Source organism: Mixophyes fleayi, chromosome 6 (genome assembly GCF_038048845.1).
Source record: "Mixophyes fleayi isolate aMixFle1 chromosome 6, aMixFle1.hap1, whole genome shotgun sequence".
Lineage (NCBI taxonomy): Eukaryota > Metazoa > Chordata > Amphibia > Anura > Limnodynastidae > Mixophyes > Mixophyes fleayi.
Window position 1 is genome coordinate 139,760,660 of NC_134407.1, and position 288,358 is coordinate 140,049,017.

Genomic DNA, 288,358 nt, shown 5'->3' on the forward strand with positions numbered 1-288,358 from the left:
GCGATGACCATATCCAATTATCTGACTTCGACACTGCCCAGAATCATCTCTAAAATCCAGCACAGCTTCAAAATGGAGACAATAGATATGCCCAATTCTACCTCTGCCTCAGCTCGTATCATGAAGTAGTTTAAGTGGGACATGTATATCACGAAGGGTCCAGGAGCAAATGGAAGGAATACCTCCCCCACTCCTTGGCCCTTAGATTTGCTTGATTCCGCCTGGGATGTCTAGTGGACCTTATAATAATCTCCTAATGCCAGTCTATGCTACGATCTGCACTGAAATGTCTTTTATATATTCTGCTTCACCTTGTCTCTTAAATTTGTATACTACGGATATTTATATGCTGTGACACCCATTGAGCAACTACACCTGTGATGAATATGGGGGGGGGGTGTCGGGGGGTGTAGTTGCTCAGTGGGTATCCCTGTGTTTTATCCCTTGTTTACTTCCCTCTTATTTACTGTACTGCAAATAATGTGTAAAGATTTCTAAATAAACATTAGTGATGATTAAAAAAAACAGTAGAATTTTGAAAATTTATGAACTGAGGACCAACAAATGTCTGCCTGACACAGCTGCTTGGGAAGTAAGTACCTGCTCCTGTAATGCTCTGAGATAGAGACTTTAGTTCTTGGGCTACCCCCTTATGCTCCTCCTGCAGTCTTAATGTATGGACTGAGGACCAAGTGGCTGCTGACATAGCTGCTTGGCCAAGCCTCCCTGTCACGCCGCCCTGATCTGGTAGAGTGAGCAGAAATTTTCTAGCCCCAGTTTACTTGAACCAATGTAAGCCTGATCAATAACATGGCAATTGATTTCTTGGTGGCTGGCCAACTCTTCTGTGCATCGCAAAGGTCCAGAAGAGAATCCGTCTTCTGTGAATTAGCTGTCATGTCTAAGTAGATTCTTAGTGATCTGACCCCATAAAACAAGAAAAGTGAATCTTGGGCAGCCAAAGATTTTGCCGATATAATGAAGGGATGACAATTTCCTGGTTAAGGTGGAATCCCGATACCACATTAGGCTGGAATGATAGTTTAGTGCTTAGCACAAAAATAAATAAATAGGGAAGGTGATTTACAACAAAAATGTGAGATCCATGTCAAGGAGATTCTTCCCAAATTTGAGCTCAGTCAACTTTAGTGGCTCAAATGGTGGAAGCTGCAAAGCAGATAGGACCAAGTAATAGAAGAGGGACTGAACTCTGAGAACTCCTTGTGAAAATGGCTACCTCATCTTATTCCAGAAGTGCAGAGACCCAGACTTTTAAAAGAAGTCAATCTCCTACCACTCTCCAGACCACCCTGAAGAAAAGACGTGAGACAGCCTGAATGCAACATTTCGTTCATACCTGAGTACATACAGTAGATCTTCCAACTTATGTGATATTTTTTTGCCAAAACACTGATTCAGGCTATGTTAAAGACCAGGAATCCCGAGAAAGATCCTCCTGTAGTGGAAGTTGCCATCCTTCTTGGCTGCCATCTATAGTATGTCCGCATACAGAGCTCTTTTTGAATAATGTGGTGCCATTAAGATCACTGGAGCTTCTTTGCTTTGGCCTTGAGGATACGAGGAAGCATGACTACTGGAGGAAAAATGTGAAAATCATACAGTGCTGTCAATTCGTCCAAAAATAATGCCCAAGGATCGCTGGCTCTGGAACAAAACTGTTCCACCTTGACATTTAGCAGGGAGGCCATCATATCGACCTCTGACTGACCCCCACCTACTCATGATTTGATGGAACACCTTGGCGTTGAGAGACCATTTTCCTGGGAGAACACTATTTCTGCTGAGGAAACCCACCTCCCAGTTGTCCATTCCTGAAATGTAAACCACTGAATATTCCACCAATGCCAAGATCCTGGCTGACTCCATCACTAGTGGGCTCCTGCTGCCCCTTTGATGATCTATATACGCCTCTAAAGTGGCATTGTGTGATTGAATGCAATTGATATGGCAATCAGAAATAGTTGAGCCCGAAGCAGAGTGTTTGTCAACTCTGAGCTCTAGAACATTTAGGGGGAGCTCTGACTCATCGATGAGCCAGATACCTTAAAGATACAGAAGTATTGTCACTGCCTCCGCAACCCTGAAGGCTGGCATCCTTAGTCATAAGGGACCAATGTCACAGTGCTGGAAGCTTTAAGGAAAAGAACCACTAGATGGGGTAGTTATCAGAGACACAACACATCCAGCCTTGCCTCTTCTTCCTCAGAGGAGTCATAGTGAGGTACAAGCTGAAGTCAAAGGATTGGTGAATAGTTATGCAAGAAGCCAAAGTCAAGGGATTGGAGGAGCAGATAGAATAGTGGGGGACCACGTTGCTTTTGAAGAATTGCAATGTACTATCCAACAAAACAAGACTTCTTCAAAGCAGAGATCCAAAACAAACTTTGTTTCTGCAAAGGTCTGTAGCCTTTAGAAGTTCATCAGTTCTACCAAACATGTGAGAAATGTATTTTTTATGATAGCTATCATCTGGAGCTAGTTTAGTAAATTATCTTACCAGTACCACAGCCAAAAGGGGCAGCCCCTGTTTAGATTGTCCACCCTGAGCCACTTCAGAAAGAAGTGAGGCCTCTGAGGTGACAATCTGATAAATTCAGTGGCTAGGCCCAAATTGCACTTGAACCACTTTCTCAACAGGTCATTCTGAAAGGTCTATGAATGAAACTGTATATAGTGTACTGCTTTGAATTTTGACACCATTATTGCCAGCAATTTAATGCACAGAAGAACAAATGTGGCAAAGTTGGTCAATTTTTTGTAATTTATGATCCGCCAACGGCTGTTAGAACAGCTGTTTTAACAACCGTTATCTGCAGGTAGTTCAGAAAAAGTAGAACAGTCAGAATTTATTAGTAAATTGTCTAAATAAGGAAATAATATGACCTCTTTTGATCTGAGAAGAGTGGCCATGACCTTGGTACATACCCTTAGAGCCTTAGCCAATCCAAAAGGAAAGGGCTCTGAACTTGAGGTCCTTCATTTAGATTTTAAGAAGGCTCCTGAGTCCTTCCCAGATGGAAATGGGAAAATAGGTGTCCATTATGTCCAACAATGCAAGGCATATGACATTGATCACTGACCAGAGGGACTCCATGTGAGGAGTTTGTATGCTCCCCCCGTGTTTGCGTGGGTTTCCTCTGGGTGCTCCGGTTGTCTCCCACACTCCAAAAACACACTGGTAGGTTAATTGGCTGCTAACAAATTGACCCTAGTCTGTGTTATGTTAGGGAATTTAGACTGTAAGCCCCAATGGGGCAGGCACTGATGTGAGTGAGTTCTCTGTACAGAGCTGCGGAATTAGTGGCGCTATATAAATAAATAGGGATGATGATGTCCACCCAAAGTTCAAGATGGGTCAGAACATCTTGTCTGGTATCTGCACCAGGAATAAATGTGAGAGAAAATTGATAATTATACTCGCCATTAATTTCCTTTCCTTGACATACCCCATGGCAGCCCTTACAATGGGTTAATACCCTGATCAGCTAGTGTAGACAGGAAAGATTTTTCCCCACCTGGGCACTATATAAGGCAGCTCCTCCTCTTCCTCAGTGTCTTTTGTAACTTCCCAAGCTGTCCTATAACATAACTATCAGAACAAGGGTGGGAAAATATAGGGCTTCCATTAAGTATGTCAGGAGAATTTTTCTTTGACTACTCCATGGCAGCCCTTACAATGAAATATACCAAAGCAGTACAATAATCGGGAGGGCAACAAAACCAACACCTTAATACGGTCAAACAGAAAATTTATTTACAGCACTTGCTGGAGAATCTCCCAAACTGTGTCTCCTTAGAGACTGAAACATCAAGAAGATCAAGCTTAAAAAAAGTGGCATTGACAACCATCCGGCTGCCTTACAGATGTCGGTTGCCGATGCATATGTTCTATGTGCCCAGGAGGTCGCTACCGCCCTAGTTGAATGCGCCTTCAGAATCCTAGGTACTTCACTCCCTTTCCCCTGTAGGCCTGTGCAATCACTTCTCTGATACAATTTGCCAATGTGGGTTTGGATGGAGCATGTCCTTTGCGAGGGCCTTCAAGAAGTACAAATAGTTGCTTTTTCTTCCTAAGATTTTTCGTCTCGATAATGTAAGTAGATATAGCTCTCACCACATCTAGAGTATGGAGACGTGTTTCATCACTATTAGTGGGATGAGGGTAGAGAGATGGCAGAATCAATTCTTGATTGTTGTGGAAGGAAGATACAACCTTGGGTAGATCATAAGGATTCGTCCTCAAAATTACTTTATCTTCATAGATATTCAGGAAGGGTTCTTCACACCATAACGCATATATGTCCCCTATTCGACGAGCCGAAGTGATTGCCACCAGAAAGAGCACCTTCAAAATGAGCCACCTGAGAGGTATGTCATGCAAAGGTTCAAAGGGATAAACTGTTAAGGCGTCCAAGACAATATTAAGGTCCCTAGGGACTAAGAATGGTTTCAGTCTCGGTCGTAACCTCTTCAGTGCTTGAAAAAACTGGAAGACGAGACCTTGAGATGACAGCTTGATATCAAGAAGGATGCTAAGAGCAGATACTTGCACTTTTAATGTAGCGGGTGCTAGTCCTTTAACAAAACCATCTTTGAGAAACTCTAAAACATTCGGCACACTGGCAGACATGGGATCCTTCGCCAAGTCCCCTGTCCAACAAATTAATCTTTTCCAAATTCTGTAATAAATTATAAAGGAATTCTTTTCCCAGGCCTGAATTAAAATGTCTATTACCTCATTTAAAAAACACCTTTGGATTTAAGTAATTGCCGCTCAGTCTCCACACCATCAAACTCAGGGAGTCTGGATTTGGATGCAGAACTGGACCCTGATGTGTGAGGTCTGGTCTGACTGGCAACGGCCATGGATGTTCCAGCAACATCCTCCGTGCTACTGCGAACCAAGGCCACCGCGGCCACAATGGGAGGACTGCTATCACCTCCACCTTATCTTTCTTCATTTTCCTGTGAACCTGAGGGATGACTGGAAAGGGAGGAAACACGTACCCCAGTTTGAAGTTCCACTGCATTGACAGGACATTTATTCCTAGGGCCCTGTGGTCACTGTGGCGGGAGTATAAGAGGGGTACCTTGGCATTGCTTCCAGTGGCCATCAGGTCTATTTCTGGCGTTCCAAACCTGTGTCGTATGAGTTGAAAGACCTCTTTGTGCAACTCCCATTCTCCCGGGTGGACTGGGTGTCTGCTCAAATAGTCCGCCACCACATTGTCTTTGCCTGCCAAGGGCAGAGAGAGACCTCAGATTTGTCTCTGCCCATGCCATTAGTGTGGTTATTTTGGTCAGCATTGCTCTGCTTTTGGTACAGCCTTGCTTGCTTATACAGGCTACCACAGTCCTGTTGTCGGAGAACACTCGCAGATGTTTGGTTCAGTGCGAACTGAAGTTCAAGATAGGTCAGAACATCTTGTCTGGTATCTGCACCAGTAATAAGTGTGAGAGAAAATTGAGAATTATACTCGCCGTTAATTTCCTTTCCTTGACATACCCCATGGCAGCCCTTACAATGGGTTAATACCCTGATCAGCTAGTGTAGACAGGATTTTATTCCACCTGGGCCCTATATAAGGCAGCCCCTCCTCTTCCTCAGTGTCTTTTGTAACTTCCCAATCTGTCCTATAACATAACTATCAGAACAAGGGTGGGAAAATATAGGGCTGCCATTAAGTATGTCAGGAGAATTTTCCATTCCCTACTCCATGGCAGCCCTTACAATGGAGTATACCAAAGCAGTACAATAATCGGGAGGGCAACAAAACCAACACCTTAATACGGTCAAACAGAAAATTTATTTACAGCACTTGCTGGAGAATCTTTCTCCCACACTGTGTCTCCTTAGAGACTGAACCATCAAGAAGATAATGCTTAGAAAAAGTGTGCATTGACAACCATCCGGCTGCCTTACAGATGTCGGTTGCCGATGCATGGGTTCTATGTGCCCAGGAGGTCGCTACCGCCCTAGTTGAATGCGTCCTTCAGTATCCTAGGTACTTCACTCCCTTTCCCCTGTAGACCTGTGCAATTACTTCTCTGATCCAATTTGCCAATGTGGGTTTGGATGGAGCATGTCCTTTGCGAGGGCCTTCAGGAAGTACAAATAGTTGCTTTTTCTTCCTAAGATTTTTCGTCTTGATAATGTAAGTAGATATAGCTCTCACCACATCTAGAGTATGGAGACGTGTTTCATCACTATTAGTGACGGCAGATGTTTGGTTCGCAGATAAGACTGGAAGTACTGGACTGCACTCCGGACCGCTCTCATCTCCAAGATGTTCCCCTGGAGAAGTCTCTCTTCATTTTGCCAGGCGCCCTGCGTGATCATGCCTTGCATGTGAGCACCCCAACCTATTGAACTGGCTTCTGTGGTAAGGACACACCAGTCCGGTATCGAGAGAGTCACACCTTGTTTTCTCAAGCCTGCAAGCTGCCACCAGCATAGGGACTGTCTCACCAATCTTGAGGGGTTGAGTTTGGAATCTAGAGATCCCACTGTACGATCACATTGTGCAAAGAGGTTTGTTTAAAGATCTCGCATATGCCATCTTGCCTACGGAAAGACTCCTATTGTTGAGGAAAACATTCCTAGGAGGCGAAGACATGTTCGCGCTGAAACACGTTATTGAATCTGAACTTGGTGCGCCAAGGACTGGATTTTGTCCAAACTTTCTTGAGAGAGACAGACCTCGTCCGCTCTTGTATTTATTTGTACTCCAAGAAACACAAGCTGTTGTGATGGTGTCAGATGGCTTTTTGTTATAGTAACTAACCAACCGTGACTTTGCAGAAACTGGATTACTTGGGATGTAACCTTCAAGGCCGCTTCCTCTGACTTTGCCGAAATTAGGATATCGTCCAGATACGGCCATAAAGCCACTCCTCTCTTCCTGAGTGCCACTATGAGAACTATAAGGCTCTTGGTGAATGTTCTTGGATACATGGAAAGGCCAAACGGAAGGCAAGAAAACTGGAAGTGTCATCCTTGAATGCAAAATCTCAGGAATTGCTGGTGATGGGAAGTGATTGAGATATGAAAATATGCATTCATTAAGTCTATTGCCATCAGCAAATCTCCTGTTTCTACTGCTTTGAGGATTGAGTTGATAGATTACATCCAGAAATGTTTTGCTCGCACATAGCAGTTGAGAGCCATTAAATCTAGAACCGTCCTGAAGGAACCTGATGGTTTCCGGACGAGGAACAGTCTGGAATAGAACCCCATATTTTCCTGACCTGACGGTACTGGTACGATAGCTTTTGTTTTCACCAGGCCTCTTAGGCTTTCCTCCAATGCTTGCTGTTCTAGGGAAGACAAGGGACTTCTTGACTGAATAAATTTGTTCCCTACTGGGTAGGTATGGAATTCTATAGCATACCCCTTGGTGACTATCTCCTGGACCCAATTGTCCTGTGTAGTCTGAATCCAAACTTTTGCAAAGCATGATATCCTGCCGCCCACTGGAGTTAGTGTAGACTGGATCTGAAGATAGTCATTGGGATCTTTGCTGTCCTTGTTTCCCCCTTTTTGGTCTGAAGGGACTGTCTTGCCATATTATCCTGTTGTCTAGAATATTGTCTCCCTGGCCTATAGGCACAGACTTCCTAAAACTGTTGCTTTGGAGAATAAGGGAGGAAACCTCTCACCTTCCTGTCTTGTGGCAGACGATTAGCATTGCCACTTGCTAGCCTCTGCATTAGGTTATCCAGTTTTTCACCAAACAAGAAATTGCCTTCATATGGTAGCGTTGTGAGATAGCTTTTGGATCGATTATCTGCCGCCCACAGACGTAACCAAAGCACCCTTCTTGCTACAACTCCCAAAGTCATGCTCCTGGAAGAGAATACAATCGTAACCAATGAGGCTTCACACAAGAAATCAATGCTCTTTTGCATAATCTCTAAGGATTTAAGAAGATACAATCTATTTAGCTTATCTTGAATACCTGTATGTAGAGTACTGGCCCACAACCTCAGGACTCTAGCTACCGAAGCTATGGCTATCCCAGATTTTAGCATTATGACCGAGGAGATGTGTAATTTCCTGAAGGAAGTCTCCATTCTCCTATCAATGGCATCTTTCAATGGACCCCCATCATCCCACGGGAGAGTGGTCCTTGAGGATAAGCCGGCTATGGCTGAATCCACCTTAGGCACGGAACACCACTTCAGCATATCCTCATCCTGAAAAGGGTACATGCGATTCAGTCTCCCCATGTTAGGATGACTTCTGACTAAGGCTTGACATTCTTTAGTCTTTAATCACCTTATGTGTATGGAACACTCTAGACTTTACTGGTGCTCCGAAAATAATGCATCCTGAGGTTTGATCGGGACTGTAGGCTCCTCAATTCCTAATGATTTGTTAATATGCTTTATAAGATTTACAGTATCTACATTAAATATCTTGGGATCCTCTTTCACCTCAGCCTCACTATCTGACTCTGAATCCCACTCATGACGATGGCCCTGGCCTTATTTCCTCCATATCTTCAGCTACAGCAAACCTGTCCCTCCTTGTTCCCTGGTCTGGGGCCTGAAAGTCCTGCATCGCTTTAACCATCCATGAAAAGAATTGTTTGAATTGTTCAGGGGGGACAAGCTCTTCTATAGTTTCAGGGGTGCATGACACACATACTGGATGAGTACAATCCTTCAGTAATCGGCCATCACAAGCTGCACACACACGATTTTTCGATTTACATTTCCTTTTTCCCTGCACAAGCTCCACAGAGGTACTGTAAACAATAGAAAAGAGGAACTAAGTAACCTATCCTAAAAGTACACAAAAAAACCCTTACTAAGGGCTTACCTTGGGGTGTCCTTTAGCTTTTTTGGGGCGGGCTTCTGGTCCATGTGCACTGTGTCAAATAACTGCCAGATCCTGCAGCACACAATCACCTTCAGCAGAACAATGAGCCTCATATAATGGGCTTCAGTTGCTTAACAAGGTGCCTGCTTTGACATCATCAGAGTGAGTCATCAGCAGAGTAATTGCCTCACCTGTCTCCTTAGACAGGTGAGCTAGATGAAAATAGCACTGCCGGCAAACCGTGGCCTCACGTTTTCCACATGCGCGAGCGTGTGCCTTCCAAAAGTGCACACCAAATGCGTTCGCACTGTCCAAGTGTGCACGCCCACCGGTAGTCTTAATTGAACTTCACAGAGAGGAAGACTCATCCCGGCACTTGCCCCTCTGGTACTGTCATACAAACAGCCAGCTCAGGGGAAAGTCAGAAAACCTCCAGGTAAGCCCTCTAGAATAAAATAAAAAATAAGCGCTCACTACACTACCCTGTCCTACACATGCTGAGACAGGAAATAAGACACTGAGGAAGAGGAGGGGCAGCCTTATATAGGGCTCAGGTGGGGCAAAATCTTTCCTGTCTACACTAGCTGATCAGGGTATTAACCCATTGTAAGGGCTGCCATAGAGTAGGGAAAGGAAAAAACAATTGCTTGTCAGAGGGTGTGGGAGTGGGCACTTGGATACTCATGCCCACTTTTTCCTTAGAGTGCTTTTGTATACCACGAGGTCTGAGTCAAAGAACCCATCAAGCAGCAACTGCCAATGTGGAGAACTTAGAATTCACAAGGGCTACATCCAGAGCCACTTGGGTACTGAAAAACGTCCCTAATGTGATCCATTAGGCATAGTAAATCAGAAACTGATTTGCCTGACTGAAGACCTTCAATCACATGTTCAGACCTCTGCTCAATAGCCTTGCTAACCCATGCGGAAACCAGGGTAGGCCTCCATCCCACACCTGCTGTAACATAGATGGACTATAAAATTCCTTTACACTTGCAGTCTGTACTGTCCTTAAGAGAAGCAGCCCCTGGAACCAGAATAGTGATAGATTTGGATAGCCATGCCAAACTCAGTCTAAATTTCCCTTCTCCTGGAATCTTCAACAAGAAAGAGATAAATGGGAACCTCTGTGGAATGTAAACACTATTGAAGATTCTGAGGATCCTTCTGTTTCTACCAAGTCTGGCGAACTGCAATGACCAAGTCGTCCACCCAGTCTGCTAATCTACTCTTCATCATATTAAGAGTCCCCATCCACCTGAATCAGGCTCCACTCTAAAGTGAACCAGAGAAGTTTTGGTTACATGTTTGCAGCTTCACAAGAGATGAGGAACAAACCCGCTCCAAGCCGAAGACTGACTTGTCTAGAGTCTTAACCCAGGATGGCTCAATAGATGCCCTGGTAGTGGGTAAAATGGAAAGATTCACACACCTCACTCTTTTTGATGACTGATGCAAGTTAGCTCAGTGATTGATTGTGCCAGTGATCTCGCCTAAGCTAGTTCGGTCTCAGAAGCATGGCGGAATTAAGACATTGTCCCCTTAAAGGGTAGGCTTAGCCAACGCCACTCCAGAGAGCAGTCCTAACTGCAAAATGGAAGCACCTACTGGTGCCATCTTCCCAGAGTTCCTGCAGCACTACAGTGGACCAGTGTCTCTGTGGCTGGATCACGTAGAAATAACATACTGTAGAAATTTATTTCATTTAGTGGCACATGTACCAATTTATATAATTGCAAATGTACTGGTTTTTTTTTTTATACAGCATTATATTTCTGTATTGCAAATGTATTGATTTTTGAGGTAGTATGCATATGTGTGGATCAAATGTGTTTCCTGAACTGTTTGAAGGCAGTTAATCTAATGTTAATTAGACATTTTCATCTCCGTAACCAACGCTTTTTCTGCCTGAAGACACAGCTGGAGGTCGTTACCTTTCAGTCCTGTGTAGTTTTTTTTTTCTGGATCTTAGAACCTGTCTAAACAATGTAGACTCAGGATGCAAGTAATTTAGGATATCACAGATGGATGTGAATTTTGTAAGTTAAAATTGCAATAAATGCAAGATTAGCGAGTATTATATCCTGATGGTAAACGTTTAATGAAAAATTTCAGATGTTAGGATGCCAGCTAAAACAGGGCCTGGGTTACCCCCTGCCAGGCTATGTGTCCAAAACTGTATAAAAATAGCACCGTTTGACGATGTAATGTATCATTCCATCTGTAACATCTGAAGAATCACTAGTAACTCAAACTAGCGTGTAAAAGTCCTTGTCAGGGCTATTGAGCAACAATACACGACTACTTGAAAATTTTGCCTGCGCCTATTACCTGTAGAGTTTGTCCTCTAATCCGTTCGCCAGCTGTCCTGGGTTGAACCCAGCATCTCTGTCAACACTGTGTCATCAGTCCTGATCCATAGTAAGCAGGCAGAAGATACCAGTCAAGAGTTATTGCAGCAGCTATAACAGCTATCCCAGAAGTAAGCGGTTCTGGGCGCCATAAAAGATCCTAGTGGTGGCAGCCGAATTCTCCTATAACTATTGTGCACTTTGAGTGCCTGGTGGAAAGGCGACAACAGTAGGAGTGGTCAGAAACAGTCAGTTACTGATGATAAGATGGAAACCCAGATAAACTTTGCAGGAAGAACATCCATCCTTTCCTATGCACTCTACAGCCTGGGTGGCAAAGTAAGCTCATCCGGTCACAGTCCTGTCCGGAGTCTTCCCTTAACCAGTAGAGTAAAAAAGACATATAGATACATACCAGAATGGCTACCTCAGTCAGAAACTTGAATTGCTGCAGCTGAGTGGAGGGTGGTTAAAGTAAAAATAAAGCAAGATAAAAGTCTACTATAGGCAACCCAATAAAAAGCATGCAGACTGCAGGGGGGCGGGGGTATAGCCTCTATATACAGACTCACCAGAATGGATGAAAGAGAAATTACAGGCATCTTCCATTCATAACAACATTTCTCCCTATTCCCATAACTTTTATAATTCATTATTAAAGATTCCACTGCATCCATTCTTCCATATGAGCCCTATAAATTGTTGGTGAAGGTCCTGCTTTCCTGTGTGGATCTTGACACTGGCGTACCCAAAGTGCTCGATGTCCCTGCCTCAATAGTATGTGCTATACACTGATTAGCCACATTAAAACCACCTGCTTAATATTGTGTAGGTCCCCTTCATGCCACCAAAATAGCTGACCCATCGAGGCATGGATTCCACAACGACCTATGACGTTGTCCTGTGGTATCTGCCACAACGACATTCATTAGTAACAGATCCTTTAAGTCCTGTAAGTTGCGAGGTGAGGCCTCCAGGGCTCGGACTTGATTTTCCAACACATCCCAGAGATGCTCAATTGGATTGAGAGCTGAGGAATTTGGAACCAAGTCAACACCTTGAACTCTGTCATGTTCCTCAAAAAATTCTTGAAAATGTTTGCAGTGTGGCAAAGCATATTATGCTGCTGAAAGAGGCCACTGCCATCAGGGAATACTGTTGCAATGAAGGGTTGTACTTTGTCTGCAACAATGTTTAGGTAGATGGTACGTGTGTCAAGGTAACATCCACATTAATGCCAAGACCCAAGGTTATCCAGCAGAACATTGCACAGAGAATCACCCTGCTCCACCAGCTTACCTTCTTCCCATAGTGCATCCTAGTGCCATCTCTTCCCCTGGTAAACAATGCACACGCACCTGGCCATCCACATGATGTAAAAGAAAACGTGATTCATCAGACCAAGCCACTTTCTTCTATTGCTCCATGGTCCACTTCTGGCACTCCATGTGCCATTGTATGAGCTTTGAGCGGTGGATAGGGTTCAGGATGGGCACACTGACCAGTCTGCAGCTACTCAGCAAGCTGCAATGCACTGTGTTCTAACACCTCTGTTATCACCAACATTAACTTTTTCAACAATTTGTGCTACAGTAGCTCTTCTTTGGGATTGGACTGGACAGGCAAGCCTCGCTCTCCACGTGCATCAATGAGGCTTGGGCGCCTTTGAACCTGTCACGGGTTCACCAGTTGTACCTCCTTGAACCACTTATGGTAGGTAATAAGCACTGCCGATTGGGAACACCCCCCAAGAACTGCCATTTTGGAGATGTTATGACCCAGCTGCCTAGCCCTCAAAATTTGGCCATTGTCAAATGCACTCAGAAGCAGGAAAGCATAAGGGTCCAACACATCAACTTCAAGAATTGACTGTTCACTTGCTGCCTAATATATCCCACCCCTTGACAGGTGCAATGTAACAAGATAATGAATGTTATTCACTTCACTGGTCATTAGTTTTAATGTGATGGCTGATCGGTTTATGTGATCACACACTAAAATTATAATACAGGATACTGTGTGCCATCATATACAGTTTTGGAGTTGAATTGCTTTGTTTTGGTATTTCGAAGACATCAAGCTACAAGGATAAGTTTGTGTGAGCTGTGAGCATACCTAGGGAAGCTGGTATGCATAGCACACCCATCACCTAAACAATGTAGGATGAACTTTAATAAGTATGGACACAAGTCTCCAGGAACATCCTTAAAAATCTTGATGATCAATGTTCATGAGGCACCTTGTCCTAGTAATAGTCTGCAATCTCATGAATATTGAACACAAAATGCTACCTACCCTGTGGTAGGTGAGAGGTTCACTTTAGACAGCAGTGCATGAATGATTACTAATTCTATAGTTATGTTTTTGTTTTTTTTTAATCGGGTGCTTTAAATTCAATATTTAATTCAAAAGAAGGGCAAAACAAAAACCCCAGTGTGACAGTTGACAATTTATCCTCACAAGATGAGTGGGGAAGACTTTATAATGCTAAAGATGGCAATCAAATTCCCTGCATCAACTTACTTTATTTCTACACACACACCACGCATTTTATAAAATGCGCAATTTGCCAGGGTGTTACCTTCATTAACACTTTCAGAATGAATCATGCAACAAACTACATCACTACCCTCTAAATATAGTTAGATTTCACAGGAGTAGCATCACTACTCAAATATATTTTGCATGTGACTTAATATGTATATTTATTATTATTATTATTATTATTATTATTATTATAAGTACTCTTGTGTATGAGCTATTATATAAATATCATTGTACCAGCTAGTAGCAATATAGAAGCTGTTGGTGAAAGCCAATGCAAGCGGACAAGCATTATATCCGATATAGAACAACATTAAGATAACATGATGAATAGGTATTGTGGCTGTTAAAAAGAACCTTTACGTGCTCAAGTGGAAAACGAAAGATAAAATTTAACTGAAAAGGATATAATTTTTGCAGACAAGGAGGGAAGGTAGAAAAGAAAACCCCATCTGTCATGTTCATCAGATATTCAGAGTCCTATTGTAATACAGGATATGTGGCGATGTCATGTCAGCTGACACCTGTTCTAGAAGAGCACCTTCCCCTAGCCAGTATCCATGAGGATGGAACCTATGTTATCACCGAAAGAATAAGCTGCATTCTCATGAATAGCTGCTGCTGTCACTGTACATAGACACAGTACCTCTCTCCATATACAATATAGGCAAGAACCAGTGTACAAAGTCAGAAGCCCAGTAAATGAGACACACACAGGAGTGCCATCTATACAGAATATACATTTATATTGTGGGCCAATAATGTTTACAACATAAATACAGGAATAAAACACAAATGCAGAAGCCAATTTTTCTTTATATACAACCTGTTTGACTTTCATACATTGCTTCTTTTCAGAAATACTGTCCATGCATAACAAGAGATGGACCAATCCCCCAGCCCTCCCTAACCCACCCCCACAACACTGTAACCCTGCCATGCAGCCGTAGCACATACAAGGCTGGGAAGCCCCTCGCACAGCTTCCCAACATCCTCCCTGAGTGTGCGAGGGGTTCAAGGGGCAGTAATGTTTAAAAGGCATTTACCAAACACCAATTTACCTTAATAGTGTGTACAACACCCAGCATATACTAGAATCACTCAATCTTTATTTATATTAAACAAATTATTAAATACGTGACTTGCAAGTGTACACAGTAAACCCCAAAAAAGAAAATAAAAAAAAATCATCAAAAAAAAAAATCACTCTCCTACCTAATAATAGAATGGAAGGAATTCTATAAGGAGGGATCTCAAACTGTTCTTAAACATTGTTTGATGGAATGACTATACAACTTTACACCATAGAGTTTTAAGTTTCTACATCTTAAATAAAGAAGTCTTTTCCCCGCCTCTTATGCCTATAATCAAAAAGTGGGTGTGGTTTAGTAGGTGGCAAAAATTAAACAGTTACTTTTATACAAAACATTGTGTAGTAGCTTGTTTCTTTCTGACTCAATTCTACACATTAAGAGTAGAACAGAACGAAAGTGCAAATCTGCAATATAGAACAGTGTCTTCACATAGTATCTGTCCCCCCACCACTCTTTGGAGGCAGCCATTTTATGGGCTGAACTTGTATTCTTGAGAACGCAACAACCAATTCACTAGGGAGTGGTGACATCACTGAAGCACTGCAATAGGCAGCTAAGTTGTAGGCAGAGTAAGACTGTATGCAGAAAAAAGGTGAAATAACCAATATTCATGAGTCATCGGTTACTACGGAATTTTTTAATTGCACTCTTAATAGTAATTTATTGGCTTAGCCATCAAAATGGCTGCCTCCACTGTATACAGGGGACAGATTCCCTTTGAATGCAAGTCTCAAATAAACCAACAATGTTAAATATTGGCTTTATGTTTTTGCAAAACCAGATAAAGGTTCCTCTAAAAAGCTCTACCAAGAAAGACCAGTTGTAATGAAGTCAGCAGTAAAGATTCAGCCTAGTGCAGTTTACATTCCTCTGTTCTCTAGATTAAATAATGGTTACAAACTGCTGCGTCAATGAGTGTCAAGGTGAGCAAGGAGGAAGTGCATAAAGTAACAGGGACTGCAAGAGGTGGTATTTTATAATAGGTACATTTTCATATCCCATTAACATTATTTAAAGAACCACTCAAGAGTGATACAGCCAATCTATCTATTACAAACAAAAATCCTAAAAACCACTGTTCCTTAATGGCCAAGGTATTTTTTGACCAGACATTTTCATATTTTAGCAGTTTCTTTTTCATTATTAGTTTGCTAAAGAATAATAGAAATTTGTTGCATTTTATATTTCCATGAATGAGCTTTGGTGAGTTTTCATGATTACAAAGTATCAGAAGAAAATTAGCTTGAAAATGTGTTAGCATATTTCCCCTTGTTTACAGAAAGTTCTAAGGACTAGAAGTAAGAGAGAGTGAGTGTGAGTGTGAGTGTGTAATTTTAGCTTTTTTTATCCCCAGATAAAATCCACATTATTCTGACTGGATTTTAGTGTAAAAATAAATTGCTTGTTTGTTTTAGCTTTACCAGCCAAATAGCGCTCCCTATGCATCTGTATCTCATTCTGTATATACTGCGTCCATGGACCGCTGATGCACAGGTGGTCGAGTGGCCTGGAGCTATTACTTCTCTGGGGTCCCGCTCCATGTGTGCCGTTATCTCTAACTACCGTACAAACATGGCACCTAGGAATATAATCTGTTATTGCCTAATGTAAACAGATGGTGGACATTAACAGGTTAAGTCAAGTAAAGATGTAAATGGAGCTCTCATTCTCCAATACCCTGACTGAAGTTATTGCTATCTATACTTGCACTGCAATTACCAGCCATTACAGCTCAGTTATATGACACCCTGGAGAGCTTGTATGTCAGACAACTTTATTTCCTCTCCCATATACCCCCTCCCCCCCTCCCCACTTTGCTGACATGATTTGCAGTTCCTTGTTACAAACTTCTCTGTCCCTCAACTATTCAATAGAACCTAACAGTAATTTTGTTACTGTATAACAATTAAACCTCACTGCTACAGCAAAGCAGATCCATTTAAATACTGTCTTTCAGCCATAAGGTAGCATAAAAATTAATGATTTCAATTTTTTTTTTTATTATTTTTGCGATATTAAAAACAAACAAAGAAAAACATGTTTCAGTGGGCATCTCTGTAGGGTCATGTCACACATCCTTGAGTAACTTAGCCTTCAGAACTTGCATTAGGTGACATAATAGGCAGGGCAATCACATAAGAATAGATATGTTCTATGAATGTATAATGACCAGGAACTTGGTGCTCAAACTACTTATGTACAGCAAAATATGTATTGTAAGGGGTCTTAGTGTAGACTTCTGAAGGTACCCCTTTAATAGAAGCCTAAAAAAGAGGAATGAAACCGTCTGTAGACTGCATAAACCACAGCAGCAAGTACAGGAACTCCCAGGGTGGAGAATCAATCACATACTTGGGAAATGGAACATTGCAACACAGTCTTTCATAAAAACAAATTCATCTACCTTTTAGCATTACTACCCCTTCAATAGGATCTTTAATCACAATAACAGCTGAATAATACTCATCAGCAGTTTAATCTCTAACAAAATGAAGCATAATACATATTAACATTTCCAGGCTCAAACATTATGAAAATAGAGACACTAAACTATATAGTGTCCCAGAGCCATCATTTATTATCTTATGACAAGGCACGAAACACAAAGCTTGGAAGGTCCTATGCAGTCAATGTGACAGAAAGCCCCGCATCCTTCACACATGGTCATGGCTTTGAAGCTGCAAGAGCATCGTAACGATACTTTTTCTCCGCTATCGTGCTCTGCAAAGACTTCCACAGAGAGAGATGCACTGCCAGCCACAGTATAGGCCCCGGGGAACCCAGAGAGTAGCACACCGGCAGAGTAAGAATATTCTCCCTCCGTTGACTGCAGAGACATCTTCCCAAATAAAGAATTCTTCATTTTTTGATGGGAAGAGAGAGAGGCAGGCAGCTGGACACGAACCCCAACATCCTTTGGAAAGCAAAGGAAGGGCATATCAAAAAACAAAGGAACTCTGTTGATGAATTCTACAGAATTATCCAGAAACCGCCCCTGCTCTTCACTGCTGTCTTGAAATCCCAGCGGTATATCTTTACAGGGGGAAGGGCTTGGGTATGGACATGGCTCGATACCAGTAGAACTCTGGCTACCTGTAGCATCCAATCCTTTTCCAGGCTTTGTTGATTCAGAAGATGACATTGTAGACTGCATGCTTCCCTGTTCATCTTTAATATTACCCGCCAAAAAACCTTTGCCGGACGAGTTAGGGAATTCAGAAAGAACTTCCTTAACATCAGTGTTCACTACAGAATGAAGAGCTCTTGGATGTAAAGAATCCATACTTCCTTTACAATCATTAACTGCAGGGTCTGCCTCCCATTCCAGAAATGAAACACTCGTTTCCTGTACAGGAGAGATTTTACACAATTTATCACACAATGGTGTCAGTGACTGCAATGACTCTTCCTGGTTTTGTAGAGCACCATTCAGTAGGTCAGAGTCATTTGGCTTGTGTAAGTCTAGATCATTGGAAACGCTGACCAACTGACAAGGAACACTTTCCCGAACTTGCCTGTTATAGCAAGAATTACTCACGTAGTCCCAATCTGGGTTAGGAGTTGAGGTGTCATTGGTACACATTGCCAACTGATGTTCCGTTGGTGAGGTTTGTGTTGCTTGCAGGTTTTTCACTGAATGGAAGTCAACTACAGGAGAACTTGAGGATTCCTGGTGCTCAGCAAGGTCTGGCTCATGGGATTCCACAAGCACACGGTCACCTTTCTTTTCATTTGACTCCTTATCAGTCAAACTTGATGTGACCTGTTTAATTCTGTTCTGAAAAGTGTTTGATACATCACCAAGAACTGATGCCAGAGTCTCACAAAATTGTCCAACAGTACCATGTCCTGTTGAGCCATCGACAGCTGGAGTCGCCATCCTCACAGCAGTTGAGATTCCACCTATTTTATTCTCCTCCTCTTTGTCTACCATACGATCTTCTTCACAGACATCTGCAGCCATTTCAGTAGTCTGATAGTAGTCTAATGGTTGAGCGGCAAACTTTCCATTAGGAACAGCAGCTTCTGTGTCATACCGTTCTTTGGTTATAGAATCACAGAGGTGTTCCCTAGTTTCTGAAGAGCTCCTTATCAAACTGATTTTTACCCGTGGTACTTCCTCTTTCTCAGTGGTCTCCCTCACTGCAGAGGACGGCAGTAATTGTGTTCTGCAGCAATTTGTTGGCTTCTTTCGATGTCTTCTCTTTGCGGATCTTCTACTTCTGTTGGAATCTCTGGGTCCGCTTCTTTTGTTTGTGTTGTAGCCTCCCCCTGGGCCCCCACCTCCACCAATGGAGTTCTGGAAGTGAGGGCCACGGGTCTGACTGTCAACAGACGAGCAGGAAGGAGTCCAGCGCCCAGTGGGATCAGAGTCTGGGATGATCCGGGGGCAGATCTGGTAAGATGGCAAACCTTTAACCACCCAGGGAGGTTTGATCCGAGAAAGCTGTATCTGGGGAGAGACAACAAGACATGGAAAACCATCAATATGAACAGTTCTCTACCTGAGCTAAAGTATGCTTAGTAATGAGATACACCAATAGAGTTAGATATGTAGTTAACTATAAATAGATATATAAATATATAGATCAATAATAACTGTATACCCCAGTAAACCAGTAGCCTGCTCCCAGTTTAAGCAGCCATTTTGTGTAATATTCATGAGAATGCAGTATAGCCCATCAATTCACTAGCAACCAATGGCATTACTAAAGCAAAATGCACAAAGTTAGGATAACTAATCCCCCCCCCCTCCCCCAAAAAATTAAATGACTTTGTGGTGTGGAGGTGGGTTGAGTTACAGGAGTAAAGTTTAAAATAAATCATGCTCACCCTGGATGCACGAGTACACAGTGCCACATTTACTCTGTCTTTTCTTACCACTTAGCCTGTTTCTAGCAGGCCAACTGATCGCTTGTGTCCCTCGCATCCCATGAACTTCCCATTCACATTAATGGTAAGTTTAAGGGAGGAGTGTCACCAACAGCTGTTTCAAGTAAAAGGAGAGAACAAACCAATCTGTGACCCATGTGTACAATGCACCCAAAGTAAGTAGGATTATGTTATTGTTTTAATTTTAAACATTTCTAAATTTTTAGGTGGAAATATCCTTCAATTTGCCAAAAACTGTTTTAACACACAAAAGAGCTGCCTCCATTTTGCCCAGCAGAAGGGTTGTCTCATACCCGGATTGGTGGGACTTTTGGCTCCTCTTTGGTGGGCTGTGGCTTTTCGGGGTGAACACTCTGAATTGTGTTACGAAAGGACTGACGCTGTTCCATCCGGGGCTTCTTTTCGAGGGAGGGGCTGGAGGTCTCTGGTTCAGAGGTCTTTTTCTTCTGCTCAGAGGTCTCAGGATGAAGCTCTGGGACTCTCTCAGAGGTGGAGGGGAGGCTTCCTGCATCCCTGGAGAACACTTTGTGCTCCAGGACCGGAATGTCAGCTTCTGCTCTCTCAGGGCAAGGTGAAGAGATGGCTTTAACTTCAGCTGCTGGGAGGGTTTGCTGAATTCCCTCTTTATTTCTGTAGAGACTCCTCCGAGTCCTGCCCTGAAGCTCTGGAACAGACTCTTCATTGCGACCAGGTCCTGGGCTTGTCCGCTGCACTACTTGCTGTACACAGATGGTCTCAGGTTGATTATATTTATCTTCTGGATCAGCCTCTGGCTCCTCAGATAGTCCAAATCTAAAATGGGGAAAAAAATAAAAATAAGTTACCACAGACTAAAAAGCAGCTTTACAGGATATATTGACAACACACACATACACACAAGTTGGCTTATATAAAAACTCACAATAATGGTAACATTTTCAAAAGTTTCAGATGTTTATCAGAACTGAAGTTGCATTGTGGCTGGAAATTTTCTGCACAGAACAGACTTCCTGTCAGCAAACCAATTAAAGGATACTTTGGGTGGCATCCCAGCCACTTCCTTTAGAGCATACACTGTGGGGTCCAGAACATCTATTTTTTTTTTTTTCTTAAACAAAATGTGTGTGTGTGTGTGTGTGTGTGTGTGTGTGTGTGGGGGGGGGGGGGGGGGGTGTTCAGTAAATATGATTCAAGTTCAAAATAATGCAGTATCTTGTCTGAAATAGTTATTTTTGTACATTGTGTTAAATCCTTTTTTCGGAATCAAATGCAAGATATTAGCACACTGGGGAAGTGTGTGGTGACTGGAGCATTGGCACTTTCAAATTTATTAGCAAAACTGAAGTTCCTCCCCCTCTATACCACACTGGCTGTTTCCTCATTTCTTTTTTAACAAAGCCCCCAAAAAGGACAGAACAAGAGGGAGAAGAGAGAACAAAAGTCTCCCCTGAGAACTAGAATCCAAACAAGGATAACCGTGAAAGAAGAACCAGGACGTGAACAAAACAAAAGTGTAAAAAGGAGGCATCCAGTGTCCCCATTGGGGACATCGGAACACTGGGGATGACCCAAGCTGTTCTTAAGGAAGTGTATGCTCAAAAGTCGCAGGATGAAGAAATTTATGTCCAAAACTGGCATCCTTGAATACAATCTGTAGATCTTTGTGAAGGAGTGCACCGAAAACCAAGTGGCCCCCCCTTACACTGCCGCTCAGCCGAGGCCCAATGCTGTACGACCCAAACGGCTGTAACCTTGGCGAACTACCAAAGTAATTTAACTGTCAATGTTCTGCTTACAGTCTTGACCAGCCTCTTTTGTGTACATCGTAGAGGACCAACAAGTCCATTTGTCCTGCGTAAATCCGTGGTTGGAAACATAAATTCGAATCAGGCGGAACCTGGAAACCATCTTGGACTGAAGGGAATGCCTTGTCCTTGTAGATCGCTGTTTCTCATCTTCTACAGGACAAAACAATCAGCTTTGAAAGTCTTCTAAGAGATAGCCAACAAGAAAACTATCTTCCAAGTAAGGAATTGTAGCTTAGCATCCTCCTTTCGAAGCAGTTTGTTAGGTTGTCAGCACCAGATTTAGATCCTACTGAGCCACCGGAGGATGTATGGAGACTGCAAATACATCACTCCCTGCAACAAGTTCCCCTGTCAGATAAAAGAGCAAGTTTTTCGCTGGAAAAACACAAAAAGGGCCAAGACCTGAATATTCAATGTTAGGCTGAACATCACTCCCACCTTCATCCAACCTGAAAGAAGTGGTAGGAAACTCCTTCAAGTCACATCCAGATCCTTTGGGAATTCCTGGCTAACAAGCTTGCAAGCCTTGATCATGGTTTGAATCACCTTGGCAGAAAATACATTGGCTTTAAGAATCATGGCTTTAAAACAGCCACACAGTTAAAGGCAGCAAGGTAAACTTTAGTGGAGGAAGGGGTCCTGAAGTAACAGGTCTGATCTTAGAGGTAGACGCCACACCAGGCCCTCTGCCATGCTTAGGATGTGGATGTACCAAGACCTCCTGAGCCAGTTAGGTGCAATGAAAATCACCAGAACGCCTCCTCTTTAGCTATTTGAACAGCCACAGAAACACTATCGATAGGAACCGGTAGAGACATTGGATAAGCCAGAGAACATGGTGTACACTACTGAAACCTGCAAATCTTTTGGTTGTGGTTCAACCGAGACACCATCATGTAGATATCTGGTTGCCCCAACTGACCGCCAGCTGCTGGAATATCTCTGGAGGAAGAAACCATTCCCCAGGAGTAAGAACTTGCCAAGGAATTCGGCTTCCCAGAAAATTCTGACAGCCTCCCCCCTCCTAGGGCACGCTTTGTGCCCCCTTGGTGATTTATGTAAGTTATCGCCATTATCGATTGAACCTGCAGCTAGAGTGTTCAGTGACTTCCAGCACATATCAATGTGCTGATCTTTGTGAACACCCTCAAAGCTTTCCCCAATGAGCCCCATGTCAAGGGTGTCTCCCATAATATAATCTGAGGCCTCACAAATATGCTACACCAAGTTAGGAAAATCCGATCACTCAGAATCCAGACCATTCGCCAACTGCTCCATCCATCTCTAAAGTGCTTTACTGAACCAAGCCGGATCTAAACTGGGTCTAAGGGAGGCACCTGCTGCCATGTAAACTGTGTTAAGGATGTATTCAATTTTCCTATTTGTGCTATCCCTCAAGGTAGCAATACTCAGAATCGGAATTGTGGTAGTTTTGGATAGGCGAGCCATGGAAGAAACTACCTTAGGTGGGGATTCACATTTTCCTATATCCTCTCTAGAAAGAGGAAATGTACACTTGCCAACTGCCTGCAAGGCAATTTGGACATCTGAAGCAGACAAAACCCTTTGCCTCTGTCCCACCTTCAGGTTCAGTCCTGGACAAACTCCCCTTCACCAACATAGGAGAATGAGGGAAGAAAAGAGAAAACAGTTGCACAATCCAGGAGGATTTTGAACAGCACAGAGACAAACCAGAGAAAGGCTCAGAGACAGCAGCCCAATACCTCAACCATAGGATTAAAAACTGCTGCTCTAGTCTGCTCCCAAAATGGCCACTGTATCCTCTCTGGTGGTCTTGAACGGATATAACCTCACCCCAGGGCTCAAAACCAAAGTACAGACCTCTTTGCCTTCCTGTGCCTAGCGTGGGTCTGCTATGAAGGGCCGTCCCCACCCGACTTCTGCCCACCCCTTACTGGACACCTGGACCTTCCTAAAATGCAGACCAGGAGATCTCCTTACCCGGTATCTGTTTCAAGGACTGGTCGGAGACTAGGGATCCATTTGTTTTTGTTGCCATGGCTTCAGTGTGTGGTCCAAACCCACTACTATGACAGTGGAGGCATGGGTAATCCAGGCACTACCTGTGGCGGCAGTGGATGGATATCCTCCAGAGTCTATCCCACGGCGGGAGTGGGCTACTAGCAGCAGGAGCTGACTGAAACACCCCTGCAACCGGTTCTAAGGAATTCTTGTATGCGGGTTGAGGGATGCTGGTGATGAGAAAAGGATGCCACATAAAATATAAAATAATGAAAGACAAACTTCATCAGAGGCTGCCAAACATTTTCCAATATTTGGCAGGTACTTTGGAAAACTAAGTTTTAGGAAGCAGCCGATGGGATAGAAAAGGGGAGGAGTTGCAATTTGGCAGTAAATTTTACAGTGCCCAATGCTCCAGTCACTCATTTAAAACCCAGTGTCCCCCATGGAGAAAAGAGAAACAACACTATTTTCCTGCATCTACATGCTCCCAACCTCACACCAACCAAAATAACTCCTTACTTCTGTCCGTAAAAGTCTTCAAAGAACTTTTCTTTCCAGTCTTCCACTTTCTTCTCCTTGCCCATCTCTTGCCTCATTCGCAGCTGTGTCTCAGGAGTAAATTCACCTACAGATAATAGGAAAATTAACGGGAAAATTATCCATCAAAGTCTCAGATGAACACCTGAGAACAGAATTCAGGGAATTTCTGAGAACGCACCATCCGAAAGCCTTTCCCGCCATCTCTGGCATGCATGGGCAAAGAACTCGTTGTTCAGGGCGCTGCCACTCATCCGCAACTGTCCCTCAGGTGTGACCTACAAGGGGAAGTTAATGCAGTTAGAACAAATGGAAATTGCAAGGGACCAGGATGAAGGATGGCATTTAGTAGAAGGCAGCATCTCTAAACTACAGGTAAAAATAGTACCTGTCTGTCCACCTCCGGGAGCAGAAGTAAAAGCTGGTGTTGGAGATGGGTGGGAAGAGCATTAAAAGTCCGGACATTGATAAGGGCACGAAGATTTGTGTTCACAAGGATAGAACCAGGTGTCTCAAAATCAATCTCTTCTTCCTTCTTTTTCGCTTGCCCTGTGACAAAACATATATTAAACCAGGCACATAAGAGTAAATGTTCTGAACAGATGGGTGGAAATAACTCAAACCTAGAGCAGATGTGTTTTTGTTGCTTCTCAGATGATGTGTGGAGTTCCCACTTAAAGCTGCACGTCGGTTAAAAGTCAAACTGCCCCCAAGAGTATGGTTACTGGAGGACTCGCTCTCTACATGACGTACAGACAAGCCTAACAAAAAAAATGGAAAAACCCAAAAACTATTTAGTGATGTTTTAAAGCAAGAGTCAGAAAGGAGACTGTACATGTGTGGACTCATAATACACAGTTTCCCAGCTTCAATCTTTGAGTTGAACAGGTAATGTGAAGAATCAAACTCATGACCCCCAGCACTGTAATGATCCCCTTCTGGGAATCAAAACAGGAGGTACGAGTTTCAATCCCCATAGTCTACAACATAGGATAACAGAGAAAAGGAGACAAGACAGCCCAAAATACAGAACAGGCTGGGACCAAAAATGGACTCCAGAAGGTCTACCACACAGACAGAAAGATCAAAAATTAAAGAAAGTTAAAAAAAACAAACAGAAAAACCCCAAACCCTAAAATGCTCACCTGAAGTGGATGGTAGATGAGCCCCGTTTACTTTGAGAGGTGTCAACACAACGCGGGGAAGCAGAACACCACTTCTTCTCTTCTGCTTATTCACCTAAACACAAAAATAACAGGTTGATAGAAAAAAAAGTATAAAAAAAAAAATGCATGTGCTCCTCAAACCAGCAGTGGACAGCCCCCAGATGAGCAATACACACCTGTACTAGAGATCTTGTTTCCCGGACATGAGACTCTCGAGAACAGGATGCATTGCCAGAAGTCTCAACTGCTAGAGAGGTGAAGAGAATGGAAACCCTGAGCTCACAGTGTTCCTAACAGTGACCAATGTCTAGCACAGCCATTTATCACAAGTTCCTCCATGCTACTGCATAGAACAGGCACCTTATGCTTTACAATGTTCAAGTACTGTTAAATATTTGCCGACAAATTTAAAAAATGGATTTGTAACCAACATTTTTATTTTTAACAGATCATATAATTTAGAAATTCAAAAATGAGCAACATCAGTCCCAGTAGTTGCAATGGGTGTTCTTAACGTATCTCTATGTACTAAGCATGGGGTTAGATAGCAATGAAAGATAGTGTCGCTCCTAATTCAAAACTGGCCAACATACACACCTCATTGTCACCCTTACTTGTCCTGCACCCAACACTCACCTGCAGGCATGGAGCTGCCTTCATTCCACTGGCTGCTTTCTTCATCTGCAGTGTCCTCTGTGTCTCCATCCTCGGGTAGCGACACAACACGAGACCACTGCACAGCATTCTTCTGTGAGTGAAAGGACAGAAATGGCAGAGTGCACACAGGAGCATTTTTTTTTTAAAGCTACTGTATTAACACTATAAAGTGTGGCTCACCAGCTGTTGTGAAACTATGTTTCTGGCTGGCAGGGCATGCTGGGACTTTGCTATGACTTTAAGGTCGTAAAAGCTGCAGATTTATGGCAACATGATTGAAGCAGTTTCAAATATTCAGTTGCCCTAAAATGTCATGCATCACTGCTCAACCCCTGGTTGCAACTGCAGCAAAAGGTAACTGAACAAATCCACTTAAACCTATATTTATGCTGCAAGCCCTATCCACCACTATTTAACATTCACGACAAAACACAAAAACCTACCCCAATATTTCACAAGCAGCCCAAATTACAGTTCAGCTGTCGGTCTTAAGATGCAAAAAACTTTTTTCTACTTCAAACTTCAGTGTGAATAGATGTATGTGTCAATTACTGGCAATTTCATAAATATTTACCAATAATGCATCAGTGAAAATGCTCAACATGTCAAAACAATGTATTAAAAGTATCAAAAAGGCAAAAACACAAGGCAAAGGCTTTATAAATACCTACAGATCTCCTCTCAATTCCTCCATCCGACACACTCCTTCCCCCTTTAAAACAATCTGCTGATTTTTATACATAGGTAAGGTTTCTTCAATAATATTATACACAATTCATCCATCAAGCAAGCATTCTCCGACAACCCACATCTTCAGACAAGCTTATAAAATTCCTCAGCCACCCTCTTAAACTCTCCAGGGTACCCTAGTTTCACCATTTACACAGTTCACAAAAACTAACATTACTGTGTGACTGGATCATATAGCCCACTAAGAACGTTTGATCTTTACAATCTGGCTGGACCAATATGCAGACAACCTCCCATTGTCCCATAGATTGTAAGCTTGCAAGGAGGGCCCTCTTACCTGTCTATATTACCCTGTATTATTACTGTGATTGTTCCCAATTGCAAAGCGCTATGGTTTTGCTGGTGCTATATATAAATAAATGAGGATGATGATGGAATCCCAAGGAAGGCATGATTGGGAGTGGGAAAGAGAATTGCACAGGAATTACGGGTGACTCTATACACCAGGTAAGATTAGCAGTATGTTCAACACATATACTCTGGATACTGGAGGAACTCCCATCACATATAGTGGTCCAGCCCAAAGACTTCACTTTTCTGGGATAAGGTACATAACCTCCAAAACCAGAGTAAAAAGCTTAATTGTTGGGAACAGAAAACAAATTAAGGGACCCGTGCCTTCTGAGACCCAAAACCATTAGCCTTCCATGTGAAGTTTAGTATAGATAATTTTTTAGGGAGCTCTTCTCATCAATAAGCGCAGATATGAAAGTTCTTTGTTGTCCATGAATATGACGGTTAGTAACCATTCTACAAATTTTGTTGTACAGCATCAATTAATGCTTTTTGTGTACCTCTAGCATTGATGGGCCCTTGCAACCACTAGTAGCCTCACTCACCTTCATAGTAAAGAGACTAATGCGCCCTGGGAGCTTGTAGAAGAGGGCCTCTCGCGTTCTGCAGTTGGAATGTAACATGGCATTTAAACAGGCGAGGGGCGAAGATCCGCTGCATAGACAAAAGACCACAATAAAAATCCCAACTGCTCAAATTAATTCCAAATGAGACAGATTGTTTCTTCGCAGCTAGAACTCCGTTAACATTACCACCTCTCAAATACCAAGTATCACCACTATTCTTACCTTCTGTGGGTGCCAAAAGTACATGCAAAAAAAAAAGGAAACAAAAAGAAAAAGAAAAAAAAGTCACTGACAAAGAATTTGATGCCTGAAAAGAATAATACATGTCAATCTAGTATGCCTTTTTGTGTATATTGATATTTTTTCAGATTTTAGATTTAAAAGCCATAACTTTATTCTTGACTTCTTGTATTGTACGAGTCTCCCCCACAACTGCTGAGAGACTAATCCATGGATCTTTCATCATTTCTCTAAACTGGTCCCTCCTTACACTATCTTTCAGTCTTTCACCTTCCAATTTCAGGGTGTTCTAAAAATAATACTTTTAAAAAAACTGAAGTCCAATACATTTTTCTTCACCGAGCTGTACATATTCAGCTCTTAAAGTCTTCTGATTTGTTTTAATTTATAAATGTTCTATTTGAAGATAGAATTTCCAGAACTGTACACAGTACTCTGGGTGAGATCTTGCCAGTGACCTTTAAAAGGGAACAATATAACTTCCCTCTTCCTGCTACCAATACCTCTTCTCCTATACAACCAAGTGTTCTACTGGCTTTTTCTACTGCTCGTCTAAACCGCTTCCTTACCTTCCTATCATCTGAGTGCATAAAAATAACTCTCGGAACCGCCGGTCCACAAAAACATCCTCCCTTATTATCTATTAGAAAGCACTTACTAAACATAGATATTTAAACCAGTCCCACTAGAATGAAATGGCAAAATGCAAAGGGAACATAAGACCGTGATACTTTTTAAGCTATACAGGTTACATCTTGTGTCAGTGAAACAAAATTGCATATTTGCATTACAACCAGTAAAAAAAAGAAAAAGAAAAAAAGAATACAGTTAAAAGTATAAAGACAGCTGTGCCCCATGTCTTTAGAGCTCATACAACAGTCTCATAGGCACTCCTTCAGAACACAAGACAACTTACTTTGTCTCCTTCAGTCCCTCGGCCTCAATCACATTCAGAATCTGTTTTGGCGTCATAGGAGCGTCAGAGTAATTTTCTAAAACCTGTAAGAGAAATAATTGGTCATTCCTCTTATCTGAATCCACCAATCTGTCTCCAGGATCTCTAAAATGCCGATAAGAACTGCGAAAACTATATATAATTATTAGATTTTAGTTCTATATTATTGACAATGATTTCTAAGCTACCACAGAACTCTGCACAGTGGGGAAAACAGTATAAATAAAAGACAGACAAAATAAATGCACAAAGTGTAGTGGGGATCACTGCTTGTTATAGATCTAACAATCTAGTAAAAAAAAAAAGTCACAGCGGAAATGAGGAAAGATTGGGAGTGGAGATTGGATGTCTTTAGTGTGGGTAGGATAGGTGGGAGTAAGAAAAGTTAAAGTGATGGATTTTCAGAGAGTGTTTAAAGATTTGAAGGCTGGGGGAGTCTGATCAGGGTTTTTATTAGGCTATGGACAGAAAATAACCATGAATTAAATACAGTAGACAATATATTATAAATGCTCTTGCGCAGTTGGAAAAATTATAACATCACAGAAATGCCAGTGGCCAAGGGCTGCTTCATTATTGGCGGCTGATAATACGTCTGCCTTGTAATAACCACACAATTTTCCCCACCACCTGCTAAAATTGTTATTTTGCTACCTTCCATATCAATTGTCCCAGTTTGTAGTTTTCTATACTTTAAGCTCAATTGAGCAGGGTCATGTTTACATTGTGTATCATGTAAATGGTATGCAATTTGTATAAAATCCCCTAAATGTACAGCACTGAGTAGTATGTTGGCAGTTTATGAATAAAGTATAACAACATTGTTAATATTCTCCTAGGTGGTAAAATAGACTGTCCAACTTCAGACGCTTAAAGCATAAAAGTTGATTGGGAGACACCGATAGCAACAAAGAAATAAATACAAGTGTTCTTACATTTTCACTGTAACTTAGCTACAGGGGGCAACATTCCATTAGAGACTATGTCCAAGCAAGGCAGCTCTATTTGTATTAAGAAATGTGGTTATTTTGTCACATTTTACTAAAGCCAAGTGCAGTCAGTAAACACTCACATTTCTTTATGACTTGGTATAGTAATACTGACACTGCTTTAAAGCTATGCAGGCATAACCCTACAATAAGAAAGCATCTTAATGTAGTCAGCCATTAGAGATAGAAAAAAAGCAGCCAAGTGCATGAGCCAGGTAGGTGATTATTAGCTTTAACAGTTGGGACACAGGGATGTAAAATGAATGAACTAGGTGGCTGTCTCCTCTAAAGGATGGATGGCAGACAGCTCATGCGGTGAGGACTATTAATAACTTTTATAACCAACATGCCCAATGTCAAGTACATAAAACTATCCATTCAAAAATATCTAATAATCATAGGGATTATTGTTGATGACATTCAAAAGATTAAAAAAGTGACAAATGAAGAATCCGCTTGAAATCATCTCTAAATTTCAGGGCCTGATTCAAGTCAAGGTGATGTGCTGATGGCCATCACTGCGATCCAGCGGTACACTTTTTTGGGTACTATGATACCCAAACATCATGGAATTACCTGTGCACCTCTACAGGTTGCTAGCGCCTATGTGATCACTCCAGATGCACCCCACGGCACATTGCCTTGAACTGCATCGCCCCTAAAAGTATTGAGAGCCATTAAAAGGAAAACTCAACCTTTCACAATCTTGCTGAAAAAGCAATTCACATTACATTAGTGCCATAAACCCAAATGTAAGTGTTTAGACGCCGTTTGGGATTGACATTTGTGGTTAATTGTATGAAAACACTCAATATGTCCCATCAAAACACACCCCATTCCATACACACCAGGATGGATCCATTAACTTGTGTTTTCATTACGCTCTGGTCCTCATACTGGCATGAAAAAGCAAAACTCAGGAATCACTCCAGGTCAATTGTTTGTGTTTCTTAGACCACTGACAGAAGCGGAACTCTACTGTACCATCAACTACCATACCTAATGTGTGACAAGGTACAAGTTGTGTGTTCTGTCATTTCTCAGCACCACTGTCGCACTTAGCTGAATCATAGTAGCCTGTCTGTCTATGCTGGAAAGGATGTGTCAGCTCAGTTGCCCTCTTGTTAATTGACAGTTTTTGATAGGTTAGCAGTTGGGTGCATGTCTCTTTCCTGAAACCCCCACGACACATAGTATGAGAAAAAGTGTGAAAATCTAGCTATGCCAATGCTCTTAATACAAAGTAATACTGGGAAAGTAATGTGCCAACACTAACTGATTGACCAGTTAATGGGAAGGGCTGGTGAACCTACCTTATAAACCAGCCACTTATTACATTGGTTTTTTCACCACATACCACCCCCCATGAGCTGCCCCTTATGTATCACCATATATATGTATGACCGTTCATGTATCCCTATAGCACAGCCCCATGTGTTTCCACTTGTATAACTGTATTGCCCCTCATGCATTATTTATCACCATTATTATTATCATCATCATCATTTATTTGTAAGGCGCCACAAGATTTCCGCAGCGCCGTACACAGTAGACTATACAGGGTGAAACAGTACAGAACAATAAACAAAAATACCAATATTTCAGAAACTCCAGGCAGGATGCTGCAATAAGCACGGAGCAGAAGAACAGGTGAGGAGACAGGAGGGAAGAGGGCCCTGCTCATGTGATGAGCTTACATCCTAAAGGAGGTTAGACAGAAACAGGCACATGGGGAGCCAGAAGGGAGAGCGAGTAGCAGAGGTGAGGGGTTAAGTAGATGGTTGGTAGGCTTTGCGGAGGTGAGTTTTGAGTGCACGTTTGAAGCAGCCCAAAGTAGGAGAGAGACGGATGGAACGAGGGAGGTCGTTCCAGTGAAGGGGGGCTGCACGGGAAAAGTCTTGGATTCTGGAGTGGGAAGAAGTGATAAGAGAGGAGAAGAGGTGGCGATCATTGGCTGAGCGCAGGGAGCGGGCCGGAGTGTGTAAGGAGAGGAGGTTAGAGATGTAGGGGGCAGTAGAGTGGGAGAGAGCCTTGTAAGTGGTGGTGAGGAGCTTGAAAAGTATTCTGTAGGGGAAGGGAAGCCAGTGTAGGGCGAGGCAGAGAGGGGAGGCAGAGGAGGAGCGGCATGAGAGGAAGATGAGTCTTGCAGCCGCGTTGAGTATAGAGCGGAGGGGGGAAAGATGGGAGTGGGGGAGACCAGTGAGGAGAAGGTTGCAATAATCCAGGCGGGAGATGAGTGCGTGGATGATGGTTTTGGTGGCATCCTGAGAGAGGAAGGGACGGATACGGGCAATGTTGCGTAGTTGGAAGCGACAGGACTGGGCAAGGGAAAAAATGTGGGTGGCAAAAGAGAGAGAGGAGTCAAGGGTGACGCCTAGGCAGCGGAGTTGGGTGACAGAAGAGATGGTAGTGTTGTTGTTGACGACAATAGAGAGGTTGTGGTGGGAAGGGAGTCTGGGCGGAGTACCACCACACATGTTACCACACATTTACCAACATAGGTCACCTGTAGCAAAGTTCCAACTTCACACTCCTGCTTGCACCTACTTTTTAACTGTATATTAGACTAGATTATACAAGATGCCTTGTGCATAGAAATAAAAGTATGTATAAAATACTTAAGTAAAAATTAAGAATGCAGACTTGTTGGTCCAGTGGTATCCCAAGAATTGTTGGCATAAGCACTGGAAGCCTCACAGACATTCTTGCGAGGCTCTAAAGAACACTGAAGGAGCCTTACCTTCAGGCTGGCCCTGTAGTATTAGACTGCCATGCCTCAAGTTACTGAGACAAAAGACTAAAGTGTGGCAGATACCCAGGCCCTCGCAGTAGTTCTGGAAGGGATCTCAGGCTTTGACGTGGCTGAAGACCTCCAGGGACAAAGCCCTGGAAGTCTGGTTGAGACATCTAGAGATTAGACCCCCCAGCACCGAGAGGCGGCAGAGCCACAGCCCACTGATAGCTGGCTGCACATGGATAGGGGAGCTGGTGTACCCAACACTTGACCTATGTGTAATATTGTATATAAGAATAACTACTAGCCCATGTAAAAACTACATTTTGCAGTGTGTGTATCTTATTAGAGCTATTTTAGGCAATAAACACCATTATTAAGAACCTGTTTTTAACACCTTTTAGTGTTAACACCAACAGATTAAAAGACACTTTAATCTATCCCCCAAACAGAGAAACCAGCAAACATATGCTGCAGCAACTGCATATTACCCAAGAAGCGCAAGTGGTCCTAAGTGTAAGGAACCAGGGAGTGGCAGCAATACCCTGCTACAACTGGGGACATCTGCTACAACTGGGGACACCACATTGGAGTGCACTTGACACAGCCAGTGATTTGCTGGTTTGGCCAAGCAGGATCAGTAAATGGATCGAATATTAGATATTTAGGACTGTTATCAAGCGATTAATAAAGGCTTATCTCAATACTGTAGACAGCTCTCAAGTCACTATATATAAGTGAACATATTTGCTGCGATATACAGAAAAACACAATATAACTAAATTAAAGCCTTTTTTGCGGCTTTGTAAACGGTTTTAGGTTTACCAATACTATTGTATAAAAGTATATCTTCATTTATACAGAGTATAAGCAAAGCATTTAGATAACAATACTATACAGTATTTATGGTCACTAATCTCCCACACCACACACAAGTCCTTACTTGTCACACATTAGCCACTATTCCTGCACCTTGAACTATATACACTGGGACCATGAGTTAGATTCCTGACCATGACCTAATCTGTGTGGAGTTTGTCTGCTCTCCCCATGTTTGCGTGGGTTTCCTCCAGTTACCTCCTACACTCCCAAAAAATAAATATGCCATACTAGTAGGTTAATTGGCTGTTATTAAAAATTGACCTTGGTCTCTCTCTGTCTGTATATTAGGAAATTTAGACTACGCTCCAATGGGGCAGAGACTGATGTGAGCGAGTTCTCTCTACAGCGCTGCGGAATTAGTGGCACTATATAAATAGCTGCTGCAAATATATTGTTATATATACACGTTTTAGAAGAATAGGGGACTCTGATCCAGCCATTCCTACAAAGTGCTGATAGGATCATTACATTTAACCTGTGTACCCTCCCCCAAGGCTCATCCATATGCACCCTCCCCCTGAGGCGCATCAATAGGCTTATCCACCCTGGCCCCGAGGCGCATCAATAGGCGTATCCACCCTTCCCCCCGAGGCGCATCAATAGGAGTATCCACCCCCAAGGCTCATCAATAGGCGTATCCGCCCTCCCCCCTGAGGCGCGTCAATAGGGGTATCCGCCCCCCCAAGGCGCGTCAATACGCACATCCACCCTGCCGCCCGAGGCGCGTCAATTCGCGAATGCGCCCTCCCCACGAGGCGCTTCAATAGGCGTATGCGCCCTCCCCACGAGGCGCGTCAATAGGCGTATCCGCCCTCCCCCGCGAAGCGCGTCAATAGGCGTATCCGCCCTCCCCCGCGAAGCGCGTCAATAGGCGCATCCGCCCTGCCCCCCGAGGCGCGTCAATAGGCGCATCCGCCCTGCCCCCGAGGCGCGTCAATAGGCGCATCCGCCCTGCCCCCCGAGGCGCGTCAATGGGCGCATCCGCCCTGCCCCCCGAGGCGCGTCAATGGGCGCATCCGCCCTGCCCCCCGAGGCGCGTCAATGGGCGCATCCGCCCTGCCCCCCGAGGCGCGTCAATAGGCGCATCCGCCCTGCCCCCGAGGCACGTCAATAGGCGCATCCGCCCTGCCCCCCGAGGCGCGTCAATAGGCGCATCCGCCCTGCCCCCCGAGGCGCGTCAATAGGCGCATCCGCCCTGCCCCCCGAGGCGCGTCAATAGGCGCATCCGCCCTGCCCCCCGAGGCGCGTCAATAGGCGCATCCGCCCTGCCCCCCGAGGCACGTCAATATGCGTATTCACCCCCCTAAGGAGCATCAATAGGCGTATTCTCCTCCCCCCCTGGCATATCTGCCCATGCCCCCTGAGGTATATATTTACCAACAGTTGGTAATATGCATCTAAGCACAACACAGTTTGGACAGACTTTGGAGGACTGACAACCTCATCATAATATGTCTACTGATTTTGTGATAATGTAATTTATTCGCATTTACCATTCTATTGTCTAAGAAGTGTTAAGTTTCTAAGCCTAGACAATCGACTAGTAGTATTAAGATAACAGGAGCAGTACTGAGCAACAATAATAATGATGATGATGATGATGACTATGAAGACGCCCATAGACATCATTACACGGTGGGTCAGCTGGCGGTTCCGTGATGACCCCCACCTATCATACAGCCATTATATATTCCCACCCCCGCACACAACGCCCCCATCCACCCCCCGGTCGGTACCATCCTGGCGGCCTCGGCCCACGTGCGTTCCCTGCGGCGCTTCTGTTTGTCTCTCATGTTGTCCGATCAGCGGGTCGCTCGGCACAGTCTCTGTAGTGGGCTCGTTATCTGCAGACAGAGCTCAGTGGCGGGGTTGTTGGGAGTTGTAGTCCGCTCCGGCCCGGGCTGCTTCTACAAACCGGAACCACACTCCCCACAATGCACCACTGCTACAACTTCCGCCCCGCCTCGGAAAACACGTGGGTGTGATTAGAAACGGCTATTGGTTGACACGCAGATACGCACTTCTCGCGAGAACGGAAACACCCACCTTGACGTCAACACCATACTGCGCATTGAAGGGCGGGGTTTATAATCACGTGAGGGAGTGACGAAAGGATAAAGGTAGGCTCCGCCCCTCATACATTATATACAGTATGTTCCACAGTGCAGGATGTCAGGATACCCCTATTCAGATGGGGTAATTAGAGGTCAACATTAACTTGTTGAATTGAATCTGCCACTTTGCTTTTGATTTTTATTGCGCTTCTCAAATGTCAATTCTAGTCAATTTTAATAAAAGATAAAATGTTGCCATGCTCCTTACCACTGGTCACAGCTAGCGCAATTAGCATGAAAGCAATAAGTTATGTAATGTGCTCTGTAATTATATGGGCAAAACTAGTGTATTTCAGTCACACCCATTACTAACAGGTACATAAAATCAAGCCTAGAGCCATGCAATCTCCATAATCAAACAGCAGTAAAATGGGTTGGATTGAAGAGCCCACTAACTCAACATGATATTTTCATATGATGCACCTTTCCAATAAGTCAATTTATTGATGTTATTGTGAAGCTGAAACATCTAGAAGCAGCAATAGCTCAGCAATGAAGTGGTAGGCCACACAAGCTCACAGAACGAGCTACCAACTGCTGAAGTGTGACTCCTTAGTTGCAACACTAACTACCAAGTTTCAAACTGCCTCTGGAAACATCAGCACAAGAACTGTTCTTCAGGAGCTTCATGGATTGGGTTTCCATGGGCAAGCAGCTGTACACAATCTCCATGTGCAATGCCAAGTGTAAATTGGAGTTGTGTAAAGCACACCATCCATGCACTTTGGAGCAGAGGAAATGTGTTGTCTGGAGTGACGAATCACGCTTCAACCTTTGGCAGTCTCACGGACAAATCTGGGCAGATGCCAAGCGAATGCTTCTTACCTGAATGCGTACTGCCAACTGTAAGTTTTGGTGTAGAAAGAATAATGGTATTGGGCTCTTTTTCATAGTTTGGCCTGGGCCCTTTAGTTGCAGTGAAAGGAAATCTAAATGCTACAGCATACAGTTATATTCTACAGCATTGTGTGCTTCCAAATTTTTGTCAATAGTTGGGGAGAGGCCTTTTTCAGCTTTGGTTTTCTTTTACAATTGCCTCGTGTACAAAGAGAGGTCCATCAAAAATTAGTTTCCCAAGATTGGTGTGGAACAACTTGACTGGCCTGCAGCCAGCCCTGACTTCAACCCCATCGAACACCAGTGGGGAAAATTTGAACAGAATCCAAACCAGACCTTATCGCCCAACATCAGTGCCCATCCTCACGAATGCTCTTGTGGCTGAATAAATGCAAATTATCACAACATGTTCCTAAATCTAGTGGAAAGCCTTCCCAGATGAGTGGAGGCTGTTATAGCAGCAAAAGGGGGCACCAACCCCATATTAATGCTCATCTCAGTCCTTACATCCACAGCTGCATGCGAGGACCCGGCGGGTGTGTAATATGTTTTAGGAAGGGCTGGATTGTAGGCACCCGTCAGGTCCTCACATCGACCCCTTAACAAAAATGTACAAGTCGCACTTCAAAGTGACATAAATCTCACTGACGTTATATTGGAATTCTTCACAGTGAGTTTTTCATCAAGTTGGAATTGACTTCAGGTCGTAATTACAGCAATCGAATTGTACTGCCATAAGTGCTGTCAGGATTATAGTGTTCACAAACGTGACTACCACTGAGTTTAACTGCAAAGAGGTTCCTCTTTTCCTGTAGTAATTTCTACTCTGGTTTGGGGACCATTGATTCCAATGACAGCCATTGTTGCCCATTAACAGCTTAGCACACATTTAATTTCAAAATACACCAGAATAATTTAGATGCGGTGGAGTGTAACACTTGTCAAAATGTTAACAAGAGTAGTTGTCAAAAGTATCAGTGATCACATTACATCTAAAATCTCATATCAAAATGCTCAGACTTTCCCACAGCCTTCAAATCTTTAGATGCTCTTTGAAAACTCTTTTTTCTTTTTTGTTCTTAGAGGTGACCTTATCCCCGATAACACTATTTACACTAATGCACACTCACAACTATCCCAATCTCCACTCTAAGCCACACTCACTCCTCTTGTTTTAGCAGTGCCCTCTTCCCTTTAGAATGTAAGCTCTCTAATGAGCAGGGTCCTTCATACCCTTTGTTTTCATGTTGCCGTTTACCTTGTATGTACCTGTTTTTTGTATGTACGGTTTTCCCTACTGCACAGCACTACGGAGCACTGTGGCACCTTACAAATATACAATAATAATAATTACATTGTAAGTAGAATATTTATACAACTAGCACTCAAGTGACCAGTACTCTTGTAAATGGACCCTAAAGTTCACATATCCAACTTCTTAATAATTTAGATGTGTGTGTTAAGTGGGTGACTAACACATGATAATTATTGTAGATTACTTGTTCCATTAACTGGCTACATAAGGGAAGGTAGAAAAATAAATAGGGAAAATGGGAATAACGAAATTATTGAGAAGTTCAATGGTTGAAAAACAAGTATGACTACAGAGATTATCTGTTGTGAGCACTGGATGGGGCAAGGAAAGTTCTGTGCATACAAGCTCATGTGCAGTCCGAATTGGGTGTGCTGCATTATTGATCCTATAGAAAACCCTCCGCTGGGATAATGGAATTAATGTGGAGGTGTAAATCTCTATTAGACTCTGGTCTGTATTTGAGAAGAGGATGTAGTACAAAGTTTGGTTTGGAGACACTGTTTTTCACAAGGACATAGTCATGAGACACTGAGGGATATTTAATAACATTGTTCAAAAGGTGCAAATGTGACATAACATATAGCAAGACATCAGCAATGTAGTGCAAGTTAGATAGTATGGCTCATTTCTACCACTGCATTTAGGTGCAAAATTTGCACTGAATCGTGGCAATCAGACTTCTTTTCATTGAATATCTTGCACTAGATACATAAAAGATAACTGCTGATTGGTTGCTCTGGTCCAGTGCACATTTTGCATTGTTAGTAAGAAAGTCATATTGAAAGCAAACCGTTTTGGCTAAGGGTGTGTCAATGAGTGTTATGAGACCTGAGGGTAAATGTATCATACTCCGATTTGTACAAGTCGCCGGAAATCTGCGAGTTGACAGCTAAAAATTTAAAGCGGCACTGCCTTGTAAAGGGAAATTTCCCTTTACAAGGCAACGCCGCTATAAATTTCAGCTGTCAACTCGCCGATTTCCGGCGACTTGTACAAATCGGAGTATGATACATTTACCCCCTTTACCCCCCCTGGGGGTAAATGTATCAAGCTGAGAGTTTTCCAGCAGGTTTAAAAAAAACAATCAGATTCTAGCTATCATTTATTTAGAACATTCTACAAAATGATAGCTAGAATCTGATTGGTTGCTATGGGAAACATCTCCACTTTTCAAACCTCAGCTTGATACATTTACCCCCTGGTGTTAGTCAAGGGGAAGAAAACCCCTCCTGTTTGAAATAAGGAAAGCACTCTTGGAAGAGAAGGCTGGGCATCTTCTCTTTAAGAATATTGTGCAGTAAAGAGATTTTATTCACATTCACTAATAGACAAAAGGTACAAATAAATAGATCCCCTTCTGCTTATTCCTGGACGGTATTTAGCCATTTAACTGCATTGTATTGTATAAAATTCACAGTATTTATGGCTTCTTCAGGTAAGGCTGAGGAACTGCAACATCTCCCTATCACATTGTATATCCAGCTCAAAAATAAAGAACAAACCACTGCAAAGAGCATGAGTGGACAAAAACAGTGTCAGGAGCAAGTAAGTGCTGTTGAAGCTATGGACTTGAAAACATTCAATATTAAAACATGTACTTTAAACCTTACAGAGCAGCAAAATGACGGACGATATGAACTGGGGCATCTCTACTAAGCAGCACAATCCCAAGATCCATCTAATGAGGTGACTTGAAGGACCTTCTGAAATTTACCATTCATTGCCTCCAGTCTGCATGGAGTGAACATGGACATAGTGTCAGACACTATGTCCATCATCTCTGGGACAGTTATCCCTGGATGAAGATTCTGGAGAGCCTGGTCACCAAGGGAGAACACACAGGGCAAAATCAGACATGGGGAAGCCTAAAAGCAAATAAACCCAACACACCAATATACATGATAAAAAAGGAAGACTAAATAAAAATCTAAGTAAAAAATATATAAATACCAACAAAGAAAGGTTAGGGAACAGAGAGATCAGTGCAGAGAGAGGAGTATTTATGCAAGTACATTATGTACATACAATACTCAATATTATATCTTTCTAACAGTATACACTTCTTGTTTCCTTGTCTTTATATTAATAAAAATTAAGTCCTACATAGACACACTTTCCACAAAGCTGAATACATGCCGTGCACAGGTGCTTTCTGGCGCTGTATGTCAGGTTACTGAAAGGGCCGTACCCAACTTCTCGCCGCGGCCTGGCCAGAAGGATGTGGTGCAATCTGGCCTCCATGCAGGTCATATATTGTCTTTCTTAATACTTCATTCACAAAGTCACAAGTCTGTGTAATGGGATCTTTTTCTGCATTACTTTGGAACCAAACCCCTTGACTGTGGGAAATGTGAAGACCCAGAAGGGCCTGGAGACGGTCCTGTCCTTCGTCCAGTCTTAGGTCTAAAAAATAATGTATAAAATATATAAAGTATACATGCATGCAAGACAGTGTTCTGCAAAACATGGAGAAGAGTAAACATTTATATATTGAACATGCTATAACAAAAACTGTCAATCTAAGGTTCCCCAACTGTTGGGGAACTACAAGTCCCAGCATGACATGCCAGCAATATACTTTGTATTGTCTTTACTGAAAAAAAACCCTAAATATTTAAATGTCCCATTAATTCTTTGCAATTTGGTTTTTGAACTGATCACTGACAGACACTGCCCTGTGAGCCAATAACTCTTAGACCACTGGTTCCCAAACTGTGCGCCGTGGCTCCCTGGGGTGCCGCGGCAATCTCACAGGGGCGCCGCAGCCAGGACTGGTAGTAAGCAAGACTGGGCACTACTTGGTAATTATTTTGGCATAAGACTGCCTTGAAACAATTATGGGAACCCTAAGGGTGCCTTGAACTGAAAGTTTGGGATCCACTGCCTTAGACTATTAAAGATGGCATCTGCTGATCGAACTAGCAGGCGATTGATGTGGCCACTTGCCCCAAGGGCTGAATAGCTGGATCTATAGGCAACCGAATACATTTCAGGGACTGCAAGGGCAGCATTGTAACCTTCAAAAGGATGAATACATTACCCTCGCTGTCAGTAATATATTAAAACAATACATTTATTCAAATAAATATGTATCTGTAAAAACCTATTAGCAGGCATTTTAAACAAATTTTACAAACTATAACAAACCTGACAATATAGCATAAAGGACCTGGGGGCCTGAGGTGAAGGCTCTGAGGGCCACATGCGGCCACAGAGTCATATGTTGCCCATCACTAATCTATACCATATGTATAGCAAACCTAGTTACTTCATGTGTGGCTAGCAAGAGAGTAATTGTATGCATCTCTTTTGTCCATGTCTAGATGTTCGTCCTCCATCACTGGGCTCAACACCTTCTCCTTATCTATTTCCATCTATGTAGGTGTGAGCTATGGCACTCCGTGTATGTACTTTTTCTCTAGGAGCTCCTATCCTCTCATTGGTTGTGACCATCGCCACCACATCGATGGCACCTTAATTTAATGTTCTATGTAAAGCTCCACGCCAAACGTTAGGCCAAATATGTTTAATTGCCTTGTGATAACAGTCATGTGACAGTTTCAAAATCAAGTTAAATAATACTAGACGTCTTGTTCTTACACCTAAATTTGTCCCAATATCTTACTATTGCAGTCTCATACTATCCAGTTTACCTTCTTCCTATGCTTCTCCTTTGTAATACACCTTAAAAAGGAAACGTTATTTTAGAAATAAGTTGTATTACGGTTCTATGACGTATCAAGAGAAAAATCTGGGAGGCCTCTTATGGATGTACATGGCACTCCCAAGTCCATATAAGTGAAGAGAGAGGGAGAGAATAAAGCAAGTGCCTCATTGGAGCAGGCACAAGATATGGGTCTGCATATTAGACTTGTACCATTATGGCTCTGCATATTCTCAGTACCTGTTCGTGTTTTTCTTTATTTTGTAAAACTGTAGACTTAGCCATTTCATCATTATTACATTTTTCTACACCACAACTCACACCTTTGAAAGGAAATGCCACCTCCAGAAAATTATATCGTCTTGTGCAAATTTGTACATTTTGCCGCCTTTCAATATGTCAACAGAAACGCATAGGAATGTGCATTGAATATATCTGTGGTCTTAAGAAAGGGCAACAAAAATAGACAAACCTGCCTGGAGAATAAACTTCTATGAAGGTGGAGCTTCCCTCTAAACTGCTACTTACTTATGGAATTCCATCCTGCATTACCCACAAATCTTGTCACCAACGGACTTCAAATCTTAAGTAGGCATTTACCTGGGTTTGGATTTTTTACTGGCTGAACTCCCAAATGTTGAGGCATCTACTTGAATATCATCTTCATCCTGAAGAGCAGCTTCCAAAGCAGCCTGGACCTTTGGGGCAACTGCTGGACCCTCATATTCACGAGTTGTACGACTTGGCATATCGAGTTCCAGAAGGACAATGTTCTCTGCCTGTTAAAATAAAACGGGTAATCTGCTCAGGTCTGTGACATAATATAATGCACTGAAAAGCATTATAATAGTTTTCCTTCTCTAGCATCCAACTGATGCTCAATTCAACAGTATTATATACTTAAACTGGAGTCGCACACGCATTGTATTGTGCAAATGGCTAAATAGTTGGGGCTAAGAGAAGGTTATCCTTACAGATGTAGCAGTATGGGTCAATTGTTGCAACAGCCTCAACCTGTTGCCAGAAACTAAAAAGCCACACAACTACCAACCATCTTACTTATCTTTCTTTCTCTCTGCTTCTATTATCTGGTGATCACCTAATCCAGGTCCCCCTCACTTCACCCATACACATATCTGAACACTACCGTAATTCAGCAAACCTCAAACACATCACCTATCTCCCCTCTCTTCCAAAGTCCATTAAAATGTGCCTTTTGGAATACACACTCTGTTTGTAACAAACTTACCTCCATACAGGAACTCTTCCTCTCAAACAACCTCAACCTTCTGGCAAAAACAGAAACCTGACTTACACAATCAGACACTGCCTCACCTGTAGGCCTTAGACATGGTGGCCTCCATTTCACCCACAACCCCAGACCTGGAGGTGGGGTTGGACTACTTCCCTTCTCACATTGCACATTTACAGTTCCATCAACTATCCCATAACTCACATATTTTGAAGTACATACGATTAGGATTTTTAACCCATTCTCTATGCGTGTTACTGCGATCCATTGCCCCCCTGAACCACAACAACAATTTCTTGAACATTCTCTTAATTGCTAATCCACATTCCAATGCTGCTAGAAGAATACTCTCTCTAACCTCCTCACTTGGCCTGTCTTAGTGGATTGGATCCTCTACTCATCAGGATGGCCACTGTCTTGATCTTGTTTTCTCTACACCATGCTCAGTTTCTGACTTCCTTAACACTCCTTTCCCCCTCTCAAGATCATCACCTTATCAGCTATTCGCTCATTCCAGCTCTTTAACCTTCCTGCTGCCAAACTCTAACAAGCCTCCCGGAGGAATCCTAACTCTATTGATTTTCAACAGTTTTCCACCTCTCAATACCTTCTCTCCCCAATTTCTACATTCTCCTCCCCTGATATGCAGTACCTCATTTTCACCAAACCCTAGCTACTGCCCTTGATCAAGTGGCCCCCACAAGTCTTCATATGCTACATTGACTTCGTTATCAACCATGGCACACTAAAGTACCACAAAATCTTCAAAAGCTTTCCTGTAAAGCAGAACGTCAATGGTGTGAATCTTGTACCTATAATGATTTCCTCACATATACTGCTATCTACCACTCCTATTGAATGACCAGGACACTACTAAACAAATATACTTCCAATTTCTCATCTCTGCTCAGGCTTCTAAGCTCAAACACCTTTTTAACACATAAATCTCTTCTAAACCCTCCTACCCCAAACCCTCCAACTACAATCAGTGCCCAGGATCTCGCTTCCTACTTCAAGTACAAGATTGATAAGATCAGACTTGATATGGTATCATCTTCCTCGACAAGCAAACAGCTCAATTCCTTCTCAATACCCTCTCTTCATTTGATCCCACAAATAAAGAGGAAGTATCTAATCTCTTATTTTCCTATTCTACCTCCTGTTCTCTTGATCCTATACCCTCACAAATTGGTAGATCCCATCTCCTGTGCTCATTCCACCTCAAACTAAAATCTGTAACCTCTCTCTCTACATTAGTATCTTTCCATCACTACTCAAGCATGTAGTGAATACTCCTATTCTAAAAAAAAAACAAAATTCTGACCCAAACTCTCAAATTACCACCCCACCTCTCAGCTCCCATGCCCCTCCAAGCTTCTAGAGAGACTTTCCTACACATCTCACTCGCTTCCTTTCCACAAACATATTGGATGCTCTTCAGTCTGGCTTTCGCTCTCAACACTACACAGAGACTGCGTTGACTAAGGTTATCAATGATTTGATCACAGCTACAGCTAAAGACCATTACTCTCTTATAATTCTCCTGGATCTCTCTGCTGCATTTGACACTGTTGGCCACTCTCTCCTCATAAAAATGCTACAATCCCTAGGTCAAGACACTGTGCTATCTTGGTTCTCATCCTACCTATCAAATCTCTCTTTCAGTGTTAATTTGTCTGGCTCCACCTCTGCTCTGCTTTGTCAGTTGGGAGTACCACAAGGCTCAGTCCTAGGTCCTCTGCTATTCTATATCTACACTGCTTCTTTTGGAAAATAAGCTCCTTTGGATTTCAGTATCATCTCTATGCAGATGATACACAAATGTATCTGTCCTCTCTTGATCTCTCGCCATCTGTGTTGTCGCACGTTAGACTGTCTTTTTGCCATGTCATCTTGGATGTCCTCTCACCAACTCAATCTGTCAAAAATGGAGTAAATAATATTTCCACCCACCAACAGATGCTTCCTGTCTGACATTTCTGTTTCTATTAACAACATGACCAAAAATTCCACCCCACAAGTTCGCTGCCTAGGTGTAATCCTTGACTCAGAATGATCCTTTGTTCCACATATTGAATATATTTATATTGTGTTTCATACATCTAAAAAACATTTCCAGGATACATACGTTTCTCACACAAGACACTGCAATGACTTCAATTCATGCACTCATCATCTCCCGCATCGACTGTTGCATTTCCCTCCTTACTGGTCTTCCCCCAAATCTGACTCTTACCCCTACAATCTATTTTGCACGCAATGGCTAGATTGATTTTTTTTTGCAAATTGTTCTTCCTCTGCTGAGCCACTGCGTCAGTCTATACATTAGTTGCCTGTTTTTCAACGAACCCAATATCCAACTCTTCTACTAACATACAAGGCTGTCAACAAACTTGCACCAACATATATATCTCCTCACTTGTCTCAGAATATCTCCTAACTCAACACCTCCGTTCTGCACAAGATCTGCATCTTTCTTCCACTCTCATCACATGCTCCCTTTCCTGGTTGCAGGACTTCTTTCGGGCTGCACCTACTTTGTGGAATTTACTCCCCCGCACAACAACACTTTCCACTATTCTTCAAACCTTCAAGCATTCTTTGAAAACCCACCTCTTTAGGCAAGCTTATAATATTAGTTAACCACCCTCTTAATTTTCCTAGGTTACCCTATTACCATCCTCTACACAGTTAACACAAGAGAATAATCCTGTGATCAACAATGATGTGTGACTGGATCGTATAGCCCATAAGTACTTTTTACCTTTGCATTCTAGCTGGACCAACTTGCAATATGTGGCACTTACCCTCATGTATCAAACTCTCATTGTTTCATAGATTGTAAGCTTGCGAGCAAGGCCCTCCTCACTCTGTCTGTATGTCTTACCCAGTTTGTTTTATTACTGTTTGTTCCCAATTGTAAAGCGCTACGGAATTTGCTATGCTATATAAATACATAAATGTTGATTATTATGGGTTAAGGATAACTTTTAAATGAACTCACATCCAGCCATAAGCATCTACCCAAACTTACCCGGTATCTGGGGTCCGGCCTCACCATCATTGACAGTTTGGCATGTTGACTCAATGGCCTCTTATAGCCAATGGCAGACACAGGGCGTTTCATCATCTGCTGATTACTATAAAGGGAATCATCAAGAGCACAAGTTACCAGACTGCAGAATGAGTACTCAGACTGGTACATTATACAGGAGACATGCAACTATTATGTGTGCATGCAGAACACACTCACTCCAGCCTGCTGATTGGGTGAAGCTTCCATTGATCCTCCTCCTCCTCAAAGTAGCACCGATTCATCATCTTATTCTTCTCTTCCATGGGAATGAAATTCTCAATGATCAGATGCCTGTGTTACATGAACAACCAGTTTTATTGGAGGCAAAACCAAAACACAATAGGCACCAAGTCTATGTATTGTCTATGCCATTAAGATCTAACCAGTTTAAAGCTCTACACAAAGAGAAACATATAAGTTATGATCATGAAAGACAAGTGTAATGTTCCCAACACTTACTGGTTCCTCAAAAACCTGTTGTCACCTACACTCAGTGGGAGGCAGACATTTTTAGCCTGAGCCAAGGAGAATGTATCCTTTACATTCAAAAAGCTCTAGGTAAATTTGAGTTTGAATGATGACCCCTTAGTAAATAAAAGTTTACAATGGTGCACAAAGCATGCAGACATCTGTGCTGTTATCTGTTATCTCAAGACTGTTGTAACTTTTTGCAGTACAAATATTCAAATCAAAATATTCATCTTCCTGGAATTCAGATTCATAATGCACAGAAAGTAACATGGTTAGTAAGATTAAAGTTCTTGAACTGCATTTTGTCACACAAAAGATATTTAGCTCAAGAAAAAGAGGATTTTTGCACATTGTAAAATCCACTGGAAGACACTGCAACTATGGAGTATAGAGATTGATTGGGTTATACTCCGCAACAGGTTAAAACCCCTTGTATGTTGGTTAGTATATATGTTGACCAATCTAGATGGGGAGGTGCTCCTGTACTGATATTTAACCATTTGTTTAAGAAAAGAGAGAAAACAGTACTGATAAGGGCACTCTTTTGAACAGATAATTGGAAGAATATTGGGTGTATAAGTTAAAATGAGCAACCTTTATTGATATATTAAAAAACCAAGCGAAATTTAAAATATGAAAATTGATATGAGTGCATATAACCAAAATGAAGCAGTTAAAAGGTAGATAACTACCTCGCCGGCCTATTGTAATGTAATGTCCCTCTGTTGCTGATAGCGAATTATCTAATGGAGATTCACAGACATCGCTGTGTGCTATATAAGGAAATAATAATTGATTCATAATAATTGGTCAGTTAACGGGAGACAGAAATGGGTCCGCCTGCTAGATTAGGGTGATCGTAATCCTTCTCCCTTAATGCCCTTTGCATGCCGGGGGTATATACCCCAGTATGGTAATAGGCTTGGATTATCAGAATGAAACACTTGTGCTTACAATGTAGCGTAAGTATGATATCATAAGTTGCAGTTAATAGGTATAAGCTATCAACATGACAACGTGCGGGTTCAAAGTGCAATGGCCCCTAAAGCTGGATAATAAATCAATCTAACGGAGTATTGATATCTCCCTAAATCATGCGCATTAACCCTCAGCTTGATTATAACATGCAGAGTGTATCAGCAGGCTCAGCACTTGGCCCGTTATAATGATATCTAAAACCCTATCCCTGTATCTAATATTAATAAGCTAGATGCTATGATATAAGGCGGACTTGGTATAGTAGCCCCAATGACTGATTCCCTCACTGGCTTGAAGATGTATACTAATCTCCTATGTTAATACATATAATCTTGCAGCTTAATAAAATATGGACATAACAGGCTCAGCGTAACGCCGACGCGCGTTTCGCTTATGAGCTTTCACAAGGCCTCGTGAAAGCTCATAACACACAGCGATGTCTGTGAATCTCCATTAGATAATTCACTATCAGCAACAGAGGGACATTACATTACAATAGGCCGGCGAGGTAGTTATCTAGCTTTTAACTGCTTCATTTTGGTTATATGCACTCATATCAATTTTTCATTTTTATATTTCGCTTGGTTTTTTAATATATCAATAAAGGTTGCTCATTTTAACTTATACACCCAATATTCTTCCAATTATCTGTTCAAAAGAGTGCCCTTATCAGTACTGTTTTCTCTCTCTTTTCTTAACCTATGGAGTATAATAAGTGGTCCTGGAGTGTTAATCAAAGTGTTGAGAGGACAGCCCCATCCCTACTATGCCCCATCTTCAGATTTCTTTTTTTTTTTTAAATACGAAAGGCCCAAAAAGAGAAAGGGCCTAATAAGGTAACCCAAGAAACACCAAAAGAGGAAAAACAGGCAACCAGCAAACAATCAGATCAAAGGGAGGGAGTGCAGTGTCCCCCCAAATGGACTAAAAGAAATACATTTTAAGGCGAGTGGAAAATCCTCCTTTCTCTGGTATACCATTGGGGACGCTGTGACATTGGGGACATACCATTGACCGCAAGGGAGGGGGATTGCTCTGAAATGGCTTGTGCCTTAAGCTAGCACCCAGAGATGCACAGCCCTGCAATTTGTAGAATTTGGATAAGGTGTGGACAGACGACCAATTAGCAACCCGGGACAACTGTTTGACCAAAGCATCGTGACACGCTGTTGACGAAGCTCCGAAAGCCCTGGTCAAATGAGCCTTAAAGCCCACTGGCACCGGTCTAGCCAACTGAATGGAAACCAAACAAATACTCAAAGAGATCCAATGAGCAAGAGACAGCCTAGAGACAGCCAGCAAACTATGCTTGTGAAAACTCTGATTCTCACACCATAGAAATATACACCTTTCACACCAGGCAGTAATTAGCGGAAGAAGACTGTTTTCTAGCCTTTATCATGGTCTGAGCAACCGTGTGGGAGAACCCCCGGGTCAGAAGACTCAGGGTCTCAGTAGCCACACCATCAAAGCCAGACAAAGACTAAAGAGTGGCAACAAAAGGGCCTTGGACGAGAAAATCAGGTTGCAGATGCAACCGGAAGGGTAGGCCTATGGTCATCCCAAGGATGTTGGAGTATATAACGCCCAACGTGGCCAATCCAGAGCTACCAGAATGACAGCCACTTCTTCCCTCTTCAATTTCTTGAGCACCTATAGGAACATAGGAATCAGAGGAAACAAGTACACCAGACGAAACCCCCAAGGCATCGGTGTACCTCAAGACAGGATCCAGTACGTTGATGGGTAGCAGTGCCTCTCGAGGGTCCCAAAGGCCTTGGAATCAGAGAACACAGACGACAGTACCCCACCTGGACAGACTGGCATCTGTAGTGACCAGTGTCCACTTCCAAGACTGGAAGGACCTACCTTTAGCCAGATGCGACCTGGTCAACCACCACATGAGGGACTGACAAACAGTTGCAGACAACCGCATGAACTGTTTGTCCTCTGAATGGAGGATTTGGATCACCTTCGCAGAAGCTCCTTCTGGAGCAGCCGAGAATGAAACTGGGCGAAGGACACCATTTCGAAAATGAATACAATGGTCGCAAACAGCTTCATGTAACCAAGAAGGGAAATCTCTCGTCTGGTTTGGAGGGACCAGGTCTTGGATAGAAACGAGAGAACCTTGTCCTCTGGTATGAACACCTGCTGATACAGCATGTGGATCCCTTTGGGAGAGGCATAGTAGGGGTGGAGTTGTCCTCTAAATACTTTCAAATTGAAGTGCCTCTTACTCCAGGACCACCTACTATACCCCATTGTCACAGTGTTTCCCAATGGTACGTCAGAGAAAACTTGTATCATAGTTTATCAATTGTACACATCCTCACAGTACAACAGTCTAGTAAGCCTATGGTCTAGTGAAGGGTTGGATTTTATATCTATGGAGGAAAGGCTAGGTTCACAGTTCCCAAAAAAATAAATAAATTCAAAATGCAGGACAAAGCAGACACAAGTTCCTCATAGCCTGTAGATAGCATAAAATAAAACTAGGTCTAGGATATACAAATGTGTTTTTGAGGGGAGTGGTCTCTAAATCTGGCAAGGTTAACAAAATAATCAGCAAATAAACTGTGTTTCATTTATAACACAACCACAGAACTCTCCACTGCACACGGATGTACAGCACAGAAACAATCAGTCTGTTTTAAATACACGGCTATAAAATCCCAGTAAAAATAAAAGCAGATTGATAAATAATTCAGACACACACATTCTGCTCTGTGTTTCAATAACATATTATGATGCGAGAAAAAAAAAATCACAGCCAACCAGACTGTTTATCCATCTGCTGAGAATCACTGAAGCCTGGGTGAGGCTTCCACATTTTATCTACCATGTCTAAGTAAGAACATGGAAATGCTGTGAATATGATAAACTTACAGGTACTTAAAGCACACGCATTAACATACAGTGGGGACAGCCATCTTGTGCACTGAACTAATATAGATAAGAAGCCAGCATATCAATTCACTAGAAACCAGTGACATAACTAAGGGTCGTGTCATCCATATCTCAGTGAAGTCAATGGTTTTCAGTGAATTGGTAGGCTGCAGTCTCACTGTAGAGGCTTACACAACAAAGTAGCTGCTTCCACTGTGTCCGAGTCCACTTTAGCTCTTAAACAGAACATTTTTATATTTATTAATCAAAACATCCTAGCAGTTTAACACAACCCACAACATATTAAAGTTATAAAGGTTCATGTACAACCCAAAGCATCCCATCAAAAACAATCTCTGTACTCCCCCTTGCCTTATAACGATATAATGGATAACGTTAGATATTTACTTTAATTTTAACTCCCTGGTGAGCTCATTCTGTGTCTGCTCCAGCTCTTGTCGTTCCTTAATGTGTTCCTCCTGCAAGTCATGGATCTCAGCTTTTACTGCCTGTAGCTTGGAAAAGAGCTGGAAAACAGAGTATTAGTGGTGAGGGCTACATTTTAATGGTGATATGCCCAAACTACAACCAAAACAAACAAGTGATGCTTCCCATTTATACAACCTGACTCACCTTTTTAAGTTTCTTCGTCTTTATGTCAACCTCTTGTTGTAATGAGCTGTAAGTCTCCTTTAACTCCAAGGTCTCCTCATCCCGACTCTCCATCTGTTGTTGCATCTCTCGCTCCCGACGTTTCTAAGTGACACAGATACAAGTCAGACCTGTGTGCCCTGTCCCACTCATGCATTTGACTTTAAAATAAATCTGACACTTGCCTGCTCAGCGATCTCCTGCCTCTTCTGCTCCAGGACTTTTTGTTGTTCATTTGTGTGGTCCACAATGTTCTTTCCACCAACGAGAAGTTTACTCTCCATTGCCTGGGAGACAACTTAGTTTCAGTAATACAGTGTAGCCTTTAGGTGGATAGGAAAAAACCCTAGATGACCAAGACATGCATCCTGGCCACTGAAATATGTTATATAAGTGGTGTTCTAACTTTTGGCCCTGACTCTTCATTGATGGAGAGATTTTTCCAGGCATGCCTTTATATATTAGACCGAATTTTATATGCAACACTAGGATGAATGTCCAATAACACTAGATATAGCAACTGCACCAAAGGCTCTGGGCAGCTTGCTTTTCTCCCTCTATAGGGAGAAAATAGGCTTATTTAACAACACAATATCAATAACATAACACCAAAGTTCTGTATCTTATAGAAAGCAATTAAATATTAGCATTTATTATTCTAACGCAACCTAAAATGAAAGCAAACATTTGGTTGGTTGGTTGCTATGGGTTACAGCTATTTGCAGCATAATATCAAAGAAGTGATTCAGAGAGTTATAGTCTGCACACAGCTCACACTTCTTACCTTTACTTTGGCCGACAACATTTCCATGGCTTCTCTCTCTTTCTTTAGGTCATCCATCTTCTTCTCCTTTTCCTTTAAAAGTTTCAGTTTCTCCTCTGCCACTAAACTGTGATCTTCTACAATTGCCTTTTTCTCAATTTCTAGTTTCTCTTGTTGCTCCCTCCAATAGTCTTCTTTGTGCTCCACATCATCCTCTCCCTCATAAGAGTCTCCTTCTTCTTCATCCTCTCCTGATCCTTCCACACCCGGTCTTCTATTTCCTCTTCTACGTCTTTTCACCACAACCCTTTTTTCCAGCTGTGCCTTCAGCCTTGCAATCTCCTCTTGAAACTCCCGTAGTAATGCATCCTTAGGGTCTTCATTCACTCTAGGCTTGTTCTTAATATTTTTGGCACGGTTGGAGTAGCGCAAAGTTGTCAGAGTCTCCTCCACATTATAAGAGGCGGGGCCAATATTGGCTACCATAACCGTTTTGGCGTTGCCACCCAAAGAGTCTTGCAATAACCTGGTAAGCTTAGAATCTCGGTATGGTATGTGGGTGCTTTTGCCATCCACAAGAGCAGATATAACATTTCCCAGTGCAGAGAGGGAGAGATTAATTTTTGTGGCTTCTTTAAGCCTTTCTCCTTGAGCTCCAGTCTTTGTTTGCCGTTCACTTCCTGCCAAGTCCACCAGATTCAGCTTTCCTACACGAATGTGGTTCTCGCCATCTAATCCGAGTTCACTACATTCAACAGTGATCATGAAGATAGCATGTGAGCGCGAGCTGTGTTCATTCATGTTGGTGGCACCGACCGAGCGGTTCTGATTCCCAACATTCATGACATGTTCTATTTCCTTTACACTCTTAGTGACAAAAGATGAGAGGTCCTTGACATAGACACCAGTGTCAGGCCTTTCTTTTAGCTCCAAACGTTTAGACTGATCTTTAGAGAGAAGGTCTCTGATTTCCTCCTGGTAGATTTCTAGATATGAAGCCCTTACCAGGTACTGTTGGTTTTGAGACCTTGAGATATGTGTAAATACATGTTCAAATGAATTTGGTATGACCCCTCTTTTCTCAGGGTCACCCCGCAAGCCTTCCATTGTGTATGTTTTCCCAGTCCCTGTTTGGCCATATGCAAAGATTGTTCCATTGAAGCCAAGCAAGACAGAATCCACCAGTGGCCTAAATGTCTCATCATACAGCTCCAACTGCTTAGAGTTACTGTCATACACAGCATCAAATGTAAAGGTTTTCGGCAACTCGTTAGAGGCTCCTTTTTGAATTCTTACCGACACCTGACCAAGCTTCACATCAACATTTACCACTTTCTCATATCCAGCAGATAGCTCTTTGCTGTTCATAGGCCGGCACCGCACCACAACCCGCACAGACTCGGAGCTCTTCAGCTTAGACATCCTGTGTTTGTGCAATCAGTCTGGTGCTCAAGACACTTTCCAGCAGGAATTCCCACTTACCACCCTACATTTATAAAAACAAAATAAATTGTGAAAAAAATGCTGAGATTAGATTTATTTATATTGCAACACAGTTCAATTGAATACACTGTAAACTTACAAAACACAATTCAACTTATTAACACAGAAAAAAGATGTGTGAAAAAAATACTCAGATATGTAATCAATACATTAATGTCTCACTGCTTTTGATTGTTGAATGCCTCCATCAGAGCTGGCATGCTTATAGAGAGTGGAGTTTATAGTGTTTAATAGATCAGCTCTGCAGAACATCTGCTGTCTGTATAAGCAAGTACACCCCCACCCTGAATGTGTTCAAGGTCAGAGTGCCAGCAAAGTGGGTCACAGAAGAGGATGTGAGAGGAGGGGGCAAACTGAGATGAGAGGAATCTGTGTAGGATATTACGGTGATCCAGATATTTTTACAGTGTTTGTACGTTTTTATAATAAATCTGAAAGGCTAATAAAATGTATCTCTAATATGCATTACTACGTTATTCTTCCTTTCATACAGTGACCTGTGGAATCCTCGTGAAACCTCCGAAGAAAAATACATAGTTTCATTATGAATCTCAATCAATGCGCCTTATTGCTCCCAACAAGAAATAGTCTCATGGTAGCACTCGGCCCAAGTAGAGTGTAATTCTTTTAATATATACTACTGCATCGGACAGCAGATTTATTTATTTTTAAGTTTATGCAGAAAAGATATGCCCAAAGAATTGTTTATGTACGGACACAAGGGCTGGTTTACAAAACCAGATTTTGGCTGTGATTCTTCTACGTTTATGCATATTTTCAACGCATGAAGGTTGCTTAAAAGCTTTAAAAATTCATAAAGCATTTCTGTCTATTTGTAACTACATTGCAGCTGGAATCTCTTTTTGGTGTATATAATTTTACTAGAGCCCAAAGTTTTATTTCTTTGGCAGTTAAGTCATTAGTTTTCTATTGAATTATTTACAAGGAGGACATTTTTTTACTACATTGCTTTACATTTTCTGTTTAAGCTTTTTTTTTTTTTTAAATAACATATTAGTACTAATTATATCTGCCAGTGATGCTGGAACAGTGCAAAGAGCTTTTGTTTACGTTAGGAAAGGAACTTGGAATGGCAGTGTCCTTATCGGAAGTTTTGCCTCTTCAAGGGATGAAAGAATAGTGGGTGCTTTGTCATCAGACACTTTACCACTTGGTTAAAGAAATGGTGCAAGGATGAAGGATTTGGATTTGTCAATCATGACAATGGAGTTTGGAAGAATATTATTTAGATTTAGCAAGTCATTTGAGATGGTATGGCAAAATATATTAATTCAGAAACTGAAAATACTTGGATTTGACTCAAAGATAGTGGATTGGATAAAAGACAAGATGGTACTAAAATCCTGGATCACTTTTTGTTTAGTGATATTACTTGTGGTCTACAAGGCAATGCATGTCTTTTTGCTAATACGAAGATTCGTAACAGGAATGACACCTCAGAATAACGAATTAGCAGTGATTTAAAGAAAAAGAGACATGAACTATAGTGTTGATATTATACTTAGTACATCAAAATATAAAATAAAGTAATGCATGTAGGACACAAAAGCAGAATAAAATTAATAGAGAATGAATGGTGATGCAATCAGTGGCCAAAGTGGAAATTTAGAAGTGGTGGTATGAAAAATGTAAGCGAATGGAATTTGAGTTTTACCATGAGGGCAGTAGGAGAAGTGGCGGTATGGCATACCATCATATACCGGCTCACTTTGACCAATGGATGGAAGTCAACAACCACGGAGAAAAGGGACCTTGGAGTTATAGATGATGTCTGATGATATGAAAGTAAGGAGGCAGTGGAGACGAGCAATGGGAAAAGCCAGTAGAATGCTTGGTTGTATAGGAAGAGGTAGCCGGCAGAGGATATATTGTCACTTATAGGTTATTGGTAAGCTCCCATATGTAGTACTGTGTTCTATTCTAGAGGCTCCATCTCTATAAAGGCATTAATAAAAGTAGAAAAGTTTCGGAGAAGGGCTAATAAAATTGGGTTGCATAAGTAAACTGTTCAGGAACCGTGAAGAGAAGAACATGTAAAACTTTGCTAATGCTGATACAGTGAAAACTATCCTGGCACATTAATGGAACGCCAACACCTAGTTTCTGCATAGCAAGAGACCAGTTATCTCTCAAAACACTGCCAAACCTTCCAATTTATTAACAGCCAAGCCATAAAGGTAAATATCCTAATAAAGCAAGTGTGATGTTAAATACTTTCGGGTCAAAAAAAAAAAAAAAGTATATTAGGAGTGATACCTTTATTGGCTAACCAAAAGAAATGATTATATTTGCTAGCTTTCAGAGCACAGAGGCCGCTTCATCAGGCAAGTTTACAAATGAATGACTGAGAAAAAGGCACAACATTTAAGTACTATCATGTACACCACATTGGAGGATGTACATGAGAATGTGTCAGTGATTTTATAGTCCCATTGTGTGTTGGGTATGTGGACTGTGTTTGTTGGTAGGACATGGGTGCAGGTTTTGCATTTTTTGTTTTTGCAATGGAAGGTGCTAGTCTCTCATGGTGATGGGAGGACACTTCTAACGAGGAGATTTCTTAAGCTGGGAGGCTGTTTGTATGAAAGGAGATGTAAATCTGGGAATATTTCCTTTAGTCTACTGTCTTTCTGAAATATGGGTTGAAAGTCAGCAGCAATTTTCCCCAAGATGTTCATGTGGGGACTGTAAGTGACCACTAGGGGCACCCTGCTGTTAACCTCCTTCTGTTTGTAATCTATCCTTGTGGTAGGAATTTATTCCTCAGTGATACCAGGTGTTGTTTTCTATCTTCACTGTCTGAACATATCCGAATGCATCTCAGAGCTTGGCTGTAAATGATGGACTTCTTTGTGTGTCCTGGGTGAAAGCTGTTCCATCTCAGATATGCTGGGCGGCCTGTAGGTTTATGATAGACTGATGTTTGTATAGTATTGTTTTTATTGTATAGGGCCATGTCCAGAAAATGTATCTGAGATAGTGAGTAGTTGAGAGTGAGTCTAATGGTTGGGTTAAATTTGTTGAAGTTTTTATGGAAAGACAGCAGCTCATCTTCAGAGCCAGTCCAGATAAGTAGCAAGTCATCAATATAACGGAAGTATGCTAGAGTTTTCTTTGTGCAAGTTGATAAGAATTCCTTCTGTAGTTTAGCCATGAAAAGATTAGCATACTGAGGTGACATCTTATTACCCATGGCACTTCCCATACACTGCAGGTATATGTCTTTCCCAAAAGAAAAGTAATTATGATTGAGTAGAACCTGATCAACTGCAGGGTTGGCTCCATGGCTAGACTGTATTTTTGAAGGTAGTATCGGCATGTGGCTATGCCATCCTTGTGGGGTATGTTAGAGTACAGAGACTCCACATCCAAAGTTGCCAGTATTGAGCCTTCTGGTAGTGGACCCAGGGCTGAAAGTTTGCAGAGAATGTCTGTGGTATCCTGGATATAGCTGGGTGTTCGTCTCACCAAGGGTTTTAGAATATTCTCTATCCAGCCAGAAATAATTTCTGTGAAAGTCCCAATACCAGAAATTATTGGTCTCCCTGGATTACCTTCTTTATGTATTTTGTGTAACATGTAGAAGGTATCCATTTTGGGATTGTCTGGTATAAGGTCCAGTAGAGAGGATGATACAGTGTTGAAACCATTTATGATCTTTAAAAGTTTTACTGTGTGGTGTTTGGTGGGGTCTTCCATAATCAGAGTGTAGTATTTTTATCCGAGAGCTGTCTGTATGCTTCCTGAATGTAATCTGATGTGTACATAATTACTACAGCTCCTCCTTTATCTGCTGGTTTAATGATGATATCGTTGTTAGATTTTAATGATTTTATAGCATTCCCCTCCTCCACATTGAGATTGTGTGTCACTTTGTGGTGTCTGTCCAAAATCTCAGATATAACTTTTTTTTCTGAAACAGTCTATATAGTGATCCATGGTTTGGTTGTGCCCCAGCTGTGGGGTCCAGTTTGTCCTCTTTTTCTTTCTAGGATTTTCTTGTTGCATATCAGTTTGTAACGCGATGTCTGTTTTGTCATAAAATAATTCCTTTAGCCGCAATCTTCGAAATAATTCTTCCACATCACTGCAAAAATGAGCTGCGTCGAGTGGTTTTGTGGGACAGAATGTAAGTCCTCTGCATAAAACACTCTTTTCCACTGTGCTTGGCTCATATTGTGAGAGGTTCACAACAGATGACGATGTATCCAAATTTTTATGTGAATTTTGCCTTTTGTCTGGCACATTGAGACCAGCTTTCATCCTTAGTCTGTTGAGTTTCTGTTCCTTATTCGTCATTAGGTGATGTTGTAATTTATAAAAGAAATCATGTAGTACTCTCCTGGTTGGGTATGACACAGGTCCTTGTATTGTGGTATTTAGGGAATTAATCTTATCTTGCATAGTTCTCCTTTTGTCATAGTCCAATAAGGCAATTTCGCAGTCGTTCAGATGATCTGTAGCAAAGTTTTTGTGAAAAGTGAGTATTGTAGGTATCGAGTTGGATTCCTGATCATGAGGCCTTTGGGAATTAGATTCTCTTTTTTGCATCTGGATAGGAAGAAGATGTCGCTATTCAGTTGTGCCAGTTTCTTTAGTAGGTTTTTAAGATCCATCTGTGTTCGGTACATTGGGGTATTTTCCATTATCAAAATGTGTAGCAAAAACAGCCAGCAAACACAAATGTTACACTTGGTTAGTGAAGACAAAACTCCACTATAAAGGGTGTCAAAGATTTTATTGTCTGAATTTTTCTTTTATAAACCTCTAGGAAGGCAATTTTCCTTAACCACTACAGTTCATTAGAGTTTAAATGTGATTTGCAAAAAGTGTTTTTCATATAATGAGGAAATTAATGTTTTTTTAAAATAAAAATATACAACATACCCTTATTGGCATAGAAATTTGATTTCCCCTCTTTTTTTTTTTTTTTTTACATTACTATATCATTAAAATTATTATACTATTTATCAAAATCAGATCTACCCTTAAACTTAACATATGCCTTTTTCTATTGTTTCTGTATAAATAAATATATATATATATATATATATATATAAAAATAAATAAATTGGTGGTTCCCAAAGTGTGCGCTGCGGCTCCCAAGCGTGCCACGGCGCTGTCACAGGGGTGCCGCGGGCCAGCCATAGAAAAAAACAAACACAAAAACTTAACAATCCGAGCGGCGCCGGGACCCAGCATCCACCTCTCTCACGCAGCTTGTCACTGAATATCGACATTCAGCGACAAGCTGCGTGAGAGAGAAGGATGCTGGGTCCCGGCGCCACGCGAATTGGTAAGTTTTTGTGTTGTATGTTTTTTCTATGGCTGGCCCGGGGCAGTGGAGGGGGGACACAGCGCGAGAGGGGCAGTGGAGGGGGGACACAGCGCGAGAGGGGCAGTGGAGGGGGGACACAGCGCGAGAGGGGCAGTGGAGGGGGGACACAGCGCGAGAGGGGCAGTGGAGGGGGGACACAGCGCGAGAGGGGCAGTGGAGGGGGGACACAGCGCGAGAGGGGCAGTGGAGGGGGGACACAGCGCGAGAGGGGCAGTGGAGGGGGGACACAGCGCGAGAGGGGCAGTGGAGGGGGGACACAGCGCGAGAGGGGCAGTGGAGGGGGGACACAGCGCGAGAGGGGCAGTGGAGGGGGGACACAGCGCGAGAGGGGCAGTGGAGGGGGGACACAGCGCGAGAGGGGCAGTGGAGGGGGGACACAGCGCGAGAGGGGCAGTGGAGGGGGGACACAGCGCGAGAGGGGCAGTGGAGGGGGGACACAGCGCGAGAGGGGCAGTGGAGGGGGGACACAGCGCGAGAGGGGCAGTGGAGGGGGGACACAGCGCGAGAGGGGCAGTGGAGGGGGGACACAGCGCGAGAGGGGCAGTGGAGGGGGGACACAGCGCGAGAGGGGCAGTGGAGGGGGGACACAGCGCGAGAGGGGCAGTGGAGGGGGGACACAGCGCGAGAGGGGCAGTGGAGGGGGGACACAGCGCGAGAGGGGCAGTGGAGGGGGGACACAGCGCGAGAGGGGCAGTGGAGGGGGGACACAGCGCGAGAGGGGCAGTGGAGGGGGGACACAGCGCGAGAGGGGCAGTGGAGGGGGGACACAGCGCGAGAGGGGCAGTGGAGGGGGGACACAGCGCGAGAGGGGCAGTGGAGGGGGGACACAGCGCGAGAGGGGCAGTGGAGGGGGGACACAGCGCGAGAGGGGCAGTGGAGGGGGGACACAGCGCGAGAGGGGCAGTGGAGGGGGGACACAGCGCGAGAGGGGCAGTGGAGTGTCTGGGGGCAGAGTGGGCATTTTTGCATACAACTAAATAAGTATTTCTGTCCTGACCTAAAAACTTATTACAGTTTTTTGACCCAACTACTTCTAAAACAGGACTGCTCAGTAATTATTTTGGAGGAGTGCCTTGAAAAAATTATGGAGACTCTAAGGGTGCCGCGAACTGCAAAAGTTTGGGAACCACTGATATATATACACACACACACACACACACACACACACACACACACACACACACACACACACACACACATATATAGGATACAGCACTCCCTAGTGTAAATATCATGGATGATATTGATATTATATGAAAGCATTCAATAGTGGATGAATTGTCTCCTGCTGTGTCTGAAGTTTAATGTAATAATTCGTCCAGACCCTGTCTCCCTTGTACTACTCCACTCGTCCAATCAAGAATCTAATCAGGACACTTAAGAAAAAACAACAGCTGTCCTGTTGGGAAGAGGGAAGAAAAATGTATCACTTCTGGTCAGTGCCGTAACTAGACATTTTAGTGCCCTGGGCGAGACAGGGCACCGGCGCCCATCATCTAAGTGGGAGTGTCAATAGTCGAGTGGGCGTGGCTAGTTCTAAACCGCACTGAAACCCCTCCCTCCCCATTCTTCACGGTCTGGCTTTGTAAGGATCTTTATGTAATAAGCCTCCATAGAATCAAAGTACTTTAAATGCAGCTGTCACATGCTAGCTGTATAAAAAATGAATTGTTTTTTTAAATAAAACTCACTGAAACAAATTAAAACATAATTGTAACTGTACCATCTGTATCACACTGCTACTTCATCCCATTGTGCCCTCCATCACAGTTTCTCCTTTATCACACCGTGCCATGGAGCCATCTTTATCACATTGTGCCCCCTTATCGCCATCACACGAAATTATTATATATATATATATATATATATATATATATATATATATATATATATATATATATATATATATATATATATATATATATATATATATATATACACACACACACACACACACACACACACACACAATATAAAGAGCATCCTAGTGTCCGCCATACCATACAGAGAGCATTCCTGTGACCTCCACACCATACAGAGAGCATTCCTGTGACCTCCACACCATACAGAGAGCATTCCTGTGACCTCCACACCATACAGAGAGCATTCCTGTGACCTCCATACCATACAGAGAGCATTCCTGTGACCTCCATACCATACAGAGAGCATTCCTGTGACCTCCATACCATACAGAGAGCATTCCTGTGACCTCCATACCATACAGAGAGCATTCCTGTGACCTCCATACCATACAGAGAGCATTCCTGTGACCTCCATACCATACAGAGAGCATTCCTTTGACCGCCATACCATACAGAGAGCATTCCTGTGACCTCCATACCATACAGAGAGCATTCCTGTGACCTCCATACCATACAGAGAGCATTCCTGTGACCGCCATACTATACAGAGAGCATTCCTGTGACCGTCATACCATACAGAGAGCATTCCTGTGACCTCCATACTATACAGAGAGCATTCCTGTGACCTCCATACTATACAGAGAGCATTCCTGTGACCTCCATACCATACAGAGAGCATTCCTGTGACCTCCATACCATACAGAGAGCATTCCTGTGACCGCCATACTATACAGAGAGCATTCCTGTGACCGTCATACCATACAGAGAGCATTCCTGTGACCTCCATACTATACAGAGAGCATTCCTGTGACCTCCATACTATACAGAGAGCATTCCTGTGACCTCCATACTATACAGAGAGCATTCCTGTGACCTCCATACTATACAGAGAGCATTCCTGTGACCTCCATACTATACAGAGAGCATTCCTGTGACCTCCATACTATACAGAGAGCATTCCTGTGAACTCCATACTATACAGAGAGCATTCCTGTGACCTCCATACCATACAGAGAGCATTCCTGTGACCGCCATACCATACAGAGAGCATTCCTGTGACCGCCATACCATATACAGAGAGCATTCCTGTGACCACCATACTATACAGAGAGCATTCCTGTGACCACCATACTATACAGAGAGCATTCCTGTGATGGAGAGGGTGCAGAGGTTACAGCTGTATTTTGGGGGTCCAGGAGTCAGAATTGACAGGTGTCAGGGATCAGAAGGAAGGGAAACATATCTGGATAGAAACAGAGGGAACTGATATGCAGGGCAAGGAAAGGTCAATGATGGGGGCTCTGTACTGTACCGAGAGTTGGGAGGGGCACTGGAGTCATAGTTATCAGGAGCAGAGGTGAGAGTGTTGGTGGAACGCAGGGCTGTCAGAGGAGCTGGGGATGCTGGGAGGGGCAGTCCTGGAAGAGGAGAGAGCTGCTAACACACAGCATGTGATATAACAGACCAGTGCTTAGGGAGAGAACAACTAATGGAGCTGACAGATCCCCCTCCCCCTCACTTACTTAAGGTCTGTTCTCAGCTCCCCGCAGTGTTGGCTCTTCTGCACTGACAGCATGGTGACATCATCAGTGATGCTGCAGTGACAGGGAGCCGGCTTTTTTTTCATAGTCCTTTCATGGACCAGCCACCACACTAGCCCCTCCCCCCTCTCGCGGCACCCCCCCTCCCCCAACTCACGTGTGGGGGGGCGGGGCCACAATTTTTTTTTAGATTTTTTTTTTTTGTTTACTATGTAACACAGAGGGGAAGGTAGCGGGCGACTGCTGCGCCCCCTCGGGCTTGCGCCCGGGGCGACGGCACCGCCCGCACCACCCTAGTTACGGCTCTGCTTCTGGTTTAGGATGCAACTGGAGCCTGGAATACCGCAGCTTACACCTAGACATTGCGAACATGTTATTATTTTATTTGTAGTACCGTTTTAGGTTTTTTTTTAAAAACCCATTTGTCATGTCCTATGTTTAATGTTTGGCTTTATACAGGTAACAGAATTTCATGGGGCCTTAAAAAAACCAAAAAAAAAAACCATATATATATATGTTTTTTACATGTTTGATGACCAGCGATGACAACCTGACAATACAGGTATCACTTGCAGGAAGGCATATATATATATATATATATATATATATATATATATATATACATATACCACGGGACTATAAAATCACTAACACATTCTCATGTACATCCTCCAATGTGGTGTACATGCTACAGTATAAAAGGTGCCCTGTGGGAATTTACATTGTACAGACTAAGCAGAAACTACAATCCAGGATGAATCTGCACAGACACACAATAAAGAAAAGTTTGGACATACCCGTGGGTAAACACTTCTCTGGACCAAGACACAGTATGACAGATTTAAAAGTCCCAATACTGAAAGGTCTTTTTAAAAATGACAGGAAGAGAAAAATCTGGGAATTTAAGCTTATAAGAACATTCCACTCATTGACACAAGGGCTCAATCTAACATCTGGATTTATGACCCACTGCTGTGGGGTGTGAAGTATGCCCAAGTAAAGTAACTCCAGGGGGTAAATGTGTCAAGCTGAGAGTTTTTCGGCATGTTTGAAAAGTGGAGATGTTGCCTATAGCAACCAATCAGATTCTAGCTTTCATTTTGTAGAATGTAGTAAATAAATGATAGCTAGAATCTGATTGGTTTTTCAAACCCGCCGGAAAACTCTCAGCTTGATACATTTACCCCCAGATCTCTGAACTCATAGGACTTTATGCTTTCATCGTAAGAAAAACATCAGTTTTATTACTTGAGCTTATCTTAATGATATAACCCCCACCCCCCCTTACAAATTTCTTGATGTAACAGCTCTTAAATGTTGTGCCTGTTTCTCCGTCATTCATTTGTAAAGTTGCCTGATGAAGGGGCCTCTGTGCTCTGAAAGCTAGCAAATATAATAATATTTTTTTGGGTTAGCTAATAAAGGGATCACTCCTAATATACTTTTGTCTTTTTTGACACGAAAGTATTTAACATCTAATAGATTTTTCTGGCTAAAACGGTACTGCAAAAATAATTTTTTTACATTTTTTTTTTTTGCTACACATCTATACAACATCACCTGTGTATTATAGATCGGTGGCGTAACTATCACTGGTGCAGCAGGTGTGGTGCACTGGAGCCCATAGATATATTGGGGACCGCTGCATGGGGAACTAACGAGCTGTTGGCCCGGTTCCCTCCTCCCTGCTTCCCTCCACCGGGGCCCACAGCTCACTAGTTCCGCCTCTTTTATAGAGTGTATACATTCCAGCACATATCTACTAAAAGTTATATTACTTATTTAAACTGAAGAAAACTGCAACAAATATATGTGGCTAACATCATAACCTAGTGGTTGCCAAAAAATTATCTAAATTTTACAATGACACTTTTTGTTAGCAACTTTGACTTGATAAAATGAGAAATTTAAAAAAATTGCTGGTAGTGACTGGTAAAAAAACTTATTTTAAGACTGCAACAGAAAACTATATTCTAATCTGCCAACTGTATTGTATAGTTTAACATTTACAGCAAGAAAAATAGGAATTACAGGATACATGCACTACCAAGGGTGAAAGCAGACTTTGTTCAAATCTTTAACACTGTAACATTCAGAACCACATTTACTCTTCAGCTGATGATATTCTTTACTAGTGCACCAATAATTTTCAGCTAATGAATACACTATAGATCTTTAAAACACTTTTTTTGACTGCTGTTTGACAATTACAGTATACTTGGAAATATCCACAAAACAAAATGTCTTACATACATCAGCAAAACTGAAATTTGGTGGTCTGCCCAAATTGTTTTTGCAAGGCAACCTTAGCACATATGCAGTCATTGTCTGACCGCATCTACTGTCCTTCCTGACTAACATATAATATATCCCCATTGTATGTTGATTGGGATCATTTACGGCCAGTTAAGTCTAAGACATCCTTACTGGCAATAGAGCAAGATCATCCATTAGGCAACCTAGGCTTTCGCCTAGGTCCCAGTGGGCACTTGCGCTAACCCAGGTTATTTTTGACAGAGTGGAGAAAAGGGGGCTCAAATCAGCATCCTTCCTAGGGGCCCAAAGGGACTTAGTCAAGCTCTGACTGGCAATCAAAATAGCAGTATGTATGTATGGGCACCTTTAATGTGGACACATAACTATAATACAGTGGAGGCAGCCATTTTGTGAGCAATATTCTGCCTATAAATTCATTAGATACTACATAGCTATATAGTAAGGTTGAAAAAAAGACAAATGAGGGCGGTTTGAGAAATTTAAAAACTGCTCATCCTCGTAGTTCTGTGGGTAAAAATGCTTTGTTAATGATAGAGGTCAGAGGACAATGGCCAGACTAGTTCAAGCTGACAGGATGGTGACAGCAATTTAATTGACCATGCATTACAACAGTGGTATGCAGAGGAGCATTTCCAAATGAATAGCATATTGAAATGGATGGGCTACAGCAGCAGCAGACCACATTGCTTCTCAGCCTTTTGGCGAAGATCATGTGTAGATGCCCATGTACACAGTGGGGCTTAAAAGTGTCCCCTGTAGGCGACAGACCATCACCTGGTCCTCTGGCCACTAGGCCAGTTGCTAGAAGCCAGAGGTGCAGCGTGTCGCTGATGCCGAGGTTACCCGAACATAGACTGGTGGATGGGAAAACCTTTGCAATAGTAAGGCACTTTGCACAGCGCCTTTTTTTTTGGCAACACCCTCATTTCTTTGCCCTGCCCATATGGCTGGGCAAGGCATTTTGGTGTACATTCAAGCATCTGATATGATGAAATAGTATATTGAATGTCAGGGCCCAAATAAAACATTGCATTGATACCTAAATTAACCTGATTTTCAACTCGGATAAATGTTTGACCAAATGTTTTTACAAAGGAAACAATTAGCCCAGTAGGAGGTAATTAGGTTGAGGAGACCTGCTTAAGATATGCAGATCACAGACATCCATTGTTTTGATCATGTATTCCACTTCCTAATTGACTTCCTTTCCATAGGCAGTGTAAACACAAGGAACCACTAAATGTAAATAACAGAGCCATATGCCTAGGTGAGATCCTTGTAGACAAAGATAGCATTTGAAGACTACCTATAAAAGATATATAGAAATATGAGCGTCAAAGGAAAATGTCTTCATAGTTCATATTTTGGGACATCTGGGTGGCACTCCATACTGATGAGCAGAAATCACACCAGGGTTGTGAGTGACAGGTATGGGTGGTATCCAGGAACAGCTAAAATCTTGGAAAAGGTATGTCACATTGTCAAAATTTCATCATGTTTGGTATCAAAAGATGGACAGAGTCATAAGGAATTTATAAATGATAAAACTGGATCTCTGTGATGCTCCACAAAAAAGTTAGATCACATAGTAGAATTGGTTAGTAAATCAGGCAACATGCAAATAGTGATTAAAAAAAAGTGTCACAGGCCACAACCCTCTGTGGGTAGAAAGAGGTGTGGAAGTGTCTTTAAAAGGCTGAGACCAAGTATAGCAAAGGGTCAGACTTTTTTGGGAAATTAATTCACATTGATAAGATGTCCATTTTCCTAGCCAATTTCCCATTGCACAGATTATGCAACTCAAGTAAGTGCTATTCTGAATGTAACCCCTTTTATTTTAAACTGTTTTGCTTGTGTATGTCAATCTATTAATTGTTTATTCATTATTTTTTATATCTGTATGCCCTTAACTTTTGTATATTAAATCTATAATTTAACATGTTGCGTCCTTGATACTCTAAAATAGCTTGGCCAAGTTAACCCTTTGAATGCCAGTGTGTGATTTGTTGATACATTTGATTAACAAGCTGTGTGTGCTTATATTTACATTTGTGTAACAGTCTGGAGGTGTGAAAGCTTAACCCTTTGCTTGCTGGTGTGGGTCTTGCTAGTCTGTGAGCAACTAGAAGCCTTGTGTGCCAGTGTAGGACAGTACATTGTGGTCCTATTGCCCATATTCAATAGGTGGTGGCAAACCTGAAGTGTGTGGGGTGCGAGTACTGTTTGGAGGCAATTCAGTAAGTCTAGCCTTAGCCTACCTAGGGGAGAAAAGGCCTGAGCCTTGTGGAGGTGGGCCTGAAGACCCTAGTCTCCTAAGGAGTCTTTTGGCTCCAGAGGTCGGGGGATGTGTTCGTGACATGCACGATGCACTTTTTTTTATGTTATGTGTGTGTGTCACTTTTTTTTTTAAGGGGTTTGGGTACAGACGCTTATGGGCTACACTCTTCCAAAGTTTTCAGAGGCTCCCTATTTATGGAGGGGGGTCTAAAGAGTTAGTTCCTCTGGGAAAAGCCTTAGCCTACCTAGGGGAGAAAAGGCCTGAGCCTTGAGGAGGTGGGCCTGAAGACCCTAGTCTCCTAAGGAGTCTTTTGGCTCCAGAGGTCGGGGATGTCAAGTGGCCCTCCCTAGCTTTGGCGAAGTGGGGCCTAAAGACCCTTTTCCCTCCCTGGGAGCTTTTGGCCTCTGGGGAAGCTGAGGAATGGAGCCCTTTCCCTTTAGGGTAGGAACCCAAAGTCCCAAGCCCCCAGAAGAGTCACTGCACTGTGTGATTTGCACACACCTCAGAGTTTAATAAAAAAAAATATACAAGCCCACACTGGGTTCCACTCCTGTCAGCCAAGAACAGGAAACCGAGGTTGGGAACAGGCTCACCAAAACTGGATATTTGAAAATCGGAAAAATGGTCTGACAATTATCAATTTCTGCTGTAGATGATAGAGTCAGAATTGGTCATAAACATTAATCTATAATCCATCCTGCCTTGTGTCAACAGTGGAAACTAATAGTGCTAGTGTTCTGGTCGGGGGGGAATGGTTTCTTGAGCACCATTTAACTACCACAGCCTACCTGAGTATTGATGCAAACCATGAGCATCCCTTTATAGCCACTGTCTATCCATCTTCTAATGACTACTTCCAGCACGATAATGCGGAATATCCTAAAACACGTCATGTCAAGTTAGTTCTACGAACATGACAATGATTTCAGCGTACTCCAATTGACTCCAGAGTCACCAGATCTCAATCCAATAAGGCACCTTTGGAATGTGGTGTAACAGAAGATTTGCAGCATGTACAGCTGACCAATCTGATGCAACTACACGATACGATCATTTCAACATGGACCATATTCTCTAAGACATGTTTACATCACCTTGTTGAATCTATGTCACAAAGAAATCAGGCTGTTCTGGGGGCAAAAGGGATTCATACCCAGTACTAGAAAGATGGCCACTGACTGTATTTATACATATTAACTAGATCACTTGTAAAGAGTGGTCGTGTTACTTTATTCCATAGATTAAAATTATGCCTCTCAGCATCTTTAAGAGGTATTTGTTACCAAAATAGTATGACACTATACAATACATAAGTCGCAATGTTCCACTCATGCTAGGTAATCCATTTCATGTAAACTAACTGCCTTGTTACACTACGTCACTGGGATAACCTAAGTGTTTTGTTGAATATGGGCTCTCATTGGCTTCTCTATTTGCAGAGTGTTCCAAAGCACCGTGAACGGGGAGAGGGTTCCGACATCTGGATTCAAAAATCATGCCCCTCCTGAACTGATCTGTGTGGGTTCTGGCAGGGGGTTCTTACGATTTGAGGTTGGCAGTGCCCAGCTCCCCCTACAGACTGCTCTCTGTCACACTCTCCTTTTGCTAGAGTTGCAGCTATTTGACTTTTTCTACTCTTATTCAGTCTTAATACAAGGTCAAAGTGCTAATCCTAAATGCCTAGCCTTTTTGATCACAGTGAGCAAATTCCCTAATTGTGTTGTCTATAGCACAGATAGCCTGAATACCTCTACATCACATATCAAACAGTGATGGATAGTTGCTCTAGTAGGACTACAATAGACTTTAACATACAGTGATAACAATACATACTAGACTAATTAGATATTTTATTGTTATTAGCAGGATCATACGGTCATATTTAAAAGCATTAAAACAAAATAATTTTATTTTACTCACTATACTGACACTTGAAACAAATTGGATACTTTTGGAAGATGAACTGGGTTTTAATAGGGCATTGGACTTTCCTTCCTATTGGCACTATGGTGACATGGTCTGTGTGCTGCGGAACGGAGCTACTGCCGCCCTTACACGGCATTTCATGGACAATACTCTGCATCAGTAATGGAACTGCAAGATATCACCTCTAATGGCTATCAGTTGATATTTTTTAGATAGCTTGGTTCACACATGTCACCTGGTGAATCATGATGCAAATTAATTCAACAAAGCTTAAAATATAATTATATATATATATATATATATATATATATATATATATATATATATATATATATATACATACATATACAGTAAACCAAAGAATCTAGGGCAGTGGTGTGCAGTGCTATATTTTAAAAATGTGAAGCCAACGTGCCTCCTTTGAGCCGGCCTCGCTTCGGCTCCTCTGCCAGCTCAGCCACAAGATCCCTGGAGAGCTTTTCGAAGCTTGGAGCAGGTCTGACATGAGTGCAGTGACACAATGACTGAATGTTGCAGGCTTTTCTTATCGCGTGACAGCGCAACATGCACCAATTCCAGTAACAAGAATGTCCTCCTGCTGTTATTACCACTGGAGGCTGGATATCTAGTGGAGTAATGATAAATTTCATATGTAGAACTATGCATGTGACTGATTTTTGTAAGGCTTTGCACTGGTGTCAATGCCATTACTGCTTGTAAGGCACATTTTTCAAACCTCTATCTATATAATTAAAACCTTCCTTTAATGTGGTTGACATGGGCAACACAATGTCTTAGTGGTTAGCACTTCTGCCTCACAGCACTGGGATAATTTCCCGACCATGGCCTTATCTGTGTGGAGTTTTTATGTTGTCCCCATGTTTGACCTTAGTCTCTTCTCTTGGCCTGTGTGTGAGGGAATTTAGATTGTAAGCTCTAATGGTGTAGGGACTAATGTGAGTTCTCTATACAGCACTGTGCAATTAATGGTGCTATAAAAATAGCTGATGATGATGTGGTTGCACAATTCATAACCCTCCTTAGTTCCTGCCTTCCTGATGTTATTAGATCCCAGTAAATGTACTAATTTAGTAAATTAATAAGCTGTAGTCTCATTAGTTGAGCCTACAAAATGGCTTCCTCCACTATGTGTGATGGGTACACTTTAAAGCTGCCCAAACATACAGCAATTTGGATAGACAAAATAGTGTATGTGTGCACAAAACAGTCAGCAAACACGATCAACATCAGTGAGAAGTTGATTGCCAGAATATCTGGTTGGCTAAAGACCATAAACTACTAGTGTGTGCTATCATTTTCTAATGCAACTAATTTTATCAGGCTGCAAAGCCTAAGCACAGAGTAATGGGATTCACCCAGTCTGTTCACAAACCAGGTGATTCACTGTTAAGACCAAGTGACAATCAACTATGTATGGTAGTCACACTGCTCTCAGTGTATATCCACCACAGGAGCCAGGTATTTATCCGTTCCTTATGCCTACACATGGCAAGACTACAGATACGCACAATAAATGCTGCAATTCATTTGAATCTGTATATTACTCTTCCCTATATGGCAGAGCTTTTTATAATTTTAATAATGAATACTTATTATTTGCCATTTTAACAGGTTTGTATTTTTAGTTACTGCTGAGAAACTAGAATGGAATGTAGTAAATTACATTTTCTAGTAGTCTGATCTATACAGAAACATTCCATCAGAGCAAAACACTATCGTTTGTACAGATAATAGTATTAATCATTTTTATACTAAATTACCAATGAGAGTAGCACTGACATGTTACAATGTGAAAATATTATGCTCCTACGGTTTCCATTTGTTTTCCAATTGCAATATCCAGGGACACTCAAAGCGATCCAGAGCTTTTGTGCACTAGAAGGGAAGTTTTAATTTATCACTGCAGGATCAATACATCATCACCATGTGACATGAGCCAAGGAGGGCAAGGAAGGAGCAAAATATTGCTACACTGTGACATGGCTCAGGCTAGGTAAAGCAGGAGCAAAATATGGTCATATTGTGACATGGTACAGTCTGGTTATATCAGAAGGAGAATAAGATGACCCTGTGACATGGCTCAGATTAGGTAAAGCAAGAACAGAATTTTATCATACTGACATGGCTCAGAATGGATAAAGGAGGAGCAGAACATGGACATGGAAAAGGTGAGGGGTGAGTGAATATGATCACTGACATAGCTCAGGCTGGGTAAAGCAGGAGCAGAATAAGATTAATGTTAGACATGGCTCAGGCTAGAAAAAACAGAAACATGATATGATCACACTGTGCCCTTGGGTAAAGCAGGAGAAAAATATGATCATATTGCGACTTGGCTCAGTCTGAATATTGCAGTATCAGATTGCTATAACACAGCTATGGACTGGGTTTGGCCCTGAAGCACACACTACCAGCTCAGCAATAAAATGCAGACACAGAAAAAGCAGAGGCTGCACTACAGCTCAGCCTTATGGATCATGTGTGTCTGGAGTTAATGGCTGAGCGCTCTGACTGTGGTCTCAGGAAGACCGGTATATGGTATTGATCACCTGTCTCCTCCAGGACAGTCCCTTGATCTCAAAATGGAGGACACGCTGCCCAGCAGGCCCCATCCAGGGGCCACCAGGCTGGTCTGACAGCCTACCCCGTGTCCATGGGAGCAGCACCTCACCTGCCATGTCCCCACTGCGCCGGCTGTCGGTCAGTCTGTCTCAACGCCGGATGCCGACTGACCGCCGGCTCTCACTTCCTTAGCAACAGGCCTAGCAACGACGCGCTCACTTCCTTAGCAACGATCAACATGCCCTGGATTGTACTTCCTTAGCAACGGTAGCGTGGCCACGCCCTAAACTGCAACTGTACCTTATTACTGGTTCTGCAGCTGTGATGGCATTGTAATCTCAGCATGTCCTGTTAGCCCCTGCTGAGACCTGTAGCCCACAGCTGGAGAAGCACAGACCCCCTATCACCACACAACAGCAGGACACAAAATAGGCGTTAATGTTTAATAGTATTTAGTGGGTTGCACAATGTACTAACTAACCCTTCTAATAGGAAATGTTGCTTTTAATGTTGAGCAAATACTTTTTTTTTTTTTTTTTTAAAAGATAACATGATAACCATTGCAGAAGTGCTTTTCAGTGTATACTTGACAAATAACAAACTTTGCTGCCAGATGTCACAGCTGTGTTTTCTTATATGGAAAATCACTGTAAATTGTTGCTAATTATTATTAAACATTTTAGAGAAGTTTAATACGTGCAATACCTTTCTTCCAAACAATTCATATTATGAATAATTTATTTCACTGCATACTTCATGTGCAGAGCAAAAAGTAATTAAAATACGGTTATCAAGTCTACATTTTGTATGCCTTTATGCAGAGCAAGGCATGCAACTGCAGTATTATTTAATTAATAATTTTTTTTCAGTAATAAGAGAATTCACTTTCAGATTTGGACCAATATTGCATGGGAACACCTTTAGGTCAAAATGTTATTAAGAAATTGACTCAAACCCTACAACTTTTTCTTACCATACAGTACTGTACAATACAATATCCAAAGAGCTGTTGTATTAAGGTGGACCCATCAACTACACACAGTGAAGGGATTGATTTTGTGGGCTGATCTTGATACTAATGTAGCCTATCAATTTGCTCTTGAATACAACTTGGGTCTCCATTAGGCAGTTCCACAGAAATATTAAATACTGGTTCAGTTCACAAATGGAGACCTCCACTGTGTATGGATGCAAGGTCCACATTAAAGTGGAAATTCTTGTATCCACCATTAGTTTTAAGCAAGGAAGATGTTTATGCTACATGTGTACATTATTAATCAACTTATTTGAGGAGCCGTTATCACAATACATTTCACAAGATGTGAAGTTTTAGGATGTACCATTTTTCACTACGATCAGTTTGTAATATGAATTGCTTTTCTTTTTATGACATTGTTATGTTAATGTTCAGTGCCCCTTTTACCTGATTGCAGCAGCCTGTAAAGTACTACTGTTCAGAACATTCAATGTCACCTTATTGGGCAGGGGCTTCTGTAAGCACTTGCCTACTGACATTTTATTACTCCATACACTTCAATGATCTCTATGCAAAGTATCTGTCTCTCCTCCTTTCATCTGTGTAAAAAAATAATGCAGAGAAATTAAATAAAAACATCTTTGTGCTTTGGCTTAACTATATTGAAAAAAGGGGGAAAAAGGAAGAAAGGGGGGGGGGGAAAGGGAAAATGTGTATATAGGGCACTCTTTTAAGATTCAGTATATAGAGTCAATTTCTGTTAAAAGTAATATCTTTATTTGTATAAACAGATGATACATTAGCGAAATGATTAAAAACATTCAGTGAATGAACATGTTGTCCAAATGTATTGGGTGAAACACTGTTAAGAAGTAGTAAAAAAGACTACTGTGCTGTCTCACTGTGTCCTATCCATAGTATAGAGTAATGAGCTGTACCATTATCACTTAAGTAATATGGTGGTATTGGATATATATATGTAAAGGTTTTATTATACGTCCAAACCTATCTGTACTGTTATGATAGATTTCAGAGTACTAGGTATCTAATTAGGACTCCTTCACATAGTTCCTCTCCTGGGAACATGGTCCCATATGTCACTCCTAGAGGTGGAATGCGGTACTACACCAGTATAGTATGTGGTAAGTAAAGTGAATATAATCGTGTTCAAGTACTAACACACACCTCTCTACCACTGAATGTTAGTATAGGTGTTATGAGGGTTTCTGGTATTTTATTCAAATAAACTCTGGTAGAGCCTAGGGTTAGGTATCATAATGAATTCGAGTACCTGACATCTCATTTATAGGTAATATAATTATATAGGCACTCTAGTATCTGAAACCCTAAGTCCAAACACAACAAAACAAGATGGGGAATAGCTGTATGGTAAGTAAGTACTATAAATAGTCTGACTGGTGTTCTATAGCATTGTAAAGCACCCAGCATAACCCCATATGTTTGTTATGAAGGAGAGCCCATAGACTGTCAGGCTGGGAGCTGGCTGGTAATATATTGATCTAAGTATGGTGTGGTTTGTAACACTCTAATAGGTGCCCAGCGTGTCCCCGTGAGTCTAATGGGAGGAGAGGAAATTCAGTTTTCTGCTAACTACATATAGATAATAGGCAAACGGACAAACAGTGAGCTCAGCTAAACGCCGACGCGCGTTTCGCTAGGAGCTTTATCAAGGCTGAATATACTGAATCTTAAAAGAGTGCCCTATATACACATTTTCCCTTTCCCCCCCCTTTCTTCCTTTTTCCCCCTTTTTTCAATATGTATATTGGCAATGTGTAGGAGCACCTCCCCACCTTATGAGACATATAGATCTCCTCAACATATAAGGGGTTCAACTTGGTGCGGTGAAAATTGTTAACACTTTGGCTTAACTACTCAGGTTGGGCTTCAGTCCTCCATCATTAAAATAGATCTCCACTGCTCCTGTGACTCGGATAATGCTAGGTGTCGGGAACTCGATTGATGTACTACACTGCAGAGGAAATAGGAGCACATAATGTCTCAATGTAGACAATCCATTTAGTGCAAAATAAAAATCTATCTAAACTGTTTTTAAAATAGCTAATAAAGAATTGCGTCAATTGAACAGAAATCCATTATTCATGCTTTCTCTAAGGCTAGTCTGAGAGGGAAGCTTTCTTTTTAATCTAGTACACTGGGAACAAGGGGACAATTTAAATTTGCAGGTAGGGAGACTGACATCTCCCAGCAGTTCTGGCAGGAATTAAGTAAAACAGATTAATAATGCACATGACAAACATATTACTATTGCCAAGTCTTAGGTAGAAAATATTAAGAATCACCCTACCACTAAAACACAAAAAAGGCAGTTTAAATGGACATGTAGGTTTCTGTCTGCCATCAAGTTCCATATTTTTATGACTGTTAAACTCCTCCTCAATTTGCATACAGATGACATTGGCAGTGGGATGAAGCTGCCAGAAAAGGTGACCCACAAAAGTGTAAACAGCTAAAAGAATAAAAACGTCAGCTAAATCGTTTAGTAATCTGACAATCGAAAGGGCTTCAGAGCTATAGAAACTTGAAAGGGTTCCCACTGTAGTTAGCCATTAAAAATGCAATCTTTTCAGTTACTTTATTTATTTTAATTTGCTTAAATACTCCACTTTCTCAAAGTTTAGAAACAAATGTACAAAACTATGGAGCTGATTGAATTAGCTGCTCGGTGCTGTAGTACTACCATGCGTTGCTTCCACATGATGTTTAGGTATTGATCTTCACTTACGCCTCTATGAAGTTTTCATTACGGTAATTGTAATTTTTGTGTCCATAAACAAAACGCACGAAGATACTAAATAACTTTGCGTTTATTTGAATTGACTCCTATAAATTTAGGGTAATTGATTTACAATAATGCAAGCTCGGACACTGTATTTCAGACTCTTTAATCTAAGACTACCAATTAATTAATTTCCGCAGGAAGAAAGGACAAATACTGAGATTGTAAAAAAAAAATTTATTATAGAAATTTGTACAAAACAATTGGAAAAATTCTATTAACAATAGTTACTTTTTATTATGTGCCTTCAGACATTAATTATCGTACATGTCCTGCTCAGTAAGTGCCATCCCGGTAATAGGGATATCCAAGTCTGGTGGCAGAATAACTATCTGCTCTGGAGAATGTGCATGTGAAATATGATTTTCTTAGACAGGACTGAGGATTTTAGTATAGTAACACAGACTTACAAACACATAATCTTGATTTGACAATACACAGTGTTCCACAGGTCAATCTTAGGGCTAGATTTACTAAACGGCGGGTTTGAAAAAGTGGAGATGTTGCCTATAGGAACCAATCAGAATCTGATTGGTTGCCATAGGCAACATCTCCACTTTTTCAAACCCGCCGTTTAGTAAATCTAGCCCTTAGTCTTTTGGGATTTGGTTGAGAATGTCATAATATGCAAATGCAGAGGACTCTGATAAGAGCACAGGAATGATCAGTTGTCCCTGGCCACCACCACTTGCTCCCTCAGAGCTCATCTTGCTTCCTAACTGGTGAATCCATTCCAAAGAAAGAAGAGGGCTTCCCCTGTATATCACGTTCCCTCTTCACAAAGGATGTAAATGACGACACGCAGTTCCCGATAAAATGGTCAGACTGGCCGAGAATGTACAGGTCTATTTGGGCCATTTCTGGCTGTAGGCTCACCACTTTGACCTAGAAGAAAATAATAATTCAGCTTTAAACATAAATAAGGGTCTTCCACCTATCTTAGAATGTCTATAAATTAATATATTGGCTTATAAGTGTCATGCAGTAACATTAACTAAATACATTGGGTTATCCTCCTGGCTTCCTCCAGTGACTTTCACCAAGGCCCCAGGCTTACTCAACTCACAAGAAGACAAAAATGATGTATTTTGTAAAAGTTCCAAGACTAAATGTACAAGCTAATAATTTACAATCGTTTTTGGATGGCCACCTCACGTCAAACTCTTTTGCATTCCACCTGCAGCAACAGATCCTCTTGTGAAGATTGGCCTATCTAATACACATGAAAACAATAGGATGCTGTAATTACCTCACCATACTTTAATCTACGTTTGCAAATATGGCTAAAATTCAACAGTAACTGGAATAATTAAGGCATTTTTGTCCATGAATAACTAACACAAAGCTTCATACAAAACAAAACAAAAACAAGTGTAATCGTTTGAACAAAGCATATACACTGCATATGGAATGGAAGGTATCATTTTTATATGGACCACAAAACTCTGAGGTGAATTTTAAAATCTGTAACAATTTAGAGGGTACATTGTCCTTACGGTGACCAGATTTACTTAAAAATAAAAATAAATTGTATGTTTACACACAGCTTTACACAAAATGACAATGACATACAGGCACTTTGAGAGAAGTCCTCCCTACCACCTACTCTCATCTTTCTTGCTGCTCCAAGTGTGAGCAATCTCAATTCCATGCCCCCGCTCTCTGTGCTCCTGTTAGGGCCGCAGCAATAATCAGAGTCTGAGGATGCAGCTACAGGAAGTAGCAATGAAGAGACTTTCTCGACCATGAACAGAGCGCAAGGAAAGGACTTCAACTGATCATTCATGTCAGGAAAACGCAAGTGAAGCATTCCTAATTTATAATAAAACACGTTCTGACGTCACAGCCTGCTATTCTAGAAATCTTACAGGAACGTCACCAAACTAAGTCCATTGACATACATTATATCCCTATTAGCAGGAATATTGAATACATTTAAAGTGATAAAATGTATGCTCGTATACAAATTATACAAATAAACTGTAGTTGATTAATATAAAAAAAGAAAAAACAAAACAAAAAACCCCACCAAAACAATAAGACTGTTAGTTGGGTTTCCTGCTAGAAAGTAACTACTGCGAAGTGCTCACTGTCGTTCTCCCATTTGGAGTATAATGATATTCACCAATCACTCACCCTTTCACCCAAGAATCTCTGTAATTCTGCAGTGTAAGATGTGGAGTCCGTAGCAATGTATACAGCTCGTGACTTAGTCTTCTTCACCCAGTGATTCAATGCATGTTTAATCTCCTTGAGGTCTGGCAAACACATGCCCATAGTGAGGGGGCTTGCTTTCTGACGGTCATAGCCAACACATTGTGGAGAAGCCATAAAGTGAGGTCCGGCTGTGCCATCCTTCAGCATCTTACAAGCATTTACCTGCAAGAGTTGTAGAAAATACATGATTGTATTCACGGTCTTTATATTTGATTGGCACTGGCAGCCATCAAATTACACATTGTTTAGTTATCTTATCTTGGAGATCGAAAGAGACTCCACAAACATACCAGGAGAGCATGGAAAACCAGGGAAAAATCACGTTGGGCTCAAACATTATCTAAGGGCACATCAAACAGACCCTTGTTTGCTACAATTCAAAACAATATAGATAAATAAAGAACCACAACACTGCCCCAAATACAGCCAGTTTCTGTCTTTAGCCCAAAGCTTCAGAACAAATAATGTGCACCAAAACAACGGATTAAAAACAGATATTTGCTGCATTTATGAGGGCTCTTTCCCTACATTGTTTTTTATTGTAGCCACCTAAAAAGTGCCCCATTTTGTGCAATAGACACCAGGAAAGAGTTGTGTTTTATATCTTAGCATGAAAAGGGTCTTTTTAGTTTAGCCGCCAGAAAAAGGGTTTGTTTGTACCCTAATCATCAAGAAAGGAACCTGTTTTGACCTGTAGCGCACAGGAACCGGTCTGTTGTGTATTTTAAGCAAAGGAACGAGAGCATATTGGTCACAAGAATGGGCCCTCAATGGCATACTGTGCATCAGCGGTCATTTGTCAACTGTACGTGTGGAGGGAAAGTTCCACGTCATTCTAGAGGTACATTAGTTTAGAATGGGAAAGTCACCCTAACAAAAGGGGTAATCTGACACAAATGCTTACCCAGTCAGAACCGATCCTCAGATGAATGCCAACATACGGTCTGACAAGCAGTGATTTGATTTGTTTATCTCCTTCTTGAACCATCTTTTCAGACCAAACCATGTATTTTTGCAAGACTCGATGCTCTTCTAGTCCCGGAAACTGGGCAGGTGCTCCTGGGAGAGCAAGCACTGGGTGCTTAGATGGAGGATATCTAACAAAATAGCAAGGAATAAAGGAGTACTTTGACTGCTAGAGTTTATTTGTAGATCATTAGTTTGCTTACGTGCATTGTGCTTTCAACCCCAGCATCAAGGCAACTGCCAAAGCTATACTTTGAGTTTCATCTAAGAAAGCAAACAACTACTGCACTGACCTGTTGCATCTGCTTGTGCTCAATTACCAACCTCACCTATTAGTGGCATATCACAGTGTACTCTATAATGGAATGTTAAACAGTAACAGAAGAGAAGGCACACTTTACTATGGGATACAACCATGTCTACATATGCCCTGGATAGGAACATCATTACAGACTTAAGATTTAAAGTAGTATCATTAGTTTTATTATTGTTGGACATTATAATAGTTAAATAATCCAAAATGGATAAATAGGGCTGCAGAGTTCATAATTATATGGTACAAACAAACTAATACAATAAATACAATTGGAACAATGTCAAAAACAGTTTTAATAATATACAAAATCTTGCTTTGTATAACTAATAATGAATATTTACATTTTCTTTATATGAATATCACACACACTGTACCAATACCTGTACTTTGTCAACTAATGGGACATGACAAAGTTAATATGATATTAATAGCCACCAAAACTTTTTTTAATACCAATACCAAAATAACATGTCAATAATAACATACAACCCAATCTATCTGATCAAATTACAATGCTTTTTAGATAAAAATATTTAACTATTGATATTCATAATGAGGTTGCTGAAATATGTATATAAGCAAACTATCTGAATTAATGCACTATCCCTAGTTAAGGAATAATATATCTAAAATTACATTAATAGCTCGTTATTAGAATTATACATATCGGAATCCAATTTTTAACTTTTATTTTATATTTAAACTATACAAAATGATATATGACAGTAATGTAAGAAATTATCTTCATCCCAGAATGTTTATTTTTAAATGATGACACTGCCAATAAACTTTTTTATATTGAAATAGATTAATTGAGAAAATAAGCTAAGTCCCTGAATCAGTGCATACCTTAATATGTTTTACCACACTGAAAGGACCACTGCTGAAGCAGTTTTTGTCAGATTCATGCACCCTGCTACAATAGAGGTCCAATCAATTCAGTAGGAATAAACTGCACACCTTGTTCTTGGGTTCTCTGGCCATTTAAAACTGTAGCTGAAATAACTGTAATTTAAGTCTATCTGCCTCACAGTACAATGAGAACTGTTTTCGTCAGTTTAGGCTTTGAAATGCACTCTGCAGAGTCCTTCAATAAACTAGTAGCCTATTTATATTAAGTGAATTATATTTAAAGTTTGAAGATATTTAAGTAATTACTGCTGACATGTTATCTTTTTTTGGTCGATAATGTTTATCGCTTACCTGCTTATCCAAATATCTTTGTAATAGGCACTGAAGTTAATGCTTTCAAAAAGTTCAGAGTGAATGAAATCCACATGAAAATGGTCCCAGAAAGGACCAAATGGGTTTCCATCCTAACAAAAACAAAGAAGTATAATTTAACTGTACCAGTCGAATACAGAGTAAAGGCAAAATGGAGGCCATTTTGATTTTGTGGTTTGAACCAATATTCATGGGAATGCAGCCTATTAGTTCAATATGAACTGCTGAATCACTGAAGCATGAGACACACAATGCAATCATTCCTATATAATTGTGATGACCACAAAATGACAAATTCCTCACATGTCAATAGTTCTCAGAAAATAGATTTTCTGCTATCTCAAAAATCAGTACACAAATGGGCTGCAGTCACTTGAGCCTCAGTCACCGTTTCCTATTGTAATCAAAGGCTGTATTCTAAAGAATATTATTTGGTTCAGCAAGCAAAATGTCTGCCTTCAATGCGGGAGATGGGCACACATCAATGTAGACACAATGGGACTCAATCCGAGCTTGAATGCATTTGCATCCAAAATTGCAGACGTAAAATGAAATTATAAAAAAAAAAAAAAAAATGAAATAAGTGCATGACATCACCATTTTATTTAATGGAATAAAGCAAATATGTATAACACAGGCGCATACCATAAATCCCTAACTAACAAATAATGTTCATAATTTTGTATATAAAATCATATGAAGAGGTCACAAATCCTGTTGATACATCTCGAATAAGTTCATCATGAAAATGTAGCAATGACGTGGTTGTAGATATATGAAACAAAAAAAATAGAAAAAAACAACCAAATGGTGGAGCCAATTAAGAATGTATATTAAACACACTCTATACACTCTGCTATAAATATATTTAAGCACCACACGTGGATTTCCTGAAACGAACAATATTAAGTGACAAGGGACTCGCCCCTTTATGCTTTTTTTGTTTCATATATCTAGAACCACGCCATTGGTCAGATTTACTGCCGAGTCATCGCTCCATTTTCATGATGAACTTGGTCGACATGTATCAACAGGATTTGTGACCTCTTCATATGACTTTATATACCAAATTATGAACATTATTTGTTAGGGATTTATGGTATGCGCCTGTGTCATACATATTTGCTTTATTCCATTATATGTATTTTGGGGTTTGGTGGTACCCTTGTTTGTTTTGACAAGGCAGTAATCTGCAAAAGAGCGCTTTTAAGAAGTCTATTTCTGTATATTTATCACCATTTTATTTGTTTTATATGGGGCCGCAAAATCTGCTGCACAATCAATGAAAATAAAACAGAACAAAATACAGAGTAAGGGACAAGAGAAACAATAGAAATTTTGCATATGCAAAGTTGCAAAACTTGCAAGATATGTGGTGGTCTGCACCAGTAGTATATTAGCATAAATAAGATACATTTACACCGATGTTTAAAAACATTTACTAGCGAAATACATATTCACTATTAGGTTTGGATAGTATAAAAAAAAATCTCTTGAATACAGCAGGTACAACTATCCTTCAGGTGTAAAATTAAAACAGCTTACTAATTATGCTGACAAAATCATAAAATATATATGCCCAATACCGATCAGCTGTAGCAGTGAATTCGCAATCAGCCAATCAGAAGTGTTAGCTAATCCTGACGACCAACATCTTCATACGCATGTCTTTGCACTGTCCTCAGGCAATTGATTCACCTATTACAGCCATTTATACGCAAGCACATCCTTACTGTACTTAGTCTATGTGAGAATCCCAGTCATCCCGCCTCCCCAGTTGCAAGAAAGCATAAGTGTCAGATTCAAGCAAATCTGTATATGAGTGTGGCCTATTTTCCGTGCATATGCAGAAACAATGTGTGTATTTTTATTACAGGAGTGAGCAATCACATAATAAATGCACATCTAGGGGTAAATGTATCAAGCAGAGAGTTTTACGGCAGGTTTGAAAAGTGGAGATGTTGCCTATAGCAACCAATCAGATTCTAGCTGTCATTTTGTAGAATGTACTAAGTAAATAATAGCTAGAATCTGATTGGTTTTTCAAACCCGCCGGAAAACTCTCAGCTTGATACATTAACCCCCTAGACCAAATTACCTTCATGGGGCAGGTCTTCTGATCAGGGCTTCTCTGGGCAGCCGTTGTGAAACAATACGCCACACGCTTATTGGTGGGCCAGTACTTAGGGGCATACTTCTCCATGAAATCCTCCATACTAATTACTCTGTGATACTTGCTCAAAGGTGCCAGCTGGAAAAACTCTTTAAAAGATACGTGCACCTGTACAAAAGATGAGAGAACAGATTACATTTAATCCAAAATAAATATACACATATTCATGCCACTGAAATATATGTGGGTAATACGTATTAAGATGTATAGATGGGTTTCGTTATTGATACTATCCTTTATTTATAAAGCGTAGTATGTTGGGGGGGGGGGGGGGTCATAATACAAAAAACTAACATATAATGAGATGAAACAAAAGGTAAAGATGGCCCTGACAAATGAGCTTATAATATAAGGGGAAGATGTGATACATTATGTAGTGGAATAACAATTATAGGTCCTGGAGGAAAGGAGTAACTACTGTAAGGTAGAAACACAATCAGGCACCTACATTATGGCAGCCATAAGCCACTGGCATTTCTGTGCAGCTACCAGTGGTGTGTACAGAATGAGCATAGAGGACATAGGATATCTTCATATATAAACTTTTTAAATTATATTAGTTCTACAATCTGCTGCCATATGAGGTCACTCAAAGTGGGACATACTGTGTTGTAAAGATCAAAAAGATGTAGCTAAAGACAAAAAGGACACCACCTTTAAAAAGGAGTGCTATTATCCAGGTCTTTATACTGGAAAAAAAATCAATGCTGATTGAAGGTCTTATCCTTACTTTAAATAAAACCTCAACTCTTATTAAAGTAAAAATATACAAACAATGAATAAAAAAATCTGTCCTGGCATATATCTCTGCCCGCTGCAACTCAACCTACTGTCTTCTGCTATCAGTCATTTTAGGCTGAAATAAATGCCCATCAATGCTCCCGGTGAAAGAGGAAAAAAGGTCACAGTACTCATGGAAAGAACATTTCCAATATATTCAGTTCTGACATGTTGTTTACTATTGTCAGTAAAACAAAAAAAAAAACCAATAACATATTTAAAGGGGTTGACTGTATACCATTATTTATACATATCTTACTGCAAATTTTACTTAATACACTGTCATATGTAACTGGCTTGTTTCTGTGGTTTTCAGTCATGTCTTATCAAGCAGAGACGTTTATTTCTGTTGCCCCTGGACACGACACAGCTATGATCTTCTCTCCGCATTGGCTATGTCAAATCTTGGGGGAATTAACATTATATATATCCCTATCCATTAATTTGATGCACAGGGCAAAGGGCCCTATCTCAGGCGACAACACCTGTTTTCACTGGAGATGGGGCTTTTGGACATTTAATAAATAGACCAGATAATGACACTATACAAAAAAAAATAAAAAATAAACCCCACAAAGAAATGGTGCTATGTAGTTAAACAATTCATTTTTCAGATTAAATAACAAAACAAATGCTGGTCATTTCTGGTGCTCACGTTTGTGTACGGAGGACGATGATGGTTATAAACGATCCACGGTGGTACCACCAGGGTTCGATTTATCATCTTAGCAAATGCTAAAGAACCAAGGAAATGATCTGCTTGATTGCCGAACCGTCCTGTACAAAATAACACGTTAGTTATGTCTTCTCTGTTTTATATAGAGGTGTTTCACACAACAGTCTTCTTGAATAATTTTGACAGAGACCACTACTCTGTGTTGCGCATTTTTAGATGCTCCTGACTGCATATTGGCTTTGTCCATTTCACTTCAAACTTGCTACATAGGAGTTGCCTGAGTATGAAGTACTCTGGGATGCGGTTAACTCAATACGGATTGTCTACAACCCTGTCAACTCAGGTTACTGTCACCTTGCTCACTTCACCTCAATGTTTATGTATAAGTGCAGCGGGTGCTCTTGTTGAACATCTAAAAATGATACATTGATAGTTATTTACTAATATTGTTCAAAGGTGCAGATAAACATATAAAACCATAGCAACCAATCAGATCTATTATTATTATAGCAACAGATGGGTAAAAGCTAATTGTGGTGTTGTGCTTTCAGCGCAAATCTGCACTCCTGAGCAGTCTTAATATATAACTCATTGGAATCTAAATGGACTAAATAGCAAAAAAAATTACTTCCTAGCAGTACATTGCAAACAAGCCGAATATCATTACAATTTGGAATGCCAAATTATATGTCCGTTTCATTTATCTTAGATGCACATTAGCGGCTCTAATAGCAGTATTTCTAGACGCCAACTTTAATTTGAAGCCAAACATTCAGGAATTGGGTGGAGAAAATCCCCAAAGAGTAACAAAAGGGAGGCGGACTACAACAAAAATCCTAATACGCAATTACTCATATTTTCATTCCATCGTAGTGTGTGGATTGTCCTATGATCTCCGATTGGCAGATAGGAATCAGATGTCACCAGCCAGGGTTTTTATGTACATGTATCTTTACATCATATATATCTCCCTCTACATCCTTTCTCTTCCACCATATATATTCCCCCTAGTCATATACACACCATCACAGTTTACACATGCTGGTCTCTACTAGAGGGTGTCCAATATGTGACACATCAGCTATTATTAGCACCTAGAAATCTTCTAGGCCTTTTGGCTAAGACATTGATCCCCTGGCAAAAGGGCCAGCAGCTTAAAACCCTATAATGTAGTAGCCCCAGAATAGAAACCCAGGGGTGCCTGAAATCACTTGGGGAGTGAAGACCTCACTTGAAATTACAGCATGAGCACAAACCCCAAATTTTAGTTACACATCGCTTCCTTTGCGCTGGCCTTCTGGCTTGGCTGGAAAAAATGTTATAACCTCAGCCATAACTGGTGCCATCTTGCACAGTCACTATTTCATTCATTTTTCTCACCTTGTCTGTCACCGACACTTATTTTTTTACGGATTTGAGGAAGTGTAGCAATCCTTATGGGTAACATCCCCAATAACCTAGGAGAGGTGGTGTGGTCCACCCACCTCCTTCTCTACAGAGTAACTAGTTTAATTCATTGTTCCCTCTTTCTCTGGAGAGTGATTAGTGTAAACCCCCTTCTCTTTGGAAAGTCATCAGTGTAAACCCAGTTTCCCTCTGGAGAGCAATTTCAATAAGTGTAACCACCTCACCCCATCTTAGACCATCTTCTATTTGTACAGCAATTAGTGTAAGCCCTGCCTCCTACTCTGAAGAGTAATTAGTGCAAGCACCCCCTCCCTCTCTAGAGTGTCATTAGTACAAGCACCTCCTCCCTCTCTAGAGAGTCATTAGTGCAAGCACCTCCTCCCTCTCTAGAGAGTCATTAGTGCAAGCACCTCCTCCCACTCTAAAGAGTATTTAGTGTAAGAACCCTCTCTAAAGTGTAATTACTGTAAGCACCCCCCCCCCCCCCCTCCTCCTCCTCCTCCTCTTCCTCCTCTCTGGAGAGTGATTAGTGTAAGAGAGCTCAATCCCCCACCTACCTTCCGGAACTCACCCATGCATGGACAGTAAAGTAGATATCCGGCAGGATCCCAGCTTCCCTCTACACCAGACGGCCCTGGGAGCAGCACTAGGAGGAGAAGGAGCACCCTTGCTTGCTCCATCAGAGTGGCAAAGATTCTACCTGGTGCCGCCATGTTAGCGGGGGCAAAAGTGAAGCCGGGTGGGAGGAGCCGCCATGTTAGTGGAGGCAGGGACGCGAAGAAGGCCGTTGTGGAAGGTAGCTCCGGGCCCCGGCTCCGGACGGCTCACAGTGGCACGATTGCTCTGCACCCGGGGTGTTTGTGCCCAGCGCCCCTCAACATTGCCACTCGACTCCACGCCGCGCTGGCACGCTGGAGACGTCACTCCCAGAATCCTCTGCGGCCTCCGGCTCTGTCCTGCGGCCTCGGGGAATAACGGAACCGGCGGGAAGAGAAATAACGGGGGGCTGGGGTACGTATCACCCCGTTATAGTCAGTTGCACATACACTTCTCTAGCCCCCCTCCAATATACACTTAACGTTATACAATTCCACCCCACTTACCCCTGACAACCTGTACCCTAATATCCCCCATCCACATAATCCCATTAACCCAATATTCCTCTCCTACATATACTTCCGTGACTGCACCACGATATCTCCACATCCTTTCTTTTCCTCCATATGTATTCCTCATACTCATATACACACCATCACCGTTTACACATACTGGTTTCTACTAGACAGGGTGCCCAGGAACAGACTCATGCAGCTATTATTAGCACTTGGAAAACTTACTGGCAGACAGGTAGATAAACCAGAGGTGTCAGCTTCAGTGTGGGTACTAGGAGTGATAAACAGAAGGTTGAAGTATTTTTATTTTTTAAAATGTATTAAGTGACTGCTATACAACAAATACAAAGATATATTACCTTACAATATTTTAGATACTTGTCTGTGTTTTAACAATTGCTTGAGTAATATGACATACGTAAAAGATATTTATTATCTATTTGAAGTTGAATTTCTATTGTCCGGTCCAGTAGGCCAGTCACTTAATAAAGAGGGAAACGCCAGCTTTTTGTTTTCTTGTCTTAGAAATAGAGAGCCTGGTCCAGTGGATCAATTAGCCATATCAGATAAATGAGGTGGTAACCTCCAGAATATGGTCTACTCAATTAGAATCATTACAAAAATGAGATGTGGGAATCAGACTAGTCCAGAAGTTTGCATCATTTAAGACCCAAATAGTAGAATTTATAATAAACATATTCTTAAGTGGCCAGTTATTACTTGATATATATGATGGTGTTAAGCAACCAATCGCACACACAAGATACTGCACTTGAAAAATAGCTGTTAAAATTATATTAGTTTCCATGGGTAATCCATATTTGGCATTTTCCAGTGTTTATAAAGGATCTCTATACTCATAGAATGCACTAGAAAGATAGAATGACACCAAAATCACAGCACACACACACATCAGAATTCCATTTAAAGCCTAATTTCACTGTCTGTGTTACAGGTTGGAAAATGGTGAGGCATTTATTGCAGTCTCTCCCAGCAGGGTGATTAGAAACATACAGGTACAAGTAAGTAATATTTATTAAATATATAATTCTATATAATATGTGTGTATATACTGTATACTCTCAGAAATATTGTTATCCTTTTCTTTATATAACACCAACATATTACTCAGCATATTACAGAGAATGTTACATTGCTCTTGTCAGTGCCTGACCCAGTGGAGCATACAGTATACATTTTCTACCACTTTCACACATACTTGGGTAAATTTTGTTAAAAGCTTGTAGGTTTTGGACTATGCCAATTTGGAATTGAACCCATGGCCCTAGTGCTGTGAGGCACTTCTGCGAATCGCTGTGCCTCCTTGCAACAAATACTAAATATAAACATCTATGTTAATATTTGCCAAGTGTGATAATGCAAATTAATATATAGGCTAATATAAATAGCAATTCTCGTCATCACTCTTTCAGAGAACATACAGATTTCTTTAATCATGTATGCCAGTGATGGGCAACAGGTGGCCCTCTGAACCTTCACCTGTGGTTCCCAGCTCCTTCCTATTTTATTGTCAGATTTGTTATAGCTTGTAACACTTCTTTAAAATGCTTACTGATATGTTATTACAGATGTCTTTCTTTGATTAAATGTTTTGTTTTTACTTATTACTGAGAGTAAGAGTAATATGCGGCCATTTTGAAGGATAGAAGGCCGCTCAAAGCGACCCCCAAAGTATGTTGAGTTGCCCATCACTGGTGTATGCAAAGTCACTCATTGCTGACCAATTAGCTCCCATCTGTGTTTGATGCAAGCTAGAGTCCTGAAAACTGATGTTTTTGTTTTCATCTGTAAATGGGCCAAAAAGAGCATTGTGTTTCAAATAGCATTTATGAATACTGTTTCATTCGAAATATCCTGCATTTCCAGGACGGCTGGCACTTTAACACCAATGGGGAAATGACAACAAACATAGCAGTGTTACCAGTGGTTCTGCCATGAAGACTCACTTCTTTCATGCTGCAAAAAACGAAGATAGCACGGTGTGGAAAGAAGACGCCAAGGCCCAGGGTGAGGAGGATCTGTCTCAGAGAAAAATCCTGCAAGACACCACAAGACTTGATGTGCCATGTACAAGTGAACAGGAGAGTCCACCCCACAGAGACCAAAGGCGGTTTACCTGCCCGCAACTACTGTGTGACAAGACTTTTGCATCCAAATACAAACTCTGCAGGTATGGAGACAAGTGCTTTACATACCAGCCACTGTTTCTCCATCTGCAATAGGGGGACACAGACGATTGGTTGCATTCCACCCCTAGGAGGCAAGACACTGGAAGAAAACTGTCTTCCCTGAGTTGGGCACATTGTCTTGTACCTTCTTTTTAATTTTATTTGCTTACTGTTGTTAGCCTGCAGACTGAGCGACAGCTAAGGCTGGAGCATGGAGGGGGGAGAGTTCCTTGCATCCCCTCCATCCACCTCCTTACCCCCACTTCTAAATCTGCATACAGCTGTGGGTGAAATGGACCATTGGCCAACAGGTGTGTTGCATCACCTCCAGGCTTCCCATCCCAGCCACCTCAGTTTCGTGCAAAAGGAGGACTGAACTGCTACCTTAAACACGACCCAGGCTTCCAATGACCCCAAAACCTTTTCAGACACTCGGGTTTGTAGAAGTTGGAAAGGTACAATGAAAGGAGGTACATCCCCTGGAGAGTGTGTAGGACCAATGAGGTCCTTCACACGTGAGACAGGCAGCCAATCAGACATCTTTGCAAAATGTTCAACAGCAGCGTGAAATCCTCGATCAGCAGCCTGATGCTCCAGCACTCAGTCTGACCTGCAGACTGGCATACAGTCGCACTAGCAGATTGTCAAACTAAGCTGACTGTCACGCCGTCTTCCACGGTGATCCTATATCTGCAAAGGACACAGGGGATCCAGTCTCTTAGCACTTACTCCATTTCTCATTGAACCAACTTTCAGGGAAGTGCTTCTTTTTTCTTAGTTAGCTACTTTTTGTTTCCCTGCAAGTTAGGGCTCAGCCTGCAAGACAGTGGTCTATATCCTGCATTTTGTATTTGTTCTGTGGGTCTTTTTCCTATGTGGATGTTTCTGACTTTTGGGGAGCACATGCCTTGGTGAGGGATCCACAGATTCAACAAATGCATTGAATACAAAGTGTCTGTGCTTATTCAATCCTTTGCAGACTTGTTTAGGGCCTCCACTTATTGCACTCATCAAAAAGGAAGTGTCGTTCTTCCCATCCTGTTATTGGGGACTCTTTTCGACAAGTCAGTGGTGGCCCATCATAATCGATGCTTGAGCGGATGGGGCAGATGATTTTGCTGCATTGTAGTAATCCAAAAAGTCACTTGCAGTAACCAAGTCAGATGGACTGCCTTATCAGAACTGTGCATTTGGATGTCAATATTTAGGACTTTAGATTAGAAAATGAACACACCAGCTTTCTTTCCCATATCATTTCTTAAATGAGCTAGTGTCAAGGGAATAAGCAGATCCAGGCAAATGTTTTGCTCGCTTGCAGATTTTTGATGACCCCAGAGATTTCTTTAGCTGTGAATTCCACCAGACAAATGTTTTGAGTCCTGTATCATTTCTCCCAGGGTGACCTGGAATGTCCACTCAGTGCAGGCTCAAAACTATCTAACAGAACCACACTTCATCTCCCAGACAAGAGGCTGGAGGACCCTCTGAAAAGGCTGTTTTCCAACTCTGGGTCTGCTGTTTGGTTGAATGAGTGGAGCAAGTCCAATTAGTGTTGCAAGATAGCATGCTCAGAATTAAGTTTATGCACATGGCTCTTCTTTCAAGGACATGTCCTCCTATATGGAAGACACAGCCTTGGTTTCCACTAGATACCGGCAAGAATCTCAGCGATAAAGGACCATAGGGCCCTGTTGCTAAAATATTGGGTATTGGAGAACCCTTTCAAGAAGTCCTCATCTGTGTTACCTTTTTATGGGAAGCCTATTGTTGGGCCTGAGTGGGAAAAGATAAGGATGCCGAAGTGCATTAGTTTTCAGAGCAAAAACTCAAATGGTAAACAGCCCTGTGACCATCCTTTGCAGTACCTTGCAAGCTCTTTTGGGACAAAGCCGTCTAAGAATATTCATCCTAGTCTTCCAAATGGGCAAACACCAAATCCTCTTTGTTTTGGCAAGTCTTCCTGATTGCACCATGTGCTCCCACCATCTCTGAGCCTATCTACTGGTCTCGCTCTATGTATGACCCCCTTGGTGATCAATACATCAACTAAATCTATTGCATTAGTGCACCGGGGGGATGGTACATTCTAACCCATTTAGAATCCAAAAGCCCTTTACAGAGTATTCCAATGGGAGTGATTCAGTATGGAGTCGCTCTGATTTGTGATCAGTGACATGATGTAAGTGGCGTTTCTGTTGTTGCTACATAAGGAGGATGGGTGCTTGCATTTCCCATCTGGGAGGACCACCAGTTCTTCCTCCATTTGATATTCCAGAAGACAAATATGCAATTTGGAGTTGCCTGTCATTAACTCTGTGGGTCTTCATCAAGGTCATGGCCACAGTACTACTGTATCACCTGGGTATAATAGTCATCCTGTTTCTGGACCGTTTCATGATCCAGGGAGCTGACTATCAACCACCTTGAATTTACCATCAGCCAATTATAAACAGATAGGATCATTTCTGGTCCTCCATCTTATTCATAGGTCTCCTTTATGAGAGAGGGTATTTCTTTCTCAAAACGTTATTCACTCTGCTGACTATCTAATCTCTCCCCTGTTGGTCAGCTACTGTATGACCATCAGGTACTGCGTGAGAGTAGTAGACACGTTAGAAGTTGTTCCATATGCACAGATCCACATGTGCCCCCTTCAGAGTTCTCCTTTGTTTAGTTGACAAGTCTCTTGAGCACATCTTGGGTCCCATGATCCCTCACAACTAGTGGTGGGTAGACCTTTCTTAGTCCCTGTTTGGTGGGTGGTCATTGTCTCCTAGAGTTGTGGTGGGCAATAACAGTCACTGTCTTTTCACGATTCCTCGCAACTGAACAACATCTTAGAGCTCAGGGCTATTTATCTGGTTGTCGTTCCCCAGTGGCTAGTTGATGAAGGTCCAAATGGACAACACCACAGTGTTTACTTAGTTGAAACATTTGGGGTGCAATTGCAGTCCCAAGGCCATCTTAAATCTTGTGATGGCCAGAATGATTTGTTCTAGCTGTCTTGGTGTGCAACTTCCAAGGGCCAAGACAACTGAAAGGCTGGCTTTCTTAATTGGCAGCACCTAGACCCAGAAAAGTGGTGTCTTCATCCCTATGTTCTCTGGGACATTTTGTGTGTCTGAAGAGATCGAGATGGATCTGCTGGCTTCACTGCTCATACTTACTCTTTAAGGAGCCAGGTCCTGGGAGTCTTCTCATGATGCACTGGCAGTTCCGTGAACGTTTCAGTTCATCTTCCCATACCCCTGTGATCCCTCAGTTCTTGGGAAAGTCAGATTTGGGCCTTTTCCATTGTCCTAGATTACCTAAGATGGTTTCTAAATACCCGGAAAGTAGTGTAGCTGGACAGCGTCGAGAATTGAACCACACTTTAGCTTTACAGTTGTTCTGTGAGACCTTAGCTTTGTCTGAAGATCTTAAACTGTGCTCCTGTTGGAGGCCCCTTATGATTCCTTAACTGGAAGATATCTTGTCTCCTAGCTATTGTCTTGGCTAGGCATGTTTTTGAGCTGAAGGTACTTTCCCACCAGTCTCTGATGTTACTGCATGAGTGAAGGCTGCCTTTGGCAGAACAGTTCCCCATGTGGATTTTACTACTTTTGCATTCACTTCCTCGTCTGTGTCCTCCTGCTGTAGATGAAGACCAGGGTTTTTTTGTACTTACATTTCAAACCTTTTCTCCAGTGTTGTAGGGGGACAGAGCAGCCCACTCAGTTGCCTCTGTCATCTGCCTGTATTGTATATTCGTGAAATTTCCAAAACTGACTAATGTTTGGTGTAGGACTAAAAGTGACCAAATCTCTGTTTCTGTGGTATTTAGATTGCCAATGTGTTGGGTACTAAAGTTTCTTTTGATTCTTGGGGGTAAATTTATCTTTATTTTTTTAAAGCTCCAGTTTTGAAAAAGTGCATATGTTTCCTACCAACTGATCAGCTTGTAGTTATTTATTTAGTACAGTCTGCAAAATAACTGCTAGAATCTGATTGGTTGCTATAGGCAACAACACCACTTTTTCAAACCAGCAGCTTGATAAAGTTACCGTTTGGTGTAGCATTACTACACTTATGCTCTTAGCACCCTCGCTCCATACATCTGTTTACTTGATGTAAAACAGTCTTTAAAAATGTGTGCCTGTTTTAGACATCCAGTAAAGTATATTTTTCTCTTGATAAATTGTTGTTTGGAAAAACATATGTATTACAGTGATATTTGGGTTTTGCTGTTTAAAAAACAAAACAAAAGGTAAAGAAAAAATAAATTCCACATAGGTTGGATATTCAGTCTGCAGAATACATTTTTTTGATTTTGCTGAAGGAAGTCCTAGTTTCGTGTGCTGACTGGTAACAGCCAGCCACTGAACCAGGTTAAAAACTCAGCTGAAATTAATCTCTGGTCCTAAGCACACCAAAGATCTTTTATTTATTTTTGTTTGTTTTATTCACTCCATTGACAAAGATTTGTCTGGTCTTAGCTCTTGGTTCTTAGTCTGCTTTTTATCACCTTTGACTGTCTTTTATGCTTTTGGTGAAAGCAACAAGGTAAGGAGATATATAAGAACATAACTTTAAGTATAGCCAGACTTTGACAATATTTGCATGTTTTCATAGTGAAATAAATTGCAATGTACATTTAGGTTTAGTTTGGCCTAACTACCCACAGGTAATCACATCTATATTTAGCAATGTTCCCTTGTCTTGCATTAGTCAAATTTGTTGACATTTGTGCAGCATTATGAACATATTAAGACAGTTAAAAATAAATCCCACCCCTCCCAGGTGACTATTATTTTCTCTGCCTAATTATTGAAACCCCTGACATCTGTACTTGGAAAAGCCAAGGAATTTTTACACTACGCTATGTTCTGAAGTCCATGCCCATAGTGACACCCAAAATGTAATGGTAAACACTTTTTGCTGTCATCTGAGCACTTCACTAGTTAAAGGGCTGCATGCTCTTTAGTTTGGTTGGTCAGAAAGACAGTATAACAATACAGTAGTTCCAGAAATGTGAAAGTAGACCATTTTTACAACAGTCATATGAGATAAAATATGTTAAAACAATATGAACCAGAGTGAACAAGAACATGCATGCTCTGTTTTTAAATACTTCCTTAAAGATGAGGGTCATTACCCTGCAATAAACTTGGTTTACAACACGGTCGAACTGTAGTTCCAGTAAGAGGCATTTAACTGCTGCATTATCCTTTTGCCTTGTATTAAGGTAATAATCTCATGTTATGAACTGTAACGGTCTTGGTTGCTTACAAATGTGTATAACATGTGGCAACCAATGAGACATCAGCTTTGATTAGCCTGTCTTGCACTAGATTGATTAAAGTATATATCCAGTTGCTGTGGATTACAGAATGTCATTTATACCATTCATCAAGAGTAGTATTGTGTACATGCTCTCACTGAGTTCACATTTTATTTTGTTTCCATATCCAGGCACATGGCCACACACTCTATGCAGAAGTCACATCAGTGCTCGCACTGTGGCAAAATGTTCCATAGAAAAGATCATCTAAAAAATCACCTCCAGACCCACAATCCTAATAGAGTTGCCCTTCAGTGTCCAGAATGCAGCAAAAATTACAGCACCAAATATGGACACCGCCGCCACCTTGCCTTACATGCCATTGCCAGAGGAGACCTCAGCTGCACAATTTGTCTTCAGGTGTTTAGAGACCGACAGTCTGTACTGGAGCATCTGAAGAGCCACAATCACAGACCGTCAGTGGGCAATCGGGAGAAGAAATACCCATGTGAACACTGTGATCGGTGTTTTTACACCCGGAAGGATGTACGCAGACACCTGGTGGTACACACCGGGCGGAAGGATTTCCAGTGCCACTGTTGTGCTCAAATGTTTGGACGCAAAGACCACCTAACACGGCACATCAAAAAGAGCCATTGTGAGGAAGGCCCTCGGATTAAAATGGAGCCTCCAGATGAGTTAAGCCACATGAGCTGCCGATCAGCTGTTGTGAAGGAAGAGTTTGGATCGATCATGTGCATGCAGCCAAGGGACATGATACCAGGAGGAATGTACACTAATCCATTTCAACCCATGCCGAATCCTGGCATTGCCCACTCTCTGGTGCCAAGCTCATTGTCCTTAGGATTTAATTACCCCACAGAGAGTACACCTTCCTTCTCCACGGACCAGTCTAACAGGTTCCAGTATACATCTACCTCATACCTTCCCAAAAGTGAAATGGATCCTTTTATGTCTGATGGGTCTGGGGGTCTTTGTCTTTCCTCTAGCGAGTTGTCGTCCTATACACCTCAGGCCACATTTGATGAAACCTTTCTCTCTACTCTGTGTGACCCCCTTTCATCGGGTGTGGACTTCAGCCATTTCCTCAGCTTTTTGCCTGTTAATCTCCCTCCTTGTAATATACCCGTGTCAGCCCCAGAAATGACCATGGGGGAAAATCAGCAATTTCTTTCTTCTCTCAGCCACATGCAGACTCCTACAAGCTCCATTGTTGGAGATCTGCCTCATTTTACCTCAGACATTAATTCTACCACATTGCCTCAGTTTCACCAAGCCTTCAAGTAAACATGGTGAGACCATTTCTTATCTTACCTCATATTGCCCTGGGACATTTGTCACCATCCTTAAGGTAAATGTTTTCCTGTTGTGAGCATCAACGCCTAGGAGTCTTGGGTGACAATTTTTATTTGTCTAGTTTTGAAGAGATCATCTACTTCCAGTTGTACAAAAATAGAGCATCTTACCTCAAGATCAGAGACCACACCATTCCACACTTGGTGGAAATCTGAAACATCCCCTAAAATGTGAAAACAGTGGCATTAGCAGCAGAGGTTGGATAGATTTGGAACAATATGGCAGATTAAGCACTTCAAGCACAAAGTTTGTGTCTACGTAAGATCACCCTCCCTCCCAGTCGCCTCCTAGGTGTCTGTCGTAAAGGTCCTCTGAACGAGAACCTGTTTGAGTCCTCTGTTACCGTACCAGTGTCAACTCTAATCTACCTCTTCTAAATCTGTCCTTTGTATAGACAATTCCTCACGGAGGAGACCAGTTGGAGCCGTTCTAATGGGTTGGTTTACTAATCCTGATCGTAGCGTCCACTTCCAAGTCCTATCTCATATTACCTCACTATGCAGTTTACAGTGTACATATGATTCTGAATCATTACATAAGCTATTCCAGAGGGATCAGGCGCTGCCCCCAAAGGGGATTTTAAAAATGCTTTTGTATGCCTACAGTGTCAGATTCGTTAGTGTACCAAGCCGACAGCAGAGTTTCTACACATATATTTAATCTATTTTTATCTAGTCAGATGAATAGAATTCTCAGAATACAATTCTAATACAATATATATGCCTTCTTTAGTAAAACTACCAATACATGGAATAATTTGATTGTTTATTATTGACCAGTTTAATAATACACAGGGTGTTGAAGTTGTGAATTTCACCATTCAGCAGTTGAATTGTTCTATACAATAGAGTTCATTTACTAATATTGTATTTAGGTGCACTGAACCATTTTAATCAGACACTTTAATGGTCTAACTTACATTAGACAGATAAGTTAACTGTTGATTGATGGTTGTTGTTTAGTACATATATGCACAATAATGCAGTGTTTGTAAGTGAACCATAATGACTCTATCTGCAGTATCTGTGCATTAACACTGGCCAGATTTTTGGCAAACCAAATTTCAAAGCTGGTCAAAAGGTTTAGTTGGCCAGGTCTGATCATTTCATATCATTTGGTCCATGGAAATATCATAACTGGCCAATCAGATTGTTATACGTGTTTTATTTCTTAGCATGTTAGTGGGTGCAAGATGCTTCTGTGTAAAAGAAGGATGCTACCACATTCACCTATGAGGAAATTTCTAAGATGCTTTTTAAAGAGTAACTAAATCCTAATGCTGTGTATCTCAATTTAGTGAAATAATGGCTGATACTTTAAATATAACGTCTACCTGAAATTGGCAGTTGTAAAACTGGGACCTGGTTGTTGCTACAGCAACATCTGTGACCATGGTAGCAGTCCACCATTTGTTTCCACAGGTACAAATATTGCTCTGAAGTTCCACATACTCACAACTTGTCTGCTAAACGGCAGCAACAGCCAGGTCTGAGTCTTCCAGCAGCCAATTTTAAGTATCAGGAGTTAGGCTAGCTACACACTACAGTGTTTTCAGCTAAATATCGGGACAGTCACAGGATAAATGACCATTTGGCCCAATATCACATTAGTGTGTACGCTGCAACAATGAACAATTTTCGTTCCAAAGCGCATTGTATTGTTTAATTTGATTTTTGGACTAAATGCCGTTCAACAATGGAACAATGTCGCTCCAGTTCTGCAGTGTGTAGACACTCAGGACCGGCAGTGTACATAGATCTCTATGGAGTGTGCAAAGTCACAATCATTTCAGCAGATGGTTATGACAGATGACGAGCACGGATTTGAAGGTAAATCGTGTAAAACATGTATAGTGGTTACACATGAATCGGCATGCTGATCGGGACTCTCTTTACAAATTATAATTGGTAAAATCGTTATGGATACCGCATCAGAAGAAATTTTTGTATGGTGTGTACCCAGCCTTAGTACACTGTTGTGGTACCCGGCATAAGGATTTTAATTCGGTAATAGCATTTTAAAAAAATATATATATTTTTTGTTTTTGAGTGGAGTTACCCTTTAATCGCCACTAGCCTTATAATTATGAAAAATCAAACATTCTTTTTTTCGATGGATCAATCTATAGTTTATCTGTGAAATTTTCGTAGTGTGCTTTTTGAGACTAGTTCCTGAACACTAGCCTTGTGTCCTGATGATTCCTTTAGTACTTGCTTTCTGCACACTGCATTTTGTTGTGGTTTTACTATGCTGCCCACATGCTCCGTGTACTGCATTAAGGTTACTCATCTATGTGTTGCAGCTCTTCCCTTGTGCATACTATAATACATGTAAGTTAAACACTCAGGTGACACGGTCAGTATGTTTAAACCAGTCCTGTGTGAACAATGCCATAGTGGAGCTTTACATACAATTGTTTTTTGTTTGTTTTGTTTTTATGTTCTTGTATTTCTCATTAATGATTTTTGAATGATCACCTTATCACTTGTGGCTTAGAGGGATACAGCTCTGTGGGGCATATGCCCTGCCACAGGAGAATAGACACTAAAAGGGCCTCATTAATAGTTGGACATGCGATTATTATATACACATTGCCGTACTGCTCATGCTTACCAAAATGCGTCTGTATCCAGATTTGAGTGTTCCAATTCTTACTGAGTAAGGGGCAAGTCTAAGATGATGCAGAGTCATTAGTTAAGTACTGTAAGGCTGTGTACATGTAAGTGTAGCACACCCCTTCAATATGCAGCCTAATGAGACTTGGACACATGCTCAGATAAGTTTCTTAGCAGGTGTCTTTTTTCAGGTATTAGAAGCCTGGTGTAAAGATACGTGATGATTGTGACACCAGCACACTATCTATGCGCATGTGATTGGCTGTTTGCGTATTGACCGCTCCAGATGCTAGTACTTCATTAGCATTGCGGCTATCTTATATCAAGTTGCAGTCATAGGGAGAGATTCAACTCTGCGCGAGGTGTCTCCGTGATGTCTATTTCATTACATTTTATGGGGTGCTTTATTACCATAACTATAGTAAAAAGTAAAGCGGATTTTTGCTTGCGCTTCTTTGGGGCTCAAGCAGAAATCAGCGTTACTTCTGTCAGAAAATATCAGGGTGAGGTGTCTCCTTTCCGTACAGCTGGACTAGAACTGTCCATGCACATTTTGTATTTCTGCAGCACCTACATTCATTAATGGTCTAGAGAAAATAACTCAAGCAGTTAAACATACATTTCTAGTGTTCTTACCAGCCCAAGATTGCCACTTCATTCACAAATAATCCATGGCAGAACATCAGAGACATACCGTACTTCCTCATGTATAAGGCGCTCCCATGTATAAGACGCACCTTAATTTTGGCCCCGAAATTTGTAAAAAATATATATTACGGTAGCTGTCAAAAAGGACAGGGAGAGTGTACTGGCTGGCTGCTTTGATCACAATTGGAGCAGCCGGTTCATCACACTCTCCCTGCAGGTTCAAACCTCCCACCACCCCCTGCCGCTGTACCTCTGTCCCTCTCCTCCTGGATCCCCCCGCTGCCGCTGTATTTCTGCCCCCCTCCTCCTGGATGCGTACATACCGCTGCCCCCCTCCTCCTGGATCCCCGTTGCCACTGTAAGACGCACCCAGGTTTTCGACCCCAAAATTTTGGGGAAAAAGTATGTCTTGTACATGGGGAAATATGGTAGTTAACAGCAGATTGATATTAAACCATGAAAATTACACAATTGTCATTGACAATTCTGGCTGTAAACTTGTGATCTATGCATGCATATTTTACTACCGTTTGGATAAACAAATCTAAATCATGCACCAGAATCCCCATATGTTATTATTAGATCAGTCTACATCAGTTGACCCTCCAACCTTCAAAGACAGCACAGAGCATCCCAGGTGACCTCTGCACAGCACCAGGTGGAGGTCAGGCGACGCATAAGTCAGCTGCCCCCATTCTGTTTATATAAGAGCAAGAATGGGAGCAGCCGTCTGGGGCTTACTGACTCAAGGGTAGACATGTGGAGATCTCATGTGGATCTTTATTGTCTATGCTGGTTTAAAAAAAAAAATCAAAGACATTTTAAGTGGAACTAACCTCAAAAAAAATTAAAGCTCTTATTTTAAACCCTATTTATGAGCAGTTATGGCTGTTCTCTCTAAGTGGATGGTGCTATATAACCAATAATAGAGAAAATTGGTTAGAAATGGAAATTCTTTGCTCTAATTGTATTTCTTGTAAAAGTGTAATAGAGCTCCAGAAGTTTAAAAAAACGACCGAGTAGAAATGCTTGATGCAGCAAAGGGTCGAGATTGTTGGCTAGATTGTCATTTAAATATGGCAGCAGTCAGTAAGCAACTTCTGATTTATTTTTTTAATATAAGGGACTTTGGTCAGAAAGGGCCTGATTCATGTTCAGACATAAGTTCATATGTTTAACGTATCTTGTGTGAAATAGCTCTGGGCATGCTCAGAATCTAACCTTACACTGATGCACACAATTGCGTGTAATTCATGTCCGAACGCAAATGAGACTCATGACTTGAGAAGCAGAGTGGGAAAGGGGAGGGGTGGAATAACGTAGACAATGTACAGTAAGGGCGTTCTGACACCGATGTGGCCAATTTAAGTTCGCTTGGTTTCAGCATTATTTGCACTAGCTGCAGGTCATGTGTAAGTGCCAACTGATAGTGATGACTGACATGGCATAGTTCATTGTTATTTAAAAACTACACGTATGCGTGTTACTAGCTAGCACAAAATGTGTATACAAGAGACTAAAAACATATTGTATGTACAGTACCCATTGAAAGCATGATTTTTTATCTAATGTAAAAGAATAACTTTTTTAAATACATTTTTTATTAATGAATATACTGTAGCGTTGTTGATTTTTATATTTTAAAAACTTTTTTTTTATGCAGTCTGTTTTGTCTGTCTACGTACGGCAAGTACTGTTTAGGCAGAGCGTACTTACACCCAGATTGAAATGGAAACGTATTTTGAGATCCTTGTGGATTTGAATACGGTCAGAACTACGCTTAAGTTCCATGTTTTGTTTTTTTCAAAACGCAACTTGCGTGCGGACTTGAATCAGGCCCTGTGTGTGCACCGATCCACTCGCTTAAATAATTTTTTTTAGACTGGCTGTACTGAAGCATGTTTAACAGGCTTTAAGAATGCATGTTCAATGCTTAAAATGAATCACTGTGTATAAAGTGTTAATATATTAATGTACAACTGTGTGTAGCATACATATTACTCTGTGCTATGCACATTTAAGCACAGGAACATTTTCAAATTAGTGTCCCTTTAACTGTTACTCTGCCATGTAAGACGCATAATTCATCTCCTTTATTATATATCAAAATATTTGATGTTTAGTTCCACTTTAAAAATGTGAAAACAAATATTTTTTATTTTTTTTTAAAGTAATTTTTATTAGGGTTTTTTCAAAACAAAACAATGAGTTTGAAACATACCAAAAGAATGTATAAACATACTGCATACATATGAAATTCAATAACGTTTACACAGAATAGTAAGAAAGACTTAGATTAGTTATCTAAAATCCGGTATGTTGTACATGGGAAAACAAATATTTTATAGCCTTGTCTGTTAAAAAGTATTTGCTCGGTATACTAATATTCAGGGTAACTAGACAACTCAGATTTAGAGTAAATTAGTGGAGCCATGTTAATTAAATATGGCAGAATCTTGAAAAAGTCCATTTATATTGTTTTTCCCTTTTAAAATGCTGATAATGTTAATAAAGTAAAACATTTTTTGTTATAATAAGCGAAGGAATACCTCGCCTGTATCTCAAAAAATAAAATGGCGTATAAAATGAAAACACAGGTACTCTTGGCAAAATCCACAAATTTCAGAAAACATTCAGCTGTAAAGTGGTTATCATGCACAGGTGAATTACACAAGTTTAATTTTCCTATTACTTACCCTACATATTCTCCCACAGGAAATTCCTGGGCCACCAAACGTAAAATACATGTTGACTTATGTAGAAGTCCTCCTACCTTCAAACAACGTGGAATGTTTTACATTTTACTTGCTGTGCAGCCAATTGTGAGCGTTTTTATTCTCATTATAATGTATATTCTGTAAATGGTACAAGCTGCAATGTCCTTCAATACAATTACTGACAGGAAGTCTGGTGTGTGAAGGAGAAATCTAATCTTTACTTCTGTCTCCTGAAACGCATACATACCAGTGTATTTGAAGCTCATTTATATAAGACAGCTTGTATTTAAATTTGCTATTGGTGGCTCTTGAGAATAGAATTAAAATTTCAAATGTAAACTATTGCTTCTGTTGCCAACCATTCCAAGCCCTGAAAGACTGTATATTGTAGTAGGGTTTTTCTGTATATGTAAAAACCTGTTCCTCACATTGTTATAGCCTTTTGTCTGATATTACTAATTCTGATACGTTCGTCAAACCTTTATTTGTGACTGTTAGTACATATTTAATATGAAGCAACTTGCACCTTCTTCTTTAGTTGTTTTAGGCCCCTGTCAAATAGGTGTGAAGAACTGCAGATATTTAGCGATTTAAATGTAAGTGACAAAGTTTTTGTCGCTTCCGAAATTAAGCTGACAAGAATGCATGATTCTGCAATAGTCCAAAAAGTGTGCTGGAACATGTTCCTGATATTTGGTGTTCTGTCAGTCTGATTCCAGCAACTTACATTTTAGTGGCCACTGGTTGAAAGGAGTGATATTAAAAAGGACCGATCATCTGCATCCAGTGTAAATGGGCATTTTATAGACTGAACCAATAGTCATGCTAATGCTGCCAAGTCATTGACTTAATATGTAATTATTGACTACAGCAATAGACTGACTTTTACTTTTAACTGCAAAATAGCTGTCTACATGTTCTCTTGATGAACATTTTTTTTTTTTCTTTTTAAGCTGGGTACTGAGATCTGGAAGAGAAGTAATTCCTAATAGAATGTATTGCTTATCTGGCAGTCAGGTACCCCAAAACCAGATAATGGGATCTTGACCCACAGACTCCATACCTGTTACAAAGCAACTATTTAAAATGCACCTGCCAGGTACAAATAACTAGGGGGAAATTGTGTCCATGAAGAGTTTTGCCTGGGTGCAGGATTCCTGAAACCAATTACAACACTGACACACTGATTGTTTGATATCCATGAGGTCTGAGTTATTTATTTGTCATTGGTTTTTAGTGAATTGAGAGGCTGTGTTCCCATGCATATTAGGTCAGCCCAGAAAATGGCTACTTATGTTACAGGTCCACCTTTAAGGTCAACCATAACTGTTTATTTACATTAGCTTCTTTTTCTCTAACAGTGTTAGGACTTTTATGATTCAGCCTCACAAAGTATGAGTTATCAGTACATTACTGGCTGGAGATGTCAAAAGTGGGCAGGAGTATGCATAGTGTATACATATTGGACAGCAATCCCCTGGTGTGAGACCCTCCTCCCTGAGACTACTGGAGTCTTATTATTTTTAGTGGGGTCAGGTTTGTATCTCCTACCCATATTAAGAGGCCCTATCATGCATTGTTTATAGAGTGTTATCAAATAATTAAACCACTTTATTTTATTTTAAATACAAGATGCTCTCTTCTGGCAGGTTTCCATCCATTTCACAGGAGTCATACCATAACATGTAGAGTGAGCTGGCCCAAGAGTGACCATAGTGCAGAAAGGGAGTCAGACTTTCTCTATAGTGCACAGCGGTCCTGCTATGAGCCTGAGAGACAGCATAATGCACTGAATACAATTTTATCTCACAGGTGAATAGTGTTACTGGAATATCTCGTTTTCTTGCTAATTCCATAATGCATAAAACATTGTTTAATAAAGCTATAAAATAGGTTCTGGTGATAGTAATAGTCCACAATTGTAATTTTTTTTTTAATAGACTTATGGGGTCTATCTTCAATATTTGGTTAGATATTTTTGAGGCTGTAGTGTCATCTGACATATATAAAGAAGGAGCAAAGTACTTGTTGGATACATCCCGCTAAAGAATGTATTTTACCAAAGATTTAAGATAGGTTCTATTTAGAAAAAAAATGTGTATGGGCAGCTTACATTTTTATTTTCTTGATAGTTTAATACACTCCATAATGGAGTGTATCTTACTCTACTGGTTTCTGAAGTCTCCTCTTTGGGTGTATTGCATGCCTTCCCCCCGCCCCCCCCCCCCCCGCCCCCCCTCCCCAATCCCCAATCCCTTTTTTTTTTTTTTTTTTTAATTGAAGCCAGAGATGTGTGACCTCAGGCTTCCCCCCACAGTAAGACTTGGGTGGGCCTGAATTTTCAGGGGTTAGCCAAAGACTTTCCCGGGGACTGGAATATTCAGCCTTGCTGTAATGAGGGGCCTCTAACAACATGGGGACGATGGTGGCCCACATGGGTCCTAACTTCCTTCCGCTCCTAGAAACTTATAAAAAGTGCCATAAAAGACCCTAGCCTTTCGGACAGAAATTTAAAAATTGTCCTTGAAACTAGCCAAATGACATGAGCAAAGGACAAGTGGTGCTGCTTAAAATAAAGAAAAAAAATGCTTCAATGCAATGTGCCTTACTCAGTGCAAAAGTTGGCTCAATCCCACTGCATTTTCAGGCAGCCCTGATCCAGGCGCACATACCACCGCAGGCTTAAAGCAGCCAGCCTTTTGGCAGACGATGAGGTAACATTCCGTCACCTTTAAGCCCCACTGCATATATGGGCATCTACCCCTGATCTTAGCCAAAAAGATGAGAAGCGATTGAACTGCCTGATAGCAATGGATTTGTAACCAGCATTCTGCAAAAATCTGCAATTTGGTTGTTTATTTCTTAAAACATTTGACTGTTTAATCCTACACTAAGCAGCTGTGGATGGCACAAATGTAAATGTGGAGTTTGGGACATCACTTATCCCTGTTTTATCTCCCCCCCCCCCCCCCCTGCTTAGGTCAGGGTTTCTTAATCCTATCATGTTCCACTAAAAAGCTCATGATTTGAAGATGCACTTAAACTGTGTCTGTTTCATACATACAGTGGAGGCATTTTGTGGGCAAAGAGACCATTCATGCAAGTGCAACTTTTCAATTCACTAGAAACCATTAACATCAGCAAGGCACAAAGCCTCCATTTGTTCCCACAGAAGGAAATCCTCAAAACATGATTGGGAACATTTATGAAAACTTTTCCACAGGTAACTCTGTAGAAAAGGTGTCAATGCCCATTACAACCTGTTATTTTTCTAATTCAGTTGGATTGGTTTCTATGGGTAAACCTGTTGTTCTACACCATTTTATGCAGAGCAGTTTTCAGAAATATTCCTCAACATGTTTTATGCATCTGATAAACTTGATCAGAGAGGTTCCAAACATTCCTCTGTAGTCCTGCAAATCATCCACTTTTCTTGAAAAACAGATTTGCATATGGTGCCACACCAAATGGGTGTAGGACCACCACAAAATACAGGAGATAAAACAGATTTCCATCCACAGAAAGAGGGACATTTATAAAAACTGATGCTTTTATTTTCAAGACTGCAGTAGAACATTGGCAATTAAAATCTGATTGCTACGGGTTACAGTACCATTTCCTGTTCAGGAGTGTTCCTACATTCCATATATATATATATATATATATATATATATATATATAAAATCAAATATGAGACTACATTAAATTTTTCCTTTTATTTATGCACAGTGGGGACAGCTGCACCAATATTAAGGAGCTTAGGGCTAAATGCAGGCTAAAGAACCTTAAATGCACATTGATCCAATATGAAAATATATTTTTACATGTACCAAATGTCTGTAAAAGCTCCCATACCATGACAGAAATTTAGTTTGTAATTTGGGCTTACGGTACCTCCACCTGCCTCTCATAGCCCTACAGGCTAAGTAGGACACATATAGAAAAAATGCTTCCTCCATGATGAATGCCTTATTTTTCACTTACCTATTCAGTAAACTTTTATTATTTATTTGTGAATGTTACTAATATAGTTCTTTTATAGGAATTAGATTGTATTTTAGATTACTCATTCATTTCAAAAATAAATCACATTGTAGTCAATCACATTTGATATTCAGGCCAACATTCATTAATTAAGGTGGCTCTCTGGGCATATTATGTAAGACTGCAATACAATTGCACTTACATGGACAACTGTATTTTTTTTTTTTAAAAAAAAAATAAATTGGTTTAACTGTAAAATAGATATATTAAATCCTTGTATGCTTTAAGAAGACTACAGATATATACAGTTGTCATTTCTGATTGCAAAGAAATAGCATTTACCTCAAGTCAGGAAAACATTTTACATTATATATTTGTGGACATAAGGAAATGCTCTTTCATATAAAGCCAAAAACCTATAGCTATAGTTTTTATTAGAATATAAAATATATATTATATATTTGTGCCAGTAGCATTGTCCTCCCACTGTGGACCAATCACTGACATTGTAGCACTTTGATATAGTTTGGTTTATTAGTAGAATTCATGCAATGTTTTGTAATACAGAAAGGGGAATGATAACAAATGTTCTATATTTTTTGGTTTTAAGAGTGAAGTTTGCTAAATAAACATTTACTAGATGATATGTTGGCCATTACTTGTCTCATTTACTCACAACTAGTGTATCTTGGATGATGCCATGTTTCAAGTTTGAGCCACACACTGTCACCAAATTGTATCAGTAATTAAACTGCATGGTTAGCATCAATGATAGAATTTATTGAAGCAGTTTACGTACAACACAGATATAAGCTTTGAAGTCCACCATTAAGGAGGTATCTGTACATGATTAGATATCCCCAGCGGCAGAATTTTTAGTCTGCACTGACACTTGCTGCAGTACAACAAAGAGAAAAACTGGTGTGACTAGGTTTATTGCATATTTATTTCCGTTCACACGAGATCATAACTGTATGGTCCCTTCACAAGTTGCATCCTATTGACTTTCAGTTGGTCCATGCTTTTACGATCAGTCACTGTTCTCTGTGTAAAGGACAGCGGCCAGAACACGTGGTTCCTAGCCATTAGATTGCCTTATATATTCAAAATGATGCATGGGAAGCAATTTCCCATGGAAATCTTTATGTGGCTATCATCACCAGGGTTTCCAAATAGGAGAGCGGCCCTCTGTACCTATTGTTAGAGCATGTGCTAACAAAATCATGGCAAGTCAATTCTTTTCCCCCTATTTTTGCAGCTAATTTCACATACACAACAAAGCATATATTTGTGATATAATAAAAGCTGTTATAGACCATCTTATATGTACTTTATAAAATAGAAGTTTTAATTAATCCAAGTATCCAACTATTATTATTGATGATTTGTAAGGCACCAGCGTGCTCTGAAGCATTGGACACTGGGGGAAACGGGACACACATAAAACAGACATATGATGCAGACATGAAAACAAAGGGTAGGGAGGGCCCTGTTCATGATCGCACTTACATTCTAAGTGGAAGAAGGCACAGCTGAAACCAGAGAAAGGTGTGTGGGTCAGAGTGGAGATGGTTGTGAAGGTAGATTAGTGTGAGTAGTATAGTTATTAGTGTAAGCTCTAATAGAGATGCATTTTCAAATAAGGTTTAAAGCAGGCCTGTCCAACCTGCGGCCCTCCAGATGTTTGTGAAACTACAAGTCCCAGCATGCCCTTCCAGCTATCAACAGGTTGTCTACTGGCAAAGCATGCTGGGGCTTGTAGTTTCACAACACCTGGAGGGCCGCAGGTTGGACAGGCCTGGTTTAAAGACTTGAAGTTTGTGGATGGGAATTCCACAAGTCAGTAGCAGCAAGGGAGAAGTCTTGTAGGGGGGAGTGAGAGGTTGCTACCAGAGGCAAGGTGCAGGTCAGAGGTAGATCTCAGATGGCATGAGGGAGATTGAGAAGTATGAAGGGGTGGTGTTGATAACTTTGTTGGTAAGGGTGAGTAACTAGAATTGGATTCTAGAGGACATGGAGAGCCAGTGTAGGGATTTGGAGAGTGGGTGCATCAGATGTGGAGCAGCAAGAGAGAAAGATCAGTTTTGCTGCTACATTTAAGTGGGGATAGATGGGTGAGGAAACTACCAAATAAGAGGTTAGAGTAGTCTAGGTGGGAAATGAGAGAATGGATAAGTTTTGGTTGCATCTTGTGTAAAAGGGCATATTCCAACTATATTTCTAATGTGAAGGTGACAAGACTGCATGTGAGGAATAAATCGGAGGGTGGAATCAAGGCAGTAGGCTTGGGAGACCGAAGAAATTATGGTGTTCTAGATTGTGAGATTTCAGGGAGTTTTGTTTTTGCACATGTTGATCTTTAAGTAGGAATGGGGCATTCATGTGGAGATAGTACAGAAGGTGAGATATTAGGGAGGAGAGTTAGATTAGGTGTTGGCAGCATAGACGTGGTACTGAAAGCTGAATGATCAAGTTAGTACCCCAAGAGAAGGCAGTGTACAGTGAGAAAAACAGGGTCAAGAACAGCCCTGTGGTACACAAACAGATAGTGGTAGTTGAGGGGAGGATGTGCCAGAGGTAGAGAAACTAAAGGAGTCATTATTTTCATTCTAAGATAATCTAGTGGTACATGGATCCAAATAACTGTTTGTGTAATGGGCAGCTTTCATAAGAAGTCAGCTCCTCATGAAGCCAAGATATTTCTTTAGCATTGCACTGTTTTTATTGTCCTACACATGAAGCATTCCACAGCCAATCATGTGTACTCGTCAGCCAAATACATCTTGCTGCTTCATAGACTGTTGCCTCCCCCGTCAGCTTTCCTTGCACTTATCCAAAGCTAGTGACATATTTGCAACTAGTACATTCTTAATTTAGACTAAGCAAATAAAATAAAAAAATGTTGTCCTTAAAGGTCTAAAACCAAGGATATCACAGAGAAGTGTAAAATAATGCACAACATTGAACACCTGAAGGGGCATTTATTTACAAAAAAAAAAGACAGATGGAGTACAGTAAAAAAAAAAAAAAATCATTCATCACTTTAATATAGTTATTTATAAACTGAAAAATAATTTAAAGTGGACCTGTCACCTACATACCATGGAGGCTGTGATTTTGTGGACTAGTGACATAATTGAAGCAGTCTGTGCCTCATGCCTCAGTGATATCACCAATTCCTAGTGAATTGACAGACTATTCGTTCAGCCCATAAAATGGCTAAATCCACTGTGTGGGAGACAGGTCCACCTTAAGTCAGGTTATGATGTGTTGAATATATCCAGGCTGGCCCCCACCAATAAAAGAAAGAAACAGAGTGAAAATCCCATTTTTAAAAGATTTGTGGCACAAGCCAGTATTTGCAGTATGAAACTATTCACAACGATTCCTCCTTCAGCCATGGACTTTATGGATGTAATAACGGTCATCAACAGCAGAACATTTGGTGCCTGATTACAAGATCCAGCCTTCCCCACAAACATACTGTTCATTCAGTCCTTGACAGATAGTTTTTCTCCGACAGTGAGCTGGCAGTGCCAATATTTGTTGGCATTCCAGTGCAGTGCTGAACTGTACCACAATAAAAGAACAATAAATCACCCTCATCATGCCTAGTACGGTGACACAAGCGTAGAGTGGGGTTCTTAAAGGCAGATTCAGTGCCTGTGAACAGTCTGTGGTAAGTCACTTCAGTTAGCTCTTTTCCTTCACGGTCACCCAGCCAACCAAACTGAACGTTTGTCCACCCCCAAACACCGTAAATCATCCCCTTTGATTCTGAACATACAATAATTTAAAAAGAGGAAAGAAACGAATATAATGATAAACACGGGAATGATTTTGGCTAAAAAGTAAAAACCCGCACTGAGAAATGGGAATACCAAAGGTTAAAATGAATTAGATATAACTCCTCGCCCTGTCCATGGACACTGTACCAAACATTACATTCTGGATGAGGATGATGGTTTTATTGGTTACTGTTCCTTGATGGTGGAGTCTTGGCGGAGGAGACCGGCTCTGCCTTGTGCTGAATATACTGCAGAGAACATCAGGATCAGTCTATTTTCACTGCCGCGTAGATTTTTCGGATAAACATGTAGGCAGCATAGAAACCGATGGTCCCAGTGAGGAGCCAGAAAGAGAGGACCATGAGGGTGGTGTACCCAAAGTACAAGAGAGACGGAATGAACTCCACAATATCCAGCTGCAAGTAAAACAAGAGTCAAAGTAAAAATCTTATTACACGTACAGCACTGTAAGTCACAGACAACACAGAGCCATCATATATGTACCTTGTTTACAAAGTAGAATACGGCATAAACCAGCACATAGAAAGCAGAGCCTCCGGATACCAGAAACGTCCTCCACCACCATCGGTAATCCTGCGAAAAACAACATTACTCCTCATAACACTCATGTACTGGTTCTAACATAAAGATAGTTCAGGATCCAAAATCATTAACGGCTAAGTGATGCTTGTTAACCCCTTTTCAGTCACCATTGACAGGCTTTAACGTTGGCTGGTTATAGTGGCCATGCAGCCTCTGGTTCCAATGAAGTGGCCAGGAATGATTATTATGGGTCTTCGCAGTCTAACTACTGTACAAGGAGCTGAAAATGAGCTCTCTGTACAGTTCAGTAGGGGAGGAGTGAGCTTCTTTCACGCAGCACAGGAAATCCTGTGAGCTTGATGTTATATTCTCAGAGTGAGGTCCAAGAACCTACAGGAGGAAATAGATCTCAGTTCTCCCCTGAATTCTTGGCAATAAGGTAGATCTGAGACAGGCTTCCTGGTTAAAAAAAAACAAAAACGTACAACTAAAAAAAAAAAAATTCTACCTTCATCTCCATGTCCTATGACTGGTAGATCATACATTAAATAATTGGGAAATCTAGACAATTAAGTTTTGAGGAAACCTTCTGCAGTCGTGCAATTTTGGTGAAAGTTACTATGTAATGAATACTGGAATAGGAGATTTTTTTCACTTTGTACCAGTATAACTGCTTTGTAATAAAATTGATTTATTTTAGCAGAAAGCTATATCTGCCCCCTTACCCAAATTGAAAACTTAAAAGGGTGACTTTAACAGTGAACAGAGTTCTTAGAAATAGATCTAGATTATTGGATAAACTGTTACAAAACAAAACTATGACTGTGCTCAAGTCTAAATAATATAAGCTGAGCCCCTGTTATGAAAGACTTGTTTCTGTTTTTATTTATGGTTCACAAAGGAACTACCCAGTGTCCTGGCTTACTTTACACGTTTTCTAACCAGCTAATATGGTGTAACCTGCAGTTCAACCAAGTCAGTGTGTTAAATACTCTAACAGGATAACCAGAAGGAAGAGGGACAGCTCTAAGATATATTTGGCAATCTTCCCACCCACCCCCTGATGCTCCCATCATTCTAACTAACCCTCACAAATACCCCACTCCCCGAAATGCTCATTAGCAGAGTACTTCTGCAAAATTACTAGTGCTGCCCTTTGCCCCTTATTCAGACTCCTTAACTACATCAGAATGTGACACCACCTATTTCCAACACCCTGAAACTCTAAAATCATTATTCCCTGGAACCTTACCTCTGCACACAACTGGAAATAGACCATGACAATGCTGATTTGGGAACACGATACCACAAGGATGATGAATACCAGGAATAGAAAGCCAAACAGGTAATAGAACTGATTCTCCCAGATAGCCTGGAAAAGAGGTGAGCACAGTTCGGTATCACGTGGCACATTTATTTTTTAATTCAATAGACAGATTCTATAAACATTACTTACACAGTTAAAATGATGTAAAAGTGGCTTAATAAAGGTATTTAAGAGTCATTCATTTTTAAAAATGGACACTATATGTGGAGACATATGATATGAAAACACATAACTGTGGTCCCCGTGCATCTCCCATCATATGCATATCAAAAGTGACCTACCCAATGGCCCTTTATCCCATTTCTGGTTTTACCCCATGCCCCATCGGCCTCTTCACCATACAGTTTCCCACTTTTTGGTTTGCAAACAGTTTTTGTGTGCTTTTTGTTGTACATAACAATCTCCTGGGTACAGGATATACAAAACATTTACACCATACTAAAGTCATTTCAAAAACCTGAAAATGAAGCCAAGTAAATGAAATCGGTGCCAAAATCAAAAATTATGCCAACAACTGAAAATGTAAAAGTACACCAAAAGGATACTAAATATAAAAACAATCACATTTTTTTTTTTTGTTATTTATTTTCAGCAACCAAAGCCAGGTGAAACAAGAAGAATGCCTCTAGGAAGTAAACAAAAATATTGTGTGCCCATTGTGTTACCATACCAACAGGATAAGATGCACCCCTTTTTCTTTGACCTGTGATAACTGGCATGCAAGCATAGGTCAAAATTGTATGCAATCAGTCTGATAGAAATGAGGCAGCTGACTGCATGTGTTACACTATCCTGTTCCTGTCCAAATATGCTGTAATTGCTTTTGATAGTCACAGGAGACTACAACACATGTAGGCAGTCCCATACCAGGGGGTGGGGGCTGTCCCATTAGATGACTGATCACCTGCTTTCACCAGCAGTCACAGGTTTAGTTCTAGCCTTAGCTTTAGAGATGAAGCGTGCCTACAGCAGTGAGTCTGTGGGCAGAAAAGTCCATCAATGTACTTACACTGAAGATGAAGAAAAGTTCAATAAACATGGCTCCAAAAGGCAATATTCCAGCCATCAGGATCCTGGGGAGGAAGACAAGAACATGAAAGGATCAAAACGTGTGTAGGATTCTCTTGATCAAGGATTCTCTTGATAGAATAGAACCTACCCAACAAATCTCTTCATATACCAGCGCTGCTCTGGAATTTGCCGAGGGATCTGATTGGTTCTGACAGGGTTGTCATACGGCTGCTTGCGGAAGCCAAAGTAATAGCCGAGGTAAACAAGTGGGAGCGAGATCCCAAACCACATGCACAATAGAGCCAGCATCGTGGGGAAGGGGACCTGGAGAGACAGACAGAGGGCTTAGCATGCTCAGCAAGTAGACATGATATCCTGAGGAAAGCCTTTCTTTACCACAAACTTACAGCGCCAGAGGAATGTTTTCCCCAGATGAAGCAGTTCAACACAAAGCAGATCCCAAACACTACTCCAGGGTAAAGAGTTGCCGTCTGAAAAAAAAAAAAAAAAAAGTTTTAAATGGCACGGAACCACCTGGCAACAGAATCTGACAGGTATCACCTATTGTGCCTGCTTGAGCCATTCGTCTGCCCATATGTATAATGGTGATAACACTTTGTGATATCACTTTGTAACCAACAATTTTCTTTCTATAATTCCAAAATGTTACTCACACAGAATGCTCCTTTGCGCCACCTATGGCCCTTCAGAGTGCGATACAACCGACCAGCAAAGAAGCCACCAAAGACCCTGACAAGAGTGAAGGGGAGATGTCTGAACACAAGAACTTGAAAGTTCAAATATATTATATATATTTAAAGCATTCTTCATAGTTTCATCTCCACATTTGTCTTCTACAAATACTCAGTAAAACAAATGCATTTATAGCCCACACACATTGGAGGCAATTATTTTATTGGCTGAACAGATATTCAGAAGAATGCAACCTGCCAATTCACTATGAACCAGTACCTCATGAATATTGCTCATGAAATGCCTCAACGATGCTTCTTCATCCTGGTCAATTTACTGGCTGCAAATTCATGAAGAATTCAGCTCACAAAATGGCTGCATCCATAGGGTGTGGGTGAAAGGTGTTTTGTTTTGTTTTTTGATTATCATTAATTCTGCACAAATAAATATTTGCAAACAATATTTGCAATTGGTAACAGGAGACAGAGCTGCCTTTAGCACTGTTATTAGACTAGTGCAGGCTTTATGAAACATGTCGTTCGACAACAGGTATTCCAGGGAATGCTGAGGCTTGAAGCCAGAGGACATGTAGCTCCACAACAGCTGGAAAGCCACATGCTGCTTACATTTACTCCAATGCAACAGTGCCCCAAGTGGACAAATGATAAAAATACTATATGGCTTGCTTGGTCTCCCAACCATTGTTATATATGGAAGGTAAAACTAATACATATATTAACGAACTTAAAATTATTGCATAGTGCAACATCACTTAATTTAAATACCCCATGAACATAAAAAGGAAGCATGCCGTGGTCATCAGGGCTCCTCTGCTCGATGGAGACAACATTCCCAGCATGGCCACAACTAGAGAAAACAAAGGACACTATGAGTTAGCACATTGTCTCCGTCCAACAGTCCTCACAAACCATTTTACTTATCCCAACATACTCACATATTACAATTAGGACCATGCAGAAGAGTTGAATTCCAGAGCCCAGAAGGGAGCTTAGTATCATAGGGTACTGAGGAGGTCGGAACACATCCCCATGGACCAGTTTCCAACCAGATTCCTCCATTGTATCTTCCTGTACATAGAGATCAAATGAGAAGAGTCAGGACAGCAAGGATACGTGGTTGGTGAGAAATGTTGTCTGAAAAGCTACCTACAATATCATCTTCTTTGTTGTAGTTTGCAATATCCTTCCTCAATGTTCTGATAATTATCATGCTCAAAATACCTGGGAAGCAGAACACAAGAGTATGAGTACTCTGCAAAGCCCCCACATGGAGCTATTCTTTAACCATTCTCCAACCCTTTGCTCACCTGACAGGAAGAAAACCACCACCACAGAATTGATAATGGAGAACCAATGAATCTGTACATCACTCATGGTAAGGTAGGTGTCCCAGCGAGATGCCCATTTAATGTCACTCTCCTAGAGGAAGAAGAAAGCGAAAGCTTAAAACAAAAGACAACACTGCTCATAAACTAACCGTACCATATCATTAGAATATACTGGCTGTCTCACCTGCCAATGCACAGAATACGTAAACAGCAGCTTATTATCTTTATTTGGGATAATTTCCTGGGGTACTGAATTGGAGCTCTCTGGGACAGTGCAGCCCCCCTCCTTAGTTCCTTTCAAATCTGTAATATGGAGAGGGTGAATTGAAAACGTTTAAGTGACGCAGTTACATGTCTATTTATCATATGTACCTATGTGCCAGTCATTTCTAAAGGAAAAATATCAAGAAATCTCTTGAGGATCCACTGTGTCAGCCACCACCTCCATTGGTAGCACATCCCATAGCCTTAAAGCCCTTGCTGTAAACACCCTTTTCTCAGCACACCTTTCTTCTAGTCTGAAAGTATGGCAATTCTTGTTGTAAATAAATATATTTCAGTTGGTAATTACATCACTATAGACATTTCTGATGTAAACATCTTTCGTTCTTCTAAGTTTTCCTCACAGTGAAGATTAAAATACACTGTAGTCATTTGGTTGCCTGTCACTCCACTATTTCAGCCTCCAATTTCCTTATTGTATACACAATATTCAAGATGATGTCACACTTCAAAAATAACAGCTCCAAAATAATAATACTGAAACAATAAGCAGCATTATTACTTTGATACCAAACTATATAACACTTTATTTTTCTACACTAGATCTTCAATACAATAGCAAACATGTTTTTCCAATCACACTCCAATCAGTATTCCCCACAATGCTACACACACACAGTCATCTCCTCCGACATACTGCTGAATATACAACCGCAGTCCTGTTACCTTCCATTTTGATGCTTTGGGGGACAACCTCAAACCTCACAACCCTAAATGTGGGTTCCTGATTATCTTCCACCGCTTCTCGATGAAAGTACAAGTAGAAGGAAAGATGATTGTGTAGATAAAACTGAAAATAGAAGAAGCACTGTCAGAATGACTAATAAATGATCCACATTGAAGAAAAAAAAACCTGAATATTTACCATTACCACTCCATATTTTTCTGTAAAAATCACTCAAGACAAAGTTTTTTTTACGTTTTGTTACACTTGAATATGAGATACTTCATCTCATCATCTAAATACAAAGAAAAGAGAAGACTCATGGAAGATTTCTAAGGTCTAATACCAACTGGCGTATGATTTGTGTTGAAAAACAGTGTTCCCAGAAGCTCCAGTAGTGGTCACAAGAAAACCAGAGAAACTGCTCCCTCCCCCAGAAACCAGAGAAACTGGGGGCGGGAGCAGGAAATGAAAAAACACTGGCGGAGTCCTGAAGACTTCCAGCACTTTTGAACCCCCACCATCTGCTGCCAAATTATGGAGGAAGGGGGGGGGGGGGGGACTAATCCACTTGGTACTTTATTTAGACCAGGTGATAAATCCAGCAAACTTGAGGTCATACAGCAGAAATTGACGACCATGGGTGATCAACAGAAATGTGTCACAAATGACACTACCAAAATAAAGGGGGCAGGGGGATGGGGGAGGAGGTATTAGGCGAGTATCCTCTCTTTCATATGGAAGGCTGGTCCCCCAGAAACCTGAATTAGTTTATAGGTGGGGTACAAAGGAGAAGATGTAAAATTCAAAAATGAACACAATAGGCCAGTAAAATAAAATTATAGGGAAAATAGGTCCACCGCCTAAGAACACTAGGCTGGACTCTGGATAGCTAGTGTCATGTCTGAAATCTATGGCCTTAAGGAGGAGAAATCAACTTTTCTTTACTTAGTGTCCAAGCTTCACCAGAGGTAGGACCTATACTCAGTTCCTGTGTTCTCCAGTGAAAAACACATTATGAGGTGTGATCCCGCATTTCTCCTGTTTATTTCTATAAATATGCACTTTAATTCAAAGAAATTTCTAAGGGGGGTATTCAATTGTTAGGAAACCCCGCCGCGTAAAAACTAGGGAGCCGTGAGCTGAAATCCAGCGAGAAAATTATCATAGTAACGTTTTTTTCCGCGCACTATTACCGGAATAACGGTAACGGTAACGGTAATAGTGCGCGGACCGCGGGATTTTCAGCGTTTCCGCCGACAATTGAATACCCCCTAAGTATCAGAAGAGAGGGAATGTGGTCTTAACTTTTCTTTTTCAAACAATAAACAAAAAAAATTTAAACTTGTTATTTTGAATAAGTGTATCCAAGTAAGGCAGAATAGACCTTGGGGACAATACAAACATAAGTTTACTCTTAAAACACCCATTTGGTTTTTTAGAGACAAAACGGAAAGGGTTTTTTTTTCCCCCCCATTTTTACACTAACGAGAGCCAATGTGGGTCTTCTTCAGCCCAATCTCAAACAAACACAGGGTTGAAGGCAGACTGCAGTAATCATGTGATTTGTGTGGTCCTAGCTGTGGAAGTAGCACATCTGAAATAAGTTACACAAGGTTAACATCTCAAAATCAGAGGCTGTATTGCTACATGTTTCCTCACTAACAAAAATTATCCTTATGTCCAGCTTTGGGCTTAAGAGGCAGACCAGAAAAATTAAGTACATGGGAGTATTTATTATTTCTTTCTATGAAACATTACACCAATAAAATTTGAAAGTGAAGGCTGTGCTCTCTTACTTCCATCTAAAGTGCTTCCTCAAAGTTTGCTTGTCAAATTCTCAGGAGCCTCCTATTCCATATAAAGTCAACAAGAGGAGCATGAGGTTTCCAGACAATAAGCTGTACTGGGCATGCAAGCTAGTGCAGACAGCCACATCCTTTGCGCCAACCAATAGGATTTCATGACTAATTATCAAAACCAATTTATTTTTTTATCATACCTTTCACTTAATCATATTGGGTCTGCCCAGATCACATAGACCAACGCAACTGAGCCTCCTCCCAACTCTCTGATCTGGCATGAAAATATGGAATTCTTGCTTGAATACATATGACCTCTTTTCTACTAACTCCCCTATTACCCCCATATGGCAGAGGTGCTCAAACTCAGTCCTCAAGAGCTACCAACAATTCATGTTTTCAAGATTTCTGTAATCATGCATAAGTGACAATCTATTTTTTTGGCTTAGTAATTTCCCACCAGTTTCTACAAACAGAAATTAATGAAAACATGACCTGTTGGTAGCTTTTAAGGACTGGGTGCGGCCACCTTTGCAAGGCCAAAGTTTCCTTTCAGGTCTTTCTCCCAAACTCTAAGGTTTGGATCCAAGCTGGAATCTGTGAAACCACACATCTCCCTAGGGGGAAGACACTGGGGGCTAGATTTACTAAGCTGCGGGTTTGAAAAAGTGGAGATATTGCCTACAGCAACCAATCAGATTCTAGCTGTCTATTTGTAGAAGGTACTAAATAAATGAAAGCTAGAATCTGAATGGTTGCTATAGGCAACATCCCCACTTTTTCAAAGCCGCAGCTTAGTAAATCTAGCCCTGGGCCTTTTTTTCGACCATACAGCAAAAAATACACTTGTCGATGTCAAGGCTCTAGGAGTACCTGCAGATAAGGCATTTTCATATCACGTTACCCACCACCTTATAAACTTCTCCATGCTTTATCTCCCTTTGAGACATTCTCCCTCAGCTTTCCCTTACATAGGGTCACGATTTCCTCAATAAACAATATGATACTTGACCTATCTGCGGAATTCATAGGAAGGCATAAGTGGAAAAAAGATCCAAGTCCTCCACCAGAAAAGGAAAACAATAGCACTGTAGCTGGTAGTACACAGAGTGGGAGTAGTGTCAGGTGGGAGGGTAGGGTAGGTTATAGTGAAGAGGTGGGTTTTGAGAGGGTGCTTGACTTGTCACACATACATTAACAGGTTGTATGGGAAGGGATAGACAGGGATCAACTCAAGTCAAAAGCTCTGTTCCCCTGAAGCCTTGTGGTCGAAACCACCACATACACACTGAATACAATGTCTGACCTCTGTATGATGGAACTCCTGCACATGCCACCACTATCCTACTCCAATATAAAGGGAAAGGGAACCTAAGAGCAGTGGCATCCAATACAAAAGTAATGCATGCAACCAAATATAAGCAGACTAATGCACATTTACCTTGTTGTTGTCAGTGAACCCCAATCTGTATCCATGCTCAAACTGAACATCTCGCTCCTTCTTCTTCTCCTCCTCCTCAGGGACAAAATGCACATCCAGCCTGGTGGCCACCGGTAAATTATCTGCTATTCTGGACACACAAAATACAATCCAAAACATTTTTAGCATGTTGTATAACATAGTATTCACCATGTTTGCTAAAATAAGCCTACAAAAACTCTAGGCAATCGTCTGTCTTTAGAGGTCACTGAAAAGGTTGCAGTCACCATTGTTAAACATAAAAATAAGTTAACCTGTATGGGAGAGGTCCACAGTTAGTACATTTCCAAACAAGAGCTTCATCATGAGAATTAAAGAACATTCAAAAGGAAAGCCAAGAAAAGCTCGCTGGAAAGATACCAAATCACAGGCTATAGCAGCGGTTTCCAAAGTGTGCGCCGCGGCGCTATCACAGGGTGCCCCAGGCAAGCCAGGAAAAAAAAACAAAAAAACAAAAACTTGCCAATCCGCGCGGCGCACGGGACCCAGCATCCTCCTCTCTCCCGCAGCTGATAGTTGCGGTAGAGAGGAGAATGCTCAGCCCCGGGAGCCGCACGGATTGGTAAGTTTTTGTTTTCTTTGGCTGGCAGCGCGAGAGGGGGCAGCGTGTGTGGAGATGAAGGAGGGTACAGTGTGAGTTAGCTGTCAATTATTCTTTGACAGAAATAGACTTGAAAAAAATATATAAAAATATTCTTTTCCCTTGGATTTATGTGTATTATTTTTGCATACAACTAAATAAGTGTTTCTGTCCTGACCTAAATACTTTTTACGTTTTTTTGACCCAACTACTTCTAAAACAGGACTGCTTGGTAATTATTTTGGAGGGGTGCCTTGAAAAAATTATGGAGACTCTAAGGGTGCCGCGAACTGCAAAAGTTTGGGAACCACTGGGCTATAGGAAGATTTTAAGGGGAGGGGTCTGGTCTGGACACCACTTCGTCAAGTTGCGTAATACAAGAGCTACAGGTAACAAGCCAGACCACTAATAATTTCCCAGTTTCCACCAACTCTCAAGACCTAGTCTACCTCTTTCCACCCTAGGAGACTACGGAGACGAGACGGTCATAATACCCTCAAGCGCGGGAGCCTTACCCAAAATGGTAGCACCATATTCTCCCCATTTGGATAGTGTATCGAACCTCTTGGGTAGATATCTGGCAACAAACAACTTACGGTGGCAGTGTGGCTAAGTGACTGCTCAACAAGAGGCTGTTGCCGTCGGTTAGCCATCACTATATTGGTAATCTCAGGATGCCGCCCTACTCGCAAAATTACCGCACACTTGTGCCCTCCTCCTCTCTGCAGATCTGGCCTAGAGAAATGAGCGCCAGTCAGCTGCCTATATTTCACTCCTGCCCTACACCCTGGGGCTGTCTCCAAAACCAACCACAGCCTTGCCACTCTTGATACCCCCAGGGAACACTGATGCCATTATAAAAGGTAGCCTAATTACACCACATATCTTGTGTGCTCAAACTACCACTACCTGATGTGCAAGGACTTCTGTAGCTGTTCTATACCTCTCTTGAGTGCGGCTACACTATACCAAGGCCCTGCACTCAGGACTTGTTATGGTCTGGGAGTAGGCATTGCTAGGCACTTTATTATATCTGCATTTCCCACCTGTGCTGGTCTGTTCAACATCCACTGTTTCCAGCTGAGGCTCTGCAGTCAACCTAGCAGCCCTTCCCTATCATTACACCTGGTAAATTTTCTGCAGCTATACAACCCATCCCGTACAACAAGGAAAATATCCTAATAAATCCTTCTACCAACAACTCAGAACACTACAACTCTAATGCACAAAACCCAAATGTAAACAAAAAAGCAACCAAGCCCTAAATAACAGATCAAGTGGAACAACACTAAAAAATGTCCGGCCTAAAATCTGGCTCGGTATTCACCAACAAATTCTTCTCCACTAACTACCCACAGTCCTGCCTCAACTTGATAGACCTGTGCCACGGCAGCTATCGTCATCAGAACGGAGCGTTACCTCGACTGCCGCACCCGGGCCTCTGCCAGCTGATCATTCTTATATTCAACAACTCCAAGTTCATGGAGTAATCCCGATTTGTAATGTTGTTCTCAGCACCCATGTGATCTTTGTAACTACAGTCATTGTACTTGAACGGAACTTTGTATTCCCTACTTTCTAACACTGACCTGTAGGTCAATATGCCATCAAAGAAGCCAAAATCTGACAAAAGCCTCTGCTAAGGTGAGTGCCCTTCTTTTAATAAGAATCATTCCTAATCAGAGTTGGGATCAGAGGCTGCAGTCCTTCCACCATCCACACCGCTCCTTGACCTGGGCTCTGACTCAGAGTTGGATGCTCCTCATCCGCTCACTGCTCGCACGTTACACCATATGTTGATGGTTCTGAGATCGGATTTGTCCAACGAGCTTCAGGCTTCATTTGGAGGTTTCAAAACGGACGTTGCAGAATTGAGAGACCATACAGATCACCTAAAGTTCAAAATGGAGGAAATGGTTGCCTCTCATAATGACCTACTTACTGCCCATGACATCTCCAAAATGAGATTGCATTCCTAAAGGACAAAGTGGTAGATCTTGAGGATCGATTGAGTAGGAACAATATAAAGAAAGGGGCATTCCAATCTCTGGATCAGACCTTAGGGACTATGCTATGTCACTGTTTAGGAAATTACTACCTTCAGTTGACGACAAAGATCTCCTCATTGACCGTATTTACTGTCTGCCACGCTCAGTGTCAGGCAATCAGTCAAGAGACACCCTCCTCAGAGTTCACTGCTTTTCCCATCAAAGAAGCTATTCTTCCTGTTGTACGAAACGCCGACAATCTCCACCTTATTGGCGATATTCAAGTTTTCCAGAATCTCTTTTTGACGACTATCAACAAACTGTGAAGCTTCCAACCGATCAAGGCAGTCTTACAAGCACATGATGTGCCTTATCACTGGGGCTTCCTGGTTAAACTGTTGGTCCACTGCGAAGGTTCCACCAATGTCATATCATCGCTAGACACTGGATTCAAACTCTTGGCAAAATGGCAAATGTTCTCTGGGTTAACTACAAGGTCTCCTGGCTGGGACATATGGTCCCCTATAAGATGATGCTGCTCCCGAAATGAATGAATCTCTTCGGCACCATACCCCACACTGTCCCTAAGAAATACATAAACCTCCTCTATAAACTAATGATATCCTATGTCTGGAAACAAAAATCCCCCCTTCTGGCTCATCAATGTATGACCCTTTTGAAGCAACAGGGCAGTTTAACTCTTTCCAATCTAGCCCTCTACCAAGAGGCCTGCAAACTGTATCATCTCAAGGATTGGTCCCTCTCCTCCAACGTTAAACCTTTGGGTGGACCTGGAATGGGGCTCCTGTCCAGCCTACCCACTAGTGGACTTGTTGTGGAATCCTAGTAATGCTCGCCTGCTTCCCACTCCCCCATTTCCTCTCAATTTCCGATGCTCTGCAGATTTGGTATAGACTAATGAGCAGACACCACGCTTTCGCTTCCTACTCGCAATATTTCCGTTATGCCCATCTTTAACCTCATCCCGTATCTTAACCTTGCTACTTGGCGTTCTAAAGCTATGACCTCTCTTAAAGACTAATTTGCCCAAAACCTTTTCCTCCCCTTTGCCCTCATTCAGGAGCGTTTTGATATACCTACCAAAAATATGTTTACATGTGTCCAAATTCGCCATTGGGTAGGATCAGCATCTAAGAACCCTCACTCCTTGACTCTACCACCGGTCACAAATGCTGGACAGACTGACGAAAAGCCCTAATAGGGGGGGGGGGGTATAACTTTCTGGTATCAGTACCTCCAATCTTTTACTCTACCTCCCAAGGGCCCCTCTCAAGTACATTGGGAGTCGGACCTTAATCTCCACTAGCAGTGGGAGACCATTTACATTACCTTGCATTGTATCTCAAAGTGTATTAACCACACTGAGATGCATGTTAAATTAATAGGCTCTACCTTCCCCCTGCTAGGCTCTATCTTATCTGGCCCTCCCAAACAAAATTTTGTTGGCATCATTGCGCTCAAAAGCCGCTCATACAACCACTTTGGCGGGAGGTACTTGATTTTATATCTCTAGTCTTGTGGGGCCTGTTGACCCAGACCCGGGTGTGGCGTTGCACCACCTCTATCCTAGCTCTGGCCTTAAACATGATCACTATCTTATGGGCTTATCTTATTCGGATAGCGACTAGGGCCCAAAACTGCCCGCCCTCCCCCCACCTTTATTAGAATAATCTCTAAAATCCAGCACAGCTTTGAAATAGGGATGATAGATATGCCCTACTCCACCTCTGCTTCGGCCCCCATCTGAAGGTGGTATGTGTATATCCCAGTGAGGGCAGGTGCAACCAAAGGAACCTCATCCTCATCTCCCACCCACTCATCCTTAGCCTTGCTCGACTCCCCTCGGGATAACTAGTTAACTTCCCTACGATGTCTCTTCCAAGATTAACATTACTACATTGTGCAGTGAAATGCCTCTTCTTTTTTCATTACTTTGTCTTTTTAATTTCCCCCATGTTAACTCCCTTCTTATTTTCTGTATCCTATATACTTCTCAATAAAGATTATGGTGGAAAAAGAAAAAGAAAATACTTAATATCCCCGTAGCACCCACAAAAAAAATCATACAGAAACAGAGAATTTGATAGAACTTGAATTTGTCTAGAGCAAGTCATCTCCCAAAACTGTGCATCCATGTGAAAGAGGCACTTCTTAGGGAAGCCTAAATCTGCATTTTATGTGAGAGTTTGTAAAAAGAAAACTAGCATGAAATTTCCTCTATAGTTTGCCAGATAACCCATAACAAGTGGGAGGAATCCCCCCACTGGTTTGATCAGGTTAAAACTTTTTAGCCTTGTCACTAGGTACATGTTATAAGAAAATCTGCTGTATTCTCCAAAAGACCTAGAACTTCATATTCCAACAGGGCAATGACCCAAAGTATGCAGCAAACACCACACTGGAGAGACTATTGCACATAAGAATGTCCGACAATTGCAGTGTCCATCATCATCACCTATTTATATAGCCGCTACTAAAGCCATTATAAGTATACTTTTGTTATGCTGTGATTATATTTTGTTAATTATACACAATACAAGACATGTTGAAACATGATCTTGGCCCACCATAATTATCTGTAACAAAACAGTTCTTTAAATGTTATTTAAAAAAAAAATAAAAACATCATTAAAATACTATACAATTAGATATATAGTAAGCATAAATCATCATTGAATCAAAAGAATGAATGTTCTCACCTGCACAGCAGGAATAGAGTATTGGGCCAAACACGACATTCAGGCGTAAGCCAAGCTGATCTTTATGTACCCAGGCCCGGCGCTACCATTAGGCAGTTGCCTAGGGCGCCGGGCTTTTGGGGGCGCCACCCGCCCCTAAGCAATGTAAAAACCAAGTATAAACTAAAAATGTAAAATATTTTAAGTTACATAGGCGCCGGCGTGACTCTGCCAAGTTCCGCGCCGGCGCCATTTTACCGGCGCACTTCATCATGGTGGTCTCTCTATGAATGAAATCTTGCCGTCGGCTGACTGAGCTCCCACACCAAAAGCAGAGGGGTCCTGAGCGGCAAGCGGACCAATCACAGACCAGCAATGTCCTGACACTGTAAGCTCCAACCAATCACAGTGAGACTTGCCTGACAGTTTGTCAGATGTTTCTCACAGTGATTGGTTGGAGCTCTGTGTCAGGACATTGCTGGCCTGTGATTGTTCCGCTTGCCGTTCAGCTCCCCCTGTGCTCTTGGTGCTTTTTCTCAGTCAGCCGACACATGCGGTGTTCAGGAGGTACCGCGGATCGGTAGCGGCTTCATCAGCTACTCTAGGGTGTACCCTGGCCCCCACCTGCACTTTGATGCTGAGCAGAGGTGCCCCTGCACATGGAGCTGACAGCCTGGGACTGGACTGTGGTGCTGAGCCTTGCCCCATGCACATGGAGCCGACAGCCTGGTACTGAAGGTAAGTATATCTTGATAAACACATTCTAATTTTCTATGCTTATCTGTATATACAGTCTTTCTTACCTTCACTGCTGTTTGTGCCACCCTCTCTGCCCTTCCCCCGTCTGCGCCACCCTCTCTGCCCTTCCCCCGTCTGCGCCACCCTCTCTGCCCTTCCCCCGTCTGCGCCACCCTCTCTGCCCTTCCCCCGTCTGCGCCACCCTCTCTGCCCTTCCCTCGTCTGCGCCACCCTCTCTGCCCTTCCCCCGTCTGCGCCACCCTCTCTGCCCTTCCCCCGTCTGCGCCACCCTCTCTGCCCTTCCCCCGTCTGCGCCACCCTCTCTGCCCTTCCCTCGTCTGCGCCACCCTCTCTGCCCTTCCCTCGTCTGCGCCACCCTCTCTGCCCTTCCCTCGTCTGCGCCACCCTCTCTGCCCTTCCCTCGTCTGCGCCACCCTCTCTGCCCTTCCCTCGTCTGCGCCACCCTCTCTGCCCTTTCTTCTGCCTGTGCCAGTTTCTCCACTTCCTATTTTTGTGCCAGTCTCTGTCCCTCTGTACCTCTGGGGGTGTATTGGTGTAATGCATGTGGAGAGGGGTGGGGCTGTTGCTGGCTTATTGTCACAAGATTTTTGTTTTGTTTTTAAGTCAAACATTTGGAAACCCCTCCTTATAGAAATCCCGTGTTTCCCGCTCTGACAGCGTTCTGCATCAGACATCAGTACATTTGGACTGCAGTCTTAACTGCCAACCAGAAGGAGGTAAAAGTTATTATTTTTATTTTACAAACGTCAAGTGTGTGAGGGTGTTCAAAGTGGGTAATTTTTTGGGGTGGTGGGGCGGTAGGTCAAAGTTTTGCCTAGGGTGCTGAGAATCCTTGCACCGGCCCTGTATGTACCTTATATAATAATGCTTATATTTACACACTATGGATTCAAAATGTTTGCTTTTGTCAGTCTACTTAGCATTCGACTCATGCTAACATTTGACTGGTATTACTTGCAATACTACGCATACATTTCTACATAGTGAATATCAGTTGTATAAAAGTTAACACATTGAAGAATCTGAAAGAGAAAGAACTCACAAGTGAACGTAATAATCCTCCTGTATACGCTCAGCCATCAGTTTGCTCTGTTCCACTGTAAGCACCAGAGGTTCACTGGGAGTATTGCACAAAATCTCACATTTCTTGTTACTGTTCATAAACACTTTGAAAGGAGTATTAACAATCCGATCCCCTCGCAGGACCTCACCTAATGGTAGACAGAAAAATTACAGCAGACATCAGGTTAGATCACAAACACAAAGTACCTTCATTATGCAGTATGTAAATAGTCTACTTAGCCCATGCCCCACCTCCTACCAACCCTTGGCTTCACCTACACCCACTCTTCACTCATACCCCACCTTCAGCTCCACCTGCACCCACCCTCCACATACACACTACTCTGTTCTCCTCCTTACCCAAATTTTCTGCCTTGTACTTGACCGAAGATGGCTGACAGAACGGGAGAGAGTAGTATTCATAAGGCAGCTGAGTCCGGGAGCTAGTCAGCTTCACAGCCTGTAGCAAAAATTGAACACAGATATCAGCCAGGAGTTACTGTTTTTATCACCATAAATAATTATACAATAGGAAACTTACCTTTAGATCTACAGCGGAGTCTTGGAGGAAGTTCATTGGTGCCACTCCTGGCACATAGAATGCGCCAATTCCATGAAGGAGGGAGAGGCTCAGCAGCAGCCACACACCTCTCACCTAAAAGACGGAAATGGATGTGAATTATACATTCCTCTCAAGCATAAAGACACAGTATAGTCTGGAAGGTGCTGTCCGAAGCAGAGTAAAACAAACAATATACCAAACCAGTGAATCTGAGACTGAGGCCAGTTTACATTAGAGGGGAGATTTACAACCTAAGTTAACCCGATCAAACTTGCTTGGTTATACTAAAAAAGAAGCAAAGCCGTATTAGTGCAAAACAATGAAAATGACCCCATGTTTTCTTGGATATTAGTTTATGGGAGACTTGAACTGTTAATAGTTGGCATATATTTTGGAGGACAGTGTATCTGCTATTCAAATAATACTATTTGTATGTACCTCTCAGTGACTGAGAATTTTCCCATACATGCAAAGTCAGATTATTGTTAAAGGCATGGACAATTTTGGGAATCACCTGATCTAAATTGTTTGCGAGTCCATAACTTAGACCAAATGTAGAAACCAAGCACAACAGAACTTTGCAAACAGTAACAGACAATTGTGGTCACATCAAGCCAGATTAGGACCAAATGGAACTTATGATTGCATTGGTACTGACTCTACTATAACACCAACCATGCCCCCCCCTCCCAAGATTAAAACCACATTCTCTCACTTGAATGTTTCAAGGGCCCGATGCTCAAACACTGCTGCCAGCTATTGCACAGATTTCACTGTAAAGCAGCAATTCTATACCACAACCCCATCATGCTCCATAAGAAGTTTGCCGGCAGTGTTTTTCAGAATAGAGGAGGAATTGCCTATACCTACTGTAGATGAATGCAGAGGGTGCTTTAAACACAGATAAGGGGAAAGCCGGAACCAACCTATAGCAACTTACCTCCCCTGGGGCTGTGCACAGTGGGATGGGGGATCATCGCATACACTGTTGTTCTAAATCTATTAATACTTCCCCTGAACAATCAGCAACACATGACCTTTCTTCTTCAGCTAACCAGCTAGATCACTGTCTATCAACTATTGAAATAAATATATATATATATATATATATATATATATATATATATATATATATATATATATATATATATATATATATATATATACCCCAATATATAGCAAGGAATCGGACTCAATATCCTTTTCTGTTAAATTACTTTATTGTGTACAACTGCATTGAGTTTAATACTACATAATGTATTTATTACTTTAAACTATGCTTCTTTTCTCAATAGAGGGGATGCTACTTTTAGTTAAACTACATGATACAACCAGTACAATAGGTGCAACTTAAATTAGAATTACCTCTTGTCCCTCTATGGGAATCGTACTAGTTGGACAACTTAAAATCCACACTCTACTTATATAGTCTTTCTGATAAGCCATCTCTGTCACAGCCAAATGGGGGCAGTACCAATAAGAATATGTGATGCATTTTGGGAAGAGCTACTCAAGGGCTACTCCTTTATCATCAAACCATACTTCTCATGAAGAAATTAAAACCTCAAATGTCTTTTGCCTCAATACTAATATTTTAAGAGTGGTCTACAGTTAAAGGGGAGAGACAGGCTAAAGAAGTTTTACAGCAAGTGCTTTTATTCTGTCTGTCAATCACCTGTCCCAGAGAAGGACAAATTTCACTAAATGTAAGAAATGCTTTAGTAATTTTGTAAAAAACTTTTTAGAGATTAGCAATTAAGCAAAATAATGGGTATGAACTGCATACCAACATAGAATAGACAAATACAGCTCTGGTCACACGAATAAGACACCTTCATGTGTCAGGCAACTAAAGGCCAGAAACCGCTGTAATGGTTCTCGGCCAATGCTCCAGGAAAGGAAGCCGTAATTGATGACCCAATTCTGCTGTAAGTGTAGGCTGGAAAATGGGGCCTTCAGGTAACCAAGATCGGTTTTTGCCCAGCCCGAGCTATCCACACTGATCAGCAAAACCCTTGACCCTCAAATGAGCTTAAGACCCCGGAAACATAATACTGACTAGCTGCAGATGTATCAGGCAGGACCGAGAACAGTGCAGTACACAAACAATCACAACAGACACAGAAAAACATAGTAATATATTGGCAGCACTGAATAGGCAAAGTAACTACCTGGAGGTGCTGCTGACAGGCTGTAGGGGAAGACCATGATTATACAATCAAAACTGCACCTTACATGAGCAAAATCTCTAAAGGACATGCTAAAAGATTGCTCAATAACATAGTATATACTAGCTTATACGTTTCTATTATTACACTGAAAGGTTGGCTTGCACACATTTTTATTTCAAACCATTCCTAGTTTTACCATATACCCCACTGAATATGAAACAGTTTTATGTTCTGACAAAGGTTAACTTTCTGCATAATGTTAAAACATTAGATTATCAAGATTACTAACAGTGCAAAGGAATTGTCCAGTACTACTGAATAAGGGAAACTTACTACCAATTACTAAACCAAGGTGTAAAGAGATAGATGTGCATATGAGCGAACATTCTGAGCCTTAGAGTGTGGGAGCATAATGAACCTACACATGAGTACAAAGTGGTTATGTATTATTAGGACTAATCAGACGGCTGGTCATGGTAGTTGTAATGCAGTAGAGACATTTTCATTATTTACACTCCAGAGAAAGTATAAGGAAGAAGTTTAGAGGTGTCCAATGTAAGGAATGATTATTAAAACCATTTAAAAGGCATACTTGTCCCATAGATACAGAGGAGGCAGTCATTTATGTGACCTGAATATTCATGAGAATTTACCCTGTATTCACTGGGTACTCAGCTGGCAATACCTCATGACTATAAGTCAATAGGTATCTCAATGAGCTCACTAGTTTCTAGCAGAATTATGCATATTGGTACAGCCCAAACAAGTGTTCCCTCCACTCCTTATTGGGGGTGGTTGTACCACAGACAAACCAATCTGCTTAAAACAAATTAGCTAATCATCATTAGGTCTACATTAATTATATCAGGAATACATTAAAAACCTTTGGCCAACATATTATAATATGGCAGCACGGTGGCTTAGTGGTTAGCACTTCTACATCACAGCATTGGAGTTACGAGTTTGAATCCTGATCATGGCTTTATCTGTGAGGAGTTTGTATGTTCTTCCCGTGTTTGCGTGGGTTTCCTCCCACACTCCAAAAACATACTAGTAGGTTAAATGGCTGCTATTAAAATTGCCCTTAGTCTCTCTCGGTCTGTGTGTCTACTATATGTTAGGAAATTTAGACTGTAAGCTCTAATGGGACAGGGACTGATGTGAGTGAGTTCTCTGTACAGCGCTGCAAAATTAGTGGCGCTATATAAGTAAATAGATGATGATAATATTATAATATATGATCTTCCTCTCTCATCACTCTACATCCAACATATCCCTCTGCAAATCCCTGCCCATTGGCTTCCAGTGTCCTCCGAAATCCAATTCAAATTACTAACCCTCACCTACGAAGCCATCCACAATACCAACCCCTTTATAAAGCTCAAATCACACATAGTAACACTCGCCCTCACACCTACAAGATTTCCAAGATTTTACAAGCTGCCACCGACTTACGGAATTCCCTACCCCACTCACTCAGTCTTCACTACTCCTACCAGTACACCCTTCCAATTTCCAGTCTGAGCCACACTCGCTCCTTGTCTCAGCTCTAATCTTTTCCAAGTAGAATATAAAGGCTCTCATGAGCTGAGTCCTCACTATGCTTTATTTTCATATCTGCATTTATGTTGTCTACCTCCTATGTCTTTTTTATGTATGTCCTATTTTCCCAAATGTGCGCTGCTGCTGAGAACTGTGGTACCTTATAAATCAACAATCATAACATGTACATAAACACATATGATAAACCCTTTCTGTGCTAGAGATTATTTTATTTACTTTCCAAGACAAAGAGGCCTTTTGTATGACATTGGGATAAAGGCTGTTACTGTATAAGGATTATATTGGGGACATGCACCACACTTACTGTAGGAAAACTGCATATAACCATGGTTACACTTCTTATTATAACAGTTAGTAGAAAACCCCAAAATACAACTATAGACATATTTTCCAAAGTCTTGCATTTATATCACGTATATGTAGATGTTTGGTCTGCATATGTGGGACCAAAATACAGATATTTAAATATTTATGTGTATTTTATTTAGTACTTTTTAAATCAAGAACATGTGTTACCATATCAGATGATACAAAGTTTTGGGAGGATGGTCTAAGTTCTGTACAAGAACTGTGGCTGTGACCCCCACTTTCTGGATGGGGTGTTTTGACATTATCATTAACAATGAAAATACCCATGTGTGGGATAAGGAGCAGTGATTCCCAAATTCAGGGTGGAGAGATTATAGAGAGGGAACAGTGAGGAGGGGGCTTTAAGGGTCTGGTGCTGTCACACTATAATACAGTGGTGGTCTCTGCTATGTAATAACTGTGGGGGTGAGGAGGAGCAGTAAGCCACATTCTGGGTGAAGAGATATTATAGAGAGGGAACACTGAGGAGGGGGCTTTAAGGGTCTGGTGCTGTCACACTATAATGCAGTGGTGGTCTCTGCTATGTAATAACTGTGGGGGTTAGGAGGAGCAGTAAGCCACATTCTGGGTGAATAGATATTATAGAGAGGGAACACTGAGGAGGGGGCTTTAAGGGTCTGGTGCTGTCATACTATAATACAGTGGTGGTCTCTGCTATGTAATAACTGTGGGGGTGAGGAGGAGCAGTAAGCCACATTCTGGGTGAAGAGATATTATAGAGAGGGAACACGGAGGAGGGGGCTTTAAGGGTCTGGTGCCGTCACACTATAATGCAGTGGTGGTCTCTGCTATGTAATAACTGTGGGGGTGAGGAGGAGCAGTAAGCCACATTCTGGGTGAATAGATATTATAGAGAGGGAACACTGAGGAGGGGGCTTTAAGGGTCTGGTGCTGTCACACTATAATGCAGTGGTGGTCTCTGCTATGTAATAACTGTGGGGGTTAGGAGTAGCAGTAAGCCACATTCTGGGTGAATAGATATTATAGAGAGGGAACACTGAGGAGGGGGCTTTAAGGGTCTGGTGCTGTCACACTATAATACAGTGGTGGTCTCTGCTATGTAATAACTGTGGGGGTGAGGAGGAGCAGTAAGCCACATTCTGGGTGAAGAGATATTATAGAGAGGGAACACGGAGGAGGGGGCTTTAAGGGTCTGGTGCCGTCACACTATAATGCAGTGGTGGTCTCTGCTATGTAATAACTGTGTGGGGGTGAGGAGGAGCAGTAAGCCACATTCTGGGTGAACAGATAGTATAAAGAGGGAACACTGAGGAGGGGGCTATAGGGGTCTGCTGACAGTACAGTATGAGGGGGTGACAGAGTGCCCCTTTAGAGTGACAGGGAACACATAACCAGGATCAGGCGATGGGGAGGGGGGGTGTTGTATTCCCTACTTCCGGGATCCGTGACACCCCGGAACTCGATTTCCGGATCCGTTTTGGAATCACTTCACCACGTTACTCCCCATGATTAACCCCCAGGTACCACTTGCTCTATTCTAATCGGTGACAACACATCTCGGGCCTTGAGATGATTCGTAACCAAACACTTACCGCAGCGGCCGCCATCTTGGATCCACGTGTCCCTGGCGACGTCAGCGGAAGTGACCTGTTCGTCACCGCTGTGGTTTATTGCTATGGGAACCGGAGGCTGCTGTGACTTGTGATTAAATACAATGCAAATTGCAGTTCTGTAGTGTCATCACATAGCTGCTTCCTGGCATACAATTATCGCCTTGAGCCTCTGACGTTTGACCCTTAAGTACTGTCTCTTGACATCTGCATAGGCGCCAAGTGTCCTAATTTCCAGGGACAGTACCAGGTAATGTCCCTCTTTTCCAATTTTGACCAACTACACAATCCAATCCCTAATTCTACACATTGAGGGCATGATTTTTTTTTTAAGGCCCACATAACGAAGGTAAATTGTGTTTTTTTTAAATACATGTAATTCAGGTATACGCAGGTATCCATTCAACTAGGAGTTTATCTGAAGAAACGTCTCTAAGCGCACTGCAGGATGCACCAAATACACTCTTACATACAAGGCCCTCGCCAACTCCACAGCACCCTACATCTCCTCCCTCCTCTCTATTCATGCTCCATCCCGCCCTCTCAGATCGGCCAATGACCGTCGCCTCTCTTCCCCCCTGATCACCTCCTCCCACGCGCGTATCCAAGACTTCGCCCGCGCTGCCCCCCTCCACTGGAACAAGCTCCCTCCCTCCATCAGAACTTCCCCCAATCTGTCCAGTTTCAAACGGTGTTTAAAAACCCACCTTTTTCTTAAAGCCTTTCAGTCTCCTACTTAACTCCCTACCTGCTCTTCTGACTCTTCCCCTTCATTCTCCTTTCCTTCATTCCCCTCCCCCTCTCTATTCCTCCTTCTCTCCCTCTCTCCCCTGTGTCTCTCTGTCAGTCTACCCCACCCCTTAGATTGTACGCTCCTTTGAGCAGGGTCTTCTCTCCTCCTGTCTTCTCTACTTTCAACTCTGCTCGCCAGCTTCCCTGCTTCCTCCTCGAGGACCCTCTTCCCCCGCCCCCTCTCGCTCCCTCCTCTTCCCCCTGGGGGTCTCCCTCTCATCCTTGCCCTCCCTCCTAGGTGTCATTGTTGGCAGACCATCTCCTCTCCTCTTCCCCCCTCTAGCTGTGCCCTGAGCTTACTGAGTTATTGTGATTATTGTTTACTGTACTGTGCTGTCTCACCTCGTATTGTAATTTTGTTTGTCCCTGTACGGCGCCGCGGACACCTAGTGGCGCCCTATAAATAAAAATTAATAATAATAATAATAATAATAATATGTGGAATATAAATTCTCAGCAGTATTCAATTAAGTCACCTGTTAATAATATTGTCATTCATGGCAAAATATTTCTAAAAAAAAGGTTTATATATTTCATTTTTTTCCAATCGAATACATTTATTAGGATGTTAATAATGTCTAATTAAACTGCATTTTTACAGTAGCTGCTGATTGCAAACACATGCTCTAGCATGTGTCATCACTATCACTCGCCACTTACACCTGTCCTGTAGCTGGTGCAAGTGATACGACTGAATAGCACATACCTGAGAAATACCCAAAGCTTGAATTGGTAGCGGCTGCGTGCCAGAACAGCACCAACCTGATCAGAATTAATTCTGGTAGTAAGAATTTCAAGTGGTTACCGATCATAGGTCTATTTATTAAATGTGAATGGTATAAATTTAATGTTTCAGGTTGTTGCAGATAGGGAGGCCTATTTTTTAAGCATGGGTGCTATTGATTTAACATCTGGTTTGAGATAGGAAGGCTTAGTTGGTTTACTCATTGCTAAACGTTTCATATTTCATGTACCTATGGAGAGAAGGGGATGGGTCAGTGGGTGTTGAAGGGCTGGTGCAAATACATGCACTGATAATGAGACCAGTTGACACCATCAGCTAGCTTCTTCTGATTGGATCATTACAGATTGATTTCTACTGATGATAATACTTAATTCGTTAGTGTGGGTTATGTAACCTGCGCATTTACTGCGAACAGTGTCAAGCTGCATCTCTAACCATTCTCTATGCTACACTTATTGATCCAGACATGAACCGGGTACATATGCTAGTGTTGTAGAGCTCTACATATTGTGAGATGCATCCAGCTGAGTAATAGAGATGCTCAGGCTCGGTTCCCCGAGTACCGAACACACCCGAACTTAGCAGATCTGAGTCCCGAGCCGACTCGATACTTTCTCGTGCCCTCTGAATTGAAAACGAGGCAAAACGTCATTGTTACGTCGTCGGATCTTGCGAGTTTTGGATTCTATAAGTACCTACCTCCATGGCCATCCAGCGCCATTTCACAAAGCGACACAGTAGGGGTAGCAAAGTTCTTGGCAGTCTCTACTGCAGTTGGTGAGCATGATTGGTAGAAAAGAAAGAGGGGAGGTAGCAGTGTTCTTCAAAGTCTCCAGTGACATTCAGGAGATCTCCATTGCTAATAGTCATTGGTGAAATAGAAATAATAGGGCTGGTAGGCTTGGTCTTCTAAATCTGCAGTCACATTGTACTGTGTTATATAGGTAACACACAAAGAGGAGAGCTCCATTGCTAATTGTCATTGCTGAAATAGAAATAATAGGGCCGGCAGGCTTGGTCTTCTAAATCTGCAGTCACATTGTACTGTGTTATATAGGTAACACACAAAGAGGAGAGCTCCATTGCTAATTGTCATTGCTGAAATAAAAATAATAGGGCTGGCAAGCTTAGTCTTCTAAATCTGTAGTCACATTGTACTGTGTTATATAGGTAACACACAAAGAGGATATCTCCATTGCTAATTGTCATTGCTGAAATAGAAATAATAGGGCTGGCAGTCTTGGTCTAAATCTGCAGTTACATTTTACTGTACCATAGCTCACTCAGAAACAGCAGAGGTGGCCAGGTTCAGTGCTGAAACAGAAATTGTAATAATAGGGCTGTCAGTGTTCTTAAAAGTCTCCAGTGACATTCTACTGTGCCATAGCTCATACAGAAATAGGGATGGCATTGTTCTTGTCACTCTCCAGTCTCAGTCATGGTGATACGAATACCTCTATCACATGTGCTAAAGCCTATGTTCAAGTGCATAGTGGTTTTAAGTCAGGGAAACAAAAATGTAAGTAAAAAGCGTGTGGTTTTTTTTGTTGTTTTTTATAATGTTTTATTTTTGCAAGGTCATTCAACAGGGCATGACAACTGACAGAGTACATGTTAATAAACAAATGCGATAAGCACGTAGTGGCTACGGCCAGCGTAGCATTTATAGAGTACTGGTGACAGCGTATAATTATAGCTAAAAAAGAAAGAGAGACCAAGACATTTTGTTGTGTAGGAAAGAGGGAGGAGAGAAGAAGGAGAAGAGGGGCAAGGAAGGAGGAGAGGGAAAAGTGTAGATTTCCATATAAGAGATAAAGCAGAAGACGGGAAGAGGAAAAACATAAATAGAGGAAGAGATACGAAGGACAGAAGGATGGCATTAGGAGGTTATATGAATGGCGAGCGCGCCTGAAAGAGATCCATGGGTCCCAGACCTTGGCAAAAGCTCTCGAGGATTTACGGATGATGCTGGTCATATGTTCCAAACGTTGCGTCTGCCAGATTCTATTATGGTCTGGATAGAAGGGGGACCCTGCTGCCGCCAGTCAGCTGCAATTTGGCAAGTAGCTGCCGAAAGAATGTGTCCAATCAATTTATTCTGATGTTGAGCTGCCGAGGGGACCCCAAGAGGGAGAAGAAAGAATTTAAGCTCCAGGGGAATATCCACCTGAAGAATTGCTTGAATCAAGTGTTTAATCTCAGACCAAAAAGTTGTCAACTTTGGACAGGTACACCAGATGTGAAGGAAAGAGCCCTCCTGGGAGCACCCACGCCTTCAGCGATCAGAAGAGTCGGGTAGGATTTTGTGGAGACGTGTAGGTACGTAGTACCATCTATATAAAACCTTGTAGACATTCTCTTTTATTCTGACACAAATCGAGCTGGAGGCAGCATTCTCGTAAATCTCCGACCATTCTTCATCTAGTAGAGTTACGCCAAGGTCATTTTCCCAAGCTAATACATGGGGGCCTCGAAGGCCTGAAGCAGAGAAAGCAAGTTCGTAGTATAACGTAGAGATAAGGCCCTTCGTAGATGATTGCGTAAGCAGAGAGATTCAAAAGTGGTACGAGGACGGGAGGAAAGACGAGCTTTGACAGAAGTATGGAAGTGACGCAGCTGAAGATACTGATAGAACTGTTTTGAGGGAATATGGAAACGAGATTGAATGTCAGAGAATTGAGGAAAAGTCACAGAAGAAGAAGATAAGTGATTAAGATACCCAACTCCCTGTGAGTACCACGGCAGGAATGCAGTATAGTTAATTCCTGGGGCGAAGTCTGGGGAGTTAAATAACGGAATCACAGGGGATGGAAGAGGCGAAAGGCCATACCTTTGAGAAGAGGAATCCCATATGGAGAGGGAGTGTGAGATGACAGGGTGGAGAAGGGAACGTTTAGGACGACGAGCTCTGGAGAGCCACAAGAGGGTGGAAGCCGGCAGGAAACCCAGACCTTCAGCTTCAATTTTAGACCAGACTCTAGAATTAGATGAATCGCACCACAAAACACATTGAGCAAGTTGGGCGGAGAGGTAATATCTTCGGAAATCAGGAATCCCCAGTCCCCCACCCCGGGAGGACTTCTGCAGAGTTTTAAGAGTAACTCAAGGGCGCTTATTAGGCAAGATAAATTTGGAAACATGAAATTGGAGAGACTTAAATACATAAGAGGGAACACGAAGAGGCAGGGTTTGGAATAAGTACAGCAGTCTAGGAAGAATATTCATCTTAACTGCATTTATTCGGCCTATCCAGGAAATATAAAGATGCAACCAAGTGGAAAGGTCTGATTTTATTTGATCGATGAGATGAGGGTAATTTGCTTGAAAAAGATGGTGGTAATGTTTGGTCATAAAAACTCAGAGATATTTAATTGTTTTGGAGACGCCACCGAAATGGGAAAGAGCGCTCTAACTGTGCTTTGTCAGAGGCAGGGATATTGAAGTCCAAAACCTCCGTCTTGTTCGAATTGATCTTGTAACCCGAAAAGTGACCATAAAGATCCAACTCGACCAAGAGAGAGGACAAGGAAGAGGTCGGGTGAGTAATGGACAAGAGAACGTCGTCAGCGTAGAGCGCAATTTTATAGGTATTTGGACCCTCAGGTATACCATTTATATCCTGATTAGCACAAATCCTGGCAGCCAAGGGCTCAATAACGAGGGCAAAAATAAGGTGGGAGAGGGGGCAACCCTGATGTGTGCCATTCATTATAGCGAAGGGCGCCGAGGTCAACCCATTCGCTGATATAGTGGCCGAGGGGGAATGGTACAAGCTCGAAATGCCATTCATAAATTTGCCAGAGAAACCCATTTCCCTGAGCACCCCAAAGTGCAGGGGGAATAGTTTAGCTGATAGCAGATAACGGGGGCCGTGTAGAGGGCAGCAGGGCTCCGATGGTGACAGGATAACAGACTGCAGGCGAGGAGCTAGCGAAAACTCCGTCCTGCCATTTTGGCTGTCAGGCCACACCCCTGCTTGTACCTTTTTAAAGACAAAACACCTCTCTAATAAAAATGAAAGTTTACTGTAGAAAAACATAAAATACCCAAAATATTACCAAGTATACCAGCATCAGCTAACTCTCTTCTCTCAGCTAGATCTCAGCACCTGTAATCTACACTGTCATCATATTCACCCTCATCAATGTGTACAACATCCTCAAACAATACTAATTCATCCCCGATGGAATCCACCATCACAGAAGTCACCCTATAATGATATTCCCTGACAATATATGATGTAATTAAAGTTCGGCTAATAATCAAAGACGCTGATACCACAACGATTGTTTGGTAGGTATCCACATCAGGTATCTCATATGTACATCGTTGTATGAAAAAATAAAACCTTAGAGTGCCCCGTCAAATTTTCTCTTTCTCTCAAGATTACTTACTTGTTTTACGTATGTCTTGTTTCATGTATAAAACCAAAAAACTGATCCAGCGCAACCATGTAGTAAGTATAAACAGTAAAAATGTAGAAACTACGGCAGAGTTCAGTTGGCCGCAATAAACATTTTAATAATAAAAAACTGTTTAAAATACATCACAATAAGTAACATTGACATAGGCACTGACACAAATGTAGTACAAAAATGGATCTGGATCAGTTTTTTTGGTTTTATATTTGTGTCTATAGGGAGCAGCAATTCTCCCTTTTGTTTCTAGCTGCATTGTGTATTTGAAACTAATTAGCCCAGCGCGGGATTACCCTCCCCCCCTTGTTTCATGTATGTCCTTGTCTTCCCTACTGTACAGCGCTGTGGTGCACTACCACAGTGCTCTTACAAATCTACGATAATAATAATATGCCTCTTAGTGAAGCAGATGATACACAGAGTAGCTTGCCTCTGAATAATGTGACGTTCTTGGGTACATGCTTCTGCTGTCCCTGCTGGTGAAGGCGAATCACCGACCCAGTGGGCTGTCACAGTCATATAATCTTTAGTTTGCCCAGTTCCGCTTGTCCACATATCTGTGGTTAAGTGTACAGTGGGTAGAATGGCATTTTATAGCCCAATAATTAATTTTTTACGAACCTTCTGGTAGAGGTGAGGAATAGCTTTTCTAGTAAAATGGTGTCATGATGGAATTTGTTATTGGGGACAGAAGACCTCAAGTAACTGTCTAAAACCATCTGCATTAATAGTGGATATTGGACGCAAATCTAATACTGGCATAGTCGCCATGGTGTCTGTGATCCGCTTTGCGACTGGGTGACAACTGCCATACTTGCTTCCTCTTGCAAAGGATTGTTTAACAGTCAATTGTTGTAAACTACTAGTAGTCTTCTTCTTGGTCTGCTTCTGGGTTGAAGATCCACCCCCAGCAGCAGGAGCAGCAGCAGTGGGCCTAACTCTCAAGGATTATTCTGCGGAGTCCTGGATAGGGGAGGAGTCATCTCAAATTAGAAACTTGGATGCAGGACTAACTCCTATCACTTGTGAGTATATTGATGATGAAGGTGTTCGTGGTGTAGATGGGAGGTGCTGGGATGTAGCTGAGAGAAGGGAGGTAGCTGATGCTGGACTGCTTGTTGTTATTTTTTAGCCTAAGTTTCTGATTTTCACAAGAGCTTTCCATGACCTCGCCTCAAATGGCGTAACATGGGTGTGGATCCTATATGGTTAAGGTCCCTACTTCTACTGACTGTGGCTTTACAATGCTACAAATGGCTAGACAACTGTTGTCAGGATTTGTGTAAAAATAATTCCACGCATAAGAGGTGGATTTTTTGGCCTTCTTATCACTGGCAAGAACTGCTGCAATGTTTGTTTGAAAGTGTATGAAAATAATATTGTGACTTGTGAGGTGGTCAAAATTGACTGCAATAGACTTAAAATTAGTGTTAATGAGGTTAATAATAATCTAGGGGGAAAAAAAGCCAAATTATGTGATTTTAGAAAAAAAAAAATCGGGATTTTAGAAAAAAATAGAGAACCAAAACACGCAAGAGCAGTTTTACCAAAACCAAAACATGAAGTTAATCCAGATCCAAAACCAGAACACGAGGTACAGTGAACATATCTACTGAGTATATGCACATAAATACGAATTTGTGTTTTCAGATGATTATCAGGCCAATCACCCGATAAATGACTGTTCGGCTCAATATTGCATTGTAATACAATATTGGGCCGAACAGTCGTCACAATATTGCAGGCGGCCTAATGTAATGTAATATTGCATTACATTGGGAGAAAATTTCTGTAATGTGTACCCAGCCTAACTGTACATCAGGCCCAATGTCTACAGATGTATATCATTTTAAAACTTAAAACTTTGTCGACAGTATATAAGAACAGGAGTGAGTCTGTGCAGTTTTCAGGGAAAGCATAAAATGTAACCAATGACTGCAGCATAAAGTCATAATAGTAAAATAATCAAGGGCCTGATTAATTAAGGATCTTAACTTGAGAAACTTCTTATTTCAGTCTCCTGGACAAAACCATGTTACAATGCAAGGGGTGCAAATTAGTATTCTCTTTTGCACATAAGTTAAAAACTGACTGTTTTTTCATGTAGCACACAAATATCAACTTTAAATTTCAGTGTACAAATAAGCTATCAAGTATTTATGTGCTACATGAAAAAACAGTTTGGAATCCACTGGGCTAGCCCCTGGATCAGAGCACCATACTCCATATTTGGAATATGAAACTGAATCAATTACAGTACCATGTCAATAGCCTTAGGCATTAGGAGTTTAGCTTCTGACCTCTTTTTGGGGGGTTCCAATATCCAGAATAGTCATAGGGGCAGGCTGCTGTAGACCTCCATTTTCAGCTGAGTGATGAGCACATGTTCTTTTATGATACACGGGTCAGACTGGGTAATAATAGTTGCGAACTGTCCCTAATTTCAAGGGACATTCCAAGGTTTTAAAGATTTGTCTTTGGAAAGGTTTGTCTCTGGAAATGTCTAATTTTTTCAGTTTTAACCATGCAAACAATAAAACTCATGTTTTTCTGCATTCCGATTGTAATTTTTGCTAGTTACTCTTGTTTTCTAGAAAAAGTACACTAATATTTATTCTACTGAAGTTTTTAAAATTTTCGAAGTACATTATCATGTTTAGTAAACATGGCACAATGGGAATTGTAGTCATTATAATTATAATATGCACCAATATATTACACAGCACTTAATAATTAATAACATTCACATTTTTTTTTTTAAATCAGATACTTTTTATTGAATTTTTCGTCACATATAAGAAAAAAGTGACCATACAAAAACATTTAAACATACACCACAATTAGTCTTAAAGTGCTTCTCAAATACATCAGGTATTTCCAAACATAGTTATACATGGAACAAGCAATATATACAATAATTGCACCATTCAATAATTGGTCATTAATCTCATTCCAGTCCTTAAGAACAAGACATTAGTGAGGCACATTTTATAGCCTATACCATTTACGACTTTATCTTTACAATGAACAATTCACAAAGTGATCCACTAATCCTATATTATATATTTGCAACATATTAATGCATAGGTTACACTCCAACGCCCCCATACTGCACATTTCTATAATCCACATATTTTCCGTATATTTTGTAGTTTTTATTATGTATTTATTTTATTATTTACTTTGCACAGAACGAGCCTCCCTTCCCAGACACCCAGCCCCTCCCACCGTATTTTAAGCTTCAATCTAGGGACTATAGATCAATCGAACCGACTCGGTATTAAGACCAAATTTTTGGATACTTAGCTTTAGCATTTCTACTAGTATATACATATTTTTCATGTTGCATTGTATTATTAACCAGGGCTCTCCACTTAAGAAAATCGGGTGGATCAGGTGCCAACCATGCCCGGGATATCACCACTTTAGTGAGTGTCATTAAATTGAAAATATAAACATCTGGATATTTATCAATTAGATCATCTAACGATATCACATAAAGACAGATTTTGGGATTCATATGGGGAGCCATTGGAATCGTATCAATCACACATTTCCAGACCTTCACCCAGAAAGCACCTACTACTGGACAATCCCATAGCATATGCCAGAAATCTGCAGGGGAAAACTACATTTTGGACAGGATGCATCACTTCTCCGACCCATACGGTGCAAACCAACTGGAGTCAGATAAACTCTGTGAAATATCTATAAATGTATTTGTTGCTACCAGAGACAGGTAGTAGCACTATGAATAGATTTAAGCATGTGAGTCCTCCGTTAGCTGACCCAAATTCACCTGCCATTTCACTTTCAATGATTCTAAATCCCTAGGGGCCAAAGAACCATTAATAATTGAATAGAGCTGGGAAATAGTTTTATTTGTACCCACATTTAGTAAAAGAGTTTAAGGGAAGATGCCTGAATTAAGGGAGTAGAGGTAGGAAATTGAGCGTTCAAGGAATGCCGAAGTTGTAGATAACAGTAAAACGCAGAATTAGGTATCCCCCTTTCCTGTAATAATTGTGCAAAGGATTTCAATATACCAGACTGATATAGCTGTCCAATATTTACTATATCATATTTTTGCCAAATATTATACTCTCAGTTTATTAAGCTCCGGGAAGGAGAGATTATGCCACAAAGGAGTAAAAGGATCGTAACCTTCATTTCCCACTATATTTTGAGAAATACGCCAGACTTCAACAGCCTGTTTAACTATTGGGGCCACCTTATATGAATATTTCCCCCTTAGTAATATTCCCATAGGCAGCAATAGTGCACCGCCTGAAGCATATGCCTCAGCCGGAAAGCCCAACAGATCAAGAGGAATCTGATCTCCCGCCCAATTAATCAAATGGGCAAGTTGTGCTGCATAATAATATATTCTCAAATTTGGAAGCGCTAATCCACCATCAGCCTTAGCGCTGCACAAAATAAACATTTGGATACGTGCTCTTCCCTCGCCCCAAACAAACAAGGAAATAAGTCTGTCTATTTTACTAAACATTGCTCAGGGGAGGTATATCGGAGAGTGTTGAAGAATGTATAGGAATTTAGGCTGTATTACCATCTTAAAAAGGTTAATCCTTTCCGTTACCGTAAGGGGGAGTCTTTTCCAAATATGTGATTTTACTTTAAAATATTCTATAACCGGATCTATATTAAGAGATACAAATTCACTCGCCAAATTAGATATCCAGACTCCAAGATACTTAAACCTTTTGGTCCATTTAAGAGAGTGTTTAGACCTATCCTCAGAGGGAATTACACCATGAAGGGGAAATATATAAGATTTGTCCCAGTTGATCAATAGGCCTGAAAATTTTCCAAAATTATTAACCACCTCCAATAGACAGTTCAACGACGAATCTGAGTCTGACAAAAACAGCAACATGTCGTCAGCATAAAGAGCTATATAATCACACACCTCTCCAATTGGAAGCCCAACAATTAGCGGATGGTCCCTAATTAAGCAGGCAAGGGGTTCTATGGTCAGTAATACTGGAGACAGGGGACAGCCTTGCCTGGTTCCCCGCCCCAAACTAAAGGAGGGAGATGTGTAGCCGTTTACAGAAACTCTTGCTGTTGGTTCAGAATACAATAGCCGTATCCATTTAATAAACTCCGACCCCATCCTGAATCTATGCAGTACCTCCCAAAGGTATCCCCACTCGACCGAGTCGAAGGCCTTGGCAGCATCCAAGGACACCACCACTGCCCCCTCCTCGGCCACATGAGGGAACTGAATGAGTATAGAGACGTCTTAGATTTGAAACGGTGGATTTACCGGGCATAAAGCCTGTTTGATCAGGGTGAATTATTTTGGAAATTACTAAATTAAGCCTAGAGGCAAGTGTCTTAGCCAGTGTTTTAACATCGGTGCAGAGTAAAGAGGTCTATATGATTCGGGATAAAGGGGATCCTTTCCAGGTTTTGGCAAGACCATTATTAGCGCCTCTGACATAGATGGAGGCAATGAGCCCAAATCAAAAAGGCCATTATACAAATCCAGCAACTGGGGAACAAAAAAGTCTTTATAAATCTCTATAGGGAGGCCATCAATTCCCTGTGCCTTATCGCCAGGGAACGAGGATATAGCAGACTCTATTTCCTCCACCGTAATAGGCGCATTCAAAAGAGAAGCCGAGTCCTGAGAAAGACAGGGAAGTTAAATAGAATCCAAGTAGCTCGAGTCTGAGAATATTTGTCTCTTGAAGTATAAGCTTCTTCATAGTACTGAAAAAAAGTATCAACAATTTCACCACCTCTAAAAAGTTTTTAGTTTTGACTATTATAAATTGCTGAGATTACTCTACTGAACTGTTGGTCTCTTGCAAGGCAAGCCAAATAGCTTCCACCCATAACCGCCTCTGAGTATTGCCTATGTTGGGAAAATAAGAGCCGACGTTTAGACTTATGTAGGAGATAATCTCTCCATTCTATCTGATCCCTTAACCAGTGTAGACGATCATCAGGGGTATGTGAGCTTATATATAAACATTCCAAATCTCTACAACGCTGTTCCAAATCAGACTCTTTCTTCCTCTTGGAATTCTTGATTTCAGCAATACATTTAATTTGAGTTTTCCTCAAGAAGGCCTTGAATGTATCCCAAAGAGTATTCATATGTGTTGACCCTTTATTGTCAGTAAAAAACACTTCCCAAGGAACTGTAAGGCTTACTCCCGTACCCATCGTATTCAGCCAGCATGGGTTTAGCTTCCAAAATCTTACTCCTCTATCACTTGACAAATCTATACCAACAAGTACCGGGGAGTGGTCTGAGATACCTCTGGACAAATATTCTATCGAAGTTACATAAGGGGACAACAACAAGGAAGGTAAGATCAAATGTAACCTGGAAAAGATGTTATAACTAGTTGAATGACATGAAAATTGCTGTTTATTAGGATTTCTACATCTCCATACATCTACCAGACCCATTTCTTCTACTACCCGAGAGAAAGGGGTGGGACCACCTTGTATTGTTACACATAACTCCCGCCATCGACCTAAACCTGCGTGTAGAACATTAAAATCTCCCAGACATACCAGTGGGGTAGCCGGAGATAGCGCCATGAATGAGGAGGCTCTACACAAAGCATTGTTATTATATGGCGGTGGAATATATATTGCCAAAATAATAAGTGGGGAGAAGTTAACAATTGCCCTTAGGAACACATATCTACCACAGGGATCAATTTCCACATGCTCTAATGTAAAGGTCAAGGATTTCCTTATCAGTATAGATACTCCTCTAGAGTTAGCAGTGTGCGTTGAGTGATAAGCCCATCCTACCCATGGACGCTTTAAGGCTAAAACTTTGCTACCGTAAAGATGCGTCTCGGCCAAACATATTATATCTACATTATATTTTCGAAGCTGATTTAACACCAGGGAGCGTTTGATCTTTTCATTCAATCCCCTAACATTCCACGTCAGTAGTCTGAGCCCTTTCCCACCAGAGCTACTTACAGCCATATATGATCATACCCCATTGGAAAACATTGGATATATATCAAACGGAAGGAGCACATAGCTGGAAGGGAGATAATGGAGACCTGCTCTGCGCATACCAAGGCAAAAACCATTTCCTGAGTTATAGGGAAATGTAAAAACATTGTGGTATAAACAATACAAAAAATAGACATAACACAAAAGTACATTTGTAACAGTTTAACTCCCCAACCCCCACCCCGTATACCCCTTTTCCTAAAACTAAGGTACACTTTTACACTAAACAAGCTCTAAACACTAGAACGAACTTGGGAGCTACACAAACTTAGCTATAAATAGCACAAAACCTCCATTAGAAAAAGTAATAGCTGGCCCTCCACTGCCAAACCTGTAAGGCAAAATCATGGACTTCAACATATATATTTAAGGCACGTTTCTTTCTCTCGTGGAAGACCATCCAGCCATGTCATCGCCTCCCGTGGTGTAACGAAGAAATTAAATCTGCCCTGTGCCTCCACTCTGAGCCTGCCCAGGAACATCATTGAGTACGGCAGTCCAAGATCTCTCAGCTTCTGTTTAACTGTGGAAAACTGAGCTCTGGATTTCTGGACGTCCAGTGCAAAGTCCGGGAACACAGAGACATTGGTACCATTATATTTCAAAGAGCCTTTTCGACTAATCAGTCTAAGGACTGCATCTCTATCTCTGAAGTGAAGGAGCTTTGCAATAAATGTCCTGGATGTTGCCCCAGGTGGGGGAGCTTGAAATGGTATGTGATGTCCTCTCTCTACTGCAAACTGGGGTGAAAAGGCATCTTTACCAAACTGCTCAAGCAGCCACTTCTCTAGAGATTGCTCTGGGGGCGATCCCTCTGCCCGCTCCGGCAGGCCCACAAAACGGAGATTGATTCTCCTCAAGCGGCCTTCCATATCCACCAACTTGGTTTTACATTAAGCCACCAAGCTTTGCAACTCTCATTTGACTGGTGCAGATGCATCTTCCAGAGTAGAAATACAATTTTCAGTTTCACCAACCCTTTCACGTATTTTTTGTAAGTCGTGTCTCAGCAAAGAAATATCAGCTTGGACTTCGCCAATCTTATCTGTGACCCTTTTTTCCGAAGCTGTAATGGCAGATAACACTTGTTGGATAGAAGATGAAAAGAAACTTCTTCACCGCACCAAGTTAAACCCCCAATATAGATATTCGAAAGAGTCTTGTTATTTCATTTGGGGGAGGTGCTCCTACACATTGTAAAATTGTCATCCAAAAGATGGGGGAAATAGAAGGGGGAAAGGGATAAAGAAAATGTGTATTCAGGGCACTCTAATTACTATATGTAATATGATAAGTTTCTGTTAAGATTTATATCTTTATTTCATAAATTCATTAGCGAAATACTAAAAACATTGTGTAATGGAACATACTAACCTATAACATAAAATAAACATACTGTTAAAAAGTAGTAATGATACTACTATGCTGTCTCACTGTTTTCCAATTGACTATTGATAACAACGTATGTATATTATAATGTTCACATATACTATGTACATCTGTTATTGCTCAACATAAATAAACATAAGAGTCCCGTTAAGTATAGGGACACTGTTGTGGTGTAATAATAAGATGTTCACCACCATTAAGCTCTATCCTGTATAATAGATTTCTGAGTACCGGGCTTTGCCTAGCAGCTGATTTCCATAGTGCTGCTGAGTATCTACTATTAAATGCACGCCGTAGTGGGATATGTCCAATATCATAAAATACTAATAGATATTGCAGACTCCCTCAGACCCAACGGGGTGATACAGCTGTGCATCTATTATTGGATACACGCTGTAACATCAAGTATCAAATATCGTGAGATGTTGATAGATATTGTAAGCTCTCTTAGTCCAAAGAGGGTAATGTTAGACCCAATCCCTTAGATTAGTTTACTAGAGTGCTAGAGTAACTTTAAGGCATAACTATAATTAAAGTCATCAGATAAACCGCTCTAATACTATAATATTTGGCATGCCTATAAACTCTATCTCTTACTTATTCAGCTATGCTGCTATTCAATTAACTATAATGAGCCCATTGACTCGTTGCAGCATAGTATGTTTCACGCTGTGGTCATTTCCCCAAACTATCCGAGTAAAGTCTTATTCAGGGCTTAATGTTAAATGTTTATTTAGTTTTATTATATTGTCAGATATAGTAGCGTAAGGTATATCATAGCATTCCAAGCTCTCTCAATCAGACTCAGTAAATGTGGAGCAAAACCCCTTATGTCCCTTTTCTCCTTCTGTTGTGCTGCTATGGGATTTGTTATAGTGATCCCATAGACAGCTATGCTAGAGACTAATAACAGCGTGGGTTATCTAGCACTATAGTCATACCTCCCAAGCTATCCATAGGGAGTGTCACGCTGAACACAGTGTAGTTTATTAATACTAGTATAGTCTGTCTAGATTGCTGTACTAATTAACACCACTAGCGTCAGAAAGGAGAGGACTGTTTATGGGTTAATAACAGAGAATTATAGGAACATATGGAGACAGTGAGCTCAGCTAAACGCCAACGCGCGTTTCGCTAAGGCTTTATCAATGCCAAATATTATAGTATTAGAGCGGTTTATCTGATGACTTTAATTATAGTTATGCCTTAAAGTTACTCTAGCACTCTAGTAAACTAATCTAAGGGATTGGGTCTAACATTACCCTCTTTGGACTAAGAGAGCTTACAATATCTATCAACATCTCACGATATTTGATACTTGATGTTACAGCGTGTATCCAATAATAGATGCACAGCTGTATCACCCCGTTGGGTCTGAGGGAGTCTGCAATATCTATTAGTATTTTATGATATTGGACATATCCCACTACGGCGTGCATTTAATAGTAGATACTCAGCAGCACTATGGAAATCAGCTGCTAGGCAAAGCCCGGTACTCAGAAATCTATTATACAGGATAGAGCTTAATGGTGGTGAACATCTTATTATTACACCACAACAGTGTCCCTATACTTAACGGGACTCTTATGTTTATTTATGTTGAGCAATAACAGATGTACATAGTATATGTGAACATTATAATATACATACGTTGTTATCAATAGTCAATTGGAAAACAGTGAGACAGCATAGTAGTATCATTACTACTTTTTAACAGTATGTTTATTTTATGTTATAGGTTAGTATGTTCCATTACACAATGTTTTTAGTATTTCGCTAATGAATTTATGAAATAAAGATATAAATCTTAACAGAAACTTATCATATTACATATAGTAATTAGAGTGCCCTGAATACACATTTTCTTTATCCCTTCTATTTCCCCCATCTTTTGGATAGAAGATGAGTCAGCAGAATCCTGCTGGGTGGTATCAGAAGGGGGTTGAGCACCAGTCGTTGGGGCTTGCACTTCTCCTGACGAGGAGGAAGATGATTGATGGGCAATGCGCTCAAGCCTGGTAGCAGGTGTTTGCCAATGCTTTCCCGTACTTCAGACTGGCAGTAGGGCATTTTATAAAAGAGTATCACCCTGCAGTATCCGGTTAGAATATTCCAAAACTTATTAAAATATTATTCCACAAATATTCTGGAAAATGCCACGCCAGTATTCTATAGAGATGTTCTTTGCAGAGATATTGCAGGATAGTCCCCTTATATTATCGTGCTTTGTTATTACTTCACAGTGTCAGTGATGCAAAATTTTGGCAAGCAGTTATATTTCTGCAAACTTTTCAAAACTGTAAAGCGATTCAAATCAAACAAGCATCCATTAGCATCTTCAGCATACACAGCAGGGTGATACCACAGGAGCCCGCGAAACTTGGTGCCAACTAATTTTTGCCTTCAGGATATATACAATTCCCAGATTCAGCCCAGGAAAGGAACTTAGAAGGAAATAATCTCCTTTTACCTCTGTACCAGGGACAGCGTTAGGACAAAATCGATCCCCTTCTCCCGGAGACTGCAGCGCCCACCTCACATGAGTATAGCTGCTTTTTGTACTGTGCTGCAGGGAGTATTAACTCTGTCCCACTCAGTAAAGCTCCCCTTTCCGGCTGGACCGCCCTTACACGGGTACCGCGCTGACCCTCCACTAATCCCCGCCTGAGTTTCAAATTTAGGCCCCGACTTCTGCTGAGGAGTAGGCCCCAATATACAGGCTGCCAGAAAAGTCTCTCCGCTGGTGTCTTTAATGCTGTGATTCTTCTCACCATCATCTAGCAGCCTTCCACAAACAGTATAGAGATCTTTGGCAGCAAGAACCAGCATTAATCAGGATAACAATATCGGAGGAGAGCAAGAAAAGCACGACTTACTCCATATTACTTCAAGCCACGCCCCCCAATAACATTCACATTTAATAAACAGACCTATTCCACCCATCACCAGCCCTGACATTAAATTAATAGCATCTCCATTTACTACAAAGACCTATTTCACCCACCAGCCCGAAAATCTAATTATGGCTTACAACTTTTCCCACATTTAGTACAGATTATTAATTTATATATATAATTACTTTTTTATAGTATTTATGCACCATTTATTTATGTACTCCAAAGAAAATCCCCACTTCTCTCCAACCCCAGGCCCTTGAATTGCTCTCAGTTCTCATCAAACACCCTCCTTCCCTCCAGTCCTCCCTCCTGTTCTATCCAACCCCCTCTGCCCCCTCTCATCTTCTGCCTCCTCTGGCCCTTGTTCTCTCCTGCTTCCTCTGGCCCTTGTTTTCTCCTGCTTCCTCTGGCCCCTGTTCTCTCCTGCTTCCTTTGGCCCCTGTTCTCTCCTGCTTCCTTTGGCCCCTGTTCTCTCCTGCTCCCTCTGGCCCCTACTCTCTCCAGCTCCCTCTGGCCCCTATTCTCTCCAGCTCCCTCTGGCCCCTATTCTCTCCAGCTCCCTCAGGCCCCTATTCTCTCCAGCTCCCTCAGGCCCCTATTCTCTCCAGCTCACTCTGGACCCTGTTCTCTCCAGCTGACTGCATGTCTGTACTTCCGTTTTACAACACAAAGCAGAGCTACATTAAGCTTTGTGAATTTAAAGTGGCAATGGCAGAACCCCACAACTGGACAAATTATTGTAAGGGTTAGGGTTGCCACTTTAAATTCACAACCCTCAATGTTACTCTATTTTGTGGTGTCAAACGGAAGTGCCGCCATGCAGTCAGTTCGGAATTGATAGCAGTCTGCAAGGTACAGTTTTCGGATATGTTCTATGTCTGCATTTATGTAGGTCAGCATTTCAAGCAGGCCGGTTTAATAGCAATCGGGTTATTTTTGTCTATATAGTCAGTGTCGTTATTATAAGCATCGCATTATTCCTCCTGTTGAGCTGATCCATGTGTCCATAGCATGGAATATGCAGTCACTGGGACGTCTGGGTAGCTTTTGCACAGACAAATAAAGTGCCAGGAACTTGGGGGAGCACCTTCAAAACTATTTTGGCTATATGAAAGATTCATGTAGCTTTCTCAACTTGACCCATCTCTCTTTTACCATCTGATCTGTCTTTGACCTCCTGATGGATCAGAGGGGCAGATAGTATCAAGCCTAAGACCATGGGCTCTACATTTGTCCTGCCATCACAGTGAGCTCTGTTAAAAAAAGTATCATTTTTTCATAAAGTTTTCTTCACCATCTACAGAAATATTAAACTATTTTTACGTGCCTCGTGCATATAAAAAACTGCAATCTCTAAATGTTTACAGAGCATACATCATCCTGACATTTCATTTGACACATGGGTTTGAAGAGAAAACAGAATCTTGACCTATGTAGCACTCCAGGTGTTACACCTGGAGTGCTACATAGGTCAAGATTCTATTTTCTCTTCAAACCCATATGCTATATATATGACCTTAGCAGCCCCTCACGTAGTAAAGTTAATTCAAGAGTGAGGTTGGTTGTTGTCTAGTGCGGAGCGGTTTTTCCCCTTCCCCCATTTTCCCAGCTTTCCCTTGGGATCACATTTCATTTGACACATCTGGTCATTGCAGTGCACATGATTTGTTCATGAACGTATGTATACAGGCCTTCAATTGGTTCCAGGAATTCCTAAGCCCTCAGCTGGATAAAGACAAGTAGATCTCATTGTTCTAGCCGATCGTTGGAGGACTGTATTTGTGGTTTGATGCAGTGAGGTCTGCTGATGTCCGCACACACAGGCTTTACTAGTCAGCTCAATCAAATACATTCAACCTGATTGACAAGTTGCTCAGACCCCCACACAGAACAATGTCAGGATAATTTGATTAAGATATTACATTGACCAACCAAGTGACCGTGTCAACTGCTGTATTCCTTGCTAATATATAAAAGCTTGTTGAAAGGAAAATGAAATTATATCAATGATTATATGGCACAAAGTAATCACATATGCAATATAGTTTGATAATCACCCAAGTTATATGTGCATATGTAGAGGAAGTCAGATCTTTGACCTTATTGGAGACCTTAGAAGATATTGGGGGTGCAGCTTTGTGATGTCTTTAGCCTATTTTTCACAGGCATTTTTATTATTTAGGATATCAAGATGGCATCACTTGTAAATGTTTGCTCATGAAAGGAAGATTTGGCAAGCTTGGTATATTGGATCCCACAGAAAATGTGGGATATATGTAGAAATGTGGCAGATTTAACTCAGAAAGGGAAATCAAGATTGCATTTTATGGGATTGGATATTCAAATCAGGGGCGGGCTGGCCCGTGGGGCAGGGGGGCATGTGTCCCCCGGGCCAGTCAGAAAAAGTGTGTTTCGGACCGGCCCCCCTCCCGCTCAGTGATAGGCCAAGCATTCTGCCTGGCATATATACTGTCTGTCTGTGTGACATATATACTGTCTGTGTGTGTGTGTGAGGAGCATATATACTGTCTGTGTGTGTGTGTGTGTGTGTGTGTGTGTGAGGAGCATATATACTGTCTGTCTGTGTGTGTGAGGAGCATATATACTGCCTGTGTGTGTGTGTGTGTGGCATATATACTGTCTGTTTGTGTGAGGAGGATATATACTGTCTGTGTGTGTGAGGAGCAGATATACTGTCTGTCTGTGTGTGTGTGACATATATACTGTCTGCAGGGCCGGACTGGGACTAAAAATCAGCCCTGGCATTTAAGGTACACAGGCCCACCTCAGTTCCAGCAGGAATGAAAATATGTGCCGAACATGGCGTGACCTCATTGTGTTGTGATGTGAATGAGTTCTCTGTACAGCGCTGCGGAATTAGTGGCGCTATATAAATAAATGATGATGATGATGATGATGATGGGTGTGGCCAACATGGGGCATTGATACATACATTATGATACATTACATTTATCATTTTAGACAAATACACAGGCCCTACTTTTAGAAGCACACAGTTTTACCTTCACAAGCAGTAGGTTGTGAAGCGGGACATACCTCCCAACTGTCCTTGCAGCGGACCAAATCCTGACTAAGGGAGACAGTCACCCAAATTCAGGACTGCCCCACCAGATTCAGGACAGTTGGCAGACTGTCCTGCTCTCTCCTACCTGTCTTAGTCACTTTCACCACTTGTAGCAGATGGTTTCTTTAGCTCAGTTCATTCTTCTCTTGATCCTGGAATATTGGATGCCCTATTTTGAAAAAAAAAAATGGGTACATGAGATTTAAAAAACTCCAACCAGCCCCAATGTTAAAACAATAGCACTCACGTTTTATAATTAGGCCTCCCTCCAGTCCCCACAATAATAATATTCACATTTAATAACTAGACTTATTTCCCTCCATCCAGCCCCAACATTAAATTAACAGTATACCCATTTACACAAGGCATATTTCCCTCCCTCCAAACAGTCCCAGCAATAAATTAAATTGCATTAAAATTTAATAAATATAGCCATTTTCCACAACCATCCCCGACAATAAATAATTCATATTCACATTTAATAAATAGCCCTCCTCCCCAAAATTAGCCCCATATTCAACGGATAGCCCTAAACCACCCCAGCATTAAATTAAAGGTTCCTTCACCTCACCTTAAATAATTAGCCCCCACCTACACTCCCCCATTAAATAGCATACCTCCCACACTATATTAAGATCCTCCCTTCCCTCACATATTATATTAAAATAATGCACATGCGCACACACACTCACACACTATATGAACATGGCCAAAAGCACACTATAGCAACATGGGGCCACATAGAAACACTATTAGCCACACAGACACGCTCTTAGCCACACACACTATTTGCCACACAATTGGCCACACACACACACTATTTGCCATACAGTCACACAGCCACACCATTAGGCCCACACACACTATTTGCCACACAGTCACACTAATAGCCCCACGCACACTATTTGCCACACAGTCACACTAATAGCCCCACACACACTATTTTCCACACAGTCACACTAATAGCCCCACACACACTATTTGCTACACATACATACATACATACAGCCACACATACAGCCACACACACAGACACTTACACAGACACTTACACTTACCTTTGGACATCCAGCAGCAGCACTCTGCGCGCTGCTCGGCGGACGGAGATCAATGACTGCCGCCTATGCGAGCAATCACATGGGACGGCGCCACGTGATAAGTGCAGTCCCATGTGATTGCTCGCATAGGCGGCAGTCATTGATTCTCCGTCCGCCGAGCAGCGCGCAGAGTGCTGCTGCTCGGCGGGCATGTGGACCAGCCTTTCTGGCATTTGCCAGAAGTGCCAGTAGCCAGTCCGGCCCTGACTGTCTGTGTGTGTGAAGAGCATATGTACTGTCTGTGTGTGTGTGTGGCATATATACTATCTGTGTGTGTGAGGAGCATATATACTGTCTGTGTGTGTGAGGAGCATATATACTGTCTGTGTGTGTGTGAGGAGCATATATACTGTCTCTGTGTGTGTGTGTGTGTGTGTGTGTGTGTGGCATATATACTGTCTGTGTGTGTGAGGAGCATATATACTGTCTGTGTGTGTGAGGAGCATATATACTGTGTGTGTGTGTGTGTGTGTGTGTGTGTGTGTGTGTGTGTGTGTGTGACATATATACTGTCTGTGTGTGTGAGGAGCATATATACTGTCTGTGTGTGTGAGGAGCATATATACTGTCTGTGTGTGTGTGTGTGTGGGGGGGGGGCATATATACTGTCCTGTGTGTGTGAGGGGCATATATAGTGTGTGTGTGTGTGTGTGTGTGTGTGTGTGTGTAGGGCCAGTGTATTGTGTGTGTGTATTGCTATTTTATTTGTGTTGATGGTGGTGCAATTTAATTTAATAGTGGGGCCGATGAAGTTAAGATGGTGTGATTGGACCTTTAATTTATTGCTGGGGTGGTTGGTGATCTATTAATTGAATGTAGCGCTGTTTGGGGATAATGAGGTCTATTTATTTAAAGTGATTATGTATTATTCAATGCCTGGTATGGTTGTGGGAAATGGTTATATTTATTAAACGAAAATGCTATTTAATTTATTGCTGGGGCTGTTTGGAGGGAGGGAAATAGGTTTATTTATTAAATGGGAATACTATTAAATTTAATGTCAGGGTTAGTTGGAGGGAAATAGGTCTATTTATCAAATGTAGATAGTATTATTGGTTGGAGTTTTCTAAATTTCATGTACCCATTTTTTTCTCCAAATAGGGCCTCCAATATTCCAGGATCCAGACAAGCAGCAAATGAGCTAAAGAAAATTGCAGCCACAAGTGGTGACAGTGACAAGAACAGGTAGGAGAGAGCAGGGCAGTCTGTCAACTGTCCTGAATCTAGTGGGGCAGTCCTGAATTTGGGTGACTGTTTCACTTAGGACAGTTGGGAGGTATGTCCAGCTTCACCGTGTACTGCTCGTGAATGCATAACTGTGTACACCTAACAGCAGTGTACACAGTATTGCCTGTGTATTTGTCTAAAATGATAACCATGTTACATCATAGAGCGTTACCCTGTCTAAAGTGCCCAGGCCCCCCAGAGGCTTAATCCAGCTCTGGGCATAAAAACATATATATGGATTAAGCAACACTAAAATAGCCTCTTTTTATATAGATAAATATATATATTGTACCAAAAACCACCCTTTAAGGATGGGCCGCTACTTATGGGCCAGTGCGGTGTGCTTGCCCCCCGGGCCAAAGTCTGCCAGCCCTCCCCTGATTCTAATGCAGTCTAAGGGTGGAGGCTCTGCATATCAGGATGTTTTTCAGTTGTACAAATATGTATATAAAACTGCAGTGGTGTTCATCACCTTGCTTACTGGCTTCAACACAATGGCTTTTGTGTCATCTGTACACGCAATACATAGCAGAACCACATTAATAGAGCACATTGACATGTAATAGGAAAATATATTATTGAATCTCTCCACCTCCAGCTCTTTTATTGTTTTGTCTGTGCACCTTATTTACTTGGAACTGAGTTGGACAGGTTTTATTTATTGTGTGACTGTTGTTAACAAAAAATGTCACTTATTTCTTAGACTCCCATAACTGGTACCTCATAAAGGTTTCATATAACAATACTAGCTCCTAGCAATCTCCTTGTGCCCCTCCTCCTCTTCCTATCTCTTTTTTTACTTTCTATATAGAAAAAAACACTTTACCTACCAGATATAATGGTTATTATATGTTAGGACATATGTACATGTCCTATATATTCTGATATACAAATGTTTATCCAGTTTTATTTTTTTGTGTCTTTGCATATTTTAAATTCATATCTAAAAATGAAACTAAAGAGAATAAGAAGAGTTACTAAAATGTATTCATAACAGCATAACATAAAAGTAAACTCCATTTATATAAGTGGCATAATTTAGCATTGAACATTTTTTTAAGAGTGTACTTCCTCATAGCTGGTGGGAACATTCAGGGATTTGTAAAAGAAAAAGACAATCATTATTTGCATGAAGAGGACGTAAATGTTTAAAAAAGGGAAGAAAATAATAAACAAATTAAACATGATCAGTTGCACCATGAGAGAAGGGCAGTTTTATTTTCTATTTCATGCTGTAGAAAAAGTGACCTATCACCTAATTCTTGCCCGGTTCGGATTTAGAATAAAATAAAATGTAACCTAGGTGTCCCGTGAAGCCTCAAAATACCTTGGAGTACTCTTAATGTGGTTATCCATTAAAACTTCTTCCTCCATTCCTGCAGTACATAAGAGGTCCCTAGTCCTTATAAGAGCTTTATTCAGCTCCATTTCATGGGACTAAACAGTGTGAGTTGCTGCATCTTATTTGACCTATGCTCAGTGGTCGAAGTGGAAATTTAGAAGTGGTGGTATGGAAAGTGTAATGGGTATGTAAGTGAATGTTATTTGATAGTTTTACAATGAGGCCAGTAAGAGAAGTGGCGGTATGGCATACCCCTGTATACACCACCACTTCAACCACTACCTATATTATAAAATTAGCTTCTGGTGCCAGAGGTGTGGTGGTGTTGGTATTTGCTACTTTCTACAGTCTTTGCCTTGAAAACAAATATTTAGAAATCTTACCGCCATCGTATAATTTCTGTTATTTTAGGTTATTTTGAGCATTCGCTGCTGAACCTTTGTTGAGACATGAGCTCAGATGGGAGAAAGATCTAGAACTTCCTATAGACAACAACATGTAGATCAAAATTAGGTCCAAAGTGTCTAAGGTTTCCATTTTAACTTACAAAAATGTATACAAAAGTTATACCAGGTGGTACCTTGTATCAATGAGATTACATAACATATTCCCAGCTACCTCCCCCCTATGCTGGTGTGGGTGTAGGTTCAGGGGAGTTTTCATTCATTTCTGGTGGCACTGCCCAAAGATCTCACATTTTTCATAGGAAATTCATGTAATGCTTTGGACACTAAATTTAGACTTTTTCCCTGGTCCGATCTTTTATGCCTTCCCATTCCTTGTTTGGGAGCACATTCTGGTATAACTTAAATGTAATAAAATCTTCTATAGCTAAACATTGGAATAATGCATGTCCATCTGCTGTTCAGCATGTTAAAAACAAAATTTGGCTTATTGCCTCCATAGAAGAAAATGACTTTAAATGCAAGGGAAAGCAGATAAATTCTATATGGGAGTCTTGGCCTATGTTCAGCTCATACACCCCTGCCACTCCATAAAAATTTGGTACTTTTTCAATAATATCCCTAATGGACGATCTTATTATATTGTGTGGCCCTTTCACAGAACAATGAATAAATCAATTTAAACTTAGTATGATAACTTAGTAGGCATTATCTGCAATTTTCTCACAGTGAATCCTGGGTTATGCACTCCCATCCCCCTTCACTACACCTCCAGCCCCTCCCATTTTCTAAGTTTAAAAATACATAAATGACACACTAATGTTTTTTCTTTATTTATTTTTGTACCAGTGTTAAATTACTGACCTCTGTGTATTTATGTTGTTTGTACAAGTTTTCATTTTATAAAGAAAGTTTTTTTTTGTTATGTTTTTTTTTTTTAAATGTGACTGCACTAGTGTGTGCCTTCTCTTTCTCTCTTCTTATACACACAGTGTTATATGCAAACATTTGGTCAATTTGCAAGCTACACTAAATAACACAACTTCCGCAAGTCCCAAACCTAAACATTATATATTTATGCACTTTAATACACAATTACTATTTATTTGCTCAATGTAACAGATTACTTGTAGTCAGCTAATAACACTTTCATACTGCCGCCCCTGCAATATCCTGGGTTTTTGAAGCCGGGTTTTTGCAGGGTCTCGGAGCGTCCCAGCTCAGAAACACCATTCATACTGCACCTCGGACCCGGGAATTTCCCGGGTTGACCCCATTCATACTGCACAAGTCTGTGCCCTGGCAATTTGTGGGAGTCATCACCAGAGCACTTTTCATTGGCTGAAAGCTGAAATATGACAAAAAAATTCTCTCTCTCTCTCTCTCTCTTTTTTTTTCATGCTTTAGCATTTTATACCCACTCTTCCTCGTAGAACTTGTTTAGCTCAAAAATATTATTTTTACGACATGTTTGAGATGTCCCCGCCCACTGTCAATATTGAGCAAGTCTGGAATCTGTGAAGGCCATCCAAAACTTTCATCTTTATTTCCTGTAAGTACTTTGTGGTACATGTTGAGGTATGTTTCTGATTGTTTTTTTCCTGGAACATCCAGACTACTTTCAGCTTCAATTTCTTCACTGATTCCCAGGCATTAGTTTTCAGAACTTGTTAATAGTTAGTTAAATCCATTATTCCTATCACACAGTCAATATTTCCAGTTCTGACTGCTAAACCCCTCCCCTGAATCTCCCCTGACCCACCCCATGCCTAACAAGGTGTAGTAAGGTGTGTTTTTCTTTGAATGCCTCACCTGTTCCAAAAGTTATCTTCTGTGGCGTGGCCAAAAAGTAAATGTTTGTTCCAAAATGGTTCTGGCTTTAAGTTGAGTTTTGTGATGATGTTATAGGAAAGTGTTCCTACTTACCTCTTAAATGCAGATCATTTTTGTGCAATAAACTCTTTATTGCAGACCTGTGGAACACTACTCTGGAATCAGCTAGACCTTATTGTAGGTCCTTTACAGTGATATGTCGGTTTTGCTTTGCACATCTGATCAGTTTACAAGCAGTTATATCAGAGATAATTTTGGGTTTTCCAGCTCACAGTTATTGCAATGACGTCAAAAGTTCCTCTTAATAAATTGTATCAATGAACTATATTGTATCAATGTAGTTTATTTCAGCTAAATTACATGTGGGGCTTAGCTGCTACTAACCAAACCGAGCGGTTTTCTCACTCTCTGACTAATCAGAGTGAAGTCGTTCTGTATTGGTTATTAGAGACAGGCCTCCCGACCTGTCATTAATGACAGGGCTCTGCAGGTAACAGGATGCGGAGTGTGTAAGTTGTTTATTTTTTCCTTAAGGATTAAAAGCTGGAAGACTAAGAGGATTCCCAGCATGGATTTAGGTGTGTAATAAATTGGCAAAATAAGGTGTCATTTAGTATTTAATAAAATACTTTTTTCACAGTGTTTGTGTTTTGTTTATAAATAGTATTTTTTTCTGTACCACTACATGTCCCAGCAAGTTCTGGATGCCAGGACACACTGGCACTTGTAGTATATTAAGCGCCAGCATGTCCTTGCAGCCATAGATATTCTGACACCAGTAGTTCTACAAGATTCACAGTTTATGTCTGGTATAGCTTCCTGGAAACAGTAGTGCCACAGAATAAAATGCAGATTTCTTGCTTTTCATCAACAACTTGCTACGCGTTATGATATGCTTAAAGCATATGATATTCTTTAAATATATGCAGCAGGCACATTTAACATAGTATGCTACGTCACCTGCATCTGAAGATACATGCAGCTCAGCATGTACAAGTAATTACATTATTTTGTCGAACACGTTTTAAATATGCATGAATTTCATCCAACCCTACATGAGACTCTTTATGCCTAATAATAAGCCCCCAGCTACAATATGAGATCCCAGCATGGCTAACACCAAGGACCTCAGGCAAGGAGAGTCTGACCCTTTGTAAGGCTGCGGGAACATCAGCCGGGTAAGTCATACATTGAAATGTTCACCCCAAAAAAATAAAAATGACACTTTCGGATTGTTGAACAGAAAAACAAATGACCAGGTCAGTCTTATTTTTTTTTAAAGGGTAAGAAGAGGACCGTCCTTTAGGACTGGAGGTAGAGTCAAACCATAAGTATACCGCCATAAGGTACCAAGAATTAAGCTGGGTACACACTACAGAAAATTACTGCAGTTGCGATTTCTGTAACGATTTTACTGAAAGACCTGATTTTACTGAAAAACCTGATGAGCATGCAGAATTATGTGTACACACCTACATGATTTACCTTCAGATCTGTGCTCTTCATCTGTCATAACCATCTGCTGCAAAGATCATGACTCTGCACACTCTATAGAGATCTGCCTACACTGCTGGTCGTGAGTGCATACACATTTGCCTGACATCGTTCCATCTTTGATCATGATTTTTAGGAAGGTTAAAAAACCAAATCAAACGATACAGGACCTCATTTAGAGTTGGACGCAAAGTCCGTTTAAGAAGTGTAGGAGTGGGAGTGTGCCGCAGCTTGGTAGGGTATTACGAGTGGCAAGCAACCCCAGTTGCGTCCCACTCTTAATACCCTATCGAGCTGTGAGCAGTTCCTGCATCTAGCTAACGCTTGCGCCACCTAATTCCTGCTGCACAACTTTAGCCCTGTTTTGACGTCTGTTGCGTCTGCGCCTCACAGCGACTAGGATGTATTTACATGGTCACGCCTTCACAAGTCGGCATTCCTCCCATTCTCTCGTAGTGAGTCGCAAGCTGTCGCAAGTGTTAATTGCGTCCAAGATGCAGGCGGATTTGGTGCTTTCTGCACATGCGTGGTAGTGTTTTTTTGTTGGATGCGCCTAAAACGGACTTTGCGTCCGACTCTAAATGAGGTCCACAATGTGCTTTGGTAAGTTAAAACATGATCGTGGGAGCATACACATTAATGCAATATGTGACTAAATGGTCGTTTAGCGTGTGACCGGCGCAATACCTGTAGTGTGTAACGAACTTTACTTTTATACTGTAGAACTCTTTGGGAGGTCATGTACAAATCTGCAAAAGTTGAAATAAGTGCACCAGTACATTCTATGATGCAAAGTTTATATATCTGACACTTAACATAAAGGAAGTGGGATGCTATTTTCATTCATGAATTAAACAATAGTTAAACAAGGGTGAATCACACAGTATTTTAGAAGTGAAATGGGTAAGGTAAAATTACTATGGTAACAGACAGTACAGTGTGATGGCAGTTTTACGGTTTCGGATGATGTGCATAGAACTACTGTACTGATGATTATTTAATATATTTATCACATTTCTCAAAAACACTTCTATAGAGAGGATTCAAAAATGTATAAAAGCTTTAACAGGGTAACAAACTAATATGAAAGCAAAGTATTGAACTGCTGCAAGCCAAGTTCACAATTTCTAGAGTACACAGTGCTGGTTCACTGTTGACAGTGCTGCTGCAGTCTGCAGTGTACGCAGTGCTGGTTTACAGATTTCAACATACACAATACTGGCACAGAGTCTCCAGTGCACACAGTGCTGGTTCAAAGTTTCCAATGTACACAGTGCTGGCTTCAGGGCACTCAGTGGTGGTTCAAAATATGCAATGTACACAATGCTAGTTTACATTACATCATAAATGACCACCAGTGCTGGCTCCAGTGTACAAAGTTCTGGTTCAGAATAGCCAATGTACACAGTGTTGGTTCAGAGTCTCCAGTGTAGACAGTGCTGGTGCAGAGTAGCTAATGTACACGGTGCTGGTTCAGAGTAGCCAGTGTACTGTACACCATGCTGGTTCAGAGTAGCCAATGTTCACAGTGCTGGTTCAGAATGTCCAGTGTACACCATGCTGGTTCAGAGTAGCCAATGTTCACAGTGCTGGTTCAGAATGTCCAGTGTACACCATGCTGGTTCAGAGTAGACAGTGTTCACAGTGCTGGTTCGGAATGTCCAGTGTACACCGTGCTGGTTCAGAGTAGCCAATGTTCACAGTGCTGACGCAGAGTCTCCAGTGTACACCATGCTGGTTCAGAGTAGCCAATGTTCACAGTGCAGGTTCAGAATGTCCAGTGTACACCATGCTGGTTCAGAGTAGACAGTGTTCACAGTGCTGGTTCGGAATGTCCAGTGTACACCGTGCTGGTTCAGAGTAGCCAATGTTCACAGTGCTGACGCAGAGTCTCCAGTGTACACCATGCTGGTTCAGAGTAGCCAATGTTCACAGTGCTGGTATAGAAAGTCCAGTGTACACAATACTGGTTCAGAGTAGTCGGTGTACACAGTGCTGGTTCACAGCCTGTTAGGGGTGCAAAAATTTGCATCTCCGAATAGCAGGAGTTGGGCAGGGTTGGAGTGTTCCTCGCAGAGCACAAATTAGGAACATGAGTGTACCTACATTTATACCCACATACAAAAAAAAAGTGAGTACAATAACTAAAAGTGTAGTTTTGTAAAACCGCACGTTATTTGCTGATTTTATGTGTGGTTTGGAAACTGTGAGATTTACTAAAGGCCAAACTGCACATAAAATAGTATGTTTCGAAAGCACACGGCTTGACATAGCCATCCAGGTTTTTTGCAAATGGCAGGCATACAAACCATGGAATTTATTAAGCTGCAGCTTGCAAACCTTCAGAAAAAAAGACAGTTTTTGTAGACATGGTTTTGACAGGTGAGATCGCTCAAACCGCATGCTGTTTGCTATCCCTCGATCCTAAATATTGAAATAACATGGTCCCAATCCTAAATATCGAAATAATATAGCCCAATCCTAAATATCAAAATATTATGGCCCCCTGGTTTTACTATTCGGGTTTGACAAACCACATCAGATGCAGTTTGCATTTACAGCGTCCAAACTACAGGATAGTAAAACCGCATTTGACGTGTGGCGTTTTGCAAACTGTACATAACAACCATTAGTAAATCTACCCCCAAGATCTTGTTTTGCGGGACAAGAGCTTATAAATTAGATAAAGGGGTGGAGAAGGAGCATTTAAGGGCATTCCCTGGTTTACAACAGGGTATACAGTATGTAAGTCTATACAAATGGTCTTGATGCTTCCACTATCTCTTAGGTAGCAGAGATTGACCTTCATCCTGTGCTTATCTTGGGACACACGTTGCACAGTCTCATCTTGCAAAGTCTCAGCTTTTTGACCTGTATGGGGTTCATTTAAAACACTCTAAAGCTGCAGGTTTAAGCAACACTATTTTGTATAAAAACACTGTACCACCTACAGGCTGAGCAAAGGTACTGCACTGACAAAATATCGGCGATGTACAGTTTCTGCTATAACATTTACAGCAACAAAGATAACTGCTAAATATATTTTAAAAAATATTAAAATCTGAAATTTTTTAAGATAAAAAATATTTCTTGCATAATCTAGCAATTCTGAGATAAATAGGTATCATTTTGCTGTAATGTATACTGTTTTGCTAACAGGCCAATCATCCGTTCTCCATTATCCTTTTAGCAGGACTCATTGGTGTACTGCTGTGGTTGTTAGTGCTGAGTGAGCTGGTTAGATTAGGCATTGCATTGCTCCTGCACGATTAGTGGCATTAGGTCGCGGCCTGGCATTGATCATGGTTGTTGCTGGTACTGGATCTCAGTGGCAGTGAAAAAATCTTCCAGGATGCCTTGCAAATATTCAAAGGTTGGACGCTGCTCTGGGTTTTGTTGCCAGCACTGTAGCATGATGGTATACAACTCCTGTGGGCAGTTTGAGGGGCACGGCATGCGGTAACCACGCTCCAAAGCAGTGATCACTTCCAAATTGGACATTCCTGGAAGAGTGGAGAGTTTTAGTAACTTTTCTCAATTATTAAATACTCATATCAGTCCTGACAAGTGTGAAAGTCATACTAATTGGTGTCGTCATGCCACAGGAACCTAGAAAATCCATTGTCTACATTCTCATGAATGGCTCACCCTACAAATTGTCTACTTCCGCTGTGTGCAGTAAACAGGTATATTTTTATAGGAGAACACCATGCAAACAAAATATTTAATCAATAAATCTCCCTCCTCCAAGGGGTAAAAAGTAGAGGTGCAATACTCCGACATCCGTTCTTGGCAACCATTCGCCCTCAATGGCTGCTCCTCTAGGCATAAAAAAATGAAGAATTATAAAAGGGCCATAGTCTTACGGATATAAATTAACATAAAACCCAGCTGAAATCCACAGCCACAAACATTGTAAACCCACTAAGTTCACAAACTAAATAAATAAACCTGATTCTATAATGTTGAATTTATGAGCCAGACTGTTATTTTAGGATTTGTCCCTACTCTCCCAGCTGTAGACAAGGATGTAATGGTTAAGGGGAAGGGCTGCCTGAAATGCGTAATCACTGTCATATAAAGAAGATATATTTTAACTTTTTTTCAATAAATCAATTCCTGGGGGTAAATGTATTAAACTGCGATTTCTGCAAATTGTCGATATTTGGCGACTTTGACAGCTAAATTTAAAACGGCAATGACTTTAAGGGCAAACCTTGCCCTTCATCATCATCATCATCATTTGTTTATATAGTGCCAGCAAAGTCTGCTTACGAAACACAATAAAAAAACAATACTGGGTAAAGCAGACAAAGGGGTAATAATTCCCTGCTTGCAAGGTTACAATCTATGGGTACCCTCGAGGACATTGCCATTTTAAATTTAGATGTCAAAGTCACCAAATATCGTTGATTTTCAGAAATTGCAGTTTAATAAATTTACCCCCTGGAGTGCTAGTTTTCGTGTAGCAAAGTATGCTTAGAAACATTGGGGGGGGGGGGGGGGGGATTATATAAAACCGGATGGAACAGAAGGTGGAGGTAAATTGTCTTTGGTATGGTTGTAAATATCTCTACATTCTATTAAAAAACACTACTTTTAACTCCACTTTAGAACATGAATCTAGTTGTGGGTACGCAAATATACACAAGATGATGCTCTCACCAGGGTATGGGGTCCTCCCATATGTGCAAATTTCAGTCAACAAGACGCCAAATGACCAGACGTCAGATTTTATGGTGAAGGAACTGTAGTTTGCAGCCTCGGGTGCGGTCCATTTTATGGGGAACTTGGCTCCTAATAAGCAGGTAAAGAGTATGTCAATCATCAATATTACTTATCACGGGTCATTATCTCAGAAGGATTGTGTGCCTGACTTGTCTGTGTGTATGTCTTATAGATGAGTATCCTGCTATTAGTATGACATCTTGGCCATAGTTACCTATGTTTGCCTATTGTTGTATGGTTGCTTATTTTCCCATGTTAAATTTAAGTGATTTGTTGCAAGAATTATATTTATATGTGTAAAGTTATATAATGGAAAGTTTGCATGCTCATCGTAATTTTAAAACACATTGTATGGGTCAGTGTTGTTGCTCCTTTATTTACCCTCTCTGGCTGTGTACTCGCAGTCCTCAATCAGTCGAGCTAAACCAAAGTCTGCAATCTTACACGCCATGGTCGCTGACACTAGGCAGTTTGCGGCTCGCAGGTCACGGTGGATATAATTATTCTTTTCAATGAACCGCATTCCTTCAGCAATCTGTTGATGTGTAGACAGTGGGAACAAAATACACATAAGTCTGGATGAGATTTGTGGATTGAGCACAAGAAACAGAGCTCCGTATAATTACAAAGGTCTCACCTGGGCGGAAAAGTCAATAAGTTGCTGCAGTGGCAGGCAGCTCCCTTCCTGACTCTTCAGAAAGTCCAGCAGACTTCCCTTTTGCATGTATTCAGTAATTATGAATATTGGCTCTTCCCGAGTCACCACGGCATGCAGGCGTACCAGCCTCTCGTGCTGTAATGTCTTCATCAGATTTGCTTCTTCCAGAAAGGCCTCGGGGGACATACTTCCTGGCTTCATTGTCTTCACAGCTACCTGTGTGTGCCCATTGTATGTTGCTGGGGAAATTCAGGGGCAAAGAGTTGTCAGTTGGCAATGTCATGATACAAAGGTGGGTGGGTGAAAAGAAACTATTACACTATTGGGGACTGGTGTATGACAAAGGAAAGGAAGTGAGGGTTCACAAATGTAGGGGAGGAATAGTGAACGACTGTATGTGAAAGATAGATTGTGTATGAGAGATAAGTTGTGTCTTGGTGGGGTTAGCATATTGTTTTTAGGTATTTATGGAAGGAAACTAGTACTTTAATAGATAGAAGTGCTCAAAAACTTCTTAAAAAAGTTAAAATAAAAAGTAAATAACAATTTTGCTAAAATCCTGTTTCACAGCGACTGTCAAACCCAAAATAGGTAGAAATATATAGAGCATTTGGGGGGTTTCAAGCATTGCTCCTCTAGAACCCACAGACAGTAGAACAGAACTGACTATGCTGAAACTCAGTGGAGAATTAAAACATAGTTCTGAAACAGTTACAGAGATTATCAATGTAACAGGGCTGACAGAGGGGACACTATCATAGATAATATCACTACAGTGCATGGATGTTTTTATGTTTTGTTAGCCAATAATGCACACATTTGGGTGGCTTTCAGGAAAACCTCCCAACTTCAGACAAGAACAAGCTGTCAGCAGCTTGTACCCTATGCAGATGGAATGATATTGGGGTAATCTTCTCAGCCACTTTGTAAGGCATAAAAGCCCTATAATAGAGGTAGAACTTGTATATTTACCTTATTAAATAAGTTGATTTATTTATTGTGGATGCTGCAAAAAGAAATCCATTCCTTACCTAACCAAACATCTCCAAACTGCCCAGCTCCAAGCTTCTTTTCCAAGGACAGTGATTCTCGTGGGACCTCCCAGGCATCCTTCTCCCATGGTTTCTCTGGACGGGCAGTCTTACAGGGTGTGGTGAGATACTGGCACAGTCCATCCATGTTATCTGTGCATAGAAATGATCACACTGGTGTCAAAATAACTTCAATTGTTTTCATACAGGTACTGATCCATAGAGCAAGCAGACATTGATATTTACCTCTCTCTACACAAAAATTGTTCTCATAAACTGAACTCACCGACAGACTTGTCCCGTTATTTAGAAACACGAAAGGTAATGTTCTCCCTTAATTATTATCCAAGGAATTTCCTCCTCCATCAAAAATGTTTTTTAAACCAATTATGTTATTTAAACTACTTGTCTGGACCATTCAGCACTTTTTTCTGACCCTGCAGAATTCTCAGCCATCCAGCTCATACTTCCTGCAACCATGGGGCAGCTGTCTGGTCACACCTCTGCCTTACAGTAGACTGGCTGTGTGATATACAATACAGTAAAAGTCCATGGAAACAGTCCCCTGCAGAGAAGACTGCAGGGGACACAAAGTAGACTTGAGGCTGAATGGTGAACATGGTTCATATGAACACTAAGGGGGTAAATATGTCAAGCTGCAAGTTTCTGGAGTGTTTGAAAAGTGCAGATGTTGCCTATAGCAACCAGATTCTAGTTATAATTTATTTAGTACAGTCTACAAAATGACAGCTGGGATTTGATTGGTTGCTATAGGCAACATCTCCAATTTTCAAACCCGCCAGACACACGCTGTTTGATAAATTTACCCCCAAGTAAGTTTGCATAGAAAAAATGTTGTTGTTGGAGCGATAAATATTTTTGTAACATTACACTGATGCTAACATGCCCTTTTGGACACTGCTAATATTAGGCTGTGTATTATACATGAACACAGAAACATCAGTTTGGATCTCACTTTGATAGTAGATGACCAGTTCCTGCAGAGAATGAAACGTTTTCCGGGGTGAGACAAAGTAACCGCCTTCATCCAGGCTACGAATCTTGTAATGTTTCACCATGTTTCCAGACTGAACGTTGAAGTCTCTAACTGAAAGTGAGAAGCAGCCTGAAAAAGATTGGTAAAGGATGTAAGACATCTATATAGGACTTGTATGGATTGTACTGACAATTTACACCATTGGGTAAATTTATCAAGCTGCTGGTTTGAAAAAGTGGAGATGCTGCCTATAGCACGCAATCAGATTCTAGCTATCATTTATTTAGTACAGTCTACAAAATGATAGCTAGAATCTGATTGGTTGCTGTAGATAACATCTCCACTTTTTCAAACTTGTAGCTTGAAAAATTTACCCCCATGACTCTTCACTGACTTTGGAAAGTCACAGCAAAGCCTCAAACCTTCTGTTTGTGCAGAGAGAAATCATCTCACACGTCAGCCTCACAAAGTTGGGTCCCATTATTCCAGACTCAAATCCAAAATTCAGAGGTTATACTGCCACCCCCCACTTCATATTTAAAAAATGGAGACTCTAGATTCCAAGACGTACGAGTACACAGATAGTAACGACCTTCCATTTCAGCCACACACAAACTCAATCACCTTTCATGGTCTCACTGTCCCGTATCATGAAAGAGCCAGTCTCATTCCCAGGGGACAGAAGCTGCCGCTCTGCTTCTTTTCTACTGACCTCTTTAAAATACCATCTGCAAAAGAAAATAGTGTCAGGCAATTAGAGGAGGATCCGATTTTCCCAATCAACACACTTTCTTTTGGGAAATGTTTTATCAATAAGACAAGAGGGGGAAAAAATGCATTTTTTTAATCAGAGATCTTTACTGTAAGAGATGTGGAAATACGGAACTTGCTCCCATGGTAATAAGGGACGTATATGAAAAATGGTACCTGGGTAACTGTGTAAATAGTTTGAATATTTGGGTCTCTGTATAAAGTTCTACCATTTATTCTCTTGGAATTGTTTTTTTTTTGCTTTCTAATGTTACTGGTGGTGAATTCTACAGCTAACAAATACTAAATATACTCCAATAATTTGCATCAATTTTAGATGAGTACATGATATTTATCTTCAAGTATCATTATATATATGGCTGGCATGTAAGGCAAAGGTAAGATTGACAAGTGACTATGGAGTAAACGTCATTCCTTTACTTATGTTAATGTTATGTTAATGAAAACTGTCACAAAAGCAAAGAAACTACAAAGAAAGTTATACAGATACCGAGGGACAAAAGTGATATAAGTGAGAAACTCACTCTTCAGACTCCAGAGAATTAACTCTTCCAACATAATTACTCGGGATATAGCCTTCTTCTCCTGTATTCATCAAGCGTGCCGTCCACCATTCTCCTGACCTGCAGCAAGAGGGAAAGAGAAACCCAATGGAATTATTGTACTGACAAACTGATTTCTGTGTAATTTAAAGGAAAATATAATAATTATTTGGCAGAATCCTTATGTTGAGAAGGTAAATGGGACCATAAGACCACAACACATATAAAAGACTCACTAATAGCCTCAGCCTATGTAAAAGAAAAGCTACGGGAACATGTTTAAACTAAAGACATTTCAAATAACACTGTTATTCATGGAGGAAGCATAACATGACCAGATATTATTAATCTGTCTTCATATGGGAATTTTACATATACAGTATATTTGTGAATGGCACAAGATGAATTTTGAAAGATCAACTTATTTTTGAGGTTTACTGGCCCTTTAAAGGGCACTATATTAAAACCATACATATTTGATAACAATACGTGTCCCACTAAGTCTGAGAGATGATCGGATCTGAAGTTACTTCTCTGTAAAGTTTTTTCATTTCAATGAGAACATGGCCACTGGAGGGCACTGTTCTATTACCACTACAGAGCTAACAAAGCCAGTGTTAGACATTAATATTAAAGGCTCTGTGTTACTGAGCTAAAAAATATACTTCAGATAACTGTATATACTTAACTAAATATGTTCACTATACTGCAACATGTTAGGAGGAGGTGCTTCTCTACCACAAGAGGGAGAGAGTGACTGACATCTTGGCAGAAGTATCTTGTATAAGTGCAACTCAACTGCAGCTCAGATGGCTGTAGCCTCAGTTTTTCTGGCCTATACCCAGGGCCGGATTAAGGGAAGGGAGGCCCCCGGGCTAAGAGTACTGTGAGGCCTCCACCCATGAGCCCCTTCCCCCCATGAGCTTACCTTCTTCCGATGTTTCACTCCCTGTAGTGCTTCCATGGTGCACTATAATCTCCTTACTGAGGTGATCTCGTGAGAGAGAGACTATGGATCATAGTCTCACTCTCACAAGATCTCCTCAGTAAGGAGATTACTGTGCACTGCATAAGTACTATAGTGACAGCAGGCATCTAACAGCATAACATTTGCTGTTAGCTGCCTGCCATTCTCCTTGAACAGGTGACAGTCGGAGCCAGGGGCGGGGACGCCCCCGACCCGATGAATGCTGGTGGGGCCCCAAGCTGCCCGAGGCCCCTGGGCTGTAGCCCCCTTAGCCCTATTGTTAATCTGGCTCTGCCTGTACCAAATCTACTGAGGACACAGTCCTAAAGATGTGGCAGGAGCATTAGCTGTCTGCACTGGAGTGTGCAGGTAACATTATACTTTTTGAATACAGCTTCAGTGGATTTTCAGGTTAACACTGCACAATGTATTTCATTTTCATAGTTCATATCTGAACATGTACTTTTGGGGGATTAGTGTTCCTTTCATTACTGATTCTTCACTTTATGTCACCTGTGCAACAAGCAATATGGCTTCTCCTCTCATATTAATAAATACAAATCTAAATAATGTTAAAGTACACCCTGCTTCTCAGTAGACTTTCCCTCTAAGTACAATAGGGTAGAAGAGAAGTACTCTGAGAGGAAGGTTTGTTAGATGACTCTCTTGGAGATGGAATGATGACGATAGGGATACATGTCTGAATTATCCTGTGTTACTTACTCCACAATTAACTGGAAATAGTCTCCTTTTTTAAAAGTCAGATCCCCAGGGTGTACACCATCATAGTCATACAAAGCCACCAGGACGGAGGTATCATCTCCTGTGGGCAAAGACAACAGTCAGAGCAACAGAATCACAGAGACACTCTCTGACGTGACTGGTTCCCAGGCGCGCCTCGGATAATGTCATTGGATGGCCAGTCACTGAATAATGTCATAGTATTACTCCACACATAAGGTCCTGGGATTCATGAAAACGTATAAACAGGTAGTGTCACAGAGGATACTTACCACCCCCACCTTGGTTCTCTCTTGGTTTACTCTGAAAAATAAAAACACAATCACAAAATGACTTTTCTTATTTATAGACAAAGCACCAAAATCCTGAAAAGTACATGGAAAGTCCTATAATAATTATGATCCAGTAATAATAGAAGGCGTAAGGAACAGGTAAAATTGAGAAATAAGTTACAAATTAAATAGTATTTAGAAATAGTGTACAAACATAGGAAACAAATACATTTTAATAAACATTATCTTTCAAGGAAGACATTAAGGTCAAAATCATCATTGAACCCTTTGGGAATGCAAATGTCCAGAGTATAAAATCAGTAGGATTCTCTTTTTTGGAGTAATATTATTTTATTGTTAATTCCAAAAATAGGATTGGAGAGTTTGGTCATTACTGTGTTTAGCCTGAAAATGTCTATAAATTGTGTATTTAATTTAATGTGTTCATAAAGACGTATTTTTTTACCATTCTAGATGTTGGCCTAATATTTTTAAGGCAATGTGGGCATGTGATTAAATACATAGGAAAGGTGGATCATGAGACCCATAGTGTGAGTAGAAAACTGGGCTGTGATGGTAATAAAGCAGAGTTTGCAAGTGCTACAAATACCGCATCCCCACTACTTATAATGGAACATTTTATTTGGTTCATTTTACAGTGGAAGCTAATCTATCTTTTATGCAATTAGCACAAATATAACAAATTTGAAAGTTATACATTACATTTTTCTGTGTTCAGTATTAAAAACTTGGTGATTAAACCCAGTTGGAAGTCTTTCAATTTAGATATATTCTTTATTTGTATAATAATAATAATAATAATAATAATAATATTTTGATTTCCACCATTAATTTGTTTTATAGTGTTAATTTCAGACCATGTATCAACAATCCATTTGGTTAAAAAGTCAGCCTGCTCTTTATATTGGTTATCATTAAATTTCTTTTTAATCAAATGAATTGGCTCTTGGGTCTACTTTTGAGACTGTTAGCATTTAAAAATGAGTTACAGGCCATAGTTTTAATGTGTGTTAAAGTAGGATATACTGTAATTTCAAGTTTCAATCTGGTAAAGATATATATGAAGTGCTAACTGTGTGAGAAAGTGCTTTAAAAAAAATATGCAAATAGGATATAAACATATTTAGATTATCTAATATATTATCTAATTAACCATTCCAAATATACATAAAATCAATCATATCAATAAAATATTTCCATATATATATATCCATATAAGGTCATTCCTAATGAAGTTGACTTTCGATTATTGTTGTACCGCATACATCATTTACACAAGAAACCATTAAATTTAAAAACTTAAACATAACTGAAGTTGAGTCAATAATCACATAATTTTCCCCTTGTTTGGAGCAAGTTGTAACGGTCTGTAATTTTTCTTAAAGTGTCAGCAGACAAGGTACACAGCCTTCCAGTACTTCTTTGGATGGTAAGCACAGAGAACGTGAATTAAGCTAGGTACACACTACACAGTTTTCATCCAATAATCGGCTCAAACAGCCGACATACGACCGCTCGTTCAAAAGTCGGGTCACTGTGTGCAGTGACACAATGATCGAAAGTCTGCCCAAATGGACGATTGTCGCCTCATTTGCTTGGTCGTACCGTTTAATATTTTCGTTCCAATCTCGTTTCCGCTGTGTAGTGTGTATAAACTTCCGACCGATCCAAAACAGTGAGTACAAAATTACAGTCATTGCTCACGACAACATGGCTGTAAAAAGTCGCTAAAGGGACGTCTTCCCTTTATCGTCCTAAACAAGGCTAGTGTGTATGCAGTCCATGGACAGAGCGATCGGACCATCGATCGCATGTAAAATCGATCGGCATAAAAAGTTGGTGGAAAATTCTGTAGTGTTTACCCAGCTTAAAAGAAACAAAACACTTATCTCTTGAAGGCCAAGACAACACATTTGTTGATTGGTTTAGTTACACAGCGTGTACCAGCACATCTTGTTCCTCATTATATTGAGTAAAGTACCAGATGTTATCATACACTGCTGCTATGTATGTTCCAGGTTGCAGATCACTTTTGTCTACATTTTTTGTGACTGTGGTCATAGTGACACCAACTCTGGTTCCTCCTGTCTTCATGTAGTCTGATGACAAGCGGTATATGTGTAGCTTATCATTACTAATAGGCTGAAATCTGTGGTGAGTATGTGTTCCTGCCACAGTCTTTGCTGTTTTTAGACGGCTATGCAGCTTGGTTTTGCAGTCTTGTATTTCACTTTGTGACAAGTAGAAAAACTTTATGCCATGTACATTTTCATTTGCCCAGATATACACATCCAAAGGTGTGAAGATGTGAGGGCTTTTCAATGCTTGAAAACTGGTGCGGGTGGCTAGACATTTAACTGTCTCTCCAATGCCGTCACACTGACTCTTGCCATGAGATGTGGAAAAAAAAAATCCATTCTGCATGAATGTTGAAGTAAACCTTATAGAAGCATACGTTCAAAAGGTTTTTGCAGTTCTTGTATTGTGCACTAGCACCATCACTAAAGTAGTAAACATACTTAAGTGTTTCATAACTACCGTTAATTTGATACTTCAAATAACCTGGAATAAATAAGCTGCAATATATATATATATATATATCTATAATATAAATGTCTAGTGGCGTGTGTTAGTCTGTCTGTGTGTGGAAAAAATAAAACCAAGCTGCAGCGCCACCTGCTGGGCAGAGTTATACACTGACCTACTAAATTCTTAATGTGTGTGGAAAAAAAAATTCAGAAAGGGCTGATATTTGGTATACTAAGATGTTTTTAATTTGTTAATTTAATTTGTTAATTGTTAAAAGTGTTTATAAAGATTTTAAAAAAATATATATATATTTCTTGAAGGAGAAGTGACAGTTGGGAGTGGTTGGTGGTTGAGGCCTGGGCTATGGCCCAAATGCATGACAAGAACCTTTTTAACACCTTAAGTAGCTTGATTTGACTAGAATGCATGAGTATCATGCACGGGTTAACTTGTATATATATATATACATATGCACACACATATATATATACACACACATACCAGGAAAGGTATTTTTTTCCAGATAGATTTGCTAGAGAGGGATATTGTTTATTACCGTGTCTGTTCCCAATTGTACAGCGCTACAGAATTTGCTGGCACTATATAAATAAATGTTGATGATAATGATAATTGTATGTGGGTCATTCCACATCAAATCACCCAAAAAAACATGATTTGTCCACCACCCATCTCAGATTTTTTTGAAAATTTTTTAGTTAAGAGAGGATGTCAAAACAACTATTTCTGCCAAATATCTCGACTGTCTGACAATTAGTTGATTATATATTGATTTTTCAATTTATTAAATAATTTACTAATCGCGGCTTCTTTATCCAGTTTATTTGAAGTATTACGGGTGTTTATTAAGGAATCGACACAAAATTTGGACCCCTAAGGTAACTCTTTCTCACGAATCCAAAAATCCAAACCAAATTACTGTATCTGCCTCATATTTTGCGTTACGGCAAAAACGCACGTTTTTCGAATATCATTAAAAACGCTAGATTCAATTGACATTAGGGATCCCATTTTTTGGGGGGTGTTTAAAAAAGGTATAAATTACTAGCACAAAAAAAAATCAGCCGGGTACTCTGTTTCATAGTGGAGAAAAAAAATAATGAAGTTGATGCTCGATTACTGCTGTACAGCATACATAATTTACACATTGTTAAAAACCATACCAAAAAAGTGAACTAAACTGAGGCAATGGGATAAAACTCCCATACAAGGAAATGAAACAAACAGAAACTGATGGGAAGGGGATTCCCTTTAGAGAGACCAAAACTGAAACTTTCCAGAGAGAGAGAGGGAGACACAGAAAGAGTCAATCATGGCAGCTGCTCATTTGGTAGACTTTTAAATACGGACTGCCATATTACTATTTACTCAAAAACCAAAAATCAATATATAATCAACTAATTGTCAGACAGTCGAAATATTTGGCAGAAATAGTTGTTTTGACATCATCTCTTAACTAAAAAATTTTCGTAGAAATCTGAGACGGGTGGTGGACAACCCTGGTTGAACTGACATGGAATGACCCATGTCTATTTTATACACTGCTTTTAAATACTATTTTATTAGCTATTTCTTGATGCAATTTGTCTTTCAACTTGGCATTTGTTTATTCTGTTGGAATTGTTCAAAAAATCTATTTTGTCATGTGGTTTTTTAATCACTATTTATTTTTTTCTACATCACACCTAAATACAAACCCCCTTTAAAACTGTAGAAGAGATCCTAATCTCGAGATGCATATCTAGAGCCATTAATACCTAATCAATTGGGACCATTGCCTAGTGTGGTGCAGAGCAGCACCCTTAAATACTGCAATCAATGACTCCTGGAAGTTTGTGCACAATAAACTTACAATCACTTGATCTGTTAGATCTATTGGATCTTTTATTTATCCAGCACCCTTCATATTGTGTATCTTATAGAATATAGTACATTCTTTTAGACTGTGGATTTTTTTGTTTCCCAATAAAATTTTGTTATGCAAAGCAATATTAATGATGAGTTGAATTATCTTTTATAGCCTGTAGGTTTTACTGATGCTGCTGTGGACATTTCTCAACTCTCTTTCCTACATTACACAATATTACACAAAAAGGGTCATTGACCATGTAATCACCAACTTCCAATAACTGGTAACTAGTGCCGTACCTACAATTACCAACTGCTTAGAGTCAGTATCTAGCACAGTGCTTGTAATCGCCAACTTATGAGAGCTGAGAACTAATGCTGTACTTATAATTACCAACTGCTTGGAGCCAGCAATTAGCACTGTACCTGTAATTATCAATTGGCAGGAACTGGCACTCTGACAGGGATGGCTTAATAAAGGGCCTGATGGGACTGCAGCCCCAGGCCTCTCCTGGCCAATAGGCCTCTGAGCAGCAGTGCATTTTATTTTAACTTAAATGAATGATCCCAGCCTTGATCTGTGAAGGGTACCAATGTCGGTGCAGCGCGTGGCTTCACCAGCCCTGCCTGCACTAAGGCGTAGAGAGCAGCTCCTCCTCCATGTGACGTCACACCCCACCGCCATCATACTGTGTGAAGGATAATTTGTAGGCAGCGCTACAGGTGCCCGGCCTATGCATACACAGCTCGATTGCACACAGAGTCACTCTGTGTGATGTGGAAAGACAGCGCAACAATGACAGGTAAGGGGATAGATTTTGTGCTTGGGTGAAAATAAAAATCACTGAGCTCTGTAGGGGAGGCTGTGGAGGAGTTGGGTGTTTGTTTAGCACCACTGAAGTGGATCACTGCAGCAGGTGTGATATAATCTGTGGCTGTTAGAAGGATGTGTGGAGCCGAATGGGGGAATTGTGGAGGTGGAGTTGGTTTTGAGATCAGACAAATTATTGAAGACATTTTATTCTGTTTTGGGGGACAGTGACATGCAGGGAAGAATGAAACCAGAGGGAGTGTAATCAGGGACAAATAGGAGGAGGGGATGTTGGTGGAGAGGATTGGGTTGAAGTACCGGTGGAGCCATAGAATGGGGTTATGTGACAAGGATTATGCCACTGCAGGGAGGGAATAGGTGTGGCCATGTCTATGAAAGGTAGTCAGGCAGCTAGTAGAGAAGGTGGGGTCAATAGAAGTTAGTGGCAGTAAATTGGATATAGATAGGGGAATTCATCGCTAAGCATCAATATGAATGCAATAGCGAGTGCACAAAAATTGATTCCGTAAGTTACATTAATGTAAAAGAATTGAATTAGTTAGATGCCCTAGTTAGATACACCTTCTTGTCAAAACCAAATTTCCATACACATTGCTTCATTGTGTCACCTTCCTGGCAGACTTCACCATGACTCACCAGGAAAAATAAACAGTTGAGATCACGGCCGCTGAGAGGAAGGGGTACTAATTTACCCAGACCCGGATACGTGATCACGGCGCCGGCGTCCCTCTTCCCTCCTCCGTTCACACTGAATGTCGGCCATGACGTCATGCCCGACATTCAGTGAGGAGCGGCACAGAGAGGAGCCAGCAAGAAGACATAAGAGAAGAAAAGAAAAGAGATGAAAGAAGCTAATACAAAGTTAAGAAAAGGAACAGAGGCAAGGGGAGGAAAACAGAAAAGCACAGTGTGATGAAAAAGGAGGGGAGAAAGGCACAGTGTGATGGAAAAGGGGGGGCACAGTGTGATGAAGAAGGGGGGAGGCACAGTTTGATGAAAAAGAGGGGGGACAAAGGCACAGTTTGATGAAAAAGGGGGGGAGAAAGGCACAGTGTGATGAAAAAGGGGGGAGCAGCATGGCACAGAGTGATGAAGAGGGACCATGTGATGGGGGAAAAGCAGCATGGAGGGTGCGGTGTGATCATAAGGGGGCACAGCGTGGTTGTGATGAAGAGGCAAAGTGTGATCATAAGGAGGCACAGCGTGGTGATGATGAAGGGGCACAGTAATGTGTGTGTGATGGCACAAAGCCCTTGTGGAAATGCCCAGTAATGTGTGTGAGGTAGGTGGTGGCAAATTAATGGGTGCTATTTTGTTTGTGTGGCGATGGTGGGGCAATTTAATAGTGGGGACTATCAATTTAATATGGGGTGGTTTCGGGGCTATTGAATGTGAGGGTGAAATGAATTGTAAATACTATTAATTTATTGCTGGGGCTGTTTGCAGGGAGGGAAACAGGTTTATTTATTAAATGGGAATACTATTATTTTAATGTTGGGGCTGGAGAAAGGCCTAATTATTACTCGTGGGTGCTATTGATTTAATGGCTAGGCTGGTTGGAAATTTTCTAAATATACTAATTTTTTCTCCAAATATGGCCTCCAATATTCCAGGATCCAGACAAGCCGCAACTAAAGAAACCAGCAGCCACAGGTGGTGAAAGTGACAAGAACAGGTAGGAGAGAGCCTGTGAAATTTGGCACGCAGGTTAAGTGTTTAAATACTTAACCTGTGGGGTACCAACATTACCGCTTTAAAATAACATTGATGGAGGTCGCACTGACATCAAAGTCTACTGCCGGAGAGCCGTCTATTCGGACTGAGTTGCTGTCAGCATCCTGGTGCGATCACAAATCTACACTTTCGGTTTTCAGGTAAGTCTGTGTATATTGCAATAGTGTTTTTGTCAAATCAGATTTTTTCTGTAGGCCTCCTCTTTGTTGGATTTATAGTCATCGTTAAAATAATTACCACTGATATAAAATGGTAACAATCAATATAGTAGCATTTATATGCAGTCTCCTGTCTATATTAAGTAATACATTTTATATGCAGTTTCTTGTCTATATATATTGTGATCGTTTTTACTTTTCCAAAGAGTGTTCTTATATCATGAACAACTGCACCCAATAATCCCCATTCAGAGAGATAATAAATGTACTTTTTTAGACAGAAACAGTATTCCATCAGACAGAAATTATGACAGTAATGCTGGCCAATAGGCATCAATATCCAGGTAAGAAAAGTTCATTCATAATGAATAACTCACTCTTCTGTTTTTTATCCATTTGGCTTTTTTTGCTCATCTTGGGACCTTCCCATATTGGGGAGGGAGATGAAGGTGTTTGGAATGAGACAATAGCTATGCCTTCCATTTTGCTGAGCACACCCACACAACATTGGCAACACCCCCTCCAATGGCATGCTGCTCACAACAGGCCCATGTGGCCCTTAATCTGGCATTGTGCTCTGCCTCTGATTGTGGGCAGCACGTTGGCTTAGTGGTTAGCACTTCTGCCTCATAGCACTGGGGTCACAAGTTCGATTCCCGACCATGGCCTTATCTGTGTGGAGTTTGTATGTTCTCCCCGTATTTGTGTGGGTTTCCTCCGGGTGCTCTGGTTTCCTCCCACATTCCAAAAACATACTAGTAGGTTAATTGGCTGCTATCAAATTGACCCTAGTCTCTCTCTGTCTGTCTGTGTGTGTGTTAGGGAATTTAGACTGTAAGCTCAAAATGGGGCAGGGACTGATGTGAGTGAGTTCTCTGTACAGCGCTGCGGAATTAGTAGCACTATATAAATAGCATTACATTCCGGGTTAACAGGACTTTGAACTGACAATTTTACATGGCAGTTTCTAAAAGTGAAATGTGGAATCAAATCTGTGTTTTTACATACCAGGACATTAACAATCATGTAGCCCTCACCAAGTACTAAAATGTGATCAGATTGGACAGTATGATGCATTAGAAAGGCACAGAGCCCAAAAGCTACAAGGCAGGGATTTTGGGCCATTGTCAACATGGTACATATTAAACACAAGTCTACCATCAGAGAAGGAATGGCCAAGTACAACTTTCATAGAAGGATAGTCAGGAGAAGTCACCTTTTCTTCAAAAAAAAACAAAACCCAAAACACACACAAAAAAACCACTGTAATATGATCTAGGTTTTCAAAGTTGCATCTGAACAAAATATATGACTTCAGGACAGACAAAACCAAAGTGGATTCGCTTGGTTGGCTAAAAAAAGTAAAGAATCAAGGTTTTTGAATGTCTGTGTCAAAGTTCATGTGGCAGAACCTTAAGAGATCGTTGCATAAATGAGTGCTTTCAAAAATCCACCAACTGTCACAGAGTTGTAAAGAGGAAACTAAAAAGTTATACAGGATACAAAGATTTCAGGTTATTCCTGCTAACAGTGATTATACAAAACATATAAACAAAAAAAAAAATGTCATGTGCTATTTGTCACACAAGATTATCTATATCAAGCATCAGTACTTGGTGAAAACTAGATGATTGCTATGTCTTCTTGATCTGTAAAGACACAGATTTGAAATACAGATTTTTTTTTATACAGTCAAGTCCATAAATATTGGGACATCCACACAATTCTCATATTTTGGGCTCTATACACCACCACAATGGATTTGAAATGAAACAAACAAGATGTGCTTTAACTGCAGACTTTCAGCTTTAATTTGAGGGAATTTACATCCTTATCAGGTGAACAGTGTAGGAATTACAACAGTTTCTATATGTGCCTCCCACTCAAGGACATGACCCCTTCATACTTCTCATCTTGACATACTCTACTTCTTACACCTTCTTAGATGCACCTTCTTTCAATCCCTAGCGCTAAGTCCCACCTATAAGACTACACACCCACCCACCTATGGAATTCCCTACCACACCTGATAAGACTCTCCCCCAGACTTTACATCTGTTCATATTCTGTGAAAAAACACGTACTGTATATCATACTCCTATCATACACCCAAGCTATCTCTACTCGGAGCCACAATTGCTCATCTTCTCTCAGCTATTCCCTTTTCCCATTAGATTATAAACTCTCATGTCTACATTTATTTTATCTACATTGCATGTCCCTGTTTTTTGTATACTCAGTTTTACCACTGTCCAGGAGAATCAAGAACAGCAAATCAAAATAATAATAATAATAATAGTAATTGTAATAATAAATAAATGCTTACTTTTATAGTAAGGTAAGATTATAATTTAACAATCTGAGCAGCGTTAATCAGCCCTATGAATACATTTGTACTGAGTGGTAAACTTATTCAAAGTTCTCTATGGCGTCAAGCAGTACAAAGCCAGATCTATCTTTATTGTCTGAGATTGAAACACCGGGGGTACAATATGTATTTGTTACACATAAAGATAATGTCTGATCTTCAGGCAAACTTTTATTTTCTAAGACTAGCAGTCTCATGCCTGTAAACCTATCAAATGGACTCAGAGCCAAATCAGAGCAGTGCGAGGACAATGCTGTCCACAAGTGCAGTAATGCTGCAGACCGTATTGTACTATGTCTTGAGACCACCACGATTCAACTGCTTGTTGTTCTATTTGAGAGCTAAACAATAAGCCAAGTTTGTTGCCAACTGACTTGTATGTAGTCGCTTAACGCCTTGACCAGTTTTGCATCTCATATGGCCTTTCACATTCGATCAACTTGTATTTTAGACTAGGTGACCCTTTATAAAAGATTTATATTATGCTTTCTCATTAGGAAAAGATAAAATAATGGAGAAGTAGCAGAACTTCCTTTTGCATGCAGAGTATTATTGCAATTAAGCAACTAGATTATTTGCATGCAACTAAATTACGCAATAACTTCCTAAATGTTTACTGTAATATTGGTTCATGTTGTTAAGCTGAGTTTTTAGACAGTTGTCTCATAGTGGGATTTTACAAATGTACTTCTATTTAATTTCCTTAAACAACTTTTTATTTATAAATCTAAAGAATAAACAACTCATCTTCTATAGTCAGAATATTTTGGTGAGAGAAAACTATACAGTGAGAATAAAAAGAATTTATTATGTACTATTATTATTTATCAAGCATCAACATATTGCTCAGCGCTGTACATTGGGGGGGGGGGGGAGGAGAGAGAGGGGGAGGAGAGGTAGGAGAGAGAGAGGGAGGAGAGGTAGGAGAGAGAGAGAGGGAGGAGATGGAGGAGAGAGAGAGAAGAGAGATAGGGAGGAGAGAGAGAGGGAGAAGAGAGAGAGAGAGAAGAGAGAGGGAGAGGAGAGAGAGAGGGAGGAGAGAGTGAGGGAAGAGAGGGAGAGAGAGAAAAGAGAGGGAGAGGAGAGAGAGAGAAGAGAGAGAGAGAGAGGGAGGAGAGAGAGAGGGAGGAGAGAGTGAGGGAAGAGAGGGAGAAGAGAGAGAAAAGAGAGAGAGAGGAGAGAGAGAGAGGAGAGAGAGGGAGAGAGAAGAGAGAGAGAGAGAGAGGGGGAGGAGAGAGAGAGAGAGCGAGGAAAGAGAGAGAGGATAGGGAGGAGAGGTAGGAGAGAGAGGTTGGAGAGAGAGAGGGTGAGGAGAGAGGGAGGAGGAGAGAGAGAGGGAGGAAAGAGGGAGGTAGGAGAGAGACTTTAATACTGGGAAGGATGGAAAACTTTGATGAATCTTGGCTGTGTTGTGTTCCTGTTTCAAGTCTAGACTATCCGCCATCAGTCAGGTTATTACTTAGCTTTTATCAGCACTATCCCCCTCATGTAAGTCCATATTGGTGACTGATAACAGATTATTAAAGACAGAAATTATATTGTGAAATTACATTATCACTTGTCTATCACAAAGCTCATTGTTTATTTGCAATCTATCTGCCAGGTGTGCGAGCCGTAGATGTGTGACCTTTGGAAAGGACTGGCAAGGTACCAGGAGAAGGGAGTAGCCACTAGCTGAGAGATATTTAGTTTGTCTCACACATTTTGTCAGTGCATGGCTGCAGCATCTGTCAGACATAAGTACCTGCTGCCAAAGATATAGAGTATAGAGTATAGTATGTAGCAGATGTGGTGACCAATAGGATGGCCGGGCACATCTACACCAGCATGGGACTCAAATATTATGTGGGGACGCAGGGGACTCGCTCCTCCATTGGATTCGAACCTCAGCTCCACTTTTTAAAAGGGTCACAGAAATCTTATTTTATCATTAAAATCAGAACTGTATCAGCTGAACTCAACCCACAGTATCTCAGTCTGACAAAAGCTATATTCCGATAACATAATAGTGACCTATGCCGTATTGTCAGCAAATATGGGTTTTACCAATGGTAATAGGGCCTTTTTTTGCTTAGGGATAGGATAGGAGGGTACTCTCCCCTGGTGACATATTTCCCTGCTACAGCACTGTGCTATACTTTCTAAATGCCATCAAATGCAACTGAAGTATTAAGCTATTTAGCAGTTCAAAGAAAGGATGGCGGAACAGGAAAGTACACACTTATATTCTCTTGATTGGAGTGTTTGATAATGTTCATGTGGTTTGACTTATGATCTCATATTAATTTGTTTCTCTGAATATTTTTTCGGTTGTGTACAGCTGATGCTGAACCACATCTGAACCATATTTATCTTAAGTTTAAGTGTGTGTGTACGGTTATATATATATATATATATACATACACACAGACACACACACACACACACACACATATAGACACTGCATATAGAGTGGTCAAATTGCAAATATATATATATATATATATATATATATATATATACACACACATATATACACACACATACATACACATATGCAATAATTTGGAATCAATGAGAAAATTATTTTTGAAAGAATTTAAATATATTCCTTTTTTTATTAAGGTACTATTAGATTGACCTGAAATGACTGTCAATGAATTGACTATGTCATAACTTATTATTTTTATTTCATATAGCTGTTCTATTCAAAGAATCCTACATTTGCTGCAATTATAGCTTGATCGATGTTTTGAATTCCAGCTGTCAGTTGTTGAAGGGTAAATTTGTACCCCAAAAAAGAGCTCAATAGGGGTGAGATCTGGCGACTGTGCCTTCCATTCCATCACGGTCAGTACTCCAGCTCCCTGTTTCTTCACCAAATAGCTGTGAAGTATGCTTAGGATCATTGTCCTGCTGCATGCCGAACATTGTACCAATCAAGTGCTGAACACAGGGGATGGCATCACATTGTAAAATAGTGGTAACCTTTCTCCCACCTTATTAGCACCAATACTATTATATCTCCTCCTCCATGCTTGACAGAAGCCATCAAGCACTCCTCCAGTATACTTTCATTTGCTATATATCTCACATAAATGTGCCACTTTGAGCCAAACACCTAAAGCATAGACAAATCCTTCCAGAATACTCTGTACCAGTTATCCACCACCCAATGTCTGTGTTCTTTTGCCCATTTTAACCTTTTTTCCTACTTGCCAGATTCAAATATGTAATTTTCTTTGCAACTCTCTCTCTATAGCATTCTAAGACCACCATCCCGGAGTTGTCGCTTTACTACTGCAGATGACACTGGTATATGGTGTGTACTACATAAGGAATCCGCCAACTCAGGACCTATAAGGCGTCTGTTTGTCAAACTGCAGAGTGTGATGTACTTATCCCTTGGTGCAGTTGTGCATCTGGGCCTTCTGCTTCTTTTTCTTTTCCCCTTAGATCCAGTTTGACCATTTCTCTCAATATAGTTGTGGATACCTTTGTATGGAATCTTCTTGGCAATCTGATGCATGGAATAGCCATCATTTCTCAAAACAATAGACAAATGAGTACTGAACTTTAGAACTAGAGTAATGGCTGCTGAAAATGGGGCTTTACAGCCATACATGAATAATAAATTATAATTCATGCATTTCATAGACATTTGCAACATTAGTAATTAAATTCATTTAATGGTACCTAGATACAAAAAAGAAAGTATAAATTCTTTAAAAACCGAAACTTTTTATGGTTTAACAGCAGAATTGTTTAATGTGTTCCCCCCACTATGTACCCCTTCAATCCTTCCCCTTTTTATTTTGTGTCCTTTCCTTACCCCCCCATCCCTTTCTTCTTTCTGTACCCCATAATTTTTGAAAAATTAATAATAAAAATACTATTGAAGTTAAAAAAACCGAAACTTTTGCCAGACTGCTTGGTTTTGGTACACATTAGTATCAACCATATGGTTAAAGGGAGCTGGGGGAAGGGGGGCACAAAAATGATTTCAGGGACAAGGCTGTAATTTAAGGTAAGAACCTACAAGGCAATATTCTCTGAAATGCTAACTGTGCCACTTGTTACACCAGAAAGACAGCAGGAGTTTAGGGAGATGAGAAGTTAGTGTAGGACGGAGGTTTTGGGTCCAGGAATAATTGGGACGATTTCTCTACCAGTTGAAGACTTTACCAGAGGGATGGACTGCACCTCAATGAGCATAGCACAGATGTGCTCAGTTAGAAGATGGAAGGATACAGGAGATGTTAAACTTGGAACTGGGATGTAAGCTGAAGACAGAAACAGTGGATACATTAGTGTGGCTAGAGAGTAGAGCTTAGTGAAAATAATTGATGTATGAATTGGCAATAAAAAAAAAGCAAATGGATGGTGCTAGGAGTACTGTAAACAAAATAGGGAAACTAGAACTACTAACGAATCATGGTTGGTTGAGCAGCATGACTGGGCAGATAATATGATGGACTATAGCATTTATAGAAGGGGTGGGAACCTTTTTTCTTCCAAGGGCCATTCGGATACTTGTAACATAATTTAGGGGCCATACAATATTATCAACTTAAAATTAATCAAGTTCATCCTGCTTTTTCTCTCCTTTATCCATCTCCCTTCTATCATACTGTGCCTGTCATCCTGTGTTTTCTCTTCTTTATCCATCTCCCCTCTAACATACTTTGCCCTTCATCCTGCGTTTTCTCTTCTTTATCTATCTCCCCTCTATTATACTTTGCCCTTCATCCTACTTCTTCTCTCCTTTATCTATCTCCCCTCTATCACACTGTGCCCTTCATCCTGCTTCTTCTCTCCTTTATCTATCTCCCCTCTATCATACTTTGCCCTTCATCATACTTCTTCTCTCCTTTATCTATCTCCCCTCTATCATGCTGTGCCCTTCATCCTGCTTCTTCTCTCCTTTATCTATCTCCCCTCTATTATACTTTGCCCTTCATCCTACTTCTTCTCTCCTTTATCTATATCCCCTCTATCATACTGTGCCCTTCATCCTGCTTCTTCTCTCCTTTATCTATCTCCCCTCTATCATACTTTGCCCTTCATCCTGCTTCTTCTCTCCTTTATCTATCTCCCCTCTATCATACTTTGCCCTTCATCATACTTCTTCTCTCCTTTATCTATCTTCCCTCTATCATACTGTGCCCTTCATCCTGCTTCTTCTCTCCTTTATCTATCTCCCCTCTATTATACTTTGCCCTTCATCCTACTTCTTCTCTCCTTTATCTATATCCCCTCTATCATACTGTGCCCTTCATCCTGCTTCTTCTCTCCTTTATCTATCTCCCCTCTATCATACTTTGCCCTTCATCCTACTTCTTCTCTCCTTTATCTATCTCCCCTCTATCATACTGTGCCCTTCATCCTGCTTCTTCTCTCCTTTATCTATCTCCCATCTATCCTACTTTGCCCTTCATCCTACTTCTTCTCTCCTTTATCTATCTCCCCTCTATCATACTTTGCCCTTCATCCTGAGTTTTCTCTTCTTTATCTATCTCCCCTCTATCATACTGTGCCCTTCATCCTGCGTTTTCTCTTCATTATCTATCTCCCCTCTATCATACTTTGCCCTTCATCCTACTTCTTCTCTCCTTTATCTATCTCCCCTCTATCATACTGTGCCCTTCATCCTACTTCTTCTTTCCTTTATCTATCTCCCCTCTATCATACTGTGCCCTTCATCCTGCGTTTTCTCTTCATTATCTATCACCCCTCTATCATACTTTGCCCTTCATCCTACTTCTTCTCTCCTTTATCTATCTCCCCTCTATTATACTTTGCCCTTCATCCTACTTCTTCTCTTCTTTATCTATATCCCCTCTATCATACTGTGCCCTTCATCCTGCTTCTTCTCTCCTTTATCTATCTCCCCTCTATTATACTTTGCCCTTCATCCTACTTCTTCTCTCCTTTATCTATATCCCCTCTATCATACTGTGCCCTTCATCCTGCTTCTTCTCTCCTTTATCTATCTCCCCTCTATCATACTTTGCCCTTCATCCTACTTCTTCTCTCCTTTATCTATCTCCCCTCTATCATACTGTGCCCTTCATCCTGCTTCTTCTCTCCTTTATCTATCCCCCATCTATCCTACTTTGCCCTTCATCCTACTTCTTCTCTCCTTTATCTATCTCCCCTCTATCATACTTTGCCCTTCATCCTGCGTTTTCTCTTCTTTATCTATCTCCCCTCTATCATACTGTGCCCTTCATCCTGCGTTTTCTCTTCATTATCTATCTCCCCTCTATCATACTTTGCCCTTCATCCTACTTCTTCTCTCCTTTATCTATCTCCCCTCTATCATACTGTGCCCTTCATCCTACTTCTTCTTTCCTTTATCTATCTCCCCTCTATCATACTGTGCCCTTCATCCTGCGTTTTCTCTTCATTATCTATCACCCCTCTATCATACTTTGCCCTTCATCCTACTTCTTCTCTCCTTTATCTATCTCCCATCTATCCTACTTTGCCCTTCATCCTACTTCTTCTCTCCTTTATCTATATCCCCTCTATCATACTTTGCCCTTCATCCTACTTCTTCTCTCCTTTATCTATCTACCCTCTATCATACTTTGCCCTTCATCCTGCGTTTTCTCTTCTTTATCTATCTCCCCTCTATCATACTGTGCCCTTCATCCTGCGTTTTCTCTTCATTATCTATCTCCCCTCTATCATACTTTGCCCTTCATCCTACTTCATCTCTCCTTTATCTATCTCCCCTCTATCATACTGTGCCCTTCATCCTACTTCTTCTTTCCTTTATCTATCTCCCCTCTATCATACTGTGCCCTTCATCCTGCGTTTTCTCTTCATTATCTATCACCCCTCTATCATACTTTGCCCTTCATCCTACTTCTTCTCTCCTTTATCTATCTCCCCTCTATTATACTTTGCCCTTCATCCTACTTCTTCTCTTCTTTATCTATATCCCCTCTATCATACTGTGCCCTTCATCCTGCTTCTTCTCTCCTTTATCTATCTCCCCTCTATTATACTTTGCCCTTCATCCTACTTCTTCTCTCCTTTATCTATATCCCCTCTATCATACTGTGCCCTTCATCCTGCTTCTTCTCTCCTTTATCTATCTCCCCTCTATCATACTTTGCCCTTCATCCTACTTCTTCTCTCCTTTATCTATCTCCCCTCTATCATACTGTGCCCTTCATCCTGCTTCTTCTCTCCTTTATCTATCCCCCATCTATCCTACTTTGCCCTTCATCCTACTTCTTCTCTCCTTTATCTATCTCCCCTCTATCATACTTTGCCCTTCATCCTACTTCTTCTCTCCTTTATCTATCTCCCCTCTATCATACTGTGCCCTTCATCCTACTTCTTCTTTCCTTTATCTATCTCCCCTCTATCATACTGTGCCCTTCATCCTGCGTTTTCTCTTCATTATCTATCACCCCTCTATCATACTTTGCCTTCATCCTACTTCTTCTCTCCTTTATCTATCTCCCATCTATCCTACTTTGCCCTTCATCCTACTTCTTCTCTCCTTTATCTATATCCCCTCTATCATACTTTGCCCTTTATCCTACTTCTTCTCTCCTTTATCTATCTCCCCTCTATCATACTGTGCCCTTCATCCTGCGTTTTCTCTTCTTTATCTATCTCCCCTCTATCATACTGTGCCCTTCATCCTGCGTTTTCTCTTCATTATCTATCTCCCCTCTATCATACTTTGCCCTTCATCCTACTTCTTCTCTCCTTTATCTACCTCCCCTCTATCATACTGTGCCCTTCATCCTACTTCTTCTTTCCTTTATCTATCTCCCCTCTATCATACTGTGCCCTTCATCCTGCGTTTTCTCTTCATTATCTATCACCCCTCTATCATACTTTGCGCTTCATTATACTTCTTCTCTCCTTTATCTATCTCCCCTCTATCATACTGTGCCCTTCATCCTGCGTTTTCTCTTCATTATCTATCTCCCCTCTATCATACTTTGCCCTTCATCCTACTTTTTCTCTCCTTTATCTATCTCCCCTCTATCATACTGTGCCCTTCATCCTGCGTTTTCTCTCCTTTATCTATCTCCCTTCTATCATACTTTGCCCTACATCCTGCGTTTTCTCTCCTTTACCTATCTCCCCTCTATCATACTGTGCCCTTCATCCTACTTCTTCTCTCCTTTACCTATCTCCCCTCTATCATACTTTGCCCTTCATCCTGCATTTTCTCTCCTTTATCTATCTCCCCTCTATCATACTGTGCCCTTCATCCTACTTCTTCTTTCCTTTATCTATCTCCCCTCTATCATACTGTGCCCTTCATCCTGCGTTTTCTCTTCATTATCTATCTCCCCTCTATCATACTTTGCCCTTCATCCTACTTCTTCTCTCCTTTATCTATCTCCCCTCTATCATACTGTGCCCTTCATCCTACTTCTTCTTTCTTTTATCTATCTCCCCTCTATCATACTGTGCCCTTCATCCTGCGTTTTCTCTTCATTATCTATCACCCCTCTATCATACTTTGCCCTTCATCCTACTTCTTCTCTCCTTTATCTATCTCCCATCTATCCTACTTTGCCCTTCATCCTACTTCTTCTCTCCTTTATCTATATCCCCTCTATCATACTTTGCCCTTCATCCTACTTCTTCTCTCCTTTATCTATCTCCCCTCTATCATACTTTGCCCTTCATCCTGCGTTTTCTCTTCTTTATCTATCTCCCCTCTATCATACTGTGCCCTTCATCCTGCGTTTTCTCTTCATTATCTATCTCCCCTCTATCATACTTTGCCCTTCATCCTACTTCTTCTCTCCTTTATCTATCTCCCCTCTATCATACTGTGCCCTTCATCCTACTTCTTCTTTCCTTTATCTATCTCCCCTCTATCATACTGTGCCCTTCATCCTGCGTTTTCTCTTAATTATCTATCACCCCTCTATCATACTTTGCCCTTCATCCTACTTCTTCTCTCCTTTATCTATCTCCCCTCTATTATACTTTGCCCTTCATCCTACTTCTTCTCTTCTTTATCTATATCCCCTCTATCATACTGTGCCCTTCATCCTGCTTCTTCTCTCCTTTATCTATCTCCCCTCTATTATACTTTGCCCTTCATCCTACTTCTTCTCTCCTTTATCTATATCCCCTCTATCATACTGTGCCCTTCATCCTGCTTCTTCTCTCCTTTATCTATCTCCCCTCTATCATACTGTGCCCTTCATCCTGCTTCTTCTCTCCTTTATCTATCCCCCATCTATCCTACTTTGCCCTTCATCCTACTTCTTCTCTCCTTTATCTATCTCCCCTCTATCATACTTTGCCCTTCATCCTGCGTTTTCTCTTCTTTATCTATCTCCCCTCTATCATACTGTGCCCTTCATCCTGCGTTTTCTCTTCATTATCTATCTCCCCTCTATCATACTTTGCCCTTCATCCTACTTCTTCTCTCCTTTATCTATCTCCCCTCTATCATACTGTGCCCTTCATCCTACTTCTTCTTTCCTTTATCTATCTCCCCTCTATCATACTGTGCCCTTCATCCTGCGTTTTCTCTTCATTATCTATCACCCCTCTATCATACTTTGCCCTTCATCCTACTTCTTCTCTCCTTTATCTATCTCCCATCTATCCTACTTTGCCCTTCATCCTACTTCTTCTCTCCTTTATCTATATCCCCTCTATCATACTTTGCCCTTTATCCTACTTCTTCTCTCCTTTATCTATCTCCCCTCTATCATACTTTACCCTTCATCCTGCGTTTTCTCTTCTTTATCTATCTCCCCTCTATCATACTGTGCCCTTCATCCTGCGTTTTCTCTTCATTATCTATCTCCCCTCTATCATACTTTGCCCTTCATCCTACTTCTTCTCTTCTTTATCTATATCCCCTCTATCATACTGTGCCCTTCATCCTGCTTCTTCTCTCCTTTATCTATCTCCCCTCTATTATACTTTGCCCTTCATCCTACTTCTTCTCTCCTTTATCTATATCCCCTCTATCATACTGTGCCCTTCATCCTGCTTCTTCTCTCCTTTATCTATCTCCCCTCTATCATACTTTGCCCTTCATCCTACTTCTTCTCTCCTTTATCTATCTCCCCTCTATCATACTGTGCCCTTCATCCTGCTTCTTCTCTCCTTTATCTATCCCCCATCTATCCTACTTTGCCCTTCATCCTACTTCTTCTCTCCTTTATCTATCTCCCCTCTATCATACTTTGCCCTTCATCCTGCGTTTTCTCTTCTTTATCTATCTCCCCTCTATCATACTGTGCCCTTCATCCTGCGTTTTCTCTTCATTATCTATCTCCCCTCTATCATACTTTGCCCTTCATCCTACTTCTTCTCTCCTTTATCTATCTCCCCTCTATCATACTGTGCCCTTCATCCTACTTCTTCTTTCCTTTATCTATCTCCCCTCTATCATACTGTGCCCTTCATCCTGCTTCTTCTCTTCATTATCTATCACCCCTCTATCATACTTTGCCCTTCATCCTACTTCTTCTCTCCTTTATCTATCTCCCATCTATCCTACTTTGCCCTTCATCCTTCTTCTTCTCTCCTTTATCTATCTCCCATCTATCCTACTTTGCCTTTCATCCTACTTCTTCTCTCCTTTATCTATATTCCCTCTATCATACTTTGCCCTTCATCCTACTTCTTCTCTCCTTTATCTATCTCCCCTCTATCATACTTTGCCCTTCATCCTACTTCTTCTCTTCTTTATCTATCTCCCCTCTATCATACTGTGCCCTTCATCCTGCGTTTTCTCTTCATTATCTATCTCCCCTCTATCATACTTTGCCCTTCATCCTACTTCTTCTCTCCATTATCTATCTCCCCTCTATCATACTGTGCCCTTCATCCTACTTCTTCTTTCCTTTATCTATCTCCCCTCTATCATACTGTGCCCTTCATCCTGCGTTTTCTCTTCATTATCTATCACCCCTCTATCATACTTTGCCCTTCATCCTACTTCTTCTCTCCTTTATCTATCTCCCATCTATCCTACTTTGCCCTTCATCCTACTTCTTCTCTCCTTTATCTATATCCCCTCTATCATACTTTGCCCTTTATCCTACTTCTTCTCTCCTTTATCTATCTCCCCTCTATCATACTTTGCCCTTCATCCTGCGTTTTCTCTTCTTTATCTATCTCCCCTCTATCATACTGTGCCCTTCATCCTGCATTTTCTCTTCATTATCTATCTCCCCTCTATCATACTTTGCCCTTCATCCTACTTCTTCTCTTCTTTATCTATATCCCCTCTATCATACTGTGCCCTTCATCCTGCTTCTTCTCTCCTTTATCTATCTCCCCTCTATTATACTTTGCCCTTCATCCTACTTCTTCTCTCCTTTATCTATATCCCCTCTATCATACTGTGCCCTTCATCCTGCTTCTTCTCTCCTTTATCTATCTCCCCTCTATCATACTTTGCCCTTCATCCTACTTCTTCTCTCCTTTATCTATCTCCCCTCTATCATACTGTGCCCTTCATCCTGCTTCTTCTCTCCTTTATCTATCCCCCATCTATCCTACTTTGCCCTTCATCCTACTTCTTCTCTCCTTTATCTATCTCCCCTCTATCATACTTTGCCCTTCATCCTGCGTTTTCTCTTCTTTATCTATCTCCCCTCTATCATACTGTGCCCTTCATCCTGCGTTTTCTCTTCATTATCTATCTCCCCTCTATCATACTTTGCCCTTCATCCTACTTCTTCTCTCCTTTATCTATCTCCCCTCTATCATACTGTGCCCTTCATCCTACTTCTTCTTTCCTTTATCTATCCCCCCTCTATCATACTGTGCCCTTCATCCTGCTTCTTCTCTTCATTATCTATCACCCCTCTATCATACTTTGCCCTTCATCCTACTTCTTCTCTCCTTTATCTATCTCCCATCTATCCTACTTTGCCCTTCATCCTACTTCTCTCCTTTATCTATATTCCCTCTATCATACTTTGCCCTTCATCCTACTTCTTCTCTCCTTTATCTATCTCCCCTCTATCATACTTTGCCCTTCATCCTACTTCTTCTCTCCTTTATCTATCTCCCCTCTATCATACTGTGCCCTTCATCCTGCGTTTTCTCTTCTTTATCTATCTCCCCTCTATCATACTGTGCCCTTCATCCTGCGTTTTCTCTTCATTATCTATCACCCCTCTATCATACTTTGCCCTTCATCCTACTTCTTCTCTCCTTTATCTATCTCCCCTCTATCATACTGTGCCCTTCATCCTGCGTTTTCTCTTCATTATCTATCACCCCTCTATCATACTTTGCCCTTCATCCTACTTCTTCTCTCCTTTATCTATCTCCCCTCTATTATACTTTGCCCTTCATCCTACTTCTTCTCTTCTTTATCTATCCCCCATCTATCCTACTTTGCCCTTCATCCTACTTCTTCTCTCCTTTATCTATCTCCCCTCTATCATACTGTGCCCTTCATCCTGCGTTTTCTCTTCATTATCTATCTCCCCTCTATCATACTTTGCCCTTCATCCTACTTCTTCTCTCCATTATCTATCTCCCCTCTATCATACTGTGCCCTTCATCCTACTTCTTCTTTCCTTTATCTATCTCCCCTCTATCATACTGTGCCCTTCATCCTGCGTTTTCTCTTCATTATCTATCACCCCTCTATCATACTTTGCCCTTCATCCTACTTCTTCTCTCCTTTATCTATCTCCCATCTATCCTACTTTGCCCTTCATCCTACTTCTTCTCTCCTTTATCTATATCCCCTCTATCATACTTTGCCCTTTATCCTACTTCTTCTCTCCTTTATCTATCTCCCCTCTATCATACTTTGCCCTTCATCCTGCGTTTTCTCTTCTTTATCTATCTCCCCTCTATCATACTGTGCCCTTCATCCTGCATTTTCTCTTCATTATCTATCTCCCCTCTATCATACTTTGCCCTTCATCCTACTTCTTCTCTTCTTTATCTATATCCCCTCTATCATACTGTGCCCTTCATCCTGCTTCTTCTCTCCTTTATCTATCTCCCCTCTATTATACTTTGCCCTTCATCCTACTTCTTCTCTCCTTTATCTATATCCCCTCTATCATACTGTGCCCTTCATCCTGCTTCTTCTCTCCTTTATCTATCTCCCCTCTATCATACTTTGCCCTTCATCCTACTTCTTCTCTCCTTTATCTATCTCCCCTCTATCATACTGTGCCCTTCATCCTGCTTCTTCTCTCCTTTATCTATCCCCCATCTATCCTACTTTGCCCTTCATCCTACTTCTTCTCTCCTTTATCTATCTCCCCTCTATCATACTTTGCCCTTCATCCTGCGTTTTCTCTTCTTTATCTATCTCCCCTCTATCATACTGTGCCCTTCATCCTGCGTTTTCTCTTCATTATCTATCTCCCCTCTATCATACTTTGCCCTTCATCCTACTTCTTCTCTCCTTTATCTATCTCCCCTCTATCATACTGTGCCCTTCATCCTACTTCTTCTTTCCTTTATCTATCCCCCCTCTATCATACTGTGCCCTTCATCCTGCTTCTTCTCTTCATTATCTATCACCCCTCTATCATACTTTGCCCTTCATCCTACTTCTTCTCTCCTTTATCTATCTCCCATCTATCCTACTTTGCCCTTCATCCTACTTCTCTCCTTTATCTATATTCCCTCTATCATACTTTGCCCTTCATCCTACTTCTTCTCTCCTTTATCTATCTCCCCTCTATCATACTTTGCCCTTCATCCTACTTCTTCTCTCCTTTATCTATCTCCCCTCTATCATACTGTGCCCTTCATCCTGCGTTTTCTCTTCTTTATCTATCTCCCCTCTATCATACTGTGCCCTTCATCCTGCGTTTTCTCTTCATTATCTATCACCCCTCTATCATACTTTGCCCTTCATCCTACTTCTTCTCTCCTTTATCTATCTCCCCTCTATCATACTGTGCCCTTCATCCTGCGTTTTCTCTTCATTATCTATCACCCCTCTATCATACTTTGCCCTTCATCCTACTTCTTCTCTCCTTTATCTATCTCCCCTCTATTATACTTTGCCCTTCATCCTACTTCTTCTCTTCTTTATCTATATCCCCTCTATCATACTGTGCCCTTCATCCTGCTTCTTCTCTCCTTTATCTATCTCCCCTCTATTATACTTTGCCCTTCATCCTACTTCTTCTCTCCTTTATCTATATCCCCTCTATCATACTGTGCCCTTCATCCTGCTTCTTCTCTCCTTTATCTATCTCCCCTCTATCATACTTTGCCCTTCATCCTACTTCTTCTCTCCTTTATCTATATCCCCTCTATCATACTGTGCCCTTCATCCTGCTTCTTCTCTCCTTTATCTATCTCCCCTCTATCATACTTTGCCCTTCATCCTACTTCTTCTCTCCTTTATCTATCTCCCCTCTATCATACTGTGCCCTTCATCCTGCTTCTTCTCTCCTTTATCTATCCCCCATCTATCCTACTTTGCCCTTCATCCTACTTCTTCTCTCCTTTATCTATCTCCCCTCTATCATACTTTGCCCTTCATCCTGCGTTTTCTCTTCTTTATCTATCTCCCCTCTATCATACTGTGCCCTTCATCCTGCGTTTTCTCTTCATTATCTATCTCCCCTCTATCATACTTTGCCCTTCATCCTACTTCTTCTCTTCATTATCTATCACCCCTCTATCATACTTTGCCCTTCATCCTACTTCTTCTCTCCTTTATCTATCTCCCATCTATCCTACTTTGCCCTTCATCCTACTTCTTCTCTCCTTTATCTATATTCCCTCTATCATACTTTGCCCTTCATCCTACTTCTTCTCTCCTTTATCTATCTCCCCTCTATCATACTTTGCCCTTCATCCTACTTCTTCTCTCCTTTATCTATCTCCCCTCTATCATACTGTGCCCTTCATCCTGCGTTTTCTCTTCTTTATCTATCTCCCCTCTATCATACTGTGCCCTTCATCCTGCGTTTTCTCTTCATTATCTATCTCCCCTCTATCATACTTTGCCCTTCATCCTACTTCTTCTCTCCTTTATCTATCTCCCCTCTATCATACTGTGCCCTTCATCCTACTTCTTCTTTCCTTTATCTATCTCCCCTCTATCATACTGTGACCTTCATCCTGCGTTTTCTCTTCATTATCTATCACCCCTCTATCATACTTTGCCCTTCATCCTACTTCTTCTCTCCTTTATCTATCTCCCCTCTATCATACTGTGCCCTTCATCCTGCGTTTTCTCTTCATTATCTATCTCCCCTCTATCATACTTTGCCCTTCATCCTACTTTTTCTCTCCTTTATCTATCTCCCCTCTATCATACTGTGCCCTTCATCCTGCGTTTTCTCTCCTTTATCTATCTCCCTTCTATCATACTTTGCCCTTCATCCTGCATTTTCTCTCCTTTATCTATCTCCCCTCTATCATACTGTGCCCTTCATCCTACTTCTTCTTTCCTTTATCTATCTCCCCTCTATCATACTGTGCCCTTCATCCTGCGTTTTCTCTTCATTATCTATCTCCCCTCTATCATACTTTGCCCTTCATCCTACTTCTTCTCTCCTTTATCTATCTCCCCTCTATCATACTGTGCCCTTCATCCTACTTCTTCTCTCCTTTATCTATCTCCCCTCTATCATACTGTGCCCTTCATCCTGCGTTTTCTCTTCATTATCTATCACCCCTCTATCATACTTTGCCCTTCATCCTACTTCTTCTCTCCTTTATCTATCTCCCATCTATCCTACTTTGCCCTTCATCCTACTTCTTCTCTCCTTTATCTATATCCCCTCTATCATACTTTGCCCTTCATCCTACTTCTTCTCTCCTTTATCTATCTCCCCTCTATCATACTTTGCCCTTCATCCTGCGTTTTCTCTTCTTTATCTATCTCCCCTCTATCATACTGTGCCCTTCATCCTGCGTTTTCTCTTCATTATCTATCTCCCCTCTATCATACTGTGCCCTTCATCCTGCGTTTTCTCTTCATTATCTATCTCCCCTCTATCATACTTTGCCCTTCATCCTACTTTTTCTCTCCTTTATCTATCTCCCCTCTATCATACTGTGCCCTTCATCCTGCGTTTTCTCTCCTTTATCTATCTCCCTTCTATCATACTTTGCCCTACATCCTGCGTTTTCTCTCCTTTACCTATCTCCCCTCTATCATACTGTGCCCTTCATCCTACTTCTTCTCTCCTTTACCTATCTCCCCTCTATCATACTTTGCCCTTCATCCTGCATTTTCTCTCCTTTATCTATCTCCCCTCTATCATACTGTGCCCTTCATCCTACTTCTTCTTTCCTTTATCTATCTCCCCTCTATCATACTGTGCCCTTCATCCTACTTTTTCTCTCATTTACCTATCTCCCCTCTATCATACTGTGCCCTTCATCCTGCGTTTTCTCTTAATTATCTATCACCCCTCTATCATACTTTGCCCTTCATCCTACTTCTTCTCTTCTTTATCTATATCCCCTCTATCATACTGTGCCCTTCATCCTGCTTCTTCTCTCCTTTATCTATCTCCCCTCTATTATACTTTGCCCTTCATCCTACTTCTTCTCTTCTTTATCTATATCCCCTCTATCATACTGTGCCCTTCATCCTGCTTCTTCTCTCCTTTATCTATCTCCCCTCTATTATACTTTGCCCTTCATCCTACTTCTTCTCTCCTTTATCTATATCCCCTCTATCATACTGTGCCCTTCATCCTGCTTCTTCTCTCCTTTATCTATCTCCCCTCTATCATACTGTGCCCTTCATCCTGCTTCTTCTCTCCTTTATCTATCCCCCATCTATCCTACTTTGCCCTTCATCCTACTTCTTCTCTCCTTTATCTATCTCCCCTCTATCATACTTTGCCCTTCATCCTGCGTTTTCTCTTCTTTATCTATCTCCCCTCTATCATACTGTGCCCTTCATCCTGCGTTTTCTCTTCATTATCTATCTCCCCTCTATCATACTTTGCCCTTCATCCTACTTCTTCTCTCCTTTATCTATCTCCCCTCTATCATACTGTGCCCTTCATCCTACTTCTTCTTTCCTTTATCTATCTCCCCTCTATCATACTGTGCCCTTCATCCTGCGTTTTCTCTTCATTATCTATCACCCCTCTATCATACTTTGCCCTTCATCCTACTTCTTCTCTCCTTTATCTATCTCCCATCTATCCTACTTTGCCCTTCATCCTACTTCTTCTCTCCTTTATCTATATCCCCTCTATCATACTTTGCCCTTTATCCTACTTCTTCTCTCCTTTATCTATCTCCCCTCTATCATACTTTACCCTTCATCCTGCGTTTTCTCTTCTTTATCTATCTCCCCTCTATCATACTGTGCCCTTCATCCTGCGTTTTCTCTTCATTATCTATCTCCCCTCTATCATACTTTGCCCTTCATCCTACTTCTTCTCTTCTTTATCTATATCCCCTCTATCATACTGTGCCCTTCATCCTGCTTCTTCTCTCCTTTATCTATCTCCCCTCTATTATACTTTGCCCTTCATCCTACTTCTTCTCTCCTTTATCTATATCCCCTCTATCATACTGTGCCCTTCATCCTGCTTCTTCTCTCCTTTATCTATCTCCCCTCTATCATACTTTGCCCTTCATCCTACTTCTTCTCTCCTTTATCTATCTCCCCTCTATCATACTGTGCCCTTCATCCTGCTTCTTCTCTCCTTTATCTATCCCCCATCTATCCTACTTTGCCCTTCATCCTACTTCTTCTCTCCTTTATCTATCTCCCCTCTATCATACTTTGCCCTTCATCCTGCGTTTTCTCTTCTTTATCTATCTCCCCTCTATCATACTGTGCCCTTCATCCTGCGTTTTCTCTTCATTATCTATCTCCCCTCTATCATACTTTGCCCTTCATCCTACTTCTTCTCTCCTTTATCTATCTCCCCTCTATCATACTGTGCCCTTCATCCTACTTCTTCTTTCCTTTATCTATCTCCCCTCTATCATACTGTGCCCTTCATCCTGCTTCTTCTCTTCATTATCTATCACCCCTCTATCATACTTTGCCCTTCATCCTACTTCTTCTCTCCTTTATCTATCTCCCATCTATCCTACTTTGCCCTTCATCCTTCTTCTTCTCTCCTTTATCTATCTCCCATCTATCCTACTTTGCCTTTCATCCTACTTCTTCTCTCCTTTATCTATATTCCCTCTATCATACTTTGCCCTTCATCCTACTTCTTCTCTCCTTTATCTATCTCCCCTCTATCATACTTTGCCCTTCATCCTACTTCTTCTCTTCTTTATCTATCTCCCCTCTATCATACTGTGCCCTTCATCCTGCGTTTTCTCTTCATTATCTATCTCCCCTCTATCATACTTTGCCCTTCATCCTACTTCTTCTCTCCATTATCTATCTCCCCTCTATCATACTGTGCCCTTCATCCTACTTCTTCTTTCCTTTATCTATCTCCCCTCTATCATACTGTGCCCTTCATCCTGCGTTTTCTCTTCATTATCTATCACCCCTCTATCATACTTTGCCCTTCATCCTACTTCTTCTCTCCTTTATCTATCTCCCATCTATCCTACTTTGCCCTTCATCCTACTTCTTCTCTCCTTTATCTATATCCCCTCTATCATACTTTGCCCTTTATCCTACTTCTTCTCTCCTTTATCTATCTCCCCTCTATCATACTTTGCCCTTCATCCTGCGTTTTCTCTTCTTTATCTATCTCCCCTCTATCATACTGTGCCCTTCATCCTGCATTTTCTCTTCATTATCTATCTCCCCTCTATCATACTTTGCCCTTCATCCTACTTCTTCTCTTCTTTATCTATATCCCCTCTATCATACTGTGCCCTTCATCCTGCTTCTTCTCTCCTTTATCTATCTCCCCTCTATTATACTTTGCCCTTCATCCTACTTCTTCTCTCCTTTATCTATATCCCCTCTATCATACTGTGCCCTTCATCCTGCTTCTTCTCTCCTTTATCTATCTCCCCTCTATCATACTTTGCCCTTCATCCTACTTCTTCTCTCCTTTATCTATCTCCCCTCTATCATACTGTGCCCTTCATCCTGCTTCTTCTCTCCTTTATCTATCCCCCATCTATCCTACTTTGCCCTTCATCCTACTTCTTCTCTCCTTTATCTATCTCCCCTCTATCATACTTTGCCCTTCATCCTGCGTTTTCTCTTCTTTATCTATCTCCCCTCTATCATACTGTGCCCTTCATCCTGCGTTTTCTCTTCATTATCTATCTCCCCTCTATCATACTTTGCCCTTCATCCTACTTCTTCTCTCCTTTATCTATCTCCCCTCTATCATACTGTGCCCTTCATCCTACTTCTTCTTTCCTTTATCTATCCCCCCTCTATCATACTGTGCCCTTCATCCTGCTTCTTCTCTTCATTATCTATCACCCCTCTATCATACTTTGCCCTTCATCCTACTTCTTCTCTCCTTTATCTATCTCCCATCTATCCTACTTTGCCCTTCATCCTACTTCTCTCCTTTATCTATATTCCCTCTATCATACTTTGCCCTTCATCCTACTTCTTCTCTCCTTTATCTATCTCCCCTCTATCATACTTTGCCCTTCATCCTACTTCTTCTCTCCTTTATCTATCTCCCCTCTATCATACTGTGCCCTTCATCCTGCGTTTTCTCTTCTTTATCTATCTCCCCTCTATCATACTGTGCCCTTCATCCTGCGTTTTCTCTTCATTATCTATCACCCCTCTATCATACTTTGCCCTTCATCCTACTTCTTCTCTCCTTTATCTATCTCCCCTCTATCATACTGTGCCCTTCATCCTGCGTTTTCTCTTCATTATCTATCACCCCTCTATCATACTTTGCCCTTCATCCTACTTCTTCTCTCCTTTATCTATCTCCCCTCTATTATACTTTGCCCTTCATCCTACTTCTTCTCTTCTTTATCTATATCCCCTCTATCATACTGTGCCCTTCATCCTGCTTCTTCTCTCCTTTATCTATCTCCCCTCTATTATACTTTGCCCTTCATCCTACTTCTTCTCTCCTTTATCTATATCCCCTCTATCATACTGTGCCCTTCATCCTGCTTCTTCTCTCCTTTATCTATCTCCCCTCTATCATACTTTGCCCTTCATCCTACTTCTTCTCTCCTTTATCTATATCCCCTCTATCATACTGTGCCCTTCATCCTGCTTCTTCTCTCCTTTATCTATCTCCCCTCTATCATACTTTGCCCTTCATCCTACTTCTTCTCTCCTTTATCTATCTCCCCTCTATCATACTGTGCCCTTCATCCTGCTTCTTCTCTCCTTTATCTATCCCCCATCTATCCTACTTTGCCCTTCATCCTACTTCTTCTCTCCTTTATCTATCTCCCCTCTATCATACTTTGCCCTTCATCCTGCGTTTTCTCTTCTTTATCTATCTCCCCTCTATCATACTGTGCCCTTCATCCTGCGTTTTCTCTTCATTATCTATCTCCCCTCTATCATACTTTGCCCTTCATCCTACTTCTTCTCTTCATTATCTATCACCCCTCTATCATACTTTGCCCTTCATCCTACTTCTTCTCTCCTTTATCTATCTCCCATCTATCCTACTTTGCCCTTCATCCTACTTCTTCTCTCCTTTATCTATATTCCCTCTATCATACTTTGCCCTTCATCCTACTTCTTCTCTCCTTTATCTATCTCCCCTCTATCATACTTTGCCCTTCATCCTACTTCTTCTCTCCTTTATCTATCTCCCCTCTATCATACTGTGCCCTTCATCCTGCGTTTTCTCTTCTTTATCTATCTCCCCTCTATCATACTGTGCCCTTCATCCTGCGTTTTCTCTTCATTATCTATCTCCCCTCTATCATACTTTGCCCTTCATCCTACTTCTTCTCTCCTTTATCTATCTCCCCTCTATCATACTGTGCCCTTCATCCTACTTCTTCTTTCCTTTATCTATCTCCCCTCTATCATACTGTGACCTTCATCCTGCGTTTTCTCTTCATTATCTATCACCCCTCTATCATACTTTGCCCTTCATCCTACTTCTTCTCTCCTTTATCTATCTCCCCTCTATCATACTGTGCCCTTCATCCTGCGTTTTCTCTTCATTATCTATCTCCCCTCTATCATACTTTGCCCTTCATCCTACTTTTTCTCTCCTTTATCTATCTCCCCTCTATCATACTGTGCCCTTCATCCTGCGTTTTCTCTCCTTTATCTATCTCCCTTCTATCATACTTTGCCCTTCATCCTGCATTTTCTCTCCTTTATCTATCTCCCCTCTATCATACTGTGCCCTTCATCCTACTTCTTCTTTCCTTTATCTATCTCCCCTCTATCATACTGTGCCCTTCATCCTGCGTTTTCTCTTCATTATCTATCTCCCCTCTATCATACTTTGCCCTTCATCCTACTTCTTCTCTCCTTTATCTATCTCCCCTCTATCATACTGTGCCCTTCATCCTACTTCTTCTCTCCTTTATCTATCTCCCCTCTATCATACTGTGCCCTTCATCCTGCGTTTTCTCTTCATTATCTATCACCCCTCTATCATACTTTGCCCTTCATCCTACTTCTTCTCTCCTTTATCTATCTCCCATCTATCCTACTTTGCCCTTCATCCTACTTCTTCTCTCCTTTATCTATATCCCCTCTATCATACTTTGCCCTTCATCCTACTTCTTCTCTCCTTTATCTATCTCCCCTCTATCATACTTTGCCCTTCATCCTGCGTTTTCTCTTCTTTATCTATCTCCCCTCTATCATACTGTGCCCTTCATCCTGCGTTTTCTCTTCATTATCTATCTCCCCTCTATCATACTGTGCCCTTCATCCTGCGTTTTCTCTTCATTATCTATCTCCCCTCTATCATACTTTGCCCTTCATCCTACTTTTTCTCTCCTTTATCTATCTCCCCTCTATCATACTGTGCCCTTCATCCTGCGTTTTCTCTCCTTTATCTATCTCCCTTCTATCATACTTTGCCCTACATCCTGCGTTTTCTCTCCTTTACCTATCTCCCCTCTATCATACTGTGCCCTTCATCCTACTTCTTCTCTCCTTTACCTATCTCCCCTCTATCATACTTTGCCCTTCATCCTGCATTTTCTCTCCTTTATCTATCTCCCCTCTATCATACTGTGCCCTTCATCCTACTTCTTCTTTCCTTTATCTATCTCCCCTCTATCATACTGTGCCCTTCATCCTACTTTTTCTCTCATTTACCTATCTCCCCTCTATCATACTGTGCCCTTCATCTGGCTTTTTCTCCCCTTCACTTTCTTTGTGCAGGGAGGAATGCACCAGTCTGGACTGCCACATAGGGATTTTTTAATTTAATATTTTTTTTTAAATTTCTTTTGTGGCAGAGAAGTGGGGAATGGCAGACGGCCAGAACAATTGATGTCACGGATCTTATACGGCCCTGCGGCCAGACGTTCCCCCATAGATAGTAAAGAAAAAGGGACCAGTTTGGCTATTCGTAAGATTTAGTTTAAAACAAATCCTGTGGGAAAACAATGCTGAAGAAGGTGACAATGCAGAGGCCTTATATGTAGATATACATGATGACAAAGAGAACTCAATGCCTTTATAAACATAATGCAATTAGTTATGCAAATATAAGAAACAGCAAATGAACATCCAGTCCTCATTATGGGTAAATACCCATGTATAAATAAGGATACTGAGACTAGTAGTTCTGACAAAGAAAGAAAATGTTAACTCTAAAAGAAAACTGCCCAAGTGGTAGAATACCCAACTAGAGTGGGGAAATATTATAATGGTCTTAATTCTAATAATACAGATATTATATTTAATGTAAAGATTCAGAGGTAGTTAGGAAATAGTAATTATACCATGGTATAATCAGTGGTCAAAATGGGGTGTATAATAGTGTTACATGCCTTCAATGTAACACTATTATATTCCATTCACTTACATTCCCATGTAAGATTATCTTGCACAAAAACAAAAAATACATACTAGAAAAGAAAGAATTTTGAACAACTTGGATAGGCATTAAAGCTGATTGACTGGGTTACTGTTCTTTCACAGAAAAACACAGATAACAAATGGGACACTATTTTTGAATAATTATTGTGTGTCAGGCATATACTTTATGGCAAAAAGTTCTCTCTAAATATAAAGAGACTAAGGTGGCTAAATAAGAAAGTATAAAAACCCTACAGGAATTTAAGATCGTATTTAAGATCATTAGTGAAATATAAAGCTATATAACAAGACAAGGAAAAGAGATATCAGGCAAGCAAAGACAGTCACTTAAAAACAATTGCAAGACTAGCTCCATAAGTTTTCTAATATATAAAAAGAGCAACACATTAAAAGATAATAACATATGAACACTAAACGATGAAGAAGGCAAGTAAATGAGATAAAGAAAATGCATTCGCAGTAGATATTTTGATCTGTGTATAGAAAGACGGAAGCATGTTGTGCCACAATATTTGTGCACACTATTATGTATCATTTATCTAGCTTAGGAGGAAGTATATTTACATCTAAACAAGATTAAGATTGATAAAGAACCTTGCTCAGATGGTATCCATCAGCATGTGCTGAAGAAACTAATTTCTGTTGTAGATAAAGCACTATTTATTTTTGTTGAACTCTTGCATAAAGGGATCAGTGCTATATAGAGTTTGTATGTTCTCCCCATGTTTACATGGGTTTCCTCCGGGTGCTCCAGTTTCCTCCCACACTCCAAAAAACATACTAGCAGGTTAGTTGACTGCTATTCAAATGATCTTAGTCTCTCTTCCAGTGTGGGTGTGTGTGTGTTAGGAATTTAGACTGTAAGCTCCAATGAGCAGGGACTGATGTGAGTTCTCTGTACAGCGCTGTGGAATTAGTGGCGCTATATAAATAGATGATAATTTAAAAATGAAGCAAAATCAAACACGAGAATGTAGCAGTGAGTCTGACATTAGTGGTGGGTAAAATATTTGCGATAACATCCAGAAATATTGTACTGAAAATAAACTACAGCCTTTTAAGGCACTGGTTATGCCAATCTAAATTCATTCATCTCTATTACAAAGCAAGTTGTAAACTGGATCTTGGCAATGCAGTAGAAGTGATTTATTTGGATTTTGCCAAACCATTTGATAAAGTTCTAAATATTAAATTAGACCACAAGACAAATGTACTGGACTAACGGAAAATATGTACATATGTAAATAACTGCTTGAGCATTAAGAAGTAGAGAGTTGTTAATAACAGAACATATTCACATTGGACTAAAGTTATTAATTAGGCCCCTAAGAGATCAGTGCTTGGCCCTGCTCCTTTGTCTTTATTAATGATATTATAGAAGGTCTAGGAACATTAATTGGTCTGTTTAACAAACTGCAATAGATTGGCTATTTTAGTTTTTTTACATCAACAATTTTTATTTAGAGTTTTCAAAGCATATGGGGGGGTGCAGGAAGCAAGAGGGAGAGTTAAACAGTGGGGTTACATGGTGGGGACCCCCATTGCGGAAGGACTTAAATTATGAAGGGGTTAACACAGGAGAATTCAGAGATTTCTCCTGCATTAACCTATTTTTTTTTGTTACCGCAGTCCCCATAGAACTGTATGGCGACTGTGATGTTTAGCGACTTACCATTAAGCATTGTTTTTTTTCTGTAGACTAACTCCATCTCAGGATAGCATTAGATTACATGTCCCTATGGGGTCCATTAAAGCCAAAACATGATCCCACATCAGGTCAAATCCAATGCACATGATTATTAAAATAATCCTTCCCCACAAAATTAAATGTTTCTGCCCTTCCGTGAAAAACTAAGTTTGCTCCTGCTCCTAGTCCAAATTTACCCCAACTCTTCCAATCAGCTGGTGCAAACTTTGGAACCGAGATGCAGACCATGGTGGCCCAGAAATCCATACACTCGCCTATGGTGCATTAGTGCATAAGTAGGAGCACGACATCCAAGGTCGTAAGTAAATATTTGTTGGCTCCATAACATGATTCTGGAAGGACCCCATGTATTGTCCAATGGGTCTATATATGAACCTATAAAGAGGTTTAAATGTCCTGAAAACTGCAGTTTTCAGGATTGGGGATTGCCGCATTTGCAAGTTTCAAGGCTATTTATTAATAGAGGATCACAGAGATCTGCTGCAGTCCCAGCCTCTTCAATCACAAATCCAGTACCCATAGGCTCGGCCCCAATATCTAACGCCATCTGAAGCTGGTGTTAGCTGTTATAACTTATAGGGAGGGTATTGCAGGAGAGGGATCTTCGGATCCCTACCCAGCAGGCTTTGTGCTTCTCCTATCGCGAATTTAGGCAGGCCATTAAGCACCTGTTAGTGACTGTGATTATTTTACTATAGATTATTCGCTGGGACAGACTCCCAGCTAATCAATTTGAATAATGTGCCATGTTAATATATTTCTTATCATTGCGAAAAGAAATAAAAAATATTGTGAGCAATTTGCGATTGTTTCATTATTGGGGGCTTATTTATGACCAATCACATACACATGGGGCTTTTGAGAGGGAAAGTAGGCCACGCTAGCTGCAGTTGACATCACAAAAGAGGACTAATACCAAGGTTTTACACTTATGTGATTCTTAAATGACCCTAACTATCAGCTTGTGGTCAATGTTCACCCATATTTGTAGTCCAGTTTGCCAGAAGCCAATTAACCTACTGGTTTTTGGACTGTGGTAGGAAACCGGATCACCCGGAGGAAACCCACACAAACACAGGGAGAACATACAACCACCCCTATGTTTCTCCCTGTGCTGTAAGACAGCAATGCTAACCACTGTGCCACCATGCTGCCAATAAATAGTGGACACGAGTCACACCTGACACCCATACTGGATCAACCTATTGTGTCCCAGATTTCCATAATTTTAGGAATGCTGGCAGCTGTGTCATTATTATGTTTAATTTCCCCTAAAATATAATATATACTACCCCCTGATATAACCTATATATTAAACACAATGAAGGTGAAATAATGGTGCTATAATTCAAATAATATCTTAATTGCTTAAACTTATATACTCCACTTTTAACAGTTTTCAAGCAATCTCCAGGAAATAGCACAACAGCGACCAACCTTTAATACACCCCTTGTTCAGTCAGGTTATAAAGATCTGTAGAAAATAGAAAAGGAGCCAGTGTAGTATTTTCCAAGTGCGACATAATGCATCAAAGAGCCAAGTGAACTTGTAGCAAGTGTGTAAAACAATCAGGCTTATCAGTCAGATCTGGATTTCTTTACTGTTGCTCCTTTTATTTCAGTCTCAGAATTTCAAAGAGGTAAAAAAAGGACTACATTGTATGTATGTATGTATGTATGTATGTATGTGTGTATGTATTTATGTATGTATGTATGTATGTATGTATGTGTATATATATATATATATATATATATATATATATATATATATATGTGTGTGTGTGTGTGTGTGTATATATATATATATATATATATATATATATATATATATGGGTGTGTGTGTGTGTGTGTGTATATATATATATATATATATATATATATATTTATTAGAATTTTGACAATAAAAAATGTGGATTTTATTTTATTATTAAAAATTTACTATATATACACTATACTTGCTATGGGTCCACTTGGAGCTTTGATACTTTATATCATACTTGTAAAATACTACACTATTGGGTGCTTGTATCTTTTCTATTTTCCACATAACCTGTATATATTTAGGAATTACCTTATCTATCTATAATCTCTCAGTAACAAAATAATGCATACAAAGGTGAAGAGAAACAGAAGATATTATGAGACTTGAAGGAAACCTAGTTCAAATTCCAGAGTCAGTATCTTGTGAGCTCATCTTTACCCCCTAGTGTCCCAGGTACTAAAAAGGGATTGGGCAGGTAATGAAAATGGAAACAGTGTCAGACAAAGTCCTGTACTCACACAAACACAATACTGTAATACTGAATGTGCTATACAATAATAATAAATAGCTTTCCTGAGGTAAACATCATACATACACACAATACATGCATCATTGTTTGTGCAGTGCTGTGCACTGTGCAGATTAATATAAGTGCTTCAATCTGTAGCTCATGGTGCAGTCAACTAAACATTGAATATCTGACTTTACATTACACAGTGTTTGTCCCCATGCACATACTTCTAGATCATGGCTGTACCCTTATTTCTGTCAGTAAAATGATTGCAAGAAAAATATATTGTTATAAAAATAAGTAATTTATCAGGTAAATATTCCTTTCAATGTTTCCTGTGACTTGAGAAGACAAATGGCTCATGATTCATTACTCAATACAAAACCTTGTATAACACCAAATGCCATGTATAACATCTTCCTATACTCTTCTTCCAATGTCACATATAACTATTCCATTTATTAATTAACAAGTATTCTGTATATAACTACGTTAAAGCATCTAGCAGGGTATTGGAGTAACTAAACACTTTTTCCTGAGAATTAAGCTCTCCACTAATGACACAGTATACTCACTGTTGCACTTGTAGAAGTGGGGTCTTTGACATAGTGACCAGTCTCTGCTTGAAGTGGGGGATCCAACGTCTTGATTGACACATTAGAAGATGGTTTTGACTTTATACAGCCCATCCTGATAAGAGTAACCACATAGGATGGGGACACAGAGAAGAAATCGGGGAGAGGCAGAGAGGAGTACAGGGGAAAGGTAAGCGTGTAGATCCCAGGGGTCAGAGAAGTATTGCCTGCTGTATGAACATTGATGCTGACACTTATCCAAAACAGACAGGGATCACTCTCCCCGATGCTGCTACAGAACCTTGTACTGTCTGGGCTGGATACATTCAATAGGAGAATTGATGATAGATCACATTACATAGTGTCAGCGTTTAGAGAAATGCAGGGCAAATATGTCACATTTGTGGGAATAGGCTGAACTTCCCTTTTCAAGAGAAACATTTGCATGAAATAGCTTCCGTAACAAAAATGCAGAACTTGGAGGGTAAGTGACAAAGAGAAACAAACTCCCAGTGACTGAGAGCAGGGCAGATTAACTGTGACAGTCTGTCTCTCTGAGTGAGACTTGGAGAGACATACTACTGAGTGTGACTGAGAGGAACTGACAGAGAGAGAGAAAGAGAGAGAGACTGAGTGTGACTTAGAGAGACATACTTACTGAGCGTGACTGAGAGATTGGCCGCCTGTGATAGAGAGAGAAGGAAATACTGAAAGTGACAATTAGAGGGGCAGACTTACAGTGACTTAAAGGGGCAGACTGTAATTGGTAAAGGGCACACTGAATTAGTCTTAAATCTATTGCTTGACAACTTGAAGAATAAAATGGTAAACTCCCAGCTGATAGATAAAGTGTGACAGACATAGAGTAACAGTGATGCTACTAGGGACAGAAAAGTTCTGCGGAGGTCCTAAAGAACCAAAACACAGCCACAATGAACAAAGACTATCTCATCAGTTGCGTTTTATGATAAGCTGCTGAGAGAGGTGTCATTGTTCACAAGAAGTGGAGGGTGTCAGGAATGTTAGTAGAAAGACATACCTCACAACTGACAGCTGACTCTCTCGCTGCCCACAGGAAAAGAGGAACCAGAGAAAAGATTATCAGCAGGAAACACAAACAGTGCAAATATAGCTACTACATAATATAACCAACACACACACACATATCATGGGCTGGGGGCATCTGCTCCCCGGCCGGTCCCATAGTGGGCTACTTTGGACTGGGTCACTGGGCTACCTGCATTTTTTCCCCTTTAAAATATTCCTAATAGGCTGCAGAGTCGAGTGTCACCCCTGGGCTAAAATTCGGCAGCCAGCCACTGACACACATAAAAGGCAATGACTAATGTTTATACACCTTCTTGCACAAAATGTAATGTTCTATGGGGGGTATTCAATTGTTAGCGTTAACGCTAACAAACGAGCGCTCAAAAAATCTTACCGTTAATACGGTAATTACTCGCGGAATTTCAGCTCGCTGAGCGGCGAGCTGAAATTCCGCGAGTAAACTACCGTATTAACGGTTTTCGCGCGCAATATTACCATATAAACGGTAATATTTTTTGAGCGCTCGTTTTTCAGCGTTAACGCTGACAATTGAATACGCCCCTATGAATTGTATTTTTTTGTAAAATATTTTAGATCTCGCATTTCCTTTGAATTTAAAAGGATTTATTATTTTGAACCCATGGTTAGTTTTTAACCCGTGACTATTTTTGTACATGAGTAAAACAAATAAATTAAACATTAGTTAAATTAGTGCTATTATAGCATACTAAATTGTTTCAAAGAATGCTTTTAAATATATATATATATATTTATTTTTACAATCAGATCTCCACATATATAAGATAAATGAGGAATACTGAATCCGTTAAGTCTGTGTTGAATGATGACTGTCCATGTAGATGGTGTTCTTTCCACTTAAATATACATTTTGGATGATAATGTTATATTTATACTGTAACCTTCTCCTCATCAGCCTCCCCACTCCCAGCCATGAAGGGCTGGAGAGAGGTACAATAATGAGTGTCTGCAGGCAGCATTGAAGCATGGTGGAGGTTCCTTGCAAGTTTGGGGCTGCATTTCAGCAAATTGGGGATTTGGTCAGGATTTATGGTGCCCTCAGTACTTAGAAATACAGGCAGGTACTTATTCATCATGCAATACCATCAGGGAGGCGTCTGATTGGCTCCAACGTTATTCTGCAGCAGGACAACAACCCCAAGCATACAGCCAATGTCAGTAAGAACTATCTGCAGCGTAAAGAAGAACAAGGAGTCCTGGTTGTGATGATATGGCCCCCACAGAGCCCTGATCTCAACATCATCGAGTCTGACTGGGATTACATGAAGAGACAGAAGGAATTGAGCAAGCCTACATCCATAGAAGATCTGTAGTTAGTTCTCCAAGATGTTTGGAACCAGTGTCGGACTGGGGCATGAAGGGCCCACCGGGGAATGCAACACTAGGGGCCCACCAAAGGAGGTGTGGTCAGCCATCATAGAGGCGGAACCAGACACTAGAGGGGGAGTGGTCAGTCCACGAAAGACAGCTAGCACCTTTGTGTAGTGAAACTACAAGCCCCAGCATGCTTTGCCAATATATAGCAGCTTATTGCTGTAAGGGTATGCTGGGACTTGTAGTTTCACAACACCTGGAGTACCACAGGTTAGCCAAGCCTGCACTAGACTCAGAACATTTGACAGACTGTCCTACCTGTTGTTGTCACTTTTACCTCCTGTGGCTGCTGGTTTCTTTAGTTGCGGCTTGTATGGATCCAGGAATGTTGAGGGCCCTATTTGGAAAAAATAATGGGTACATTTAGAAATGCCAACCATCCCTGCCATTAAATCAACAGCACCCACATTCAATTATAGACCCAAACCACCTCAGCATTAAAGGTCCCATCACCCACTCCCACATAGTAGTGCCCCCAAAACAATGCTATGCCACACGGTAGTGCCCACAATGTTACGCCACGCAAGTGTCCCCGATTCATATTATGCCTGCAATAGTCCCCTCAATTCACACACATTATATATATATATATATATATATATATATATATATATATATATATTGATTGAGAACAGATGTAATGGGAGACCCCATATACTTTTTACGATGAGCGCTACCTTAGTACTTTCTGGTAAAAATAAAAAGAAGGTGAAGAGGGTGATGCTGCCACTATTCCCAGGGGGTAGAGTATCCTGACAGTACTCAAAAAAATGAAAATTTACAGGGTTTTATGGGATGGGCGCAAATCAGGGGGGAAGTGGGACACACAAGGATACAAACATACGCACCTATTTGGACTGTAATGTGTATCTAATACTGGGTGTGTGTAATGATCCACAAAGCTAAATTAATATCAAAACCAATACTAATAACATTGTAATCCAGTGTTATCAAGATAAAAAACTGTAATACATAAATGATTTTTTAGCACAAACAATATAAACAACTGGTTAAAGTATACTTACCCAAAAGTTGATTGATGCAGCCTCTCTGATCTTCTCCCTTCAGCGGCGCGGGAACATCAGCTGACAGGGTAAGTGGGCGGGTCACATGATCGCAGCTGCGATCGCATGTGAAAGGTGAAAGATGACTGGCTGTCAGTGATAGCCAGTCATCCGCAGCAGCGGGGATGCCGGAGAGGAATGCGAGCACCCTGGTGTGAACAACGGGCCTCCAGGTAAGCTCCGCCCACATCTAAAAGGGGGTGTGGCCGTAAGGTAGCCGGGCCTACCGGTAATTTTACCTGTAGTCCTGTGGGCCAGTCCGACGCTGTTTGGAACAACCTCCCTGCTGAGTTCCTTCAAAAACTGTGTGCAAGTGTACCCAGAAGAACTGATGCATTGATGCTGTTTTGAAGGCAAAGGGTGGTCACAACAAATATTGATTTGATTTAGATTTCTCCTCTGTTTTTTCATTTTGTTAATTGATTAAAAAATAAACTATTAACAATTCTACTTTTGAAAACATTCGTGCTTTACAGCATTCTTTCCATACCGCCTAAAACTTTTGCACAGTACTGTATATAATGCATAGCTGCACAGTATTTAGGACAGATATACACACTGCATGGCTGCACGGTATTCAGTACAGATATACAGATATAAAGGGGTGGCGAGAGGTGGTGGTGGGGGGGGGTACAAATTACCCATGCCCAGGGACCCACTGAAGCTCTATAGCTTAAAAAGGAAAAGATAAAGTACTTTTTTTTTGCTCGCAAATGGGGGGTGGCTGTGGGAATTGGTGGCATTACTGTGGCATAAAATGTATTGGGGGCATTACTGTGGCATAAAGTGAATTGGGGGCACTTATGTGAGGCATAAAAGGAATTGGGGGGCAACTGTGTGGCATATTTTGATTTGGGGCCTGTGTGGCATATTTTGAATTGGGGCAACTGTGTGGCATATTTTGAATTGGGGCAACTATGTGGAATATTTTGATTTGGAGGCAACTGTGTGGCATACTTTATTGGGGGAACAACTATGTGGCATAATAAGGATTGTGGGCACAACTATGTGGCATAATATGGATATTGGTGATTTATGTGTGGCATAAAATGAATTGGGAGTATTACTGTGGCATAATATGAACTGAGGGTATTACTGTGGCATAATATGAACTGGGGGCACTATTGTATGGCATAACATGAACATTTATTTGTTGGTCCCAATACTATTAATATTATCATGATATTAGTGTGATAAAATAAGAAATAATTAAATATATAATATTTATACACACACACACACACACAGTGGTCGAATTGGAAATTTAGTAGTGGCGGTACGAAAAATGTAAGTGGACTGAATGTTAAGGTTTTACAATCAAAGCAGTAAAAGAATTGGCGTTATGGCTTACCACCGTATACAGAACACTTCGGCACACAGGCCCGGCGCTCCCATTAGGCAACCTTAGGCAGTTGCCTAGGGCGCCGGGACCTGCAGGGCGCCACTGAGGCTTGTGAGAGAATTGCAGCGCCGTCCTCTTCAGTGTGATGCGCAGGCTGCCCGGCGCATCTCACACATGATCACTGACGTTAGTCATGTGATAGTCTGTCCGGCGGCGCCTGTCTTCAGGTTCATACTGTCTGTGACAGACAGTGTGAATAAAGTTCCTACCCAATGCCCCCCTCTCCTCCCCTCCCCTCCCAGCAATCACTGCTCTGCTGAGCCATTAAAGGAGAGCCTCCCTGCATCTGCTGACCAGCCTCAAAAACGGTGAGTATATTTAATTTTAATTTTTATTGTAGTATTAATTTTTATTTTTTAAAAAAAAAGGGATACCCAAAGGTAAAATTATAAAGTGTGGAGCGAAAAAAAAAATGTTGGGGGTGGGATTTCATTATTATTTTGCACTTTATGCTCTATCTTAGATTTAAAAACTATGCTGGATAAAATAATTATTTTATTGCACCTCATGATCTATATTTGACTTGCTGCAAGTCAAAAATAGAGTATGACGTGCCAATAAAATAATTATTTTATCCACCATAGTTTTTAAATCTAAGATAGAGCATAAAGTGCAAAATAATCATTTTTCTCCCACATAGTTTGACAAATAAATATAGAGCATGAGGTGGCAAATAGTCATTTTTCAATGGTATAAAAATGACTATTTGCCACGTCATACTCTATATTTGATTTGCAAACTATGCGGTGGAAAAATGACTATTATTTGGCACTTCATGCTATATATTTGATTTAAACACTATGGTGGATAAAATAATTATTTTATTGGCACCTCATGCTCTATATTTGACTTGCAATCTATGGGGTACAATTTCTACACCATAGTTTGCAAGTGACGCAGAGGGGGTCCAGTGGTGTGATTCAGAGGGGGGTGCAGTGGTGTGATTCAGAGGGGGGTGCAGTGGTGTGATGCAGGTGTCCTGAAATCTAACACCTGGATACCTCCCCTCTAGAAATCCTGTGTCTGCAGTGGAGTCTGGACAGTGTTCTGCATCAAACATCACGGCATCTGGACCGCTGGAGAAGGTAAGGCTAATTTTTATTTTTTTTAAACACAAATGCACACAGTCGAGTAGGTAAGGGTCTGTGAGGAAGGTATTTGGTGTGTTCGCGAGGAAGGGGGGGAGGGGGCGGTATCTTGAAATTTTGCCTAGAGCGCCGAGAACCCTAGCACCGGCCCTGTCGGCACATTTTATATATATATATATATATATACACACACACACACACACGCTACTGGCACACCTGGACTTGAAGACATTTTTGCCGGCGCACTGATAGAAAAAGGTTGCCGACCTCTGCAGTACAGATATATTTACACTACATGGCTGCACAGTATTCAGTACAGATATATACTGCATGCCTGCACTGTATTTGTAATGTATACAGTAGATCATGTACAAGTAAAATGGCAATTCCATGTCAAAGAGATATTGTGGTTTTTTTAACTTGACATCTAGAGATTGACATCTGTGTGCTCTCAACAATCATTACTGTAACTGCCAGTGTGCAATGAGTTCTTTTTAATCTTGTGGTAGTACTATTACGTTTTGTGCAGATAAGATCTACAAGTTATTTTCTCTGGTGAGTGCACCTGCCATACAAAAATATCTGTGACTGTGTCCGAAACCTGGGTCTCTTGAGGAATTTTCATTTTTCGATCTAATATAAAGAGATGGCTTTATGTTGTGGGATGATTTTAGAATAGGACCAGTCCACCAAACCAAGTTACAGCTATATCTGTGTCTTGTGGCAGAAACTTCTGTACACTTTGTGTGTCGCTTAAGAAGATTGTTTTAGACATGTCCAGCGGGTAGACGCAGAGCTGGATTAAGGCTCTGGGGGGCCCGGGGCACTTTAGACAGGGGGGCCCCTATGATGTAACATGGTTATTATTTTAGACAAATAGACAGGCCATACTGTGTGCACTACAGTTAGGTGCACACAGTTCTGCCTTCACGAACAGTACAGTGTGAAGCCGGACGTATCTCCCACCTGTCCTTGCAGTAGGACCAAATCCTGACTAAGTCAGATAGTCACCCAAATTCTGGACTGCCCACCATATTTAAGACAGTTGGCAGACGGTCCTGCTCTCTCCTATCTGTTCTTGTCATTTTTACCACCTGTGGCTGCTGCTGTCTTTAGTTGCTTCTTGTCTGGATCCTGAAATGTTGGGGGCTCTGTTTGAAACAAAAAATGGGTACATGTAATTTAGAAAACTCCAACCAGCCCCGGCATTAAAACAATAGTATTCCCATGTAATATATAAACCTATTTCCCTCACTCCAAACAGCCCCAGCAATAAATTAAATAGCATTTACGTTTAAAAAAACACAACCATTTCCCACAACCATTCCAGGCATTAAAATATTCATATTCACATTTAATAAATAGACCTAATTTTCCCCAAACAGCTCCACATTCATTTATTATCTCCTAAACCACCCCAGCATTAAATTAAAGATCCAATCACCCCATCTTAAATTGATAGACCCACTATTAAATTAAAATGCCTCACCATCACCCCACAAATAAATTAGCGCCCATTAAATTATTAGCCCTCACCTGCAATCCACCATTAAATGAATAGCCTCCCACATTAAATTAAGAACCCCCCTTCCCTCACACATTTAATTACCATACTCCCCCACACATTATATGAACATACTAACCCCCTCACACACACACACATTATATTTACATACTGCCGCCCCTCACACACATATTATATTAACATACTACACCAACTTTGTTCCATCAGTGCGCTGTGCGGTCTTCTTTCTCTTCACACATGGGATGGCACCTGTCATGTGATATGCGTCTCACCTGACACCAATAGCAGGCCACACATAGAGGAAGGGGGAGGGGTGACCGATCGTAAGGATCCGCGGCCATTGATAGAAGGTGGTTGCGGAGGTGGGGCCAGTCACCAAGTAATAAATATATATATATATATATATATATATATATATATATATTTCTAATTAAAGCTGTAATATAAGTGGCTGGCTTCAGCAATAACTTTCATAGTGATCAATATAGAATAAAATTGCGCAGAACCACAAATGAAAGATGCATATATGATACCAGTTTATGCAAATCAAATCAAATTATAAAGGTATAGAGACAAAAATACAGCATAAATAATAAAACAACATTTGATCAGATATGACCACTATCGATCAATACCAAAAAGGTCTGTCCAGAACCAAAGTTCATATACAATGCGTCCTTCATATAAAACAGTCATCCAATATCATTGTTCAAACAAAGCACCAACTGTATCAAATAACTTCAACAGTAAATCTCAAAAGACAATTAGCAATTCCCATTGAAGTTTCATAATGTAATCAGAAGTTAGTCATAAACTTGCAGGGATGGTAAAAGCACAGTACAGAGACAGATATAGTTTATGCACAGAATCCTTGTATTGATATAGACTCATGTTTCCTGGCCTCCGCTCTAGCTTAGCTTGTCCCCAAAAGAGGTTTGGCTCCCCCGTATAAGTCCTCCATTTCCTCCCCATATATATGGTGGGTGGTGTTCTGTTGGGTTCAGCGGGGAGAGAGGTAATTCTGGGTATTGCGCAAACTCGCGCATGTGCAGTAAACTACGCAATCTAATACTCGACAAAGAAAAAAGTGCAGCAATCAGGTTTCAAAGCCCGCATGGGCTGAACGTTGGCCCTACGGAGATCATAGTGGAGTATATCAATTACAACACCCTACCAGAAGAGGTCACCGAGCAGAGACTCTGTGCAGAGGATGGCTTCCCGGCCGAGGTCATGGAACAGTCTATAATCATCACCGCGACCACCATACCTATAGGCGAGTGTGAAACGTGATCATCTGGCGGGTCTCCGCCCCCATCAGCTTATTTATTACATTGGTGCATTGGGGCTTCTGTCAGGGGGGCCCTACAGCCACACAAGCAGGAGAGGAATAAGATCACCAAATTACAAGTGATCCGATCAGTGTCCGGCCGGCAGGGGGGGGGGCCCTCAGAGAGAGGGGGGCCCGGGGCACGTGCCCCCTGTGCCCCCCCCTTAATCCGGCCCTGGGTAGACGTACAGTTTATTAAAAGGAGATGAGCTGGACCAGAACTGTGGGAGGAAGCAGAAGACATCTGTTCTTCTCCATCGGTAAATGGAAGAGTATTTCTAGGAATATCAAATGTATCTCATAATGCGCTGGGGCTTCAGATGCTTTATTTGTCTGTCATCAAAGATTAGGTAAAAGTTGGAACTGCAGGAATGCAGTAATGAGTCGGCTCCCTGCAGCGCTCCCTACTGCCTGTTGTCTACAATGAAGCTTGCCCTTAGTGAGGCTTGTTGTACTGTTCTGCTATACAGATATGTTCTCCGTACTGTGTGTAGCGTTTATAAGTTATATATATCTCCTATGTCTGTACTGGCACAATCATTACACAAATTATATAGCTTAAGTCTATTTATTTCTCAATAAACCTATAAATTTCCATGTATAGCATAAGCAGGGTTTCCCAAACCCAGTCCTCAGGGCTCCCTAACAGTGCAGGTTTTCCATATCTCCTTGCTGGAGCACAGGTGTATTCATTACCGACTGACACATTGTAACCGAGCCACAGGTGGTCCTAATTATGTCACATGTGATCCGGAAAACCTGCACTGTTGGGGAGCCCTGAGGACTGGGTTTGGGGAACCCTGGCATATGGAATTAGCTGCATCAGCTGTAATTAGAGCCTGCAAAACTTAAAAACAGAAAATAACAGTGCTTGTAGCTAGAGCAATATTCTTTTTTTTTTAAAAAAAAAAACCTGTTGTATTGAGATCCGTGATAGTGAAAAATTCAATAAACGTTTCTAAAAAAAATGAATGACACACATAATACAATGCATATATCACTTGAGCTCAAGGAAAAATATAATGAATAACATAAATCATAATTTAATAATTAAATAAATCATAAACAGCACTTTAAAAATGCCTAGCAGTGTCAATGATATTTGCTTCAATAATTTTGGTGTGTGGCTGTTAAAAAAAGCTGTCAATATTTAATTAAACTCCTTTTCGAGGTCTGTATGTTTGTATATGTAGATATGCAGACACACGGAATGGATGGCTAAGGTACTAAGAACCCCATTCTGGTTGCCGGAATACATGATTAATGTAGTCAGAGCCCCAATTCCATCTCTTGGAATGGATGACAGGGACTACCCTGACTACCTTATGGGTACGTTATGGGTGGTTGTAAGCTTGTGAGCAGGGCCCTCTTACCTCTCTGTATGTATTTATTACCCTTTATTGTTTTATTACTGTTTGTTCCCAATTGTAAAGCGCTACGGAATCTGCTGACGCTATATAAATAAATGTTGATGATGATGGTTAAGATACTCAGAGCCCAATTTTAATCACCCAGAATGGATGGATGGATGGATAAGGTAATCAAAGCCCCAATCCAGCAGCCAGAATATATGGCTAAGGTACACAGAGCTTCATTCTTGCAGCCAGAATAAATGGTTATGGTACTCACAGCAACATTTCAGCAGCTGGAATCGATGGCTAAGTACCCAGAGCCCTGTACCGGCAGCTGGAATGGATGGTTAAGATACTCAGAGCAACATTCCGGCAGACAGAATGGATAGCAAAGGTATTCCGAGACTCATTTCGACAGTCAACATGTATGGCTAAGATACACAGAAAACCCATTCCAGATGCTGGAACGGATGGTTAGTAACTGAGTGCCCCATACTGGCTCCCCGAATGGATGGTTAAGGTACTCGGAGATCTGTTTTGGCAGCCAAAATGGATGGCTAAGGTAGTCAGGGTCCCATTCCAGCAGCCAGAATGTATGGTCAAGGTACTCTGGCTCCTGTTCCGGCAACCAGAATGAATGGTTATGCATTCGAAAGCCAATTACAGCAATAATAATGATAATTATGCATATGCCTAATGTGGATCGTACGGCAGTCTGACAGTATTAGTGATTTGAAGACCAGCTAATCACTCATATACTCGCATATTGGGTCTCCTATTAGCATCACATAATTACAGGGCAACTTTTTCGGATGGTATTCTGACTTTTAAATAAAATATTTATCCAGAAAGCATATACATTAAGGTTTGGAAATTATGTTTCCTTAGTGGATGGCTAAGGTAGACAGGGCAACATTCTGGCAGTCGGGATGGATGGAATTGGTTTTCGAGTTAATGTACTCGAAAGCCAATTCTGGCAGCTGGAATGGATGATTCAGTAGCTCAGAGCTCCATTCCAGCACCTGGAATGGATGGCTAACGTAATCAGGGCCCCATTGCGATAGCCAGAATGGATAACTAAGAAACTTGGAGACCCATTCCAGCACTTCGAAATGGATGGCAATGATATTCACAGCAATAGTATGGCAGCCGGAATGGATAAGCTACTCTGGGGTTATTCTGGGAGCCACAATGGATAGCTGAGGTACCCAAAGCTCCATTTGCACAGTCAGAATGAATGGTCCTATTCCAGCAGGAATGGTTAATGTACTCAGACTTCTTTTCTGGCAGCTGTAATAAATGGAATTGGTACCCTAACACCTATTCTGGAAGCCGGAATGGATAGTAAAAGTAGTAAGATTTCTATTCTGCCTGCTGGAATTCTGGAAAGTCTTGCAAATAAAAACAAAGCACTGCTTGATGCAGATACTTAACCAACTGTTTAGAAAATTAGATTGCACCGCACCAAGTGTGCCAAAGTACTCCTTTTAAATTTTCCAATAAAGGGATAATTTACCCATATGCTTAATGGGGGGTGCACTCACACACTATTGAAGATCAGTATTACTGCAAACAAAGAGGAAAAAGTGTGTTCAAAAAATTAGGCAATCTAATGGCCAGGAGCCTTTTAAATTTTATAACTTTATTATTGTCATTAAACTTTTAAAATCATGAAGAAGGAATCCTTCAAAGGACTAATAGCGAAATATTAAAAACTGGATAGAGAATATAATTGCCATAAGTAATGATAACTGTTAAGAAGGTAGATAAGAACTACCTAGCTGTGCTGTTGCATAGTACTATTATTTGTAATATATGCATTAATACTAAGGGAGACCAGCTAATAGGTGATAATTCATAAATGGATGCCACCTATAACTAATAAAGGTAACATCATAGTAAAATGCTATTCTTAATCTGTATTTTAGAAATGCGAAATACCTCTTGATACTTATATATCTAGTGTTATAAATTTCTATAGAATCTGTCCAGTTATTCACAGCTCGGGTTTTATAATCCCCTATTAATTTTCTTATATTGTTCCTCCTTTATTAAGTAGTGTAGGAGAGAGTATTCATTCACTCATTAGGTAAGACAGAAATCATTTACTCAAGGCTGATAATCTCCAATTCTAGTATGATTGTTAGAGCTTCTGTTCTCATAGAGCTCCAACTAGGCGAGCTTAATAATCTAAACATCTTTCCATAACTGCCTAGCGGTCTCTAAATAGCTTATCTAAAGATATTGTAATTGTTAGGTCACGGAGAGCAAACAGCACAGCGTCCGCCGATGTCGGTACGATGTTACCTTTATTAGCTACAGGTGGCATCCATTTATGAATTATCACCTATTAGCTGGTCTCCCTTAGTATTAATGCATATATTACAAATAATAGTACTATGCAACAGCACAGCTAGGTAGTTCTTATCTACCTTCTTAACAGTTATCATTACTTATGGCAATTATATTCTCTATCCAGTTTTTAATATTTCTCTATTAGTCCTTTGAAGGATTCATTCTTCATGATTTTAAAAGTTTAATGACAATAATAAAGTTATAAAATTTTAAAGGCTCATGGCCATTAGATTGCCTAATTTTTTGAACACACTTTTTCCTCTTTGTTTGCAGTAATACTTAACCAACTGTACTATAGCCTTCAACTGCAGCATTTTAACCAGTTCAGCATGTTTGGGGCATTGTAAAGTCAAAGAGCACCGAATATAGGAATATCATATATATTATTTATAAACACTACAAACAGTACAGAAACATATCAGTATAGCAGAACAGTATGCAGGGAGATGAAATACAACAAGCTACACTGAAGACATCAAGTAGTACAGGGTCCTGCACGGAGCCGATTCATTCCAGGATTCTGGCATACCCCATCAGAAAGATGACATCATGTTTAGTGGCTTTGGGTTAAGGTGATTAGGTTCATAGAAAACATTTCATTATAGGGCTGTGGGATTCAAAATATCTTCACCTAATTCCTCTTTTGATAGGTAGTTGATTGTCTTTAGGCAGTTGTACAACTTTGTACAAACCCTGCTACTTACTCACATGCCTTCACTCATGTGAACCTCTTCGGATGGGACTTCCCCCTTTAACTGTTACTGGAATCGCTGCACTGTGAGAAAGAACTGTTAGCACAGACGTGAGCAACCAATCATAGCTGTTCAAGCATCTATGACTGGAGATGTGTAGAATTTCCAGATTTTGAATTCATTAGATGCTTCTTGAGCTGTGTTCACTATTTAAATATGGGCTCCCTTACAACTGATGAATTTATATGGTAACTACCAAATAAATTAAAAATAAGTAAAGGGTGGAAACTAACACAGAAAGCAATCAGGCACCAAATATACAACTAGTAATTGTTTGACACTGGCAATATAACAAACTGAATAATACAAAAATGGGTTTCCTTTAAAATATTAGGAAATAAGCCATATTAGTTGCTGCTCCAATAAAACTGAGGACACAGTGAACTTTAAACTGACTGTATTAATTCCATTAACATTGTCCCATTTTTAAGATTATTATTATATAATGCCAATCATTACACAATGGTGTACAGAGAATATGTAATCATTCACATCAGTTGCTGTCCCATTGAAACTTACTTTCTCTTGTCGTAGCTGTTAAAATGAAGAAGTCAGAGGATCTGATAATAAAATTGACTGTATTTATTAAGTTACATGATCATGGACCATCTGACTAAGCAGATCAGAATGGTAACAATAATACATTTGTCCTTATTTTTTAAGCAATAATCCTGGCACCCTTACACAGAGGGGCGTTTAGCTTGGCATTTACACTGATTGGATAACTATTACTTACTGCACCTCTACTCAAAGAATGTGCCTCCTTAACCACAATGTATTAAAATATGAGGCCTTGCCTTGAAGGTTTGGAAACACAGATTTCCCTATTATTGTTTTTCAAAAACAGCACCAAGTCAAAACAGTACAGCCTTGCAAAGCATACATTCCATGAAGCATGAAAGGTAAACATTTAAATTTCTTGCAAAAGTTAATTTCATTAAAGCTGTAGCCAGGGGCGGGCTGGGGCAGGGGGTATATGCTCCCCAGGCCGGTCGGACTGGTGCCTCCTTTGGGTTGCCTCTTAGCGAATGCGGTGCCGGCGTCCACATATATAGCATGCTATCCACATCACATGTCTCGCTATGCGGCCGTGTCATTCATTAATAAAATATTGTACTACAACTTAATACAATATTTTATTAATGAATGATGTGGACGCATCTCGGGACATGCGATGCGATCGCCTGTGCAGTGGATAGCATGTTGTATATGCGGACGCCTGCACCACTCCGAGGACAATACTACAGGGCTCCTCCCAGAGCCTTGTAGCATACCAGCAAATTACTGAGGACCAGGGTGTCAATCTGACACCCTGAGCCCTACCTCTACTCCGCCCAACTGTATCAGCCCTCTGAATGTGATTGGGCAGCCCCAATTACTCATATACATGGGAGCCTCCTAGTGAGGTTGAGGCTCCCATGTATATGAGGAAGGAAAAATTTATTTTATATATATATATATATATATATATATATATATATAAAAAAATATATATATATGAAAAACACCCTTTAAGGGTGGCCCGCTACTTATGGGCCAGTGCTGTGTGCTTGCCCCCCTTCTGCCAGCCAGCTCCTGGCTTGCTGCTAGACTCCATTTTGGAATCCAGATTGAATGTCCAAACAATTCTACATAAATCCAACCTCTGATACCTCCAGTATCATCTAATTTACCTGTCCTACTATGGCACCTCTTCCAAAATTCTCATAAAATGCCAGATATTCAGGCCTAATTTTTCTTACTTGGATTTAAATTTTTTTCTTTCTTTGCTTGCACCAAGGAGTATAGGAAGGTTTATCATAATGATATAAATGATTACTAGAAACACAAGACCTATTACTATATATTGCACTATACCTATACCAGACATCCATTGGGATAAACTTGCACTTAGCCACGACAGAGGATTCAATGTCTGTCTGCTAATTTCCCTTCCCTCTTTCTGTAATTTGCTAATTTTGTTAAATGCCCTTCTTCTCAAGTGCGCAAAAAAAAAAGTGAAGAACTCAAAAAACCGTGCACACGGTTGCGGTTCAGACCCTCCTCAAAAGAGGAAGGGTCCCTTTATCCCCGACCCCCAGTTCCAAAAAGACCCTTAAGGGGCAAGGGTCTTCAGACCACCTTCACCGCAAGGCTAGGGGGGTCCTGTTTGCCAAGGGTTCTGCCAGAGCTTCCCCCTTGGCACCAAATCTTCTGCCTCCCCGCGGAAGGGGAGACCTCAGAAGGGTTCAAGGATGTGGAAGCCACTGGGACCACACCACCTCCCCTAGATCTTCAGGGGATTGGACCCATAAGGGCTACCGCACCTCCTTCAATCCATGTGAAAAAACTATAAAGATAAGTCAAAGTGACAAACAGTGAGAAAATAAATAGTGCCGTGCAAAACGACCCCAGCCTTTCGGCCGAGATGTTAACAATTATTCCTGCCTAGCCAAAAGGCCGGAGCAAGGAAGAGTGTAGCTGAAAGTGAGGTTTGTGCTCAGTGCAATCGTGTCAAATGAGGTTGACCAATCCCCAAGTGAGTTCCGGCACCCCTGGGTCACTATCTCAGGCTTTCAAGCTACCGGCCTTCTGGACAGACCAAACTTTCCCATGGCCCTTTCAGGTGCAGGAATTCCCTACTTGGACAGGTACTCACTGGATCTTAGCCCAAGGGTAGAGAAGGAAAAAAGTGAATACCGGAACTTTTGTATTCTACCCCTGTTTTCTGTACCTTAGGTACTTCTGGTAAACTATATCTTATCACTACTACAGAGATAACAAGTTCCATTAGCCCTAGCCGGTAACCATGAGTAATTCCTTTTTTAAACACACAAAATACAGACCCCTGGGCAGCACAAAGGAGACCCCATAACTTTTGGCCTGGGATGCTTTGTACCATTTTCAATTTTCCATTTTGTAAGAGAAGTTACACTATGGTTCAGGGTTGTGACTGGATCACTTATAAATAACTTATTTATGGCTGGATCATGTAGAAATAATTTATTGTAGAAATATATTTCAATCAGAGGTGCAGGCACCAATGTATAATTTGAAATGCACTTATCGTGTTACATTGGGATGTGTTTTGTATGGAAGTGTCATTGTTTGGGTTTGTAACTTTGCTAGAGGAAGTCTGTTTGCTGATAGCAACAAACAGCATAAATGTAACAGTCGCGATTTACAGTGACGTTAATGTCAGTGACGGGATGTTCTAATGTTGGAGATCTTCAAAGTCACTTTTTCATCCAATCGGAATTGACAGCATTTCGGAATTACCGCAATCAGAATTTTACAGTCGTTGTAACTGTCGTCGCCATTACCACATTCACAAAATCCTACCACACCCACTCCTACACCTTTATTTTTTAATATGAATATAAATTACCTTTTTTCTGGAGTCCCTGTAATAAATTTCCTTAGCCACTGGGTTCTAAAACAATGTACAGACACCTGCCAATCTCAAATACTGACTCTGCTGGAGATGTGTAGCTGAAGTATTTTAAAACTGGCAGGTTTTGTTTCTAGTGTCCCACTGGTGTTACCTCAGACCAAGTGACTAGTACTGCCTACAAAGGTGTCTTTCCTCTTGCAGGAGGTATATGTAAACATACCCAACAATTTGTTTCATTGGTTACCTGAGCAGTAATTGTGTCTGTGCGTAGCAATAAATATTCTCCCCAGGCCCTTTACCCATTTTTAAATGAGGGTTTTACAAGAGTCAGGAATCAGACAATATGCATCCAAAATAAAGATGATTCCTCCAACAAAAATGGTTGTGGCTACTGTGAATGTCCAAAGTCCTTTATCTGGTTTGGGTCCTAACAAATTAATTGTCTGGTTTCTTCTCTCACTTTTTCTTCACAGCAGGGACCTTTCTGGTTCCCCCAGAGATACCTGGTGCCAACTGATGCAACTCCAGGCTGGGATTTATTATGCCCATCTAAACTGGTGTACCTGGAGTTGTTGTTGCAAAAAGACTGAGGAAAGTGTCTGCGAGGAGGTCTTCTATTTCAGGCAGTATAGGGGATACCTTCTTGTAGTGTGAGGCGTGTGTCCACCGATCAGACACTCCTCCTTAGCTTATGAACACCTTTATCATCACACGGTCACCTGGATTTAGATCATGACATTTATGAAAATCAGAACAATGAGTACAAAGCAGTTCCATCATGGATCTGCCTAATTTGTCTGCTCACTTTGAGCCAAGTATTTAAACAGTCAAGTCATTTCCTGTAGGTACGTCTGGTAATGGGCGCATTGCAAAACTAGGGAGTTTACAAAAAAGAGTTTCATAAGGAGAAATATGCAAGAGCCCTCTAGATGTGATAATCATGCTGTGTAACTGTTGCTTTATAGCCATCAAATCACATAGTACTTTTTTTTTTTATTTAACTGTTTATTGTACAGTTTCAAAATGTACATACATTTTCAAGTAAATCACCAAGATACTGTACAGATACATTTTCAATATTTCAATTAGAAGAAAGGGGAAGGAAGGTAAAGGGGAAGCTGAATAAAACAAAAGAGGATGGGAAAGGAAAGGGCATGAGATACATCTTCGATTCCAAACACTTACATATTACACGACTTAGTCTCCTTAACACCAAATTAAACCCAATTACATGAGCCATTAGTCTTACAGCCTTACATACCAATTTCCGGCTAGCTTATAATTATGATTAGGTAACATCAGTCTGGTTTTAGCGGACTAAACTCAAAATCACCCCTTGCTCCCAGTCATTTATCACCACACAAGGTAACCCAAATTAGAACTGGTTAACACCGTACCTTTTTTTTTTTTGCCTCTCAAGGCAGTTCAATCAATTGGATAGCCTATAAATGTATCTTTCTCATCTACAGACAGCTCTAAAGCCGCCTCAGCAAAGACCAATTGGTTCCTTCAAAATACTGCATTATTTGGGTTTGCATATGAGACTCCAGGGTTTCTGTGTATACACCCCATTTAGTATAGAACCCCTCAACGCCCTTTTCTAGGTCTGAGAATGTGGCCCGCCTATCAAAGTATAGAATCTCCAACAGTTCTGACTTAACTTCTGTAACCTTTGGGGATGTGCATGCAGCCCATTTACCCAATATATCTTTTCTTGCTATAGTAACAATAACTGTGAGAAAGGGTATAATCCGAGGGCTTGGTAGTTGTTCTTTCCAGATATGAAAGGAAGCAAATAACAAAGCCTCAGGGTGTGGTTGTACATGCATAGTGAAGGTAAAATTTAAGAAAGACACCAATTTATTTAAAAAACTCATAATTTTCTTACACTTCCAAAAGTTATGTATCAAATTAGCTTCATGAACAGGCGCGGGCTGGCAACATGCAGCCATGGGGGCACACAGGCGGCCGCATCACATGACACGCAATGACACGTCATCCAAATGACGCGGCTGCATCTTGTGTCATGTGATGCGGCTGCCTGTGCACTGACGCGGCCGCATCGCGTGTCCGTGGATGCAATATTGAGATAATATTGCATCCACCGGGGGCGGCCGGCCCGAATAGCGGTCACTCTGAGCGGCCCGGGGGACCGATGTCCCCCTGTCCCCCGGGCCCAGCCCGTCCCTGTTCATGAAACTTAAATTTTGGGCATAACCCAGTCTCCGCTTCTACTACATACTTCCTCTGAGTCTGTGACATATATGACCTATTTATTGTCTTTATATGCACTTCTTGGAGTCTAGCTGAAACTAAAGCCTTCATGACTTGTGCTGTATGTGCCAACACCTCCTCTGGAAATCTTAACTCTGGAATGTCCCACATCCAAGAATCCCAAACCTTAGACCAAACGGAACCAATATTTGTATCTAATAGGTCTGAATACAAATATATAATTCTGAACTTATGTATACAGGAGAAACCCAATAAAGATTCTAGATTTATCCTTGTAGAGTCCTGATTTGGTGTTACTAATTTTTGCTTACTTGTATTATAATGATGAACCTGTAAATATAGGTAAAAATGGGCATGAGGGAGCGAGTGCCTCTCTTGCAATTGCTGAAAAGTAAACATTACCCCTCCTGGGTCAAAAACACCTTTCACTGATAGTATACCTTTTTCCTTCCAGACTTTGTACATTTGGTTAGTTAATGAAGGAGTAAACCCTGGATTTCCCCATAATGGGAGATATTTGGTAAATTTTGAGTTATCATTCAGTTTTTTACTAATTGCTTGCCATGCCGCATATGTGTCTTTAAATAGTATATTGTGTAATATATTAGTTGGTATTTTGCTTTTTGGCATATGAATAAGTGCAGCTGGTGCATATGGGAAAAAGCTTTCCTCCTCCAATGCCTTATTCGTGAAGTGTTTCAGCCCCAGTAGCCAATCCGAAGTATATCTGAACATTGCTGCCCTATTAAAAACCAGAACATCCAGAAAGCTCAGTCCACCTTTTTGTTTAGGTAGTGTCAATCTATGTCTTGCTATTCTGTTTTTTTATGCTGCCATATAAATTTGGTAAAAAGGGCTGTATATTTCAAGGCATCAACCCTATTTATGGTAATGGGTAACATTTGTATAGGATATGTCAACTTTAGGAAGATTATACTCTTAATAATTGCCACTCTTCCCATTAGTGATACCTTAAGGTGCTGCCAATTATTTAGCTGCATCTGGATCTTACCAATAATGGGTGTAAAATTATATTGATAAAGGTGTTGTGGCAAAGAGGTTATCTGGAGACCCAGATATTTAAGTGATAACTGTACTACTTGAAAAGTTCCAAGAACTGCTGGCACTAATTTATTTTTCCCTAATAGGAGCGCCCAGGGCCGCCGAGAGAGTTACATTGCTGATTTTAAATTTTTATTATTTTTTTTTATTTTTTATCTTGCAATCTTTTTTTTTTTATTTTTTTTCCGCGCGGGGAAAAAACAAAAACAAAAAACATACTCACGCGATCGCAGCGCCGGCGTCCCTCCTCTCCTCTCCATTCACACTGACTGCCGGGCGTGACATCATCAAGTCACACCCGTCAGTCAGTGAGGAGCGCTGCAGCCAGGTCAAAGCGTGAAGAAAGAAGAGAAGACAGAAGAGAAGAAGAGGAAGAAAGAAGCTAACAAAAGGTAAGCAAAGAAATGGAGAGGCAAGGGGGGAAACAGAAAGGGACAGTGCTATAAAGAAGGGGGAGAGAGGCACAGAGGGAAAAAAAAGGGGGAGAGAGGCACAGAGGAAAAAAAAGGGGGAAAGAGGCGCAGAGTGAAAAAGAATGAGGGAAAGCAGCATGGAGGGCGCAGTGTGAGCATAAGGGGGCACAGTGTAGTTGTGAAGAAGGGGCACAGTAATGTGTGTGTGATGGCACAGGGGGCTTGTTGCAATGTAGTGAGTGTGGGGTAGGTGGTTGCTAATTAATGGATGCTATTTTGTTTGTAGGGTGATGGTGAGGCAATTTAATAGTGGGGACTATTAATTTAAGATGGGGTGGATTGGGAGCTATTGAATGTTGGGGTGAGTTTGGGGAGAATGAGGTCTATTTATTAAATGTGACTATGAATTATTTAACGGCAGTGATGGTTGCGGGAAATAGGTATTGCTGGGGCTGTTTGCAGGAAGGGAATAGGTTTATTTATTAAATGTGAATACTATTATTTTAATGTTGGGGCTGGAGGAAGGTCTAATTATTAATCGTGGGTGTTATTGATTTAACGCCGGGGCTGGCTGTAATTTTCTAAATGTAGCCATTTTTTTTTCCAAATAGGTCTTCCAACATTCCAGGATCCGGCAAGCCACAACTAAAGAAACCAGCAGCCACAGGTGGTGAAAGTGAGAAGAACAGGTAGGAGAGAGCAGCATAGTGTGTGAAATGTTGTGATTCTATAGGGACAGTGACAATTTTTGGTGAATGTTGTGCCAATGTAAGGTGCAGGTCAAGACTGAACTCTTTCTGTACACACTGCATTCTTTCTATACTACACTGTGGTGCTAGATGTCCTGAAAGTCAGGAGTGCTTGGACATATGTCACGCTCCGGTGAATTCAGGTCCTAGTGATTTTGATGTGCTAGCCACGCCCTAATGGCACATTGCCACGCCCCCAATTGTATGACCACACCCCTGAAAAATTTTGCAAGATTTTTTAGCTTACTCAACTATAAGGGGGGCTCCATGAATTTGTTGTACCGGGGCCCTGAATTCCTCTTGGCAGCCCTGGGAGCGGCTCTGACTTTTGGAAATTAATTTTATACCCTGTAAATGAGCTAAAATTTGTTATTGTGTCAAGAATTATTGGGACAGAAATGGATGGTTTTGATATAAAAAGTAGCATATCATCTGCAAATAATGAAAGTTTTACTTCTTCTTTCCCCACCATAATTCCTGTGAATTGATGGTTCTGTCTAAGTGCTACCGCTAAAGGTTCTAATACTGATGCAAATAACAAAGGTGACAACGGACACCCTTGTCAAGTTCCTCTACTAATGGAAAAAGGCAGTGACAAATGACCATTGACATTGATTCGTATATATACCGATTGTATATTTTCAATAAACTGTATGGGGAAACCAAACCTCTGGAGGGTTTTATTTAAATAGTCCCAACCTACCATATCAAAAGCCTTCTCGGCATCTAGTGATAATAAAAGTGTTGGGTCCTCTTCACCATTTTCCCACTCCAACTGGAGCACAGTAACCACCTTTCTAATATTAGAATCTGCGTTTCTCCCCCAAATAAACCCCGTTTGGTCTTTATGGATATCAGGCAATATCCATTTCAAACACTCAGCAAAAATTTTTGTCAGTAACTTGTAGTCTGTATTTAAAAGGGATATTGGTCTGTATGAACCAGACGACTCCACATCCCTTCCAGGTTTGGGTAATACCTTCAGAGTTGCAGTATTGAAATGAGGGGGCAGAGTTTTATTAGAAATTATAGCACTGAAAATGTTTTGTAAGGTTTTAGAAATTTGAGGAAGGAGAATAATTTATAAAATTCTCTCGTCAATCCATCAGGGCCAGGTGATTTACTGGGCTTTAGATGTCTAACAGCAGCATCTACCTCCTCTTCCGAAATGGGGGCTGTCAACCTATCAACCTGGTGTTCGGATATTTATGGCATGCATATCTGGGACCAAAAACTAACTTTATTTCCTAAATTAGGTTTCTCAGAGGAATACAATTCTTCATAAAAGGACCTAAGTATTATCAGCATCTCTTCACTGGAATGTTTAAGATTCCCCGAAGCGTCTCTTAGAGAAGCCATTAGAGTAGAAGACCTAGTGCCATGTAAGAGGTTAGAAAGTAATCTACTGATTTTGTTACCATAGTTATAGAATTGATATCTGCCATTCTTTCTATGCTTATTTCCCATTTGTGTTATTATATTATCAAAATGGATTCTTTTTTCATAATACTTCGCCTTATGCTTCTTAGTTGGGGCTCTTTTCATTTTCTTAAATGCTGTTTAAATGCTGTTTTAAGTTCTGCTGTTTTAAGTTCTGCAAAGTCAAATATACCTTAGACTGATCCTTCTTCATTTTTGCAGTGTAAGACATGATATCTCCCCTCAAGACTGCTTTAGCTGCTTACCAAAATAATATAGGGTCCAAAGTATGTTCCTCATTATTTTGCACGTATATTGCACATGCTGCTTCCAACTTGTGTTTGAATTGTTGGGATGACGCTAGACTTGATTGAAAACGCCACTGTCTATAATTACCTACATTTGAGTTCATTTTTAAAGTAAACCAAATAGGGGCATGGTCTGATAAAATAATAGGCTTTATGCCCGCCGCAGATATCCGGCCAGTTAATGTATTTGAAAGTAAAAAATAATCTATCCTAGATATGGTATTGTATATTGGTGCGTGATATGTATAATCTAGTTCAGTCGGATGCAACAGACGCCATAAATCTGTTAACTGTAGTTGCTGTTTCATATGCTTAACTCCAACCTTATATCTACGCGGCTGACCTTGCACCTTACTCTGTCTAACTAACATATTTGAGGACACAATATTAAAGTTTCCTACCAGAATTATCCGGGAGTGTACAAGGGAATATAGTTTATTGACAATTTTTAAATAGAAGGCTTTATGATATGCTATTGGTGCATAAATATTACATAACAAATATTTAGCCCCCGTATGTAAACTCAAGCAATATAAAGCGCCCTTCTATATCTATTTGTTTAGCGTGAATGGTAATGGGGAGACCTTTGCGCATTAATATGGCCACTCCTCAAGACTTAGATGAGTAAGCCATTACCTGCTGTCTGAACATGCTTAATTTCTCATGCTCTTGATCTGTAAGATGTGTTTCTTGTAAATAAGTTACATCTACATTCAGCCTATTAAGGTATGTTAAAATCTTTCTCCTTTTCATCTGTGAATTTATGCCATGAACATTCCAGGAGCAAAATTTTGAAACATGCTGCATTTTACTCTCTTATCAGAAGTGTTTACACTTGAGGATAAATAACTATCAAATCTTAAAGTCAAACTATCGTTGGTAGTATAACATTACTTAGATACATTGTTATATTGGAATCGGTACACATGGAGTGCACATGGTGCATCGGAGGAGTAGTAAGGATAAAGGGGATAAACAAAAAATAAATTAAATATATAAAAAGAGAACAAACAATTATAACCATAACCCTCTTCTTGAGGGTAGTAACATTCAAACCTTATGCGTAAATTGAACAAATTATTTTGACCGAATAGAGACAGCAATAGAACAGTCCCCGGTAGGTCACAACCTAAGACATATATTATTACACCACAACTTTTGATATTTGCATCAAAACCGTAAATAACAGCAGCGAATAAACATATGATATTGTCATTCTTTTCTACAAGGATAATGTTTTGGCAAATACACCACAACTCAGAGAGTAAGCAAAGTCTCTCATAATATTCAATTTAACAGCTTTTGATCCATTTTGGACATTCCGATATTATTTGTGGGAAAAGGGTGATCTTCCTTTGTTAAAGCTTCATTACCCTCAGACCTGCTAAAGGTTTGCACAATACTTTTCAATTACATTTAAGCAGTACATTTCAATAAAGTCCATCAAAAACATTCAAATTAGAGACATAAATATATTAGCATTGTACCCTCTAGGTCACCTGACTTGACTCAAGAATTTACTCATCTCTAGATAAAGTCTGTTTTTCTGCTTCTTCTTCATCCAGATATGCTTGTGCATGTTCCGCAGTGTTTAAGTCTTTAACGTCTTTGCCATTGAGCAGACGCAATTTTGCTGGATACATGAGAGCGAATTTCTTTCCTTCTTTCACTAGACGTGTACAAATAGGTGACATTTCCTTGCGTTCCATCGACACTTCAGATGAATAATCTTGGAACATAAGTTGTCTTTCTTGCCACATAATCTTCCCCACTTGTTTTGCCATGGACCAGAAACGGACTTTGTGTACATAGTTTAGATATTTGAAGATGACTGTACGTGGTCTTTTATCCAAATTGTCCCTGGTTGGTCCCAAGCGATGAGCTCTTTCAATTTCTAGACCTTTCACATCTTCTGTGATTTTGAGAATTGCTGGTAGATCATCCTTAAGAAATTGAATCAAGGCAGACCCCTTAATAGTTTCTGCAATCCTACCAGTCGTAAATTGTTACGTCTTGATCTATTTTCGAAGTCATCGATTTTATTAAGCATCTGTTTATGGTCCTTGCGTAACAAAGCGACTTGTTGCGCAAAAGAAGATACTTCTTGTATTTGTTCACCAATACGTTGCTCATTGATGCTAACCTGTTTATTTGTTGTTGTTATCTGGTCCGCAAGTTCTTTAATTGCTGCTGTAAAATTTGTGGCCTGCATATGCATTAGAGGTTCCATTGTCTCTTTTATTGCTGTAACCATAGCACTATATAATAAAGGTGTCTCAATAACCAAGCTGTCTGAATCGGAGTTCATTTTCGCTGAGGTATTATCTCATCTCCCTTTTTCTTTTCCGGTTTAATCTTTGCGGCTTGGCAGAAGCTGGGGTATTTATAAACTTCTTCATATTATGTCAGTAAATATTCCTGGACAATTGCGCCCGTTCTCAGTGTCTAGGCGCCGCTGCATATACAAGGAGTCTGCTCCGTTCCACCTCCTGCTGGCTCCTAACTCAGCACCTCTAGATGAGGTAAGTAAGTTAAAGTCTGGCTGCCTCTGTCACCCAGGCCCGCTGATGTAACAGGGTAATGGCGTCTTCCTCCATCTCCTTTTTCGCGCCAAAACCTCCTCCGCACTATTTCTCCACCGCGTCTCTATTCAGAACGGCTTTTTTTCCCTTTTCTTTAGCCCTGGGGATCAGTAGACCAGATGGATACTTTTGGGGCGCTCTACTGTGGGCTAGCTCTCTTCACGAGCACAGATGTTTCCTCACCGACAGGAGCTGTTAAAAGCACCCGGCCATATTAGCTGCCAAGCCATGCACCCCCCACACAGTACTTTAAACACTTTACCTGTGAAATGTGTACCTTGGCCTGAGGGTATCACATGTGGTAACCCGTATACAAATTCCTAAACTATATATTTTTTTTTCAGTTACGTTCCATTTCTGCTTCTCTCTTCAAAAGCATACCTTCTACGACATACCGAAAAAAACAAACCTATTTTGTACTTTTGCTATGTGAATAGCCCATAAAATCTAAATCTCTTTCCAAAACACAGTAGTTATTAATCAGCAGAGTCTATGTCACTTAAATCCTTCACTAGTCTCTAATGTTGCTGTGACTGTGGCCATGGGCCATGCCTGCACACACCGAGAAAAATAAATCCACGTAAACCAAAACATATTACAACCTTTTTATCACTTAGAGTTGAATAAAATCAGTCTGGAATACCTGGAAGGGTCCCTCTGTAGCTGAGAAGCATGCTGGTTCTCTGGGGAACAGTGTGTCCTGTAAACAGGTTAAACAGCTAGCACAGAAATTTGTAGCTAGTGTAAATAATCCTGGAGCATACCAATAGGCCTTAATCAATTACATAGTAACATAGTTGATGAGGTTGAAAAAAGACACCAGTCCATTAAGTTCAACCTATTTTGGATCTCCTGCGATCCTGCACTTATATTTGAAATTGATCCAGAGTAAGCAAACACCAATCTGTTTCAATTGTGAAAATCCCCCCAGACTCAATATTGCAGTCCTATTTTTACCCTATATCCACTACTATCCTTCATTTTAACTAACGGTCGTATCCCTGGATACACCTTTCCGCTAAAAATTTGTCTAACCCTTTCTTAAACATATCTATTGAATCTGCCTGTCACGGGCACTAGGAGTCTTTACCCAGGGATCACCAGATGGTAGGCTTACCAGAGCAATGTAGATGGTAATAGGGTACTCTGGTAGCTGGGTGATCACGGAACATGAAATGATGACCGATGAGATGCTCAGGAAAGTCTATGACTAGCAACACTGGTAATAATGAGGTAATGATACACAAGGAACTGTATGGACAAGGACACGTGAAGGTAGTCAGTGGTCTGCGATAGCAAGTTGTACCACTGCTATAGTGAGGAGGAATGTCCAACAGAAACAAGGAGGTGATGAGAGTCAGCGGTCTGCGAGTAGCAAGTTGTACCGCTGTCTGAGTGAAGGAATGGAATCCAAGTGGAGGTATCCAGGTAGTCAGTGGTCTGCGGTAGCAGGTTGTACCACTGCTATGTGAGAGGATAATGGAACAGGTGATACCGGAAACAGGGATCAGTGGTCTGACATCAGCAAGTTGTACCACTGCATATATATGTGAGGAGGTGCACGGGGGAAGACTGCAACACAGGATATACACAGGCACCTTATACACGATCCACAGTAATATGCACAATATAGGTATATATATATGTAAATGACTGATCAGGTCTGCAATCTAGAAAGTCTCTTGAAGTAGTCCAGCACAATGATAACACAGTCAATGATGGCAATAGACTCAGCGGAGAGCGGACTCCAGAGAGAACCAAACACAGTCCAGCAAGATATGCAATACACAGCACAGTCAATGAGAAGTATGCATACCGTGGTTCAGCAGTAGCAGTCAGATGGGATTGCAGCGGTACCTGAGCGGCTGGAGGCCGACTGGATAGGAAGTCCCTGGATAGGAGAAGCAGCGGTCTAGCAGGTGCAGCGCACAGGTGAGTAGACCGACAGGGACACGAATCCACAGGAGTCAGCAACACGTGGAACTGGACTCCTAGGAAACCCAGGAGAATGGAGATGATCCAGCAGAGGGTAGTAGAAGAGATACAAATCCAATGCTGACAGGAGGGTAGAGGCCAGTGGAACACGTGAAGGCGTGGAGAGTGGATCAGCAGGAGATGGACGATAGCGCTGACCACAGCGGCAGGACTCAGCGGCACACGGAGGTAACCAGTAGCAACCACAGGAACCAACAGCGATGAGAAACAGGAGTGCAGCGCAGGGCAGGAGCTGTAGATCACGAAGTGAAGCAGATGGTAATGAAAAGCGGCAGTCTCGAGGAAGGCACAGCAAAGATGAGATGAGAGTGTAGTGCACGGAGGCAGCGGATAGTAATCAGCTGGCAGTCACGATGTTGAACACAGGCGAGTTGCAAGCAGGAGACTGTAGTGCACAGAGGCAGCGGATAGTAGTCAGCTGGCAGTCACGATGTTGAACACAGGCGAGTTGCAAGCAGGAGACTGTAGTGCACAGAGGCAGCGGATAGTAGTCAGCTGGCAGTCACGATGTTAAACACAGGCGAGTTGCAAGCAGGAGACTGTAGTGCACGGAGGCAGCGGATAGCAATCAGCAAACAGACTTGATGAGAAGCAGGTGAGTGAGGTAAAAGCTGGAGTGCACGGAGGCAGCGGATAGCAATGAGCAAACAGTCACATTGATATAAAATAACGTTGAAGTGGTGTAGAAGACTGTAGTGCACGGAGGCAGCGGATAGGAATCAGCAAACAGTCATGATGATACAGTTGATGGTAGAAGTGGTATGGAACCACAGTAGTAGAAGTGGTTTGGAAACCACAGGAATCAGCAGCACTGAATACACAAGTAATACAGGAACACCTTCAGAGACTCATGAGGAATGAGACTCCAAGATCAGGCAACGTGGTAGTGACCACAGGTGCTTAATATAGGGAGGTTGCCTGATCTGCCAATTAAGTTAAAGGGGTATACACTGAAGTATAGAAAAGGGCTGCGCATGCGCAGACCCTCAGGATGGTGGACGGCCACGGTTCCTAAATGTCCGGGAAGAGGCACTCACGGTCCGGTGAGTGACACTGCCACCACAACCTTCCCTGGCAATGAATTCCATATCTTGACTACCCTTACTGTAAAGAACCCCTTCCTTTGTTGGTTGTGAAATTTCCTGTCCTCTAACCTTAGGGGGTGACCAGGTGTCCTGTGTAAACTCCTTGGGGTAAAAAGTTCTCATGAAAGTTCTCTGTATTGACCCCTAATGTATTTGTACATAGTAATCATATCTCCCCTTAGACGCCTCTGTGTTAGGAACTTACCTTCCCCGTTCCGCTGCGCTGTCAGCGGGAGCTGACAGCGGTGTCCATGTCTTCAGCGCTGCTTCCGTTAGCGCTGCCGCACTTCCTGCTTCTCTCTGCTGCTGATCATGTGACTCCTGGGCGGGGAATTCAAACTCCTATATCTTCCCTGCTCTGACACGCTGCCTGTGTCAGAGCAATGTGTTTCCTGTTCCTGGCTACAGTTCCTGTGTCCTGACTCCTGTGATCCTGCTCCCTGTTAACCCCTCTATTCCTCCTACTCCTGTGTACCTACCTGGCTGTGTGACCGACTATTCTCTGGATCTCCCTCTGGCACCGTATACCTGATACCTCCTGTGTACCGACCCGGCTGTGTGACCGACTATTCTCTGGATCTCCCTCTGGCACCGTATACCTGATACCTTCTGTGTACCGACCCGGCTGTGTGACCGACTATTCTCTGGATCTCCCTCTGGCACCGTATACCTGATACCTTCTGTGTACCGACCCGGCTGTGTTACCGACTATTCTCTGGATCCTGCCACGCACCCATTGCCTCCGTGGATCTACCGGTTTCTGTTCCAGACCTACTACGCCTGGAATTCACGGTTAGTGCCTGTACTTGCACCGCATTGTCTATTTTCTTGTCTGCCTGCCATCACTTAGAACTTTCTCCCTTACGTCAGTAGGCTAATCTGGGGGCCGCGACCTGCGGTTCTTCGGCAGCTAAGCCCACACTACCTTGCGGTGGTTCTTGGTGAAGACCGGAAGGCCGTTAGACTCCGCGCCCTAGGTAAGCCTGTGCTAATACTGACTAAGGCATCAAGATCGTAACAGTTTGCTCTGACCATTATCTAACTGATGGAAGCGACAGGGAATCCCACTGCGAGAGTACTACTGGATAACTTAGCGGCTCAGGTTGAGGAACAGGGGAAAAATCAAGAACAGTTATTACAGATTCTGCAGACTCTGTCTAACAGGTTGGATACGCTCCAAGCAGCTCAGGTGGCAGCTCCTAATCCTCCACCTGCTCCGGCCCCACAGCCTGCCCCCGCTCCAAGCGGTTCAGCTGTATTTGCCCCCACCACCTCTCAACTCCGCATACCTAACCCACCCAAGTTCAATGGGGATCCTAAGGAATGCAGAGGCTTCTTGAACCAGTGTGCTATTCAATTCGAACTCTTGCCCGGGAACTTTCCCACACAGAAAACTAAAGTCGCCTATATTATTTCTTTATTGTCTGGTCAAGCGCTTGCCTGGGCTTCTCCTCTCTGGGAACATGATGACCCCATTCTCCATAATTGTGCCACTTTCTTGGAAACCTTCAGACGCATCTTTGATGAACCCGGACGAGTCTCCAGTGCAGCTTCTGGACTCCTCCGTCTGCGCCAGGGTACCCTTACTCTGGGCCAGTATGCCCTTCAATTTCGCACTATGGCGGCCGAACTTCGTTGGAACAATGAAGCTTTAGTGGCCACCTTTTGGCAAGGCTTGTCCGATCGTATTAAGGACGAGCTAGCAGCCCGAGAGTTACCCACTAACCTGGATGCCTTGATCTCTCTCTGTAACCAGATTGATATACGTTTCCGTGAACGCACTCAGGAAAGAGAGAGTTCCCGTCGATCTACCTTCCGTTTGGCTCCTCGCTTCCAAAGTCCTATTACACCGGAGGAAGAGCCTATGCAGTTGGGAAGAGCACGTTTATCCCAGGAGGAAAGAGAGAGGCGGTTCAAGAATCGTTTATGCCTTTATTGCGGGGAACCCGGTCATGTCCTGAGTCAATGTGGGAAGCGCCCGGGAAACGATCGGACCTAACTGATGACGGAGAGACTAAGTTAGGTATGAACATTCTCTCTCCTATGGATTCTAGTTTTTCTATCCAAGTTATTCTGCAATATACTGATAAACAATTGTCTCTTCCAGCGCTTATTGACTCCGGTGCAGCAGGGAACTTTTTACGAGCTGACATTGTAGAGCGGTTATCATTGCCTAGGCAACCCTTAGATCCACCTATTGCCATTACAGCTATAGATGGCAGTCGTATCATTGGAGGATCCATTAAGAACAGAACTGTTAACATGTCTCTACGCATTGGAGCCTTGCACACTGAGGAAATCTCCTTCTTAGTCATTCCAAAGGCTATCAACCCGTTGATCTTAGGCCTACCTTGGCTCAGACTTCACTCCCCCACTTTAGATTGGCAGAAACCGGAAGTTCTTGCATGGGGTTCAGAGTGTCATTCCCGATGTCTTCCCAGGATTCATAGACCCGCTATGGGCTGTCTCCCAACACCCTCCGGTATTCCTCCTCAATATCATTCGTTTTCTGATGTCTTTTGTGAAAAGGAGGCTTCCAAGTTACCCCCTCATAGACCTTGGGATTGCTCCATTGAATTGTTGCCGGATAAGACACCACCTAGAGGACGGGTATTTCCATTATCTCTACCCGAATCAGAGGCCATGTCCCTATATATTAAGGAGAATCTAAACAGGGGTTTTATCCGGAAATCCTCGTCACCAGCAGGAGCAGGGTTCTTTTTCGTAAAAAAGAAGGACGGCGGATTGCGTCCTTGCATAGACTACCGTGGCCTCAACGCCATAACGAAAAAGAATAGGTACCCCTTACCATTAATCTCTGAACTCTTTGATAGGATCAAGGGAGCTTCAATTTTTTCTAAGCTGGATTTGAAAGGGGCCTACAACCTTATCCGTATTAAACAAGGAGATGAATGGAAGACGGCGTTCAATACGCACGATGGGCATTTTGAGTATCTTGTCATGCCATTTGGACTTTGTAACGCTCCTGCGGTTTTTCAAAATTTTATTAACGAAGTCTTTCAGGATTTCCTGTATCAATTTGTTGTCATCTACCTTGACGATATTCTTATTTTTTCACCTGATATTATTACTCATCGCCATCATGTCTCCTTGATTCTCCAACGCCTTCGGTCGCATCATCTGTACTGTAATGTGGACAAGTGTGTCTTTGAAAAAACGCATCTTCCTTTTCTTGGTCACGTGGTTTCTGGCTCCGGATTACGTATGGACCCTGAGAAATTAAAGGCGATTTCTGATTGGCCCCAACCGGTTGGACTTAAGGCCATCCAGCGGTTTATTGGATTCTCTAATTATTACCGCCACTTTATTAAAGGGTTTTCGTCTGTTATTGCTCCCATCACTTCCCTGACCAAGAAATCTGCCAACGCTAAGACCTGGCCACCAGAGGCGGTAGAGGCCTTCAAGTATCTTAAAGAAGCCTTCATATCGGCACCTATTCTTCAACAGCCAGATTCTTCCTTCCCCTTTTTTCTCGAAGTTGACGCATCCTCCACTGGAGTAGGAGCTATTTTGTCTCAGAAGAATTCTACTGGAAAGTTTTCTCCCTGTGGCTTCTTTTCTCGTAAATTCTCATCCACCGAAAAAAACTACGGCATTGGAGACAGAGAACTACTTGCTATCAGATTGGCCTTGGAGGCCTGGAGACATCATTTGGAGGGAGCCAGATTTCCTGTTACTATTTTTACGGATCACAAGAATCTGCTTTATCTACAAACTGCATCCTGCCTCAATCCCCGTCAGGCCAGATGGTCGTTATTTTTTTTCACGATTCAATATGATCATTACCTTCAGACCAGGGTCCAAGAACAAGAAGGCTGATGCCCTCTCTCGTTCCTTTGATTCTATGGATACCGAAGAAGAGAGTGTTAGGTCTATTCTAGATCCAGAATATATTTTGGCTACTACTCCTACTCGGGTGATCATTCCTCACGGGAAGACTTTGGTTCCTCCACATCTCCAAACTAAACTCCTTAAATGGGCTCATGCCTCCCGTTTTTCTGGTCATGCCGGTATAAAGAAGACCTTGGAATTTATCTCCCGTAGTTATTGGTGGCCGGCTATCCGTTCGGACGTTCGACAGTTTGTGACGGCGTGTTCCACTTGCGCTCAGAATAAAGTTCCTCGTCAGGCTCCATACGGTCTGCTGCAGCCTCTGCCAATTCCGGATCGACCTTGGAGTCATCTCTCCATGGATTTTATCACAGATTTACCCTCCTCCAGAGGGTTCTCAGTAGTGTGGGTGGTCACCGATCGCCTTTCCCGAGCCGCTCATTTTGTGGCATTAAAAGGTCTCCCTTCTGCTCCTGTTCTGGCTCAACTCTTCATTAAAGAAATTTTCCGCCTACACGGCTGTCCAGATATTATCGTTTCTGATCGAGGAACTCAGTTTGTGGCAAGATTTTGGAGGGCCTTTTCTCGTCTTTGTGGAATTAAGTTAAATTTCTCTTCTGCATATCATCCGCAAAGTAATGGTCTCACGGAAAGGACGAATCAAGAATTGGAGAAATTCCTCAGATGTTTCATTTCAGCTAAACATGATGATTGGGTTGATTTATTACCTTGGGCAGAATTCGCCCACAATAATAATTCACACGACTCTACCTCCATTTCTCCCTTTTTTGCTCTTCAGGGATTTCATCCTAAAGTTCCACCCTTCAAAGAGTTAACCGCTTCTGGGGTTCCTGCAGTGGATTCCCTTCTATCGGACTTCTCGTCTAGGTGGGATCTTATCAAACGCAAATTACTCCACACCTCTGCCATCAGTAAAAAAGCATTTGACAAAAGAAGAAGACCGTCTCCACTACTCACTCCTGGTGACAAAGTGTGGTTGTCTACAAGGAATCTTCGCCTGTTGGTTCCTTCTAGGAAGTTCGCTCCCCGATTTATCGGTCCCTTCAAGATCATTGAGGTCATTAATCCGGTGGCCTTTAGATTAAAATTACCCCCTACCTTGAGGATTCCCAATGTCTTCCACATTTCCCTTCTCAAACCACTTGTTGTTAACAAATTCTTCTCTTCAAAAAGACCTCCTGCTGCTATTTCTGCACCAGATCAGGAATTTGAGGTGAAGGAGATTCTAGATTCTCGGATTTCCAGAGGTTCCTTGCAGTTCCTGGTTGACTGGAAAGGTTACGGTCCTGAAGAGCGTTCTTGGATTCCTGCACGAGACCTTCATGCTCCGAGTTTGTTGAAGAAATTCCATACCAAGTTCCCTCTAAAGCCTTATAGGTTGTCCGGAGGCCACCCCTGAAGGAGGGGGTACTGTTAGGAACTTACCTTCCCCGTTCCGCTGCGCTGTCAGCGGGAGCTGACAGCGGTGTCCATGTCTTCAGCGCTGCTTCCGTTAGCGCTGCCGCACTTCCTGCTTCTCTCTGCTGCTGATCATGTGACTCCTGGGCGGGGAATTCAAACTCCTATATCTTCCCTGCTCTGACACGCTGCCTGTGTCAGAGCAATGTGTTTCCTGTTCCTGGCTACAGTTCCTGTGTCCTGACTCCTGTGATCCTGCTCCCTGTTAACCCCTCTATTCCTCCTACTCCTGTGTACCTACCTGGCTGTGTGACCGACTATTCTCTGGATCTCCCTCTGGCACTGTATACCTGATACCTCCTGTGTACCGACCCGGCTGTGTGACCGACTATTCTCTGGATCTCCCTCTGGCACCGTATACCTGATACCTTCTGTGTACCGACCCGGCTGTGTGACCGACTATTCTCTGGATCTCCCTCTGGCACCGTATACCTGATACCTTCTGTGTACCGACCCGGCTGTGTTACCGACTATTCTCTGGATCCTGCCACGCACCCATTGCCTCCGTGGATCTACCGGTTTCTGTTCCAGACCTACTACGCCTGGAATTCACGGTTAGTGCCTGTACTTGCACCGCATTGTCTATTTTCTTGTCTGCCTGCCATCACTTAGAACTTTCTCCCTTACGTCAGTAGGCTAATCTGGGGGCCGCGACCTGCGGTTCTTCGGCAGCTAAGCCCACACTACCTTGCGGTGGTTCTTGGTGAAGACCGGAAGGCCGTTAGACTCCGCGCCCTAGGTAAGCCTGTGCTAATACTGACTAAGGCATCAAGATCGTAACACTCTGTTCTAAAGTAAACATGCCTAAACTGGCTAACCTTTCCTTTATAACTTAATGACTCCATACCCTTTATCAATTTTGTCGCCCTACTCTGAACCCTTTCTAGTTCCAAATTATCTTTTTTTATAGAGTGGTGCCCAGAACTGTACTGCATATTCAAGATGAGGTCTTACCAATGATTTATACAGTGGCAAAATTACACGTCTTCCCTTGCATCTATGCCCCTTTTTATGCATGCCAATACTTTGTTTGCCCTTGCAGCTGCTGCTTGACATTGAGCACTATTGCTAAGTCTACTGTCTACTAGCACTCCCAAATCATTTTCCATTATAGATTCTCCTAAATTAATTCCATTTAATTTATAGATTGCGTTCTTATTTTTGATCCCTGAATGCATAACCTTACATTTATCCGTGTTAAACCTTATATTCCATTTGGCCGCCCAATCCTCCAGTTTATTTAAGTCCCTCTGTAGAGAAGCTACATCTTGCTCTGATTTTATTACCTTACAGAGTTTAGTGTCATCTGCAAAAATAGAAACTTTACTCTCTAAACCATCACTAAGGTCATTAATAAATATATTAAAAAGGAGTGTCCCCAGCACGGAACCTTGAGGTACTTAAGACTTTTGACCAATTAGAAAATGTTCCATTTATCACAACTCTCTGTTCCCTATTCTCTAACCAGTTTTCGATCCAAGTACAAATGTTGATTCCTAGACCTAGTTCCCTTATTTTGTAAACCAACCTCTTGTGTGGCACTGTATCAAAGGCCTTTGCAAAATCTAAGTAGACCACATCTACTGTCCTGCCCTGGTCTAAGTTCCCACTAACTTCCTTGTAGAAACTAATTAGATTAGTTTGACATGACTTATCTCTCACAAATCCATGTTGATTCCCACTAATAATTTTAAAGCGTACCAAGTAATCCTGAATACTATCCCTTAAAATACCTTCCAGTAGTTTCCCCACTATTGATGTCAGGCTTACAAGTCTATAATTCCCTGGTTGTGATCTCGTCCGCTTTTTAAACAACGGCACCACATCTGCTATTCGCCAATCCCTTGGTACTGAGCCTGATGAGATTGAATCTCTGAAAATTAAGAATAGCGGTCTAGCTATTTCTGAGTTTAACTCCATAAGGACACTTGGGTGTATGCCATCTGGACCTGGAGCTTTATTTATCTTAATATTATTCAGTCGCCTTTGGACTTCTTCCTCTGGCAACCAAGTATTATTTAATGGCATGGTTTCATTTCCATTTTTATGTATTACTCTTACCATTTGTTCCTCTCTGGTAAATACTGAAGAAAAGAAAGTGTTTAATACCTCTGCTTTTTCCGTAGTATCATTTATCAATTCACCCATCTCACTTCTTAGGGGTTCTATATTATCTTTTTTAATTCTTTTGCCATTTATATACTTAAAAAAACTTTTTGGGATTTGTCTTACTTTCTTTTGCAATGTGCCTTTCATTTTCTAATTTAGCCAATCTAATTTCCTTTTTGCATGTTTTATTACATTCCTTGTACCTATGGAAAGACTCCTCTGACCTTTCAGACTTAAACAATTTAAATGCACGCTTCTTCCTTTGCATTTCTTCCCTTACCTTTTTATTTAACCACATTGGTTTAGACTTAATTCTTTTACATTTATTTCCCATAGGAATGAACTTATACGTGTATGTTTCCAACAACATTTTAAGGACAGCCCACTTTTCTTCCATATTTTTTCCTTCAAAGGCTTTGTCCCAGTTTATGCTCTTTATAGACTTCTTTAGCATATTAAAATTTGCCTTTCTAAAGTTTAAAGTCCTAGTTGATCCCTTATAGTGTTGCTTCTGGAAACTAATTTCAAATGAGACCATATTATGATCACTGTTTCCCAAGTGCTCCCTTACTTGAATATTTGATATTACGTCTACATTGTTTGTTATTACTAGGACCAGTATAGTCCGGTTCCTAGTTGGTTCCTCTACTAATTGGGACATGTAATGGTCTTTTAGCGTGCTCGGAAACCTATTTCCCCTAGCTGCACCGCAGGTCTCAGTACTCCAATCAATGTCCGGATAATTAAAATCCCCCATAATTAAAATTTGACCTAGTTGTGTAGCCTTTTCAAATTGCTGTAGAAGTTGGGCTTCTTCAATCCTACTTATATCTGGTGGTTTATAGCATATCCCAGCAGCAACTTTTCCCTCCGCTGGATATTTCCACCCACAATGCCTCTATATTATCACCAATATTCTCATATATAACTTCCTGAATACTTGGTTTTAATTCTGGCTTAATATAAAGACATACTCCTCCTCCCCTTTTATTTACCCTATTCCTCCTGAAAAGAGAATAGCCTTCCAAGTTGACTGCCTAGTCATGTATATCATCCCTCCAGGTCTCCGTAATACCTATAATATCATACTGCCCATTCATTGCTACTAGTTCTAACTCCCCCATTTTACCTGTCAGGCTTCTTGCATGTGCAAGTATACACTTAAGTCTCTCCTTATCGGCTATGCTTTCCTTTCACCCCTCTCCACCCTCTTGACTCTTGTTAAATTCCTCCTTGCTACTCTCAATGACTATCCCATAAATACTAGCTTGAGCCTAGTTTAAAATCTCCTCCAACCTTCTAACCATCCTCTCCCCTAGCACTGCAGCTCCCTGCTCATTCAGGTGCAATCCATCACGACAATAAAGATGGCAACTGACCGAGAAATCAGCCCAGTGCTCTAAGAATCCAAAACCCTCCTTCCTACACCAATCTTTTAGCCACGCAGTAACCTCCCTAATCTCCCGCTGCCTCCCTGGACTAGCGCGTGGCACAGGTAGTATTTCTGAAAATACTACCTTGGATGTCCTTGCCTTAAGTTTGCGACCTATGTCCCTGAAATCATTCTTTAGGACACCCCTTCTTCCTCTAACTTGGTCATTGGACCAAAATCGCTGGGTCATTCCCAGTCCCTCACAACAATCTGTCCACCCGATCCGCAATATGCCAAGCCCAAGCACCCGGGAGACAACACACTGTTCGGCATGCACGGTCCCGGTAACAGATTGTCCTATCTACCTTCCTAATAATGGAATCCCCTACCACCACAATCTGCCTGGGTCCCTGAGTAACTTTGGTCCCCTCTATGCTGGAGAGACCATTCCCCTGGTTGCTAGAGGAAGCAGTCTCATCCAACTCTAAACTGCCTTCCACAGTATCTTTATCCAATCTGGCAAATCTACTGGAATTGCTTAGCTCAGAACTGGCCTGCCTCTGCTACCCCTAGTAACTGTTACCCAGCTGCCTACCTGGGCATCCTCCTCTATCTCTCCTCCACCCTGCTCAGCTAACGCATCAACGGTGAGCTGTAAATTCTGCTCCAGGTTGGCAATGTCTCTCAATGTTGCAATGGTCTGCTTTAGATCAGTTACCTGGGCTTCCGGAGGTATAAACCTTGCTACACTTGCTCCAAGTGTGCATACATATGACAAGATATGCATTGAGTGAGATCATCAAGCCTGCTACCACTCATCTTATTATGGCTAACCTAACTTCTTATAGAATACAGTGAACTTGAGAGTACTAACCTTTGCTAGCTACTTACCAGATTAAACCCCTTCCTGGATTCAACTCCTTACTGGATCTAACTCCACACTTAAAATCAAACAGCAGTGAAATCACAAGCTCAATGAAATCGCTTACTACCGCCTGTTAGATAGAGTTTGCTCTACTCAGCTGTAACAACTTATGCAATTAAACCACACCCACTAGCTCTAACAGAAAGAAAACAAAAAAAGAGAAAAAAATAAAAAGAAAAATGAGTCATAGCAGACATAAGCATGACCAGGGTACAAACTTTTTGGTGCAACATGCTTAATGTCATTATATAACAAAAATAAACTCCCTGACACTTGAATAAAGTAATGGTACAAGAACGAAAAAGGGGATAAGGATATCAATGTTTATAAATGTTTATAAGCACATTCTCATAAAGGGAAATAAATAGATAGACCATATTACTTCCACATCTTCCTTGGTATTCAAAGGATATAAAATACAAACATATAAAAACATAAAAAGATGTCTGCAGACATAAATTAAACCATACAGTCCAAATAAAAAATTAAAAAATATATATGCAAATGAAGTGTATAAAATTGAAAAGATGTATATCTTTGGAAAACAACCCTTTTTTTTATTTTCTTGTTTGTTAGGCTTAATGTCATTACTGCGCCACAAACCTGTGTAGCCTGGTTCACATCCTCCCTGCTGCCAGTTGGAGACCTCTTGTGGAGAACAAACGTTTTGCATAGAGATTAATGTTTACTCATCAGAGACTACAGTAACTGTCATTATTTCACATTCTTGTTATTGTATCCCTTTATCTGCTGCTGACTTTGCTACTTTGACAGCTCTGCTACTACCTTTGGACACCACATTTGTGTTTGTATTAATGCCAAGCACATACCACATTCAACAGTTCTTGTACCACGTTAGCATATGCAATGGGTGTTCCATTTTATGTGAGGATGTTACTTATTATCCATAACAATCTGAAATCAGAAGATACACCAAATGCCTTGTCCCTGCTACAAAGATGTTTGTTGTGGAACAGCGTTAAAGGGTAAAAAAAAGTCCATTTGCAGACAGGACACACAATTGAGTGTAGTGGTGGTAATGACTTATTATCTCATTGTCAGCGACTACTGCATATTCTGACTATAAAACACCTTGCTCAGATCTGTTGCAACTCCCATCGACATAGAGAGCAGGATCAGTGTTATCCAACGGGCTGCCAACAGGATCTAGTCTTGGAAAAAAAATGTAGTTCAACAATTTCTAAACAATCATGATGTATACTCTCTACCCTCTGAAAGTGAAAATGCTCATCATCCCTAGGGATAGGTAAGGGTGCAGTAGGATTACATACTGTATATGTTTACAAAATGATGTTTAAAGAACCAACAAACTAAGTTTCCACATTGTAATCCTGGCAGTAGAAATGTTCGCAAGTTAACAAAGGACAATATCTACAGATTTTTCAAACAGCAGTAACAGCTGCTGTAACAGTTCTGTTAAATACTGGTAGAGCCCCAGCAACTGGATCTGGGGGGGATATCTTTAGTTTGTTACAGGCCCTTGTTTGTCACCATGCCCCGGTCCATGTGTAAAAAAAATAAAAATGATTTGTCATATGTTGGGATACCTTATACTTGCCAACTTTTCCTTGTTGGCTTTAGGGAGATCCCGGGGAAGGTGGGCCTCCGGGGCGCGGCTTGACGAATAGCATTATTTTGGCCAGGCTCCCTAAACGGTTGTCACAATTTTGGTCAATTACAGCAGGGGGCAGGGCTAAGATGACGCAATATTTGCATCATTATGCCCCCCTCGCCACTTATCTATTGTGGGGGCGAGAACCGGGAAATTGCCCTGCTCTCCTGGGAGGTCTCCCAGAAATGCAGGAGTTTCCCGGAGAGTAGGCAACTATGCATTAAAGAAAAGCAGCTAATGAATCTCAAGAGACTGAAGTGTCTTTTACATTTCTGTCTCCAGTACTGAAGTCATGTTGTCTTACGTGTCAGTTTTTGATTAAATCTTGGTCTCCATGAAAATGGCCACCTCCATAGGCATCAATGCTTGGACATGGGACACAATTTCTGAAGTGTCATCATGCCACAGATGGCGAAGCCAACCACTTCTTGTACTGGCTCAGCATCAGGGAGACTGCCAGACTCTTCAGGGAGTGAAGGAGATCACCTCTATTTCAGGGAGTCTCCCTGAAATTCAGGGAGTGTTGGAAAGTATAGGATACCTACTGTAGGTGAACTGCATAGTGCTTGTTTCTGTGAGCATCCCTTTGTTTCTGTAGTGTATATAACTGGATCTGGGGCTGTGCACTTTGTGAGGTCATACAGCTGGGCTGCTATCTGTGAACCTGGTGATAGACAGTGATCAATGCATGTAACTTTTTTCCCAGGCATAACTGCATCTTGTCTTTAGAGACCTTGTGACTATTGTGTACAAAGTATGTCGATTTAAAAGCTGAACTACTGTTGAATCCAGCAATCCAACCTTGGCTTAAACAAATTGCACACTCCTGACTCTTGACTCCCTTTATCTATGGGAATAGGGAAAAATGCATAAATTAACAACAGACAATTACTCACTATCCAGTAGTATTAGCAATATACAGCGGCTTGAAACTACAGTATACTGTGATTGGGATACAGAAGTAACCTTTATCTTATACAGCAATACACCCACACAGTGTGTTACACCCCCCCCAAAAAAAAAAAATCACTTGCACACACCTGCAATAGAACTAGGTGACCTATCTGGAATCCCGGCACTGTATCACAAGTTAAATTACTAACCAAAATGCCTTCATATTGATATTCAGAAATATAGTAAGATTGGGTTAATACTAGAGATGAGCGCACTCAGATTTCCTGAATCCGAGCCCACCCGAACGTTGCCAATTCGAGTCGGATCCGAGAAAGATCCGGGTATTGGCGCCAAGTGAAAACTTGAAACCGAGGCTCGGAGTCATAATCCCGCTGTCGGATCTCGCGATACTCGGAACCTATCAATTCCCCGCTAGTCGCCGCCATCTTCACTCGGGCATTGATCAGGGTAGAGGGAGGGTGAGTTAGGTGGTCCTCTGTCCTGGTAGATCTCGTGCTGTGCTGTTTAGTTCTGTGCTGTGCTGTTTAGTTCTGTGCTGTGCTGTGTTCTGCAGTATCAGTCCAGTGGTGCTGTGTGCTGTGCTCTGTCAATTTTGAGTTCAGTGGTGCAGCTGTGTCCTGTTCAGTCCAGTGGTCCTGTGTCCTGTGCTCTGTGCTTCTAAGGGCATAGTTCTTTTTTCCCCAATATTCCCAAGTGTTTAAAAAATGTAAAAAAAGTTATAAAAAAAAATACAAAAAACTAATTAAAAAAAAAATTAATTACAACAAAATTTGCAAAACCAATCCTGCAGTATAAGCCCATTGGTACTGCAATATTACCAAGTTCACACATTCAGCAGTAAAAGGTCGAGTGGCACTGCAATATTACAAAGTTCACACATTCAGCAGTATCAGTCCAGTGGTGTTGTGTGCTGTGCTCTGTCAATTTTGAGTTCAGTGGTGCTGCTGGGTCCTGTGCTGTGTCCTGTTCAGTCCAGTGGTGCTGTGTCCTGTGCTCTGTGCTTCTAAGGGCATAGTTATTTCCCCATTATTCCCAAGTGTTTAAAAAATTAAAAAAAAGTTATAAAAAAAAATTAAAAAAAATAATTAAAAAAAAAATTAATTACAACAAAATTTGCAAAACCAATCCTGCAGTATAAGCTCATTGGTACTGCAATATTACCAAGTTCACTGATTCAGCAGTATAAGTCCAGTGGTACTGCTATTACAAAGTTCACTGATTCAGCAGTATAAGTCCAGTGGTACTGATATATTACAAAGTTCACTGATTCAGCAGTATAAGTCCAGTGGTACTGATATATTACAAAGTTCACTGATTCAGCAGCATAAGTCCAGTGGTACTGATATATTACAAAGTTCACTGATTCAGCAGTATAAGTCCAGTGGTACTGCTATTACAAAGTTCACTGATTCAGCAGTATAAGTCCAGTGGTACTGCTATTACAAAGTTCACAGATTCAGCAGTATAAGTCCAGTGGTACTGATATATTACAAAGTTCACTGATTCGGCAGTATAAGTCCAGTGGTACTGCTATTACAAAGTTCACTGATTCAGCAGTGTATAAGTCCAGTGGTACTGCTATTACAAAGTTCACTGATTCAGCAGTATAAGTCCAGTGGTACTGATATATTACAAAGTTCACTGATTCAGCAGTATAAGTCCAGTGGTACTGCTATTACAAAGTTCACTGATTCAGCAGTATAAGTCCAGTAGTACTGCTATTACAAAGTTCACTGATTCAGCAGTATAAGTCCAGTGGTACTGCTATTACAAAGTTCACTGATTCAGCAGTATAAGTCCAGTGGTACTGATATATTACAAAGTTCACTGATTCAGCAGTATAAGTCCAGTGGTACTGCTATTACAAAGTTCACTGATTCAGCAGTGTATAAGTCCAGTGGTACTGCTATTACAAAGTTCACTGATTCAGCAGTATAAGTCCAGTGGTACTGATATATTACAAAGTTCACTGATTCAGCAGTATAAGTCCAGTGGTACTGCTATTACAAAGTTCACTGATTCAGCAGTATAAGTCCAGTGGTACTCTCCTGTGCCGCATATAATTTTTAAAGGCTTTGCCGAGTGTGTGGCTTAGGGGTACGCTCTCTTGTGCTACATATAATGGAAAACCAAAATTTGGAGTATAAAGTAGGGAAAGATCAAGACCCACTTCCTCCTAATGCTGAAGCTGCTGCCACTAGTCATGACATAGACGATGAAATGCCATCAACGTCGTCTGGCAAGCCCGATGCCCAATCTCCTAGTACAGGGCATGTAAAATCCAAAGAGCCTAAGTTCTCAAAAAATAGCAAAAAGAGAAACTTAAAATCATCTGAGGAGAAACGTAAAGTTGGTAATATGCCATTTACGACACGTAGTGGCAAGGAACGGCTTAGGCCCTGGCCCGTGTTCATGACTAGTGGTCCACCTTCACCCAAGGATCTAAGCCCTCCTCCTCCCCCCCCTACAAAAAATTTAAGAGAGTTATGCTGTCAGCAACAACAAAACAGCAAAGAACTCTGCCTTCTAAACAGATGACATCACAAATCCCCAAGGCGAGTCCAAGGGTGTTGTTGGTTGTGAACCCTGACCTTCCCATCACTGTACGGGAAGAGGTGACTCCATCCAGCATTTGCAGCACGCCCTCTGCATATGCTGGAAGGATCACCCACAATCCAGTTACAGATTTGGCTAATGAAGGTGTGAATGTTGTACACCGGGAGGAGGATATTGATGTAGCTGGCGCTGAGGAGGATGTTGATGATTATGATGCAGACAGATACCAAATTGCCTTTATCAATTTCTATTTATATTCTAGATTATATAACGGCTAAATAGTTTTCTATTTTACTCCTAGTGGAGAGGGGATCTGATGCAGACAGATACCAAACTGCCTTTGTCCATTTCTTTGTATATTTGAATTTCTAGTTCTACAGTCTATGCAGGATGCTTTTTTTATATTCAACTACAAGTGTAGGGCGGGGGGGGGGGGGGGGTATAGATAACCACCAAAGTAACGTGGTCCATTTAATTTCACTTACTAGCTCCACAGTCTGTGCAGCCTGCTTTTTTTATCTTCAAAGTATTTACCAGCCTTGCAATCTAAATTAACTAGAGGTAGTGACGTGGTAGAACTCCAAAAGGCAGTTTGGAAGCCCCTGTACAAACTGGCTCTATTTTACCTGAGTTGTCCCCCCTCCAGTGTGTACTCGGAAAGAGTTTTTAGTGCAGCGGGGAACCTGGTCAGTGAGCGGCGAAGGAGGTTGCTTCCTCACAACGTTGAAAAAATGATGTTTATAAAAATGAATAATCAATTCCTCAATACAGCACTGCCCTCCAGATAGTACAGAGGGACCTGTGGTTGTGGAGTCCAGCGGGGACGAATTGATAATGTGTGAGGAGGAGGAAGTACACACTGTAGGGGGAGAGGAATCAGAGGTTGAGGATGATGACGACATCTTTCCTCAGTAGAGCTTGTTTAGTTTGTACAGGGAGAGATCAATTGTTATTTTGGTGTGGGGGCCCAAACAGACCAATAATTTCAGCCACAGTTGTTTGGTAGGCCCTGTCGCTGAAATGATTGGTTTGTTAAAGTGTGCATGTCCTATTTCAACAACATAAGGGTGGGTGGGAGGGCCCAAGGTCAATTCCATCTTGCAACTATTTTTTGGCATTATGTGACCATTCAACAGTCGTTTGCCATGTTCAAAAAGTAAAAGAAAATGTCAACAAATTCAAAAAATTTAATCAAAAGTTAAATGCCCTGTCATTATTTAAAACAAGAGGGTTTGACGTGCTAGAATTAGTGTAGTGTTAATATGTTATAAACACTACACTTGGAACTCGGAGGAGGTATTGTGGCCCCGTTATCAAATTTAGTACCGGGGCCACCCCACTACGCAGTCCAGATACTTGTTTGGTGGAATTCTGACCAGTTGAGGGTGTAACTATTTATTATATTGTGGCCCCGGTATCAAATTTAGTACCGGGGCCACCCCACTACGCAATCCAGATACTTGTTTGGTGGAATTCTGACCAGTTGAGGGTGTAACTATTTATTATATTGTGGCCCCGGTATCAAATTTAGTACCGGGGCCACCCCACTACACAGTCCAGATACTTGTTTGGTGGAATTCTGACCAGTTGAGGGTGTAACTATTTATTATATTGTGGCCCTGGTATCAAATTTAGTACCGGGGCCACCCCACTACACAGTCCAGATTATTTTTTGGGGAAATTCAGAGCCGTGGAGGGTTTTTTATTAATTATATTGTGGTGACCCACTCCTCTACGCAGTCCAGGTACATTTTTTGGTGCGATTTATACCAGTTGATGGTTTTCTTATTATATATATATTGTGGTGACCACTCCTCTACGCAGTCCAGGTACATTATTCGGTGCGATTCAGACCAGTTGATGGTTTTCTTATTATATTGTGGTGACCACTCCTCTACGCAGTCCAGATACATTTATTGGTGCGAATCATACAAGTTCAGGGTTTTTAAATTATATTGTGGTAACCCACTCCTCTACGCAGTCCAGGTACATTTTTTGGTGCGATTAAGACCAGTTGATGGTTTTCTTATTATATTGTGGTGACCCACTCCTCTAGGCAGTCCAGATACATTTATTGGTGCGAATCATACAAGTTCAGGGTTTTTAAATTGTTTTGTGGTGACCCACTCCTCTACGCAGTCCAGGTACATTTTTTGGTGCGATTAAGACCAGTTGATGTTTTTCTTATTATATTGTGGTGACCCACTCCTCTACGCAGTCCAGATACATTTATTGGTGCGAATCATACAAGTTCAGGGTTTTTAAATTATATTGTGGTGACCCACTCCTCTACGCAGTCCAGGTACATTTTTTGGTGCGATTAAGACCAGTTGATGGTTTTCTTATTATATTGTGGTAACCCACTCCTCTACGCAGTCCAGATACATTTATTGGTGCGAATCATACAAGTTCAGGGTTTTTAATTTATATTGTGGTGACCCACTCCTCTACGCAGTCCAGGTACATTTTTTGGTGCGATTAAGACCAGTTGATGGTTTTCTTATTATATTGTGGGGACCACTCCACTACGCAGTCCAGAAAGATACCTCGTTGCAATGTTTTGGACTAATAACTATATTGTGAGGTGTTCAGAATACACTGTAAATTAGTGGAAATGCTTGTTATTGAATGTTATTGATTTTTGAACTTTTTATGCTTTTTTAAAAAAAAATCCGAATCCAAAACCTTAAATCCGAACCAAAACCTTTCGGCAGGTGTTTTGCAAAACAAATCCGAACCCAAAACATCACAAAAATCCGGATCCAAAACACAAAACACGAGACACAAAAAGTCGTCGGTGCACATCCCTAGTTAATACAAGTTTGTAATGTAGTAATTTTTTTTTTTTACAACATTTCTTCTACAGTGTACAATATTTATTAAGGAGAGATTTTGCAGCATCAGTCCCCTGCTGCTGCAGTCCCCCCCCCCCCCCCCCCGCTGTATTTTTCACACAGAAATAGGATTCCATTCTCTCTGCTGCGCATCCTCACACACACTGTATAATTTTTCTCCCATATACATATATCTGCAGGACATAATTTACTTGCTTACTCTCTAAACCCACATATTATATGACTTCCAAACATCAACATCTTAGCACATTTTTTAAATTATCCAAAATTCCTGCTGCCTGTGTACTTGTGTCAATCCTCCTTATCTGGCTCCGGTGCCAGTGTCACCCCTCCATACCCTTTAATCATTGTTACCAAATTTGTGGGGAATCTCTTAATGGAATGTAAGGAACTTTCTGTAATCATTGTTACAAAAATACACTATGGTGCTTATGTAGAGTTTGACAAATTTGCATGAGAAGACGCATACATGAAAAGCACATATATGTGCATATGCTCAGTCTAATGCATCTCACAATGCATCCAGCTCAATGCATAAGCAGGAAGGCTTATGACACGATTTTCATGCCACTGTGGCCCCGCCCACTACTGTAATTGGCTAAAACTGCGTGTGTAATTTAGGGGGCGGGGTCAATTATGCAATTCCCTGAGCCCTGCACCCCACATGCCCATCTCCCTCCCGATCTCCCAGACGCCAGCTACACTACAGGCTTTTCGTTCAATAATTGCCCGTTTGAAAGTCGGGTCAGTGTGTGTAGTGACATGATGGTCGAAAGTCTTCCCAAATGGTTGATTGTCGCCTCACTTAGTTGGTCGTACCGTTCAATATTTTCGTTCCAATCACTTTTCCATCGTGTAGTGTGTATAAATTTATGATCAATCCACGGTAATCCTCTGATACTTCCTCAAGCTGGGACTCCGTTGGGGGCGTGTATATGGAAATTTCAGATGCCTGTACCTGTAGTCTATTACATTGGTTCGTCTAGCATATGGCAGCCAGTTTAATAAAGTGTAGTGTTATACCAAAACAATGTTTTTATGTGTATCTCCTATGTCTGCCTTCTTAATTAGGTCCCTGTACCACCTTATTATCCGCGCAATTCAAATTCTTTTGTAGCAAGCAGTAAAAGTGCACTTGTTTGTTGTTCTTCTACTGTATCCATTGTAGGGAAAAAGTATAAGTGAATGAAGAGACAGTGTTGTCTTCTGTTTTTAGGAGTGTTTGACTGTTAACTATAATGAAAGCTCTGCCCCTTTATGCTAATGTATTTTGTATATCGTTACATGACCTGCAAATGTCGCTTCAGTGTGTACAAAATTTAAATCATTGTTCACGACAACATGGCTGTAAAAGTTGCTACTGGGGCGGTCGCTCTTCCATCGTCTAAAACAAGGCTAGTGTGTATGCAGTCTATAGACCGAGCAATCGAACAATCAATCGGATGTTAAATCGATCGGCATAAAAAGTTGGTGGAAAAATAGGCTGTGTGTACCCAGCTTAAGTTATAATACTCCCCGAAAAACACCCTTGAATTGGTGTGCGCACCAGAGGCAGGTGTGGGCTGCAACTGGTCACCATGGTGATGCCCCCTGACTAAATTGGGACAGTTTCGGAGGAATGCCGGTTTGCATTACAGCGACAAGTGACAGAACATTGAGATCGGGGGAGAGAAGAAACAAAATGTTAAATGTAAGTTACATAAAACAACTAGATGCTTAACACAATTAGGGTTTTATTTATCATTTGTAGTTAGTGGGCATCAATGATAATCATTTTAAATCGCTGCTTACCGCAGCCAATCAAAATGTCCTGCCAATTTTATTTATAAAGCAAGGGCTCACTGCGAGTCCTGGCAAACCCACAACCACCTAAACTAACTAATCTTCAGATGGCATTAGTTTTTTAACCCCTTGATAAATTAAAACAGCATTTTTTTCCAGATGTTTGGCTCATTAAATTTAAGTAAATAGACACCTTATTAGAATTATAATATCCCTTTAACTTAACAGTTATTGTGCGGTCTCGCTTGATGCCTTAATGAATGGGGTCTCTATACTTAGACATTATAGAAAGTTTACGACAGGATGGTCCCCCTGCTTTCTCTGTGTGATCATAACTAATCAGAAGAGCAGGCCTGAAGCAAATAAGCAGTTTAAATAGCTTCCTGACTGTAAGACTGGCCTCACTTGGCCCAATCATACTGCTCAATGTGAATGACAGGTGACAGCACAAATATAAAATTTGCTCACACCTGACCTGTCAGTGTTTGTAATGTGACTGCACACAAAGGCCAATAGCAGTTATCTGCAGTCTATCAGTGCAACAGACCTTTGCATCAAAACGGTTAGGAAAAGCACAAAGAAAAAGGAAGCCTGTGTGGTTTGCAAAACAAGTAGCAAGAATTGTGAAAGCAAAAAAAGATGCCCTTTATGAAATATAAGCCGACTCGGAATAATAAAGACAAAGAAGTGTATCTTGTTAGACAGAAGGAGGTTAAAAGGTAATCAGATGTGCAAAAGCACAAGCTAAAGAGAAAATGGACCAGTCAGTAGGTAAATTCAGCAAAACTTTTTTAGGTATGTAAGTGAAAGAAAAGTGAAAGGAGGCATAATAAGACTAAAGACAGAGGGCCCGAGTCATTAAGAAGAGGAAGGCAAAAAAAAAGAAGTAAATGTAATCCTGCACAAACCATGTTACAATGCAAATTAGCTTATTAAATTGCACATAAGGAAAATACTGGCTGTTTTTTCAAGTAGCACACAAATACTTGATAGCTTTATTTTTTCATTGAAGTTTAGTTAATCTAGGATATGCCCTATGCCAACAATAAATTGGTCCCCACATATTAAATATACCTCCACCTCCAATGCAACATGGTTTTGCCCAGATGCAAAGTTACTCCTTTTTTTGTGCTTTGCACTTCTTAATGACTCAGGCCCAAAGAGTGAGAGTCTTGTTGAGGAAGACAAGGTAATAGCACACTTGCCTACTCTCCCGGAATTTATGGGAGGCTCCTGAATTTCAGGGAGTCCCCCAGACTCCCAGAAGACTAGGCATCCTCCTGGAAGTGATGGAGGCGAGGCTTAATGATGTGATTTTGCGTCATTAAGCCCCACCCCGCTATGATACTCCATGAATGTTGGCATTTCCTAGCAGTGAGCGGGGTTACAATGATGTCACAACTGCCCCTCTTACCCTGTCACATGACCTCTCCTCCAGAATCTCCCAGAGGAGAGGTTTGAAAAGTGGGCAAGTATGGGTAATAGCAGATCATCTTAAAAATTATTTTTGCCCATTGTTCACTAGAGAAAGAGAGGGCACAGGGCCACAGTTAATTTGCAAGTATATTCATAAGAATGGGGTAGTTACAAGTACAGAGGAGAAGATTCTAACAGAGCTCTCAAAACTGAAAGTGGATAAATCAATGGAACCAGATGGGATACATCCAAGGATACTAAAATAACTTTAGAAAGAAAGAGTTGTAGAATATCTAAAATCCATGCATGGATTTACTGGTGGGAGATTGTGTCAAACAAATCTTAAATTAAAAATGAGGCCTTAAGCTGAATGCAGATAAACGCATCTGTTTGTCACGAAGCAGGCACTTACCTTACAGGTTTATGTCTGGTAACATGCTGCTGCCTATGCATGCAGGGAGGTGGAGTTAGGCTGTGTTTATATATATATATATTAGTGCTTCAATAGGCGGTTTTCCTCTAGTCTTCAGGAATTCGTGGTGTTCAGGTCACTGTCAGGCTAAGTGCAGAGAGATTTATTAGATTATCTGATTTTTCTGTCTGTTTTTCATATCATCTACTTTCTCTGTTTTATTTGTTTTCCCCCTTTCTTCTGTTTGTCATTCTCCACTGAATTTCCCCCCCCCCTCAAATTCCGTGTTTTTTCCCCTCTCTTTTGTTTTTTCTTACACTTGTTGTTATCATTTGTATTTTCCCCCTTTTTCTTTGCATCTTCTCCATATCCCCTTTGTGTGGAATGTCTCGCCCCAGGCGCTCTGTTAACCCTCCTGCCCGCTTTCATGAGGTGGATGCCCCTGATGGGAGGGACCTCTTGGTGCTCCTCTTAGTGCCCCCTGCCCTCTCCGTTCCCCTTTCCTTACCCGGTCCCAGTGCTCTGGCTGGCCGGGAGAGCGGTCAGGAGGCCTGGGGCGGTGCGGTCAGGCGGGGCCGATCTCCGGATGCGGCGATGTCGGGCCAGTCTGTGCATGCGCAGACAGACTCCGGAGCGAGCAGTGAAGCCGCACAGCTCCGGCAATAGAAGAAGGGGCAAACTGCAGAGGTGGGTGGCGAGGGTGGAATTACCTTCGCCCACCCGTTCTCGCACTCCCCTCAGTGATGTGGTTGGGACCAGGTCTCTTTCATTATCCCCCACAGCAACAGTTCAAGAGGTGGCTGAGGCAGGAAATGCATATGGGGGAGCCCATGGAGGGGTGGATAGCGTGCCAGCAGTTCAAGCCCATGGTAGAGGGGTCAGGCAGTGTCAAAGGGGGTGTAATCCCCATACTCCTCCAAGCCCCATGGTTAACAATAGGGAATAGGATTTTTTCCCAGGCTTATCCTCGGTAGCAGTTTCATAGGGATACAGTTCTGTATGCAGAAAGGCAGCATATAAATTCTCAATATGGCAATGAGCACCACCTGGTGGATGACAGGCAGCAGTTTTGTGATTTCTTAAATTCTCAGCCACTTTATTCTCAGAGTATAATATGTTTGATGATTATAGTGGGCTCAATGTAAATGCACCAAGCACATCTGTCGCATATCAGCAGCGTGTTGCTTCCCCTGCAAGAGGTTACAAGACTATGAGGGGTTTGTCTGCGTTATACCCCCCTGCAGCTCATACATTATCGTTAAATTCCTCACTCCCGTTTCCCCCGGAAACCTTCAGGGAACAACAACATGGTGGTTCCATCGCTTTTAATAAAGATTATCCGCATAATAGGTTTTGCAGCCAAGGCGGTGCAGCTGCATGTTGCCATCATGATTGTTCGTGTTATTCCCTGCACTCGTCCGGAGATGCTTACAATCAACACAGGCCCCTAAGGAGGTCAGATTCACATTATGTGCCATCTCATAACATCAGATCAGGTTATCAGCAGGGTGGGACGCATGCCTATGGTTATAATCAGCCGGGGAGTTCCAGGCACGCACCTCTGTCATACGCAGCGAATCAGGAGCGCGCTGTGTATAGGGCAGTGGAGATCCATACTGACTTCTTTTGTCATCCAGTTACGCAGGTCGGCGGTAGGTTGGAAGACGGCTGCCAAAGAGACGTTCTGGTGTCAGAAGGAAGACGGCGTCTATCCCACACTCAAAGTACAGCATCGGTGACAGGAACGTCCGGTTTTCAAGGAGCAGCCCATCTCGGGCTGAGTGTGAACAAGAATTGTTATCCACACGGTCACATGGTCCTCTTATTTATAGAGATGGGCGGGCTCGGTTTCCCGAACACCAGCCCACCCAAACTTAGAGTATCAGAGTACCAAGCTTTCGCACTTTTTCGGATTCCAAAATGAGGCAAAATGTCATTCTGATGTTGTCGGATCTCACGAGTTTTGGAATCTATAAATACCGCCCTCCACGGCGTTCAACAAAGCTCCATTGCTGATTGTCATTGGTGAAATCCAAATATACAAGTCCTTGCAGGCTTTTTTTCAGAATTTGCACCAAAAAGTGTAGGGTGTTACATACACCCACAGACAAGAGCTCAATTGCTGAATTTGTCATTGCTGAAATACAAATATAATATACTAGTCCTTGCAGGCTTTTTTTCTGAATTTGCACCAATAAGTGTAGGGTGTTATATACACCCAAAGACAAGAACTGCGTTGCTGAATTTGTCATTGCTGAAATACAAATATACTAGTCCTTGCAGGCTTTTCTTCTGAGTTTGCAGGCAAATTCAGAAGTGTTATATAGGTAACAGACAAAGAGGAGTGCTCCATTGCTAAGAGTCATTGCTGAAATACAAATAGGACGGCTAGCATGCTTGTCTTCTGAATTTGCAGGCAAATTCTACTGCGTTATATAGGTAACAGACAAAGAGGAGTGCTCCATTGCCAAGAGTCATTGCTGAAATACAAATAGGAGGGCTGGCTGGCTTGGTCTAAATCTGCAGTTACATTTTACTGTACCATAGCTCACTCAGAAACAGGAGAGGTGGCAGGGTTCAGTGCTGAAACAGAAATGGTAATAATAGGGCTGTCAGTGTTCTTCAAAGTCTCCAGTGACATTGTATTGTGCCATAGCTTATACAGAAACAGGAGGGGTGACATTGTTGTGGTCACTCTCCAGTCTCAGTCATGATGATACTAATCCCTCTACCTCATGTGCTAAAGCCTATGTTCAAGTGCATAGTGGTTTTAAGTTAGGGAAACAAAAATGTAAAAAAAAAAGCTTATATCTTTTTAAAGAAAAAAAAACCTCTCTAAAAAAGGTGAAAGTTTACTGTGCAAAAACATAAAATTGCCAAGATACCATTCTACCCAAAATATTACCAGGCATACCAGCATCAGGTAGCTCCCTTCTCTTAGCTAGATTTCAGCACCTGCAATATACACTGTCATCATATTCACCCTCATCATTGTGTACATCTTCCTCAAACAATACTAATTCATCCCCGCTGGAATCCGCCATCACAGAAGTCTGTGTACTCTGATGTAATTGCCGATAATGGCCTTCCTCACAGAATTTGTAGTTCATTTTATGGCAGAGCTGTCACGATTTTTGGGCAATTCTTTTAGAGCAGAGCAAATGTCAAAATGTTGTGCTGATTCATCTGCAGGAGACATCATTACAAGATGTTGATAGCTTTGGGATCCTGGCTAATCGAATTAAGTCCTAGATCTACAATTACAATATAGTTAGCGGATTTGCTTAGTTTAATTTCATCCTTCAATTTCTCTAGCTGCTTCTCAAAAAGTATAATTAAGGCAATCACTTGACTCAAGCTAACCGTGTCTGCACTCTCTTCACAGGTGACTACTTTGCTGGACTAAAGTACATTCCATTCAAATTCTAGCAGCATCTTCTGCATGACATTGTCATTTTTTAAAACGTTCTGTAACACCAAGTTGATTGTGTGAGCAAAGCAGGAAATGTGATGGAAATCCCCCCGCTGTAATGCTCTAACAATATTGGTGTCGTTATCACAAATCACATATCCTCAGGAGAGTCCAAGCAGGATTAGCCATGTTGCAAGACATCCCTTACTTTTTTGAACAGATTGTCAGCTGTATGTCTCTTACTGAAGCAGCTGATACACAGAGTAGTCTACTTCTGAAAAATGTGACGTACTTGGGTACATGCTGCTGCTGTTCCTGCTGGTGAAGGTGAATCAACCCAGTGGGCTGTCACAGTCATATAATCTTTAGTTTGCCCAGTTCCGCTTGTCCCCATATCTGTGGTTAAGTCTATAGTGGGTAGAATGGCATTTTGTAGCCCAATAATTACATTTTTATGAACTTTCTGGTAGAGGTGAGGAATAGCTTTTCTAGTAAAATGGTGTTGTGATGGAATTTGGTAATAGGGACAGAAGACCTCAAGTAACTGTCTAAAACCAGCTGCAGTAATAGTGGATATTGGACACAGATCTAATACTAGCATAGTCCCCATGGCGTCTGTGATCCGCTTTGCGACTGGATGACAGCTTTGTTCCTCTAGCAAAGGATTGTTTAACAGTCAATTGTTGTAAACTACTAGTAGTATTCTTCTGGGTTGAAGATCGACCCCCAGCAGCAGCAGCAGCTGGACTAACGCTCAATAATTCTTCAGAGGAATTATGGCTAGTGGAGGAGTCATCTAGCCTTAGCAATTAGGATGCAGGATTAACTCCCATCACTTGTGAGGATATTGATGATGAAGGTGTTGGGGGTGTAGATTGCAGGTGCTGGGATCTAGATGAGAGAAAGGAGGTAGATGATGCTGGACTGCTTGGTGTTATTTTTTTAACATAACTTTCTGATTTTCCCAACAGCTTCCAATGAACTCGCGTCAAATGTCGTAACATGGATGAGGATCCTAGCCACAATCTACTGAGTGTGGCTTTACAAACGCTACAAATGGCTAGAAAACTGCTGTCAGGATTTGTGTAAAAATAATTCCACACATAAGAGGTGGATTTTTGGTCTTAGGCCCAGGCATGACAATGGCCTTTTTCTTATCACTGGCAAGAAGTGCTGCAGTCTTTGTTTGAAAGTGTATGAAAATAATATTGTGACCTGTGAAGTGGTCAAAATTGACTGCAAATAGGGTACAGTTTTCATATGCAGGGGAGGCGTAGCTCTCCCCCAGCACAGAATAGATACCGGTGCTTTGCCTTCAACAACGGCGCATGCACTCAAGGAAACATGTGTAATTACAGACATGTCTGTGCGAAATGTCGTGGAGCTCATCCCGCCCGAGATTGCCCTAGAGCCATATCCGGGGCAGGTAGAGGTAGGGGAGACACAGGGCCTGCTCAATAAGGCAGCATTGCCGGTCCAGATACAGCATCTGGATAGGTGACTTCGTTTTTTTTCCGGATAGGAAACAAGCAGAGTTTTTGAGTTTAGGTTTTCGTTTTGGTTTTTCCCTCCCCATCGTTGGCATAGTTAAGGCTCGTGCAAAAAAGAATTTGCGTTCAGCCTATGTTTTTCCGGAGGTTTTAGCAGAAAAGGTACAGAAAGAGGTGGATTTGGGATGCATGGCGGGCCATTTTGCATATCCTCCCAGGCTTGGTTATCTCCCCAGTATGGATAGTACCTAAGAAAGCAGTGGGGAAATTTAAGCTTATCAAGCATCTTTCACATCCTGCAGGGCAATCGGTTAACAATGCCATAGCCAAAGAAGACAGTTTGGTAAACTATCAGTCATTCGAGGAAGCCTTAGACCTGGTCAGATCATTCGGATCAGGGGCGTTGTTAGCAAAGCTAGATATTGAATCTGCCTTTCGTTTGCTTCCCCTACATCCGGAGTCATTCAGGTTCATGGGTTTCCGTCTGCTAGATGGTTATTATGTGGATAAGTGTTTACCAATAGGTTGTGCTGTGTCCTGTGCATACTTTGAGGCGTTCAGCTCCTTCCTGTACTTGGTGTATACAGCCAGGAACAGGTCATTGCCCACTATTTGGCCGATTTCTTGATCATAGGACCGGCAGATTCGTCGGTGTGCGCGGATATATTGTTTTCTGCTAAGGCGTTATTTTCTGCTTTGGGAGTGCCAGTTGCACATGACAAAACGGAGGGTCCCTTACCTTGTTTGTCTTTTCTAGGAATAGAGATTGACACATTGGAAGGGTGTTGTAGGTTACCTCAGGAAAAAGTGAGGAAGCTGGTGAGGTTAATTGAACTTACCTTGTCGCAAATGTTCCATTACGCTGCGTCAGGCTCAATCACTGTTAACTGTTAGGCTCCTTTAACTTTATCTGCAGAATTATTACCATGGGAAAAGTATGCTGCAGGAAGATGCAGCTGGCTACAGTAGGGATGTCACGTCCCCATGCACGGCTCAAGCTGTCTAACAAAGTTATAGGTGATTTGCTAATGTGACTGAGGTACTTGGAGAACTTTAATGGCATTCGTATTTGGCCGGCTCCACAGGTGTCACCTTGACCTATTAACGGACGCTTCTGGGTCTGTTGGTTTTGGAGCTTATTTTAGTGACAGGTGGTGCGCTGAGCGGTGGCCTGAATCATGGGGTTCTAGTGGGCTAGTAGGTAATCTGCTGGTACTAGAATTGTTCCCCATTGTTGCGGCGGTTGAGCTCTGGGCGTCGCTTTTACAAGGGCAGCAGGTAATTTTCTGGTGCGACAACCTGGGTGTAGTATAGTGCTTTAACAAACAGAGTGCATTTTCCATTCCAGCGATTGAATTGTTGCAGCATCTAGGGTTGCGCTGTTTGGAGCATGATATTACATTCAGGGCTAAGCATGTTCCTTTTGTGAAAAACAAAGTGGCTGATGCTTTATCACGAGGGCAGTGGGGACATTTTAGGGTGTTGGCTCCACAGGCTGAACTTATGGGTACGCCATGTCCCCCCTTTGTTTGGCAGGTAGTCGAGCAGGCATTGTAGGCCTCGCTGAAACATCGCTGGCTCCTTCCACCAGAAGATCATATCGGGCTTCCTGGTTACAATGGCGACAATATATACAGTCGCGCGGTCGGTGCGATTCAGGTCAGAGCGCTGACATGTTAGATTTTATTTGGTCCAAATACAAAGAGGGAGTCTCTAAGACGTCCATGGCAGCCATGCTTGCTGGCATTTCCTTTATGGCCAGATTGCAGGGGGGTGCGGATTTTACTAAGGGTTTTTAATATCCAAAGCTCTAAAAGGTTGGTCACGAATGCAACCAGGAAGGGAGGATGTGAGAAGGCCGGTTGATAAAAACATACCGAGTAAACTTACTCAGTAAGATACACAGTAAGATATCCGTAAGATACACAGACTGTGCCTGTGTATCTTACAGATAATGCTTATGAGGCCCTGCTTTTTCGCTAGCTTTCTTTGGCGCATTTAGGGTGAGTGAGTTGGTGGCTCAGTCTAAGCATGATCTTGGGAACGCTTTGTCGGCTAGGCATATGCTTTTGGATGTTAACCAATTGTGTTGTCAAATCCTTAGATCCAAAACAGATCAGTCGGCTTGTGGTCATTGGATCTCGGCTCAAGAAGAGAGTGATATTTGTCCTGTAGCATTGTGTAACAAATTTCAAGGAGCTGAACCCTGGTTAGTTCATGCTGACAGGGCTCCTCTCTCAAAATTTCAATTTACAGCTACATTCAAGCGTGCGCTAGTGCACGTGGGTTTAGCCCTGTCACTCTTTGGCACTCACTCCTTTAAGATTGGGGCGGCTACAGCCGTTGCTGAGAGTGGCTCCTCCATCAGCGCCATTAAAACTTTAGGCAGATGGAAATTGGATGCGTACAAAACGTATACAAGACCAAACAGATAATTTCAGTAAGCAGTATGTCACTCCCCCTCCCTTGTTAACCCAGGGCTTCTCCGCTCGCCGTTTTCACACGAGGGCATGAAGGGATTTTCTTCCATTTTCTCCTCGGATAAAGGCCTGATTAGTGGTGTTCCTCCGGGGTTTTACTGGTTTTCACCTTCAAATGGGTTAACATCCCCTACTCTTCCCACATTGCTTTAGTTCTTGTGCTACTTGCATCATCCGATGTAATATGGATGATCAGTTATATTGAATACTTCCAGCCTGGAAGTGATGGATCCTTATTATGTGTGTTACAGGTTGCTCAACTCAGAAGATTACTATATGGATTGTAGGCCATTCCTTTGTGTTCTGGGCATCCAGATACAATTTTGACAATAATAGAGAAGCCTTTGCAAGGCCAGTGTTGGTTCGTTGGATTGGTAAAAGAGGTTTAAAATGGGTGTACTTGATGCCACTACTGTCTAAGGAAATTGGTAAATCCGGCCCACAAGATGTGTTGGTTATGCACTTGGGGGTAATTATGTACGCAAGGGTAAGACTTGATTATTGCCATTAGAGAAGACCTAAGGAGCATTAAGGCACAATGGCCGTCAGTAGAAATTTGTAGGTCTAATGTAATTCCCCGGATTGAATGGTGTACGGATATAGAATTTCGTATAATGAAGACTCTGGTATCTGAATTAAATCGGGTTACAAGGAGAACAATTTCTGAGCTTGGGGGGATAGTAATAGATCACCCCCTGATTAGATCTGAGTTGGTACCTCTGTATCGAAGTGATGGGGTTCACCTATCGGAGGAAGGTAACTGGATTTTTGTGGAGCACTTTTTCTGGAGATTAGGTAGGCTAGTTAGGTCAATGGAGTCCGATAAAGGACTTTAACGTGGCAGGAGAGCTGTCACGGGCACTAGGAGTCTTTACCCAGGTATCACCAGATGATAGACTTACCAGAGCAGTATAGGTGGTAATATGGTACTCTGGTAGCGGGGTGATCACGGAACAGGAGACAGCAGATGATAAGAGAATGCTCGAGGAAAGTCTATGACTAGCAGCACTGGTAATAGGTAGATAACTGTACACGAGGAACTGGATGGACAAGGAAACGTGAGGGTAGTCAGTGGTCTGCGTATAGCAAGTTGTACCACTGCTATAGTGAGGAGGAATGTCCAGAAGTAACGAGGAGGTGTTGAGAGTCAGCGGTCTTTGTATAGCAAGTTGTACCGCTGTCTGGGTGAAGGAATGGAATCCAGGTGAAGGTATCTGGGGAGTCAGTGGTCTGCGTTAGCAAGTTGTACCACTGCTATGTGAAAGGATATTGGAAACTGGTGACTCAGAAAACAGGGAACAGTGGTCTGCCTCTAGCAAGTTGTACCACTGAAATATATAAGTGAGGAGGAGCACGGGGAGATAAATGCAATGCAGAGTATACACGGGCACACTGAACTTGATCCCACGATGATATGCACACAATAATAATAACTGAGCAGCACTGCACAAATATACAAAGTCACGAGAACTATCCAGGCTAAACGGTAACACAGTCAAATGATAGCAATAGTCTCAGTGAATAGGAAACTCCGGAGGAGAACAACTCAGTCCAGCTAGATATGCAATACACCAGCACAGTCAATGAGAAGTATGCATACCGTGGTTCAGGAGAGCAGGCTGTCAGAGAGAGGTGCAGGGATACCTGAACGGCTGGAGGCCGGCAGGATGCGAAGTCCCAGGAGGGTGGAAGCGGTAACCAAGTAGGTGCAGTGCACGCTAGGTAGACCAGCAAGGATGTACACAATACTCAGGAAGCAGTAGTATATAGAACTGGACACCTGGAGAACACGGGGAGTTGAGGCGGTCTAGCTGAGATGAAAGCAGCGGAGCGTTGATCCGATGCAGACAGGCGAGTTGACACAAGCAGGAACGCTGTAGAAGCCCGGAGACAGCGGATCGGCTGGCTGCAGACACGATGAGTACTGGAGGGTTGCGATGAGCAGGACACTGCAGATACACGGAGGCAGCGGATAGGAATCAGCTGGTGCAGTCACGATGAAACACGGGAGAGTTGAGGTGAGCAGTATACTGTAGAAGCACGGAGGCAGCGGATAGGAATCAGCTGGTGCAGTCACGATGAAACACGGGAGAGTTGAAGTGGTTTGGAGACTGTAGAAGCACGGAGGCAGCGGATAGGAATCAGCTGGTGCAGTCACGATGAAACACGGGAGAGTTGAAGTGGTTTGGAGACTGTAGAAGCACGGAGGCAGCGGATAGGAATCAGCTGGTGCAGTCACGATGAAACACGGGAGAGTTGAAGTGGTTTGGAGACTGTAGAAGCACGGAGGCAGCGGATAGGAATCAGCTGGTGCAGTCACGATGAAACACGGGAGAGTTGAAGTGGTTTGGAGACTGTAGAAGCACGGAGGCAGCGGATAGGAATCAGCTGGTGCAGTCACGATGAAACACGGGAGAGTTGAAGTGGTTTGGAGACTGTAGAAGCACGGAGGCAGCGGATAGGAATCAGCTGGTGCAGTCACGATGAAACACAGGAGAGTTGAAGTGGTTTGGAAACTGTAGAAGCACGGAGGCAGCGGATAGGAATCAGCTAGTGCAGTCACGATGAAACACGAGAGTTGAAGTGGTTTGGAAACCACAAACGAACAACAGGAATCAGCAGGAGCTGAATACACGAGGAAACACAGGAACACCTTCAGAGGCTCATAGGGAATGAGACTCCAAGATCAGGCAACGAGGTATTGACCACAGGTGCTTTAAATAGGGAGTGTTGCCTGATCAGCCAATTAACTAAAAGGAACATGTACTGAAGGGTTGAAAGGGCTGCACATGCGCAGACCCTCAGGATGGTGGACGGCCACGGTTCCTAAACACACGAGAAGTAGCACTCACAGTCCGGTGAGTGACAAGAGCTTTGCAATCAGCGGCTAATTCACACGGTGCTACCGCTGATTGGCCGCACGTCACTACTCCTTTCGAAGCACCCTGGCTTTTGGTACCTCTGTGCGAGGGCCCCTCGACCTGCACTGTGCACGTACGTCTTTGAGAGCCCAGAGGGGAGTAGTCACGATGATGCCAGATTTATCACCGGCCAATCGTAAAGGACTAGGTCCTGGGACCAGTGGTTAGTGCCTGTGGGTCATACACTATTCGGTTTTGCTATTAGTCTTTAGCTGATTGGATCGCTCTCGCCACCACCCTTTATAATGGGTAATCAATAAAACTGTGACCTTTTGTTTGCCAAAATAAAGTTGTCAGTGTTTTTATTTGTAGATAAGAATTTAGAGTGTTAAGTTAACGGTTATTAAGGTATGGTGCAATGAAGAGGCAGTCAGCAGTATGCAGTTTATTGACTTTTTTGACTGGGTGACTAAAGTAATAATTGATCAAGGAGGGGGGGGGGGTGTAGATATAGCTTAACTATATTTCAGTAAGGCTTTTGACACTGACCCACAATGCAGACTGTTAAATAAACTTGAAAGTTTGGGATTGGATTCTAAGATGGTTTAATGGATAAGATATTGGTTGCAGGATAGAAAACAGAGAGTTGTAGTAAATGTAGTGCATTAACAGGAAGGAAAGCTTACCAGTGGAGTACCCCAGGCATCCATTCTTGGACCAGTGCTTTTCAATCTTTATTGGTGACAATGCAAATGGTAATAAAGTGAAAGTATGCTTTTTTGCATACACAAAGATATGCAAAGAAATGTTTGATGATCTAGGTAGACTAGAGGAATGATCAAGAATGTGACAACTACAGTTTAATGCCAAAAAAAATACAAAATCATGCACTTGGGTCTCAACAACCCAAAGGCTACATATATTATTTACAGCACTATAATGAAAACTACTGAGGAGGAAAGAGATCTAGGAGTCACTATTTCAGGTGACTTAAAAACAAGTAAACAATGTAACAAAGCAATGAGAAATGCAAGTCAGATGCTTGGTTGCATAGGGAGTGGATTCAGTAGCAGAAAGAAATAAGTAATAATGCCACTGTATAGGTCATTGATACAGCCTCATCTAGAATACTGTGTCCAGTTCTGAAGGTCATATCTCCATAAGGATGTAAATAGGTTAGAGACTGTTCAAAGAACGGCAACTAAAATAGTGCATGGTGTACAGCCCTAAACTTACCCAGAAAGACTAAAAGATATTAATATGTATAGTTTGGAGGAAAGGAGGGACATGATAGAAGCTTTCAAATATATTGGGTTTTAAAAAAGCTACAGGAGAGAAACATTCCTCAAAGGAAGAGAAGTATTAGAACACGAGGACATGCACTGAAACTGGAGGGAAGTATGGTCAGATAAAATTTGAGGAAAAAGTACTTCACAGAAGGTGTAGTGGATAAGTGGAATAACCTCCCTTCAGAGGTGCTAGAGGCTAACACAGTAGTGCAAATTTAACCATGCTTGGGATAGACATAAGTGTCACACAGCAGGCTCTCAGGTCCTGTTACTTACCCCTCTGCTATCTTTCTAAACTGTCCCTGCAGTCCGCAATGCTGGTCTCAGATCTCTCTGCAGGATGCTGTCCAATCTATCTCCACTCCCTCCAAAACCATTGCATTGACGCTGCCATTTGGATTCATTCACCTGCTCTTACACAGCCAATCAGAGTGCTGCTCCAGCTCAGCTGACCACAGCCTCCAATTAAAGGATAGCAGTCTCAGAGTTCCCTTCAAAACAAGTGCCTGTGCACCGCCATCTTGGATCCAATCACCTGATCCCTCTCAGCCAACCTGAGTGCAGCTTCATCTCAGCTGATCACAGCCTCCAATCAGCGGATGATAGTTACCATAAAAAGACTTCCTGAAGCCCTAATCTGTTGCCAGTGCAACATTAATTATGCAAACATTAACCTGGTTTCTAGTAGTCTACTAAGTGCCATGTGCTCAGACAGTGCAGACTGTGTTCCAGTCTGGTCTTCTTTGATAATCTGATCACCATCTTGCTACTCTTGACGTCAGTATCCTGTGCCACTAATACTTAGTGATCTCCTGAATTCTCAGCAACTACAACCTGCACTTTTTTTTCTCCTGTTGTGAAAGGACATGTTTAGGCCAGCCTGCGTTGTGCACATAGCCACCATTTCAACTCCAGACACACTACCCAGTCTGTATATAGATAAATCCCCAGGCATGACAATAAAGATATCCTTACAAAGAACTAAGGATCATATAGGGTTTGAGGTTACCATAGTTTAAATGAGGGCGGACTAGAGGGGCTAAGTGGTTCTTATCTGCCGTCAAATTCTATGTTTCTATCTATTAGGTTATTACTGGGCATTGCATTAGTTTTTGGACAAAACACTATAAAATTGCGTGCATTGAGGGGTCCTGTGCTCATCTCACCTCTAACTAAAATCTGTAATCTCTCGCTCTCTACTGCCATCTTTCCGTCACTATACAAGCATGCAGTGATTACTCCTATTCTAAAAAAACAAGATTCCGACTCAAACTCTCTATCAAATTACCGTCCCATCTCTCAGCTCCCGTGCCCCTCCAAGCTTCTAGAGAGACTTGCCTACACTCGCCTCACACGCTTCCTTTCCGCAAACAACCTGTTGGATCCTCTTCAGTCTGGCTTTCGTTCTCAACACTCCACAGAGAGTGCGTTGACTAAGGTTATCAATGATCTGATCACTGCTAAAACAAAACGCCATTATTCTCTCCTAATTCTACTGGATCTCTCGGCTGCATTTGACACCGTTGACCACTCTATTCTCATACAAACGCTGCATCCCTAGGGCTTCAAGACACTGTTCTATCCTGGTTCTCGTCCTACCTTTCTAATCACTCTTTCACTGTTAATTTCTCTGGGGCCACCTCTGCTCCTCTTCCTTTATCAGTTGGAGTACCGCAAGGCTCAGTGCTAGGTCCTCTGCTGTTATCTATCTATACCGCTTCTCTTGGAAATCTAATAAGTTCCTTTGGATTTCAGTATCATCTCTATGCGGATGATACCCAAATTTATCTATCCTCTCCTGATCTCTCGACATCTGTGTTGTCTCGTGTAACTGACTGTCTTTCTGCTATTTCATCTTGGATGTCCTCTCGCCAACTCAAAATTAATCTTTCTAAAACAGAGTTAATAATATTCCCACCCACCAAGAGCATACCTGACATTTCTATCTCTGTTGATAACATGACAATAAATCCCAGCCCACAAGCTCGCTGCCTAGGTGTAATCCTTGACTCACACCTATCCTTTTTTCCCCACATTGACTCTATATCTAAATCATGTTACATACATCTCAAAAACATTTCCAGAATTCGCACATATCTCAAACAAGACACTGCAAAAACCTTAATTCATGCACTTATCATCTCCTGCATTGACTATTGCAATTCCCTCCATACTGGCCTTCCCAAAAACAGACTCAAACCCCTACAATCTATTTTGCATGCTGCAGCAAAATTGATTTTCCTTGCAAATCGTTATTCCTCTGTTGAATCACTCTGTATGTGTCTACACTGGTTGCCTGTTTTCTACCGAATCCAATATAAAATACTGTTACTAACCTACAAGGCCATCAACAAAGCTGCACCAACATACATCTCCTCTCTTGTCACAAAATATCTCCCAACTCGGCAACTACGTTCTGCACAAGATCTGCATCTCTCATCCACACTCATTACATCCTCCCATTCCCGGTTACAGGACTTTTTCCGGGCTGCACCCACTCTATGGAATTCTCTCCCTTGCACAATAAGACTTTCCTCTAGTCTACAAGCTTTCAAGCGTTCTCTGAAAACCCACCTCTTCAGACAAACTTATAATATTCCTCAACCACCCTCTTAACCTCACTACACTACCCTATTACCACCTGTTATACAACTACCCCTTGACCAACATTGTTGTGTGACAGGATCATTTAGCTTATGAGTCACTTTTACCTTTGCAGTCTGGCTGGGCCGACTGCAAATGTAGACTTAACCTCATGTGTCAAACTCCCATTGTCCATTAGATTGTAAGCTTGCGAGCAGGGCCTTCTCACCTCTTTGTCTGTTTTACCCAGTTTGTTTATTAGTTTACTATGTTTGTCCCCAATTGTAAAACGCTACGGAATATGTTGGCGCTATAGAAATAAATGATGATGATTGGCTGCAATACTGCAGCCTGTAGTACCAGTCACGTATTTGCTTTCCATCTGTCTCTGATCTGCCTGACCTACGCCTCTGCTTTTCTCTCATAATTACCTCTCACTCCTGTCTCCAAGACTTCTCCCATGCCATGCCTTGTCAGACTCTCTCCTATCCTCCACAGCTTTAAACACTCTCTTGAACCCGACCAATTCTATAAAGCCTACCAACCTTACTCACTCCTCCCACCACTTCGCACAGATACTAAGCTGTCCTAAACTCCATCCTGGGCCACACTCGGATCAACTGTACCCCTATTTCTACTAGACTGTAAGTTCTCACGAGCAGGGTCCTACTTTTTATGTATGCTAGTACCCCACTGGCCAGAGCTGTCCATGACATTACAAATAATAATCATTTAGTTTTGTGGATGGACAGCATTTCTCACCCACAAAAGTATCTGATTAATCAGTATGTTATCAGGCAATGTAAACCAGATCTAGTATCTAAATTTAAAGGGGTGCTTTTAGCACCTATCAGTTGCACTTTGGCAGCACATTTCTAGGTGCACTGTGAGCAATAAAAATAAAAAGCTTCAGACACTCTAAAGTGACATATGTAATAATGAGAGTGCTGATGCCCCCTTGGTCTGATAATTATAAATCAGGCAGGTACAAGAACTGTCAAGTGGGATTTGGATGCATTCTAAATTACAAATGGCAGTTTTAAAACCATGTGCTTAGTTAGTTATCATTTATAACCAAGAAGAAATACATGGAACGTGCACAGAGGGTTTTCAGCAAAACAGATGACGAAAAAGGACACGGGTAAAGTAGTACTTGCATTACCTACTTTTTTTGTTAAAAACCCATATGAATTTATGTTTTTTACCAGCTGGAAAGGCACTTCTAGTACCTTCCACAGAAAAAGCATATTTTGTAATAATTCTAAACCATTTCTAATGTTACCACAAAACCAGTTCCTAGTTTACTAATCACTTAGCACACTTCAATCTGCTATTGACTTAGCATGTGTGTGCTGTTGAGAGATGTCATTTTGGGCAGTTATTGTAGTAATAAAGAATCTCAGTGACTAAACAAGCTTTAGAAGGCTTATGGTTCTCCATAGGTGCTATTGCCAGAGGCTGGTAGTGCTTGCTGGGACTTGTAGTACCACAACTGGAGAGCCACGACTGCTGAGGAGAGAGCTGATCCCACTGCCTGTTACAGTTTCAATCACTGAAATAATAACCAGCAGCAACACATCTCACCTAAGTAACATTATACTGGGCGGAGCTAGACTGCTCAGGGGGGCGGTGTGACAGATGACCACGCCTTTTCCGGTAATGCAATGTCACTCTTGCGCGCAGGTTTCCAATGTGATGACGTCATGAGACGGGTGTACGGAAGTATGTCTATGGTCTGTTGCCGGTAACGGGATCGGTAACCATTCTGTCAGCGAGAATGTCCGTGAGGGCGGAGCCGGGCAGACATGGTAATCGCAAATCCCTTTCTCGGACATTGGGCAGCGGAGATACAGATAGTCCTCAAGTGTAATATAAGCTATGTAGGGGGAAATGGACAAGGGTGTCCCGTGGTGAGGATTACAGTAATGGAGTATGGCATGGTGGAGTGTAGGATACTGGTGGACGTCATATGGTGGGAGTGGAGGTACTAGACAAGAGCTCCATATGTTTCGGGGGGGGGGGGGGGTGTGTAATAGACGAGGGCTCCATATGGTTCAGAGGGGAGGTAATAGATGAAGGTGCCATATGATGGGGAGTGGGGTACTGGTGGGTGACATTGTGGGAGTACTGCTGGTTGTCATATGGTGGTTGAGTAGGCTACTAGACAGGGAGCACTATATGGTTTGGAGGTGGGTGATGGGTGTTGATGACAGTCGTATGGTGGGCAGTGGAGTGGTAGACCAGGGCTCCATATAGAGGGTGTAGGATTTGTGTCATATGTTGGGAAGTGGGGTACTAGACAAGGGTGCTATACTAGTTGATGGCGCCATATGGTGGCGAGTGTGGTACAGGATTACATAAGGTGGATAAAGGAGTATTATGATTTGAGGAGTGAGATGGCAGATGATGAGGATAATGATAACAGAGGGTGGTACATTGTAGGGAGTAGGAGCAAATAAAAAGGATCATGGTGAGTAGATAAATACCGAAAGTCTGTTGCTTATATAATATGTGTATAAAAAAACAATAGTAAATAAAAAAATATACCAAACACTCAGAGCTGAGCTTTATGCATTATTAAGTAGTGATAATTCAAAGTCGAATTGCATATACATATAACTTATATCTTTAAATGACCGGTTCTCTCAACTCCTTACTGGGAGCTAGAAAAAAAAAAAAAGTCAGGCCAAAAAAGTGATTGTACTGAGCGAGACACAATTAAAAATCCCAGTCTTCACTGTGCTATTCTATTAATATTCATAAGTAGCAAACAGACTCACAGTGACTTGCTTGGCTAGCAATGGGATCACATGAGGGTGGGATATCTGTCTATCGCACAACTCTTCAGGGAAGCTTAGCAAAATCCCAAACCACCTTAATCTCTTTGGGCTCACCTGTTACCTCTACACAGTTCACTCAAAACAAATTTATTCTCTTCATATACTCAAACAACCTTCAGACCTCAAAACCAACTTTGTGACTGAATTATACAGTCCCACTAAATGCTTTTTCGCATTGCAATCTGACTGGACAAAAACACAATGTGGCACTTAACCTCATGTATGAAACTGTTTTCCTATAGATTGTAAGCTTGAGAGCAAGACTGCTTTTGTCTATTTGTTAATACCTAGTCTTGTTTAATTATTGTTTGTTCCCAATTGTACAGTCCTGTGAAAAATGCTCGCGTTATATAAAAAATATTAATTGTAATAGTACAACATATTGTCCTACAGGCAGTGAATTCCGGAGGCGCAGAAAGCTTAGTGACATCCAGAAAGCACTAGGCAAGGACCCTCCAGATGTAGCCACACTGCGGCGCATGGCAATCAGTGAGGGCGGGCTACTTACTGATGAGATCCGATGTCAAGTCTGGCCCAGACTCTTGAATGTCAGCACAGAGGAACTGCCCCCTCCCCCAGGTATGATGATATAACTGTAGAGAGACAGCATAGGTATGGCACATATAAACAAATAAGTGAGTCGCACCAATAAAACGAATGATTCACAACCATGTCAGATGAGAAATGGTATTTAAACCATCAACTGAAATGCAGATCTAGAGACTCTCCAGAAACAATAATTAAAGGAATTACAGCTGTGGAAGGAATAATCTTATTTTTGGGAATCAAATCACAGCAAAAATGGTCACTTAGTCCAATTATGAGCAAAGAAGTACTTATCCTTCCATAGATTCCTTTAGTTGAGCAGAGAGCTCCAAAGTAAATGATCCAGAGAATCTTCAGTATTTGTAGGTGCTTTTCAAGTCCCATCAATAACTGTCAAACCCTGGGTTTGAAATAGATTAAAACACTCAAAAGAGACTGTCGGTGTTGGCTCACGCGTTTTACCGCCCACTTTTGGATCACTGGCGGTTTCATCAGATGTATGTAAGTCACGTAATATTCAGACACTGTTTATAAGATGATCTAGGGGAAGGTTTAAGAGTGATTATTTATTGCATAGTTCTGATCTGATCACATGGTCTCTGCAGGGCCTGAGCTGCGTGTGAACAATAAAGATTATGAACAGGTTCTATTGGACGTGAGACGCTCACTTCGACGCTTCCCTCCAGGTGAGATGTGGTAGTGATTAATGGGGAAATAAGAATTACTGTGCTGTACATCAGGAATGGGCTCCCACCTGCTCTTCATCTGTTTGTAAACTACATATTTTGGTATGCTCTGTCAGCTAGCTTACCATTAAATTAGAGATTCCAGTCTTCATTAAGATTTACCTGGACCCCATCCTCCAGCCCACAACTGAGTGTACTGAGGTCCCTCACTGAGGACCATATCTAGTCAGGTGGCTGCTTTAGCCAAGCTGCATTTAAAATTATTCCTGTCTCATTGACCTGAAAAGGTACAAAGTGAACAGTGGTGATTCTGAGAGCGGAAACCCCAGTATACCAGTTGAGGTATGGAAAGGGTGGAGGTTGGGTTTAGGTAAAAGAAAAATTATGTTAAGAAAACTGAAAATCTCCATTCATTGTGATGTTAAAATGCTACCCCATCCCCGCTGTGCACCTTGGTAGTTTGGTGGGGGTGTCTTGGCTTTCAGGAGTTGGGGTGAGGTTCTTATTTCTCTGTCTTCTCTCAAACACGGAGGTGTGCTGTCCGGTTTTGCCTCTCAGGGATGCCCTTAACGGAGCGGGAAGATTTGCAGGAGCAGCTGATTGACATCATCCTGCAGGTGTTGGCACGAAACTCGCAGTTGCACTATTACCAGGGATATCATGATATTGTAGTCACTTTCCTGCTGGTGGTGGGAGGGCCACTAGCTACTCTCCTGGTGGATAAACTGTCCACACATCACCTAAGGTGGGTCTGTTTGAGCCCTCCCGCACCTCGGTGATTGACACCTTCACACACCTTTCAGTCCTCTCTCACGTTTTTACTCTATACATTCATTCTCTATATACTCAGCCTTTGGTTCTTCAGCTGCTGTGGAAGTACCAATACCAGATAATTGTAATTTCTTAGCACTTGGAGAGCCACAGGTTACCCAAACCTGATATACATTAACCACGTTTTCATCTTTTAATGTTTAAGTTGAACCAGTCACCATAAATTAACTTTGTCCGATTCAGTTGTACATGCAATACCCTCACATATCTATTTACATTTTATGTGATTTAGCTATATTTTAGTAGTTCACAAATAATGTTTGGCCTTAATTCCTGTAGCATTGGGATAAAGTATTAAATTAGAAGTTCTTCTCCAGTTCCAACATATATTAGACAGTTCTTTCTTTTATAGAGTAATATAATTTATGTAGGAAAGACTGGTTATTTTATATTAAGCATTTTGGGGCCAATGTGTTCTAATTAAATTAATGAAAAGTGTAATATATGAAGGATATACATTTTCTTAGAAATCTTTCCTATGAATTCAATAACCACTCCCAGTATTTTTGTTAGCATCCCTCCAAGACAATCCTACACCCTCAAAGGCAAAAACATGTATATATACATTATAGCACCCACCACCAATACTGTAGCTCCCCCTCTTGTAATTTATCCTTGTCTGTGTCACATAAACATCTGTTTCCTGACAGGGATTTCATGGATCCCAGCATGGATAACACTAAACACATCCTCAACTACCTGATGCCCATTATAGAGCTTGTGAACCCAGCATTGCACGACTTCATGCAACAGTGAGTACAGCCAGCTTGTGAGCAGTGATATTCCTGAATACCTACATTCATAGTACAGTGGTGATTCTCCATGTCTTGTGTTCCCGGCAGGGCGGAGGTTGGCACTATATTTGCCCTCAGCTGGCTCATCACCTGGTTTGGGCATGTCCTGTCAGATTTCAGACATGTGGTGAGGTTGTATGACTTCTTCTTGGCCTGTCACCCGCTGATGCCCATCTACTTTGCAGCTGTGGTAAGGATGTGTAATCTGCTGATTTCAATGTCTTTGCTATGACTGAATATTGTACTTGAAGCCCAGTCTTGATCATGACTTTGGTTTTTATCAGAGAATAACATTTTAGATGAGGATGTCCTGCAGCACAAAATGGGATCTACAGCCTGCTTGAGTTGCCTTGCTGTCATTTATACAGGGTGAACTGTTCAGTTCCAGGACCCATGATGCTCACTACAACTGGAATGAGGTGCAAGCTAAAATGAGCCTAATGGAGCCCTATTTGCAGGAGCTATGCGTGTCCTGGAATTGAATAGCTCCCCCAGCATTCGGCTCATATAAATGACATACAAGGTGACTTGCGCTGAATTGATTTCCCCCATAATGTTATTTTCATGCTCAATGCCTAATTCCCAGTGAAATAATCCCTTCCTAAACTTTGTGTACATAAGTGGACTTTTAAGTGGTATGATATGTATCTTTGAGGAAGCTATCTGTATGCTCAGGAAATCTATTCCTGATCTGACACACACACATTTGCTTCTATTGGGGATATTGGGAGTAGCATTGCTGCAGCAAAATACTTTCTCTAGCAAGGAGAGGAATGACTGTATCAGTAAAGTTAGAGGTACAAGAGTATAGTGAAAGCCAGGCAAGTGTTTGTGGTAGGGAATTATTTGTTGGTAGGATATACAAAGGTGGTCTGTCTCCAAACCTGTGTGTGCTCGGATTCAGCATATTGTGAAGAGAAGGTATTGGTTGGGTTGGATCAGGTAAATATGTTGCTGGAGGGGAGGGACTCCGGAGTACCCAGCGGTCTATGTGGTAGATATTGATACCCAGTTAGAGGTAGATGGACAGTCTTCAAACATTATTTCAGGGAAATAGACTACCTCCAATGTAGTGTTTTCTAAAATACTACCTGTGCTTCAGCAGAAAGATAGTGGGAGTTGTTAATAGGTGGAGGAAAAGGTGGTGTATGAATAAATCTTTGAGGCTGTTTGAGAACTGGGCCAATTTATTTCTCAGCTACAGGCTTCACAGTAGAATGGGGTGTGTGCAGCTGTGCTGGGCAGAAGATGGTTAGACAGCTGGAAGAGATTTTATACTAGTTTTGGTCACATCGCAGTAAGAAGATCATAGGGGACTCGAGAGTGGGTGACCAGAAGTGGTTTGAGTAATATCTCTTGAAACTTTGGGACACTAGTGCATCCATAGCTCCAGCAGGGGCTGTCTCATTAAATCTGTCTGGGGACAGAGAGACAGATTTAATGCTGCAGATCACCCCCTGGTCTTGGGTGATGCTGGAACTTCCCAGCTATATCTCTGTAAACAGTTGTGGTCTGCTTCCCTGGGGTGCGACTGAGGTTGAAGGGGGAAAGAAGTCATGCGGAGGAGGGAGTGTCAGTCCTAGCTTGGAGGTTTATCCATTTAGTCTGACAAAGCTGGTTTGGGCAAAGATTTCACCACAGTCTTTACAGAGGTGGGAGGCTTATATGCTACCTCTCCTGACTATTAAACTAATTGTAAAAGGAGAGCAATGCAGCCTATCAATGGATCTGGATATTGTTTCTTGTCTTAATTTTGGGTAATTTTTCGCCCCGTTGCCTGGTTGATTATTTTATTGAGCTCAAGCCCAAAGAGGAGTTGCTACAAAAAGAGATTTTTTTTGTTAGGAAGCACTTTGGCTGACAATTTGGTCTCAAGATTACACTTCGGAGAGTTCAGAAAAAGTGTCATGTGTGAGTGTGCAAGCAACCTCCTGTGCCACTTCGCATAAAGTAGAGATTTTCCTCCAGAATTTATGCAGCTAGCTCAGCCAACTCTGAGAGGCAGGTAATGGAGAGACACCACTCCAGCTAATGCCTTGCTATGGTGAAAAAGGGGCCCAGAGGTTGAAAAGATGTACTTGCAGAACAGTTCCATGCATTTGTCCATAGAGTCCTCAAACAGTACTGCATCAGGGACCTGGATGGTGATGTTCTTGGGACAGCCTGGAAATAGAGGACAGGCCACCCAACACCATGCTGGGACTAGGATCAGCAGGATGAACAGCAGCGTAGCAGTGTTGGTGTGCATGGAAGCTGCACGGAGCGGCTTGTTAGTTTTTCTGAATTCTTCTGCTGTGGTGAAAGCTAGTCAGTGCCACAAGTGTGATGGAGTGTTAGGGGGTGGGGGCACAGTGAAGGAGAGCTGGGGTTACTCGTGTTTCTCACTAGGAAAGTGTAGAGGTGCTCTACAGTTGGAACATTGTCTACATGATGGAAATGTGCACAACCATGAGAACCACAAATATAGTAGTTAAAGCCTGTGGCAGTAACTAATATGCACAGAGTTAGCCTGTGAATAAGGGGAAACAAGAAAGAATAAAGAGCAATAAAATGACAGTCTGGAACGAGGTACACCTTCTAAGGACAAACTAAATTCTTTGGTTTATGGCCTGCAGGTGGACTTTGTGTCTGATTACTGTATAGTGCACCCTGTTTATCAGATCATTGGAATGATCACAGCAGCATGAGATAAGTGAGCTCATCTTGTTGGAGGCGGTCCACTTGTGTGATTGTTAGTGAGGACAGCCGCATGTGACAGGAACAGTCACATGCGGCTAAGGAAGAGGTCTAAACGTAATAAAGAAGACAAAGACTAATAAAAAGCATCACGGTCCCCAACAGTACAGAGTAGTAATGTGAGGCTCCTGTCACACTGATGCAGGAAGGTTGTGGTGTCAAATGTACCTATACAAATTTTATTCTATTGTCAACCTTCTTGGAGTCAGAGTTTTAACTCCTCGTCTTGTGCTTCCCAGTGTATTACACGAGAAATGTACGTACTTGTTATTTCTTGGGTGTCTGCTTTTACTTCTAAAGACAATTCATAGTCCACCAGTCGACAAAATAAACTAAGCCTTCAGAACTTTTGAGTCCAGATGAAGAAATGTATTTACTGATGTTGGCTGTTTAAAAAGTTCAGAAATATAGTTAGTTTACAGATCCCAGGTAATAGCATCTCACAGCAGTGTTGCTTTCTCATCAGTTCTTATTCTGTTAGTCATAAGCTTACTCATGAACATTTGTTATACAAAGAGAGGTTGGCAACCTGTGGCTCTCCAGCAGTTGATACTACAAGTCCCAGTATGCTTTCTGTATTTTGTGTAGATTGTTCTGCACAGAGAGGAAGAGGTGCTGGAGTGTGAGTGTGATATGGCATCCGTACATCATCTGCTGTCAAAAATTCCACAAGATCTGCCCTATGAGACCCTCATCAGCAAAGCCGGGGATCTGTTTGTTCAGTTTCCCCCTTCTGAGCTTTCCAGGGAAGCCACACAGCAGTACCAGATGGACAGGTGAGTACAGACAAGAGTTATAGAACAAATGTTACTGCAGCAGGAAGCTGAGTCTTCTAGGGAAGAAAGTGATTGAAATAGAATATACAGTGCTTTGAAAATGTATTCGGCCCTTATACTGTTTTTCACAGTTAAGAATCTCACAGCCAGGAATATCTATCTTTTATTTGTAAATTACACATTCAATTGAAATATTATTGGTTATCCACACCACCCATCCCTCCTTCAGTTAGAACACATCTGGCAGCTGTAAAGTCTCTACCATGAGAGAGGGGTATTTATATTTAGAAGTTAATGGACAGCAGGTGATCTTACAGAGGTGGAGTTAATAAACACATTCTCTGATCTTTGAGGTAATGTATTGCACTTATGCAAATTTTATACTTTTTCAAGGTATTGTATTGGGAGCAGCCAACAGTAGTGTTAAAACAATGCTATGTGCAATATTGGACTTTTAGCAGTTCTGACAGTTTCTTCCCTGGGACTACTACTGTTACCATATTATTGACTTCAGACTGCAGGATTTGACAACTGAGAATGGAGAGTGACACTTAGTGGGAGATTCATCAGATGAAAGTTTATGTGGCTTCTGATTGGCTCATGTCCAATCAGGTGCTTCATTGACTGCACACCGCTGTCCTTTTAGGTGCTCTCTCCCCTCCTTGCTGTCAAGGTCCAATGTCTTCAGTGAGGTAACATTTAGAGACCAGGGGATTGAGGGCATCATAGTGCTACTTAGGGGGTCCCTATAACTAGACAGGGTAAAAAGTTGTGTCAAAATGGACAAACCTTGCAAATTGTTAATTTTAATTGTGTAGATAATACAAATTCATATGTTATGTGATGTGTTCAATGTGTGACAACCATTAAACTCGCATATCCGTCTCCTACCAGGACTGCAGTGTCAACATTTAAAGACTTTGAACTGGCGTCCACACAGCAACATCCAGACACTGTTCTCCGTCGGCGTTTCAGAGACTCCATCCGTCCAGAACACGGAAACAAGTCCGTCCTTACCAAGCCACGTACTAATAGACTGGTAAAACTGGCAGTCATGGGATTAACGGTGGCGTTGGGTGCTGCAGCATTGGCTGTAGTGAAGAGTGCCCTGGAGTGGGCACCCAAATTTGAACTGCAAATTTTTCCATAACAGATTTTGAGGGGCAAATGTGGAAGCAGGATCCTCCAGTCATCTCATAGGAGTGGAGAACACATACCATACCTGTGCCTTTGTCCTCTTCAAAACCCCATGTTCATGCTGCTTACTCCTTCACAACACATGACTTTGTTTCATCACTTGCCACTATATACTGGAACCGGGACACGCGAGTGCTTGTTAAACTGTTCACATATGAAGACCCTGTGTAGTTCGGAAACTGTTCCACGCTTCCAGTGATGTACTTGGGAGTTCCCTGTGTAGATTATAGCTCTTGGCACATTAACCTGTGTATATCTGTACATATTATTGATTCACTTTATGATAAATATTTAACACCACTTCATGAGGTGTGATTATTGCACAGGCCTGAACTGGCTCTCTGTATCATACACAACATATGTTTGTTCTTGGGTAAAGTATTTGGAGCAATGCATTCTTATTGGATAACCAGCTCCTGTCAACTTCCCTGATACACTGCAGTGTACATAGTCTGTGATTATGGGAATCAATGCAAGCGATTAGATGGCTGATGGTCTGGACTAAACTATGCACACACTTGCACATGCAAGAGAAGAGGGAAGGAAAATGTGCATGCAGACACAGTTTATCATTATAGATTAGGATTCTGCAAAGAAGACCAGCACATAAATTCATAGTTGCAGACAGTAAGAGTATAAAGGGACACATCCTCAGGGATGACGTAGAGTAAAAAAAATATCTATATTTTTGTTGTAAATGCCATACAAATGGATATAATCTAGGTCGCACAGTGATTGTTGCTTCACAACGCTGGGTCCATGGGTTCCATTCCAGCTATATGTGAGGAGTTTGTATGTCTTCCCCGTGTTTGTGGGAGTTTCCCTCAGGTGTTCCATTTTTCTCCCACACTCATATACTGGTAGGTTAATTGGCTTATAGAATGAAATTGACCCTACTCTGTGTGCTAGATAATTTAACCTGTGAGCTCCAATGGGGCAGGGACAGATGTGAATGGTTAAACATTGTTTAATCTGTGAAGCGTAATATGTTTGCACTATACAAATAAAAGTTAATAATATAACTAGCATGAATAACCTTTGAACTGGATTTGTCACCAAGAATACATTTTACTGTGTCAGGCTACCAATTTGTTTCAGAAACATATATTTTAATAAAAGTTTCTGAGGCTCAATCACTAACATTGTTTTAATCCAAATTTGCTCCTAAATGCATAGTAACCAAACGGATATTAACTTTCATTTTTCAACTTGCACTAGACATACAAAACTAATGTCTGATTGAATGCAATGTCCTCTGTCACCTTTGCCACATCTCCATAATGGCATTGCCATTTCATGCAAATAAGAAAGAGGAGATGGGTACCAAAGCATTCTATTCATTTAAAGCCACGATTCCATGAAAAATGTTTTTGTTTAACATAAATTACTGTGGCAGGCTGTAAGAAGAATGCTGGTATTTGCCATTTTACCTTGGTTTGTTTCTTCCGGCTGCTATAAATGGTTTATAATTCTGCACAGTGCCCTGGACTATCATGGCAGCTACAGCCACATGGCACATGATGTAGTGAGCAGAGAGGCTTTACAATGCACATTCAGCTTTGTCTGCTCTGTAGATACTACACCACTCCCCCACCCCCCCTTCTGCCATCACATGACATGATGAAAGCAGTGAGCTGATATCTGGCAGCCATAGTTTTCAGCCTCCAGAGAGATTTTGAAAAGGATAAGATTTGTAAAAGGACAGCTAAGAAAAATGTAGCATGCTTAAAAGGTACTTAATGTGCTATTTAAACAAAAAAATATAAACATCTGTTTTGATTGTTTATCGTTTCTATCAAATAGTTACCCGCTATTTATTGTTGGTTAGCTGCCCTTTCCTTCTCGTTGTGGAACCTGCCTCCAACTGCCTACTTCTACAAATATAACTGGGGATTACAGATATATCATGGGAAGCCATACATGCTGGGATATATTACAGATAGGATGCAGGTAAGGTAGTCTTTATATATGCTACAGTGCAATTACTCTTTAATAAATATAGCCCATCCTGCCACTACCTTTACAGCAATGACAAGTTAACATATACTTTTATTACACAGAAGACATGGATAAATCCACAAGTGAAAGTATAAAACCTAGTTATGTTTTAGGACCAACCATATTCATTCATTTTAATTTTTCCATAGTTTTCCTAAAACCCTTTTTTTGAGGATACTTTTACTTAATGTTGAATCCCTTTCTCCAAGGTTGTAGGGTGATATTGAACCCTTAGGAGGCAGGGCACTGAAAAAAAGAACAAACACCACCTCTTACTTCTTTGCTCCAGTGATTTTTCTTTGTTTACGGTAAGTAGACAAATAAGGGAGCAGAGTAGAACAGATCCCACATATTTCTGGGTAGGTTTGTCTTTGTTGCCCTACTGCCTAAGGAAAGAGGATGGACTGACCACTGTGGTCATCTGGGACATTATTATTATTATTTATTTATAAGGTGCCACAGGGTCTGTAGTGCCAAATACAAAATAAGTAACAAATAGATGAGGTAATACACATAAGTAGCACAGATGAGTGTGAGTAATACTATGGAGACACACAGAAAGCAGCAAAAGACGTGACTGGACGTACGAGGGAGTCAGACAGTAGACAGATGTGGGACAATAGGTAAAGAGGACCCTGCCTGCGAGAGTTTACATTCTAGAGGTAGGGGTGGTGGGAGAAAATGGAGATGGCAAGCGAGGAAGAGGGGGTAAGGCAGTGGTTCCCAAACTTTTGCGGTTCACGGCACCCTTAGAGTCTCCAAATTTTTTCAAGGCACCCCTCAAAAATAATTACTGAGCAGTCCTGTTTTAGAAGTAGTTGGGTCAAAAACATGTAATAAGTATTTAGGTCAGGACAGAAATACTTATTTAGTTGTATGCAAAAATGCCCCCTCTACATCCAGACACACTGCCCCCTCTGCATCCAGTCACTCTGCCCCCTCTGATGCTGCCCCCTCTCACTGCCCTCTGTCACGCTGTCCTCCTCCTCTGCCCTCTGTCACGCTGTCCTCCTCCTCTGCCCTCTGTCACGCTGTCCTCCTCCTCTGCCCTCTGTCACGCTGTCCTCCTCCTCTGCCCTCTGTCACGCTGTACCCCTCATCTGCCCTCTGTCCCCCTCCTCTGTCACACTTTCCCCCTCCTCTGCCCTCTGTCACACTTCCCCCTCTGCATCCAGTCACTCTGCCCCCTCTCACGCTGCCCCCTCTGCCCTCTGTCACGCTGTTCCCCTCCTCTGCCACGCTGTACCCCTCCTCTGCCCTCTGTCACACTGCCCCCTCTGCAGCCCTCTGTCACGCTGCCCCCCTTTGCAGCCCTCTGTCACTCTGCAGCCCTCTGTCACTCTGCCCCCCTCTGCTTCCCTGCTGTCCTCCTCTGCTGCCCTCTGTCCTCCTCTGCTGCCCTATGTCCTCCTCTGCTGCCCTCTGTCCTCCTCTGCTGCCCTCTGTCCTCCTCTGCTTCCCGCTGTCCTCCTCTGCTTCCCGCTGTCCTCCTCTGCTTCCCGCTGTCCTCCTCTGCTGCCCGCTGTTCTCCTCTGCTGCCCTCTGTCCTCCTCTGCTGCCTGCTGTCCTCCTCTGCTGCCCTCTGTCCTCCTCTGCTGCCCTCTGTCCTCCTCTGCTGCCCTCTGTCCTCCTCTGCTTCCCACTGTCCTCCTCTGCTTCCCGCTGTCCTCCTCTGCTGCCCTCTGTCCTCCTCCGCTGCCCGCTGTCCTCCTCCGCTTCTCCCAGCCATAAAAAAAAAGAGCACATAAACTTACCAATCCGTCGGGCGCCGGGACCCAGCAGCCTCCTCTCTCCCGCAGCTGTCACTGACGTCGATATTCAGTGACAGCTGCGGGAGAGAGAAGACTGCTGGGTCCCGGCGCCTGGCGGATTGGTAAGTTTATGTGCTCTTTCTTTTTTTTTTTATGGCTGGCCCGTGGCACCCCAGTGACAGTGCCGCGGCACCCCTGGGAGCCGCGGCGCACAGTTTGGGAACCGCCGGGGTAAGGGATAGATTGGTTAGGAGGTGGTAGGATAGGCAAGTTTTAAAAGGTGAGTTTTGAGTGAGCATTTGAAGGTTGGAGGAGAGTCTAGTGCAGTGGATTCCAAACTTTTTCAGTTCAAGGCACCCTTAGAGTTTCCATAATTTTTTCAAGGCACCCCTAAGCCAAAATAATTACCAAGTAGTCCCCCGCCTTGTTTACTACTAGCCCTGGCCGAGGCACCCCTGTGAGATCACCGAAGCACCCCAGGGAGCCTAGGCGCACAGTTTGGGAACCACTGGTCTAGTGAGATGGGGTAAGGAATTCCAAAGATTAGGGGTGACATGGCAGATGACTGCGGAGTACAGCAGACCTTGAATGGACAAATGGAATGCATTCCTGCATTATGGCTCAATGTCAGCTTGGGAGAGGATGAAACTTTTCAGGGCATGCTGTGAAAAGATAGCTTGTATCCATAATTGATTATGCGGTATACCCCAGGGTTAGAAAATGAGCAAAAACAAGAGTTATTAAAGATTAGGTGGTGAGAATGAACCACTTCCATGTCCTTGTGTCTCAACCAATGTTCCAGAGGACTTATCATTGTCAGAAGTCTTAGGGGTGTACTCAATTAAGACGGCAGACTACGGTTACGCACATAAAGTGCCAATATAATACTGCAACATCATGGATTGCGAAGTTGTAGTAATGGGAAGTGTGGAGCCGTGCATAAATGTGTTCTGTTCTCTTAATTGAATATCAATTATCAATTCATAATGTTTTTGATTATATTCCCTAACAAAAAGAGGGGATTTGAGCCAGAGGACTCTGTGTGCCACCACCAATTTAGTCCATGATTTGGCTGCTATGGTGGTGGAATCATGGGTGTCATGTTCCCCAATGGAGATGGCAGTAGCTGATGGGAAGTGTTGGTCCTCTATTGTCATTCCTGGGGAGCGTCTTGGTAAGTTAGCTCTTAATTTAAAAACACATGAATATATAGGGACTCTCACCCTATTAGCATTTGCAAATATGTGTAAAAAAGAGCATAATGTGGGCCAGTGTGTGACAGTATAGTGGGGTCCTATTGTTCTTATTCAATAGATGGTGGCAGATAGCAGATAAGTGTGTATGGGTGTGTGAGCGCTGTTTGGGTGCGATTCAGCAAGTCTATAACCTGTGTGATAGGTGAGTGAAAGACAGGAAACAACTCAAAGTCAGGGACACTGGGAGTGCTGACACCCTTGTTTAATTTAGATTCTCCCATCTGCCTTCCATTGGGGGGAAGAGTGGCAGAAGTCCTAAAGTCATTGAAGGTCCTATTGGAATGGATTATGCCTGAGCTTGCTCTGTGATCATAGTTCATCATCAGATTTAAATATGGTCTTTCAGTGCCTCCACTTCAATTTTATAACTATGTCCTGTGAAACTACAAGTCCCAGGATGGCCTGCCAGCTGTCAGTCGGCTATCTACTGGCAAAGCATGCTGACACTTGTAGTTTCACAACACCAGGAGAGCCACAGGTTGGCCAGGCTTGACCCATAACTATAACCCTTAAGTTGCATTCCACTTTAACAATGTAACTATGAATGCAAGTTTTCTCCACAGGATCATCATTTGGCTTTCTTATCACACTACATTTAACTCTGTTTATTAGTTATCTGCTTTTAGGCTCTGAGGGCTAACCTCTTTCAAGTTTCTTACTACTGTGAGTTACATCAGTAGGAGCCTAAGTCCTTGTTATGCAAAATCTTCAATGTGTGATGTGACCTTTATTCACTTTAAATACTAGATATTACTTAAAGTTGGATTATACTATTTCAGACATTCATTACTATGCAGGGGTTGTTGTGGACAACTATCCTCAGTTATTTCTCAAATTCTACCTGACAATGGTATCACTTCCGTAAGGTTCAGGAGTGGTATTCATTAACGTCTTGTTGTTTTCCTTATTCCCCAACCTGGTTTTACTTCCTTCCCCCCCCCTTCTCCTGTTCGTCCAACAGTGCTCGCCTACTTCCTCCTATTCAATATGGCTTTTAGAAGCTGGAATAAATATGCTTGACAAAAATCTTGTGTTTTACAGCTATTACATCCCGATAAGATAGTAGCCTACAAGAAATCCTCTTCAAACAAGACTCAGCCCCATCTTTACACACTCGTCTCTACTCTATGCTTATAGTAATATCCAGACCGGCAAATAAAAAGAGTAGCTATATTGTTCTGTAAGAGACTACCACTTTCCGCTGTTACATAGCTCTCATTGAGGGAGGGGACAGGCTTCCTGGTCACGGGTAAAATTTTATCCAATTACTTACATTTGTAAACATATATGCTCCAAACCAGGGTCAACCATTGTTCCTTAGTAAAATGATGAAGCTACAAGAAGCTATTCGAATTGTTGGAGAGTACTTCTATTGGGTTTTAGACCTAATGCTAAATTCCTCCAGCATCGGTCCAAAACACATACTGCAAAATCATTGCAAGGTAAGGCACATTTTACATGATTATTGGCTGGTCATTAACTGGAGGCTCCTTCTCAATGGTAAACAAGACTTTTTCAACATTTTCCCACATCCACACGTATTTTAATCCACTATTGATTACCTATTGCTTAGCCACAGACATTTACACCTACTAAAAGAAAGTAGATCAAGCAACCTGGTCTGACCATGCCCTGATTTTTCTAATGCTCACACTAGCCCAGACCACCTCCAAGACAGTGGTCTTCAGTAAACTAAGATTAACTTCTTCTAAAAGATCCACACTGTAATCTCAAATAGACTACCCTGACATATCGAAGATTGGCTCGTGGGAAGCACATAAATACATATCAGGAAAAAGTGAACACAATTGGGCTCCTTCTTAAAAAAAAAAGAAAATAAACATTCATGCAGAATTGACGAAAACTAAGGTAGACTTAAACAAGACAAAACTGACTTTTCAGAAATCTCGCAACCTATACTTTAAATGAGGGACTAAACCAGGTTATCTCTTATCTAGGACACTCAGAGGTTAAAGGACAATAACATCACACTATTCAGGAGCTAACGAAAATCGTCCATGCCTACTATATGAAATTATAGAAAATAATCCAAGCTACAAACCCCTAACCACCTACTGACCACCTACGGTGGTATGCCACACCGCCACTTCTCCTACTGCCGTCATTGTAGAACTCTCAAATTTCATTCCCTTACATTCTCCATACCGCCACTAAATGTACATACCCTGGGAGATAAGTTTTCAGAGGAAATTAAGGTGTCTCTGGATCTCCCCTGTTCAATGAAAGGTCGCCTCTTTCTACAACAAAACAATCACTTCAACCCTAGACAATGCAGCTCCAGCAACCACATACAATCTCCGACGATCCAAACCCCAACCATGGCACAACAAACAGACCCACTACCTGCAAAAGTGCTCCTGCACTGCAGAGCACCACTAGAGGAAATCTCGTTCCTATACTGATTTCCTACACTATAAATTCATCCTTTCATCTTACAGCACTGGCCTTTCTATTGCCAAACAAACATTCTTCAAATCTCTAATATCCACCCAGACTTCTAATCCATGTTGTCTCTTTGCCTCCTTCAACTCCTCTGCCCACCTGCACCTCCTTTCCCTTCATCACAGTCCATGATTTTGCCACCTACTTCAAGGAGTGCTCAAGTCACGATCCTCCAGGACAGTTACCAGTGTAGTGATGGAAAAGAGAAGTCAGGATGGTTCGGGTCTTAGCCAAATCAGGAGCAGGCGGTACCCAAAAATTATCCAGACAGCAGTCAGCCAAGGTCACAACACACCCTTCACTCCATTGGCCTTCGTGACACAGTTCTTTCCTAATTCACTTCCTACCTACTGAACTGCTCCTGTAGTGTTTCTACCTCTGGCACATTCTCCCCTTCACTCCCACTATCTGTTTGGGTCCCACAAGGCTCTGTTCTTGGCCCTTTACTTTTTTCATTGTGCACCTCTTCTCTTGGGGCACTAATTCGCTCATTTGGCCTCCAATACCACCTCTATGCTGATGACACCCAAATCTATATCTATTCCCCTGACCTCTCTCCTTCTGTACTATCATGTGTAACCAACTGTCTTTCTGCTATCTCCATATGGATGTCCCAACGCTTCCTAAAGCTCAACATACTCAAAACAGAGCTTACTATCTTCCCTCCTGCCAGAATCACCACTTACCCTCAAATCTCCCTCACTGTTAATAACACCCACAATTTCCTCAGTCTCTCAAGCCCGCTGCCTTGGTCTCACACTTGATTCTGCCCTCTGCTTTATTCCTCACATTCAGACTCTCTCCCAGTCCTGTCAACTCCACCAT

The 288,358-nt window shown here is 41.5% G+C and overlaps 7 protein-coding genes and 1 long non-coding RNA gene across 15 annotated transcripts; 3 read left to right on the forward strand and 5 right to left on the reverse strand.

Moving 5' to 3' along the window:
- Nucleotides 1-14,460: 14,460 nt before the first annotated feature.
- Nucleotides 14,461-35,231, reverse strand: ASXL1 (ASXL transcriptional regulator 1). 2 transcript variants are annotated; one of them, XM_075176519.1, is made up of 12 exons: nucleotides 35,007-35,231; nucleotides 28,627-28,709; nucleotides 27,450-27,558; nucleotides 25,840-25,951; nucleotides 25,380-25,447; nucleotides 25,183-25,276; nucleotides 24,661-24,798; nucleotides 24,426-24,586; nucleotides 24,219-24,315; nucleotides 24,020-24,125; nucleotides 20,021-20,519; nucleotides 14,461-19,287 (listed from the first exon to the last, which is right to left on the reverse strand). In XM_075176519.1, exons 1-12 carry the CDS (start codon nucleotides 35,061-35,063, stop codon nucleotides 17,413-17,415), a joined length of 3,399 nt encoding a protein of 1,132 aa, XP_075032620.1. In that variant the 5' UTR covers nucleotides 35,064-35,231; the 3' UTR covers nucleotides 14,461-17,412. The 2 variants fall into 2 exon arrangements, with proteins under 2 accessions (XP_075032620.1, XP_075032619.1); XM_075176518.1 differs by having other exon boundaries at nucleotides 25,380-25,450.
- Nucleotides 35,232-38,057: 2,826 nt separating this feature from the next.
- Nucleotides 38,058-70,818, reverse strand: KIF3B (kinesin family member 3B). 2 transcript variants are annotated; one of them, XM_075176520.1, is made up of 9 exons: nucleotides 70,719-70,818; nucleotides 51,302-52,766; nucleotides 50,703-50,804; nucleotides 50,500-50,622; nucleotides 50,275-50,393; nucleotides 45,706-45,819; nucleotides 45,487-45,592; nucleotides 41,801-41,979; nucleotides 38,058-39,939 (listed from the first exon to the last, which is right to left on the reverse strand). In XM_075176520.1, exons 2-9 carry the CDS (start codon nucleotides 52,700-52,702, stop codon nucleotides 39,852-39,854), a joined length of 2,232 nt encoding a protein of 743 aa, XP_075032621.1. In that variant the 5' UTR covers nucleotides 52,703-52,766; nucleotides 70,719-70,818; the 3' UTR covers nucleotides 38,058-39,851. The 2 variants fall into 2 exon arrangements, with proteins under 2 accessions (XP_075032621.1, XP_075032622.1); XM_075176521.1 differs by lacking the exon at nucleotides 70,719-70,818 and adding an exon at nucleotides 70,597-70,679.
- A 3,755-nt stretch (nucleotides 70,819-74,573) lies between these two features.
- On the reverse strand, nucleotides 74,574-84,900 carry POFUT1 (protein O-fucosyltransferase 1). Of its 3 annotated transcripts, none has more exons than XM_075176524.1 (7): nucleotides 84,737-84,900; nucleotides 82,738-82,859; nucleotides 81,228-81,410; nucleotides 79,109-79,221; nucleotides 77,528-77,720; nucleotides 76,543-76,785; nucleotides 74,574-75,291 (listed from the first exon to the last, which is right to left on the reverse strand). In XM_075176524.1, the coding sequence occupies exons 1-7, from the start codon at nucleotides 84,876-84,878 to the stop codon at nucleotides 75,103-75,105; spliced, it is 1,185 nt and encodes a 394-aa protein (XP_075032625.1). In that variant the 5' UTR covers nucleotides 84,879-84,900; the 3' UTR covers nucleotides 74,574-75,102. The 3 variants fall into 3 exon arrangements, with proteins under 3 accessions (XP_075032625.1, XP_075032627.1, XP_075032626.1); XM_075176526.1 differs by having other exon boundaries at nucleotides 84,723-84,812; XM_075176525.1 differs by having other exon boundaries at nucleotides 75,147-75,291; nucleotides 76,532-76,785.
- Nucleotides 84,901-85,088: 188 nt separating this feature from the next.
- PLAGL2 (PLAG1 like zinc finger 2) lies at nucleotides 85,089-97,365 on the forward strand. 2 transcript variants are annotated; one of them, XM_075176522.1, is made up of 4 exons: nucleotides 85,089-85,176; nucleotides 86,233-86,299; nucleotides 87,165-87,468; nucleotides 92,918-97,365. In XM_075176522.1, exons 3-4 carry the CDS (start codon nucleotides 87,233-87,235, stop codon nucleotides 94,032-94,034), a joined length of 1,353 nt encoding a protein of 450 aa, XP_075032623.1. In that variant the 5' UTR covers nucleotides 85,089-85,176; nucleotides 86,233-86,299; nucleotides 87,165-87,232; the 3' UTR covers nucleotides 94,035-97,365. The 2 variants fall into 2 exon arrangements, with proteins under 2 accessions (XP_075032623.1, XP_075032624.1); XM_075176523.1 differs by lacking the exon at nucleotides 87,165-87,468.
- Nucleotides 97,366-107,028: 9,663 nt separating this feature from the next.
- Nucleotides 107,029-130,409, reverse strand: TM9SF4 (transmembrane 9 superfamily member 4). The gene is made up of 18 exons (XM_075176528.1): nucleotides 130,312-130,409; nucleotides 124,635-124,748; nucleotides 124,454-124,553; nucleotides 124,074-124,242; nucleotides 116,967-117,096; nucleotides 113,726-113,849; nucleotides 112,962-113,080; nucleotides 112,757-112,868; nucleotides 112,600-112,670; nucleotides 112,385-112,517; nucleotides 112,215-112,296; nucleotides 111,411-111,486; nucleotides 111,144-111,227; nucleotides 110,885-111,060; nucleotides 110,735-110,798; nucleotides 109,651-109,770; nucleotides 108,360-108,449; nucleotides 107,029-108,271 (listed from the first exon to the last, which is right to left on the reverse strand). Exons 1-18 carry the CDS (start codon nucleotides 130,324-130,326, stop codon nucleotides 108,122-108,124), a joined length of 1,929 nt encoding a protein of 642 aa, XP_075032629.1. The 5' UTR covers nucleotides 130,327-130,409; the 3' UTR covers nucleotides 107,029-108,121.
- On the forward strand, nucleotides 130,240-154,811 carry LOC142094420 (uncharacterized). The gene is made up of 3 exons (XR_012677660.1): nucleotides 130,240-130,579; nucleotides 152,871-152,954; nucleotides 154,750-154,811. It is a non-coding gene; the product is annotated as an uncharacterized LOC142094420 (long non-coding RNA).
- A 4,038-nt stretch (nucleotides 154,812-158,849) lies between these two features.
- Nucleotides 158,850-206,758, reverse strand: HCK (HCK proto-oncogene, Src family tyrosine kinase). 3 transcript variants are annotated; one of them, XM_075176530.1, is made up of 13 exons: nucleotides 206,732-206,758; nucleotides 206,351-206,375; nucleotides 205,693-205,807; nucleotides 168,777-168,807; nucleotides 168,487-168,586; nucleotides 166,779-166,877; nucleotides 166,108-166,211; nucleotides 165,463-165,612; nucleotides 164,487-164,639; nucleotides 163,435-163,694; nucleotides 163,179-163,332; nucleotides 162,735-162,866; nucleotides 158,850-161,572 (listed from the first exon to the last, which is right to left on the reverse strand). In XM_075176530.1, exons 3-13 carry the CDS (start codon nucleotides 205,804-205,806, stop codon nucleotides 161,370-161,372), a joined length of 1,500 nt encoding a protein of 499 aa, XP_075032631.1. In that variant the 5' UTR covers nucleotide 205,807; nucleotides 206,351-206,375; nucleotides 206,732-206,758; the 3' UTR covers nucleotides 158,850-161,369. The 3 variants fall into 3 exon arrangements, with proteins under 3 accessions (XP_075032631.1, XP_075032632.1, XP_075032630.1); XM_075176531.1 differs by lacking the exon at nucleotides 206,732-206,758 and having other exon boundaries at nucleotides 206,351-206,383; XM_075176529.1 differs by lacking the exons at nucleotides 205,693-205,807; nucleotides 206,732-206,758 and having other exon boundaries at nucleotides 206,351-206,617.
- A 64,541-nt stretch (nucleotides 206,759-271,299) lies between these two features.
- On the forward strand, nucleotides 271,300-281,100 carry TBC1D20 (TBC1 domain family member 20). The gene is made up of 8 exons (XM_075176532.1): nucleotides 271,300-271,467; nucleotides 272,893-273,078; nucleotides 273,651-273,731; nucleotides 274,290-274,476; nucleotides 275,213-275,314; nucleotides 275,405-275,546; nucleotides 278,681-278,868; nucleotides 279,763-281,100. Exons 1-8 carry the CDS (start codon nucleotides 271,437-271,439, stop codon nucleotides 280,016-280,018), a joined length of 1,173 nt encoding a protein of 390 aa, XP_075032633.1. The 5' UTR covers nucleotides 271,300-271,436; the 3' UTR covers nucleotides 280,019-281,100.
- Nucleotides 281,101-288,358: the final 7,258 nt, after the last annotated feature.

Excerpts from the sequence above, each read along its gene's own strand:
- KIF3B (XM_075176520.1), bottom strand. The coding sequence starts at position 52,702 with ATGTCTAAGCTGAAGAGCTCCGAGTCTGTGCGGGTTGTGGTGCGGTGC. Across the intron at positions 50,394-50,499 it reads AGACGAAGAAACTTAAAAAG|CTCTTTTCCAAGCTACAGGC; the intron begins GTGAGTCAGGTT and ends TCTGTTTTCCAG. Across the intron at positions 45,593-45,705 it reads CACCCAATCAGCAGGCTGGA|TAATCAGCAGATGATGAAAC; the intron begins GTGAGTGTGTTC and ends TTCCCTTTATAG.
- PLAGL2 (XM_075176522.1), top strand. The coding sequence starts at position 87,233 with ATGAAGACTCACTTCTTTCATGCTGCAAAAAACGAAGATAGCACGGTG. Across the intron at positions 87,469-92,917 it reads TCCAAATACAAACTCTGCAG|GCACATGGCCACACACTCTA; the intron begins GTATGGAGACAA and ends TTCCATATCCAG.
- TBC1D20 (XM_075176532.1), top strand. The coding sequence starts at position 271,437 with ATGTCCGTGAGGGCGGAGCCGGGCAGACATG. Across the intron at positions 273,079-273,650 it reads GGAACTGCCCCCTCCCCCAG|GGCCTGAGCTGCGTGTGAAC; the intron begins GTATGATGATAT and ends TGGTCTCTGCAG. Across the intron at positions 275,547-278,680 it reads CCATCTACTTTGCAGCTGTG|ATTGTTCTGCACAGAGAGGA; the intron begins GTAAGGATGTGT and ends TATTTTGTGTAG.
- POFUT1 (XM_075176524.1), bottom strand. The coding sequence starts at position 84,878 with ATGGCGGCACCAGGTAGAATCTTTGCCACTCTGATGGAGCAAGCAAGG. Across the intron at positions 77,721-79,108 it reads AAAGATATTTGGATAAGCAG|ATATCCTCCATCTAAGCACC; the intron begins GTAAGCGATAAA and ends CTATTTTGTTAG. Across the intron at positions 75,292-76,542 it reads AGAGATTCTTGGGTGAAAGG|GTCAAAGTGGTGAGCCTACA; the intron begins GTGAGTGATTGG and ends ATTTTCTTCTAG.
- ASXL1 (XM_075176518.1), bottom strand. The coding sequence starts at position 35,063 with ATGAGAGACAAACAGAAGCGCCGCAGGGAACGCACGTGGGCCGAGGCC. Across the intron at positions 27,559-28,626 it reads GAGGGACTGAAGGAGACAAA|CGGATCTTCGCCCCTCGCCT; the intron begins GTAAGTTGTCTT and ends TTGTCTATGCAG. Across the intron at positions 20,520-24,019 it reads GAAGACTTTTACGGACAGAA|ATTTGGACTATCTGAGGAGC; the intron begins GTAAGGAGTTAT and ends TCCCCATTTTAG.
- HCK (XM_075176529.1), bottom strand. The coding sequence starts at position 206,554 with ATGTCTGTCACACTTTATCTATCAGCTGGGAGTTTACCATTTTATTCT. Across the intron at positions 166,878-168,486 it reads TATTTCCAGTTAATTGTGGA|GTCAGGAGAATGGTGGACGG; the intron begins GTAAGTAACACA and ends CTCTTGCTGCAG. Across the intron at positions 166,212-166,778 it reads AATTCTCTGGAGTCTGAAGA|ATGGTATTTTAAAGAGGTCA; the intron begins GTGAGTTTCTCA and ends TTTCTTTTGCAG.
- TM9SF4 (XM_075176528.1), bottom strand. Across the intron at positions 113,081-113,725 it reads CCAAAGCATCAAAATGGAAG|ATTTGAAAGGAACTAAGGAG; the intron begins GTAACAGGACTG and ends TCCATATTACAG. Across the intron at positions 112,671-112,756 it reads GGTGGTTTTCTTCCTGTCAG|GTATTTTGAGCATGATAATT; the intron begins GTGAGCAAAGGG and ends TCTGCTTCCCAG.